The sequence below is a fragment of the Micropterus salmoides genome, unplaced genomic scaffold, assembly GCF_014851395.1.
Source record: "Micropterus salmoides isolate LMB-PRFRI ecotype aquatic unplaced genomic scaffold, ASM1485139v1 Ms_hic_scaffold_7, whole genome shotgun sequence".
NCBI lineage: Eukaryota > Metazoa > Chordata > Actinopteri > Centrarchiformes > Centrarchidae > Micropterus > Micropterus salmoides.
In genome coordinates, this window is record NW_024044459.1 from 17,807,908 (window position 1) to 18,015,823 (window position 207,916).

Sequence of the window (207,916 nt, forward strand, 5' to 3'; positions counted from 1 at the left end):
TGATACAAGGTTAAAAATACAAAAAAATACGGCCTTGGATATGAGGGGTCAAAGAGCTTACAGAGTTTTACACCTTTAAAACTACAAGAAGTGAGCAATAACAATCCCACAGCAGGGTACACTCAAAATGAAACCAACTTTATGCTACATGCACTTAGTTAGCACTTTATTACGTACACCTAGCTACAGTTCGACAGCACCACAAACTGCAGCTTCCAAAATGACCATACAGTTGAATCAACACTTCTCTAAAACAGTTTCAACAAAACTGAACATATAATTATCATGAAGGTAGGCTTTATTGCAGGACTTGTTGTCAGCAGGACGCATCTCAGGAAGTGTTGTGTGTTTGTCTGTTCAGGGCTGTTTTGAATACATTAATGGACCACAATGACCAAATGAGCCTCAAGGTTTTCTTTTTTACCCCACAAAGGACAAAAGTACAATACTAAAATAAAAAGTCTGCTGCAGTCCAATGCTTATGTTTGCTGCTACAACCAGCCATTTTAAGGAGGACTTAATTTAAATCCTAGGTATGCTGGTTCTTTTAAAAGTTTGTTTTTGCAGTTTAGTGTTTATGTATTGTTTTATTGTATTTTGGCATTTCCTTTGTTCTGGTAAGTTGCATTGATTGATTAGAATAATTTTCGATGTTGTATGGATGAATAAATTGAACTTTGCCCTTGAATCTTGAACACTCTTCTTTCAAATGAGTGAAACATCTTACTGTTTCTTAATTGATAATGTTGTGATGTTGAGAATTAAACGAGTAACAGGTACTGGCAATGAGATATGGGTGAATCTCGAAAAAAATTGTTATAAAATTGTTATAATGCTAAAAACCAAGGTTAGTTCAACTCATAGCAAAAAACTTTGTTACTTAATTTTCAACACACTGACAGACTTTCCAGCTCAGAGTTTCAATTATGTAGAAAGTGTAAATGTAAGGAGGCAATTGGTACATACTTTCATGCAATATTTTTGGAAGGAGGTGCTGGCGAAACTTGGGGTATGGATAGAAAAGCACTAACAGACTCCCCTCAGTTATTTCTTCTTGGTAATAAAACACTTCTACCACAGGGTGTCACCAAAGCACAGTTTGGATTAATAATGACAGGTTTCATTATTGCAGTAAGATCTGTTTTGCGAAACAAGGGGATCACAAAAACACCAAAACTCAATGCATGAGATAGACTTATGACTGAAACTCCTTCCTTTTAATATTCAGTAGCTAGAAATGAACAATACAAAAGGCAAATGTATGCATAAATGACACAAATATTTATTTCAACTATTATTTATTGATAAAAGAGTATGTTGCCAGATGTGGTTATAATGGCAGCGACAATAAATTACTTAACTACAGTAAACAAAGTACAAAAGTAGTTTCTCTAAAACAATATAAAATACGCATAAATATTAACTTAGGACAAAACATCTAAAACCCAGTCACAGAACAAAAGAGATAAGCTTTGCAGTCAATAAGCAGTTGAATGTAGAACAGCCACTAGACATTTTCAATATAAAACCAGTATTCAGACAATGTCGATGTTATATACATGTTGGGCTCAACCCAGGTGTCCGGTGGAGAAGTGCTCTTGAAATGTGGTAAAAAACAAATTGTAAAGAGCAAGTGAGGTTTTGCTTTTACTCTATAGTGACGCTTAAGTATCAGGACACAGGTTTGTTGAATGGAGGGAGTAACTCAGAGTGTCTTGCTTCCACCTGTACAAATCGATTCCCATTTACAAGGTAGCAGGGAGCTAAAACTGCAAAAACAAGCAAAATCTGAACCAGCAGATACGTTTTGTGTTTTGGATGAAGGTCTAAACGCCCTCAAGCATCAACGTAAGCAAAGGCAGAACAATTTGCGTTAAAACTGGTTAAGGCAATATAATCTCACACCTAAAAGACAAGTCTGTAAAACAATCTGCAGCTAAAACATTCCTATGTGACTTACTGCACCTTACAAAGTAAATGCTTATGTTGAGTGGAGTGTTCCTTTGCATTAAAAGTGCTACCGACCTGAAGTCTACCACTGTGACTTCTTTATAGAAACCAGCATAAAGCCAGCCAGAAAGAGTAAGAAGAACATACAGATATTTCCTGTTTTTCCGGTTAGGGTCACTGGCTGAACCTCCAGTTTGGTGGACACAACACTGAGAAAACATATGAAAACACTGTATGCATGAAAAGGCAAAAATAGTTTTTGAGATCAAGATGGACCAGAAGGAGGAACCAGAGTTTGTCCTGTGTTTCTGTCCACATATCCTGTCACATTCAACACAGTAAGGAACAGAAAACTTGAGACTGTGGAGCTTCAGTGAGCATGAAAACTCATGATTGAGGTCCTTCATGTGCACCTCTTTAGGAGTGATCCTGCTGGTTTAAAGCATCCATCAGTTTGGATTTAGAGCAACAGATAAACAAGCTCTGAAGACAATCAGAGTCCTGTTGGTCTCCCTGTCTATCTTCTCAATGATAAACATACGTGCGTTTGCTATTTAACCCACTTTGTTTATGGGTAATGTCATCCAACAGCATCTTCTTTGCAGTCTCTCTGACTTCAGACCGGGTTTGCCTTAATTTTGCTGTTGATCCAGTCGATGTAACGGGTGACACGGGTGTAGACCCCAGGCTTATCCTTCTGTCCGCACCCATCACCCCAGCTGATCACACCCATCAGAGTCATCTTGTCATTGTTTCGACAGACGAGCGGACCACCAGAGTCTCCCTGTGGGTGAAGTTCAAGAAGCCAAATTAAATTAGAGAAAGGAAAAATTTAATTGGATGAGGCATTCATTTAATGAGGAGGTTAAGTGTAAAAACTAAGCGTTCTAACCTTGCAGGCATCATCCAGGCCTCGGGTGTCACCTGCACACAGCATGTTGGAGGTAACTGTGCGTCCAGACAGCACATCTGGGATGCAGCGCTCTTTGGGCCACAGGCGAACATAACCTCTTTTAACACGCTCGGAGTACTCTGCAGAAACTGTGGAGAGAGTGTTTGAATTAGTACTTATTTATATAGCACTTATATCCTATCAAAAAATAAATCAATTAAAGGCTTGCGGAAAAGCTTAGACTGCCCTCTGCTGGTCAGTCAAGTAAGTGCCACCAACTTGCTTCTGAGATTCAAAATTAGGGAAGGGCATGAATTAGGCAGGATGTTTGCTTACATTCAGAGTCTTTTCCATAGCCTGAGATCTCACACTCAGTCCAGTCAGGTAGCACCAGCCCACGTTCAGGCAGACACGCAGGAAGAACCTCTGGAGAGTTTACAGCACAGATGCCAATGTCCGTCTGCAACTTCAAGAGAGCTGCAAGTGGAAAGTGACCAGAGGAAAGTCAGGGTAATGAAAATCAAAATGTTGGATAGAGACTGAGGAAGAAGTTTTAAAAAGCCTTTGCTGCCCACTTAAGGTTTTTATCGTCACTGCTGGGGGAAAACATGGTCTCAAGTGTCTCATTATTTACTATGTAGCAGGCCAAAAATCTGTTTCAAAATGCTTTTTTCCCTTAGTTTATGAAAATTTTGCTCTATAGAATAATGTATGTTGTAATGTCAATAACAAAAACAAAAAAATGAAATGAAATGAAAAAAATTTTGTCTCACCGATGTCATTGTCAAATGAGTTGTTGTCAAATTCATCATGGATCCAGTACTTCTCAACCTTAAAAATCTGCTCACTGCTGGAATTCTGTTTCCGAAACGTTCGTCCCAAAATCACTTCCAATTTTTCCGCTTTATCACTGAAAAATATAGGGAATGTGTTTATCTGTTGCACGGCAAACATCTTAAATTATGAAGAATGTGAGGCACTCTTACTTGTCCTCGAAGCAGTGTGCAGCAGACAGGACCCAACAGGAGTCAATGAGGACTCCTCCACATCGGTGAAAGTGTTTTCTGAGACGGGCCTGGTAAACATTAATGGCCGCCTGCCACGGCTGCTCCGTGATATCGCTCTCTCTGCCCCCAAACATGCGGAACGATGGGCGATTCAGGGTGTTGTCTAAACGCTGACCACATGTTGCTACAAAGACAGGACAGGTTGCAGGATGATGGTTAAATAACAGTAAAATTAGTACACACCAAACCCATCAGAGGAAATGGACTCTGTGTGATGTTCATTGGATGTGAAGATGTCCTACCTCTGTTATTGTTGTTAGTTGTGGGGGCACGTGGGCCAACAGTAGAGGTGGTTGATGGACGTCTCGCTAAAAGGAGGCAACAAGTATGAGCAGTCTGATTGCACACTGGTTCTTAAACTAAATTAACTTCTAGCAACAGTCTTGATAATCTTACTTCTATGTTTCAACACTGCTGCAAAATGAAACCATGATAACAATGGTACTCACAGCATTTAGGTATGTCACACAGCTCCCAGGTCAGCTGCATGTTCTTGTAGGTGTGACACCATGGACCCGCATCACCGTCTGGATTCCTGTTGGATAAAGGAAGAAGATATGCAATGAAGTAATTCTGACTTTTATGTATGCACGAGGAACCTCTCGTGTGTTTGTTTGTTTTATCACACTGTGTGTGCTGGCATCTCTACCTGCAGAAACTGTGACTGCCCAGCCCCAGCTCCAACGCATCAGACTTCCAAGCATTGTTGAGCTTGCGCTTGACAGCAGGAGTGTCCCACGGGAGACAGCGAGAGCCGCTCTTAGTGACAGATATTGTGCCTCTGTATGACAGACCAGAGCCCAGCACACATTCTTGGTACTTATCTGTCCCCAAAACGCACAGAGAGTTAAATTGTTAAAGCAATAAATCGTTTACTTATTAGTATTTCAGCTTATTCGCTTTTTTGTAAGGCTGTACCTTCTGGACATTTTGGCAAGGAACAGAACTCCCAGACGATCTGAGTGCCTTTATAGATGTAACACCAAGGAGTGCTGTCATTGTCAGGGTTCCTGGTGGGCGGGGCAAGGAAAATGAGTAAACATGTTCATGGCTCACATAAATGATGAAAAAACATGTCCTAAACCAATCAGTTTTAAAATGCATCATCCCAACTGTTAACCATCATGTCCCATTATCCTATTCTTAATTTGTGCATCTTTTTGCCTAATTCACCTCTCATTCCAGATCCTACAAGCATTTTGTCTCCGAGTCTATATATACAAACCTATTTCCACCTCCTATTTGCCAGATCATCAATTGAGCCATCTTAGTTATAGTGTTTACGCCTTTTTGTTAACGTTATGTCCTCTGGATACTTGCCAGCTTCTTTATACCCCTTGGACGTAGTTACCTGTTTCTGTTTCTCTATCTGTTGCTCCTCTTTGGCCCAGTAAACTTTGCTTTTAACCTACCTGCCTGGTCTGTGAGTCCTGCTTTTGGTAAACTGAGCCAGTACAAAGATAGTACATCAGTTTCTGCCTTTAAGACTTTCTCACCTTCCCCTCTAGTGCCACAATCAGATGAATTCGTTATATCTACTATACTATACCTGCAGAAGTTGTGATTGCCCAGTCCAAGACTGCTGGCGTCTACTTTTCTAGCTGTGAACTTCCTTCCTCTCAGAGACGTAGAGTTCCAGTTGATGCACTCTGCCCCTGACTGGCTCATACTCCACGTGCCGCGGTACCCTTCACCCTGCCCCACAGCACACTTCTCGTTGGTGTCTATTGGAGAAAGAGGCAAAGTTAATCTGGATATAGTGTCTCATTTATATATGAGACTGATATCACTCTAATAACTGACCTAATTTGTTAATTTTGGCACAATAAAGCATGTTTATTGGATCTGGAAAAACTTAGGCCATTCAAAATATTTGGACAAATTATGAAAACATTGTTATTAAGGCATTAAACTCACAACTTGTGTCCTAATGGCATTTATATTGTATTTTTCCAATTAGCGGTTTGAAAACAATGACCAAACATAAACTATGATGATGGTAATGCAATCAGATTTATTGAGTCTGGCCATCGTAAGTCATTCCGCTTTCACTGAAATCATTTGGCTGTGACCACTGGGGTTGGCGTAATTATCCCACTGAGAGGGTGGGGTGTCCCTAAACCACCAAATGTCGGCCACAGAAACAAAAACATTCATATCCCAGAAGGTCTTTCCATGGTTTATGATCCTTTCTTCTCCTCTCACAAACCACAGGCCCATGACACCTACTGTTTACGTCACACATTCAGTCCGTGACTTTATCTACAGTCATTAACAAATGCATAGAAAGTTTTAATCAGTGTTGTGACATGGACATGACTGGGTTTATTGTCGTTTTAAAGTAAAACATATGTGAATACTGTAAATAGTGGAATAGCTAAGGCGTACATTTTGCAGCATGGGAAGACTAAATAAGAGATTACAGTACAGCTCAAACGTCATTAAAGTCGTTAAGCCGAACATTTATTATTTTAACTAATCTCTGTTTCCAGCTTTTCAATCATGATGATTTGCTGCTTTTCTCTCTTTTATATAATTAGAAACTGAATATTTGGGGTGTAGGACTGTTGGTGGGCCAAAATAAGTTTACAGAAAAAAATGTTTAACCAATTAATCGAGAAAAAAGCTTGCAGGTCAATCGAAAATGATTGTGCCCAAGAAGAAGAAGAGTTTGTTGAGTACTTACTAATCTCACACTGAGCCCCACTGAAGCCTGGAGGACACTGGCAAATGTAGTCTGAAGTGTAGACGGCCTCCTTACAGGTTCCTCCGTTGTAGCACTGAGACACGTAGCAGTCTGGACGGGGCAGACAGAGAGCCGGTTAGTCAGTCATAAGTCATCCAGTTCTTCAGCACACAAACAATTTGAATAATCAGAATATGATTGAGGGGTCATGTCCACTTGCGTATACAGATAATTACATTTGTGGGTTTGGCTTTGTGTGTCACATTTCACACAGAAACATTGAGTAATAAAAAGGTCTCTGTGTGCATGGTTCATCCTGACTCCCACACTAGCAAAAATCTTCACAGCTTAATTTTTAAAATATCATGTCATGCCAAAGGTTTCTTTCTAGAGCTGAACTGGTTTTACACCATCACCAGTTCGTCTTTCATTTATTATTTCAACATTTCCTAAAAGCTAGCGTTCAGAATAACAGCACCCCACTCGCTCCCAGTGGCATGAGCTCACAGATGCAGCAGTTCAGCAGACTGAAAATGTGGTTGTAATTTGTCTGAGGGAGGGGCAGTCATGCTTCACAGAATTCGTCAATGGGGGTGCAAGTGCGCACGAGGGCTTGTCTGGCAGGAGTATTTCAAACAATCTCAGACTAAACTACACCCACTCAGAAACACAGAAACCCAACAGCTCTTCAATTGGATGCACTGAAATAACAAGGACTTGGACGCAAGAGCGAGGCAAGCCAACAAAAAATAATCATCTGAGGTTGCATCAGCAAGCTAGAGGTGAAGGGAAGATAGAATAAAACACAGAGAGGTCAGTAAGGGAAAGCAAGCAGAGTGAGTCACACATTAACAAACCAAAAATTACATTCAACCTATTGTGAACAGAAACGTCTGATAAGAAAGAGACAAGAAAGTAAGACAAGTAAGCCAGCCAATCCACATGTGTTTGTGTGTGTTCGCATCCATGCCACACTCACTGATGACGGGCACAATATGACAACGCTCTTGTCCTCCTAATGCACAACGGCAATACTCCACACGCTGTCCCCTCCATCGCAGCCAAGTGTCCCCAAAACCACGCACAGCTGATGTCTCACGCTCCACACAATGTACTGAGAAAACACACACACACAAATACACACAAACAATAAGTATACATCAGACACAAGACACACAGAAATCATAATCCTCGTCACATGTAAAAGCAGTTACAAACATAAAGGTACAAAAACAGAGAGGAACACAAACACATAAACAGTGAGTTAAAAGAATGTAAGAATGCTGGTGATGGTGATGGTGGTGTTATTAGGGAAGACAGACAGAAGTGTGAAGGGGCTCACTGGAGGTGTCAAAGGAAGGTGAAGACTTCTCGACATGAATAATCAAAAGCGTCCGTCTAGCTGGCTGCCTGCCAGGCTCACCTCTGTAAAAACGAGTCCCTCTCTTAGTGCGGAGCAGCTCCACCTGCAACAGGAAAGATTTGTTAAACACAGAGCAGCAGTGCCTGGGAATTGGTTGCATGGCATTGGTTTCCATCCCAGGCAGCCAGTGCTTTCATGTCATTTCTTTGGGATACTGTGAAAATAAACTTGCAGAGACTTGAAACTTGCTTCACAAGCTGCCTTTAAGTTTTAGTCAAACATCATTTGTTGATACATACAGGACAGTAGTTCTACAATACCCAGGATTTAAGAGTTAGCTGCAGGACAACAGTGAGTTTATGAGCTATACTGTCTCAATATCAAAAAGTTAAAATAAATAATATTAATTATATTATAATATTAATTCTGTTAAAAGATTAATGAAGTAGCATTTTGCGTTTCAAATGTTGCTGTTCAGCACCTGACTCTTAAGTCGTTGTTGAACTTTCAGACAAGCACTTGGGGGCTCCACAACCAGTCTATGCTCAAAACTGCATCACCATGTAACAAAAACACAAATACAAAAATACTTAATAGACTAAATGTTTGCTCAGATTATACTAATTTAAATGTATAAGCCCTTGTTTAGTATGATGGAGTTGTAGATAATGTGCTGAAACCACTTGTTTGGTCCTGTCGTGACAAGGATGTAGTACTTACATTGTCTGCTAGGCCACAGCAGAGAGCGGAGAGGAGCATTAGTAGTCCAAGTGTTCTGGTCATGGTTACTTAAATGGTTCTGGAAGTAAAATAGAAATACATATTACAAACCATTGACAGAAGATTTTACAATACAGTTTAGATGGACATAAGAACGCACTGATACCTACAGAAGCTGAGTATGGAGAAAAGCAAAGACAAAGACCAGAACCACAATAATCATAAGACTAACTGGTGTTTAATAAATGCCAGTGGATTTGCACAGATCACTCATAACATTCTTTCATTTAACATTATTAAGCATTTTACCACTGTTTAAGAAAAACAGCATTTAAACACAAATTTGGCGTATTGAGGTACTGGAGAACAACGTACAATTGTGCGAAACCTGATTCTGGAAAAATGACGGCATGTCACTACAAAGACTGCAAAGTTGTATGTCCCCAAACACACAAATATTAACAATCAATACTGACACACACACACAAAATTAAAATGAAAGCACTGGCAAGAGGGTAAAACCAGAGAAAAAAAAGTAGTTTAGCATAGTAAGGTGAGTGAGTGAGTGACTGACTGAGCGTGAATTTCATTGTTGTATTTCTATCTGTCTTTCTATTTCTATCTAATCTTTTATATGAAGCTATATGAGCTAACAATTGAAGAAAAACGGTCAACACTGGTCATCTTATCCTAACTATACCGATCCTGTGTTCCAGCTTCCTTCCTCGATCCCTACGTCTGCTACTGAAAGAGGAAAGGGTGGACAGGGTTGGGATGTTATGGGAAACCGGGCGTCCTTTCTGGCTTGTTGACTTCTTGACTCAGACAGAAAGTTTTCACAGCCTGTGCAGGACAGCCTGATAGGAGAATGAGTTCAACATGTTTGTGCTGTACATGTCTTTGTTGTCCTGCTTAAATTAATTTCCCTTTTATCATAAATAATCTTTAAATTCCCCACTGGGAATGAAGAGGAAGAAGATTATCTTCAGTTCATGCAAAAATAAATGAGATGCTGACCATATCAAACAACACAATCTGAACAACCCTGATAAAAGGCATCATGCACAGCAGAAAGTTTCTGCACCATACTGACAGCATTCCTTCTCTGCCAGAGCAAAGCAGCAGCTGAAACAGAAGGGGACACTTGGAGCAACAAGAAGCAACTGAAGTCATTTTCCCTTTTATACTTTTAAAAATAAAAATATGTAAGAGATCAGACTTGTTCCTCTTCTTTGTTTTAAAGGAGTCGTATGCAGGAAAGAGGTTTCCTTTGCCTGTTGCTCATCTGTCAAGTGTGAGTCACAAAAGAGGGGGTGAGTGGAAGAGAAGAGAGAAAAATGGGAAAGAGAAGAAAAAGAAAGTTGTAAAAATGACCTCAATATAAAGAATGCTTTAAAAATAAGAGTAAGAAACTTCTTCTACAGACATGCATTCAAGACCCAGATGCTCCACAATAAGCAGGAGCCTCCATGCCTGTACATTTTTATACTCTCCTCTCCGTCGGCTGGTTCTTCACTGACTCTGACACTGCTAATAGAAAACAGTGCTGTGTTATTAGGTGAGGTAAAACATCTATACTGGCAACCGCACACACAGATACATACTCTCTCTCTCACTCACACACACACACACACACACACACACACACACACACACACAAAGAGCTCAGGAACGTGGAGCTAATTAACACCCTTGCACACAAAGATTGACTGTTCAGTCTGCTCATTGTTCACTGGAACAAAGACTCCCTCTCAGGACTCTTAAAACACAGACACACACATGCATTCACACACTCACCATTAAGAGGACAGGTCCCTTGAAAGCTATCCTTGCCTCAGACAAATAAAAACCCCGTTGACCTGCGCTTTTACCCCCCAAGTGAGCCTCCCTGGCAGGGTGACAACAACACACTAGTTTCCTTTTTGTTTCCTTTGTGCAGCTGTTCAGCTCTGTTCAGTTGCCCCCTCTCTCCAGCCCTGTCAGCTAAAAACATGTGTTTCCTGCTTAAAATACGTCCAGCACCGGCCCCATGTATTTCGGAAATGTGCGCACATATCAACACATGCACACACAAAAACTCACACCAACATGGACACATCAGATATGAACATATGTGTGTCCCACACCCTTTTCAAATAAAGTCTGTAGCATTGAACATGCAGAGGCCCTGTTTGGGGTGCCATCAAACACTGCTCCTTTGACAGTCCCACAATGCAATTGGCCTGAGTTTTAGCTGTTTTTGTGGTCAGTCTTACAACACTTAATGCATATGACCACAACAAAAACATGTTTAATTTACAGGATACACATGTGGCTGCTCTTTTAGTTTTATGTCGTATGCAGTGGAGAAAACTTTTTTGGAGGTGATTAACTCTTAGAATATCTGGTCAGAGGGGGTTGTATTACTTTAATTTATATGACTTACTAGCTTTTTTAAAAAAATAGGTGTATTGCACATTTTCTGTTTCAAGATAACTAGGGCTAACTAGCTAGTTGAAAATGCAGAAATATTTGATGTGAATTTGGGTTCGCCTATAGAATCTTTGTTACAAAATGCATTTTATAAAAATTCTGAAGGTGTCAAGTATGACAGCTATTTACAGAACAATAATCCAACTAATCAGAAATATCTGTGAGGTTTACTGGTGTAACTGGCACATAACCAGTAACTCAAGACTCAAGTCAAACCATGTCACTAACCTTTCTGAGGTTATGCCCAGGGGTCAAGGGTTAACACTCAGAATCTATATAGTTTCCGAGCGCAACACAACCAATAGATAACACCAGTAACTAGTGGGTGAACTCTTTAAAGTCTCTTCTCCCATTACGTAGAGTGGGACACAACCAAACTGTGATGTGCACATATTGCTTGTTTCGCCATCGTCTGAGCTATTGATATGTTGACTGATAAAGAGATACAGCAATCGGATTATGAGCATGTCTCTCTAAAAAAGTGAGCGGGACACCAGCATCCCCCTGGGGTTAAGGCATTTGTCTGTTACACCCAATCAGTTAATTGTTGAAACATGTGCACCCACGTCTGCAGCCTGAGGAGAGTGTGGTTCCCTTAGTAGGTCAAATATGAACGGAAGAAATGAAAACATCTTTGGAGCTGCAGCAGCCAGACTGTGAGTCAGCAGCAGCTTCAGTTTCAAGATGCACCACAAGTAGAGCAAACACATGCAACAGATGATAAGGCAGACAAACACACACACACACACACACAGTTTATGCACAAAAGTAAAAATAAATGTAAATGTTTTCCGCCGTTGTTATTAATGTCCTATTAGTGTGCAATACAGTGGTTATGGTTCACTGTGCGCTTTAAAGCATCTGTGAGGATCATTTTCCTGTCTCTCTTCTATGCAACTGTCAGGATTGGTACTTAAAGCTTGAGTGCTGGACCTTCGCTGCCAAACAAATACAAACAATGCCAATTAAGCCTATCAGCGCCAGGTAGTTTTAAAATCTGGTCTCTGTGGCAACATTCACTCACTAGCGAGCCAGTCGTGATGTGGTTTATGCCAACTAGTAATGATCAGTTTACCAGAGTTGAAGAAGGGAGCAACCGTAGTGACAGCAGCAATGCAGAATAGCGGAGCCTACCGTGTATGTTATAAACAGTTGACAGTGCTGTGTAACTACTCTCACTGTCAGAAGGGGGAGACAAAAGTTTGGACCTGCAGGTTTTAATGTAATAAAAACGGGGTGGAAAACCCACGCTGGCACCCGGGGGAGAACCTGGCAAAGGAAACACCTTTACAGTGTGCAAATTTATAATCGTTTGGCACTGAAGTGAGTTTCTTAACAATATTTCTTAGATAGCTCTACATTTGTGGGATTGAATTGTAAACACTATTCACATTCTCTTGTCGCGGCATGCTCAGTTTCCAGTAGCAAAAAACGCATTTTTGAACAGGTTTGACCTGCTTGGATCCCTAAACCTGTATTCAACCTTTACAGATGTTTCAGTTTGCATGGGTTTAATATGTTTGCCGATGATGTGTTACGGCATGCAATGTCATGTCGGAAAGCTACTTAGAGGGCATTATGCATTCTTTACTTGGGGGTTTTCAGTCAAGCTTCAATAAACCAGCTGTGATCTGTCTCTGTAAAGTCCCCAAGAACAGAGGGCTGTATTGTTGCCTTACAGCTTCCCTCTGTTCTGTCTTGAAGTCCAAATCTGAATGAAACAGACTCATAAAGCTAGAAGAGACATGTAGAAAGAGAAGGTGTTGACATTAGAAATTAGTATAAACCTGGGATAATGGAGCATGAGACAGCTATGTAGAAGGAGATGAAAGGATGGAGATAGCAAGAGAGAGGGGAGAAAGGAGAAAAAGGCCAGAACCAAGAGGAGGGAGATGAAATGTAATCCCAGAGTTCAGCAGAAAAACAATGTGTAGTCCTGAGTCACCCCAGCTTCCAGGACTGCACAGACACAGACTGAGGCATTATGGGATTTATAACCAGTATCACAGCCATTAGACAAGGATACAATTAAAAACCTTAGACAGATACAAAGAGTAGAGATGTGAAAGAGGGTTTTTGTCCAGATACAAGAGAAAGCTCAGTATTGAATGATTCGCTCTTCAGGTATTCAGTGTCCCCTTCTGGCTATTGCTCCCACGGCCTGATCCACCACTATCCTCTGTCTGACCTACTCTTAACTTACAGCTTATCCTCTGAGTCACAAACATCACTGCAGCAAATGGATACAAACTTTTCTTACTCTCAACATGCAACAGTACAGAGTTATCAGTATGGAGAGCATCAGCGCTGACGGATGAAGAGAATTCCCAAAGTGCCGGCAAAAAAGCAAGCAACTCATTAGCCTGATAAGAGCCTGCATATCAGTGATCCTGTGCAGTTTTCATCCCAGAGAGGTACACAGACACACAGTATCAGAGCAGGGATGTTCCTCGATAACAAACGTACACTGAGTCCAGCAACAGAGTACAATATCGCCACATTCTTGTAACATTTGTAACACTTTGATTTTTATGTTGCAAAAAAAAATTACTGATTTTGCTTCCTGAGAAAAGTTTGGAGTGGAGGGAATGTGTCAACAGGTGGATGTGGCTGGAGAGAGGTCAATATAAAGCTGCTGAAGTCAGAATGAGAAAGTCTTTGGAAGAAAAATGAATGAGCAAACACAAGGCAATACAAAAATCACAGTTTCACATTCCTACACAGTTCACTGAAACCAGACAATTTCATATCACAATAATCATAAAACTGATTACATTATCCACATAAACTGTGTCTCCTTGAATCCACTGTTAATAACACTGAGTTTCAGGTTACTAACTTTGTAGTTGGCTACTAATGTTAATGCATATTCTCTACTATATTTCTGATTTCATTACACGTGAGATTTTTGCTACATATTTTGCTAATTAGCATTCACTAAAATGGGATATGGGTGTGTCAAGATAACTCATCATATATTCTATATTCTTCTACCATTATATTGAATATGTCCAGCCATTACTAATTGGTTAAATCCTACAGAGTACTGGTTAAACATTTCAATTACTTTTCATCAAATGTAGCATTGGCTGTTTAATCTATTTCTCCTCGACACTTCAAATAACAGCCATGCAAAAGGATTCAGAATGAATAAGTACTTAAGATGTCACATTAACAGAAAACAGACTCTGGTGCATAGTCTGTAAATCTGTACCGCGAAAGCATCTGCGTAAAACAAGTGAAAATCTCTTACCAAGGTTAAACTCTTCTGAATCGCTATCTTCTCGGTGTCTCTGCAGGAGCAGCGCGAGTGTATTCGGGATTTGTCGCTCGGACTGATATGGTCCTCCTTCTGTTCCTGTTTTTTATCGGTGTGTGAAGGGGGAGGGCTGCTATGACCTCAGCTGGCCGGGTGGATGCAGCCTTGCTGGGCGGTGCCAGTACAGACGGTCTCCAGGAGATTAACAGGGAATATGATATACTCGACTAGAAAATCTATTTCTACGGAATATCTTAAACAATCATTTCATCCAGCATGCTTCTCTTTGGCACTAGTGTGACAAAGGAAAAATAAAACCTGTATAAAGTAAGTACAAATTATTTAAAGGCCTTAATAAAATAGGTTTGTAAGGATTTTTAAAGTCAACAGTGTTTTATATAATATAAAAAAAACGTTTTTTTCTTTGGGACAAAACACATTTTGCGTGAAGCATAATGTTGATATTGTTGATTATTGTTGTTAGATAAGATACAATAAACTTTATTGATCCCACACAGGTAAAAATGTGTCAAATCAAAACAAAAACAAAATACTGTATAATGCACATGCATGGAGCCTACACCATATGCCTGCAAAAGGTGTGGGCTTATTAATTTGGAGGTTATTTACTTATAAAACTACTGGAGCTTTTAATCTGACTCTGGTAAGTGTAGACTGGCATAAAAACTGGTATACTATTGATTGAAGCAGTTAGTGATCTCTGGCAGTCTGTGGTGGGCTGTGGGTGATACTGTATCTGTGTGGTTAACCAGCTGGCACCAGGAGTCAATTGTTACAGCCACCGTCCCATAATTCAGCCTATCCCTTCCTCAATCACTTAGCCTCAAGAATAGCTCAAGAATGTTTTCTTAGTACCAACAGTGATTTTATTTGAATTGGATAATTCATGTTGATTGTTTTTACTGTCTGTAAAGTCCACATTAACTAGCTGAGAACATGGTACTCGAGGATGTAATTGGTGGGAGTTGTTAGTTTGGCGTCTATCCTCTATCTGTGTTACATTGAAGCGCACTCCCACTTCTTGATGAAGAAAATCACACATAAACGCATAAACTCACACACACACACAAACACGCACATTGGGCAATGAATGTTAAATTAAAAATGTAGTCTATCACAAATTGCTCAAGTGGAAAGTCTTCTTATTTGATTGCCCTCGTGACATTATGCAACGAATGGCATGGAAACTGCATTTGTAAATCATGTGGAAGAATAAACAGAAACTGGGCCAACCACACTTTTAAACATTTTTGTTTTCTGTCAATGTGTGGGTGAATGTTTTCATAATTTCATGGACTCAAACTCTCCAAATCCATAAACAAAGCATCTAGTGCCATAAGTGTATAATGAATGTAGGGGAGAGCGTGACATGTTGCCACACTTTTCATACTGTCTAACGTTTACCGGGCACTGTACATTACAATGATACAGATGTCATACCAAATAAAAGAAGGAAGTCCTTACATAATTTGTATTCATCACATCTTCATATCGTATCTCATTGCGGAGTTGTAGACTGTTGAATAGAGAGTGTGCACTTCTGACGATTTGCCCCATCGGCAGGTAAGTTGTCACCCTGGATTATGAAACAATAAAAATACAGCTACTTAATTGTTATTAATATATTAAATTTAAAATTCTTACCAGAAGTAAAAATAAAAACAATCATGACTAGAGAATCTGGAAAATATGTCTTTTCCATCAAGACTAAAATGCGAGCAGAGCACACAGTAGTGGCACAGCCGCTTTACTTTGAACTTTAAAATCGAACGTTCTCTGGAGTGCAGATATATCTCTGGTAATTTAATGGAATACTGCAGATAACTTGCTTTAATGTTTAAAGGGGATGTTACAATATCAGATGTTCATGTTAAATGTGGCCAACCTTCAAAAAATGTAAACATATTAAAAGGAATCCCTGTGAGCCAAAACCTCTGATTTCCCATTGCTCTGAATACTCGTTTTTTTAGTTTTTTCTACTCTTAGTTACTTATTATGTCACATGGAGCCATTTTTTCATATGTGGTCATTTGTGCACAGCCCCATCCTCCCGGCAAACACTACACTCTGTCTGTCTGTATGGATCACAATAAATAACAAATGTTTTTTCCAAATATCGTTTTATTCCCAGTCTCAATTAGATGTGCTGTGTGTTGCCATCTTGGACCATGGACTGTATTAAAAAAACAAGTCTCGGACACAAAAATGGCAAGTGACGTTGTTGGTGAATACCACTCAGCGGAAGATGACACATGCTTTCATGGAAATCATGCAAAGCTACCATCCAGGAGTCACAGAACTACATTATTGTACTGGAAATGCAGTATAACAGTGTGATGTTTAAACACACTAATGCAACAAATGTGTATTTTTATACGATGTACATCTGTATCTGACCAATCAGAGTCTTATTTAGAGTCACAGTTCTGTCTCAAATAAATTGCCTGGCCTGAGGTGCAAGCATCATGGCCCATTTGTTGTATTTCACACACTTTATCTACATACTGTCTGAAATTCTGTTGATAATTTCTAACAATCTTTCTTCCTTCAAAAACACATAGCACTTCTGCTGGAGTATCAAAAACACGTTATTGTCTCCTCTGAATTATCATTTTGAACATTCATGGTGGTGAAAAGAAATTTTGTACATTATATGTTAGTTTGTGTAAATATGTCTGGTCTGTAAATTTTTGTAATCTATCTATCTATCTATCTATCTATCTATCTATCTATCTATCTATCTATCTATCTATATGAGTATGATATTGATCTTCTCATATAACTCTCAGTAGGAAGGCAAATAAGCCTATTTGGAATAATGTCGAACTATTTCTTAGGCAGTTACTTACAATTTTGTATTAGCGGAACATTAGCCTCAGTGCGCTAGCTAGTGTAATAACTATATTAGCAAATGACAGGAAAATCTAAGTAAAAAATTAAAAAATTAACAATCACAAAAAAGTATTTGACACTCCATAAAAGGTGTATATAAAAGATGTCTATCAATATTTGGTCACAGATCTGGCAAAATGGTGGCTGTAACCGTGTCAGTCAAATTACTGTGGAACTGTGCCAGTAAACTGAAACTAACTGCTGGTTGCACAATAAAAAGACTGTATTCAAACAGATGAATGTAGTAGTAAAATGAACACGTGTGTAATAATATGTAATTGAGGACAACTAAGCCATTTCCACAGACTAGGTTCACATGACTAAATAAGCTATATACAGCAACAAAAGTCTTTCATTATGAGTTCCCTTTGTCCTTTACTTCCATGAAGCCCTCATTGTTGTGTAGCCTATCTATCCTCACCGGAAAACCCTAGGAAGCAGCATCATATCGTGTATGTGTAAACCATAAACAGGAAAGCCCTGTTTTTCTTACAAACATTTCCAATCAGATAAAATGGGTCTTACACACACCCACAGATCACGTCAAAGAAACGTCAGACATGTGTTAGCAAGTAGTTGAAGTTGGAACAGAGTGATACAAGGGTCACCAGAAGTATTCAGTCCAAGAATGAACAGGTGATAAAATGAAAAACATTACTGTTATTTTCTGGACATGCTTAAGTGCACCGTCTCCAAATACAACATCTGGCTGGATCAACACTGTCTTGGTTAAGTTAGAGAATGTTTAATATCCTACTGAAATGAAAAACGACACATCAAGCCACTTCAGATAAGAATAAGAATGTCTCGTTTGTTTTAAATGTGTGTTTTGGCACTGTTTTGGAGACTGACTTTATTGCTGCTCCATTTTATCAGGTTTTGATCTCGATGAAAATGAGATGTTTGATGATCTGATGATCTCAATCTTCATAGAAATTGATCTGATTATATCTGGCACACCACATTTAACTGGAAATAAGAACATCAGACAGAGTATCTTGACAAAAAACCTTCCTTCCTTTGTTATTATCTATTTTGATTTGATCATGATTAAACAAGCTCCACATAGAAAAAAGGAAGGTAGAAACTTTCAGAACAATAAGAGGAGAGGTGTAATTCAAGAGGGAGATTAAGTAATTAAGTAAGATGAGTTGTCAGGTCATGGGAGCTGAAAGGGGAGTGAGCCAATAAGTGTATTATGTCCATTCCTAGTGTCACTATGCTCCATAATAACACAAGTAAATACATTAATTCTGCTTTTTTAAGCTTTTACAGTATTTTATGAAAGTATAGACTATTCCCCAGATATTGTACTTTTTCATTTTCCCATTTTGTAAACTGAGAGATATAAGCTAATCCTTATAATGCCTATTGGATCCACAGAAGCACAATGAAAGGCTCTTAGGGGTCCCACAACGACAATTTAGCCACCACTGAACTATAACACAGGGATAAAACTGAAATATATCCCTGCTAACTTTTTACAAGTAGCAACGAATGTATTTATTTAGCATAACAATACTTCTGTAAGGTATCATGACTGCAATAGCTGAGGCTGTTCCTTAGTTAGAGTTTATTATTAGCACGTTAAAACTGATCTTGTATTAAAGGTGTTATACCTTGCAGTTACTAGAAATTAATGGATTCCTCCCAGCCAAAATTTTAAGTGGCCGTGGTATTTTCATTTTATGTAGGACTAAATAATAAAAACTGGATATTTTGAGTTCTTCCATGTGAGTTGTGGAAATTGAACTTCAAACTTGCAGAGTTATTTCAATGCCTTCTCGCTATAAGCACAAAATATATCCGAGATGAATTGTTAACATGTAATCACTGAAGCAGATTCATGGTCCACATGTGTGTGAATCTGGTTAAGAACATCTGTATGTATAACCACCAGCTGGAGAGCTGAGTCTAGGACTCTGCATCCTGGTGGGCGGTTCTCACCAGGTTTACAGGAAATAAGAGAGTATCAGGAAGTAGAAAGTTTTGTTGTGTCCTCAAATGTACTACTAAAGCGTTTAAAGTTTAACTTGGTTAAAAACCAGTTGCACCGTGTTCACAGATAATCATCAGGTGGTGAAGCTTGATAACGCTGCCTACGAAGTCTAAGGTAGGATTTAGTTTAAATAATACTGTAAGTTAGTTGAAGCGCATGTCTGCATGAAAATTAAATCGACGAGTACATTGAAGTACAATGTAATAACTTCAGAAAACAGGAAACGGAAGGTAATTGCTTTTCTCGTATTTGGGTGCATAATTTTGTTGTGAGCAGAAAGGTGAGATCAATATTTACAGTAGAGCATAAAGACAAAAACAGAAGCAGTCGGGTTGCTGCATGTGCTGTCACTGCAGTATTGAATAGGCCTGGTATTAGCCTGGGAGATAGCACACGTACTGTAACAATGCATATACAGATATGTGAGCGCTTTGTAAAACTAGACCTGACTACCTACTCCTCCACAGTGTGTGATGTTAAAAGCAACACTAAGCCAGTGTTTATACACAATCAGAGTTAAGTTTTGACATAACAGCCAATGAAGAGTAAAATCATCTGATTTCCCCCAGCAGACATTTTGATTTGTCATAGTAGGAACAGCACAGGTGTCCAAATAAACAGTGTGACCGGCATGCACAACACCGGGGCCCAGAAACTGAAGCAGCCAAATGGAATTAAGCCATCATTCATTTTATTATTTACACCTGTGCTTTTCATTCTGTCACATGTCAAAATGTCTACTGGGGGAAAGGCCCTTTTCTTGTTATGTATCGGCAACATACATAAATAACATGCTGATATTAACACTACAAATACTTGCTTTCACTTCACTCATTTTTATTTGTGTTTTTAGCATGGTAATGTTAGCATGCTAACATTCTCAAAGACCAGTTGAGCCTTGGTATTCAACACCTAAGGCTGAAAAAGTATCGCGTAGACTGCTGAAATCTGGGCAAAGGGTTGTCAATGTAGAGCTGAGCCTGACCAGCTGAACATGAGATGTACTAAAAAATAGATTCCCATTTTATTCATAACAACAAGGCATTATCTTAGGCCAAACTTTTTATTTTTGCCCTCTTGGTATTAATGTTTTTATGTTTTAGTTTTTCCATTTTCTATTAACCCGATATTTTTGTTTTCTGGTGAGAGCTTCACAGAGCCACTAGGAAGACTGTAGACCTAAAGTGATGCTTTTTATTGTAGTCCTGTAGTACAGGAGCAGCTGAGGACACCATGAATCGAGTCCCCCTGCAGCAGCAGCAGCAGCAGAGCTGTGGGGCCTGGGAGCTGAAGGAGCGTCTGGGCACCGGAGGCTTTGGAAATGTCACAAGATGGCAAAATAAGGTACACAACCCACACACTTTTAACACACTGATGTGTCTTTACCATCTCTGTGGGAAAATATGGTCCTATTTGTGGCTGTGATAGGACACATTAGTTAACTGAATAACTGAAAATTTTGAAAAGTTGGAGCTTTTTAAGTACTCAGATGGAAGATAAAGTTGTCAACAACATCATTATTACCATCAGTGCAATTAACATTTCAAAATGAAAACTAATAATTATCGCTCTGATCAAATCAAAATGTCAAAACAACCTTTTGCCAAGTAAACTAATATATAAAATGAAACAAATACATACAATTTCTCACAAAAGTGAATACACCCCTGATATTTTGGAAATATTTGATTATATCTTTTTATGTGACAACACTGAAGAAATGACACTTTACTACAATGTAAAGTAGAAAGTGTACAGCTTGTGTAACTGTGTAAATTTGCTGTCCCCTCAAAATAACACATCACGCAGGGTGTACTCACTTTTGTGAGATACTGAATTACAAATAAGAGACTTTCTTGTCCTATTTTTAAAAAAAAAGTAATAAGGACATGAGGGTAATAAAAATCGTGTCTGTTGTAATGAGATCACTCTTAGTCACAGGATGGGAGCATTGTAGAGCGGCATCATTAGCAAGACAACAGTACGGGAATATGAACATGTCCGCTTAGTGGACCTTCCTCTTCCTCTCTTTACAACTGTACTTCATTTGTATTACTCACACTCACTTTCAAGGCAAACTAACAGCTGGATTTGAGCTAAGCAGCATCACCATGTGAATGCAAATACACTGTACAAGTGATGGGGAGTCAGAAACTGCAGTAGAGCACATCAGAATATGATCCCTTGAAAATATTTCTGTCTCTTGCGGTTTAGAATATAAAGGATATTTACATAAACACTTGTGCTCACTTGAAACAATGTAAACATGCAACATCTGTTGACTGCTCCCTTGGTGGCTGCAAGTCTGACCATTATCATCTTTATGCTGAATGAAAATGTGTCTTTCTGAAATCTGTTTTTAAAGTTTTAGTCTCACAATATACAGTTTTTTTACATTCATTATACCTATATAATTTGGTATAATCAATCGTAGATCACCCCTGTATTGTGTGTGAAATTCATAGTCTACAAGAATACATATAAAAATTGGAGACTGTCCTTCCAACAAAACAACAATCTAGATTTTTTGTGAGGCACGTTATTACAATCCATATATACGTTTATTGTGGTAGCAACCTGTAGTGGCTGTACAACAGTAGCAAAGGAGGAAGTCGGGTGACGTATTATAAACAGAAAGTCCGCGTCCCAGACTTTGACTTAGGAGAATGGCTTTCAGGTTCCAAGTGAAACAAATTAAAATGTAAATAGTGTTACGCACTTCTGTCATGTGACTTCCATTATTGACAAACTTTAACCCAAACCACGTTTTACTAAACCTAACCAAGTACTGTAGTTTTTGTTGCCTAAACCTAACCAAACTGCGACCGTTTCACATGAGCCACGTGTTTAATGCCATGTAACGTAGTTCCCCTACGTAACGTAGTTAACGCTCATATGCATCATTTTGGGGGTCATGGACATGTTGTTGTTTCGGTTGGGGGAAAATTGTCATATAATTGAATTTTACTGCTATTTACAGTTACAAATGAAGTGATGTTCAAGAGTAAACGATGTATTGTCCAAACAGTTTAATCACAATGAAGAGCGGCTGATCATCGGTGCCATGGGCAGGACCAGGGTTTAAGAGGCAAAAGCTGAAGAGGGCTCGGCTTCCGCTGTGATTACTAAACTTCCTCTATAGGAAATGGCCTGTCTTCCTGTATGACAATACTGTGGGCTAATATTAGTTCATAAATCAGGTTATGAGAAGCAGGGAGGGTGCCTTTTCCTTGATGATGCCATGAGAAGCAGGTAGTGAGATGTACATGTGTTGCTCATCATTTGTGGTGGTTAGATGTACAGTATGTGTTGTGTATTTGTATCTGTGTCATGGTTAAAACTACATTACCTACCTTTTTGTTATCTCTCTCCATTTACCGTTAAGCAGAAATGCCTTACTATTGGTAGGTACGATCTCTCTCTCAACCCAACCTGTCGAGGCAGTTGACCGCCCACTCTCTAGGTTCTGCTCGAGGTTTCCACCAGTTAAAAGGGGGTTTTTCCGTGCAAATGTTGCCAATGCTTCCTCATTGTCTCATAATCTGTAAATAATACTACAAAGAGTTTGCCAATTTGGCCATAAATGTGATGTTACCGATATGTTGCTCTTATATGATAGAAAATTAATATCAATAGAGCTTCAACGACTTCAATTAATTGATTAGTTAATCGACAGAAAATCTATATGCAGCTGTTTTAATAATCTAATAATCTACTTTTTGTACCTGAACCTTCGACATTTCATGTCATAAATGTGTCATAAATGTATCTTGTGTTTTTGGCTTATGGTCGGACAAAAAAAGACATTTGAAGATGTCACCTTGAGGAAACTTTGACATTTTCCACTTTTTGTGATGTTTTGTTGACCAAACTATTAATACATAAATTAAGTTAAATTGGTTGGAGCCCTAAATGTAAACCAACAATGAATTCCTTACCTTTAAAATATTATTATTATTATTAAATATTAAATATTGTTGCTGCTAATTTGGCACTTCAAATTTTAAATCATAATTTCCAACGTGTATGTGTGTGTGTGTGTGTGTGCTTCCAGGACACAGAGGAACAGATCGCTATAAAGCAGTGCCGTCAGGAGCTGAGCGAGAGAAACAAAGAGAGATGGTGCCTGGAGATCCAGATCATGAAGAGGTCAGTTTCACTCTCTCTCGTATCAACTTCCTAAGACCAAAATGTGACACCCAGCAGACACGGCAGCTTCATTATATTTTCCCCAGACCCCCAGGTGGCAACCTGTGTTCTTTTTTTGTCAGTTTGCCTTTATTAGATAGATCACAGTGAAGATAAAGAAGAGAGAGGGGGATGACTTGCAACAGAGGTCCCTGTTTTATGTTGTATGGTAACCACTAGGACACCAGGACATATCCCAACTATAAACAGAAATGAAAGTGGCACTATGTACCATATAAGTATAACATTGTCTAAAATTATACTGCTATAAAATAGATTTTTGCACAGGCCATGACCCCAGGATTAGGCAATGAGGTGATGCTAAGATCAAGGTCACATTAGAGAGCCAGATTTTTATTTAAGAGAAAAGAAAAGTGCAAAAGGTACAGTATGTTTGCCTTATCTTGTCAGTCACAGTTTTACTCTTACAGAGACTGATGTCCAGAATTCCTAACTGTTTTTTGTTTGTTTGACTATGGCGTCTTGCTAAGCTTGTCTCTCTGTTCGCGTCAGATTAGGGATCTCTTTTTTCTTTAGTGATGCATCTGCTGCTTAGTGTCTTACACATTAACTCAGATGGAAAAATTGGTGATTTCCCAGTTTTGTTTTTACCGTCCAAACTCTTTTGCTTTGCCTTAAAGCTCTTCTTTGGAATGGGAGAGAGTTTGGTTCATGTTGTGATTCACCGTGGTATATTCCATGACAAGCTTTGACTTTTATGCCCATCTGTTTCACAAGTTTTCTCAAAATACAAAAACTAAAATTGTATCCTAAAATAGTAAAAATCACACAAGACATTAAATAATTAGAACAGCATCGATGTTTGGGTTATTTTGGTCTGTTGGTGGTTATTTCTGACAGGATAAAGTGCCGCCTCCTCATTTCGTTCTGCTTTGGTGTGTGTTTCATTTCCACAAACGTCTGTGTTGTCTATTAACAGTTTCAGTTTGGGTGTCGAGTTACTGTAGTTGGATGGCAGTTTGTGTAGATTTTGAATGTTTTTGAGATGCGAGTGTGTGTGTGTGTGTGTGTGTGTGTGTGTGTGTGTGTGTGTGTGTGTGTGTGTGTGTGTGTGTGTGTCGTTGTCGTTGTCGTTGTCATTTGTGGGTGCAAACATGAGCATAAAACCTGTCTTTCCTAGTCCCAGTTTAACAAGTGTGTTGTTTTCAGACAGACATGGTCACAACCACAACCCTCCCATGCACCCACGCTCAACTCGTGGAAAAACCACAGGGCAGGGGACACATGCATGGCAACCTACTATTATATTATTAAAGCTACTTAACACACATATACAGAAAAACACATCACTTTTGCAATGTTTTTGAGTTATGATGTGTTTATAGGGCCTCTGTTGCATTACTTTTTCGTCAGCTGAATGTTTAAGTGAAAACCAAGAAAACATTTTTTATTCCACAATCTCATGCAGGTTCACTCTTTCATCCCGCTCTCTCTAACTCTTTTTCTATCCACAAATGTGCTTAAGTGAGGCAGATTAAAGATGAGAGAAACATTTTCTACATCTGGTCGTATGTGTAGCGCTTATCTACCCTGCAGCAGAAAGAGTGCTGTTGTAACACAATTTAACTTCTAATCATGTTTAGGAGTGTTCACTAATTTGACCAAACACTAAAGGTTCAAAGGAACAAATCATGTTAGTGACTGATAATAACAAGTTATTTGCTTGTAATTCTAGTGAAGACTCTCATCTGTCTCCTGTTATTATAGCTGGTAATGATCACACACTGATCACATCATGTATTGCAATGTTGTGATTTCAGTGTAAGTCATCTTCCTGGTGGATCTGGTATCGGTTTGAGTTTGTGATCTTTGTGTCTCCCCTCTTCTTTTTTAAAGATGGCCTGATCCTGTGACAATCAGAAACACATTGTTTCAATCAAAGTTATGAAACCGCAAATAATGACAAACAGAGAAAGTAATGTAAAATAAGATGGAGAATAAACTCACTTGATAGTAATAATAAAAATAAAGTAAAATATAGCCACAAGTGGTAATGATCGGAGTCCGAGCAGGTTTGCAAAAAATGCAAAAATTTGACATTTCAGAACAAAAAAACTGCTCTGATGCAATGCAAGGCTATTTTGCTAACCCGAACCTTTTGTTTTATCTCAATCGCCTGTGTTAATGATGTCTCTCTCTCTTCTCTCTAAAAATGAAATCCACTTTTGCTGGTGTCAGGGGGCTTGAACATTTTTCATCTTCTAAAGAGGGCCGTGAAAGAAAAAGTTTGAGAGCCACTGATTTACACGTTGGATAAGTTCAAAGCTGTCAATTCAATTCACAAACTCCATAGCTTTGGAGTCATTATTTTTTTGTTAGTGTGAATGTTCAGGTGTAGCTTCATAAAAGTTGGTCTACAGTAGATCAGTGGTTCTCAGCCTGTGGGTAGGGTCGTCCAAGAGGTCTGAAGATAAATCTGAGGAGAATCAACAGAAGCAGAAACTGTATTTTTGTAACACAAAATCCTGCTTATTTTTCAGACTTTTCTCTAATCTTTTCTTTTTTTCTTGTGAATTACTGGATAATTGTAAATCTTCAAGACATATTCAAGTGAGACAAAGAAAAAAAATAGCTTATGGGGTGAACTTCACACACCTAACTGACATTTGCAACCAGGGTTGCCAGTAGACATTACTTGTTTGTAATGCGTCATAAGCCAAAAACATAAGCTTGACCTAGGTCTCGACCTAGATTTGTACATTTTGCTGTGTGTGCTGTGAAAATATTAGGGCTGTCCCCAACTAAGGATTTACTTAGTGGAATCAGAATTGTCAAGTCCTGCCTATAGTCGACTGATAGGTGAATCGTGTGTTTTTGTGCGCGGCGATTGCGAGCTGAGGGGGGGTTACACACGTAGCTCTGCTTTAATCTTGAGAAGCTGCAGAGCTGCAGTCGCTAATCATTATCAGAAGTTAAGCACCCCATATCGCCAAAATGGCATGATCCTTGTTTCGCTGCAAAGCTTCGACTGTGAGATTGACAGTCAAATCAGACTCCACCCATCGAAGCATCAAATCTTCGACTTTTGAGGGTCAGCCCTAGAAAATATCACACCATACAATGTGCAGCCCCACTGACGGCTGTCTCCTCAACTTTACTCACATAGGTTGGATCACGTCAACGTTGTTGCAGCCAGAGAGGTTCCTGAGGGAATGCAGAAACTGGTGACCACCAATGACCTGCCACTGCTGGCAATGGAGTACTGTCAGGGAGGGGATCTGAGAAAGGTAACAATCAGTATGTTTGCAAGAGTTTGAGAGAGGTTTGTTTTTTTGGCCCAAGAACTAGGCGATGGTTTGCACTTCTCTGGAAGAGAAATCTGGGGCAGTTTTTAATCCGAAACCATCTGAGTGTTGTTGTTGGCACCAGGCAGCCAGTAGAGCAGGAAAATGCCAACTATCATAAACCGCAGTGTCATAAAAATTTCAAAGCATCCCAGATGGTCAAGTTGGGGGGCAGATGGTGTGGTTAGTGGGGACAGGGAGCGGAAAACAGCACCATCCTCTTTTGTCAGGCCTGCCACAAGTTTCCAGCAGTAGAACTCTTTAAATATATTGTTTAAAGTAAAACTAATCAAAGGCTTTACAACAAAAGTGTTGATTTGCCAATTTGCAAAACTTAGTTTAATGTTGCTACCAGCTCTTGCTCTTAAAAATCAGATCAACAGCCTTTTAAAAAAGGTTTTATGTATTATAGAGAATCAATCGTTGTATGGAGCTGGTGTGCTGGCTGTGGGACCGCCTCGTCCTCTCTGCACATTAGCTTCACAGCAGCAATTTTAACGACTGTTTGCTAACCCACGACTTAGCTACAACTTACTGTACATTACTTGCTGTGTCGTTGTTCGCTCTGTATCATGGTATTCCTCATGGTGTTTAATTTCTCCACAATTGCACACCCCACCCCCATTGCCGGAAAATAAGACTGTGACTGTGCTTGCTTGTATGTTTTCTTCACATGGTTTATGTTATTTAAGTATCAGGTGTCTGTGTTTGTGCTCTCTGCAGTATCTGAACCTCTTGGAAAATTGCTGTGGAATGAGGGAGGGCTCCGTTTTGATTCTGTTATGTGACATTTGTAAGTATTCTGCTCGATCCCGGGCTTCAGCATGACTTTTATAATGTATAAGTGTGATTAGTTTCCTGTAGTAAGGAGAAAATGGTCATGGTGACCAGTATCATGATGTCATTTGTGACCCTAAACCACCAATTCCTTAGTCACCATTGCAACAGTTTACATTCAGAAAGGCTTACGCCAACAATCGGACACTCACGCTCTATGCCAAACATAATGTACGAATGCTCCACGCTTTATAAACTGGTGTGAGAGAGGACACACATGGGGTGGATCACGCATAGCTAGAGTGGAGGGTAGAGGATGACACACACACACACACACACACACACACACAGAGAAACACATTTTCCTGTTAATGAGTGAGGGTAAAGACATAGTCATGCACATCCACACCCAAACACACATTCACACTTTTAGGTGCTCAAAGGTTATGAGTTCCACTCTGTTGAACACGCTTTGCCAGCACACACACTAGTCACCCTTTGACATACATATAAAGAGACATTATAGTTTCAGTTGTAAACCTTTTGTACTTCAGTTCTTGCGTATTAAAGGCTTTATAAAGTAAATACAAGTCTTATCCTCTTATGGCTCTTATTAAAGAATGACTTAACACCAGGCTGCCAAGCAGTGTTTTACTGATGTCTCTGGTTGAAATCTTCAAGCCTGTTTCACCTCTGTCCATACCCAACCTGTTTTTTGTACCTGAAACCACACTTGTACATCACTGAAGCAAGGTTAGAAGATAAACCCCTGGAGGTCAGCAAGATGTTCAGAAAGGGCTTTAATTTACTTTTTTAAAAACATTTTATCACTGGTGAAAATCTTGTTTTTGCTCCACTGTGAAATCACTGTTGGTCAGGACACTACTAATCACTTCCATCAGTGACCCTGGGTTCTTCTTCCTCTTCTTTGTCCCTTCAGCTTCAGCTCTAACCTATCTCCACAAGAAGAGGATCATCCACAGAGATTTGAAACCAGAAAACATTGTGCTGCAGCAGGGACAGAAGAGAGTGAGTTAAAGACTCTGTGAAGCATCTTGTTATGACAAATACACTCAAACCACAACAAAGAGTTCATATGCAGGCTGTTTGTGTGTGGGTTATGTGGAATAAGTGCAGGAGACGCGTCTCTCACGTCAACTTGTCTACCCTCACAAGCACAACTTTGCTGCACTGAATATTAAATGTGGAAAACTCAATCCTTGAACAGATTCTTGCACTTACAAGGAACTTTTGTCTTGTTCTTACCTTCCTCTCTGGGCCTCCCTTTATTTTGTTTATTATGTAACAACCAATCACAAAATTTCATCCTCTAGCCAATAGGACCAAGGAAAATGGGAATGTTATATAAACAAGGCCAGACATTTTAAAGGGGTTATATATTCATTTTTATGCTCACTGCTGTGTTTATAGAATTTAAACCAAACAGACTTTATCTGCACTAAGTTTATAGTTTAGCATGAATGCTTGTTTTTGTCTGGCATACTAGAGAAACAGTAAATCCAACATACAGACATTGTTTTTGTTTTGGGAGTCTTTAGGATTTCAAGTTCAACATTTTGGAAAATACGCTCATTCATTCCCTTTCTAGTGGAGAGTTTGATGAGAAGACCCCACTACCGCATTTGTCTGTCAAATGCAGTATTGGGCCGGTTAGCTTATCTTAGCAGGATAGACCAGAAACAAGGAGATGGCTAGCCTGGCTCTGTTGGACCGAAACAAAATTTGCCTACCAACACCACTAAAGCTCACTAATTAACACATTATATCTTGTTTTTTTAACAAGTAAAAAAATGACAATTTGCTGTTTTATGATTATGTCCCAACTTGTTTCTTGACTCTTTCTTGAGCAGTGTAAAGGCAACCAGACACGAGAGTGGTATTGATCTTCTCATGTCAGAAAGCAAATTCCTGTACGTTAGCTGTTTGTAATTATAGGATAACACTTTGCTAATAACTCTTTTTTTCTTTCCACTTCACCTCATAGTTGATCCACAAGATTATAGATCTCGGCTATGCTAAAGAGCTGGACCAGAGCAGCCTTTGCACCTCATTTGTGGGCACACTTCAGTACTTAGTAAGTGATGAAAGCACAAGTGGACACATTTTCCACACACTCTTTGCACCTACATTTACAGTTGAACTTCATTTTCCTTCTATCTTTCAGGCTCCAGAACTCATTGAGAGACAGAAGTACACGGTCACTGTGGACTACTGGAGCTTCGGGACCTTGGTGTTTGAGTGTATCACAGGATTTCGCCCTTTCTTACCAACCTGGCAGCCTGTTCCTTGGTATTACCTCCTTTCAGAAATTCCAGTATGTGAAACTTGGCGACTTGTTCAAATGTCACCGAAGGCATCATGAAGTGAATTCATTTTTTCCTAAACTAGGTTGAGGAATATGCGTGTTAAAACTTTTCACCATTTCTCCTTGCTCAAATCTCATTTTCCCCTTTTATGCTTTTGCACCTCTGTGACTGAAGTCTAGCTTTGGAAAAATAAGCTGAACAATGATGTTTTTTTTAATGTTAAGCGATGATAACCTTAATTACAAGTAAATGTTATTGTTGCGTGACTGAATTGTTAACACAAGGAAGATATAAATAAACAGCAGTTGCCAAAGTAAAGAATTGCAGGATATGTGGGTTTTGCCCACCTCCACGTCCCTTGTGCCTCACTAATATGATAAAAGATATGAAACTCCAGGGGTCTCTGGGATACATAGAGGGAAAATACTCTCCCACTATTGCAGAAACTCAGGGTCAGATCCTGGCACGTAACTGGCTGTGCTCACAGGTCGGAATTCACTATGATCAGTGAGAGTATAGAATGGAAAACATTCATAGAAATAAAAAGTATCCAACTACAAAACTACATTTTTAGGAGGCTTTTCTGTCATTTAATCCATCCATCGTTTTTAGGCACCATAAACTGAGGCTGAAGCAGGATGATGATATTGTCGTCTATGAGGACCTCTCGGGGGAAGTCCGCTTCTCTAAACATCTGCCCCAGCCCAACAACCTCAACAGGTGATTTTGTCAGACACACACATAAACATGCTAATTTAAGACTCTTATCTCAGTCTAACGTGTTAACTGGTGTTTAACAGTTTGTTATTAGAGAAACTGGAGAGGTGGCTGCAGCTGATGTTAAAGTGGTCTCCTCAGGAGAGAGGCAAAGACAGCGAGGTTACGCCCAGCGACTGCTTCTCCCAGCTGGGTATCATACTGCAGCTCAAGGTTATTTGAGTAATTCATCAATTTATTCTTTCACTTTGTCTCATTTTCCCCCATGAAGACATGCTGTCTCTTTGTTCTTTTGTTGAAAATTACTCTTTCTTTAAATTAAAACTTATAGAGAGGTTACATCTTTAAATGTGTGGTCGAGCTGTAACTGAACGAAACGTTTCAAACTTTCTGAGGCCCACAGTGCTGCACCAGTGCTGTGTCAGTTTTGATGGAATTTGAAGGGATTGTGCACCTTTTTCGTTTACATAGGCTAACACATTTACTTTTTAAATTTTACATTTAATTGGTCCTTCTCTTTTCCCTCAGCTGGTTCATGTCCTGAACATGATGTCTGCTAAGATCCTGACGTACTCCATCTCAGACAGTGAGACAGTGGCAGACCTGCAGCTGAGAATAGAAAAAGATACCAGCATTCCTGCAGCCAATCAGGAGCTGCTGCTGGAGGCGGGGATAGCCTTGGAGCCTCATGGACTGGCCACACAGTGCGCCATAGATTACACAGTAATATCTAACATAAACACTGTTCATACAATACCTTCACAAAATAGCCCACAGCAACATGAACTAATGGACTGAGTCATTATATTATTATTATTATTATCTGCGTCTGTAGGAGATAGATGGGCGACGGACAGACTTGCCTCTGGTCTTCCTGTTTGATCGTTCTTCCTGCACTTATGAACCTCAGTTTGCTCCTCGCACCCTTCCAGAGAACATCCGCTTCGTCCGTGAGTTGACAGCACTAAGCAAACAATATTTAAAGATGTCTTCACCTGTAGTTTTCTGCAAAGATGTTTTAGCTGCTTAGCTTTCTTCTTCTCTCTGTTGATGCCAGTTGAAGCCCTAGTGTCTTAAACACCATGAAGACTTTTGCTGAAATGATTTGATTAATTGAGTTCTCAAGCAGTTATTTCCTTTTGTAGACTAACATGTATGTTTCACTCACTTCCAGTGAAAGTTTTGCTTTGGGGTTTTGTTAATTAAAGAAAAAGAAGTCTGTAGCAAACAGACTTGTGACAAGGACATGTTTTTTTTTCTAAACAAAAATCTCCAGAAATCAAAACACACTCATTTACAGGTATTACTAAAGCTGAAGAAGAACTATGACAGGTTAATATAAACTGCTAACGTTATTTTCTGCCTGAATTGAAAACCCTGTGGGAAAAGAATTCCTTTTATGACTACAAACCGTAATAAATGAAATAACAGTAAACATGGCTTGGTTTTGTCTGACTGTGTCTGTCTTTCTCATTCTTTCTTTGTCATAGAAACCGACCCTAAACGCGTTCTGCCTTACAGCCCTCTGAGGAGGACTTGCGGCCAGGCGTGGCACACCATCCGCTCCCTGAAGGAAGACTGGCAACGACTGCAGCAGGGGCAGAAAGCCGCCATGTAGGGCATACACAAAATACACAAACTCTCACACACAACATACGCATGAATTAAGTGTTTGATAAAACACATTTCTTTTCCACTTTCTATCAGCATGAGTCTGCTGAGACACAACTCTTCACTGTCTAAACAGAAGAATGAGATGGTGTCAATGCACCAGAGACTAACAGCCAAGCTGGACTTCTTCACCACCAGCCTTCACATAGACATGGACAAATACCAGGAGCAGACGGCCACTGGGATCGGTATTATGATACAAAAACATGTTTGTAGATAGCAGGAAGTTTATGCTACGGCTGCCAAAACCGCATGTAATCTGTCCTATAATCGTAATTATTTATAGATTAATTTGTTTGTCCAGTTTGCTTCATGCGGAAAGTGCACTTGAATCTCTAGAAAAGTTTTGTTTGCCACTGACTAATGACAGTCTTTTTACATTTTCTAGCTTCAGAGAAACTCCTGTGTGTGTGGAGGGAGATGGAGCAAACAGCTGCCGGCTGTGGTCAGGTAGAGTTGTGTATGTGTTTGTGTGTAAGAACTATTCACGTGTGCTTTAAAAAGACTAAAATCCATGTGTGGGTGTCTAGGCCAAGGTGAGTGAACTGGAGGAGGAGATGATGCAGCTGCAGCCAGACATAGTGGATGTGCAGAGGCAGCCGTGGAGGAGTGGAGAGGCCCTGGACACACTGTAAGTCTGAGTCAAGCCTAACTCTAAAGACTAAAACAAAACATCAAAAGCAGCTGAACTGTGATCTTGGACCCTGCTCTCTTCTCCTCTCTGTTCCTCAGTGAAGGAAAGGCCATGGAGCTGTTCCGCAAACTCAGAGAGAAACCCAGAGGTTTGGATGTCATGCATCTGTTCCACTTCTTACCTAACAGCTGTTACAGTGTTTTCATGTGAAAATAAACCTTTTACGTTCTTCTGGCTCTCCTTTTCCTTCCTCTGCTCAGATCAGAGGTGTTCAGGGGACAGTCAGGAGTTGGTGCGCCTGGTGGTTCAGGCTGTGCAGTTTTACGAGAGGAAGCTCAGAGACTTCTACACACACCTCAGGTACTCACACACAAAACACTTTATATATTTTTTATATATATTTTAACTCTGAAAACAATTCCCAGATCACATAGAACTGCTTGTTCCACAGTCTTCTAAATAATAAGGGGCGGCTCAATCCCCGGCTCCTCCAGGCTGCATGTCGAAGTATCCTTGGGCAAGATACTGAACCCCCAAACTGCGGCTGTTCCGCCAGTGTATGAATGTGTGTGAATGTTAGTTTCTTTGAGTGGTCGAAAAGACTAGAAAGGCTCTATACAAGTACAGAGCATTTAGATAAATAATAGGCCTCTATAATGCACAGTTAAGAAGTTTGCCAAGCTGTATGCCCATATTTGGGCAAAAGAATGCCTTTGGTTGTTTGCTTAACCTCAGTTAATCCCAAAAAAGGCATTGTGATGGTAAAACAGGACTTTTTACATGTCATAGCCAGAAAAGCACAGGTGTAAACAATAACAGTAATGATGGCTGCTCCCATGTTAATATTTAGACCAGTTTGTGCACTGTTATGGCTTACTGGGACACTCAAATGAAATGTAACAATCAATGGTGTTATTTGCTACACTTGTGGTTTGCTATGAGAAGTAAAAATATCTGCCTTGAAAGATGTCCACAGGTACAAAGAAACAAACTGGAGAGGGAAGTATTTGTCAATATATCTGGCATATAGACACCCACACAGTCCTGAGAAAAGTGAAAAAACTTGTGCTGGTGACTTACTAACATTTAATTGTAATATGATGGCTAAGTGCAAGGGGACAGATTTTCATCACTTTGTTAAGGGCACACTGATATTTATAATGAGGTGTAAAAAGTCACACCCTTGTATTAATGAAAGATTTCCTTTTTAAAATAAGCCATCCAGTCTGCAGTTTCTAAGTCATTAATAAATGGCTTAAGGCCTGGGTGCTCTACTTCTACAACAAAGAGGGGATCGAATAATCCATTCATGTTCACAACTTGGGAACGGTTCTTGTGTGCCTCTTTATTGAATCTCTATTTTTTGTGTTTGTCGTGCAGTAAGACAGCTGTGTGCCGTCAGCGAGTGATGGAGCTTCTGCCGAAGGTGGAGGGCGTGGTCCAGAGAATGGCTGAGAGCGAGCAAGTCCTGATGAGTCTGCAGGAGAAACGACAGAGGGAGCTGTGGAACTTGCTCAAAGTCGCCTGTGTGAGGATACACGTACTGCTACAGTTTGACTCTCCCTTCAGGGATGCCTGTTAATTCTATATAATTGTATATCATGGTAGCCACAATTAATAATAATCATAGAATAGAAGCAGGTATGCAAATGTTGACATGTTTCACTTTGGTTGAATTCACCTAATTCTCAAGCACCACTTACAGTACATTTATATTAGTTCCAACACTTTTCAATGATTCATTTCGAATATTCACTCTGCTAGTAAAAATAGTCTAGATGTCAAAAATGCAAACACCAGAAGCCCGGTCAATAACATAACAATTTGTTTCTTATCTTCCACAATAAGCAGGAGCTGTACACTGTCTTAACTAACACAGAATAAAGTGCATCATCTTGTCTTGTGTAGAGTAAAGTTCGCAGCCCAGTGAGCGGGAGTCCTGATGGACTACAAACCCCCTCTTCAGTGCCGCCTCTATTGACACCCAGAGACAGCTTACAGCAGTTGTGAGTGCACACATATCACACACTGAGGTTCAAAAGAAGTTTTCATTTCAGTGTTTAAAACTCATCTTTGGTTAATGTTGACTAATGAGACTAAAGGTAATAAACTTGATTTTACTCACACCAAATTGTCGAGAAGTTATGCACAAAGACAAATATGTTTGAATTCATAAAGGTTTTTTTGTATATATTCACATATCTAAGCTACTTAAGTCAAAGTTGTGGGAGTTTTCTACTACATACTGATATACTTTCCTACAAAGTCAAATTTAGCTTTCACAAACTCCACACCGATGTCCATTTCATTGAAAGACAGACATCATCAGCAGTTGACACAAATACATTTCCCGTACATGCAATGATAAACTACTCTGCTTGAATCACTTTGGGTGTGTCTGCAGTGACGAGTCCCTTGTGGAGGAGAGCAGGACATTTGAGAGTCGACTCCAAAGTTTGCTGCACGACACCATCCAGGAATCAGACAACAGTATGGAGGTACATGCATGCTCACGCACCAAACGATACATTTCTCCCTTGTTCTGATTCAGTGCAGCTGCCTGCCGTGGTTTATTATCATTTCAGTGTTTTTCTCTGAGTTATGTGTGACGACTGTTTAAAAGAAAAACACCACCTTTTGTGTTCCCAGATGTTGAGAGAGTGGTCGTGGCTGCGTGGAGGCCAGAATTTCTCCAGTGACCTCTCCTAATTTGGGTTTCAGATGCTTACATATGGCACCCTACTGCCTCTGAGTGGATAGGATGTGGAACTACATGAGGATGTGGTAGAAGCTGGTTTAACATGTTAAATGCACAATGTGAACTGAGTAATAGCTGCTGGCAAATATTTACTAAATGAGATTAAGGAGTAGGTAAACCTCATCAACCTAATCCGGCCTGTAAAAGACATTCATCCCATGTAAAACAGGGTTTTGGATCTCTGCCTTAAATGTAAATGTGTGTCAGATGTTATGTGTTTCTCACTGGACCATTATTTTTTTGCTGAACATTTTATTTTAATAAGACAATCATTGAATTACACAAGTGATGTTTATAATTGTGAAAATGAATTTTTTTTTTACATCCACTCACAATTATATGCAGGATGGATATAACAACAGGAACACCTGTTTAATATGGTGTGGTCCAGTATCCCTGCAATAATTACAAGTGAAGTATTAATCCCAACTACTGGAGGTAGTCTTTTCTGGATATAGATAATACAAAGTGATAAGAGATGTTACATATTGTCAAGTGTCTGCAATATCTTGTTGACTATTTGTGTAAATACCCTATGCTGTAATAAGTCATAATGAATAACTGAATGTTAGACATTTCTAAATGAATTTGAATATGAAAACAAAACAGAATTTTGTATCTTGAATACAGTATTTTACTGTACTGTATGTTTCTTTAATTCATTTCCATGTTTCTGGGAATGAGGGAACAGGTTTTCCTCTTCATTCACCTGTTTTATGTCAACCAAAATAAAATTCATAAAACACACCTATCTAGATCACAGTGTTTAACAATCTTTATTCCATTAATTCAATAAAATCAGTTTGAGGTCCGACTAACTCTGCTATACAAAGCACAGCACAGATAAAGTGAAATGTAGTGGTAAAGGTTGAAAGGGTACAGGAGACTAAACTAGACAAGACAAAGAGGTGACACAGATTTCCATCAGCCCTTTTACCAAACAGGACCTGAAAATAGACATTTAGGCATCTGAAGGTCCACAGTTTATAACTGTTACTGAGGTCAGAAAGTGGAATCAAAGTCAGTCCACTCAGTCTGAGAAGGATCAGCCGCTCTTTCTGCTTAATTCTCTCCAGCTTTTATTGCATCTGTTTACAGTCACTGTACAGAAAAACTTCCCTCCAGCCTTGATAGCATGCAAAAAAAAACACAATATACCAAAAACAAGCATCCTTTAATAATCCTATGAATGTCTAAAACCCAGAGTATATCTGAACAAACATGAGCTGACAACACAGTCAAAGTTAAGAGGTGCTTCAAATCATCAGCTACATCTGAGACACAAATGCTTTATTAAAAGTGCACTTTGTCTGTTCAAACTGGTCCTAAGTAGCACATTATTTGGAGTGTGTTGCATCAATTGCCTTGTTCTTTTGTTGTATTCTGGTAATATATGCTCAAAAGTAGGTTGTGGGACCTTTAAATAATGGTAAATTTTAAAAATAACCAACACAAATGAATGCTTGATTACTTTAAACTTACAGTACTGGAGGTCTTGGAGGCTGCATGGGGTTTCATGGTTAAGGCCAAAGAAGGTTTGTCTCTGTGTGTGTATCTGTGTGTAGGACTCAGAGGGTAGATGTGTTTACGTGTTGCTGAGTGGACCTTTTGCGGTGTTTTCACATTTGGGCTCTTTATTCTTCTCCTGTGTTGCTTTCCTGTCTTCTGGTCTGTCCTCCCGCTGAATCTGTTTTACGCCTCCAGCTCAAAACCCATGCCAACTTTGTGTCCACCGCCGTTCACGTTCTTCCCGTCAATCAGACCTGAGAGGGTGAGCTTCACTCCTGCAGGGGGAAGGGTGTCAGATTATGTATCAAGTAATCACACCTGTCCTCTTTGTATTGTTGTTTCAGAAAACAGTAAAGAGAAAAAAGGTAATCAACTAACCTGGCCTGAGGGTTTGTGTGTATCCAACTCCAACTAGGCAGGCGTTGTCAACTTTGGTCTGTGAGGACAAGCAAAACATCATCGACAGGTGAGACAATCATGAACAAAGCATTAGGAGAGTAGATAGATGGGAACTGGGATGCAGTTGCATAATTTATATTATATATATGGATACATCAGCCGCAAGTCAACAACTGCAGAAGAGTTGGATGATGGCTTTAAAAGTATGTCAGGTAGTAAGGCAGAGTGAGTGTGCGTTTAGGGAGGTTTTATGCCTCATCACCGATGAAAGGCGTGGGTTGTCCATCTGTATGTCCTTTCCCGTTAACGCGACATCGCAGGAACCCAAATTTGGCAAAAAAGTGGCATCCACTTGGACACAAGAATTTATGAATGACTAAATTATTAGATTATGACAAAACTACACACAGATGTTTAATGGGTGTGGATGGATAGATTGTGACCATATTTCACAGCTGGTTCGGACACTGGCGACTAAAGGTCATTGCGACCTCAAAATAGGTTTTTAATCATAATTTAAGAATTAATTGGGCGATTCCAGATTTCACACACATATTGACTGGGACAACACAATGAGTAAACAATAACTTCACTCTAGTTTATTAGCCACGCTAGTGTTATGGCTCTAGAAATGGCGATGTTGTCTTGTTGATCACATTTCACTTTCTCAGACGCTTCAGTTAATCACCAAATACCTGCAAAACTATTGACATTCTCAACAGCCTCTGCTTTGTGTTTAGGGCTAATTAGATTTTTTTTTAAATCATTTTAGATGTGTCTATGATGTTTTGAAGTCAGTTCTTACAGCCAGGGAAGCATCCTTATCCAGCTGGTATTTCGCTCCGATTCCAAAGCGTGTGTTGTTGCTGCCAGCTGTCCAGGCCAGATGGATCGCTGTCTCCAAGTTGCTGTTCACCTTTTGGTAAATGGAGCCACCGAACTCTGTGCCATCGTTACTGAAATACAATAGCAAAACACCGATACAAAAGGTGGAGATTAGCAGCAGTCGATATTAGTCTGAGCTTTATTTCATCGGTAGAGATTTGCTTCCTCTCTCATTGCTGTCCAATGATTTACTTCACTTCCATTTCCTGCCTCTCTTTATACTCATGCAGTGACTCACACGCTGGTGTGAAGCTGGATGTCATTGGCCTTGTATCCAAAGGCAAAGTTGTTCTGGGTCAGTTTGGATTTGGCAGTGTCAAAAGCCAACTGATAGCCAGCCAGCCAGCCCTCGTAGCCCAGCACAGCAGCTGCGTGGACGGTGGGACCGGCCATGTCGAAGTCCAGGTCGCAGCCCACATTGACAAAGTCACGCTTGTAGCCAGTCTTCAGTTTGGCACTCTTCTTGCTACAGAAGGAATAATTTATTCATGTTCATGTTTATCATATGCATCTGTATTGAATGGCTAATGTTAAAATTTACTTTTTTGCACTTGAGCAAACTAGCATGAACAGGATTGCTCTTACCCAGTGTTTGGCACAAACGACGTGTCCAGACTGAGCTTCAGGCCCTTAGCCAGCTGCAGACAGACAGACAGAAGGCACAGGCCAGGCTAGTAATAGGCTAGTAAAGCAAAATCTTATCATATATTCTTTAAGTACATAAAGCGACTAATAATTTGTTTGTTTGATTCCACCTGGTCCTCGATGGTGATTTCTGTGGTGAGAGTATTGTCTGTGTTCCACTTCTGGGTGAAGTTGAGGCCCAGCTCATTCACTTTGTACTTGTTCTCCAGGTGGCCTCCTGACTTCCCGGTGTCGGTGTTGCTGGAGCCTGAGGTGGTAAACTCCTGCAGGACAAAGAGGGATGGAGTGATGAGGGGGGGAGATGGAAAATGAGGTGGGAAGTGAAGCAGAAAGGTACATTTCCACATTAGAGCACAACCACAGAAACTAGAGGCAGAAGGGGCGTGAAAGCATACAGGGAGAAAAGAATTAGAAACATCAAAGACGAGGGAAACGAGCATTGCTTCTCTGCTTTTTTCCTCTGCCACACAATCCCTCTCAAGTTTTTTATGGCTGGTTAGTTAAAAAGAAGAACTACAGCTTTAAGATGGAGAAATTAGTTGGGAAGGAAACCTAAAAATATAGGCAGGACTGTGAGGGAGAGGTTGTTTGTGAGTGAATTTGAGTATCCGTGCTGTTGTGGCTGCAGCAGCTGGGATAATGGTGTCACTTAGACGAGCTACCGCTGCAAGGAAACACTTGGCAGAAAGCCTGGACACATCATCTGCACACAAACACATAACTGGTATCACTGGCTTACCCTGTGGTGCACCTGTGTTTAATCATTACACGTGCTAACACACTCTCTCTTACCATCTGACAGGAACATCCAAAGAAGAAAGCAGAAACAAGAGAAAAGAGAGGAAGTAAGTTAGGGCGAATCACGCAGAGTTTCAATGCGGCAAATTTATCTTCTTAATGGGAAAATGAAAAATGACGCAGCAGGAAGTTGAAACCTGTGAGTTTTCAAAATTTTCAATGAGGTTTGAGTTTGGTGGCATGTGGCTGTATGCAAGTACTCATTATGGTTTTACCATGGCAACATGTTTATGGTGACACAGGCACACAGCACGTCTGGAGCAAACTAAACACATTTTCCCCATCATGACAGAACATGTTGCTTGAAGGAGAAAAGTGTAAACTTGTCAGGCAGACAGTGTTACTCTGTTGACTCTGTAGGTTAGACTGAGTACATGTCAGGCAGCAAACACACTCTGACATGAAGGGCTGCAAGGTCATGCGTCTGGCAACTCAGAGTTCTGAGAGACAGACCTAAACATGAAACTTACATCATCAGGCTTGTAGAGACAACAATAGTACTTACAACACCATTCTGGGACTTGGTCTTAACATCCAACTTGAGAAGGCCATAGCCTGGGGAGAAAGGAAATTAGGTCAATTCAAAAGAAAAGAAAGAGTGGGAAAATAACTTGTATCCTTGTACTGCACAGCATGGGTCTAAAACAGCAAAAATAAAACAGCCTGCATTTAAAGTGACAGAGCAAACAAAATGTTTACTAATATTAGTCTTGCTTCAGCATAGCTTCACCCAAAACAGTTTTTCAGTTATATTCAGGGGAATAATACAGTTCGTATTTAAGAGAATTTGCTGAGTTACCATAGCCCTTGTTGAAGATGTCTTTGGCAGATTTCCCCAAGTCTGCGTATGCAGGAGGGACGGCCATTGTGCCTGAGGAAACAAACATGCACATTAAGATTTAACAATGTCTTCACAGCAATAAAATACATAGTTCGCTTTACCAATCTGTCTAAATGCAAAGGGATATTCCAGCAATTGAGTTATGCCAATTCATTGAGTTGAAGGACTCACAAAGGAACAGATAAAAAAAGAAACAATGATGCAGCAGAGGTCAAAATATATACTTTTTCCATGATGCAACTCTATAGCATCTTTCATTAGACCATCCCTACCTAGTAATTGCCCACATCTTTCCTACTTCTCCAGTTTAAAACACAGATTTTCTGTTAAAAAATATTAAGCCCCAACTGAGACAAAAATATATGTATGCATATATATTTTGTTTGTTTGTTTGTTTGTTTATTCAAGTGTTATCATAGTACTCCCAATGACGACTAAACTGATCTCATATAAAATCAGTGCCTGTTTAAATCAAAATAAAAGAAACAATCTTACAAACAAATTCAAGCTGAACACATGGAACTCTGCACATTTGTGGAAGCTGAGCAATGTAACTCAAAGAGCACTTCTGAGGGCATAAACATGTAAAAACCTGTTTTTCCTTACACACAAAGCATTGCAGATAGGTTTTTCTACCACATATTTACTTGCAAATAAACAGTATACATCAGTATACATATTTGTCTCAACTGGGAGACCCTCACCATCTGGAGGGGGGGCAGTCTGGGTGCAGGTGATATACACGCAGCAGAGGTTGTTAAACTAACAGGACTGATTCTCTGGGAGGAAGGGACTAGAAACATCTTAATATAGAAAAATATTTTTAAAAGATTACAAAGCCATCCAACAGAAATTTTGCTGCAAGACTCACTACTGTATTTCAATATTAATGACATCCCTGTGATGCTATGTGTGTGAAGAAAAAAATATATAATATATATGATGTGCAAAGAAATACTATGCAAGCCAATGCAGAAGAGCTAACCTAAGCAGTAGCAGGTTTGGTTAGTCAGCAACTACGACTCCTGCACACCACTGCACTGCGCAGGGCTTCAGACAGTCATCAGGGTGCCCTAGGTCAGTGTGTGTGCAGAGTGCACATTCTTTGTGTGTGTGAACACATTTTTGACAAGGTGACTGTGCTTTTGTCTTGCCATTACCTCTCGCTGATCACATATTTTCTGCAGAGGATGGAGATAAGATTTTGCTACGGGTAAAGCCACCTCTGTAAGCTAATGAATCAATGATTGAGCCAGTGCAGAAAATCAAAATGCTGTCACTGCAATCAACACAGTAGAACTGTGTAAAGATGAAAATTTCACAGATATCCAAGTCTGGTCTCAATTGAGCCAAAACTCAATCCAGGGACCCTGATGATGCGTCATCTGTCTCTCTCTACACACACCACCTCCCCTCAACTCACCATGTCCCTTGGGTGCGTGGTGCTGACATGTCACACAGTGGCCTTTGTTCTCTGCCTGCTTGCCTTTTTCTGTCTTGTCCTGCTGCACCACACTCTCCATTCTTATCTCTGCCATGTCTCTTCAAAGGAGGGAAGCGCAAGGAGGGACAATAGAAAACTTTGGCAAGTAGTACTACACTCTTGTGACAGCAATGGTTCGCAATACATGGGTTTGTCTGCAGTTGCTATGAATATTATCATGTTTCTTTAGCATTCAGTCAGAACTGGTAGCCTTTCTATGCACAGAATTGACCGACATTGTATTGTATTGTACAGTATGTCCATTGGCCAGCAGGCGATGTGTACATGTGTACAAGTGTACTACCCTTCTATGGCACTGAGAGATGGGATTTTTTATCAGACAAAGTTGTGAGCACAATGTTGATATAATCATCACCTTTTAAGGTGATATGGTGAAGCTGTTAGCAAACGGTTGCTTATTTACACATCCAGCAGTTACTAAGCATCAACGTATTTCTGTGCACCCAGTTAGTCCAATATTCACTAACTTTTAGCTCTGTTTTGTTCTTTACCAACTCTTTTTTATCTCTTTAAGATCTCCATCTTTCTCATACACAAACACCTGACCATAAATCACAGTGTGCATCAAAAGTCCTATTTGTCACTGCTGTCTCAGTGTTGCTCTACGCAACTGTGTGCCAGCTGACCTGCATTTTGCTGACCACGTGCAATTCCTGGACTGTCTTTGGCATTTCACCCGACAGACACTCCTCGACTATGCAACCAATTGCCTCCTCCACCACACAGTCCATTTTTGACCCTGTTCCTCCTAGCCTTCATCCCTCAGTCTCAACGCTCTAAATTTAGCTCAGGTGAACCCAACACTACAACACATGTGACTAGGGGTTTAACATGTGTCCTCCTCCAGATTCAGCCTATTAAAAAAAACCTACAAATAGGGATTTAGGTGTCTGTATTGTATCTTCACACTGTATTTATATACAAACACACTCATGCCACTCATGTTAACACTTTTATGAGCTGCAACCAGATGACACGGCCTTGACTAAGCTCAAAGGTCAAAATGGCACCCATAAACATGGGACGAATGTGAAAGTAAAACTGCGACCATACAAAAAACAAGATGGTAGTCAACAATCAAACACAGGCAATTACTATCTTTAAAACACTTTAAAACAGTACAAAGTCTATATTTTTCCAATGACCTATTTTTCCATGTTTAACACAGTTTCATATGCTTATAGTAATTTAGTCTTTAGTCGGAGGTCATGAAGGACACACATATAATTTTGTGACATATTTTCACCTCATTTACCAGAGACCTAAAAAGCAGGTGCAGCTATTAACATGTTATATATACACACAGCTAAATCTGTGTAGATTAGAATTTTTTTGTTCCAATTATTTTCAGTTGACAGATTACAAAGCTGTTTGTCTTCTCACAGAGAACCAGTGTGTTACATCAACTCTATAGAAACAACTTGTAGAAACAAAAGGTTACTATTAATTCTTATGAGGCACCATTTGTGCAGAAATTATGTCACATGCCATGTGACATGTCCATGTGACTGAACATGAACATGTGTCTATATCAGTTCAACTTTGAACTGTACTTCAGTTGTGACAAAACTATTTTGACAATCAGCATTAGTGTTATCCTTTGCAGTCCACATCTACAGGCAATTTAAAGGCACAAGTTAACCTATTCATGTGCAAGTCTTTGAAAGCCAGAGCACCAACAGTTAACCTATAAACCTGCATGTCTTTGAAAGCTGGAGCACCTGGAAAAAACCTTCGCTGACAAAGGGAGAACATGTAAACACAACAAAGAAAGGTCTCAGTCCCAATCACAACCTAGGCCCCAGCCTTCTTGCTGTGGTGACAGTGCTAACCCGTGCTCCACTGTTCAATGCGTGTTAATATAAATTGAACAAAAGCCACCAACTTCTTGTATTTATAAGTGTTTGTTTGTGTCTTTACTTAATAAATGGCTAATCAAGCATGGAAATTGGTATTGTTTATTCATCTGTCTTACTATTTAGACGACTCTTAATTTTAACAATAAATTTGACATTTATTCAATAGTTGAATTTAGCAGTTTAATATGACAAACAGTGATAAGAGACCCCTTGCAAATCAACAGATTCTCAACAAGAAACCTATAAATTGTGTAAACATGCAGTTACCCAAACAAACTGGCTGAAACTTCCGATAAGGTGATATCAAGGCAAGAGTGTTTGGCATATAAGGGAGGAATGTGTGGGTGTGAAATAAGGTCAAGTGTAGTCAAGTTACACTAAGACAATTTATAGCTTGAATGTAAAGTGCATGAGGTTGTAATGGATTTGTTCTGTATATTAGAGTCCAGTCCAGTGTTGTTTCAAGGTGTAACAGGCTACTGCTGTGTGTATGCACCTGTTTACCAGTGGGCTTGGGTCATGTAATGCTTGCTGCATCAACCTTTGTTGTTATTAATGAGGTTTTTCACCTCTGACAGTCCTGCGCTTGATCAGCAGGCCTAATTTCAGGACTTCCGATAGCGACATTCTTAAAAAGCCAATAAATTACCCCAATTTCCTACCAATTTTTAAAACCGTTATATTAACATTAATGTAGGTCTGACATACACTTATTCCGCTCCAAGCTGACCGTGATGTTGAATTTGCCTAATGAACACCACCGTGTCTTAGTAACACTGAGCAGACTTTGCAATTACATAGGAAGGAGCGCGCATACAAGTGGCAACGCCAAAAGATAACTGTTCTTGTGTAGCTGTTCGTGGACCTTGTGCTTTTTCACAACCAACCAGATAAGACGTTTTAACAAGATTTCTGGCATCACGTCGCCCTGTCCCATAGGTGGACGAGTATCTTTATTGGTTTCTATTGTCCGTGCGTCTGTAAGACGTCTATTGTCTGCTAGGGGGGTTGCCATTTCTGGGACAGATAACTTTTTCATGCACAAAATCTTTTTTTCAGTTATTACATTCTTTAGGGTGCACCGCAAATGTAAAATATGCTACTTTTACATTTATCGTGTCCCCAATCGGTCATCACATCTCGCAAATACGTTTTTGTCTGAATAACTGCCACTGTGGGGAATAATTTTCAGACAGTTTGCAGTTGTGGATTTTAGCGAACTAATGGGACATACAGTACTGGCCTAGACTGGCATTTAAACCCTGGTACAGCGTGCCCGCTGCCGCGCCCCCACCCCTTTATGTGTGACTCATATCTCACTGACAGTCCAAACGACAATTGACAACAGCTAAATTAAGCTACATGGACATAAAGCGACATATTACATAAACTTATTAAAGTTTTTTTTAAGTTAGTTATTTCTTACCTTTATTTATGGGGCGGAGCGTGCAAAATTTCACAACGCTGTTCGGTGCAGCGGGACCATAGACTGTGTAGACTAGCAGGACACAGTGAAGGAGAAAGCAGAGACAAACGGACTGGGCAGGCGCAAGTCAGACCTCCGGACCGGCAGAGGGCGGGGCCGTTGTGCAATTGACATTGAGCGAACAATTTATCAGTACACTGTTCGTAAAAAATATAACGTGGTGGCTGTTTAATTTGGGATAGGCCGATCTGTCTAATATCACTCAAATATTCCAATGACATTCATGGAAAAGACGTTGATAGTTTTATTATAAGACTATTCATACAGCTGATATAAAATAATGTGAGATTAGGCCTATTACCCTGATGCATTTCTCCACATCTGGATCTGCAACTGCATCTGGGCTACTTATTCCACTAACTGTCAGTAAAAATAAAGCTTGTTTAGATTTGTCTAAGATGAACCAAACAATCTTTCAAATGAGTTGCTGCACTCCATTGAGTTCAACACGTGGGGACTTTGTTTACAATGCAATCACTGAAATACCAGAATTATATTACATATATTATGCCATATGGAAAATCTTAATTTGTTTGTGGTGTAGTAAGACCTAAAGACCGCCCGGGGGCAATTACCTCTACCTAATAATATTGGTTCAGTATGCCCTGAAGGAGGCCTTTCAGGCAGACCATAGACTCAGAGTGTTTACAATGTAACTTCGCCGCACGCTCCAGCAATCAAATGCCCATGTTTTCATTAAGATTAGCAATAAGATTAGGTCGCTAGTTAGAGTTTGGGTGTGGCAGTCGTACTGAATTAGGAAGGAGGTCTTTAGTTATCCCGAAAGGAAAAACTCAGGGAAAAGGGAAACATACAACAGGAGCCAGTGGGATTACAACAGAAATATACCTGCTAGAAAAGACTGCTCCAAAGACAGCGGGAACACAGCTAAACACCGGCTTCTCAAGACTAACTACCCATTAAATCATGGCGTGTTAGTTATGTTTTAGGCCTATATCATCCTTAATATTATTATATTATTACTACTGTAAGCTAATTATTTCATCACTTTGTGGCTAGTGTCCAAAACTATAATGCGCCACAATTTGTACCTGCGCTTATAGCGAAATAATTGGCAGTAACACACTATTGGCTATTGTTAGTTGTCTGCCTCTGATTTCTGATGACCCCCAACAGCTTATTAGTTCGCTTATTTGGATAAATATGGATGAAAGTTTTTTTGGGGGGGGGGTGGGCATCTCCTTTCTGTCAGGTCTAGTTCTGTGTGCGGCGGCACCGTTGCCATGGTCAAGAAGACTGAAACAAGTGTTGATACCTCGGCGTCATAACGTTACATCGTCATCTGATAAACAAGACGACATTAAAGGTAAACTAATTTACTTGATTACTTTATGCATTCCTAACCGATTGCAGTTGTTTGGTAAACTATTGCAAATATTTTTCGTGTTTCGTTTCTGGAGCGGGTATTCGCTGACAGACAAAGCCTGTGTTGATAAACAGCTAACGTTAGCTAGCTATTTTTACAGCAAGCTAGCTAATTAACAACGTTGGGCAACCTTATCCCATTCATTCATTTAAGTGTTGACATAACGTGTGATTTGGTTTAACTCATAACCTTCTCGAACTTACATTTTATTAGAAAAATGCTAGAAATACAGTTATTACACCACCTGCAGGCCTAAAGAAATCAGTGGTTAATTACTATCTTGATTTTTGTTAAGTAACACTAACCAATTATTTTTATTTATTACCTAATAATGTTATTTTATTTTATTTTATTTACAATTTACAGCTACAGATGTGTGAGGGACCTTCATCAATATCTGGGCCAATCCCCCCGGATCCTTCTCTGTTTCCTCAGTACTACAAACGACCTGCTTCAGGTTAGATGCAGCCACAGGGCTCTGCTATATTAAAGCCTCCCTTAAAACAGTTGTAGTATTTTCCAGTGATGTTTGGCATTAAATATCACACCAACATGAATTGAATTATTGGAATCATTGTGGATTTTTTAGGAGTTAGTCTGTTAACATCAGTGAGTGTTTCTACCTCAAGTTTTTCTTTTTTTCTCAAGCTCGTGGCCGTTTAGAGGGAAACCACGATGGGACTTTGGCCCTGCTTTCGGGGCCACTCGCTCCAGATCCTGTGTTGTACCCTGGCTGCTACAGTGCTCGTACCCCGTCACATCCTCCCCGTATTGGCCCTAATGCCACCCATATTCTGGAACGAGGACAAAGAGGGGTAGTGGGGGAACTACTCAAACTAGATGGTGTCTCTATCACCCCTGTTCCCAAACAGAGTAAGTCTGCAAAAAAGAGTGGCTCTGAGTTGTCTTGACTGATGATATCAGTATATCTTCTTATTTCTAGTTTTTCTAGTTACAGCAAGAAAGAGAGTTTGATTGAGCACACTAACCACATATAAAAATTCTGAAGTAATTGAGACAACTTTTGCGATTCTTGACCCTCAGAGCAGCGGGTACATGACTTTGGTAAAGAGAATGTGCGTCGGCTCAGGGAGATCCAGAGACGCTGCAAAGAGCAGGAGGCTGAGAGAGCACAGTCTCGTCCGGTTCCAGTCAAAGCTCTTTGGACCTCCTCCAAATACCTGAGTGTCCCATCCAGGGTGATGGTCCAGCTACAGGTGAGGAGCATGTCTGCGAAAGATGGAAATCCTTGAGTGGATATTTCCTCTAGATCACTTTTAATCCAGTCAATTTCTTGCAGGTTTCCAGTCCTACTACTAAACCACAGTGTCAAAACTTTCTGAAGGCCCACTCTAATGGTGGATCTACTGTACTGCCAAGACCCCGCTCCAAAACCTCTCCTGTAGCGTTGCAACAACCGGCCTCTTGCAATTCTACACCGGACCAGAACTTGCAAGTGAGAATTACCAATAAATGTTTACTTATTGATACACACACAAGTTCAGACAATAATAGATATAGATATAGAATAGATATATTTCACCTTTTTTCTGAAGAAGAGTCGGGTTTGCAAGTGTTGTTTTTTGCTCAAAAATGATTTATTATACAGATAACATGACTATGCATTATGCTTACTTTGATGTGTATCTGCAATGTTTATTTTTTGTTTTAATTCTATAAGGTCTTATATGTGGATACTATTACAGGTGCAAGGCCAGACCATAGACTTCATCAAACATAATGCACTGGCTGCACGAAAAACTGTGCTGCGTCGGTCCCAGTCACTGACAAACCTCAGAGATAAACCTGTCCCCAGTGCAGTCAAGGGACAGGTGCCTCAGTAGTGAGTATTCATATGCCATATCTTACCTCCTTGTCTTATAATCATAATCAACTCAAAAGTAGGTAATTTGTTAAAAACAGTTTATTCTTTGCCACAGGTGATTTTGACATTTTTTGCCTGTTTCTGTTCTCCTTCTCATTGACACTTAAACACAATCAGTCTTGAGCAAAGGAAGGAGCAGTGGCAGAAAGAGGAGGAGGAGAGGAGGAGGAACGCACCTGACCCTACAGTCCCAGCTGGTCACACACTGATGCCTGAGAGTGAGAGAGAGGAGACACTGAAGTCCCTCAAAGAGAGTATGTCTCTGTTGCTCTTTATCTCTGGTCTTACATTGGCAATATTGCCTTCAAGTGCTATATGTATAGCGAATATTTTCTTCTCTAATTCAGTTTGAACTTGTTTTGTTTCCTCAGCCTATCGCTCCCTGGTGACTGAGCTGCTGTCGCTGCCTCTCAAAGCTGACAGTCTAAGTGTTCGCTCACGTCGGGCTCATCTTGATTGTAGGCTTTCCGAAGTTGAGGAGGCCATTAAAATATTCTCCAGGGACAAAGTGTATGTAAAAATAGATTCCTAACAGACAAGGAGGATGAAGAGAAGGAAGAGGAGGGGATGATCCTGTAAATACACATTTTCACTTTGTAGTTTTATTGTGTAACATGACACTGAAATTATTTTTGTAAATTGAAAATTATAAACTATAAACTGAGTGATTATTACATAAGGACAACCATTGAGGTTATTTATTAGCAGTTACTTAAAGAACAATATACATGCTGCTGAATAAAATTCAGTTTTCTCTTGGACGGAAAAACATGCAGTACAAGTATCATTAGCGCCTAATTTGTTGAGATGATCTGCTAGAATAGTTTCTACCTTGGCAGCAACTAATGTGGAATCGGAATAAACGAATTTGTTTTGTCTTTGTGTAAAACTGGCTGGTGGTCTGTAATAATGATTTTTTTGTGAAGTCGTGGTATATTTATATTTTTAATTATTGGGTACATGCAATGTGTACACAGTCGAGACGGGCAAGTCTTTCAAAATAAAAAGCTGACGTGTCTATGACGTGTTACGCACGCACCACCCCCTTTTACGTCTTTCGGTCATTGTTCAGGTTGACTAGCTAAGGTGCTAGTTAGAGGCTACACAAAATTTCAAAGACGTTTTAACTTCTCATACATGCACATAAGTCCTTTTGAATTTCCAACACATCCGACTCTTGATAGCTTGTCAAATCAACAATGAGCAAGAGGAAAGCGCCGCAGGAGTCCCTAAATGAGGGAATAACAGATTTTCTTGTCGGTACGTGAAGAGGAGTCAGGCGGTTGAGCTCAGCTAACGATAAGTAACGTTAGCTAGCGTGAGAGCTTGATTGTGTTTTTTATATAAAGTCAATGGTTTTTAAGCAAACGGAGCCTACGGATAACTGCATCAGTAGTATATAGTTGTTTAAAGTATGCTAAATTGTGCCGTTTCTCTTGTTTGTTACCTGGTTTGCTTGGAACTGATGGTCACTTTGTTGTCATTTAAATGTCTCCTGCCTTCAGCTGAGTTGGCTGTTCCTATAATAGTGGCAATAACAGGAGTAGGAGGTAAATATATAGCCATGCGATGTCTTCCTTCTTTTTTCTAGAGCTGGCCAATTACGAGAAAAACGTCAACAGGGCAATACACAAGTACAATGCTTACAGGTAAGCATCTAGTGATAACAAATGAAAGAACACATCAGTGTTGGATTCATAGAGAGCAAACACTCAGTTGCCAGTTTATTGTGCGCAGTTAGCTAAAGCTAATCTGTAGCAGTCTATGAAGCCATGAACACCAATGATCACTTTATATAGAAATTGTTGTAGAGAGATGTTAAATCAGCTATGCTGATTTTGGAGGCTGTTTCAAATAAATTAGTCTACCCTCATTGAAATAAATTGGGGGCACAAAAGCATCTCTCTATAGCAACACAGGTCAACAGACTACAAACTACAGCCTGAAAAAGTTGAAATAACACCTCCAATAGTTTAAACAAAAACTGAAAATTATAAACTTCATGGAAATAGGCTTAACTGCATTCATTTAGCTAGGGTAACCAAATAAACTGGCAACTGAGTGTATAAAACCAGTCATATGGAAAGGAGGGTTGTTAGTAATCATCATGATAAAACTTGTTCATGTAATTGTAACAAAAAAGTTCAGTTGTGGTCTTGATCACTACATTGGTTTGCTACTTTTATATATATATATATATATACATATATATATATATATATTACATCTCATTAATACTTAATATACATATTACAAATGTACTCGCATATTCCCTGTCTAGGAAAGCAGCATCTACCATCTCCAAATACCCTAACAAAATCAAAAGTGGTGAAGAAGCCAAGAAACTGGTATGTGCATTAAATTTGGTTGTTGGTAACTTATAGTGAATTGATCAGATTCACTACATCTTAATCATATTTGAATATATCTCTCTGGATTAAACTTGACCTGGACAGATGACTTGATCCCTACTGCTTTTAGACACTTCATTTCAGTGTAACAGTGCCTAGAAACTGGAAGTGACTCCATTATTATTTGTCTTCCTCCTACGAATGTGCTCAAGTTTGAGTGGTTGTGTGTTGTATGATGCCCTCTGCTGTAGCCTGTTTGTCAACAGCGCCTCTGTACATCTTACGTAACTGCTGCATTTCGCACTATCCAGTATCCCCATGTTTGTTTTCACATTTCAACAGGATGGTGTTGGAGCTAAAATAGCAGAAAAGATTGATGAGTTCCTACAAACGGGCAAACTACGGAAACTGGAAAAGGTGAGTCTTGGGGCGTGAAAAGATGAACCTGATGCCACACTAAATCTGTGTTGGATAACAGCTTAATTCTAACACCTTACACAGACTGCGCTACTTTTTATTTTTTAGATACGAAATGACGACACCAGCTCGTCCATCAATTTCCTCACCAGAGTTACTGGAATTGGGTATGTCTTTAAGTGTTACTTAATCCAAATTAAAAATGTATTAATATGTTATATGGACATTCACAGTGGAATGCATCATGACTACTTAACATGCAGTGTGTGATCAATTCAGGGGGTTCTCCATTGGAAGGCAGGAATTTTCTGAGATTTATTTCTTCATGTAGATTTACTGTACATGCTTCATGTAACAAACTGCATCTTTGGGTCTTAAATCTAGCCCCGCTGCTGCCAGGAAGTTTTTTGAAGAAGGTGTGAAGACGTTAGAAGGTTTGTTTAGCAGCTGACGCATATTGCAATTGTTCAAATAATTTAATTAATCTTATTCTTCGTCCGCATGACTTTATTTTATTTGGCGTACAGTGTATTGCATGCTCAATAAATGTTGTGCACATTGTACATTTAGTAGTAGTTGTTGTCATTACTTCAAGTGAGCAATGTTTTTTTGCTGTATGTTTAGATCTGAAAAAAATTGAGCACAAGCTAAACCATCATCAACAGATTGGACTCAAGTAAGTTTGGCTGAATGCTCTTAGTATGTTTTTTCTAAATGTGTAATTCATCAGTGTCCTAAAGTCTTCCTCCATTGATACATGAGCTGTGAATAATGGATTGTCTTGTTGCCTTCAGGTACTTTGAGGAATTTGAAAAAAGGATTCCACGAGCTGAAATGGAAAAAATGGAGGTGATGAAGTATCTACATGTTTCTATTATCTTCAGATTAATTTTATTTTGGGTTTTCTTACATTGTGTTCTTTGTTTAGACTCTTATCCTTGGAGAGTTGAAGGAGATCGATACAGAATATATTGGAACAATCTGTGGAAGCTACAGGAGAGGTAACACTTTCCCTTCAAATTTAGTGCAGTTGATTTTCAGCTAATTATAGGAGTTCAAACTCTGGTAATCATGATATTGATTCGCATGTTCATAATTTCCAGGTGCTGCATCAAGTGGTGATATTGATATTTTGCTGACCCACCCAGACTACACCTCTGAGTCTGAGAAGCAGGTAAGACTCTTCCCAACTGTAGTTATCTCTGCAGTGTGTTGTAGTTAATTGCAGTTTCTTTTGTCTTTTTACAATACATTTTGTTCCATTTATCTGCTTTTCCAGCCCAAGCTCCTGCATGCAGTGGTTGAACATTTGGAGTCCATTGGGTTTGTGACAGACACTCTGTCGAAGGGAGACACCAAGTTCATGGTGAGGCCTGTGCTTATTTTCTCTTGTCTGCTCAGCTGTATGTGTTTGATGCTGTGACTAGTAACACACTTAATACAGTAACTATACAGAACCCATAAAGCGCATGATTGTTGTTCTAGGGAGTCTGCCAGCTGCAGCAGAGTGATGAAGATGAGGAAGAATACCTTCACAGGCGTATTGATATCAGGTGCCCCACTTTATTTATTTATTATATATATATATATATATATATATATATATATATATATATATATATATATGAGAGTCCACATGTAAATAATGCCATATTGCACATAGTCTCTCTTAATCTTTTGTAACTTGTATGCCTTGTTTATTTCATATTTTTATGTTTATATTATGTTTTGCTAGAATATTCTTTATCATGACATATGTTTGAGGGTATCAAATATGTGATCTTCCAATTAAAACAAAGCCTCTACTTACGACAATACCAAACAGGCTCAGTTACATACATTTGGATATACGTCAAACACAGTAAAGAGGCAACCTTATGTTTGTATTTCTTCTCTTCGTTTGTTCCTGCTCTCTAACTGTCCTTTCTCCATTCCCCCAAGGTTAATTCCCAAGGATCAGTACTACTGTGGAGTTCTGTATTTCACTGGAAGTGACATCTTCAATAAAAACATGAGAACTCATGCTCTGGAGAAGGGCTTCACTCTTAATGAGTACACCATACGACCACTTGGGGTCACAGGTGAGTGACAGTTAAAAATGACATATGAACTTGCTGAACTGTTTTCCAGCCCTTTGTGACTTCTGTCATCAGTGAGTAACCAATTTGTGCTTTCATCTTTTAATATCTGCTAATTTTCTTTGTGGGTGTGTTGTAGGTGTGGCAGGCGAGCCTCTGTTGGTGGATAGTGAGAGAGACATCTTTGAATACATCCACTACAAATACAGAGAGCCAAAGGAGCGCAGCGAGTGAAGCAAAGGACAGCTGACAGTTAACGTCTGTATTTGAAGCTACAAACAAGATCTGGTGCATGTGTAAAATGTGTGTTTTAGTGTGTCACTCTTTTATACCGTTCAGTTATACCGTTTGTTTTGGACAGGTTTTCTTAAGTTGAAATCATCACCATTGATGCTCTGCAACAAAATTGTTATTTTATTTTGACCTTAAGTTTAATTCTTCATGGTCATGTGTCTTTGTGAAGGCTTTTGGGCACCATTTTCAGTTTGCAAGTCATGCTCAACAATAATTTATTTGTACTTTATTCATCTCACTTGTACATTTCATTCTTAATATACCAAAACAAAAAAGGATTATAACCTGAGATGAGTAATCCTAATGTTTGCTTCTGTTACAGGACAACTCTCATCAAGGCATTTTGACAGTAGTGTCCTTTAACGCTTTAGCTAAGTGGTTGCAAGGTGTAGCTATAGTTGGTAAATATGCAGACAACACAGCAGTATCACTTCTATATCTTATTTTTTTAGTGTGTTTTTAAACTTGGAAACTTTCTCAAACAATATGAGCAAACTAATGAATTAAAAAGAAGAAATACAATGTTGCAAACAGTATTGGTTTCTGGTTATAGACACTAATTTGGGATAAAATCATCATGGATTTATTGAGACAAATGAGAATATACATCTTCCTCGCTTGTGGATCGATGTGTGAATATGGCTGTTACACTGGTAGACTTGAAGAATCTAGTGTATTTGGTTGTGTGAAAATTATGACTGACTGTTACAGTAGATCTGGACATTGTTGTATCTTTTGTTGTGCTTTTCAGGGGGACATTTTGAAAGCAGAACATTCAAGTAATAAACATAATCAGGTAACTGAAATACTGTGGTGTTTTGGTGATACATATTTTAATCTGTAAACTTGAATATTTAGGATTAGGACTAGTTCAGTTTGGTTCGTGGATGATTGCAAAACATTTTAGAAAATATTTAAGAAAAAAAAAGATGTGAAGGGGTTGTGTGGATTTGTTTATGCTGTTAATAACCAACTGTTAACTTTAAGTATGAGTGAAATAAATGGGCAAAAAAAAATTATAAAATGTTAAGTTTATTTTTGTTTTGACTTTCTTTTAGAATGTTATGAAAATTGAAAATGTTTTGTAGTTTTAATATGCTTAATACTACTTACATGGAACAAGTTGAGTGTAAACCAGCATCTACATCATGGATGTATTATGTTTATATATTTAATTTCTGCATACAACAAAGCTGTTCAAATTATCTAACACAAACGAGTGTCTATACGTAACTAATATATTTTTACAATAAAATATATGTAATATATGCGCGAAGGCTACAATATAATTCAGAATTTTGTTTTTCACGTCATAACATATGAAAGTTTATAACGAAACTTGGTATGTCAACATTTTTGTAACAAAATTGTTTCATGCATATATATATGTAAAATTTTAAGATAAAATTCGTTAAATAAAAAAACGTTAAAATTGATTAATTACTGGTGACATCGCCAGCGAGGTACGACCATAGTATGAGCAGGTTATTTACAATGGTTGCCTTAGCAACGACCATGTCGCAGGGCATGTTGGGTTGAAATAAAATGCAGGCAGAAACACCGGAAAGATAGACCTGAATAAGCCAATGACAGCGCCCTGAGCATTAATATCAGCCAATGGGAACACTCAAGGCAGCAGTCTCTTACCGCTACACACCCACATTACTTTTGTGTCAACCACTTCGCGGGAGTTGTCACTACAGGAGCGGTCGTGTCTTTTAAACTATACAGACAGTATACGGGAGACTAGTAGGTACATTTAAGAATTTCGCATGCAGAAAATTATATGATGGTTAAATTATTAGCTTTTAGATATTATCGAAACGGTAACATCTGTGCTTACTGTGAGACGCTGTTTTTCCCCTTTTGCGGGATAAATGAGCAGCTAGTAATCGTTTTTAACGCTAGCTAACGTTAAACAAAAGCCCGAGGTGTTGCTAGCAAAACCTTCTCCCTATCAAACCGTACTTAAGACAACGTAAAGTCATATTTTTACAAACGTTAAATTATTATGAGATTGGGGTATTTATTTTAGTAATTCTGCACGTTAAAGCAGGCAATGCTTGTTTTCTTCGCTACTTTCTAGCGTTAGGTTAACTGCATAAATGTGCTTTCATTTTGCAGCCTCGCATTTCATGTTTCTTGTTGAAACCTCGAGTAAATGTGAGACCATAATCTCAAATGTCTTGTGTATCCATAGAAACTACGCAGAGCGCGCATCAGCTTGCCTCTGATGAAAGTTGTTATGCAACACCTGTAGAAAAGGCTAGTTCACACATAATGTCAGCTGTTATGTAATGATAGCTTCATCACTGACAGATTGTTTTTCTTTACTGGCGGACGAAGGCAGCTTGTGCTGTCCATACAGTAACGTTACCAATCGATGATGAGGACTGTTGGGATGCTCGGGGGGTTTAGAGTCGATCGCATTGTGTGTGTGCCAACGAGCCCGTGAAGATGATCAATCCGCTGTGCTTTGGTTTCCCAGGGCAACCATGTCTGAAAGGAAGGCAGTGATCAAAAATGCCGACATGTCGGAGGACATGCAGCAGGACGCCGTGGAGTGTGCCACACAGGCCCTGGAGAAGTACAACATTGAGAAGGATATCGCTGCATACATTAAAAAGGTAAAACCACAGCTGACGCATCATCACACAGCATGTTCCCATAGAGTGTAACTTTAATCTACTGACTTCTGAGCAAAAATGGGTGATGCCACTGCAACCACTGATGTAAAGCTATTTTGCACTTAACGTTACTGACCAACCATCCTGTGCGCCGTCCGTGTTCCACACCCAGCCTGGTATTTGCAATTGTTTCCACTCTTCCTGAGGAAACCAGTTCCTCTTGGACTGCCTGTCCTGCAGAAGCCACATGCCTACATTTGTATCTCCATGGTGGCATTCCTGCTCAGTGTAGGGAGGGGCACGCCTCTAACAGTTTTAAAACCTCCGGTATATCTGTACAGTATATTGTCTTTCATGTGACTTAGGCAGCGTACACCTCCCACTTTTACTGCAGGAGTTTTTACAGCTAACGTTAGGTGATGTTGACCAAACAGTCAGTTTTAGATGTTATGTATTTGCAAAATTGGCAAATATAATAAGGAACACTTTTTATACAAAGGATGAGAGAGAAGAACAAATACTATAAAATGGGAGGAGAAATTCATTGTTAATTTACCAAACTGAAATAGAAATCGACCTCTTGACTGTAATTTAGCTGTTAAACCCTCAAAATGATCACTAAAAGTCTGAGAACTTACCCAGCTCAACCTCCAGGGTTTGGCTTGACAATAAAGACAAAAATTTAATTATGTACTTCTACACAGTAACATCATTCTTGAGAATTTTCAGTAAAATATTTTGGGTGTGATCATTAGTGATATGTAATATTTAGGGTGATACATTTACTTTGATTTTCAGGCAAGTAAACAAACTGTTTCTCCCAGCTACAATAATCCAAGATTGTAAAACTTGACATGAGAAATGAGGCCCATCATTTATTTCTTTTCTCTTGAAACATCTACTATATTAGCTTCCTTAAGCAATGTATTCTTACAAGGATATGTATGTTTTCTTCACACCTCCAAACATGTTTTTCACAAACACAATTTGTCTTTGTCCCATACAGGAGTTTGACAAGAAATATAATCCGACCTGGCACTGCATCGTGGGAAGAAACTTTGGCAGCTACGTGACTCATGAGACCAAGCATTTCATTTACTTCTACTTGGGTCAAGTGGCTATTCTGCTGTTCAAGTCAGGCTAAGGGAACGCATTTTGTCTACATCAGCTGACCATACAGTACTGACTGACTCGACAAAGGCACTTATCATTCCTTGGCAAGGGGCCGCTGCCTTTTTCTGTGCTGCTTTCTACTATGTTGTTTTTGAGGATATAAAAAAACGTGGCCATGTTAAAGAGATGAAATACTTGTATTTATTTTTGTCTTGTTACATTAGACATGTCATTTTTAAATAAAAGCATAGCTTTTAAGCCGTCTGGGTCCAATGAATGGTGTGGTAATTTCATTGCAATCCAAACATGACATTAAAATCCAAATTTTTGTAAGTAGATGTACAGAGGACTCTGTGCTATTGATGGATATACCTTTCCAATATAATAAATGGAGTACAATTATGAAGTTGCAGTGGCCAGGTTAGTGTCTATGCATATTTAACATTTCTCAGCATATCTGGAAAGTCCAGTAATAGGATAAAGGCACTGTCCTAAATGTTTAGTGTATGTGATTCAACTCCTGTAACCTTGAATGGTGCTTTAAGGCCATTTCTTATGTTTTAGTCAGTTGCCATGGATAGCTCATCTGCAAAACACCGTAATACTAATGCACCAATAAAACTAAAATTTGAATGCATCACCTAAGCTGTGGAAATGCAAAAGTTTATGGTTGGATGGTGCATGCACATTGACTCATCTGTCTAGTAAACATCCAAGCTATACACACAAATGCACTTAATTTCAGCACAAACGAGGCAGGAGAGGGCTAGAGACGGTGGTACTCTTTATTAGAACACATTTAGAAAACCAGCTTGTGTGGGTAGACGCCATTAGACAGGCTGAAGGAAGAGCGCAGGTACCCTTTCATCTGAGGTATTTTCTTGATGAGGGGCAGGAGCTGAGAGTCAACAGCTTTCTGGTCCTCCTTCCTCTGCTCTGTCAGCTGGTACTTCTGCATACGGAGAATAAAAGTAGTGAGTCCCTTTATCAAAATCCAGGAGCTAAAGTCCCATTGAAATGTGTGCAGTAGTGTACTCAGAATATCAAAGTTAGTTTACCTCTTTTTCTGTATCAAAGATCTCTCCCTCCTGGTGACGTGGCCTCCTCAGCTTCTTCTTCTTGAAGTAGGCATCGTTCAGAGTTTTGGGGATCTTCACGCCAGTGATGTCAATTTTGGTGTTTGTGGCAATGGCAAACTTCTGATGAGCCCTGCGAAGGGGGACTCTATTCAAGGCAAGAGGGCCTACGAATATGCAAACAAGGGAAAAACTAATGTTAGAAAAGGGTGAAGATGCCAAATATCTTGCAGGCAGTGCTACTACCTGACTCATGGAGGATTCTACTGCACACAAATGTCCTCCTTACCAGTGACAAGCAGGAGACCACTTGAGAGCTGCTTCAGGAACACCACACGCTAAAAAACAAAAGCATAATTAATATAAAGCTATGGTTTGAGGACAAAAAAAATAAATTGACTCCATATTTGTGCTACTTGGATAAGATACTTCGATAAACTGCAATCCCCTTTCATACCCAGCTATTTAGACGGGGAAAATTAAATGTGCTTGACACACGCTCTTTGTTTAATCGAGAGGGCTCTCTGCCTTTCAGTTTCATAGCTGTAACATTATTTAGGTCAGCCACTGCTCAAAGTGTGTGTGGGCACACTTGCACGCTTCCATAACTTGCTCATGTAGTGTTTGAGTGTGGGAGGGAGGGACAATGTCTGTGGTACCGGGAATGTGTGATTACAGCGATGTGTCCAGCACGCTTGTTATATTCATGCACAATAATGATGCACTACTAATTTCCCCCACCAGGGCCAATATCTTGCCTTACCTTGTGTTCTACGACTCTTTACAATAAATTGATGAGGAATAGCAGTACGGTCATTATGTTGGTAGTGTTAGAAACAGTGTAAAGATAAACGTCACCAAACAGGATATTAATCGATTAAGTTGAATGCCCTTTAGCAAAGTCCCTCATTTTTTGCATTAGTCCCTTTGAGTGCATTACTGAGCATGTCCATATCCAAATAGGACTCTACTAAAAAAAAATATAAATAAAAAATATTGTGGCCATTTACTATTCTGAATTGAGCTTCAAGTTAAACCATAAAACTATAACTCAATGCTATGATAGCTCTACATCTAGTATGACAGGCTACAGTGATTAATGCATTAGAACTATTGCTGATGCAAACCACATGCGAGGTATTCAGACGTTTAATTACATCTGCCAAACCATGAAAGTCTCTCATTGCCACAATGATTTTATAGTACAGTTTTACATTTACAGCTTTAAAAAAAAAATGTTTATTTTGACTGCATTTTGTGTTTTTTGTCTAGTGGCAACCCTACACAACAAGAGACCCGTCAATTAATGCAGACTAGCAAGTTGCATTAATTAACAGGGTGAAAAGGGGATCATGTTACATTTAACACCGACTAGTGCTGGACAATAAAACAATTATCGGGATATAATTTCTCAAAAATATATCAAATGTTCAATAAATGTTAGATTTTATTCACATGACTGAAGACTTTTTTAATAAAGACATTTTGTTGAGGAAAAATAACTGAAAAAAGCTTTCACTTAGTTTTACTCGTGCATATTTGTTGACAAAGATTTTATCATAATTGTTTTGAATGTTCTACCTCAGATTTGTGAAGTGATCCACTGTTAGGCATCAAGTGTTGACCATAAAGAATAGTTTAAACAATTAACTATCAGGTTTCTTCAACTTTTACTCAGGATGAAAAATCTGCGAAAGAAACAATTTGATACTTTGCGATAATTATCGATATCGTAAGATATTGAAACTTTTTATCACAGAAGTTTTTGGCCATATATTGTCCAACCCTAGATGTGAGGAAGTGTTTAAAAAGACAAATTCATTTATTACTTAGAGTCTGCATCAATCAGAAAAGCTTTGTGTAATATGAAGGTTAAAGAGATGATCCCGTTTTAGTCCTTCAAGCAAGCAGATTCCTGTCCTTAATCCCCCACTTTGGACCCTCATACAAGGGAAGTTACATATTCACCTGTTTCTAATGCACTAGAAGCATCATCTTAACGTTATTCTGCACATGGTGTGTGCGTGACAATTAATGTTAATCCATGAGAACATTCAAGTTATGTGCTGGAAATGGTTCTCACCTTTCCACGGTGGCGACCAGTGAGCAGAATGAGGACAGTTCCTGGGGTGATGGAGGAGCGCAGCTTCCTCTTGTGCTGGCTGAAAGGTTTCTTCCCGTGGCTCTTCAGTTTACGAGGAACATCCTCTGTGGGGTAGTAGCGGGGCTACGGTAGGAGCACATAAACATACATTAGTATTTTAATTTTAGGTTTGCTGCAAAAATCCAGTGGAAGACTCTTTCAATTGAAAGCGATGAACCCACTTTGACAGATGTGCATCTGTTTTGGTCCCAGAATTTAAAGTTCTGCACAGCATTTGTGCTCACAATACCTTTAACAAAGTCTCAAACGGTGTATGGTGGAGTTATTTCCCCTTTAATCAGGCACCCGTTTTGAATTTATATAAGTGTGCGCAGCTTATTTCAACTGACCTTAAATCTAACAAGCTACAGGTACATATTACTCACCATCTTGCGCAGCTTGACAACACGAGTGCCTCCATTCTTGTCTCCTCCAACAGTCTTGACAACTGTGGCCTGGGGCTTCACCTTAATCTTTTTCTCGATCTAAAAGAAGAACAAATTATCAGTACAAGACACAATCAACAAGTGTGAAGGGCACATGGCTTCTTTTATTCAGTCATGGTCCTGCCTTCACCTTGGTCTCCGTGGTCTTGGCTTTCCTCTTGTACATGGCCCTGCGGGCGTACATAGCGGACCGGGAGTAGCGGCCAATGCCCCGGGCCAGAACCGGGTTCCGGCTCCCATGCTTCTTCTTGGCAGACGCCTTGTCTCCCTCTGCCATCTGACACAAACAAAGTTAAACAGGTGTTAGTATATCAACTGCAGAAATGTTGTGCCTAATGTCACATATGATGTGGTTTAATTTTAATAATCCTCAAATAAAAATATTCAAACTTTGGACATGTCTACCACCTTGTCTACTGTTCGACAGGACTGTGGTTCTGGTATCAACTGTTACAGAAGACTACCACTGTGTCAATGACTACGACAACAGTCATGTAAATACTGTTCCTCTTAACGACACAATGCAGTGGTTAACAGCGGAAAATACCACAACCCCATTAGTATTGGTAAAAAAAAGGCGAAAAGTGGCTGTTACTACAATTACTACATTACTTTGACTGCTAAACACCACAGCCATTTCCAACGCAGGGAAGGCATGACAACTAACGTTAGCTAGCAGTTAGCAACATAGTACAGAAGAGTCGCTTTACTGGTTAGCCAGACATTTGTCTTTTCAAATATTAAATGTTTTAAAGGAAAGTTAAATACGTGACAGCGGAATTGTATGTGTAGACAGCAGAGAATACTAACGAACAGGTTTCTATTAGCCAGCTAGCCAATGTTACAGACAGCACGAAGGCTAGCCGGCGGCCTAGGACCGACGATGCACCAAACTGCTCATTATTACAGACTTGACGGATTAATCAAGGTAATAACGATGTCTAACGCACCGTCTACACACACTGATTCGTTTCTTTATATTTGGAGACTGTATTTTTTATTCTGTAGCACAGATGACAACAGATTTTATTCCTACAGCAACACGAAAGCAAGGTTCTCTTACCTTTGCTATGAAAAAAAGACCGACATCCGGGGATGTGACGTATATAAGGACGCTGCACGATGATGTTGACGTAGTTGCGTCGAGTTTGGAGGGTGTGATGGTCCTTGTAGTCCTAAATATATTATTCCTTTATTCTCACTGTGGTATAAATAAAAAGCAACATTGCAACACTTTTAACGACTGGTAGTCCCCAAAATTGTGGACAGGGTTTTAAAATTATTTTTAGTTGATTGCAAATCTATTTTATCTAAATATATTTGTTTGTATCTGCTCATATTAACAATGATTGTATAGAGCTTCATTGTCTTAATGGAAAGTAACATTCATTTACCCTTTAATAAAGAACAACAAGCAAGGTTCCTATGAAATTATCTCTCTGACAGCAGAGCTTAACATTGATTTTCTAGAAGATATTGTGAAGAACATTGATGTTTTCTGTTATTTTCCATTCCTTCTATAAGTAACACCTTAATAGCAGACATTTGTCTATGTTCTGCATTGTTCAATAAAAACTAAAGGTTGTAGGGCCATCACTGTGTATTGAAATTAAGTATTAAGTGTATTAAGTATGTCCATATCTGACACCATTCAGTCAGTAATCTTTTCTCCATCAGTTTTTTCTATGTTGACATGTTGAGCTTATGTACCAAAATAACAAATGTCAAACGATCTCTTTACCAACTACCTAAAGCACTTATTATGTAAAGATTGAATTGAATTACCTGCTGAACTAGGTAAAGAATTAGCATCAGGTACTGTGAAGGGCCAATCAAGAACACTTCAAATACAGAACTTGACTTCTTTTATTGAAAATGGGATTTATTGAGATTGAGATTCACTGACACACAGAAATAGAAAATCAGTTTTAGGATGGAGCCATCACAGGTCAGACTGGCAATACTGATTCCTGATAATGGAGTGATAGAGAACAGAAAAGGCAAACATCAGGGTTCCTTGAAACCTTACAAACTGTACTTTATGAGTTAATAATCTGCTACATGTGTAACATGTGTGACCAAGTACCTAGCCCTGTATTACAGGCACATACATAAACAGTCTCTTGCACCCTAGTTCAACGAGCACAGAAACATGAGTTAGCTCTTTATCTTCACAGGGCTTCCAAGGCAACACTGGACATTTATTGTACATTTTTGAATAACTAGACTGTAATAAGCAACAAAAGTAAACAGAACAATTATGCTGAGTGATAGTTTTGTTTGTGTGCCAGTTACTGTGTAACAGTGCCTCAAGTTGAGAACATTTGCCGCTTTGTATGTACAGTATGAGAAAGGTTTTTTAAAAATCTCTTTTTAGCATATGTTAACTGTATTTTAATTAATGCGAGTGGACGGTGGTGTAAGGCATTCTTCTACAGCAATTCTTCTTCTATTGTCAGCTTCTTCAGTCAGACATTTTCGAGGATTATGGCGATGCCCTGACCACCACCGATGCAGGCAGAGCCGACAGCGTACTTGCCTCCTCGTCGCCTGTCGAAAACAAAGCTCATTATTCAGTGCTACTTAATGTGCAGACATCTCCCCTGATTTACTCTACATACAATTACTGAGGACAAGGCTACCTGAGCTCATGAACCAGGTGGGCAGTGATACGTGCTCCAGAAGCACCGAGAGGATGTCCGATGGCAATAGCTCCACCGTTAACGTTGCTTTTCTCTGGATCCAGACCTAGAGCCTTGGCAACAGACAGGTACTGAGGGGCAAAGGCCTCATTCACCTGTGAGAAGCAAATTACATTAATGACATTCTAATAATATGAGCAAATCAAAAGATACAGGAAATGCAGTTTCGGAAAGTAATACTCAATTTTACAATTTTGAGGTACTATATTTAAGTATTTCCACTATAAGCAACTTTATACTTCTACCCCCTTACATTTCAAAGGGAACAATTTATACTTTTTACTCCACTATATTTATCTGACTGCTACAGTTACTAATTAATTACATGGCAAATAATATTATATTATTAAAAAACACATTTTTAAAAATTAAATCAGTTGTTTCTAACCTGTTTTGGCTTGTGAACGCTTCATTAAAAAGCTTTGTCTAGTTTCAGATGTCTGTGAGTTCTTAACAATTTCACCAAAGAGACATTTCCCCTTTAAAATTCTTACGTGGTTTCATTAAAATAATTGTTTGAGGTCAAAAGCAGTAAAATTATTCAATATTTCACAAAAAAAGTACTTTTGATACTTCAAGTACATTCTACTGATAATACTTTAACTTTTGAATGCAGGACTTTATTTTTTAGATTGGTACTTTCATAAAGGAAAAGAAAGGAAAGGATGTGAGCACTTCTTCCACCACTGAAGAAACATTTGACATAACCTGAGAGAGGACGTTACAGAGATTTACTAATAACAAACCTCCACGAGATCCATGTCGTTTATAGTCAGACCCGCTTTTTTGAGAGCTTCTGTAATCGCTGGAACCGGACCTAAGATTATTTAAGAAAAACAGAAAGTCTTACTGTGAGAACACATGTCACAACAGTCATTCATTCCCTTTTATTTCAAAGGGATTTAATCACATCTCCATAACAGTGGCATCAACTCACCAATTCCCATAATGCTCGGGTCACAGCCTGACACGTGATAGGCCACGATTCTGGCCAGTGGAGTGAGCTTGTGTTCATTCAGTGCATCTTCACTTGCAATCACCACAGCAGCAGCACCATCAGATACACCCTTGAGGTCAGGAAGAGAGAGTTGGATTTAGAAATATTAAGCTACTTCTTAAGGTAAGTGAGTAACACTAGTTGCACAATATTTATATATATACTGTTTATATATTTTACTGTGTTAGACTCAAACTGTGGAAATGACGCCACCACAACTCATAACTTATTTAACAACTAAATAGATGTTTCTAGCTTTTCATGTTACAGAAATTGAACCTTTTCAATACAAAGTATTAAACATTTTTATTGTTCAAAGTAGAACAGACCACTTGCTTGACGTTCACTGGAATGATTAAAAATACTCGAATCCTGAAATATTATGCATGAACTCACTGAAGCATTGGCAGCAGTAACAGTCCCTCCCTTCTTGAAGACTGGAGCCAGTTTGGCCATCTGTTCCAGGGTGGTCTGTGGACGAGGGTGTTCATCCTGAGCCATGGACACCTTGCCTTTCTTCGTTTTCACGTCAATGGGAGCAATTTCTGCTGTGTAGCGACCAGCCTCATGAGCTGTAAATAGAGGAAAGTTATGATTTAAACATTAAGAATGAGCTGGTCTTCAGCAGCAAATCTAACTTCCAGTCTAGATTTCATTGTTGCTATATGTAACCTGAGCAGACCATGAAAATATGTTAAAGATATAAAAAAATGCAACCTATCTTACCTGCCTTCCACCTTTGTTGCGTCTGGTGTGCATAGCTGTCACAGTCTTCTCGTGTGATGTGGTATTTCTCTGCCAGGTTTTCTGCTGTGATGCCCATTGGGATTTTGACATGCAGATCAGTCAGACCTGCCCACAAGGTGTCCTCTAGCTGTCAAGCAGACCGGGAGAGATTTTATCTTTCTTTCAAAAACTTCTGGAGTTTAATACCAAGCTGTCTTTATAGCCATCACATGGCTCCATGTACATTTGTGTCAAGTGTTCGGGTATTACAGAGAAAAGAAAAAATCTACAGGAAGCCAACCTTGAGATCCACTCCAAACCTTGTACCAAATCTTATGTTGCGAACAGCATATGGGGCCTGGCTCATGCTCTCTGAACCTCCGCACAGGACCACCTCTGAATCTCTGAGGCAAATCTCCTACAAACACACACAAAACAGGTTTTTGTTTTAGAGCTAAAAAAAAAATTGACATAAATAAATAAAAACGTTGCCTGATAAAGTGGCCCCAGAGTGTACAACACTATGGTTTATTGTACATTTGTATTTCTGCCAGAATGTGTTTTGCTCTTGGTGGAGTGCTTACTTGAGCACCATTGATGATTGACTGGAAGCCAGATCCACATAGTCTGTTCACAGTGAGAGCAGGCACTGGGATGGGAACCCCGCACCTCAGGCCCACATGACGAGCGATGTAGGGTGCATCAGCTGAGCTCTGAAATTAGGGGTCACATAAAGAGAAACGAAAAGGTGAGGAACAAACCGAGGTCAGCACACAAATGAGCATGTTACCATTTTCATGCAACTGTAGTTGCGGTCTGTTAAATATGGCTGTTGATCTGTTGGATTTTAGGTACCTGCATGACATTTCCCATGATGACACTATTTACAAGTTCTGGTGCCACGGCCCCTGCAGCAAGGGCAGCTCTGGCTGCATGCTCAGCCAAGTCTGTTGCACTATGATCCTTCAGCACGCCACCATAGGTACCGAACGGAGTGCGCTTGGCACCTACAACAAATACGCCTGCAGACAAACAGTATTTTAGTTCAGCGGCAAGGACTTTAAACCACCCACCACTACTGAGCCACAGCCAGATCACAGCATTAGGAGACACTATGTGGTAAATACTGCAGAGATGGTTGACACAGTGCACTGAGATGCAGAAGATAATAATACAGTATGAAGGGGGGACGGACATCAGATGGATCAAATTGGACTGAAGGGACAATAGAAGCAGCTACTTCTGGCTTTTTAGTACTCAAGGTAGAGTATACACCGCTTTCCCTGAAATATATCTCTCTCACACACACATGAGATTAATGTTTAGGCATTTATTTTGTAATTTTAACAAATGAATTATATAAACCATGTCTGTTGATTAAAGAGCAATATTAAACTACAGTCTATCTCTCTCTCTCTCTAACTCTCTTCAGTGAAACGGGGTTGTGGTGAATGTTTAATCGGCAAGTTAAACCTGTTGGTTAACATGCACTAAACTGTGGTGAATTCTTTGAAAGAATATACTGTGTAATAGACAAATAAAAAGTTTCAATCCTTTGCAACTTGCTTCATGTGCAAAACCTAAAAAATGTTTTAATTTATAGATCATTTTCATTACTCTGGTCAGTTAGCTTCATCTCAACCACTATTGTCAAGAACTGATTTGAAAAACATGCACACATTTTCTCTTTAATGCAAATTGCTTCCATGACGCACAGTGTTTCATAATAAACAAGTCACTTTGTTGATAAGCCTTTAAGTTTCTAATCAGACATTGAACAGTTGAACAACCTCTGGTGCCTACGTGTCCGGAGGAGCAGGTACCTTGACTTGCAATTGCATTGATTTGCACTGCACTGGGCATTTGTTTGGGTTTTGACTAACCATACTGTAACCCCTGAGTTGGCTGGAGGTGTGTGTTTAGTGTTTTGCAATATATCCTCTGTTACACTACTCTGTATGTGGACCAAAACAAGTGAAAACTAAAACTAAAACTAAAAAATTAAATGAACATAAGAGAAGAGCTAAAAGATTTGTGATGGGATAATCATTGGTGGAAACTAAGTACATTTACAACTAACTTTATTTTATTTATGAGATACTTGTATTTGCATTTATGCTACTTTACTCTTACTACTTCTACTCCACTTAAGGTCAGAGGGTAATATTTTACTTCTTTCTTCACACTTATCTGAGATCTTTTTAAAATACGTTCAAAACGTATATAATCAGACTTTATGTAGATACAATTAACAAAGTACACGTTAATGCATGAATATTCATGATCCAATAATGCCATTGCTATAATAATAGCTTGATACATTTTGTTGATAATATCTGTACATGATTAACGTTTTTAATGCGTAACTTACACGTCACGTGAGTATTTTAATAATGTGTTATTACTCATTTGAGTCCTTCTTCCACCACTGGAGATAATACTTAACATTATTATTAAAAAATAAGCAAATATTTTCACTTCAATCAACAAACAGCTGTTATCGATCTTGACATCATCATGTCACCTTTCGCCTATTTTGCGGTGAAGCTGTGATCAGAAAACGTTCAATGACATTTACAGTTACAGAAAGTCGACTTTAAAATGATGATACACATTTTAGGTTACAGATAATGCTACTTAGGTCCACTAATAGGATAAATATAGCTCTAAAATTAATATTCGTCACCGCCGCACAGCTACAGCCCCCCTGGCATGCACGTCTTAGTTTATTGGCTTCCTGATGAACTGAAAAGTGCTTACCTCTGAGAAGTGCCATGACGCCGATTCAACAAGACACTAACGTGAAGATCAAGATTTTGGAGCGATATCTTCTTCTTATGGCACTGAGTCAGCCCGCGGTGAATATATAAAGCCCTGGATAACCGCGACCTTTCCCCTAAATAAAGCAGCCAATAACTTTCCACTGGGTCAGGAAGATTCGTCACAGATGTTACAGATACATTCAAACCAAGACATTTAAATACATATTTAAAATCGTGATTGTCCGCTTTGTTTTAGTCGTAAAATAGTAGTTTAGACGTATTATATATTTAACGCAAATATAACAATGTAAATAATAACAAAATGCTCGAAAGTGCGACCCCTCGAAAACGTCATCTTCCCGCGCCACGTCTGTTGTGTCACTCAAGCGACCGGATATGTAACTACATGTGAACATTTCTGTTGTTCTGACCCCGAGTGTGTGTTTAAGGTGAAACAACACAGCGGGAAACATGTCTGTGGCTTTGTCGCGCTGTCTCTGCAGGGTGTTGTCCCGACAGACCGCTCCGTCCAGGTGAGCGTTTGTTTTACTCTCTCTGGCAGCGACCTGGAGCTCGCGCAGCTAAGCTTGTTCAGGAGAGAAATGCTGCTCAGTCTGATCTGTGGTTGACACCTACTCCACACACGGGCATGTTTTGACCTGGATACTGTTTGTTGTGCTGTTGTTGTGTAGCTTCCTGTTGGGAGAACATCACCATGCTGTACAGAGTCCTTGGTTTGCACCAGTGATGACGCTGAAGACATCCGCTCCGCTGAGGTATGATCAAGGCTGGATTATGAACCAGCTGCCCTCAGGACCCAGAACCACAGGGGCTTCAAAAGGCCCAGGTTTACCGCATGTCCACTGGTTTTTGGTAATTTGATTAATAGCACATTTGTTTGGGAATATGCATATGAAGTAAGTCAGATCCAGCATTTAACTGCTAATCTAGCGGTCTTGTCTTATAGTTTTAACATCTTGATTATTGCGATCACTAGATAATAGTCAATTATTTGGGCATTTATATTGTTTGTTTATCAATTAATGCTCAAAAACTGTCCATCGTGTCAACATCAAGTTTCCAAGGTGGCATCCTCATATTCCTTTTTTTGTCAGCAATATGAGGAGATCTTTGTTTTTGCACTTCTAGCTATGGGTGTGATGTGTTTTTAGTCCAGAGTCTACAGCTGTGTTACTTCGTCCTCTAAAAACAGAGTTAGATGAAGCCACTGATGTGTGTCCAACCTTGTTTGACACACAATTTTGTTTCAAGTCAACTCAGAAAACTGTTTTTAAAAGTTAAGAAATCAAAGCAATGAAGTGTTTCTGTCGAATCTTACTGCAGAACTGTAAAATTATATGGCTATGATGGCAGTTGTTGTTTATTTTTACATCATTATGTCAGCCAAAATTCATATGTCACAGTATCAGTATATTATTACACTCATGTATTTCCCAGATCTGTTTCAAAATATACATTATACATGCTCACGTAGAGTTGTACTTTGTGTTTAAGAGCGGAGCCCAAAAAGAAGAAGAAAGTGGACCCAAGAAGGGAACAGATGATAAAAGAGAGGCTGAGAAAGAAGCTGAAGAAGCTGGAGAAGGTTCCACCTGAGCTCATCCCGATAGAGGACCTTATCACTCCAGCCAAATGCTTGGATGAAACAAGGTACTGCTCATTGTTCACACGGAAGTCATGATGTAGATTTGTGTTGAGGCATTGTTCCCATCCCTGCATTGCTGGGTACAGCCGGGGGGCAAATTAAAGAAACAACCTGAATAAAAGAGTGGAGAAACATCTCAAATGTGTTTGTTATGTCTGGCTATGTTTGTACAAAAATGAGATAACATCTTGTGGAGGATCAGTATTCATCCCTTCAACAGAGTTCCACAGACTTGGCGAGGAGCGCTGAAGCTGTTCTAGAGGCTCGTGGTGGCCTGACTCCTTACTGAGACGCTTCATGATGGTTCTTCCTTTAATGCGTCACCTATTTGTACATACACAGTGTTTTTCTTATTGTTATGAAATGCTCTGAAAACCAAACCAAAACATATTGCCTCTGTGGCCAAAACCTGATATAGCTTACCAAAACTCTTAAATTTATTAATTGCATAAATTAACGACATGTTGGTTTTGATTTTTTCATGGAAATGTTTAGACAATAATAAACATAAAGGATGACGCCAGCCACATCCTTTATGTCTTGATGCTTTGTTGAATATAGCTGCCAGCTGTAAGTCACTCCGCTGTGACAGAAAGCAGTGTCAAACTCCTCTTGCACCAGATACGGTTAGCAGCAGGAGGAGCAGCTGAATTAATCCAAGGAGGTTAATAACATTTTTCAACACTGTGTTACATAACCTGTGGACATCTGGAAATCTGAACTCAGGGACCAGACTGAATCCAGATCTGTTCTCCAGAGATTCAGTTCAAAACAGTCATGATTTGGGTTTTAATATGAACAGTTTATTGAGGGGTTTCAGATTTAAAATAGCCAAAATCTTTTCAATTGTTCTTGTTTTATTGGAGAATTAAGGATGGATTTAACACTCATTTTAGCAAAAAGGCTTCCAGACATAAAAACATCAGAAGACTGGTTAGTACTTACAAAACGTTAAAATTTCAATATATTTTATGGACATTTTATGTATCATTCGTCTTGCTGTACTTTTGTTCTTTCCTTGCTATTGTGATGCTCGCTGACTTTAGAAGTGCTATAAATTGTTTTTTTATTACTCTCTTTCAAAGGGAACGCTCTGCACCAAGGCTGTCATTTGAAGAAAGTGAGGGCCGAGCTCTGCTTCTGAAGGAGTGGAGCCGATACAAACAGGTCACCACTTACCTATCACACCTCCATCACTTAAGCTTTTATAGAAAACGTTGCTTCTGACCTCTGCTCTCCAACATGCACACTTAGCGAGCTGTACTGGACGTGCTCATGTGTCTTTGTTCTTGCAGGAGCAGCACATGGCTGAAGTGCAGGCTGTTGAACTTTCTCTAAAAGCACAGAGGGAGGCGCTGGAGGAGCTGAAGTTAGAGTCAGAGGATCTGTACCAGGCAGCGCTGAAGCCAGACCCCCTTCTGTTTCCCTTCACTCATGAAGGTCCTACCTACACACCGCCAAAGACCACGTATGAAGCGCCTGATGGGAAGTACAACAACATCACTAAAGTCTACACACAGTGATGGACAGTGAACAGCTGTGGGTGCAGCCTGTGTATAGTGTCATAAATTGCATGTCCTTGTTTGTACATGATTCAATTAGCCAAGATGCAGCCTTTGAACAGCCTGCGTGTGTAGGTGTGACGGACCCTTGGCACATGTTTTATCCTTTTTCAATTGTTCATTCAATTGTTCAGTCACCTCACTTGTTTCGTTCAAATGCAACAGCGTTCATGGAAACTATGAGTCGAACTGTTGGGTTTTCTTCCATCTGTTTAAAACATAGCATAAAAAAACCCAGCAAATAAAATGTTCTTTTTATTGATGCAATTTGTGGAATAATTTTTACATTGTGTTATTTAAGGGTAAAAATAATTACATAAAGGCAGAAAACTGCTAATGCACAACTCTGTATAGGTTGAAACTATGTCATTAATGCATCAATAATAACTATTGAGCCACAGGAGTATCTACAGATCGAAAACAGCATATTACCAAGGTTAAATTCTGACACAGTCTAATTGAGAAATGCACTACAGATCCTTTATTACTTTTATGGGCTCTTGAAAATCCAATGCATAATTTGACCCAATATTAAAACTCATTTACAGCGAGTCTGTGAGTGCAGTCGGCATGTGTGCTGAAGGTTACACAAGTTTTGTTTAATAATTATTTATGATCATCATAAATGATTATATTGTAATTCACTGGTGAAATAGATGCGGTCATCCTCATCATTGACCACTAGATGTCGCCCCTGCTGTTTCAACACATCTGGTTTTATACAGCAGCTCAGTGAACACAACTTGAGATGGCAATGAGTGATGGACAGTCTCCTCCAACATGTGGCCCTGAAGAAGTTCCTTAAATCTATCAAGTGACACGAATCTCGAATCTTCATTTCACTTTGCTTTGGCCGCCGACAGTTCAGGAGTCCTGAGGTTTTTCCTGGTTCAGGGGCATGTGCCAGTCTCTGGGAGGGTCTCGCCTCAGTTCCCACACTGGTTTGAACTTTCTCTGCTCTGCCACTCTGTTCCTCTCACTCCTCTGCAAGGCTTCCTGTAATTTAGATAGATTACATATAAAATGGCTGACTCCATTTTCAAGATATCTTTTTCAGTGTTTACATGAATTCTTTAGGACATTCAGACACCCTGGATAGTCTCAGAAAGCTCAAAAGTTTAGATCTTTAAACAAGGTGACTTCCTGCAGCTTTACCTTGGCCTCTATGCTTTTGTGATTCTCCCACTCTCTGCAGTTATGGTAGTCCTCTTTCCATTGGTGGCAGGATGGGGAGGTACCGTAAGTGTAATAGTGATGAAAACGGTTCCACAAGCTTTTGCAATGTCTGAATTCACTCCAATAGTCATCACAGGCCCGGGGTGACTGTGCAAACAGACAAAGGTAGGAATCATCACCAAGCCAACTTATACAAATAATATTTTGAACCCATACTGTTGTGTTTCTGGTGAATTACTGCATCACGTCCACTTCCGTGGTCACACCTAACATGCACATATAGGGGCCACAGGATGACAGCAATGTCAGAGAATGTAAATGATCAACTGGGGAGTGATTAAGTTGTGCTGCTCTCTGTGGTTTTTGCTTCAGTGAGGTTAAAATTCCAACCTCATTCAAGACTGTCTTAATTGACTAAGAATTGGTGATTAAATAAAAAAGAGGCCTAATTAAATAAAACTATGGGGAGAAAATGGCATTGTGACAGATTTTGGGAAAATACCATTCTGAAACAAAATCTGGGTGAAACAATTTCATATCATTTAGCTGTGAGTAATTTCAATTTATATTGATTCATTGTCTGATTATATTTCATTATATCAGAGATAGTAGAGTTACTAGTGACTAACGTCATCTATTTTTACATGTAGCGTTAGTTTTTAGACTTAACTAAGCTAGCTAGATCGTAAAGCAAATCGTGAATCAGATAAATAATAAATGTTTCTGTTAAAACCTCCTGCTCTGTCTGACAGCTTATTGCTGCTAGCTAAGGTTACTTCGGTTAGCAACGATAGCTGACGTTAATCATCTGATCTGGCACTTTTCACTCTTTATCAGGACTATCAACAAGGCAGATGAAATACAATCAGGACATTTAACCAACAACATAATTAACGATATAATGTTTGGACAAATTACCCTCCACGGTCTCTCTTCAGAGCTTTCCATTGCTAGCTGCATTAGCTCGGCTTCAACAGGAACAATACTTCCGATTCGATTTAATTTCACAATAAAAGCCCTACCACACAATTTTACAGCACTTAATTTGAAAAGACGCACTTTCATAAGCAAACGTCAACCCATCACAATACTAAACACCAGACTGCAGAGCAGCGCTTTCCCCCAAGCTATTAGAAGTTTAAACTCAGATTCATCCTCAGCACTGCTCCATTTAATATAGTTTATTTGTTTACCATTAATTTATATTTTGCTTCTATATTGTATCTATATTGTCTGCTACATGGCAGAAGGGAGTTACAAACTCAATTTCACTCTGTAACCTGACAAAATAAATCTACCTACCTAACTATAATAGTGACATTTTATTTTTTAACTGTTTTACATAACTTTGGACATTTCTTCTTGGCTTTTTAAATATTTTCTTATCTATTACAGTTTTAAAGTACTGATTATTGACCCAACCGCTAATCATGCGCTTATTTATAAATAAATGTGTCCAACTTCAGTCAAGAAATTACCAGATACTGAAACGATTATATTCCAGTCTCATTTGATAGTTCATGTACATGCTTAAGACATTACAAAAATAATTATTAGCTACAATTAATTTCAAAACAGTCCTTTATTTGTCTATAAATACACCAGAAAAGGAAAAACCACTTGCAAATTATTCCTATAACTCAGGAAAAAAACAAATAAAATTATTTGTAATTAAAAACAAAAGTATAGAGCTGTTATTGCTCCAATTCTGTCGTAAGAATGGGACTCTGGATGATACTATACCTGACGTGAATTGTAAAAATGCAACAATTATTGAAGGGGGGGGTGGGGGTGCTATAACTCAAAGTCAATTCAAATCTGATATAACAATACTTCACAAACTATTCTTTGTGTTGGCATTGTGGTGAATTTATGATGCCTGGCTATAATCAGTCACGCTGTAACATGTGATTACCAAATTACAACCGTCAGCATTTTCTGCAGCCCAGCTTCTGTTGAGCAAAATGTTACTGTGAGAATTTTATTTACATATCATCTCAACTCAACAGCAAAACTCCCAGTTTGAAGAGACAGAGAAACAAAACCAAAATGCATCCGAAGGCCAGTTTGTTTTTACTTTGCTGTTGAAGGTGACAATAGATATGGTGAGTCTGTGCACATTAGCCAGTCACTCCACTTGTAATCCTTCAAGGCTTTCTGCCCTTCTTGCGTAGTGACTGTCCTTCTCCAGAGAAGGCGATGAATCTGTTCAATGCGTCATCCTGAGAGGATTAAAATGTAGTTAAATGAAACGACAGCATGAGTGATACATGAGATAATGCATTTAGAGAATTTAATACTAATAAATAAAATTAATCACAAAATAAAATGCTATGGGAAAAGGTTGTACTGGAAAAGTGTCAGAAACTGCAAATACAGCCTAGTTACATCCAGTATTAAAAAAAGTGTGATAAAATACTTCACATTTCTTACATCGTCAACAAACTTCCTGGGCTGAGGCCTCGAGTTCCTGATGAAGGTGATCCTGCCAACTTTGAATTCATAGTTGGGAATGCCTCTGTGTGATGAAAGATTAGAGTTTCAGATTAGGTATTTACACACTGATACAATGTTCAGTGTGGTTAAAAAAGCCTGAATAGGTGCCACTAAGGGTCTCTACAAACTGTGAAACTTTGACCGTCACATATGTCACATGTGCAAAAGCACATCCTAGCTGTCAGGTGCTGCAAGCCTGGGTGAGTCTTTGCAAGTAGCTGAATGGCCAAATTCTGAATAACAGCTGCTAAAAATCAAGCTGGCCACGTCATGCAACACCAAAACGAGAGGACATGGAGAAACAAGTGAGCAACAGGCAGCAGAGAGTTTAACACCTACAGAAACAGCGACAGGCTTTAGACCTCAAACATAATAGCCTTTTGTCACTGCCTTGCTCTACTGGGCCATAGCGGTCACTCACAGGGCATCATAGCAATAGTTTGTACATCAGTCTGTAGGACCAGCAAAAAAACAAAACAAATCGAGAACATGATACAGACTGGCTCACACTGCTCGAACTTTGTCAGAGATTACAGAATGTTATACGAGGTTTATAACAATAGCTATGTTTCCATCTAATTGTCAAGCGACGTTTTAAGCAAACTTTTGAAATGTTGCTAAAAAGAAAATGCGAATTAGGAACATTTCCATGATCTGGTTTGGAGGGAATGAAAAAATAAAACCCGGCTACGCAAAGCATATAGTTACGTAGTTGATTTTACGCATGGCTGTAATTAACAAGAAGTAGAACCACATTCCATCGTTAATAGAAAGGATCCTTACGAGTAACAGAGTTAGAAGGAGGAGCTTGTTGTGTTGGCGTAACAGTCTGAGCTTGTCAGTGGCAACAAAACAGAAACACTTGTGTGGACATAATTTTGACATATCCAATTATTCCAAAGGATATTGCAGCAAAACAAAATCTCCCCAAACAAAATCTCCCCAAACGAAATCTTAGAGGACATATTAAATAGTTGGATTTTAATATTTAACTTTTAGGCCACTTCATGTCTACACTTATAAAATACTGAACAAGTTTTCACCTTTTGATGTCACTTGGGCCAAGAGGGGCAGGGCTGGGCTCAATCCCTTTTGTTTTACCATCCAAACGATTGCCAGAGCCGGTAAAAGCCTGGGGATTAGAAACAGATTAGAAGTTACGTTAACTCCAATTATCATGGCTATTAGAAATTATAAAGACATCAGCAACATTTACTCACTCTGAATCCTGTGTCCATGTCAGCGTAACTGCTGGGATCTGCTTCTTCCTCCTGTGAAGAAATTTGCTTTATTTAAGTGTTCACAGCATAAAGTGTACAGATACCTTCAGGGTTTGGTGCTTACTGTTGGTTCTTCCTGGTGCTGAGGTCGTCGTTCAGGCTCTTTGTAACCCAAAGGTGCATCAAAATCCACCTGACAACCAGAGTCACGACACATTAAAAGTGGAGAACACAACAGAATAATTCACTGTTGTTTGTGATAATACAGAAATTCTTACGTTCATATCGCACTCAATGATGGATACTGCTTTATCTGGCTTGGTCTCCATTACTCGTAGCTCATATATCTGAAACAAAACAACAGATTCCTTTAGCAGTGGTATTCAGTAAAAAGAAATAAAGACAACACTAATACAACAGTGTGAGTACAACACTAATTTGAAAAATTTGATTTACCTTTTCATTGTAGTTGATAGCTATGACATCTCCAGTTGTCAAGCAGGCAAAGTTTCTCAATGCGTTCTCCAGTCTGTAATAAAGTGACAACTTAGTTAAACACTTTTGTTAAACACAAAATGTGAATGAGATTATCCTGACTAATATTTCTTACACTGCCTTGGGGTTTGTGATGTCCAGGAAGTCGGGGCTCTGTGGCTGGAACTTTGAGTAAGTGGCCACCATAAGGTTAACACTTTCCACTTGAACCAAACCACCTTCCTCCAACAGGAGATTCTGCATCATCTGCAGCAAAGACAATAAAGCACATTTCAGCACTGCCTTGATTGATACTTACAAAGTAGCTTTAAAAGCATTTTCGGACACAATATAAGACATGTTGTCAGAGTTTTGTATAGATCACATCCATCATTTTATACATTCCTATAAACTCACTCAGTTACTTTTATTCCATATGTTTTTTTTAAACTTCACTTACTTCACTTGATTTTTAAAGTGGTATTTTAATTTAATATAATTATCCTTCATCTACTTAGGAAGCACCACTGGTGACAGCAGACAGTTGTGACACCAACATTAAACTCCTGTTTCTCACCCAGTGTGGCAGGTAGCAGATTCCCTCATCTGCCACAAACTCCAGCACACCACAGTGTGTCATTCTGTCTGAGTTCTTGTTGGTCAGCTTGAACAACATTGGATAAGTGATGTTAAGCCTGCCTGCACACAGAAAAAGACGATAAAGATAATAATTGTCACGGAAGGTTCACACAGGACTTTTATAATGAAGAAGTGCTTAATTTAACTTCCACTTACTGAGCTGGTCGAGAGCTGATGGTGGCATTATTACTGGAGGGGGAAAAAGTGAATTAGTTGAGACATTAAATCACAAAAACACAACCCCGACACAATAATTTGTGACCTTTCACTTTATCATAAATTAATTTGGTCTACTTGGAAAGAAAATGAGAACTTGATCAGTCTAATTAGACGCCTGTAGCAGACAACATACTCATGTATCTAACGCTAAAGCAGCAACAAAGCATGTTAGCCAATGTTGAGAATGCAATGCAGAAAAAAATAGAAGTGGAGGGATGTAGCAGTGTCCATGTGTTTTTATTATTTATAGGCTTAACTGGTAGGAGTTTCCTGTGCATCTTTAATAAAGCACTAGCTAATTAGTACCTGTGAGTTTAAAAGGTTAGTACTAACAAATACAGTCCTAATGTAATAATGAGGGAAATATCACCTTACAACAACAAAAAAACAAGCAACCATTATTCTGAGAAACTGCTGTACAACTTAATTAAAACCTTCAACACTTATTTTATCAAAAAGCTTGACCTGACAAACGTTTGTCAGATCCAGAACCACAGACATGTTCATAAGCACCAGAACATGAGCCAACATAAGAAACTGACCAACAGGAGACAACACTAGAAAGCAGGGATGATTCACCGATATCATAGTTTATGTTTTTAGTGACTTTTTACTCAATCTGCACTTTTAACTGCATTTCACTGGAGACCTTTGAAAGAAAGATGAAGTAAATACTTGTCTAAAAAACAGTCTTCTGAGTGGGGATACGTTTTTGTGGGTGGGCCTTCAAATTTGGGAAACAAAAACAGGGTTCATATATTTGATTGGGACAAGAATCAGAAGGACTAGACTGCTGAAAAACGAGGGGGAGCATTGTGGACCAAAGAATCCAAGATTGACAGATATTATATTGAAGATATTATCAATTAGTTTATCCAATAAAAACACGACTTTATACTCGATTTCAAGAGATTTTTACCAACAAAAAGTTTGTTCTCAAACGCTTAACTGGCAGTGTATGCCAATATAAGGGTAACTTTTATGACATTAAAGCTCACTTTTGCCTCCTTTCTCCACGTCGGAGCGGTCGTTGGGACCTGCCAGCATGGACACCGAGTAGCAGCGGTACTGCGTGGAGAAGCGGTTCTGAAAGCCCCGGGACATCGGGTGGTCGAATACGTGGAAGGAAAACTGTGGAACAAAGACAATAAACTAATTAAAACACATACTTGAAATATTTTACGTGAGATCGTAACGTGCATTTCCATCATGACAGGGCATCTTCCTGCTGCTGTCGTGTTGTTGTTAGCCGCGCGCTAGCTAAACTGCTCCAAGTACGATTTATTTGATTTAAGTTTAATGTATCGTCAACGCTGGACAAAATACAAGTGTTACTCACCATGTCGACAGTTTAGCCCGTTGGTCGTCCAACGACTCAGGTCGAAATATCAGCTTTCTTATTTGAAAAATTGCTTCTGGGCTTTAGATTTCTACTGTTGTCATCCGCTTCTTCCGGAAGTGTACGAGCTGACAGCAGGAAGTGACGACACGACAGACGTTAGCCAATCACAGCAGTCTGTTGAAATAATCAGCAGTTCAGGAACTGCCAGCTGTTTTTCTTAACAGCTGCCAAATGGACCTAGTGGCGAGTTTGTTTTGTCACCTGCTGTTTATAGGGTCAGGAATTACTTCTTCTATATTACGTATAAGAGCTCTCTATCCTTTAAAAAACAAACAAACAAGAAACTCACACTGCACATTAAATTCTATGGATCAACTCATTTCTTCCAGGCCAAGCTTCCTGTCTTCCCCCGTTTTGACAGTGAAGAATTACATGTTCTACTGATTCCTCTCATTGACACTGTTCACATAATCCTGAGGGGTGCTTGTTTATTAAGCGCAGCGTTTTATTACATCTAGTATGTCCTACCCTCAGCCTTGGTCAAGAAGTTCTCCTCTTTATTGCCAAGTCAGGAATTAACTTTTAGTCTGAACCTTTGAACAAACACGGATGTAAAGTCTTTGACACAGTCTGTAAAACAGACATTTTAACCTCTATAATTCTGACAACTGGGCAAACTAATCAGCTGAGGAAGATGGTGTGAAACAATCAAAAGCTCCCAAAAAAACGACTTAATAGACCGTGTGGTGAGTGTCAAAAATTCACTTTCAGTCTCAACCAATTACAGCTTCCAGATGACATAACCAGGAATATTTCTCAAAACTGTGTTGACAGGCTGATTAATACTAATAATCAGTAGAGCTACCCTTTAATATTTATCAACCACACTTTACATCCAACATGAATAAATAACACACCAGTCTTATTCAGAGCAACACAGTTTAATGAGTCTTATGAAGACCAAATCAGACATACATAACTAACAGCAGCACACTGGCAACAAGTTAAATGTCATTATAGAGCTATAGTTGTAATATTTTTTTGCTGAAAGAAAAAAACACAAAAAAAAAAAGTCATACTGCACATAAAATACAAAACTGAGAAAAGGCAGTGTTGTGGTATTGTAGTTGCACTTTGAGAGAATATTTAAAACATTAGCAGGTGTGAAGAAGCCCTCTGATGGTAAGGAACAGATTTACACGGAACTGTAAGTTTCCAGGGGTCTCTGGTCAAGTGTGCAATATCGTTTTCTGTTTTCTTTCCAGATGTAAGCCTTCATATCGGAGGCCAACTTTTGGCTACTTCTTGATGCATGGCTTCAGGTAACCATTGGCAGTATGCGGACAACAGAACTGTGGGGGGAGAAAAAAATATGATAGAAAATAAATGACAAGAAGGTTAATCACATTAGACTCAGGCAACGTCATGTCGAGCGCACTGAATCCTCACATTTATCTTCGGTTTTCCAGACAGAGAGGAGGGCATCTCTGCAGTTAACCCTCTTTGACACCAGCTCTCCCAGCAAAGCCTCCGTCCTGGGCTGCAGTCTGAAGCAGCAAAGACACAACAGTTAGAAAAAAGTCCTTCCTTGAAACAAGCCAATTTGTTGATTAACAAAAATGAAGACATGCTTTTCAGGGGACAGGGCAATGTGTGCATGAGAGTACCAACTTACTTTGCCCATGTTTTCAGCATGATGGAGGGGTTTGAGAGAAGGTGGCCGCTGTGTTTCTTTAGTTTAGGACAAACCTGCAAACCAGACAAAGCAAACATTACAAACCATAACTAAGTTTTCCAGTCAGGTTTGGTCAGTTGCAGACATCGTTTTACAGCTTTTTAGGGCGTTTTCACACCTGCACATTTTAGGTCCAGTTAAATTCTGACATCAGCATCTGACCAACAAGCAGGGCTGGACGATACGGCCAAAAATGTTATCACAATATAAAGTTTTATATCTTTCGATATTGATAATTATCACAATAAGTATCAAATCTTTATTTCTTTTGAGTTTAAAGGCTGATTTTTGCTCCTCAGTGAAAGTTGAAGAAACCTGATGGTTAATTGTGGTTTAAAGTCTTCTTTAAGTTCAGAACATGACAAACATTTGATTCCAAACAGTGGATTACTTCACAAATCTGAGGGAGAACATTAAAAAAATATAATGATAAAATCCTTTTTCCTCAACAAAATAAACATCTTAATAAAAAATTCAGTCCTAATTTGTGTGTGATTCAAGTGAATCAAATCAAAACATTTTTTATATTTTTATTGAAATAAAATTATATCGCGATAATTATTGTTATTGTTTTATTCTCCAGCCATACCAACAAGCAGAGTGAACGTTCTCACGTGGTTTGCTTGGATTTTTCTCTTTGTGAAAGTTTTCAAACTTATCAAATAATTCGGACCAGAGCAAACAAACTCTAGGTGTGGGTTGGGTATAGTGGTGATAGTGTAACTATTATTTACTGTATAACTGGAATATGAACCCCAGGAAGAGCAGCTCTACTGGGGATCTTAGGAATACCACGTTTATTTTGGCCTCCAGCAATGGTCAGGACTGGTGTTATTGAACAAATTGATCAGGTAATACCCAAATGAAACTTAAGACTGAACAGAGATGGGGAACTTTGCAGGTTTTGAGTACCTGTCCCTCAAGCAGAAACTTGGCGAACAGCTTGTAACGCTCCAGGCCGTCTGGATATTCCATCTCCACTGCTGGTAGCTGCCAAGCTACACGGACTGCAAGAGAGACACAACAATTAAACACATGTAGTCAGAGACACGTTTCAGCACAAACATAGCCACGGCGCTCAGCTGTAGAAAACTTACAGAAGGTGCTTGAACGGTGACATTTGATGGAGCCAGTGGACGAACAGAACCACGGCGGAGGCGAATCCAGAGGGGAGCCGAAATGACAATACTGTGGTAAAAGCTTGGGGACCCACTCTGCCTCTACTGCTGACACACCTGACAGAGACAGAAAGGAAGACATTTGACCAGGTGAAACCATCAGCCTGCAAACCTAGTTTTAATAACAGCAGCTCCAATACAATTGAACGAAATTTGTTGTCCTAAGTATTTTGTATAAAAATTTAGTATAATGGAAATGTGACTTGTCAACAGGATTTTCAGGAAACACAAAATCAAAAATGAGTAAAAACAATATCCACGCAAACAGACACTCATTCAGTACTGATCAATATAGAAGTCAAACATCTGCACAGATTCAGAGTTATGACGGGCAGATGGAAATCGAGTAAGCGCATGTGAATTCAAAACTGTCATGTGAAACAAGGATAAGAAAATCACACTAGAGATGTGAGATGTGACTGGCTTTGATGACACACAGTTCGGCATGTCCCAGCTGCACTTCATATTAACTCAAAGGTTATCAATGTGTGGGTGAGTGAGGGCTTGAAAGGGGAAGCCATACTGAATGCTAACCTTGCTTAAATCTGTGCAACACCTTAGCTATTCCATTCAACCTTAACTTGCACTACACATCTGAAAAGGATAAAAAGAATAAACAAGACCCTGTTTTTTTGTTTTTTTTTTCCACACTTGACAGCGCTCTACATTAGCACTAAAAGGGCACTAACACAACCAGATACCACATCTGGCGTTTCCCCAAAGTTCATTTACCTCTCATGTACATCTTGGTGGTCTCCATGATCTCCTGGTAGACGACAAACTCCGGCAGTGTTTTAAACAGCGCAGAGGTGGGATGAATGAACACTGGCTCGTCCATTAGAGGCGTCTATGAACAAAAAAAGAAAATGGTGAGAAGGAGAGTGACAGTGGATTCTCTTACATCACAATAACAGTCCTCAGAGCAACTTACCTTGTATCCATTCTTCCATTTTGGGTCCAGTATGTCTTCAGCCTGTACACGCCTCGCAAGATGGTCTCCCAGTCCGGCCAGAACAATCTGCCGCAAGCAAACCACCTGGTGCTCTGTCGGTGGAGTCATCTTGGGATTCACAAATACTCCCACCTCTGGACACACTGTGTTCACTGTGATGAGAGAACACGAATGATCTTCTGTTTTGTTTCTAAAGCACATCATCTGTTAAGTTTTTTCTCTGTGCGCGTGCTTGTGTGTGTACCTGCGTTGGTAAGTTGTCCTCTGAGCCTCCTGATCTCGACCATGGCTTTATACCTTAGGCCGTTCTCCTCGCAAAACTTCGGAGTACAACCAGCAAATTCACAAGCACCAACAGCACCTGTAATCAGAAATATAGTATATAATAATTGATGTACTTAATATAAATCATTCTGTGCAATAAAAAAAAAAAATTGCTAATGCATCTTGCAGTTGGAGGTGAATGTAAAATTTATGTTCAAAACAAAATTTGGGGCACCACAGTCAAATCAAGTGTCTCCTGATGTTAAGTCTCACCCTGAAAACCTGCTTCATGCTGAAACCTGGAAGAAATTTGTGTTTTTGAAGCCATGTCATGTCACTTTTAAAGGTCAACATATGACAGAGCAACAGTCTATTGCGCAACACTGTCGAGTATTGTCACCTGAACAAAAAGCTTACCCAGCATGACCATGAGGTCCCCCAGCTGGAGTGACGCTCCTTGTCCAGCCCACAGCCTCCTCATTTGTGTCAGGCGAGCGCGACGCTGGGTGAGCTTGGAGCTCTCATCTTCACTACCTGCAGGTCTGAGGAGAAATGAAAATGTGTTACAGGTTTAAAAACATAAAAACAAAATGTGCTTTATAAAGAAGACCACCGAGCTTTAAAGTGTTGCGTGTCTTGTTACATTCAAGTAATTTTAAGTTCATGTTTGTGTCAGTTAATCTATTCCCCCTCTGAAGCATCAATTTCTATAAGCAAGGCCTGACATGTTTGTCTATAAACAGATAGCATTAGAGCAAACATGCGTCCATACCTGTCAAGGTCTTCGAAGAGCTCCCGGACTGTCATGGCTGCTACCACAGCAATGACGAAGGGCAGGCAATCCTGCTGCTTACCGAGAGCTAACATTTTAGCATAGCGCGGCGCCACAGGGAATGAAGCCATTGCTCTGCCCAGGGGGGTGATGGGACAGCTCAGCCTCGCTCGCTCCATTTCTTTCACCCTTAGAAGAAAAAAAACACAGTACAGTTTACAAGTGTGAACAGGATATGACTCATGTGTCACACTGGCTGAACATTGACGTAGTCAAAAATGTTGAGTTCTACCAGTTCCGGCTATTAATTCAAACTAAATAACTTCATACTAAAATGAACCCTCATTTCATTGACATGACCTTCAGTTTTAAGTGTTCTAATAAATGTTATGTGCCCCAATTAAGCTAGATATATTGGTCGAGGCAGGGAAACCCATCAACAGACAGTTACCTTCCAGTGCGAGGTGGCTCTTGCAGAGCTCCCAGCGAGACTAATAACTGCTCTGCTGCAACAAGAGCCTCAGCAGAGGGAGACGTGGGAAAGGGAAAATTGACCACCTGTGCAAACAGAAAATATAGACATTTTTAAGACTCTAATGTGTCTCATATACTGCGGCACTTCACTCAGAAGTCTGCTGGTACGTTTGAGTTCAGTTTTTATTGACCTTATCTATGTTGAGGTCCTTCATCTGTAAAACCAGGTCTTCCACAGGCCTGCGAGTGATCTCTGCCTCCGAGAACAAACTGAAGTCTCCAAATACTGCAGACGAGTACAGCCTGCAGAAACATCGGAGAAACAGAGAGAGACAAACATTTGTGAATATTTGTCATTACATTACTATGTAATTACGTCGACACACAGTTTCCTGACCTGTAGCAGTGTCCCGGCTCTGTTCGTCCCGCTCTACCTGCCCTCTGATTGGCTGAAGCCTGTGAGGTCCATGTGACCTTGAAAGATGACACTCCGGTCACTCGGTCGTAGAAACGTTTTTTAACTCGCCCACAGTCGACCACGTACTTGATGCCAGGGATGGTCAGAGATGTCTCAGCCACGTTGGTGGCTACCACACACAAACGAGTACCAGGTGGCGGAGGCCTGAACACCTGCAGTCAAGACACAAGACACATACAAGATAAAACAGAAAAAGTTTATCTTCTGATGTTATTTACTGCATCACATGGACTCCTCAGCTATCAGACACAAAGAAAAAAAAAAGTGCCTTTACTTGTACTAGTAAGCATAAATAAAACTACCAAGAGTACACTCAGACTTCTGAACAATACCCCCTGTGTAGTAAGTAATCTGCTAAAGAAAACTGTCTTTCGTTCTTTAAAGTGATATTACACTAATTCACTGCGAGCTGCCGATGCCAATATTTGAGCTAGCCCTTGCTGGAATTATCTTACAGACTACGTTGCCATGAAACTGAGCCGTTTCCTCTTAATCTACAAATCAAGGTGCTTTGGGCTTCAAACTAGAGCCAAGCAGGGTAACAGCACAAATCTGCAATCTATTATGTATCTATTTTAAAGACACCCCTCATCCCCTTTCTTGCCTCTGCTGCTATACAATTAGCCATTATCTTCACAAAGTTAGCTGTGCAGATACTTGTACATCGGCCACAATGTAAACAGTGAAATCCTTACAAATCTATTGTTTTGAATAATAACCCTACTTCTTCTCATGGAGCAACATTTTTAACAGTTTTGTGTAGACATAAGATTTAAATCTCACCTTAGCCTGCTGCTCTGGAGCCAACAGAGAGTACAGAGGGAGAACATAGAGAGGAATGGAGGGGTCAGCCTTCTCCTCTACAGAGACAAAACACAGAGCACAATTTGTAAGAGCACTCATCTGACATACATCCGGCTGGATTTGAAGAATTATTCATTTGGATAAGCTTGCCTGCACTGGCAGGATCGTCCCCGATCTCCAGGTCAGAGCCTTCATCCTCCTCGTCTCCAATCCCCGCCTCTCTGTCCTCGTCCCCCTCATCCACCGGGAGGGCAGAGTAGTTATCCAGGTCGATTCGGGGAAGAGACTGGAGACAGAGAAAACTCTTTAAAAAATACGTCCAAGAGAAATATATGTCGAAGACAGAGGTGGCTTTAATCGCAAAAATACACACAAACACAAAAGGGCATACTTGGCAACCCTCCTGATTTTCCCATGAGACTCCTGTTTTTCATTGCCCTCTCCCAGGTTCCCCCCCGAGGTCACAATTCTCTCGATTTCCTGGATTTCTCCCGATTTATGGCAAATGTTCACAACTTTTTGTCCTTTCCATCGCCACAACTGGTTTCTGGTACTTTATAGTCTCTCTCTCTCTCTCTCTCTCCCCCCAATACAGCTACATCAAAGGTTTGTTTCCTAGCATCCATGTGATGCAGAAAAGAGCCCCCGATTTTGGATGTCTCAAGTATGCAAAAGGGTCTGTTAAGTTACAGAGGCTTTCAGGGATATTTTACTACAAGCACACTTACGACAGTCTTCTTCTGTTTGGCCTTCTTAAACTTCCTCATTGCTTCTGAGGTGTCTGCTTCCTCGTCTTCACCTGAACACAAAAACATAAATACTAAGCAGAGAGCACGTTTCTGTGTAAGTGTGAGGGGCCAGACAGGTGTGTCTTACTCTCACCAGTGTTTGTGTTGCCCTTCCTGTAGGGGAAAGCTTTTCTCAGTCTTCTGCACAGACTGTGAACCTCTGCCTGACCCGTCAGAAACACCAGGATACCACCTGAGGGACAGAGACACAGCATCAGTGCGGTGATGAGAGTGTGTGATGGTGTACGCACACACTATTAATGTTCAATTCACACTTAACACAGCTATCGATGCAGTGATGTTTTTAATTAGTGCTGGGCAACGATTACAATTTTTAATTGCAAATAATCGCATGATTTTCTGAGATTAATCACATAGTTATGCGCAAAATTCCTTTTACACATCAACAGTAGCAATAAAATCTTCTTGTAAATCTCAATTTTAACATTAATGCAATCAAATGAAATATAAGCTATTAGCCACTGCAAGGGCATTAGTTTTTATAGCTTGTTAAAACAATTACCATCAGAGTCCAGAGCCACAATCATAACAGGCACTTTCTGAGCAACAGGTTAACATATAAATCTGTTTTCTTGTTTTTTTCTGAACAGGTATCAGCAGAAACATTTTTCTTTTCTCAGGGAGCAGCATAAACAGTCCATGTTCAGTAGCAAGTGTCCCTGTTAGAGTGAGGTGAAGTGGTCGCCTCACGCACACACCCGCCAGCTGCCAAAGTTGAATTGTCTTGAACTTTTTGTATGCGACACGCAGCACAAATCATTGGAAGAGAGACTGATCCTCGCTGTTTGTGAGTTTCCAGAATCTATTACTGTTTATTAAATAGGACATCAACAGGAGGGAATTCACATGGCAGAGCATCCCCGCAAAACTACATGAAGGCCTATCAGGTAAAGTTATGTAGCCTATAATTTTAACTTAAGTTAAATAGGCTACAGTTGTGTAGCGCACAGAAGGATGTTGCCATGGTTACTATCCATAGAGCGCCTGCCGTTTACTCGCGGAGCGCTTGTCTCCTGTTCCCCTGAGGAGCGCAGAGCAACCCCGCGGGGCCAAGCGACTACGTTGTGATTTTAAGAACATTCCTAAGACCGACATCTTCCCCAATACTAATCAGCATGCAGTGTGTAGCTACCCACTTCGCTATGGCATTTGTTCGCCTGGCTTGCTTCCGTTTATCTACTTCTCCCACACGCTGCATCCTGCCGAAGTCTCCCTTCGCTGCTTGTTTGGGCGGCTGATTTGCAGGCTGATCAACATCCCACCCTTCCTCTGACCCATGATTTGATTGTATGTGTATTCAGAGCCAGTGAGCGACTTTTAAAATAATAACAAAAACTGTGTTAACAAGCGATAAAATAATTGTCGGCGTTAATTAATTAATGCGTTAATGCGATAACGCGTTAATGTGCCCAGCCCTAGTTTTTATTATTGCGTTGATCTGTTAATTAAAAGATGGTGATAGTTCTGTCTATTAATTATGGGAATTGTTTATTGATATGTTAAACCTGTGTATTTTGTAGTTATTTAGAGCACTCATACTCCTAGAGGAGGAAAAACTGGTATCAATTAGTTAAGAAGGAGGCCAGCTAAGGTCAGAGAAAAACAAAAATGTATTTTGATCAATATGTGTTGTGTGTATGAGCACCTGAAGGCAACATCCGGTGGATCTTGCAGATTTTGTGGAAAACTTCTCCGGTGTAATCATCCAGCGGGGTACGTTTGTTGAAATGTATAGTGACCGGGAACTGGCGAGCGTCCACTTTGATGACGGGCGGAGGCGTCCGAAATAGCTTGGTGTTGTCTGTGAAGTCCTCCACTCGCAGAGTAGCCGACATGACCAGCAACTTCATGGGCATACCTTTCTGCAGAGACATGAAGAGTGGGAGCCCGGTGATGGAAATTAATTTAAATAATTAAATTAATAACATACACAGTGCAAGATAATGTCATATATGCTGTCTGTAACGCAGGCTTTAAACATTGAGGGTGTGACTTTTTACACCAAAAACATGAAACATAGAGGAGTCTCTAACCTTATTTCTGAGCGGGACGATACGAGACAAGAGTCCAATGAGGATGTCTGTGTACACACTCCTCTCATGAGCCTCGTCTATGATTATCACACTGTATCTCTGGAGCAGGAAATCCTATGAGACAAGACACAGACACTGAAGCAACTGTGGAAACATCAAGGTGACATTACATTTATTACATTTAGCTGACGCTTTTATCCAAAGTGACTTACAACTGCTATACATGTCAGAGATAAATGTCGCCTCTGGAGCAGCTAGAGGTTAAGTGTCTTGCTCGTAATCAACTTGTACAGATATGGCAGGGCGATATAAAAATTTTGTCACGTTAGATAGTTATCACAATAAATCTCAAATCATTACTTCTTTCAAGTTTAAATGCTGATTCTGGCTCCTGGGTGAAAGTTGAAGAGTCAAGACGGTTAATTGTTGTTTTAAACTATTCTTTATGGTCAGAACATGACAAACACGTGTCAAACAGTGGATCATTTACAAATCTGAGATAGAACATTCAAAACAATGATTAAATCTTTTTTCAACAAATATAGTACAATTAAGTGGACAATGGACAATAAAGGTGACACCTTCTGAATCTCCTTCAGTAGAACACCGTCTGTCATGAACTTGATCTTGGTATCGCTGGTCACGTTCCCTTCATATCGAATCTGGTACGACACCACCCTAAACACAGACCCACAAACATATACTACCATGTTTTTAACAAAATGTTTATCAGCAAATTTCCATGCCCAAGCTATTGACGAAGAGGTCTCAAAAACAAAACGGTCTGTATACTCTCCAAGTCTGTGGATTTATTCCATTAAAAATATTTTAAGAGATGAAATGTTTGTTACCGTGTGGACAGGTTCATCTCTTTGGCCACTCTGTGGGACATGCTGACAGCTGCTACTCTTCTTGGCTCTGTGATACCTATTATCCCACTGCCGCTGCAGCAAAAAACAAAATGAAGACGACGACAGTAACCCCAGGATATCACACATGAATGTGTATCCACGTGGAAGCCATTTTTCTAGGTAAATCTCCAGTGAAACAGTCAAGGACAGCAGCATAAAGAGGACAACCTACCTGGCATAGCCGGCTTCATACAGAAACTGTGGCACTTGAGTCGTCTTTCCACTTCCTGTCTCTCCACAGATGACAACACAGGGATTTTCTCTCACTGCCTCCATGATGACCTGCTCCTCTGCCAGCACGGGCAGCTTCAAACGAGCCTCCTGCAGCAACACATTTAATACACTTAAAAAGCAAGCTCACAAAAAACCCACGGCTATCTGAATGGAAAATCTGTAGTTTCCAGATGTACTCAGTCGTGCTACACTCACAGACACACATACAGTAAGCGCGCACGCACACACCTGTATTTCAGGTAATCTGTCAACAGGAATGAAAACAGCCGGCTGCGACAGCTTCTTGTTTTGGACTTTCTCCTGATCTGAAATCTTCTTCTCATTCTCTCCATCTTGCTCTGTTTTATGTTGTTCCTCCTTCACTTCCTGTTTGTTCTCCTTCTCCTGAAAGGGAGATGTGGTTTCCTTAGAGTCACTCATCTCTGTGGTCTCGTTTACTTCTTCATCATCCTCATCATCAGATGATGTGTCCAGATCACTGCTTTCTTCTGCCTTTTGTTCTTCTTCTTCGTCCTCATCGTCCTTCCATTTTCTTTTCCTGTTCGCTCCACCGACGCTGCTGATCTTTGGCCCGGAGTCTCCATCTTTTATTTCATCTGGTGACCTGGAAATAACCCCAAATATTAGACCATTTGACTCAATCTTCTTCATATCTTCCAATTGTTTATCTTAGATGTGTTGCATTTATGCACTTACTGTTTAGTTTGGTAAAGTTTGTCTCCAGTTCCCAGTTTGGACGTGGTGTACAGCAGCTTCAGTTCAGACTCTGGAAGCTGCACCTCGGCCAGTTTGGTCAGGATGTCTGCTCTCTGTACGGGACAGGCAGTGGGATACATAAGTGTGCAGGACAAGTTATTGCCTTTACTGATACCAAAACAATACGACTTTCAGTATCTGAGTTTCTCTCTCTCTCCCTCATTTCGTGTCATCTCTCTACGGTCTGTAATAAATGCATAAAAATGCCCCAAAAAAACATCTCTCTACAAAACCCTCTTTTTCCATTTAACAAAAGAAACCAAAGTTAAATGTTGTCTAAACACAAGCAGCCACACAAAAAGCTCCTAAATAGAGAGTCTAATTTAAATCAGGAACTATTTCATTAAAGAATAATGAAACAACTAAACTGATCGGACCATCAAAGCCAACTTTCAGAACAGTTTTGGACAATCTATGTCTTGTGATAAAAAAAAAAACAATAAGCAGCCCTAATATCTAGAGCATCTTTAACCAGATTTCCAAAGACATGTGGCATTTTAATCACTATTAAGTGATATGCCAATATATCACTGAATTGTTTTTGCTGTTAATCGTTACAGTCCATTTTTAGAAAAAGTTAAAATAGCTTGTTTTGCATGACTGAAAAAATAAAACCGATAAAAAAGCAACAAATCCTCACATTTGACAACCTGGAACCAAAGCATGTCCGGTGTTCTTGCTTAATAAATCACATAATGCTGTCGATCACCTAAACCATTAATCGAATGATTGTTTTAGAACTACTAAAGACATTGCCGTGGTTATAAATTTGTCAGTCTGGATAAAAAAAGATTATAAAACCTGGTTAGAGAAATATCTTTCTTCTTAAAGCTGCACAGCTTTGTTTGAACCTGCAGCACCAAGCAGTCTCTCACCTGAGCTTTCTTTTCCTTGCGCTCCAGGACCTTCTGCAGCTCTTTCCTCTGCTTCTTGGTGAGAGGCTTCTTGGTGGAGGCAGGTGTCACTGAGGCTTTCTTCTTCTTGGCTTTGTTAGCTGGGAGGACCAGGGCGTTGCTCTCGTCCACACCTTTTAACCTGCCCCCATCTGGATGGAAACAAAGTCCAGAGACTGTTACAAGCCAAAGCCACACGCACAACAAATTTAAGTGGCAATACAGACCAAATAATTAAACAACTTTATGGACTTCATCTTTGAATTCCCACCTTGCAGTTCCAACACAATGTCTGTCTTTTCTTCTCCTGCTGGTTGGCAGTGGTCACTTTGCTGTCTTCCCTTCCAGTTGTGTTTCTTCCTTAGTTTTCCCATTTTTAATTGAGGTCTTGAAATAAATACACTATGTAAACAAAACCACTACTTGTAATGACACCACGAAAGAGACGACGTACCACGAGCTAACCTGCTAACTGTGTCTTAATACAGTTTAAACGTAATATACAGAAGCGGCTTAATGTTTTTGGTATTATAAAATACAAACCGTTTTATTTTAACAGGCCAAACAACAACATTTGAGATTTAAACACCTGGATGTTTAAAATTACAGCCCTGCACTAACCTCACGTGTAAACATACCAGGTTCCGTCATGTAAAACGTTCCGCCGCGGAAACGTTGTCTCAGCAGAAAGGTTCCGATACGTCAAAAAAAAAAAAAAAAAAACTCCCCAACATCTACCAACTAGTTTTGGTCTTTTATACACGTTGCATTGTTTGTTGATCATAATTTAAGGACACTGTGTTTTGTAATTTGTGAAGCTGCTGAAAAAAACCCTAATATAACCTATATAAAGTGTGTCCAAATATATATACGACGGAGCATTAGGGCCACATTGAGGAGTAAAAAAAATCAGAGGTGATGAGAATAAAGTCGTAATATTATGAGAATAAAGTTGTATATTTAGGATACATGTAAGAGGAAATACCAGAAGAGCAGCCGGTGGCCTCCATGCGTTAAAATGAGGAACGTGGAGAATCTTGTGAAGTTTCAGGCTACTTCAATATAGGTTTCACAAATAACGAGATACTAAATCTTTGGGCACATCAGCACCGAACTATCATAAGTATCAGGACTTTGAAAAGACTATGCAAGAAACTGTCTCTATTCTGAAGAAAGAATCACACGGACTTGGAGGAAATTGCCTATTTTGTGGAAGAGGAAATGGCCGGTAGTGGTCGACTGCAAGGCTATCGTTGGTTACATCTGCGTGCTATTAAAAGAGGTTTTGTGGTTTCTGAAGAAACCTATACTGAAGTATAACTTCACAACATACTCCACATTCCTCATTTTAACGCATGGAGGCGGCAGACTGCTCCTCTGATATTTGACCTAAGACGTAACTTAATTCTCGTAATATTACTACTTTATTCTCATAATCTCTCTCTTTTTTCTCCTCAGTGTGGCCCTAATACTCCGTCTAACTTTAAAGTTCTTTATAATTAAAAGAAATTTAGGAAAGAAAAACTCCATGTAATTTTTCTGTTAAATTTCTTTTTTTTTATTTGATTTATTTGATAATGCAGGAATTTCTTTTACAAAGTGTTTTTTAAAAAGAAGAAAAGAAATACACAGTCAATTTTAATTACATCTGTTACATTTGTTTTGCATTTGTCCAATGAATCAACAAATTAGACATTACATAAATAAAATATGGCAAATTACTACAACTGAAATAAACTTTCAAATATAATGCAAATAAATCATATGGCAGTTATCAGATATCACTACACACATGTAGTCAAACACCCTATCAGCAAATCAGGAAGTACTTCAGACATAACCATTTCTCATTCAGTCCTCAGTTCAGATTATTATTGCTTATTATTATTGCTCAGATCCACATAGAAAGCATCTCAAGGTGCCAAACAGGGTTACCCATCCATTTTTATTTATTTGTTCATTTATCAGTTTTTTAACCACATGAAAAGTTTTGGTCAAGGCAGAAAGGGTCTGTGTTGTCAAAATGTCAAACATGTGATAATCAGATTTGTCCTTATTGGGAGCAAATGCAATGAGTACGACTGTGGAGACTATACAGCCCAACCAATCAATATTATCAGCTGATATTAGGTTCACACAGATATATGGGTATGTAACAAAGAATTGCAGTACAGAAATGCTAGTGATTTTTTTTTTTACTGTAAAATATCTCCTTAAATCCTTAAGGGATCCTTATCAAAAAATATCAGTATTTTTTATTGTAACAGGAAATTTTACTCCCAAATAACGACGTAGTTATCGGCCTTTTTATTCTTAATCTTTAATAATTTTTAATCTTTATAATCTTTATAATCTTTATAATCTTTATAATCTTTATAATCTTTATAATCTTTATTTTATTTTAATATAGTATATTCTACAGTGGCATACAGTGGTCTGTGGTGGTATAATGATACACAGGTGGGTGACATATTTAAGGAAAAACCAACCTACGGTGTCTTAGTGGCGTGTTGGGCCACCACAAGCTGCCAGAACAGCTTCAGTGTTGCCCAAAATCTCTCAGAGGTGATTAACTGGAATTTGGTTGATGACATATGATTCATTATTTTCATTATCACACCACTCCACTTGTGTCTCGTATGGAAGCATCTGCATTTGTTTTGTTTCTCTACCAATTTATTTAGGTTTTTCCTTTAATTTGTCACAGTTGCTTGTTCATTAAATGGGATCATATTCCGAATCCCACAAAGCATATGAGAACACGTTTTCTCTCCAGTGTGCAAACGATAAATAGCATTTTCTTTTGTGGCTAACAATCACACAGCACAGCTGCATCTCAGAACCTGCTGTCCTTTAAAGGCGAATACTCATTCTCCCTCAGACCCTCCCCAGTTGTGAAGCTCTCCTCTGTGGTTCTCCTCGCCTCTTTGGACAGCCTCTCGAACCTCCTCAGGAACACAATGAGAGCCACCAGCAGAGCCGCCTGCACCGCCACAAACACAAACAGACACACCTGTGAGGTCAGAGCCAGGTCACAGTACCAGTAGTGGCAGGAATCCAGGAGCTCCTCTTCGGTTAAATACACCACCAGCCGCCCTCTCAGGCCGGGAGGGGAGCTGCAGTTGACCCCCTGGTGTGATGTGAGGGTGGCAGGCTGACGCAGCAGCCAGGCTCGCAGGTAGAGGACGCCGCAGTCACACACCCAGGGGTTACCATGAAGGGAGACGGAGTGAAGGGAGGTCAAATCATCCAGGAGCCCATTAGGGAGGCTGGTGAGCAGGTTGTTGTGGAGACCGAGCTCAGTGGTCTCAGTAGGGAAACTGGTGGGCAGCGAGGAGGAGGTGAGAGACCTGCTGCTGCAATTCACCTGGGTGCCATGGCAGGAGCAAAGATGGGGGCATGCGGATGACCTTTGACCTCCAAACAAGAGGAGCAGACACAGCAGCAGAAGCCCATTCATGGTTACCAATCCCTGGAGGGAAGAGATGAGAAGAAGATTCATCTGCGTCAGCTTAGATTAATTGCATGATGTGTTGAATCTGGCTCCACTGGAAGGTGAGGAAACCATAAGCAGACGCTGCTCTTTATATCACAGGATGGCTGACACATTTGTTTTTGTCAGATACCATATTAAGGTGTCGGAACACTAACATTACAGAAACCAATCCTACGTTTACGGTCTGGCCACTATCACTTAAAGGCCTAAAAAAAAGCGATCATTCAGCTGTTACTGAAAGGAATGTGTGATCTTAACTTCAAAGTAAACAACACTAAACAACATTAAAGTATAAACAAATCCACATTAAGCTTAATATCAATGTAATGGCTCAACATTGGACCTATGCTCTCTAAACACATACATTACTTCATTTTCTTTGTGGGTTTTAACGATGTTTGGATTTAAAATTATTAGAAAATAGAAATGAATACAGTCCAACAAGAGTCCTGCAGTAATTACCACGTTTATGAAACTTAACTGTCAGAGGTATTGACTCTGCTCTGTGGTAGTGAGACTGTATTATTACACCAATTTAAGTGTATTTGAGTGTGCAGGTTTTTCATTTGTTCTGGTCTATAAAATGTATAACTGCAGAACCTACTTTGTATATGAGCATACGAACATTATATTTATATAGACAGATTTTATACAATTAATTATGTGACACTACATGTGATATACCAGTGAATGATCAACTAGTTTATAGTGGACCCCTAGTTTAGTGCTGAACGTTTACATTTTACAATCTACTAAAGTTCCACATGCAAAACATAGTATTAATATGTCATTTGTTCATATAACTGACAAATAACACATTTTGTACATTTTAACATAACATATTTAACATATAGCATTACTTTGGATGTCTTGACACCTTTAGTGCTTGTTTTATCCAACCAATGGTACAAAATTATTAAAAAGACATTAAAATTACTAAAATAATTGAAAGGTAAAACAGAAAATCTTCTCATTTGAGAAGCTGGAACCATGAAATGTTTTTACAAGAAAAATTACCAATTCATTTTCTGTTAATTCACCAATCAATGTATCAACTAATCGTTTCAGCTGTATATAATGTTTGGCAGTTTATTTTATAACAAAACATCATATTTTATAAACCCTTCATATGTTTTGTGCGCAAAATTTTTTTACATTTATAAAATATCAAAAGCTGTTAAATAATTGTATTGAAGTGCAATATTTTCCCTCTGAAATGTCGAGGCGTAGAAGTAGAAAGTGGCATGAAAAGACTCAAGTACTTGAGTTAATGAACTTAGTTACATTCCACCTCCGGTGTGGACGCCCTCAACCTTGCGGTCATAGCAAAGACCTCATGTGCGATCGCTTGATAACGAGATGGCGGCACAAAGCACTGATACTGTATACAGATACATATACTTTGTTTGCTAATGATTTTTTGTTAGAATAAAAGTTTGAAACATATAATTTACTTCCATGCAATAGAATAATTATGCTGATTTGCAATTCACACACAATTGCTGGGATATTTTGAGAGCAAGCTTTGGGTCGTTTTAATGTTTTCACATTGTAATGTCAATAAATAATAGTTAAGACAGCTACAGAACTACAAGGTCTGCGGAGAGTCATTTACCTTCAGTGCTGCGTGTCTTCAGGAGAGGACAGTGTTTTTTACAGTCGCTCTGAGAGGCCGAGTGTGTGTGTTATTGCAAGCTGGCACACACTGATAAAGGCTGCAGTCAAATATGAACGCACACACATGTACAGTAGACACACGTACACACACACACACACACACACACACACACAGTGTACACACACACACACACTTCTAACATGACATGGGAATTATCTCAGTGACTCTTTATTTCCTTGAATTTCGAGGTTCTCTGGAAAGAACCTTTACTTTGGTTCTAATTAGAGACAAAATCCAGACATAGCAACAATTAGGTTTTTCAAATTAATTGCTGGTGTAACCCTAAAGACTGTTTTAGTCTGATTACAGCAGGTCAGCAAGCATTTAAGGAAGCACACAATTCAATGTATGGAGAGAGTAAAGTTCCCAACAATAAATCATAAATTACAGAATATTTACTTGGGTTTAAATGAAGTACTACGTTTCCGATAATTAATAATTGTAAATGTTTCTGAAGATATTGTGTTGGGAGTTTATTTCATAGATTTTGGAGGAGGCGCACCTCCTATACTCCTGCTTCTAGCTCAAAGACCGTAACTCTTATGGCCATAAGAAAGAAAGATCGTCCTGAAGGGGCTGTGTGAGATTTATATGTGTACACCTGTAAAATAAATTTCAAACCGTGTTACGATCCACTTCTGCATTATTCTGAAACTGACCTTTCAACATGAGTACTTTTACTTTTGACACTATATTTTGAAAGGTCAAACTGTTTGAATGCAGTACAAGTTACTTGTAACAGAGTATTTCTGCACTGTGGCATTGCCACTTTTACTTCAGTAAAATATCTGAGTACTTCTTACACCACTGAATATTACAAATAAACAAACCTCCTACAGAAGCTACATATGTATTTCTATTATTCATACTATGTCTGCTTGTGTCTCCCCTGACTGGCAGGGGATGCCATGTGCAGTGCAGAGGAAGAATGGCTGCAGGAGATAAACATGAATCAGCAGATAATGTTCCTGCATCAGCTGCAGCTCTGCCCTTTGCTGTTCAAACTCCGACAGCCGGAAGTGACAGAGGATGTCACGCTGTGCTCGCTAGGCGTTAATGTACATCTCCATAACCTTCAGAGAAGCAGTCCATAGGTAGTGAAGGCAGATTGACGAGAAACAAGAGTTTATTTGTCACACCTTTATAAATGGGGCACAGGCTGAGCTCACAGCCTTCAGGCAAAATATGTACTTTTCCTCAGCATCAGCCTATAAACACACACACACACACTCAAACAATCTAAACTCACACATCTTCACTGGCAGAATGCAGCAACTCCAAGGAGAGATATTTAAAACACAAGCATAGACAAAGTATTTGCTCCTCGTTATTGCTCTATTTTTACCATCCCATAGTGGCAACAGAGCATCCTGCAGGTCATGATGCATTTTATTAAAAGCACAGGGCATCGGCTATAAAGCAGTAAAAATAGGCCCAAAGCATTTGACAGATATGAGTAATGGCAGCATGCTTGCACATGCACCCTGTACTGCACCAACCCCCTCGTTATGTCAAAGGCTCTCCATTCACAGTTAGCCACTGGCAATAAGTGCATTTTCAGCCAGCACATATACAAATGCTGGGAGAGGATATTTTGATTTGCCATATGTGAAACAATGTCACATGAAGAAGGATCAGAGAGCAAAATAACAAGAGCCAAAGTTGGATTTTAACAAAAGTAAAGTCAAATGGACAAATGGGAGTTTTATGGACGGATATGTGGTGATACCAGAGGAAATTTCATGAAATACAAATGCTCACACACCCAAACACACACTCACAAACATATAATAAAAAACAATATGCATATTCAAATTCAAACATCATCACCAACAAGCTAAATTTCTTTACAAAACATCTTGTAGCACACATGTTCATACCCTGACAAAATATCCAAAAAGTTTAGCATTGCATTTATAAATTAGATACACTGAGTAGTAATTTAAATTACGCATTTATATTATATATGTTAAGACTGTTAAACCACAGCAAGGGGCTCAAAGTGGGCAAACGGAAAGTTTCAGAGAGAGAAAAAAAAATAAAACTCTGACAAACAACCCTCCAGGCAGAGAAACTATACAAAGCACCAAACTGAGAATAAATGTATAGCCAGAGTTGCCACAAACACGTGATATCCATGTTCAAAGTCTGAAGATCTCACTGTTGTTCAGAGGGGAAACAGTAGGCGGCGCTGCAGCCCAGCTCTGCTCTGGAGAGACATCACTGGTCTTTGTCGTGCATCTGCTGCTGCATCTTATTCAGCATCTCCTGCATCCTCTTCAGCTGCAGAGACAGAAGAAGGTTTGGTTAAACGGATTGGAGTGTTAACAGGGTTTCAACATTAAGCCACAGATGAAGCATTTAGATCATGTGATGCTAAAAGAAGCCTTTGAGTCTAATGCGTGTTTAATCTTGGAATTAAAAGTCATACAGATTGAGGCTGAAAGATAACAATCACTGCTGCGGATTTAAATATATGGCAGGGACTCTCATACAGAAATTGTATGGGGTGACCAATAATTAAGAAATTTTTCAAGACATTACTGTTGAAAAGTTGGGTTTAGCCCCAATTGATTGGCATTAAGCGACCAAAACATAGCAGAATTGAATCAAATTATGTTGTTGCCTTATCATGTTGAGGAACACAGTCGTTCAGGTTAATGACGACGTGCAGACTGCAGAAGAAAACTGACAGGAAGACTTAGTTTCTTTCTTTCTTTCTTTCTTTTTTGAATATTTAAGCATTTTTTAAGAAGAACAGATGAAGAGAGGCAGGAAATATTGGAGAGAGAGAGGGGATGACATGCAGCAAAAACAAACGTGCTAGAATCGAACCCAGGCCGCTGCAGTAAGGACTTGTACACGGTGTGTGGGCTCTACCAAGTGAGCTAACTAGCACTCTGTTAAACTAATTCAATAATATTTTGTTACTAGCAGCATTGAAAGAAGAAGTATTTACTGAAGTAAAACTACAGCATTTCTGTCCTGTGAGAACCATGTATCTGTAAAAAGACAACTTTCCGTTAGCTCAGAAAAACAGCCAGGTTTTCACCTTCGTAACGATGTTACCAAGGTGGTTTAAAATTGTTGATTTAGCTGAAGAAGTAGAAGAATTTTCTCAACCCATCCACCAAATTTGGACATGCAAGGTTTTCACTGGACAGAAAGGGTATGGAAATTGTAGTGGAGTAGAAAGTACAATATTTGCCTCTTATAGTAGTGGACTAGAAGCTGAAGTGTGGAGTGAGTTTCATGCAATCATTTCAGTTAGACAGAAATCGAAGCATTGATTGTTTAGTGAAACAGCAAAAGTTGCTTCATACCTCCTCATCTTTCATTTTGATTAGTTTCTCAGTCTCCACATCCGGGGTGGAGAGCGGCAGAATAGGGATGGGACTCTCCATACGGTTGTCCTGAGCCAGTTTACTAAATAGAAGAAGAAGAAGAAGAAGAAGGGGAAAAATAAAAGAAGGACAAAGAGAAGAAGAAAAGAGGAGAAGAAGTGAAGCAGGTAAAACTGTACTAACATTTGTAAACATCAGGAGTTATCTGAGGCAATTAAAAAAAAAACATTGTCTCTGATGTTTTCACAAACCTGGTCATCTCCTGTATGCACTGCGCTCTGTAGTTTTCGTAGTGAACGTCGCAGGTCACGTCTTTGAGGTCGTGCATGTGTGAACGAATCAGCATGTTCCTCAATTTCACAAAGTCACAGTGCGACTGGTTCTCCACTGGAAGAAAGATGTCAAATTAATGAATCCTCGAAGTTGTGACATTGAAACTGCGTGTAATTTGCGTACAGGCTGATAATATATGAACATACCTTCGACAATTCCCCAGGGGTACAGTCTGCCTCTCACTCGCTGCCCTCGAGCTTCCACCACTGTATTACTGCCGATCACAGCAAACGGGGTGCACTCCTGCACACAGAGACATGAAGGTTGGGTTGTTTTTTAGTAAGCTGACCACATACTGTATTCACAGAGTTACACGCTCACAAAAGGCCACTGAGCAGCTCAAGAGAAGCGATTTATTGTTTATTGTTCTTGCACTGATTCTCCCAACTGATTAGTGGATTTGCGTCACAAGCCGAAAACTTTTCACTGCTCGTACATTTTCTAGAGCTTTCAGCCTCATCTCATGATCTTCCTTACAGGTAAATTGAACCACTTCTTGGTTAATCGCTTTGGACACTAAAAAAAGAACATATGTATGACATTTAACTGTGTTCTTATGATTAATAAGAAACGTTTTTAATATTTTTGTGTTGAATTGATGTAATAAGACATAGCTGTTTTTTGTGAGCAGTGTTCAGGTAAGATAGGCCGGCTGATCAGCAAAAGTGGGCCAGTCAACTGCAAAGTGAAGTGAGACCTTTCAGAAAAAAATAAATTAACTTTAATTTAAATTTTTTTAAAATTTAATTTCAGTAACAGCCCAAGAATGCCACTGTGAACCACTTTCCCTTTGTTACAAATTAATTCTGTTTCTGGAAAGACATGTTGCTGTTTAGTTTTTTCAAAGGTGGCTTTTCAGTGCTTTGAAGAGCTAAAACAAAACTCTGTTGGCCTCCACTGTACAGTGGTGGAGGTGGAAGATATAGACCTCTCAACAGGGCCGTAGCTACCACTGAGAACACTGATGTCATGTCCTATGTATTTTTAGAGAAGTTGGGTGTTTTGGCCACCAGCTGAAGTATATTTAATTACCAGATTCCATTATTTTAAGACTCATAACATTTATATCTGACTACCATTTCACCCTGAGTGAGGAAATAAACCCCCAGAGAAGTGAAATGACCCCAATCTGTGGCCACAGGTACAGTTATTTCCACTTACAATCAACAGGTATCTCACTCACCTTCAGCTCTTTATCAAGTTGTTTAAACTCTTCATCCTCATCGGAGTCACATTCGGGGAACTGGTACACTTTTATCCCAAACTTGTCAATTTCCTCTCGTATCTAGACATACACACAAAGATAAAACCAGAATAATGGTTCCAGTGAACAACCTGCGTACAGTAAAACATGTTGAATTCTCTGTGGAGCTGCAGTTCTGGGACTCACTCTGTCTTTGAGCTTTTTTATCTCGTTGGGCGTGAGGCAGTCGGCTTTCGCAATGAGTGGAATTATGTTCACCTTCTCATGCAGACCCTTCATGAACTCAACATCCACTGGACGCAGCCTGCGGAAAGAAATCCAGTGTGAATTAATTAAAGTCCTCTTAATAAAAACTGTTTTAATTGACGACTCTGTGCAGACAATCCGCAGGTAGAATTTATGTGTGTGTGGGTGAGATTGTGTGTGTGAGTTATTACCCGTGCCCAAATGGAGGGATGAAGTAGAGGCAGCAGTGGACTCGGTTGTCCTGGATGTTCTTTCTGTTCAGCCCGCTCTCATCCCTGAAGTATTGCTCAAACTGCTGATCTATGTAGTCTGTGATTGGCTTCCAGCTAGGAGACACACACACACACACACACACACACACACACACACACACACACCACAGACTGCATTAGCAACTCCTCCAGGCACTGTGAATTCAAGTGAGTTGGCTGAAAAAGGCACAAGTCAGACCAGCGGGTCTTTCAGCTCACCACTCGTTGTTGTTGACGGCGTCTCCGAACCCCGGCGTGTCTACGATGGTCAGTTTGAGCTTGACTCCTTTCTCCTCAATGTCCACAGTGTGCTTGATAATCTCGACGGTCTGGTTAATACGCTCTGCAAAGCATCAACAGAGAAGGAGAATGCGGCGGGGAGGAAATGAGGTGAGACACCAGGTCAGGGATAAAGTAGAACAAGACACTGAATGGTGCGAAATACACCCTGATGATTGTTTTTCAACGCATTCTTACAAAAGCTACTTTACAAATGCACTTGACATAGTAGAATAGAATAGACTTTATTAATCCCACAAAGGCTCTTGATATTCTTTGTAAATAACATTGGTTGGACAGTTCCAGTGACTCTCATAGACTTAACACTGATTGGATAGTTTCAGTCCCCCCCCCCCCTTTCTTCTGAGTCTGGGTGATGAATGGAGAAACAGGAGGGGGTTTGGCGTTTGGCTCTCTCTCTTGTCCACCTTCCAGCCGTGGCAGCAATTTTGTTTGAGTTGATTTTTGACTTCTTTCTTAAATAAACTTATATTTTTTTGGTACAATTCCTTGGCTCCTTTGATTATGTTTGACCACCTTTGTAGTGAGCTTTGGTGGGGCTCTGTTACATCCTCAGGTGTAAAGAGAGGAGTAACAGATATAAATGAAAACTGGGCCAAAAGAAACAGAAAACAGATTTTGTGCAAACAAATAAAGCTATTTACTGACAATTAAATAATACTCACAGACACAGAAACACAAAGTCTTCATAAAAAACTACTTAACCAAAAGAGAATATATGGGTTTTAACTAAAAACATGAACTAGGAACTTAAATAACACATTTAACACCCTCCCTCTTCTGAGGGAGTATGCAAGCACACAGCTCCACACGCAGCTCCTCTATTGCTGCTCCTAAAACTGCCTTCTGACCATAGTCCTCAGACAAGCCTCACACGCTGGCCTCCTGAGACCTGCCTTCGTTGGATAGTTTCAAGGGCTCATAGACTTAACACTGGTTGGATAGGTTGAACTCTCATAGACTTAACACTGGTTGGATATGTTGAACTCTCATAGACTTAACACTGGTTGGATATGTTGAACTCTCGTAGACTTAACACTGGTTGGATAGGTTGAACTCCTATTCTAGGAGCAAAGGTCCCTAAGAACCAGGAGCCGGCAAACCCTAGCCATAAACAGCTCCTGATTTGAGGAAGACATCAGAAGCAGCTTGAACAAGAACAGGCGCAGACAAAGAGCAAAAGAAAAAGGTTCATCTTGACCATGACCAATTACACCACCGATGTTACCACAACAGCTCACTTTAGAGACGGAGCAGGATGCATTCACTGCGGCATCACCCTGGGGCAAACCCAAGTTCTCTGGGATGTCTTCCCAGCACTATGGTGTACAGAGTGCAATGTACGCAACTTCACCATCCAAGCTGCAAGGGGCATTGTCTGTCACCAAGATATGCCGCATATGCCAATGGCGACAGCAGAGACTGTACTAAAGGTGGAGGCTAACGCTAAAGAGATATGGAATTCATTGAAAGCAGAGAAAGGAGCAAGTATGAATTACACCATCCACCCTGAGTGCATCTACTACCCCGTCTACACGAAGATGTGGGAATTTAAAGATGGCACAAGAGTATCCACGGCACACCTGACAGATGGGAGATTCGTATTATTCAGCCCACGACTACCCAAATTGAAAGAAATTGCCAAGGGGATGTCTTCACGACCATCGACTCATGAAGCTGCTGTTCAGACTGAATGGATGGTGTGGTACCCTAAACCGAGGAGGTAACAATTGTTACCAACTCACCATCGGCCTATCCAAGTCTCGACGCCTCATGCATAGATGAGCTTGTGATTGCAGATCACCACCTGGATTCGACATAATCATCCTACAGGAAGATTATGGAGAGGATGACCTCATGCTCACGGAGGACTAAGATCAAATCACTGTAGGAAGTGAGTGATCTCAAGAAGGGGGTGTCAAATAAGCTGAGATCCCCACGCTCTGAATTAAGTCTCAAAGGAAAAGATGGAAACCTTTTCCTAGTCAAAACAGCATAAGTCAGTGAGCACTTTGACTGTTATTTACTTTCCACCTGAATAACATAAATAACTATGAGCAATAGAAATTATTATAATAAACAAATGATTTTGTAGTATAATTGTTATTAACTATAAAATTGGAATGAAGTAAATTATGATTTTAACAGTATTGATCAGGAATTGTATGGGGGATAAGAGCAAGAAAGAATCATGTTGAAATTGTTGTGAAATAGATGGAGTTGGGTGTAGCAAGATCATGACTATGAGTCACCCGGAGAGAAGGGTCAGCAAGGGCAATGGAATGGTTAAATAAATCAACAAATCCTATGAAAACATCAAAATCAACAATGTTTCTCATTATTACACAAACACAATTCTTTAAAAACAGGCATCATCAATTCTCCCAGTAATGTCTTTAAACTTTACACCACACAAACTAGTTACTACGTACAGATACTGTTACTAAATATTTGCACTCCGGAAACTCTTGTGCAGCCAACTGAAGTGACAAAATCAACATTACCTTGCTAATATATTGGTACATATTGATTATTTAGTAGAAAGTAAAAGTGTTAAGCTCAATATCAAATAAGGTTGACACAAACTGTTATAATGAGATTTTAAAATTATATTTCCTTAAGATTACTATTATACAGTGTACATGAAATTAGAAAATAATTTCCCCAAACTCTAAACTGCAAGAATATTACTGACTCTAAAGCACACATAATTATTTTGTATCCATGTAGGAATAAAAGTCATACCTACATGCAGAAATGATTGGCCAATAATGAGGAAATGATTTTCCTCTGCAACAGGTTTACACATTATTAAAGTCTTTACATTTGTGAAGTTTTGATGCTGCGAACCGATGTAGAAAATAACTAAATTGAAATCCAGCTAGTAGTTCCTAACAACATAGGAGAGACATATCACACAAGCTTAGTAATGGATTTACAAATAACTGGTGAAACACAGTCCAGCTACTGAGTATTTAGGGTGGCTGCTCGGTGTGGTTTTAACAGTTTTTGGACAACCAGAGGAATACAATATAGCAGACTTTGGATACACAGACAATTTAATAACAGTATTTTATTTGGACCAAAAGTCATCTAAACGCTCCCACTAAAGAAAAAACAATGAATGTTGCCGGTTACAAAAAAACTTCTTCGCGTGACATAGTTTAGTGTAAAACGGACGGTGGTCTGGTTTACAGAAATACCAGACCACAGAGCACTTTTATCGACAGAGTAATGCATTCATTATGACTCATACAGAGAGATAATAAATAGCATAAAGACTTACCCTCAGCGTTCAGTAACTTCCTGTCTTTGTAGAGGTCAGTGAGGAACAGGCTGTTGACCAGGGTGGATTTACCCATACCAGACTCTCCTGCAGCACACAGACCATCAGAAGGTGATAATATATGTGAACCTAATCTGAATTAAATCCAAATGAACTGAGATACTCCTTCATTAGGTACACCGAGCTAAAATTAATGCAGTCAAAAAAAAAGTCCTGAAATAAATCATTCATGAAGGTTAAAATGTTCTGAATTAGAATTACCTAGGTCTACCTAATAATCTGGCAACTGAGCATAAGTCGAGTATGTTTGCTGTTGCGTTTGCATCTTGAACCACAAACTGACCTGCCACCATCAGCGTGAAATCGAAGCCTTTCTTCACAGACTTCCTGTGAACCTGGTTGGGCAGAGTTGCAAAACCCACATACTGTTTCTCCTGGGATAGAAAAAAACAACACATAAGAAGAAAATGCAGGTGTTTAGTATTGATTCAGTCAGTAACTTCAGGCTGGAACTAAGGATTGTTTTTATCTAGACAATTATTGTAGAGCAATCTAGTGATACATCTAGTGATGCGCTTGGACACGTCGACAGTGATATTACCTGGGGTCATCGGGTGTTTCGGCTCTTTCACCCTCACCCAGGCGACCCGACCAAGAGTGATCGGGTCCTAGCCTGCGTGCGAAGAGGCATTAGGCCACAGCTTGTCCCTCCTGATCCACGGACATCTTTAGGCTTTCTCTGCTGCCTCTTTTCTTTTACGTGCACCAGTGATGCCCACTGCAGGTATTGCACTGTGATTTACCCACAAAGCCCCTGCCCCCCACTGCAATGGGCATGCACAGAGATTAACCCTTTACATGATGTGATTGTCAACTGAATATATTTAGGTTTTGGACAGCTTGTGCAACAAAACAAGAACAGCTTGGGCTTTAGGAAATTGTGACAGTTTCTCCGTTTTTGATGGTCGATTCAAAGTAAGAAAAATATGAAAAATGAAACAAAAGACCAGTGGTGTAAGGTAACTATGTACATTTACTGTATGTGTAATTAAGTATAATTCTGAGGTATTTGTACTTGACTATTTCCATTTTCTGCTACTTTACTTACCACTACAGTTCAGAGGCAAATATTGTACTTTTTACTTCATTATATTTATCTGAAAACTTTGGAAACAAGCTAATTTGCAGGTCCAGATTAATATTCCAAAATATAATCAACAAATTATGTATATGTTATATTATAGGTTAAGATAAGATTACACTTTATGTCCCTTAATTGTGTAAAAGGGGGGCCATTCTGCATATTGAGAACTTTTCCTTTTTGCACTTTGAGTATATTACAAATACTTTAATTTGTAACAGAGTACTTCTATCCTATGATATTACTAATTTCACTTAAGTAAAAGACCTGAATATTTCTTCCACCACTGCAAAAGACATACAACCGTAGAGAAACTGGAACCAAAGATTATTGCTTGAAAAATTATTTAAGCAATTAAGGGATTATCAAAAAAGTCACTCACTAAGTGAAAAGTCTCAAAGTTGTTTCAGCTCTGCAATATACATCAAAAACTAACCATATAAATAGAAGCAGACACCAAATAACTGTAAGAGATGTGTTGTCTACTCAGAGGGTTTCTAATGTGAAAGAAAAATGTATTTGGCAGAGTCCAATGCAATAAAATGACCACAACAGACAGACGGCGTCTATAATACAGAAAATGTACAACTGCATGGAAAAACACGTGCACTGCATTCCTCGCTGAAGCAGCTGAGAATAACCAGCGTCTCAGATTTTCCACTAAACCTCTCACAGAAACACACAAAGAGAACCAGAGGATACCAGGCTCTCGCTGTGTCAGACAGTAGCTCTCAGTCCTGCAGGTTTTCTCCTGCTTCATCTGGCACAGCGTCATCTTTACCCGCAGTACGTGCTGACATGTGTAGATATAAATGCACACTCGAGGGCTCGTCGAGAGCGTCCACACACAGACAGAAGCTACATTCAACAGCCCTGTAAAGCTCTTTCTTCACTCTGCAAACACACGAGCCAAACACACAGTCAGCGTCCTTACATGCTGTCATAACTTGTCACAGCCACTTCCGACAGCCCCCTCGGGTGAAGATTGCATTTACAAAAACACACAAAAAAAACACTGGCAGTGCAAACAGTGCATGGCAGACACACTTGCCAGAGAGCCAGAGGAGTGAGTAAGAGGAAAGCTGCAGATAAATAAATGAGCAATAATAAAAAACACTGAGAACAGACACATTATCTCAGCACCAAAAGATGCTGGCAGTTAGTCTACAGGTGTTGGGGCTTATTGTTTATGCATTTATAAAGCAATCCTGAAGTCTGTGTCTTAAGTGTACACTGCATTTTGACATTCCCCCACTCTTTTGGTCTATTTTACACCCAACATTTTACCTTCTGCCTGGCTGTTCTCACTCGTGGGCAAAGCAGGCGTTCCACCAGTTTTTCTTGCAGCATGATGGCATCCATCCCAAACCGCTCCAACACTGACGGACCAAAATAGCCACGGGTTCTCAGAAAGTTGAAAAACAGCCCAGCAGGGCACAGGGAAAAAGCTAGTTTGAAGCCTTGAGACCTTGATAAACTCGCCTTACTGTCTGTTCCAAAATTCACACCTCTTTCCTGTTTGTGCTCTTTAAATATATGCCTTTTCTTCCTCCCTTTCTTTTCTTTCTTTCTTTCTTTCTTTCCTCTGCCCTAAAGCGGTCCGATTCTCCCTGTTCAGACAGGTACGGAGGAATTCTCACTAAGGAGGAGAGAGAGCGTAAGAGAGAGGTTGCAATTTGAGGGAGGAAACAAGGGAGGGATGGAAGGAGCGAATGTCTAAAAGAAACTCATTCATTCAGCCTATATTCCCTCCCCCAGCTCTGACAGTTGAAAAGTAAAACTGCACGCTGAGAGAAATGACCACCAGCTCGCAGGGAACCGACAGGGAGTGTCGATGCTTTGTTGACCTCAGTGTTAAATGATGTGAAATAACTTGTTGGAACTTGACAGTGACAAAAGCTGCAGTGTGGCTCAGAAACAAACAACACATAAAGAAACAAATGCTGCAAGTACAGACCTGTGGAGTGAGATTATCAGATTATCAAGTAAATAATAACTTGTCAATCCTGTGTTCTGTGAATACTCTGTGCGTGTGTGTGTTTGTAAGGTTGCTCAACATCGTCTAGACCAATAGGTCATAGTGAAATGTGACAGGGAGACAAAACTAGATACTGCTTTTTTGTAAGAAGTTACAAGTCAAAAAGGTTGGGAGCGACTGGTTTAATCTTAATCTAACAATGCATTATATATCATATTTTGTATTTTCATATAGTGTTCTATGTAAAATCTTAATCTGAAAAGAATAAAACACAAAATAGAAATCCTCAACTTAAGTACCTCTAAATTTTACTCAAGTATAGAACTTGAATAAATTACATATATGTTACGTCTTAAAATGTAACAAGACAGAAGACATATACACTAAAATCCCCACAAAAACACCCTGTTAAATATTAAAGAGATGAGAAGATTCATACAACTTTCATTACATGTCCTAATTTTGATTGTACAACCAGCAGCATGTTAGCATAGCTTAAGCTCTGGAAACCTGCTGCTGGCTGTACAGGGGGAAACAGCTAGCCTGACTTTGTTTGAGGGTATAAAAATCCTCGTCTAAAGCTCTCTAATGTGTCATTTTTACATTTCAGTTTTTGTACAGATTTAACAAACAAGATAAAACGTGTTAATTGATGATCTTGTGTGGTATTGGAAGGATGATTTATCAAACTTTGGACAGAGCCTGGCAAGCTGTTTCCCCTGTTACTAATATTTATGCTAAGCTACGCTAACCAGCTTCTAGCTGTAGCTTCATATTTCTAAGTTATATTGATTTTGTTGTATGGGTAGGCATGAATAGGTGCCATGGTTTAAAAAGGTTTGGGAAGTTCTGGTCTAGACTATAATTAAAAGGATGTAAAGGAGATCAGCCACCATGTCGTCTGAGTCTCCTCTGGTTACTGCAGGAGTGTATGTCTGTGTGTGTGTGTGTGTGGAGGTAAACGAGGTACATTTCATGGCGGAGGTTGAAGTTGATTGCTTCCAGATGTGACAGTGCAGTGTGTGTGTGTCTGTATGTGTGGGTGTGTCCGACTCATACATGATGTGGGCAGTAGAACTTAAATGCTCTTTTCTTCTTTTCTTTCCCTGAGTAGGCACACCCCGCTGTGATGCCACGTACAGTATGTTACCGTCCCACTCCGCACCACAGGAGGGAGACAGAGAATTCAACTGAGATAAAAAAAAAAAGGTCATGGTCTGAGCCTACTGATCTACTGATGTTGATACTGATCTTGCAAGAAAGAAGCAATCCTGGTTTGATCAGCCATGTGCTGATGCAAACACTAGTAGAGATGCTAGGTGAAAAGTTTGGCTCACTGACATGAAAGAGTATGTGTTTTGTGTGTGTGTGTGTGTGTGTGTGTGTGTGTGTGTGTGTGTGTGTGTGTGTGTGTGTGTGTGCATGGGGGTGGAGGGTCAAACTCAATAGAAAAAAAAGGAACAGATGTCTTGAAATGGTATTACAATAGCCCCCTGGCTAAACCCCCCACGTTTAGTCTTTCTCAGTGGCCAGCTGTCCCTTTCACCCATGTCCACACAAACATCCAGACATTCTAAATATAATCTTTTGTTACTTACAAATTTGACATTATGTTCAATTAAATATCTTCTCATGACTAAGCGAAGCCAAAACATTGTGTCTTGTATAATCTGTTTTCATTTTTTCATTAATACTCTCACTACAGACACTTTTCAGGTTTTGTTGGGTTTTTTTACCTCTCAGGGAAACGATTGTTATCTTAGAAATGCATCAGCTTCTAATGTTAAATGTTAAGGGACCAGATGATATTTGGAATAAGGGGCTATTTAGGTCACCGACTCGGATTACAATCTGCAGATACAAATGAATACAGTTTAAAGTTGTCCTCTTATTTCAAAACTAAACTGAGTAAAATCTATCCATCAGTATCACCATTGTGTAACAGGTGAAAGCTAGCTGAAGGCTAATTCTCTCATATATTTTGGTCTTGTTGGCTAAAAGTACTTGGATGGTTTTATGAATACTTAAAAAAGAGATAATAACCAGAGCCCTGAGTCACCAACAAGGCATGGATGCAGCAAAATTGACATCCTTAGACTGGAATGGTCGAATAAATCAAATGGACACAGATAAGTCTTTCAGATATATAGGGGCCTTTCCTCGACTACTTACTGGAAGCCTGAAGCCACTTTGAATGATCTGTTCCAATTTATTCATCTTTCATTTATATATTTTTAATACGGACTGCTCTGACTTACTTTCAAGTTATTATGTCCTTCCTGTTGTGAAATAGGACAACCAAAAAAAAATACACAAAGAACAACTAATAAACAGACAGATCCTCTCATTCTACCTCACACACACACATCTGGATATAAAAGGCTGAATTAAAGTTGCTGGTATGTAATTTTACTGTATATTGTAAGGAAAACAAAAGCTACACAGTCTCGTCATTGCAGCTGTGGAGAGAATAAGTTGTCAAAGTTGCGACTCGGCATCGCCTCTCTAATCCTCTTCCAGCTGATCAAACACAGGGAGAGAGGGAAGGTAGAGTAAACGGCATGTGCAGAGGGACGTTAAGGAGATACGATTAGTCAGGACTAATGATGGGAAGCAGGCTGTTAGGGGGAATTTTCAAACTCACTTCGATGCACAGCCCCACCCTCCCCATCATTCTGAGTGACTCCCCATTCACCACTGTGGACTCCTTCCTCTTCCTGGGCACCATCATCTCCCTGAACCTCAAGTGGGAGCTGAACATCACCTCCCTCACCAAGAAGGCACAGCAGAGGATGTACTTCCTGCAGAAGCTGAAGAAGTTCAGCCTGCGGTGCACTTCTACACCGCCATCATTGAGTTCATCCTCACCTCCTCCATCACCATCTGTTACACTGCTGCCACAGCCAGGTACAAGCACAGGCTGCAGCGTATCATTCGCTCTGCAAAGAAGGTGATTGGCTGCAATCTTCCTTCTCTTCTGGACCTGTACGCCTCGAGGACTCTGAGGAGTGCAGGAAAGATTGCAGCTGACTCCTCCCACCCTGGACACAAACTGTTTCAGACTCTCCCCTCTGGCAGGAGGCTGCGGTCCATCAGGACCAAAACCTCTCGCCACAAAAACAGTTTCTTCCCGTCTGCAGCTAGCCTCATTAACAAGGCCCGGGTCCCCCACTGACACTCCCCCCTTGCAAATGATACAAATGTCTCTGCACATGTAAATACTGTTTCATCTCGTGTCAGGCACAGACCTGGCACTTCGCGCATATTTGTTGTTGATCTTTGTTGTTGTATATTTTTATGTTGTCAGTTTATATATTTATATGTACACAATATTCTCTTCCGTTGCGTTACTTCTGCATGACACAGAACCAAAATAATGCACATGTATATATCTGCAACTATGTTCTTCTATTCCATATTTCTATATTTCTACATATATTTATGTTGACTGTATGTTTGTCACCACAGCAAATTCCTCATATGTGTAAAACACTACTCGGCAATAAAGCTCCTTCTGATTCTTCTGATGTTTTTTTGGGTTTCACGTAATCGCAAAACTCTTTATTTTGTGGTTTGTTCACTTTGTAGGCATTTCATTGTCTTGTTTGTCCTGCTTTCCTTCCTACTTTTGTAAAGCAGTTTGAAACTACTATTGCAGCTAACAATTGTTTTCAAGTGTCAAATAATCTGTGACAGTGAAAAATGTGTATTTCATTTCCACAAGCCCGAGATGATGTCTTCAAATTGCTTGTTTTGTTCAACCAAAGGTCAGAAATGTTTAATTTTCAATTATATAAAACAGAAAAAAAACATATTCAGTTTAGAAGCACAAACCAGACAATATTTGACATTTTTGCTCAACAAGTGACTTAAATTAATTAACTTATCATTTCATTCATTTTCACAGCACTGAATGCACTTTGTATTACTGCTTTATAAATAAAGATTACATGCTTACTTGTACTGTACTAAATGTTTTACTTTTAAACAAACCTCTAATCAAGTCTGCACCAACTGCTGACCGCCAACATGTTTGAAGAGATGTAGAAAATGTACAGGATCCTCATGTGGACAAAATATGGCCTCCGGCTTTGTGCTTTTAATTTTCTCTTCATAGCAAGTACAAAAAGAGACTTCTTCGCTGTCAGAATATTATTTCAGTGCATGAATGCACTCTGTCTGCAGGTTTGTCAGTCAGTCAGTATGTTGGATGGTTCTGCAGAGGCAGAAATCCAGAGATTAGCCACTCAATCAGCAGGCAGCGCTCCGCTTCTTCCTCTCAGTCATACAAAGTCATGGCCTTAAAGGAAAGACTCTCAAAAGGCCCCAGCAGTCAATGCCACCATCAGGGCACACACCCACACACAAATAAAAAACTTAATCTAAATGTGTTTGGTCCAACAGCGCAGCCATCATTTCCTGCTGCCCAGCACTAAAGAGGCTATAGTGACGAGACACCACAACACTGAAGACTTTTTAAAATCTTAACCGACAATGAAATCTTAACCGACAATGAAAAGACGGAAAATCCCACATTTAACGTTTTCAGATGAACAAGCACACTTCATTAAACTGTTGAAACTACAGCTTCACTTCAGACTGGTCCATGGGTTTGTGTGTTTGTACAACATAATGTATGTGTAGTATCCATGGTGTCCATAGTACCTTATTTTTTATTTTGTGCAGGCCAGTGTGCAAAGGTGGATGGGAATATTTTCCTCAAGTAGAGGTATAATCACATGACTTAATACGGGTACGGGTCTTGGGGAGTACCACTGCATGTGTGAAAGGAATCTGCGCAAAGTCTGAGAAAGTATGACAAAATTTTATAAACATTGGTTGAAGTGGAATACTAAAAGGTTGAAGATGAAAGAAATGTTGGGGTGTTGAGTAAAAATAGAAGCGGTAAATAATGGTAAATGTAGTGTAACAGTATCACAAGTAAAGAAAAGTTGCACACTAACAGTGATGTCCGTTACACGACAATATCTATCTAAAGTTTGCTAACATAAGCCAAGCTATTGATGATAACTGTGAGGCTAAAACAGTAACACCAAGAGAAGGGTGTAATAAGAATAAGAATAAGAATATTCTTTAAGTGGAATATTCTTCATGACAGTGTGACAGTAAGCTACTCTTTAACAATTTTTCAAAGATATAAGTAAGTGTACACGGAAAATAAACCCAACTTCGGGAATGAGATTACTGAATACATATTGAGTAATTTGCTACCTCTGCTCTGACCTGTGCAGACTCACAATGATCTCAAAATTCACTTGTCACAGTGAAATTGTGATAATAACTGGGCACAAAAGTGGGTAGTGTGATCTCGGCTTCAAGCAGCCAGACGGCCTGCAGTGAGCGGTGACCTTCACTGATGACTTCTCTGCATCTCCAAGACGTCCAGCTGACACTTTCACACCATTAACCCTGATAGCTTCGCCTAAATGGCTGCCTGCCGACCAGTCAGTTAAGCAAGAGAGGGTAAGAGGGAGAGATGAGGGGAGATAGGAGGGGTGAGTGAGGAAGAAGGAGAGGGGTATAAAACCAACACAAATGGACCCTGAGCCCCGGCCTCCTCCCCACTCATCTGTTCTCTCTCCTTGGAGATGCAAAAGCCTTCTCTCTTTAACATGCTAATCTGACAGCATGCAATTGCTCAGGCAACAATAAAATTGCTTCACTGAAGGACACTTGGCTACCGTAGCCCAGTTTTAGCATCTGCCTTTTCAATGATAATAAAGACTAATGGAAGCAAGGCTATAACATTGAAAGGTATTTTAAACGGGTGGCATCCCTGAACATTTAGCATTCAGCAAAATGTTGTCAAGAAAAATGGTAGAAGATGGTAAAAAGGTTGTTAAGAGATAGACATTGTGCAAAAAAAAAAAAATAAAGGCCAGAAGGTAACGGGAGATGAACAGACACATTGTGGGTTTTGGTCTTGTCCTGGGACCTTGAGTTGAGATTATTTTGTCTCCTGTTGTTTCCATGGCCAAGAATAAACTGTCCAGCTCAAGAAAAATATGGAACACCACCAATGCTTATGCTTAAACAGGATGTCAATGCAACAAAAATTAACTTTGTATGTGATGAATAAAGTATAATTCAGATTATTTTCTGTTTATCACACAGGGAACAGTTATGAAATAATCTTAATTATTTTAATTTGTTTCATTGGATTACTGCTCAGACTCCCGATCCCTATTACCCAAGACCTTGTAATGCCAAAGATATCCAACAAAATACAAGGACTCTCGCTATCTGGGTCAGGCTCCGGTTACTTTCAAAAAACTTCTTGAAATGCAGACGAGCACTGCCGCGTTATGTACAAAGCCCTGAGAAGAGAAGGAGGTGTGCTGCTTCAGGTGCAAGACAGACACAAGCACCACACACACGCTTTTGCTGGATCACGGGCGTTACATGCATATTTGCAGCATGAATAAATGAAAGTATGTGCATGTGAACACACTGCAGGGCAGAAACTCCTCAAACAAGAACGAGGGCCCCAAATGTCACAGAGGAAAAACAAGACAAGACAACTTGTAGAGGCAGAAACACAAAGACGACAGAAGCTGCTTTGTCCTATCATATTCAGTACAGTAGGTTATTGTGATTACTGTGTCACACACTATGTTAACATACCGAATGGTTATGCAGATGCATCTGATGTAGTGGTGTATGTTTAGTGTTTTCAGACAAACTAGAGGGATTGGCTCTTTCGATGACATATCCGTCTTTCGATTGTGCAACCAGACTGAAATGTATCAACTATTACTTGTACTACCATGATCATTCATGATCCCCAGAGGAATAATCCTCCTGACCTTGGTGATACCCTGACTTTCTCACTAGCGCCACCATGAGGTTCACATTTGTAATATTGAGTGAAATGTCTCGACAGCTATTGGATGAAACCTAGTTCACACGTTCATGTTCCCTTCAGGATAACTTGTAATGACTCTGGCGCCATCATCAGGTCAAGATGGTAAACATTATACCTGCTAAACTTTGGCATGTTAGCAAGCTGACATTAGCATTTAGCTCAAGGTACCACCGTGCCATAGCACAGCCTCACAGAGCAGCATGGCTGTAGACTCCCGTCTTTGTGTATTTATAATCTTTACCGAGTCTCCAGTGTGTGCAGTTGCTGGAAAAAGTATGTTGGGCATGCAGAAGCCTGCCAGTGGGCCAGTCAATTGATGATGTGCAGTCAAACGCTATTCAAACCCAAATCATTTTATTTTAAATTCAAGTGAAGATAAAGAGTTTTTTCCTCCAAAAAATGTCAGGCTAAATTTGGAGAAAATGTGAATAAAATAATGCATCTAGAATATGACAAAGCCATAAAGCAACTCCACGTCTTGGGTTTACATATGTCACTCTGTAAACATCAGAGTTTCAACAAGCCGATACAGAAAATGTGATACTGTCAGACGGTGTGGCATAAAATTAAAGTTACATTAAGGAGAAACAAAAGACAAAAACTGGAAATTAATTCTGTAAATAGTGATTAAAGAAGAAGTTCAAGACTTCTTCAGCTTCTCTCTCCTCTTCTTACAACTACAAGCCGGAGCCACAGGAGGTCCAAATCCCACTTTCAACACCCCACCCAATCCCCTGAGATACGCCTATTCCTGCTCCGCAGCTGGTCCTCACTGGGAGCCAGTGGGAGTCCCATCTGTGGCAGCCAGTGTGTGTGTGTGTGTTTAAAGAGTGAGGGGAGGGTCGAGTAATGGAGGAAGAGTGAAGCAAGAGGTGGAGGGGAGAGTTGAGTGCATCTAAACTGAAGTGACACACGTGCACGGACGCAAATGCATCTGACCCAACATATATTCACTACTCCGGGAAGTAACATGGCCGCTGACCTGTTTCATTTTGACAGTCATGACATCATAATCTTCATGACGTCAACATTACCTTTAAACTGGTACCATTTTCTGATAATGAACGCTTTATAAAGAGTTTGTAAGTTGTGACTGGCAACTTTTGGGTTGCTAGGTAGTAGAAAATTTCATTAATAGTCAAGTTACTGATTTCATTTATAATTGGCCATCAAGTCTGTCGTTACAAAATATAAAGGCAGTAAAAATAACAGGTTTCTCACTTTCTAATGCAAAAACAAAAGTTATTAATTCATCTTTAATTATGAATGTTAATTATAAAGTTTTTTATAACAATCCATCCAAAGACATGTGAATGTAAATTAGTTGTTAATTAAAGGATTTTGGTCTAGATGCTATGCACACTTTTCCAGGAGGTCAGAGGTCAATTGGATTAAAAGGACAAAGGAAGCATCTCGCTGATGGAGGATAAACACCAGCCAGAAATGTCCCATAACCTGGCAACCGAAACATTTTTCGTATTCGTAGAAAGTGGTACCCTTAAATCTCTCACTGTTATATCAACAACATTTCAGGGTTTTGAAATTTTGTTCATACAGGCCAAAATCACGAATTTGTCAAAGAAAAAGGCAGGAAGGAACAACAGAGGATGGATCCCTCTTACAGGAAAGATAAACAAGATAAAAATAACACATTCTTCTTAATAGAAATGACAAGTTAGGGTATAATTTCATAAACTATAAACCAGACCCTTTCTCACATTAATACACTCAGAGGTTACTTGTCTTGTGCGACCAGCAGCTTATGGTGGCTCTTATCTACTTGTGCTACTGTTGCACTTTTTAAACATACATGTATCCCATAACTGTCACTTGTGGTTACTGTGACTGTTAGTCAGAAAAAGTTACACTGACTCACTTTAAGTAAATCAAGGACAAACCAGAATATATTATTTAGCACTGTGAATATCTGAAAGTGACGTCAAAACATTTACATTTGATCAGGTCGGATGGGATGTCTTTACCACGGTATTCTGCATTTGATCTTTTTCTGCTTCATTACATCAAGGTGACTCATCTCAGCTAAGTGTTGGTAAAACTGTGATCGTCTCTTTCAGTTTCTGATCTCGTGACGAAAAAAATGTTGAGTGAATATCCACCCACACACATAATAATCACCACACGGGATTGTGGGTAGGTCAGATGGTGTCGTCCACTCCTTTGTATCAGAGAAGTGATGAAAAACGGATTAAAAAAAGATTGTTGCCTGGCAACGTAACAGCACAGCGAAAGGAGGTGCCCGGAACGTGCGGGGAGATGTGAGGGAGTGAGACTTGGAAAGAGGAAGAGGAGAAGGGATGGGAATGTTGTGAAAATATTAACTTGGGATTAATTATCAGTTCTGCTTCTTTCAGAAGATCAGATCTCAGCATTCAGTCCGTCACACCGAGTCTCTCCGTCCTCCTCCTCCTCCTCCCCAGCTGGGACGATCCAGGATATGAGATATTTCTCTCAAAGTGCCCAACAGGGTCAGAGTATGTGGGAGTGAAGAGCGGATGATAACCAAGAAGCAAAGCTCACAGGTTGTAAATATGTGTAGTAATGTAAAAGCTGAGTATTGTTACTGAGTGAATTGCTATACTTTTACTAGTGGATGAATATTTATGCAAGGTCATTTTCACTGCTTTTGTGTAAACACACCACTCTGCAAAATCATACTAATCCAGGTTTTCCAGCAATCTACTCATAAGCTTGTGTGTGTGTGTGTGTGTGTGTGTGTGTGTGTGAGTGTGTGTGAGTGTGTGCGCGCCCTGTGGTGGTAATGCCATGTGATCACAACCATTTCAAATACTGGATTTAGTCCAACTGTGAATTTCTGAGTGAATGCAAATCTGTCTGCAACCTGACCAGCTTACATCTGCCAGCAGTGAGGAGGACGAAGGGCAACAGGGAGACTAAATACTGGACAAACAGGAAGATGAGAACAAGCTACAGAGTAAAGAGACAAAGGAATTAGATGCCAAATTGTTAAGAGTGTTCTTCAGTTACTGACATTACATTTCAGTTATTTAGTGAATGTTTTGGTGCAAATGTTTTACCAACACACCAGGGGTCAAGTGGTCAGTTTTCAGGTACTTGTACTTTACGAAGATTTCTTCTATTTTCTGCTACTTTTTCTCTTCAACTCCACTATTTTTAAAAGAGTAATACTGTACTTTTCACTCCACTACATTTATTTGACAGCTATAGTTACTACTTATTTTTACATTCAAATGTATGCCTAGTTTATTAAACTGTCCAACAATATATAAACCTGTTAAAATTGGTTGCACGATGATGAACCACAACATCAAAATGCTGCTTACATTGATGATAATGTACAATTCTGTGGCCTGCTGGCCGTGTAATCTCAGTGTCCCCAGTTCAAGTCCATGTTGCACAAGCTTTCTCCTCTCATATCCTGGCTTATCAGGGCCATTGTAGGTTAAAAAATTAAAATAGATATTCTCTGAGATTTAAAGTGATGTGCAGTCACAAGAGAAGAGGTGGAGGTTTCAGACATGATAAGAAGCACTGTACCAAAGCCACTTGAAAGCACATGTCACATCTTGGTCATTTATAAATATCTGCAGTTCTTCCTCAATGTTTGATGCTTGTGGTCTTTGAACAGAAGGAAGTATCTCACAGTACTGGATGGTGAAAGAAGCTTAGGCCCTATATGTGACGGCTGTTGTTCTTAAAATCATAACCTGCTTTTAGTGGAGAGTCTTTAATAACAAGCACATCTGAAAAATAGTATTTTCTGAGTTTTTTCCTTCCTTTTTCCTTCCATTTGTGACTTCATCTTTTTTTGTTTTTCTCTGAATATTACTCCCTCCCCCAGTTTGCATAAACATTATACATTTCTTTTTTTAAAAGATTTAAAAAAATGTTAATAAAAAAAGTTCTACTCTGCTTGATTTGACACTTTACATTTTGCTGCACACTTCTGCACTATTTCACAAGTATCATATCATCAGTTTTCAGTTTATTAGCAATGCAGTCTAGCCCTGAAATAAATCCTTCTGTCATGAAGGTATAATGTTTGTTTTTTTTAATCCCGTTTTAGAGAGGTATTAGTCAGTTGGTCATTTTTTGGTGCTGTTCGATTGTATCCTAATATTTAGTCTATATACATGTATATCAATAAGAGTAGATGATCAATAACACCTCTCAGTTTAAAGCAATCCAATTCAACAGCAACAGAAACTGCAGCTTTGAAACTGACCATGACATTTAAATCAACACCTCTCGAAACTGTTTCAACAAAAGCAAAAAATTAATATTATAACCTTCATGAAGGAATGCAGGGATGTTTTATTAAAAAGAATTAATGTTACTTGTACCTAATAAACTGGCAGCTGTAGAATACATGGTTATGCAATAGCCCATATAGCCTTTATAAAATGTGTGTTCATATGTTGTAGTAGAGTATTTTGTAATCAACACAACAATGCATTTTCAGCTTTTAAAAATTACTCTTTTTCATTTTTATCTCTCCATACGTGTGGTGCCTGACGTCCACTTGAATCAAGTTGTCGCTGAATCAAGCAAGCACAGTCAGCACGTGCATATACTCTTCTACTGACACTTTAGCCACTTTATGCCAGGAGGAGGGGGGGGCCCGTTGTCAGAAGAGACGCGACCTACCCTGTAGGCTCATGTGTCAGCTGTGTTTCTGAGCGGAACAATGGTCAGGAAGGGTTCGCTAAAAGGCAGCCAACGAGCAGCGACTGTAACCATGAGTCGTGCTGATGTCACGTTGACATTTAGGTTATTTCATCGGTGGACTTATTTAGTCGACCGATAATCGCTAATATTTTCTGCAAGGCAACGGCAGAGGAGAGGATGGAGAGGAAGGATGCTGTCTCATGGGGACCATGTTGGCTGCTCGCCTCTTGTGACGCCGGCCTGCTCCACATACGCGTCTAAAAATGAAACCTTACCCCCCCCGCGCCTGTCAGTCTGCCGATCACAGCTCAGCCTGTGATGGCATGGCTGCCCTCAGCGCATCTCGCCTTCATAAAATTGACAAACCGCGCACATCGTGAGAAAAAGAACAGCAAAATGTGAGACCAGAAACGTAAATATTGCTGACGCTGCTGCAGCCGACGCCGTGCGGTCCGAGGCTATAGCCGGACAAGGCACTATATTGAAAATGCATTCTCAACAGCACTTAAAAAAATAAACATATAACCTAATAAAACAGGATGTCTCTTACCTCTGCGCTATCCTCTATTGGCCATTACAGGATGGATGAGGATGAGGAGGAGGCGCAGGTGCAAGGATGCAGAGCGACGCCCAGGGAGACAGAAACATGAAGGAATCATTGCATTCTCAATAAATACACGCATGTAAATGAAATACTGAAGCCACGCTCACCTGTTTTAACCGGGATCCGGCTTTTGTACCTGATGTTGGTCGTCATGTTGACCGCTCTCCTCCCTCGATTTTTACCGAAGCGACGGCTCACTGAAAGCGGCCCCTCACTTCGCCTCCAAACCCCGGACAGACAGCAGGAGGGCGGGCGGAGCTGACAGATGAGAGCCCCTCCTCCTCCTCACACACTCAGCCAGTCACACTGCAGAGTTTTCTACAAACAGGGGTCCAACAGGGTGCCATGAGGGGGTTAGGGTCCGGACAAACGTCAATGACATCAATGGAATTCACTCTTCATTTAATATATAACTTGTCTCCAGTATCAAGTCAGATATCTGAGGAATCCGTCCCCAAAATTATAATATTAATCAGATATTTTACTCGCAATAATAGGTGAACATTCATACAAAACATGGGACCCCTCATAGAAAACACCACATTCTGCTAAATATATCCATGTCGGCTGCATTCACTTCCATCGCTTCAAGTTTCCCTTTGCCAAACATTTTTATTGCAGTTTCTATTTTGCTTTAATAACACCCTGAAGTCTTGCAATGTCAAAGGCTTTTAATCATAGCCTACAGCTGATGATATTTTGGTGACTTAGACACACAACCCCTTAAGGAGACTGAAGAAATAGTCCAGCTGTTTTAATTTATGTTCATTTTTATTGTGAAGCAAGGAAAGAGCAAGTTTAAGCTCTTACAAGGTTCCTTGAACTCTCACTCAGTTACAAGTTCACACTCAATCGGGTGTCAGCAGTAAAAATGTTTCCCTTAGAAATAAATGTAAACAATTAAATTGTTATTCCACCAAGACAATTAAAAAAAAAAACACCTGAAAAATTGTACTCTACACTGCTCCATTTTCTTCCGTTTAATTTTAATAAATGGAAGATAAATACATCATTTCGATAGTTTCTGAATTCTGCTGTTATTGTTACAGCTGGATTTTATGTGTGATCGACAATATGGCACAAGGATTATATTAAGGTTAAAACAGACATGCTCTTTTGTTTTTCATTCAGATGCTGCTGACAGAAAGAAAACAAAGGTATGTGTCTGACTGTGTCTGTATCACCACCATCAACTCCAATAAAGTGTTAAAAATGTTAAAGAAACTCAAAATTAACCCCAAAATCAACAAATGTCAACTCAAGTTTTTCTTCTAAACCAACTTTATTCTAGAGAGAAATACAAAAACAAAATGTTGATGCCTAAAAACAAGTCTTTGCTGAGAAACGGTTAAGAAATATATGTTTATCTTAATGAATTCGACAGAGACATTTGCATGTGACAGCAAAAGACAGAAGAACAAAATAATGCCAATGGCACATGGATGACAACAATACAGTCAGATAGATGAAACTGCTGAAGAAAAGTTAGGATGTGTAGTCTGCTTCTGGCAGAGGCTGGAGGGAGTTTGCGCATTGAAAACTTAAATATCACAGTATTTAATTTTTAAACGGTAAGCCCAAATACAGTATGATGAAAGACTGTACAAGTATAAAAACAGACCATTTTAAACATTGAATGACATCACTGGAGCAAATATGGACATGTATTAATGTATCTGGACTGAATAGTTTGATTAGCAGTTGCAGAGATTAAGATCATGCAGCTCTTGATGACGAATACAAATATATATTAAATATATATATTAAAAACATGGCACTTTTATTCAACTATAACATGATCCTGAAGTCTGGTTGTTTCCATTTAGAACCAAGTGCTATTAGTTTGTGTACTTGCATGTACATAAGGTTTCTAGTTTAACACAATTAAGGACAAATTCTTTGCCTGGAAAACCATACACAACAGCATCCCTCGTTCTCGACATGGACCTCATTCATAACTACACTTACCTTTCACTATGGTAATATTTATAGTTATTGCATTATCAGACTGAAGCACTGAAGGCACTGATGGTCTGAAACCATCCAGAGGTAAAGGTGATGTGCTACTGAATCCCTCATAAGCAGTGACAGTTTTTTCCTTTAAAGTGAAAATATGCTTAAAATGGTCTTAACCTGATAAAATAAATGGAAAACGGTGCCATCTGAAGCTTGGACTTAAACAAAATGCATAATTCATACATATATTTTTGTAAACATGTTAGTGTGATATAGAAAAACATCTCAGTACCATTGTCACTGGCAGCTCGGTAGACCATAATTAAGATCAAACACTAAATAACAAACATGTTAATATTACGTTGGAACATTTTCGTGCTCATGCTTTTTTAAATTCTGCCTAGTCCCACCCAGCAAACTCGTACCCATAGGACAGGACAATCAGCGAGATTCAGATGTGAATAGTAAGAAGGGTCTTCCCAAGATTAGGAAGAAAAATAAGAGACATCAGTGGCGAGCTCCTAAACAGCTAATGGATGGATGTTTGGAGGGAAGAGGAAGGGGTGTGCAGATAAAAATGATGTGATCCTGGACTCCTGGTGGATCTGCAGGGCGGCAGCAGGCCGGGATGGATTCAGAGAAGGACCACGTGTGTGTGTGTGTGTGTGTGTGTGTGTGTGTGTGTGTGTATAAATGTGTGTGTGTTGGGGGGTTGGGATCACCGTGCTTCCCTTCTGCTCCGATTCGTTCACTCGTCAGATTTCATCTTCATCTGTGCCTGCATGTGAGCGATCATCTCCTGCATGCGTCTCAGCTACAGAGAGAAAACAAAAACAAACTCACAATGTCGGAGAGTTTTTCAAGTAATAACTAGTTTCTCTCTGAACTGACTGCTATGTCTGAAAAATATTTAAACAATTACAAATACTAAATGTATTTCTCAACACAGTGTTAATATCAGTAGCGGATCAAAAATGAACTTGGGCCGGTTTCAAGAAACACAATCCAGAAACAGTTCAGTAAACTTTGTATTTCCAAAACATCCAGTAGTGAGTAGGGGGAAAAATCTCTGCGTTTCATGTTTCTTGCAGCAGGAAAAAAGCATCTTATTCAGAAAAAAAACAAAATGAGGATGACCTCAGATCCAATGATATTTAGGGTGTTTAAGAGTAAAGTAATTCCAGTATATTTAATGATCCAGTATTTAGGTTTTAGTTTCTAACCAGCATGAGGTGATAGTTTAAGACTTGATGTGTAATCACCAAAATTAACCACCTGAAATAGTTTTAAGGTGTTATACCGTGTGACTTTCTTTACCACTACAAGGGGACTGGCTACATTATACTATAAATAAAGTAAATAGGTGCTTGCAGATCAAATTAAGAGTAAATCAATATGTTTTAATGCGTAATAATATAATGTATATCAGCACAGCTGCTGTAATTGCTATTTTAGTGTTTAAAAATAAATGAAGCATAAAAACAATGAATGAATAATAGATAAATATTATGAGAAGGTAGGAATGGGCCCATAAATAAATAAATAAATAAACAAACAAGTGAACGATTTAATAAAATAAAACTCAATAAATAATGAGTATGTAAAGCTTAAATTTGACAAAGGTGAATATCGCCTCCTTGTGGCTGAGAGCCTAATCAAAGCTGTGTAGCCTTTCTTCTGGTCCGACTCATATCAAATCATAAATATATACATTTAATCTTGATCTATCTATCCATCAAATAATGGCTACTTGTCAGATGCTACTGAGAAATAATTAGGAAACTAGGGACCTGCAAAATAAAGTGTTACCTTTTCATGTATCAAGGTCATTTTTTTTAACATTATACAACACAAGTAACAGCAGTTATAGTAATCTTTTCTCCCATCCAAAACCCTGACAACACGTAAACAAACAAACCACTGTCCCTCTGGCAGTGTGTTTTGAGTTCCTTACATCACTGAAGACATTCCCACCATAAAATAGGGCCAGGACATCCTGGGCCAACATTGGCCTGTTTGTGTTGCCATTGCTGCGCACTGTAGTGAGCGGATGGGGTGCAATCAGCGCTGTTTGTAAACAATGTGCCCAGGCAGGACATGCCATCACTTCCTGCCTGGGCACATTGTTTACAAACAGCTCTGATTACACCCTGCCCGCTCACTACGGTGCGCTGCAACACAAACAGGCCAATCAAGAGCAATTATGAAACAGGTTATAGCCAGATGACGTGCAGGCTCCATGGCCCAGAAAGTAAACAATACATATGGAAGACAGTGGGGTGAAAATAAATAAGACCTAAGCACATGGGCTACTGTGTTTTGAGTGATCAGATCCTCGTGGATTTCATGAATATAATACCCCCAAGCCCATATCTACACTGAAAGAGTTATTGATCACTGTAACCATCCTCCTCTCCATGCTGGATATGAAGTAGAGCTTAACTGTTTCAAATCCAGGACAAAATCCAAAATCCTTGTTCTGTCCTTAAATTCAGTTGAAGCTAATATGAGGTGGATTCAGCAGTCTGCGTTAGCCAAATCAAATGGATCCCTTTGAAACACATACAGTTCATAAAGCAGGGATTTAAAAGGCCATACCGGTGGTTTAAGCCAAATAACTACTTTCTGCCAACACCTTCCATAAGTGCCAGTCATTTCACAAAGCAAGCAGCCATATTTTGCTGTTTGATATATTTTGCCGATTTGTTTAAATTTTAAAAATGAAACGTTTCAGACATCCGCATTGATAACTCAAGGTAATTATGATTTTGCGCAAAACAATCTTTTACCCTGGAACACATGTTGTGGATCTACTTTCCCTCTGCGTAGTTCCATAACTTTCCGTTTTATTATGATGCACTGGCTATGTTGACAACATTTGAAGTCTCTGCGAGTTGATTTTAATGGTGCAGTAGAGAAAATATGAACTTCCAAACCTAGTCCTATAATCTGTTTACGGAGCCTATAAACCTGTATTTATATAATCCACTTGCTATTGGATCAGCCAAGACCCATTTTTAGCACAAAGTAAAGGACAGTTTCCTTGCAGCTGTCCATGTGTTCTTACCTCGGCCTCTTTCTGTAGCAGGATCTGGTCCTTATCCACCACGTCCTCATCCACAGCCCTGCAGAGAAACAAAACATGTTTAGTTAAGAAAATGTTGCCTGAAATAGAGCAGCCCCCATCTGGTGTTTATGTGATATAAATTTCTCACCTGCCCGCTGTCTTCAGCCTCTCTGAGCGGAAGTTCTCATAATGCAGATCCTGAGTCACCTCCTGGAGGTCTTGCATGTGGGTCCTGCAACAAACACACATGCAATCCTTTCTTCATACACCAGGAGGCAGTAGAGCGTTGCTTTTACAACCACTTTAATGAGGAAGCAGCTCTATCAAAGTTTTAAGAGATTTTCCTTCTGAAAATCCTTTTACTAAAAGTTTAATTGCCAGGTGGACTCACACAAGCATGGTGCGTAGTTTGAGGAAGTCATTGTGCTCGGGGTTCTCCACTTCAACAACTCCCCAGGGGTAGAGACGACCACGGATCTTCTTCCCCTTCACCTCAATCAGTTGGTTGGAGCCAATCACAGCAAAGGGAATGCTCGCCTGGGAAGGTCAGTGGATCCCCAGAGAAAAACAAAGTCAGAGGATGGAAAATAGAGGTATCAGAGAGGAGGGGATGAAGTGAAAGGAAGCAAGGATGAATAGGATGAGAATGGTATGCATGTCCCAACTCTCACCTTCAAGACTCTGGTCTGCTCCTTGAACTCCTCGTCCTCATCAGAGTCGGCATCAGGTAGCTGATAAATTCTGATCCCGTGCTCTGCGATTTCGTCCAGGATCTGAGGGGTGGAGACACAAGAGACACACGGTGAGCCGGCAGGGTCGTGACCTCCTGACATGTCCCGCTGCAGAGAGAAAACTCAGCCCCTGAGCCCTGCGGAGATTTCACTTCAGACACTACAAGAGGGTCAGCAAGAGTTTCCATTATTTATCTGCACTCAAACAGTCCAGAAAATAATGATCTAGAATGCAACTCCATTTAAAAACATCCTCACTGTCACGAAGGACCTTAAATTAAAATGTCGCCATTTGCATTTTTTATTGTGTTCATGCTTCATTTTCTGTATAGTAGATGCTCATAATGTATATAGTATTCTAGTGTTTTAAAGTTACTTATACATACTATGCATTTGTTGTTGTACTTGCAATATAACAACATAATCTGAAGCTGATCTCATTGAAAGCCGCAGCCCATTACTGCAGAAGCTTACTCCACAGACCTCCCTAATTCCTTTATATATCAAATATCTGCACTTGACTGTAAACCAAGTCATATGGAAAAAATAACAGCTGCCGCTCTGACCCCTAAACAGAAAGTGAGTACCTGTTGTTGCAGCAACACATTTAATTAAAGTCCCCCATGGAGGAACAGAGGGGTGAGACAGAAAGGGTAGATAGGTGAAAAATAATAACGGTGTGTGTTTAAGTCCAAAAGAGTCAGAAACTATGTTCTCACCCTCCTTTAGTCACAGGCCGACCGGTGAAGAAACAAATGAAAACAAAGGAGCTTTCTTCCACGCCACCGCAGGGACAGATGTCTCAGTATTTATTATTCCAAACATCAAAGCTGCATTTTTCTTTTGTTTTCCCCAGAACAGAATTTTTAAATCCACAATGTAATCTTATGTAATGGAGCCAAAAAATGTCAAGTGTTGTTTTCCTGACTTTTTGGGGACTTTCATGTACTGTACTGTATAATAGGACAGTGGTCCCCAGCCAGGAGTCTGGGAAGTGAGCACAGGTTTTCCTACAGAGAGCAGCTCCTGTTTGGGCCGTTGTTATGGCTGTTGCTTGTTTTCTCAGAGAGCCCTGCGCACAAGATAGTGTGTGTGCGCGAGGAGAGTCGGGCATTGTTGTGGGGCAGATCTAAAAACAAACAGGCTGTGCAGGACTCAGAAGAGAGCGTGACACAGGACCAGAGCCTCTTTTTCCTTCAGCTACTCGAACATACGATTTACAGATCCGTCAAACACGCAGGCTGGATAAACATCATTCTGGTGGGGGCAGAACATAAAGAATTTTGGGAAACTCTGCACTCAATGGGGAAATAAACATGCATGACACAATGGCAGGAAAAAATTAAACAAACAGCAAATCCAGTCACACAAGTAGATAACATAGAGACAAATTCACATAAAAATGCAAGAATACATTAACTGAAACTCATTTGCAGATTTAAATGAACAACCAATGAACATAGTTTAACATATTTTATGACTACAAACTACTGTTAAATATCTAGAAACAATATCTGGTCATCGCTCAAACATAAGTCTGTTGTCTGCAATCATCTGTTTCCAGACCTTGCTAAGCCAAAATCTGCAAAATGGCTGTTTACCCAAATTATTTTGTTCCGTAACATGTGCTTAGTACAGCCTGACACCTATAATCAAGACCTCTCAGGGATCAGCAGAAGTCAAAATCACTGCCTGCCCCAAATCCCTGTTGTCTCCTACTGATTTACTGTACACAATGTAGGCCTTAATCCCTATTGTTACACCAGTCTCTCCTGCTCCACAAAAGTTGTGTATTTTCGTTGGCACAGAGATGTTGGCAGTGAGAGCCATTTTGATTTTATGACCATCCTGTTGGGCTATAATACACCTCCCACGCCCACTCCTCCGTGTGCTGTTGTGGTTGGCGGTGCAGGTCCACTCACTGCTGTCAGACAAACAATGCCACACAAGACTCTGCCTTGGTATTAATTAGAAAAGGAAGCTAAAGATTTATCGCTTTATGTTTCTGGCTCACATCGCTGAATGTGAAGCACTGTTTGTGGAAATATTACATCATGTCGAGCAGTTACTGTAAGTAAGAGGATGTAGGCTTGTGCTATCCAGTAAGAAAAGGGGTTAGAAATGAGACAAATTGCAGGTGAATCATGCCAGACATGTATTTCTAGAATAAAGTCAGGCTCATACAGTTCTAGGAATAGCAGTAATGTACTGTAGCGGTTATGTGTAGCCCAAAAATAACATACCCACAGGCCTATACATAAATATAATTACACAGGGTAAAGTCGTGGGAGACATGGCTAAGCAGTTTTTCTGCAACTGCACAGCAGGTATAACCAAAACCTCCAATCATAATGAAACAGGGTGCAAACCCATCATTACAGGGATCAAGCGTTTCATCACGTCAACCTGACGAGGGAATATTTTCATGAGATGGTCATTCTCGAAAGCAAACCCACAAAAATATGAATGACTCAAACACCTGCTAGGTAATGAGAAATTAATCCTGGACAAACAGCATTGGAGGAAAACAAATAGTTGTAGACGAAAAGAGCAAAGACACAAAAGAGGGGATTTTGGAGAACACTGCAGTCCTGGCATTCAACAGGTGTATGCGTAAGCACACACTCACAATTATACAGTTATCTAGTGGTTCTTGAGGACCAAAGCGGAGCCTCCTCTGGCCTGGCATGCCGTTTGTACCTATTAAACTAAAACTCTAACAGGGAACAATACTTGGAAGTAGAAACATGTACCAGAGCATTCTTAGGAAATCAACAATGCAGATCGAGAGAAAAAAAAATCCACAACACAAAACAATCAAACTGCATCTCGACACTAACCAACCCTGACTGAGAAGAGCAGGGATTGGGACCAGAGCAGCAGCACTTTTACGTAAGATTTATGTAACTTCACAGCTGCCTGCCAGCTTCTGCGGAGAGGCCATGGGAATTAAATGGTCCATCACTGCCATTAGAAGTAGTACATCTGACCCGCTTTCAGACGCTGTTAAACCTTTTTTCATACTGAGAAAACACCTTGAAAGACAAGGGCCCTCTTTTTCCAAGACGGTAGGGTTTAGTAAAGGAAAATCCTGGCCATGGTGAGCGTTAAATCCGTTTTGCTGAGTGCTCTCTGTCCATTATGAGATTCCAGTGGGCCCAACTGTGAGTCTACATATCGGTTAATAAAACTGCTTACTTTGCACTTTCTGAATCTGTTTCATTTACACAGAAATATCTGCTCTTCAGAGGCAACTTAATAGCTAACTAAGGTTAGCAGTATTCAAAATCAGCTTTATTGCAAAGTAGGTTTATACAAACAAGGCAAAAGTAATACAAAGTTACAATGAAGGTGAGAGGTTTGCATGAAAGGGATTTAACTACCCGTTAGTATTAGAAGAAGCATGTTGTATTTCATTATCTTCAGAAATTCAACTTTGTTCCAGTGACACACTGTTGTATGTGTTATGCCCATTTCCTTGTTTACATTTTTGCCTAATTGCTACTCATTTCCTAAATGCTGTATTCAGTCACGCTTGACAAATCAACTGTAGACACATACCTCCAGGTTTACCAGGATTTCCACAGTGATTTAGAGTGGAGGTGGGCCACCTCAACAGAAAAACAAAGACCACCCCAGCTAACATAATAAAAAATAAATACCCTTTTCTGAAATAAAACATTAATCTCCAAGTAAAAAGAGCAGACGTCAGGTACGCCTGAGTGGCTTATCACCATCGGCTTAACAAATATTCAGGGGGAAACCCTGATTACTTTATGTTTCCATCTCAGAGCAGAGCAGAGCGAAAGCAAGTAGGAAAATAATTTACATAAATATGTTTCTTTAAAAATCCATATGGTAAAAAAAACTGTGTTTCATATTTAAAGTCACATTGGGAGAACTGTCCTACTGCAGCTAAAGCATCAAGCTTCAGTCTGTCCCAGGTCAGAGCAAACCTTAGAAACTTGAAGTCAGGGGGTCTGATTATTTCCAACTGTCGCGCAAATAAACTGTATAAAATATGAGTTCTGGAAAGCAAAAATATGGCCTCTTCCCACATAAAAAACCAACCAACCCGCTTTTCGATAAAGAACAAAATACTGTGATGAGTACCGGCATCTCCCGTTGTAAATCTAAGTCTAGAACAGTGGAAAGCCTTTGAAGCATGAAGTGCAGAATTCGTTATGTCTGAATTGAAGAGGCTCCACCATCTTCTGCCAACAAAACAGACTCCTCTATTTTATTCTAAAAAACTATGATTTAGTCAGGGTCTCACACGAGGTATCGATGTGCCTCTTAAATAAATCTGCCAACAAATGTGCGCAGCTGTAATGAATATTTCAGACAAACATATCACATACCTCTATTAAAAGATTACAAACAACACCCCTGGCAGCATGAAAACAAAAAGCTGATTCCTAACACTTTTCTTTAGTTTCCAAACTTAATTTGCAAACCTTAAGATACATGAGCTCAAGTCCTTCTCTCTTGCCAGAGAACGCCTTTCAACTAGCCAGCTCTCTCCTGCCTGCAGGGAGTCTGAGGAGGTAAGGGAGCCCCAACAATATCTGATCTAGGGGGGTTGGAGGGATTTAGACCTCATACCAACCTCTCTCCACAAACACACACACACACACACACACACACTCACTCACTCACATACGCATAGCTAACGGTTGCCTCACTTTGGGAACTGGTATAATCTGGCGTCAGGAGTAGGAAAAAGGTTTATGTATTACATGTGTGGAGCTCTGTAGCTCCAGGAGTCCAGCGGATCACGAGAGATGGAGGATGAGCGTCAGACCATCCACAGAGCAAATCCCTCTGACTGTTCAAATATCATCACCTTCTAAAAGTACCCGTACGGCACAGACTCTGACACGTAGCAGCCCTGAGAAAACAATACCTTTCTGTTCACAGGATTAAGGATACTTTCATGCATGCATACAAACACATTCCAGATATGTTCAGTCAGAGCCTGAGACTGATTGGACGTCCAGACTGGAGCAGACTGGACCAGAACAGCTGGATTTGTTCTAACGGGAGGTACTGATGGAAAGTACAGAGGAAGTCACCAAAACCACGGTAACGTGAAGGCATCATGAGAGTTACGGGCATCAACACACTCGAACACACCCACCTACCCTCCTATTGTCTGGGCTAAGCATTAGTACAGTTAAGACCACCCACCTCTGCCTCTGATCAAAGAGCATAGGGAGGAACAATCGGGCTATTCATGTAATCTTGTATCTAAGTGAGACTTAGAAGGAGACCGTACGAGTTTAGGATTTCAACCACACTTCAGGTTTTGTGACTGGGTCTGGTAATCAAAAGGGCTTCTACGGCACACTCAACAGCAAAAAGTGACTCATTAGCAGCACGGCAAAGTCCGGAAAACATCTTTTCAGTCATTCATCTTTTTGGCCCTAAAACAAGGGAATCGGCTGTTTTCATATTGTAGTAGGCCTGTACTTTCTCCACTTGAGAACATTCAACTGTGTTTAATGCTCCACGAGGGAAAACACATATTTATGTTTTTTAAATCTGCAGAGACGTGGAGCATGCCTCTGGCACAATGACTGCTAAAGGGCAAAAAAATAAATATGTCTGCGTGTTTGAAACACTGGCAGGAAAAGGACCGAGCTCAAGCTGACCAGGGGGCTCATATACACCCACCCACACACAGGAGCAGCAAGGTAGGAAAGAAGTAATCACTACTCAATCTTTACTCATGGGCCGCCAACCTAGACATGCACAAAGAAAGATGTTCAACTTGCTTCATAATTTCCTTTTCAAGCTCAAGCGATATGTAGCTGAAGTTTGCCCTATGTGTTAAAAACTGCTTCACTTTCTGTGTTTGCCATTTAAGAAAACCTGGTGACAATACTGGCCGGTGTGAGCAAGTCCGGCACTGACAATGTGTCCCAGCAGGGCTGTAGAGCTGGTTCACACAGCGGGGGTATGGTGGAGCGGCTGTGGGAGACGACAGGGAGTCAGACAATGAGGGGAAAACTGTGGCATTGAAATATAGCAGCTGAGGGGACAAACATGAGGGAGGGAGACAACGAGCAGAGATGGACGGGGAGGAACAAGAGGCTGGCTGAGAGAAGAAAGGAGAGAAGATGAGGAAGATAGGGTAGGTGACGAGATGTGGGGAGAAGGCACAGAAGGGGTGGAAAACAGGAGGGTGTGGAGGGAGGACAACGGGCTGAACTATTGTCTGCTGCCTGCTGCGAGAACAGAGAGGAGCAGCCGGGTTCTCTAGCCATCACTGACCTCTGGCTTACGAGAACAGCCTCTAGTCTTCACACAAAAGAAAAAAAAAAAAGAGAAATCCCATAGATTAGGGTTGAGGCCTGTGGCAAAAATGCATCTGGTTGGCTTCTGCTAACCTTTCATCATAAATAAAGGGTTTAATACAACTTCCTTACAGCTTAGCCTACTGAAAAGGCAAACATACCAAACATGTTTTTGTACATTTCATACAAGCACGCTGTGGGCTGTTCAAATATGCTTTTCCCTCCTTCAAGGAAGTGTTTGGTTTGCATTTCATCAAAGTATGAAAATTAACTTGCAGAGTCTTGACATTTTCTCAAGATAGGTAATCTATCAGCGTGAACAGCATACTCACTGCTTTGTTAAATGTATATGAACCGGATAAACGTTTTAGTCTTTCAAGCTTGCTGTGTTGTGGTAGACGTCTCAAATATGAAATTTGAGTTTCACCCAGACCAAAACAGCTATGATGAAATCACAGGCTGTGAAAGGTAAGTTTACCTTCTCGCATTTAAATGGTTTTGGTGATTGGCAGATGACGTCTTAGATGTCAGAGCTTCCTTCCAGCACCTGAATGCACCAAGCCTCAAGACACAACAGCCTTTGGTTTAAACTGAATTATGATACCGTTAATGTGTACATATAACGAAACTTGAACAGCAACCAGTTGCATATTGTTGTTGTACACGACTTAAATGTTATACTAATTTTCAAACACACCTGGGAAATAAAGTAAATTCAAGTGATTTTTTTATCTGTAGATTATTTTCTCAATTAGATTGTTGTTGACCAATTGTCTCACTGCTCTATAGAATCATTTGGGTGGAAATGACATGTAAAAAGCACTGTAGACATCTTTACTTCCATCAGGATTCCAGTCTAAACCAGTTGTCTATCGTCCCCTAAGTTCAAACAGAAAACAACATGTAAAGCATTTTGAGACTAAATCCCTACACAGGATATGACTGTAAGGTCCCAGACTGAGAGGATCAGTCCCTCAATATACCCTCCTCAGGGCAACTTATGAGCTAGAGTGCACAGTGGCCCGGGTGAAGGAAATTGGCATTAGAGCAAATTAAAAAAGGACACAAAGACGCAGGGGAAGAAAGTCAGAGGCAGCTGAGTGAGGTACTGCCAGGAGAGGAAGGACTGAGGAGAAGCAAGCAGAAGTAAGGGGATGAAAGGTGAATGGTGGGAGGTTTTGTTAACTTTGTCCGCGAGCCTGAGTTGCGCAGGGCAGCAGGTTATGTCTTGTCAGTGGAACAGTCTTGACACATTGCAGGAGGAAACTTATATTGTTCTGCACAAGATGTTTCCCCCTAATAAAAGGAGAAAGGACTGGTCGAGCCTTGAATGAAAGAAGGGGGGTCCCATTTACTGAGAGACAAATGGCTCCAAATGGTGAGAAAGTACCCTGCAAAAAAACAAACCAATGAATCCTATGGGAGAAATGCTGGGGGTTATCAATCATCCTCTAGCACTGCTTTCTGGCAGGTTCTTGGCTGCTGGCGCTGTGACCTCAAAGGAAGGCCCGGTGCCCCGCTACACTGTCCTGGACTGTATGGCAGGAATCAGGCACGTATACCTAAGAGCCACTTCAACTAATCTGATTGAACAAACAAATACTCGAGCCAGATATTTTTGTTCTCCTGAGAGACACTTCACAGAGATGAATGAGCATTACTATGATGCTTACCATTAACAATGATTACGTTTATACGCAAGAAACCAGATTACAGTGATAAATCAGTAACGGCAGGAAATCCAAGAACACATTTACAATAGGATCAGATGTCAGCTCATGTTTTTTGTAAAAGCCCTGGAATAATTTCAACATAGTAAGTGAACATGTCATAAGAAACCTGTTTAGTGATATGACACTTTTTTTACTAGTCTTAGAATTTGACCGTTACTGACGGAAGAGGACCCGTGTTTAACTTATGTGTAAGCTGTGAAAAACAACCTATTTAATGGTTCAACTTTTCACTTAATAACATGAGGACGAATACAGTTTGGTATAGTTTCAGTCATGGTGTGGACTGAATAATTTTGGGACGCAGAGCTATGAGGAATAATTCATCCTGGTGCATGCATTTCTCCCTGTCCTGGTGTTTGTTTTATACACGTTTGGATGTAAAGAAACCGGATTAAGGATATACATGGTAAAATATTCAGGTTTCTCCAGCGGGTATGTAGCTGCATAAAAAAAAATATTTGTCTCTTAATTACATTTAATTACATGTAATTACATTACATTAATTACAAAAGCCAGGAAAACATCAAAATAATGCTATACTATTATATATAAATGTAGCCAGTTCTGTTCATTAAACTCAGGACGACTGTGCTGATTTGAAATACACCGACACTGCACAGAAGCACAACGACTGCAGCATACGGATTTTTACAAACTGAGATAAAGATAGAAGTTGTGTATGCCCCAAATGTGAGCCAACATGGGATAATATGCCCTCATTAGGCACACATTTCTAAATGTGGGGCAAATGGCTCAATTAACCCTGTGCATTTCCTGACAGTAATGGCTTGTCCAGGGACATTAGATACAGTCAAATTAAATAAAAACTGTTTTTGTTGTGTGTTACCAGTATAAAAATTACACCCATGTAGTTTAGATATAAATATATTTTCTTAATTGCAAGAATTAGCAAGCATATGTGTTTGTGTTAGTGAGTGTGTGTGTGTGTGTGTGTGAGTGTGTTGCTGTGTACGTGAGTTTGTCCGTTTTGGTCGAACCCAGCAGCTAATTGCACCTTAGTGTACAGTGGGAAATGTCTGTTAAGTGAACACTTAGTTGAGTATGTGAACAAACTCTGCCGAACAGATAGTGCTGTGGACAGTTCAGCAGCAAAGAGGTCAGATCAGAATGATATTGTTACAGTATTTCCACTTCTAAAATTTCCCACTCTAATGCTTTTGGCTACACTTTTACAGTATGTGATGTCTAACAGCAAATTTAATGCAAAGCTAAACACGATGAAATATGAACTCAAATAAGACTGATGTTAAAACTGTGAGACAGCTGATCGACTGCACGCTGCCAGCTGGATCAGAGAGCCAACGAGCTTGGGGGTTTCTGTGGTTTGGGGCGAGGGTCAGTGGTAGCAGGAAACATGGTTTTGTTCATCGTAAGTGCCAGAGGAACACTCAGAAGGTTTGAGGAAGGTCACAGCACAAAACAAGTCTACAGAGCACAATTCAACTGGTTGGTCCTTTAAGGACAACGCGGTGGAGGAATTTCACCTTTGATGCCAGAGCGTAATAAAGAATAAGTGCAGTCACTGAGTTCTTGTATTGTCCTAATGTCTCAAATGTGAAATCTTGTTGTCTTAGGGAATTCAGGAAGAAACACTGTGTGTCCTGAAACTGTGACCCTGTCTTTCTAAGAAGCTGCGTCAACAAATTCAAGCAATCGGACTGTGGGAGCCTTGAACAAAGCAGACTCGCTGCAGAAGAGAACAGAGCTGAGCTGGACTCCGGTCAGCCTGACACCCTGCCAGACCACCGGCTCTGAGACCTGAATGAGAGGCAGGTGGGAGGTCTGGGCATGCATGGGCAGGTGGGGAGACAGGCAGACTTCGAATTAAAAATAGAGTGAAGTGAGCTGAGCTGAAAAAAAAAAAAAAAAAAAAAGTAATTTGCAACACCGGCCCATACACTGCCCGCATTTTTTTCGGAACTAGACTGCAAATAATGATTATTTTCCATTATTACTTAGTCAGATGATTACTTCCCAGATAAATCGTTTTGCCTATTAAATTTCAGAAGTTGCCAGAGCACATGGTGATGTCTTCAAATTACAGTCCAAAACCCAAATATATTTAACAGCAAATTCTCACATTTGAGAAGCTTGAGGGAAAGATGAGGAGAGAAGAGGGGGGTAGAGGAGAGTAGAGTAAAATCAAGTAGAATAAAATAGAGCAAGGTAGAGGAGAGGAGAGAAGAGGAAAACAGATTTGGGTAGAGGAGAGGACAGCAGAGACAATAAGAGAAGAGTGCAGTAGAAGACAGTAGAGTAAAACAGAGTAGGGTAGAGGAGACTAGAGGAAAGGAGAGAAGAGACAAGAAGAGGAGAGAAGAGTGCAGTAGAAGACAGAGTAAAATAGAGTAGGGTAGAGGAAATGAGAAGAGTCGAGAGGAGAGCAGAGCAGAGCAGAGCAGAGGAGAGAAGAAACAAAGAAAAAGGAAAATCCTATTAGCTCATCTTGCCTGAGAGGTTATCAGCTGAACATGTTGCAGTGAGGTGTATGTGTGTTGTACTACTGTGTCCTTCCCCCTCTGGACAGCAGGAAGCTGCGGAGCGTGCAGACAGGCAGACACTTGGTTCACTTCCAACAGGAAGTATCTGGGGTAAGGCTGCATGAGATGTGCTGCCTCTATATTATATACACAACACTCTTTTTGTATGCACCTCCTACTGTTTCCTCTCTTATGTCGTCCCTCCCTGTACTTTTGAACAATCTGGCAATATCATCAAAAACACAAAACGTAAGCCATACATCACTGCAATTACACAGGAAGTACACATGTGCTTTCTCACAGGAACACACGGATATCTGACACAGCACGCTGCCAATAAGGATGGATAAGTGATTTTACTATGATTAGTGTATTATTCAGTGATCCACTTTCTAATGGCTAAACCATACAACTGTAGATGGGACAAAAACAAAACACACAACTCAAACGTCCCACACGTCCTGACAACAAGTGCTTAGACAGCTTTTTCCTTGTGCCAAGAATAAAATCCAGGGTAAAGTTGATTGTGTTATGTGAAGGAAACAGTGGCCAGCAATAGCTCAATATTGTGTGTGTGTGTGTGTGTGTGTGTGTGTGTGTGTGTGTGTGTGTGTGTGTGTGTGTGTGGACCTCAAACCCACCCTCCTCTTCAGACGATCCCTCTCCCTCAGTGTCAGTGTGTCAGCCTTGGCAATGACTGGGACTATATTGACTTTGCTGTGGATGGCCTTCATGAACTCCACATCCAGAGGCTTTAAACTAGCACAGAAAAAACAGCATAAAAAAGAAGAAGTTAGAATGCAGTGGAAAACAGACAGACACAGAGGAGGAGACAGTGTCAGTTTAGGTACCCACTAAAGCCTAACGATATGCAAAGAAAGTCCTATTATTTTGACACAGTCACGATTTTAGTGGAAAATTCTGAATTTTATTTGTACTTCAAAGAAATCCATAAATAATGATGTGATTTTTGCTGGGGTCTGTACCAAACAAGCATGAGGAGAAGCTGATTTGCAGGCCAGGGCGTCTCTGTAACACCACAATGCTTCATTTATAATTGTATGTTGTGACACATTTTACCTTTAACAGAAAATTGCAGCTCCTGCAATCTGGATATTGCACATGGCCATTCTGAGATTTCGATTACCTGTTCAGCCCTAGGACCTACATTAACTTACATAGAGATAAGGAACTACAGTTCAGACTAGCAAGCACCTTCTCCAGCAAGCGAGAGGTGCCTTTTTTTGAAAACATCCAAAATGAGGATGCCTTGTTGGCTTTAAATGTATGCTGATGGCTATTATAATGTATACTGTCAAATAATAAAGACAACTTTTGCTCTACATAGTGTTTCAGAAGGGGGACCAGTAACTTTTTGTTCTTCTTTCAGGTAATCTTGAAAGTAACCACAGCTGAGCTAGAGATAACATGAACTTCAGCTCACTGCTGGTGTCTGCAAAAATGTGTGTTTACCCGTGTCCAAATGGAGATATGAAGTAGAAGCAGCAGTGAACCCTGTTGTCCACTATGTGTCTTCGGTTCAGACCACTCTCATCATGAAGGTATCGCTCAAACTGATTGTCAATGTACTGGATGATGGTCTTGAAGCTGACATCAAAGGGAAACAGCCAGAGAAACAGACAAAAGCCTCCTTAATTACACCAAATAAGCATGTAAACACTATTTTACCATCAACACTGAGAATCATACTTTAATTTTACTGTAATTTTTAAGGCAATCAAGTAACAAGTCTAGAAAGATCATCACTGTGCAGGAGAAACTGTGAGCCAAATCTTGACTTTCTTTAAGAGGATAAATGGATTAATATCAGTTGAAGGGGTTTATGTTTAAATCACCATTACAGCCGCTGTTCGTACAGTTACAGTGATCTGGGTTCTCAGTGATGTTTTCCCTATCACTTTCATCTTTGTTGAACAGGAACAAAACAGGACATAATTTATCTTCAGACCTTCTATTTACGACTGATTTGTGGGTTTGATTAAGTTTAACTGATGAATGTATCATGCAACTAGGCAGACAGCACAGTATGAAAATTAACTTGTAGAAGAGTCTCTATTTTTGTCTTGCTTTGTTGCATAGTAGCAAAATCATCATCATACTTCCTTACATTTGTTAAAACCCTACTATTACACCTGACTTAAAGGGGAATTCTGGTATTTTTAAACATGGGCCCCATTTTTAGATTCTGTGGTGTCTAAAAGCAGCCTGTTTCACAGCTGCAATCTGAGGCAATCTACTGGACCAATTCCTAAACCTTTCATACTGATTTGTCATTTAGACCCCAAAATATGAGAAACTAGGTCCAAGGTTTAAAAAATACAAGAGTTACCCTTTAACTGATCTCTGTACGGTTAAAAAGTCTATAATGCACTCAGCATCGTAACGCAAACACGTGAGCTCCCTCCTCCCCGCAGCTAACCCTGAGTGGGCCTCATCCCTGCAGCACAGAGCAGGCGAACATCTTTCACAGTGATGATACTAAACCATTTCAAAAGCAAAATAAAATTTAACAGACCATGTTAGAGCACTGGACACAGATTATGGATTTAACTGTATTGAGTACATTTTAGACAGTTGGAGATTTTTAAAGGGTCACAACTGCGATCAAGCTGCTGATCTCACGATGGCAATGACTGCGGGAACTGTACATCGATACTCCACAGTTGACTACTACTCATTACTCACTGGGGCAGGATTTCACTGTCAAAATTATTGTAAAAAGCCCACCTAACCACTCAACTCAAGATTGTTTCACAACAGCGAGCCTCTCCTCTAAAATGAAAACATTTTTAAATTGATTTCTCAAACAGAGCAACAAAGATTACATCAACTGTAGATACACATTCATCTTAGCAATAGGACTAAAGTTTCTGTTTTCTTACAGTATCAGGCACCATTTAGTATGACATCATTATATAGATGGGCCATCTCCCAATACCCCCAATTGTGACTGATTGCCAGCGTCCCCGGTTTTGAGAAGGGTGCTTGTGACAGTCACAGGAAGAATAAAAGATGCGACTACATCGAGCACACTTGTTACTATAGAGTGGTGATTTATGAAAACAGGCAGAGGCGGGGCCTGTTTGGACTGTGGGGGCTGCGGGGGGTATACTTTATGAGCCAGAATGCACTGTGTGTACAGTCCTGAATTACAAATGCCTCATCAAATTTGTCTCAATTTATTTACTTTTAAACATTAATGATCTAATTATTGAGAAGGTGACAATAGACGAAATCTGCAGAGAGAAAGCAAAGGGGAAGCTTTTATTTGTTATTTCATCTCTCTTTTCCAATTGTTTCCTTTTTGGTAGACTAGGACAGTGTGGGTCCAGGAGTGTGAAGGTGCAGCTATACCAGGACAATCAAAAGAAAATTGATTTTGGACAGGGAGGCTACATTGACACCACTGGCATGAGAACGCCACACAAGCAAACAGACACAGTTTAAGCAAATCTAAACATCGGGAATGCAGAGGGAGGAGAGGTAGGAAATAGGGAGTATGAGATGAAACTTGAGAAAGGGAGTTGTTGAGGACAGGAGAGAAGGATAGGAGAGAGCACTTTGAAGAGGAAACAAGCTGTTATAACTCCCTAGTCCTCCATGACACATAAACACACCAGTCCTGGCTGTTAATGGCGTCGCCGTATCCAGGGGTGTCAACCACGGTGAGGCGAAGCTTTACTCCTCTCTCCTCAATCTCCACAGTTGATGCCTCAATCTGCACCGTCCTCTCAATCTTCTCTGCGAAGTGGAAGTACAAGAATTACTGACTTGTGGCATAACATTCAAGAATATCTATGTATATAATAGAATATATAATATATATCAAGATGACTTAAAAAATGAAATGATGTCATCAAGAAGGGCTACGCATTTTCTTATTGGCACAAACTGACCAAGGAGGGCCTGGATAAGTGTTTTCAAGCAGAACAAGTCCTAAACTAAGTCAAGTCATAAGAAGGGCAGGGCCATATATTGAGACTAAGGCATTCCCAACATTCCTCTTGAAATAATGCTCTGCTGGAGACATTGCCGCAGACATTTCTCTATTATTACAGTGTGCATGTTTGTGCATGTGTGTGCATATCTAGGTTGAAGTGTGTACTTGGGAGTATACCTGCGGCACCAGGGATGTAGCGCTCAGGGTAGAGATCAGTGAGAAACAGGCTGTTTATAAGTGTCGATTTGCCCAAACCAGACTCTCCTGTAAAACAAAGAGAATGGAAAAATAAAGCTCTTTTCTCTTTAAGTCAATCATATAGTCTACATTAAAAGAAAAAAGCCATCACTCACCAACAACCATTAGGGTAAATTCAAACCCTTTTTTCACTGACTTTCGATGCACTTGGTTCGGGAGGTTGGCAAACCCTACATAACCTGCTGCATCTGGGAACTGTGGAGCACAAAAAGTCATACAAAGTGTTCAAAAGGAGAGTCAAAAACTGCAATTATTGAGGCAGTATTGAACTAGTCATAAACACAAAAGGGACTGTAATTATGTAATTTTAGTGTTCCTGTATTGTTCCTTTCACTAAAGTAACTCCTCCCTGACATTTTTCATCATTTTATGAGGTATATGTTCAGGTGCAACTGGGTGTATGTAACAGTGAGATGGATGATGATGCATATCATTGAGATATTCCAACAGGATGCCTGTGCAAACATGTGTGCATGAGATTACGAAGTTAACATGAGTCTTAATCACCACTGCCCTTATTATAAACCCTTCCTGTATATTCAGTCGATCTGTCATAGTTTATTGTTAAAACTGTACCTTGGTGAAACTCTTCTGTTACTCACCTTCCCTTTCTCTCCAGACTGGGACATTTCTGCTGTTCGCTGGAAGTCTGACGAGCCTACCTTTGGGGGAAATAAAAAAAAACAAACAAAAACAAACAAAAAAAAGAGTTAAAGCAGTATATGAAATCAGATAAATAACCTAAAACCTATTCTGAGAAACCCCCCCCTCCCACACACACTCTTAATCCAGGCATCTTGGTTAAAAAAAAGTTCTCAAGAATTCACTCAAAATTTTCTTTAAAAAAAGGTTTCTTAAACTCTCTTTTCTTTAAGGGATTTTTCATCTATCCAAACTAACTATTTACTATTGATCAGATTAAAGGTAAAGAATGACATGCTAAATTAATATTAATGCTAATCAGTAAAATATATTATTTTGTGCAACCAACCGTAGTTGCTTTCTAACCCCCCCTCCCCCAAACACACACACACACACACACACACACACACACACACAGGATTAGGTTTTCTTCCTCGGTTCAGTTTGAACCCATTTTCTGCTAAATCTCAAATGTTATTGCTGATGTGGCACGCACACTCTCCTGGTAACGTATTTTACAGTTTTAGATATATTAACATATATTATCCTTGACAAATATGAAATTTTAATACTGTATTTAAGCTGCTCTGCTTTAAAAAGAGCTTTTGACCCAAGGAATCTGTTGAGTCTGATATGTTGTTTGCAGCTTTTCTTAGCCAAAGCTTCTTTGGACCCTTATGGATTTGCTTTGAATTGGTTGTCGAAGCGCTCCTTGTAAATCTCTACTTAAAGTCAAATCCTTACCAGAAATGCTAGAAATAGGTAAGAATTTAGACTAGGGGTGAGTGATATGGATACAAACCTCATTGTATGTAATTTTATATCATGATATTGAAATATATATCAAGATTTAGCATGTTTCTTTGGAGGGTTGGTTTGTGGAAAAAATATCGTAACAGAAATGGTAGCTTTGCCTAATCCAGTAAATTAAGTACCAGATGAATCACAGTGCATTATCACATTAATTTTTTAAAAATCAAATATTGCCATTGAGCTGTTCTGCACAATGATTTGCAACAATGCCCAGAATACTGTAGCTTAATAAACCCAGAGATACTAGCAAGACAGGTGCAATGGTAAGAACCCTATGGCAAAGTCTCTGACGGCTGACAAATGTATATTGTCTGCTCGTATATACACCATCGTATCACCATAAATTAGACTTCCCAAGACATCCATATAGCAACAGACAGGCAATACACCCACAGTTACATGCAAAATCTTCTTCATTAGTATTATCCTCATGTGACTCGAACAACTTTGTCTGAGTCCACGTTGAGGCGTTCATTCAGAGGCTACACTGTTCACACTATCACACGGAAGGAGCAGAGATTAAGAGCTCTGGGCAACAAATGTGTTCCCAGACTCCCATTAAAATGTTAGTCTTACGTACCCTGTGCTCCCGCCCCACTATATGACCCCGAGCAGACGACAGAGCAACAAGCCCGCTTGATAAATTAGCTGCATAATGACTGAGCAGGAAGAACAGGCTCCATTTTATCACCAACACACTGGCCCTTGACAGTCGGGGTGTGATAAGCATTAGAAAGAGGCGGGCTGCCGTGCACTGCCAAACAGAGATGCACTCTGGTTATGTAAGGTTAGTTGGGGAGAAAAACCCTTTCTCCATCGGCACACACATTCATGTGAACCATTTCACACTGTTAAATCTATTAGATGGTAGTTGGGGGGCCCTCTGTATCTACATGAAAGTGGTCCGAGATCTCTCATACTGACAGGGTGGTTTCACCGAGCCCACACGGAGAACAATGGCTGTTTATTCCTTAGTTCCTGAAGCCTTCCCTTTACAGGGCAGCTCAGCTGGGGCAGGAGGGAGAACACGTGCCTCACCCCTGACCCCATTCAGGACGGACCACATGGACAGCAAGGGGAGACACCAATAATTTGGGGTGCCAGGTTAAGGCCGTAAAGGTTAACCCAGCTTTTCAAATGTGAATATTCTTTTTCTTCTTTGGGCTTGGGGCAGTTGGCCAGTCACACATTTTATAGGCCAAATGACTTATTGTTTAATCAAGGAAATAATCTGCCATCCTTAGAGCCACAACACAAACGTTGCTTAATCATTAGTTTCAGCCCAAAAAAACACAACAGACTATAATAAATGCGCTTTCATTGTTAATGAATCTCTAAGTTAATGTGGAGGCCCACACAGGCGTATCCCTGTGTATCTCACACACACACACACACACCAAGTGTTATTCTTCGACAGGCTCTGTGGGAACCAGCATTAGTCCAGCAGCAGATTAATTAAACCGTTCCAATATCGCAGTTGTAATATCACAAAGACAACACTACAGGACAGACAGGCAGGAGGCACACTTCAATAATACTCTCTTAATAATGGCCATTTAATCGGCCGGGCTTCTGAGCTGCTTACACACACATACGCACAGCTATCAACAGGCCAGACGTGGGGGAGATTAAGCAATTTGGGCCAAAAGGGAAAAATGCCACCTTAGTAAAGCCAAAGTTCTTGGCATGTAATGCATTTACAGTTGATTTATTGGCTGGACTGTAGCCATGAAGGGGCAGCAGTGCTAGTAGAGCTATTCACCTTCTTGACAGGCAATGTCAGGGGCCCGCACACCGGCTCTCTGTGGATTAAGGAGTTTCTGCTCTTATTGGAAACATTCAAAATAATTTCACACCATGAAGATTTGGTAAACTCAGTAGCACAACAACAAAATTGGCAATATAATTGGCAACTGATCACAGCAACAGGGACCTCAGAGCTACATGATAAAGTGATGTTTGGCACAGGTAAAGACACATACTGACATACATAGACAAACGACACACACACTGTAGTGGTGGTGGGGGACAATAATAAAGATATGATACTTGTTTTCAAGCTGTGGATTTAGAAACACTTTATAATATGAGTCTAGAGAGGGGGAACAGAGCCACAAGTGAAACGAAAACGCCTTTCAACTATGGGGAAACAAGCAGGCATAACACACACAGCACATGGTGGACTGTTAATGGTGATGGGGACAGGGTAGGAAATGACTGAAAATAAGTGTGAGTCATACAACAACAAAATGTTATCCAAACACTGTTTAGGTAGGAAAAAGCTCAATGAAGATTCATTGTGAAACTAAGACTGTGGGTACAGTTAAAGGTGCAGGTCATTTTTTTAAATATCAATGCTCGTTTCTGTCCATGGAATCAGAATAATTATTAAGGCTGCAACGATTATTTTCATCATCGATTAATGTGTTGATTATTATCTCGATTAATCAGTTAGTTGTTAGGTCCAGAAAATTGTGATACATGTTGATCAGTGTTTCCCAAAGCCCAAGGTGACGTCCTCAAATGTCTTCTTTTGTCCACAACCCAAACAAATTCAGTCTGCTGTCACAGAGGAGTAAAGAAACCAGGAAATATTTACATTTCAGAAGCTGGAATCAGAGAACTTGTAAGTTTTTTCTTTAAAAAGGACAATTATCAAAATATTTGGTGATTAATTTAATTCTTTATAACTAATTGATTAATCGACTAGCCTAATTGTTCTAGCTCTAATAATTATGTTTTGTTAATGGGTATTTGAATGTGGGAATAAATCACAGATTGGGAAAAAAAAGTGTTGAATCACAACTAGGGCTGCACATAATGATTAAAAAAAAAGAGAAGAGATTTTGCAATTATTTTGACACATTACGATTGGTGATGATTCAAGATTAGTGGGAATTTTCATTTTCGCATTACAATTTTCATTTTCATTGAAAAAATGACCAAAATGATCTGTACCATACAAACATGTTCTCTTACATCTGAAAAACAGGATTTGTGGGCCGGGGCATCTCTGCAGCACTACTGTACTACATTATGATGCTTCTTTACCTTCACCAAAAACGTTCAGCTTCTGCGATTTGGATATTGCACTTGGCCAGTTGTGAATTAAACAATATTTCAATCAAATTGTGCAGCCCTATTCACAACACAAATAACTATAAAGATTCCCTTATTATATCTTACATTTCAAGTAAGAAACTGTCCATAAACAGAAAATGACACACCAACAATTAATCATCAGATCATCAAATATGCCAAATATTAACTAGTTCTATTTTCTTTAATGTGAGGAAGTACCGCTCTTCTCTATTTCATAAAAGAACATAACATGCCTGACAGTGAGATGTAACATTTGTTAATAATGTTGAAAATCAATTAGCAAAATGAGCAGGACTGATTCACAGCAAATTTGGATTCACAAACATTTTGCATCAATGTGATGATCTACCATTATTTGTCAGGAATTTAATTTGCTGTATTCACCATAGGCACACAATCCTATATCTAGTTATTTTATCTTTAAATGGTTTCTAAGTTGAAATTTCCAGAAAAATAACAATTTTACAGTATATTATTATGAAATAAACATACCTATACAATAGAAGATTTTATCCATATCATCAAGTGTGTTTCTTTAAACAGTGTTTCACACAGTGTAGTGAACAAAGACATCCTGCTGTGTAACACATAGACTATGGTGTAACATCATTCAAACCTCTGACACAATAGTTCAGGTCCACTTGGGTCTGAAAATGTGAATCAAGGTTTGGTTTTCCATTCACACCCCAGTGTAAAACGGGCGGAAACATCCCTTGTAGTCTACAGTGTCTGACAGATGTCTTCCCTGGCGCTCCTGTGCCGGCTCGTGGTTGTGAGATAAAGTCGTAGGAAGGGGAAAGGTCAATGAGCAGTGAAGGTGCTGGATCAGAGGCCCAGGACGTCTTTCAGTACAAAGAGATGTTGTCCTTCTGATAGCAAACTGGTCTGTGTCCATTTAGGTAAAAACCTAAGTTGTTTCTAAGTAAAGGGCAGCTGCCAGCCAGAGATTACAGCTCACAAAGTCTGCCATCGTGCCCATAGTGTTCACCACTCAGCAAGAGAGGAAGTGATATATGCATGTTTTCACTGAACCAAAAACACAAGAAAAGATGTATGATAATTCTTCAATGGTGGCTCTAAGCCACATCTTGGACAGACACATAATGAGAATATGTTATTGTTTCCCCCTGTTATTGTGAGGTTGCCTAAACACAAAATTTATTTTGCGCAAATGTGCTTTACAACCAAAGGTCATGGATTACACGGATGTTAGAAAGCGATTTTAGAGTTCAGGAATGTTACACAAAATGGGTTTACAGGAAATTTGTGAAAGTCACTGATGTGAATAGCACGTCAGATGCAGATTATATATATTTATATATGCTACTGATTTAGGAATATGTAGGCCCAGTGAAGTGTAACGTTACAGAGTCTCCCCGCAATTATCAAGCATGAACTGGGACAATGAGACAATAAATGAGTTCAAAAGCAAATCTGAAGAGGAGGAAATGTTTACTTGTACGTTTGTGTCAAATAAATAAGAAGGTAAAACAATGCTTCAGTCACTGGTAGGGGGAGTTTGAAACGTGTTTGAAGGCCTCTGTAGGAATTGGATGTCCACCACACCCAGTCTGTCAGACACTGACTGAATTTACCAAACATCAACTGGGACAATCACATTATCATTCGTACGTACGCAGCTTAGTTCAATACCGTGGCTCCTTGAACTTTGATTTCCTCTTTAAAATCTCGTCTGATAGGCCGAATTGGATTAGATTAGACCACTGAAATTTTGTTAACGTTACATGTCAAACTTTAGCAAGCAACAGTTGTTACCGCGAATGGTGTCATGTTGCCAGCGAGGCTTCAACTGCCCCTGTCTTCCTCCCCTTGCTCCGTCTCATTCAAACAGTTCGTAAAAAACAGACACAAAACATCAACGACTGAACAGTGCCTTACCTGAGCGTTACTTTGAAATATTATTAATCAACAGGAGGTTTTTTTTGCCTCTTGCCGCTGTCCCAGCCCAGGAAGGGAAACCCGGAAACCGTCCCTGTGAGTCCGCCCCCTCCTCCCTGAAGCTTTTCATTACCAACGGCTATGCTGCTGCGCCACTGACGCCATTACGGCTCAACGGTCAGAAAGACTGACCCGCACAGCACCATTCACTATGAGATCCAACATGGCTGCTTGAGTGTTACACTTTCTTTTATGCGCCCAGCAGACCTATAGGCTTCCCCTGGCAAAACTGTATTGTATTCTGTATTGTATTCTGTCTACGTCTTATATGTTTGTAGTATATTGTTATGTATATTTTGGTAAGTCACTTGTGATTTGTTTCCTTTTTTTGCAATAAAGGTGAGTGCGCCCAGCAACGGGTTCTTCTGCCCGTCGATCATAACTTCGTGGAAAATGTTTAAAGCACTGTACAATGATATAACGTTAATAATATGATAAAATGGTATCAAATATATGATTACATTTTACACTTATAACAAACGCACTCCAGCTGCAACACTGTAATGGACACTGTAATGGACTAAAGTGAAAAATACATTTTATGTTGCTTATAGGTAAAATGACGTTTTCTTATATTTCAGAATAAGTTATTTTAGGACCAAAAAGTGTCCATACACCATTAACTCCACTGGATGCCCTATGTTATAATCTACTACTAAGTCAGCTAAAATGGGCCACTTTTTGATAAATGACTAATAAGACCAATAAATAAGCTATGCATGAGATCTAAATATGAATTTATAAATTGGCATGGGCCTCTTAAATATTTATTTGTTAAAAAATGTGAAAAAGTATACTGGTTTTAGAATTATGCGAGTTTGACTATCAGCAGGTTCCCTTTGGTCCATGTTACCTGAACTCAGGTACATGGGCCAGCTGTTCAGTTAAAATGGGCTATGTGTTCATTAAATGTAAAGAGTGAACAACACAGTAATTTTAGCTGAAATAATTTAAATATTAGCAGGAAACTGACATTATTGTCTTTCAGGTGCCACAGTAACAACATCGTAAATACATTTCATGCAATAAAAAGTTTATATAACAAATATTTCATTAAAAAATGCATTTAAAATTAACTGATTGTGTTGTATGGGTGTGTGTTTCTGCACATTGGTGTCTTTGTGTGTAAATTAATTTTAAAAAATTGTTTAGGTTTTGCATGGATAGGTATACACAGAGGAACCTGTTTTGCACTCTCAATTTCTTTGTAACTTTTCAGTAAGTGTGTGTGTGTCCACGTGGCCCATTTTAGCTGAAAATGTTGGCACATTTTGTCTTTTTGGTTAAGAGGGCTACAAAACTACTTAAAATGACTATTTTAAGTTTTTTGAGAGTCTGGCAAAACATCTTTCATCAACAGTTGCTTTGTTGGTAAGCTTGGTTATAATTGCTTTATCACCCTCATTGGTGATGAATGAAATTAACTATGTCAAGCTCACTTTCCAAAGGATTTCTCTGATGTACTTCATGAAGGCTGTGTCCAACCCACTACCGAAACCTCAGACCAATCAAAACTTTTGTTGCATGTCAACTGTATTGTAGCAACAATTCAAGATCAGTAATTATGAGTGGCTGTAAAACTTTAGAGCTCTATGAAGCTCCAACCTTATTTGGCTTATTTTACAGGATGTAAGTTCTTATATTTCCATTGTATGCCACTCAATTCCACTTTACTGCTTTCAGGTGAAAATGTGCTTCCACTACATGTGGCCTTTTGGAAAGTCACTCATTACTTTACAGATTAAGATTTTGCATAAAAAAAGGATATGATGACTTTTAAAATATTGTAGCCTGTGGATTGCTATAAGCCTACAGCTATCCAATAGGAAATAAAGCATTTTAAATGAAATTAATTTAAATAAATTGATTGAAACTTAAATAGCCTACAACTTGATCGCAATAATAAATATATTAATTATTTTAGCAAAGTATTATTACACTGTAATAGTGCCACTTCAAAATATATTATGCCTAGAGCCTAAGCATGTCCTGGAGTAAACATACGGGCTATGTGGATTTCCTTTATAAATGTAAATAGGCCCGCATAAAAGCATGATCTAGGGCACTGGACAGAATATTCTGTTAACCAAATGTATCGTTTACGGGGGTCCTGACAAGTCATTACATTTCACAAAATAGTATTTACTGTGAGTGATGAGATTAGAAGTAAGATCAAATTAATTTAAAGAATGAATGAATGAAGACTATTTTTATTAACACAAAATATTTCGTAATGATAAATCTTTACCATCAAAGGGAGTCTTGTATTTTAGCTTTACCAAGGAAACAGAGGATCAGAGTCTCTAAATACACAGAGGCTGTAAAAACTGCTGACAATTTAAAAGAGAATGCATTTAAAATTAATGTGATCTTTTCTTTTCTTCCTTATTTTCTGGCATCAAGTGGATGTGAAATCGTCGTTCTAGGCCATAGTCCTGTTCCACAGACAAGTGGCATTAGCCTCCATGTCAGAAAAACCAGTAACAATTGCCGGTGCATTTCAGCTGCTCCATACCCTTAACACACCCACCTTGCGCCTTCACCCCTCCTGCCCCCATCTATTCATTGTAAATAACTGTTCAAACGCACAATGAGCTTTGGACCGCTTTATTCAGCCTCACAACTTCCCTGCGTTTTCATTGGTCCCTTGAGGATGCGGCGCCAGCTGATTGGAGGAAAGTTTCTTCTCGACTCCGCACACCCCCACCCCGCAAATATTCGTGGTCCGGTGCTACTGTGATTCCAGTTGTTTTCACATCTACTCACCAACAAAGAGGCTGAGAGCTGCTGTACCTTACATCTCCCAGTAAATGTGGTGAGTTATGCGCAACTAACGACTGGCGCTCCTGAACTAGGTCGAGGCGAGAACGAAGAAATAAAGAGCAGAGATACCCCTTACTCTCAAGAAGATATTAGGGGAGAGTTTGAAAAGTTTCAGACAGACTTGATTGAAGGTAAAGAGCGAAAATGGTGTCTGCCGGACTGGAGCTCATGGGACTATCGCTGTCGCTATTTGGCTCGCTCCTGGTGATGGTTTCGTGCGGGCTGCCCATGTGGAAGGTGACGGCTTTCATCGAAGCCAACATCGTGGTGGCTCAGACTATCTGGGACGGCTTGTGGATGTCGTGTGTGGTGCAGAGTACGGGCCAGATGCAGTGCAAGGTGCACGACTCCGTCCTCGCCCTCAGCCACGACCTGCAGGCGGCCAGAGCGCTCACCATCATCTCCGCGGTGATGGGCGTACTGGGGCTCATGGTTGTCATCGCTGGGGCGCAGTGCACCAACTGCCTCCGCGACGATAACGTCAAAGCCCGGGTGGTGAACGCCGGAGGGGTCATCTACATAATCAGTGGTCTGTTTGTGATGGTGCCCCTCTGCTGGATGGCCAACAACATCATATCGGACTTCTACAATCCGCAGGTGCCCGCATCCCAGAAGAGGGAGATCGGCGCTGCGCTCTACATCGGCTGGGCGGCCTCAGCTCTGCTGCTGATCGGGGGAGCGCTGCTGTGCTGCTCCTGTCCCTCCAGCGGGAACTCTGGATACTCTGCAAAGTACGCACCGACCAAGAGAACCACGCCGAACGGGGACTATGACAAGAGGAATTATGTGTAGACTCATAGCAGGTGGTGCGTAAAAATGACCTGCAGCTTTTGAAAAACTGGTTTTGACGGAAGTTATCTTTGCACCTGCAGTTTTCTTTTTATCTTTTTTTTTTTAAATCTGAAAATCATTGGAAGCTCCTCTGCTGTTTTTATACTGACTCTTCAACGCGCTCGGACCACAAATTCACAAATCATTTCTGTATTTACAGGAGATTAAAAAAAGACTTTCAACTACAAGAGGTAGCTCACGACAAAAGGAGTATCTTTGTTTGGTACCTACTTTTGTAAGTCTAAGAAATCATAGTAGCTATTTTGAATTGTTTACCATTGTATCTGCAAAGTTGATTTTTCTTTTCTAGAGGACCTCTTGCCATCGAATATATGCACTGTTTTTTTGCCTTGATGTGCATTGTCAGCACAAACTTGTACAGTAACTGAGAATTATTGCACTCCCACACATTCACAGACCCATTTCCTTTAGAGGAACCACGCCACTCTTTGAGAACTCGCAAACAAGCAATGTCAGCAAACAAAACAGGAAGAAGAAAAGTGCAGACATGTTAAAGGCACCATCTAAGACAGGCTTTTTTATGGCGGCGACTTTCAGTCACATTTTGGACCTGTAGAGTCCGGAGAGCCTGTGATCTATAGGTCACATCATGACATGTTACAGTCCGTTATTCGGTTGCACTGAGCACCTGCAACGTTTTTGCATCATTGTCACTGCAGCAAGTCTTTTCTTTTCAAAACATTCTTTGAACAAAGTTTGTTTTCTGTTGTTTTGTTGACCTTTGATGTAATGATTCATTATTCTTGTATAGGAAGATGCAATGTTGTTTCATTTTATTAAGATTAAACTCAATATATTGTCTGAAAACCTTTAGTTAAAGTGTGTTCTTCAACAAAACAACTGAGTGCCCTCCTCGGCTGTGCGTAATGCGTGCTGTTCCCACCATGAATCCATAAACCCCCAAGGCGGGAGAAAGTATTTTGGTTAGCCATAGAAATCCAGATGACAATACCCATTCAGCTAGAGTGGGGCTCTGCTGTTAAACTCACAATACTCCACAATCTCCACCACCCCATTCAGACCCCCGCACTCCCTCCCTCCTCCGCAGTCAATGAAAGGCGTTCAAATATGGAGAAGTTGCTGGAATCGTCTTCCCGCAAGTCACCCTATTCATTAGTCGTCACAACCCCATCTCCCTCCATCAGGGCGGTGCTAAGATAGATGAGTTTCGCGACAAAAGATTACACACCATCACGTTCAAGCAATTAGTTTATCCACAGCTGCTTCATGGGCACCACATGTAGGCCTATCCACACACTGGCGATAAAGGTATTGAAGTTAAAGGATTGTTTAACTTGTGACAACAAAAAACACAATTACACAAGATATTTCAGTCTATGAGCAATGGTCATCTGGTGTAAAACTGTGGCTGGATTACAAAAGCTTATCCATACTTGCTTTGCTGGTCACTTAAGAATCTTAGCAGGTCATATGCTCTCTTAAAAGTTGAAAATATGGTCATGCAGAGAGTCTGAATACAGTCAGGGGAGTGTGTGATTACTGATCTCCACAAGATAACCTAATACATGTCTATCAGCTGTTTTTGTTCTACAGTAAGCCACCTGTGTTATCTACCAGAGAACAAAGACTCCTTCCTATTCATTTACATTTTACTGCAGGGACATAATATTTAAATTAAAATCATATATAGCTGCTAAGTCTGAAATTTTGGTAATGACGGTCCACTAACTCAGAGTTTTCCATAGTTTTAAACCCTATCTCACAGTCAATGGATGGAGTTTGCTTAGTTGCAGTGGTAGAAGAAGTATTCAGATATTTTACTACATGTAACTATCTGAATACTTATTATTTAGTACAAGTGGCAATAATACAGTGTAAAATACTCTGTTACAAGTAAAAGTCCCGCAGTCAAAATATCCAAGGCTACTTATAAATTGTAAAAAAGTATTCATTATGCAGAATGGCCCATTTTAGGATCATCTAGCCTATTGTATGACTGGATGATAATTAGTGATGCACTGATGTGTTTAATGTTGCAGCTAATAAAGGTGTGGCTACTTTTATTTACTCTAAATACTGCTGGGTAGTTTAACATATAATAATACGTCATAATTCACTGATTTCTGTTAATAATCTGAATCTACAAAGTAATCAGTAACTTAAGCTTTCAAACAAATGTAGTTAAGTTTAAGTGTGTTTAAGTTTAAGTTTTCCTCAAATGTAAGTCGCTTCGGATAAAAGCGTCTGCCAAATGAGTAAATGTAAATGTAAGTGCAATACTCGCCTCAAAAATGTACCACAGTAGAATTATAAAGCAGCATAAAATGGAAATACTCATGTAAAGTACAACTAGCTAAAAATTGTACAAAAAAGTGTAGAAAGACACACTTACACACATACATTACACCTTACATTCCACTAGACTCTTCAAAACCTCAAGATAAGCCAGGCCATTATCATGTCAAATAATGTTGTTAATAATCAGCTCTTTAGCTGCTTTAGTGCTCCATATTCAAGTATTTTAAATCTGGAATTTAAAAAACTGCTACTTGTATCTCTGCTTTCATACTTACATATTGTGATACAGCTGAAATACTTTATTTACCCAGCGTGTTGGGCTTCAGTGCAGCTAAGAGATAGTGTTGTTCAAACTTTTTGGATCGTAACTGAGGGAAATGCATCTGTATGACTAAATAAAGTGAAGTTTTCAAGTTAAGAACACTGTGACACGTGATTTTGTCAGTATTGTATGGCACTCGCAGTACAGTTACCTATAGTAGGGCGTTCCTACTTTGGGGTCTGTATGGGTTTTTCTACACAAAGGCACTCCGTGGAAGGTCCTGTCTGGTCCGCCTCAGTGAGATGTTTTTGTCGGATTGTTAGTTCCAGTCCTCTAGTCACCGCACAGAGGGTGACGAGGAGCAGGGTGTGTGTGTGTGTGTGTGTGTGTAGGAAGAGTTGGGGGTTGCACCTTTAAAAAGGCCCTCATTCCAATAAGGAGAGACGCAAACAGGGCCAGCGACGTCACTCAATGGGCGCTCCCCATGGTAACCAGCCAGGACCTGCAGTTATGTGGTGGTATGGATGAGCCTAATAAAAGGCCTGGCCAGCAGACATTCCAGCAAGCATGGACACACACACAACACACACACACACAACACATATACACACACACACACACACACACACACACACACACACACACACACCAGTCTAGAAGATGAAGGAGGGATTTCCTTAAAGCCTCTAATGGTCACTGTAAAAAAGAGCTGTGACAGCAGAAACACAATTGTTTCATTGTGTTTCATTTTAAAAGCAAAGTTTTAGTTTTGCCATAAATGTTGCCTGTTGGAAACACACACACACTTACTCTGGACAAAGGGCGTAAACATAAACACTTGAGAAATGAATTTCATCTGTGTTGCTGATATCACAAGAATGCCTCATAGAGATAGATGACATAACACACAGAGAACCATTTTGACCTCTAAACTTGACCTCCTTCAGCCCGGGGGAGCAAAGTCCACGTGGTTAAGGTAATGTCAGAAGTAGGTCAGGTTGCGTGCAGATTTCACATTTGTGCTGCTGCCAGTCAGAACCATTTTTTCTGGAGGTTGGGCTGAGCTGGGGAGTCATGAAATGAACTTTAAACTCTGAATCTGGCCATAGGTCAGGTGAGTCGAAAGTCACTTCCCTCAACTGACCAGGCATGATCTCATCGACGCAGAATCCCCCACATTTGATAGGGTTCACAACCCTCAAACCTGCGAGCTCCAGGCCATATGGTCATCTCATGGAAAGTTTGCCATTTTAAAGTTTTTATTTCATACGTTGATTCTTCAAAGCAACCATGACTGTATCCATGCACATAAGACACAAAATAAAGGAGACGTTAATGAATGTTTTTGTTGATTGACTCCACCTTACATCGGAGCCAGCAGGTGCATACAGCCTACAGACGTGCCAGCTGGATGGAGCTTACTCACAGATAGTAGAGCCAAGAGTCAGCAGGTGGTTAAACGTGAAGGACAAATGTGGCTTTGTGTACAGAGTTAAAGACCCCGTGAGCCATTTGTTTGAGAAACAATGCAAAGCCTAGTTAGAGGTGAGAGATGGAGATCAGAAAAAAAAACACCATGTTCTTTTCTCCCCACATGTCCACAAAGTTTACAGCTTGGTGACTCACGAGTTTTTGTTGCAACCCAATAGCACAACCAGGCTTCCTGTGCAGCGGACAGCGGAACAGGAAACAGGAAGGAACATGGAGGGTGTGGGGGAGGAGGAGGAGGAGGAGGAGGAGGAGGAGGAGGAGAGGTGTGGTTGTGTGGGAGTGAATGGAATTTGGTGGTTGGTCTGAATCACCCCATGACAACTTCACATTTTGGAAAAAAATTTCAACTTTCTATCACTTGTGATTAACCATTTCATGCAAAAGAATCAGTATATAGAGACATGTCGTTTTCAGAAATTAGCATTTTGGAAAACAAGAGTTTCACATTTCTTTTGTAAAGAGGAATAAAATCAAACGATTTATTTACTAAGATCATGAGATCATGTTTCCATATATTATATCATCACGAGGAGGCCATTTAAAAAAAGATACATGGATGAAGACAATTAAGTGAAGCACAAAAACCTGCAATTTTCTGTTTTTTTTATCTCCTAACTGAAGTTTTTGCACTCTGCCCCAAACTCCTCAGAAACACAGTATCTAAAGACATAATTACTTTACATGGCATCGGCCTGGCCTCCAGCCCCACTGTAAGGAATCTCGGAGTTATCTTTGTTCAGGACATGTTCTTTAACTCCCACATAAAATAAATCTCAAGGACTGAAAGAGCTCATAGTACCTTACTACCCCACCAGAGTACTGCACTCCCAGAATGCAGGGTTACTTGTGGCTCCTAGTCTCCAAAACGAGAATGGGAGCCAAAGCGTTCAGCTTCCAAGCTTCTCTCCTGTGGAACCAGGTTCCAGTTTGGGTTCAGGAGGCAGACACCATCTCCACATTTAAGAGTAGGCTTAAGACTTTCCTCTTTAATAAAGCTTATAGTTAGGGCTGGCTCAGGTGAGTCCTGAACCATCCCTTAGTTATGCTGCTATAGGCCTAGAGAGGAGACTTCCCATGATGTACTGAGCTCCTCTCTCCTCCTCTTCCGCTGAATGCATTCTGATCCCATTAATGCATGTTACTAACTTGAATTCTTCCCTCTCCCGTTGATTTGAGGTTTCTTGTCTGTCTCCTTCTTTCTTTCAGGTGTTTCTGCCTCTGTAAATAATATTACAAACAGTACGGTCTAGACCTGCTGTGTATGAAAAGCGCCATGAGATAACTTCTGTTATGAATTGGCGCTATATAAATAAAACTGAATTGAACAACTGAACATGTAAAAGCATGTGTTAACTTGCACAGATACACACACACACACACACACACACACACACACACGTAGGTAAGCTGGACCAGACAAAGCAGTGAATGACAGCCCTCTGCTGAGATGAAGAGGAGGCATGGCAGCATGAGGAATGTCTTGGTGGGATCAGGAGACATTTCTGATTTGGCATGGTGAGCAAAATGTATAGGATGTCAGTCTCTGTCTTCCGAGACCAAATTAAAAAAAAACTTACATGGAGGGCTCACCACACCATTTTAGAAAACCGTTTAAGCACAGAGGACACAGGTAGTGTTGCTTTTAGCTGCAGCTTCTAGAGGTTATTTGGACTCACATATTAACGTAGGATATGGCAATCAGTGGCTAAGTACACAAACAGCCTGTCTAAAACACAAACAGGATCAGGATTTCAAGGTGTACTAAGTGCATTGTTTCCACACTAATTGCATCTTGCAGGAAAACTCTTGCTTGCTATTTTCAGAACTGTTGAAGACACAAAAAGTAAACGCGTGATATGTGAAAAAGTCACATTTGTAACAAAACAAAGCAAAAAAAAAGCTGTTTTATTCTTTTTCTCTCTGAGCTCTTTCCTCTGTCTTTGTGCATGAGACCGTAGTGCCGAGTATTTTCAAGAATGAAAGTTTTAGTGCATGTCATTGACTAAAAGGAGTCCAGCATGACTGAGCCCCCTACCACTGAGAATGAATGGGAAAAAAACACCCTCATCACACCCGACTGCGGAATGAAGCTGTTGTGTTTCAGCCTGGCCTCCTTCAGTTTTCCTCCCAAGCATCCCGGTGTCTGTGTAAACCTACATTTAATGTGAATGAGGGGGCAGCTGGGTTTTCCCCACTGTGGCTGTGTGAAATGTGAATTTATTAAAGGATAGCCTCTTGAGACGCATCATCTCATTTTCAAGAGGGTCCTGTAAACACAAATACAGAATACAAAAGACAAATCATAAGCAAAAACATTACATAACGTACATTACAGATACACATACAAAACTCATTCATACACAAACTCACTCACCAACTCACACCGACCCCTCCCACTAACCTAGGTTTTTTACTCAAAGTTAAATAATACAAGTAAATAATAAATAAATGAGAAAATATGACATTTTAACAGATAAACAAATGAACAGAGGACTGAAGTTAACTTAAAAGTTAAAATCATAAACAAGTTGTGTAGGAATAGGGATGATCTGAAAAAGCGAAATGAAGTTACAGATCTCAAGGAAAGAGGAAGATCATTCCAGTCCCATGGTGCTTTATATTGAAATGATCTACGTTCAACTTCTTTATAAATTCTGGGTACAAAGAAAAAGAGGTATTGCATGTGTCTGAGTGGATATGAAGATCTGCATGGAATCAGATGCTGTTTTAAATAGGAGGGACAGTTAAAATAAACACATTATGTGCAGAAAACACATAACACATAAACATACTCCATCTTAAATACAGAAGCAATAACTCCTGGAGTCTAAAACAAAATATTAACTGACATGATAAAGACCAGCTTGACTACCTTATCTTGAAGATATATAATTCTGTGTTTACACAGTGCATTTTCTTAAATCAATTTGTGTTTGATCCATTTACCACACAGCAAACATGGGACAATGTAATGTTCAGGCAGCGCGAGGATACAGTGCAAAGAAACAAGGAGGGACAGATGGTTATTGGGGCCCCCAAGCATGTTAATCTGGCCATACAATAACCGATACTTACACAGGATTTATAAATAGTCACTTCTGACTAATGTAAAATGCATCAGGGTGTTATAAGACAAAAAAATCCTAAAACATTTGGATTGCCAGCAGTTTTTGAGCTCAAAGGTTTAATGATTGTCACATGTATCTGAAGCTCACTAATATATATTTCATTTATTATTTTTATTATTTATTGTTATTTTTCATTTATGATAAGCTAACCAGGTGCTCAATCAATTTTGTTAAATGTGGCGTCACAACCTTTCATCTCAGCATTGCAATGGATTATGGCTGATCTGTAAATGATTATTTAGTCATAATTTATGAACTTATTTATAAAGGACCATATTTATGACAGGTGGGTCAGTGGCTGTTTGGTTAATTAGATGTTTGGCAAAGTGTAAAAGCATAATGAAGTCATGGTTCTGTACAATTTGAAGAGTTTGTGGTTTCATTAGCTTGTCTCTAAATGAACACATTTAAAAATTCATACACATCAGAAGTGAAAACATTAATAAACAGTGCAAGTTGAATAAAAATGAAATAAATGATATACTAAATATTTGATAATGTATTGAACTGACAACTTATTTCAGTGGCCTTGCAGTACATGTCTGAATTAAACCTCGAAGAGAAGAGACCGAATCAGGGAATAACACCCCAACTGTGAGAGGGCTCCAGAGGTTGAAGGTCACAGGGGTTAGGGGTCATTAAGGGCATCTGTTGTCTGACAGGCTGACATGAAGCTTCCAGCAGCAGCAGGGCAGCAAATACAGGTTTAAAGTGAGGATGTGCTAATTGTTTTTGATAATTTTAGTGAAATGTAAGTTTATATATTATGTTTATATGGTTTACCATATGCTGAGCTTGTGTTTGTGACTGAGTTTCTGTGTATATCTCTCTCTCGATCTACATGTGTATGTGTGTGTGTGTGTGTGTGTGTGTGTGTGTGTGTGTGTGTGAGCATCCTCTCACAGCATGATGGGGAGACGGGCAGAAACGGTCAGCTGTAGTTCTTTGTCTCCGGCTGTCCAGTAAGGCTAATCCCTCCTGGAATCTGAGTATTGTTAGAGACGGAGAGGCATGAGAGATGAAAACAACTGAAACTGTTTCAGAAAGATGTTGAGAAAAAGGAAATGGAGCAATATGTCTTAATTGTTTATGGGAAACATGACAAGACTTCCCTTAGTGTCAAAGTGCACTGTCCACTCTTAAACGTGGAGATTTTACACTTGAAAAGGGAAAATAATTCAACTTCAGTCACAACAAGACTGTTTTTATTAACAATAACACTGGTTAGATGTGAAGAATATTACTGTTCACCATCAAAGCAGAGGTTTTGGGCAGCCGGTGGTGTTAAATAAATAGCTGGGATCACCAAAGCGATTCATCTATTGGGGATCAGGAATGTCTGTATGCTAGAGCTAGGCCGGTTAACGGTAGTGGAAAACAACTAAAGTACATGTACTTGAGTACTGTACTTAAGTACAGTTTTGAGGTACTTGTACTTTACTTGAATTTAAAATTCACTTTGGAGGCAAATATTGTACTTTTTGCTCCACTAACGCTTTAATTACTTTGCATATTGAGATTAATAATAAAAAATATAAATCAACAAATAAATGACAATGTAATATTAAGCCATTAACTGAAATATTTTTGCAGAAAAAACTAATCAGAGTTCACGTCACAAAGTATTTTTGTCTTATATATATATTTTTTATAAAGATCCCCTTCAGACATGTTTTGTATATGCAGCAATCGTGTAAAAAAATGAATAGAGGCTGATATATGGTATGATTTATGTAACTAAAATATGAATATGTGCATCAGTCTAAAAAACATCCAGTATCAGTCGGCCCTACACTCTGTCCCAAACTGTATTGGCAAGCCAATATTTTGAGAATTATAACTCTCAACTATGTTATTAATGAACATAAGCCTTTTTACAGGAATTTGTATAAATAATTTCACGTTATCCATAAAATAATGCATCATAAAGCCAAAAAATACAGTATCAGCCGTCCATCACTGCATCATTACCCCCATGAACATCCACTAAAGCTCCACTAAGCTGCTCACCCTGGAGGAGACTGTTCGAGTGTGAGGCCTTTAGAAATGCCGCTCTGCACATCTACACATTGGCTGGGCGATCCTGCCTTTGGGGGTATGTTTCCCTCACCGAGTGTGTGTGTGTGTTGTATGCCACATTCCTCGGATGCAGAGCGGCGGAAAGGGCAGTGGCCCCACTTCACCAGAGGTGCAAGAGGGGGGATGGAGAACAAAGTGATTGATGGCTGAGGGGGAGAGGGCCAAATGACGGGCTGAACAGGTGGATCTCTCACTCATTCTACTGCAGAGTCTCTGCTCATTGACCAGGTAAGTGTCAGATGACTGAAAATAACAGGTGTTAAGGCTGAATACTGTCCTTAACAGCTAGCAGGTGAACATTTTAACTATGTATTCTTGAACAATATATCAGAAAACCTAAACTAAAACACAAGGCTCAAAATTCACACTTGACCCTGAAAACAGCAGGTGAGAAAACAATCTCACTAAAGGCTCCATCTAGTAGCATCTTTTGGATGCTTTTGATCATATTACATGATCTTCATCCGCGTCAGGATTTTGCCCAGGTGTCATTAAATCAGAGCACTTTAAAGTAAGACTAACTTTTGAAACAGGAAATGAAACAATCTTCCTCTTACAAATAAAAAGTTTAATTAAAAAAAACAAGACAACCTTTGCTCATTTACAGCCACAGCCTGGCTTGTTCTGGTGTGACCAGTAGGCTTTAGAGGCTACTGTTAGCAAACTTTAGACAGATATCAAATCAAGTTTATTGTTACATATACTCTACAACACATAGCGAAATCCGTTCATATTGCTGCGTAATGGACATTACTTGATAACTTCACTCCGATTTCATTTGTGCTAATGTTGTACTACGTTTTAGCATGTCAGATAAACAATCCAGTGGTTTTAGTCACAAAAGTAAATACATCAGGCCAAATTATGCAATATAACTGGCACGTGTGTTTCCAAGGGGAAAAGTGAACTTTGAACCTCACATTTTAATGAACCTCAGATTTTTTGCACACGGTGCTCAGAAAAAAGTTTCAACAGTTACACCTTTATGACAGCGGGGCAACTCCATCTACTGATGACGATCATGTGATGTAACCAAAAGCTCCAGAGCAGCTATTAAATGGACCTTTAATAGCAAGAGCAACAACAACTAAACCATGTTAAAAACTCACCAGAAACAAAAAAAAAATGGGAAGATCAAAAAAGAAAATAGTGAAACAAAAACAAAGAGGCCATGAAGAAGCATGTATCAGCAGTTCATGATAATGATGTTTCTTCCGTATTTCTGCTAACTGCTTCCTCTGAGGCATTATTTCTCCTGGATAACATCACTCTGCTGTGACTGTAAACAATATCATTATGGATGTACATTGCAAGCAGCACGATGCAGATTAGGGCACGTTTCAGTCCGTCCGAACCTTTCCTGTAAAAACCACCCAAAGACCCTTCCCTCTGAGGGTCATGATCTCATCCTGATCCAGGAGTGATAAGGATCTTAATTACCCCGCAGAGAGCAGCTCAGGCCCCACATTTCCAGTCACTCTCTGGGCCGGCAGCAAACCTCCATAGTTTTACAAGGACTCACAGAAATACAGTGAGAAAGAGCCGTTTTGCTTTCTGTGGAACAGCAAGCTGTGCGTTGGCAAAACAAAAGATTGGATCAAGATGAAAAGACTAATCAGTTTGGATCACTCTCTGCGCCCACGTCTGCTGTGCCAACAGCCAACACTCTGCCAGATCTTTGTGTTATGACGACTGGAGAGAAGTTCAACTTCCTAACTTCCTTTGACACATGGATTAGGTCCTAATCCATCAAAAGTCTTTGCAAAAGTTCAGAGTTTTCTAGATTTTAGATTTTCCTCGTTGAATTCTTCAGTCTGTGGCGGGGGGAGAGACGGATTAACTGGTTGAGTTGCTGATCACTCAGCAGCCACCACGACAGGTGGCAAACAGGTGTTTCTATGTTGTTTGAGAGACTATTGGTACGATTTAATGTCTTTTCTTATTAATACAGCTCCTAACTGGGTTAACTGACTGAAAAGTTAGTGAAGTTGATAAGAGTGGGATGCACCGATACAACAAGCCGGATCTGTATCTGACCTATTAATCGAGTCGGTATCAGCCACATTCTTTAGCAATGTCTTTATAAAACTTCATTGTTTATGCCATCAGTTACATTTAGTAGCTGTGGATCCTCCCATCTAATTTTGAGGTATAGAAATTTTACATTTGGGGGAAGAGAAACCACTGATATCTGCTCAGTAGTTGGTAGATGGCAGATAACCTGATGTGAGGTTTCGAAAATAGGTCTTGAGAGAAAACATGAAAAAACCTTATCTCTTAATGTTAAGGAAATAAGCTTCAGTACTTTATTTCCGTTACCATAAAATACACAGGGCACAAAAAAAGAAAAAAAAAAAAAAAAGAAGAGATAGTCACCTCACAGCCGCTTGATACAGCAATTTTTAAAAGGATGTCATTTCCAACTTTAACCTTAAAGTCAGCATTGTGGTCTCTTTACATTTTTCCATAGCCCCAAGAAATATTCTATCGATGCCACTCAATAGCAGCAAATGAACCTGTAATTCAATTACTGTCTAAAATGTCTGACAGCGAGCATCTAACATGGGATTTCTCATCTGGAGACTTGGCATCAAAAATATAAAAAGGTGTGAAGATAATAAAAAGTACCTGCTAGTAATATGAACCTAAAAAGAGAAGCTAGAGTCATATCTATACACAAGACTAGATAGGTAACTTCCTACATTATACAGCTCTCGTAGCTCAAAAACTCCAAGAACCAATAACTCTACTTGATACTCTTGATGAACAGAGGAAAACAAAACATTAAAGAAACTTACTATGATTTATTAAACATGTTTAAAATGTAATGAACCGCTCACAAACATAGACAGGAATAAAAAGACAAATGACAAGAATTTAAAAGCAAAAATAAGACTTCCACACATTTACAAAAATACTGTACAATATACACACACACACACACACACACACACACACACACAGACTGATAAAGGAAAATTAATTCATGGATACATTTCTTGTACTGCTGACACTGCACATGTTTGTGATGCAGCTGATTAATTTAAATCACATCTTACATAAAAGATGTGAACAGCAGCCGCACTTTCACTGTTCAAGACTCAAACCAAGAACCTGGACTCACATTCCCTCTCATGACAGGAGGGTGATGAGTGCATCCAGGAACTTGCTCCTGTCCTCCATCTTCAGTTCAATTACTGCAAAGAGAAACACACAGGTAAGAAATAATAAATGCACGAAGACACAGTGTGCACAGCTGGCAAAAGACAAAAAGGTGTGTATCTGATGATCCACATGACTGGAGGAAGGCTGGGATAAATGTTTGCCGACTTGAACATGTAGAAATAATCCAATCTTATTCTGCATAATATGAAACATGACTGACCTGAAGTTAAACTGTTTACAGCGACAAGAACCTCAACTTATATATGTTTCATGATTCTCAGTGTGTTCAACTGTCAGATTCGGGAGTTCTACTAGAAATGAAGACAAGGCTGCCACCTAGTGTCTGATGAAGCGACTGACAACTCCCCATCTAAAAACCTTGATGAGGAAAGAAAAGAGAAAATAAAAATTACAAAAATCCCTTACTTGAAGTGTCGAAGTTGTCATGAAGAGTTCTGGAGCTGGTGCTCTCTGCAGCTTTCTCAAACGCCCGACCAAAGAAACTTACAGAGTGCAGAGAAAAGGATGGGAGTTGAGGAAATAGGGGAACTTTTTGCGGTAAACATTTTAAAATACACATTACAGCCGCAAAAATTAGTTGATTAATCGATCGACAGAAAATTAACTGCCACCTATTTCAGTTTTTTTTCAAACAATTTCCCCAGTGTGAAGACATTCTGATTTTCTCTAGTCTCCATTATTGTAAATTGAATATCTTCTGTCTCCAAAAAAAAAAAACAGCCTGAAGACGTCACCACGGACTCAACACTTATTTACTAGCAAACATCATAAGTAGTAATTTTGTAATTATGGAAGTCTAATGAAAAGGAAGGCAAATGTTTATGGAAAAAAAGTGATTTAAATGCTTTGAGTATCAAAATGTTAACAGACTCAATCAGCAAATGATATGAGATAAAAGTATTATTTTATCTCAGAGCGTCACATAACATGGCAAGAACATGTACTCACTGGTAGATCTTAGTCAACAGCATAAGCTATACTAGATATATTTGAGTATATAATCCAGATTTTAAGATTCTGAGGTTATATTTTACACAAAAATCAGTGATTAAAACTACTTTGTAAATACGTTTTGCTCTTTCAAGTGGTATTTTCCATTTATCAAGTATACACAGCTTATTATTTGGGCTAATATCGTACATATCTAAAAAGTGAGTTCTTACTTCTTCTTGTCCGATGTTTCGGACTCAGGGGGGATGCCCACAACAATGACAGTTCCCTTCTCCACGTCCTTGGGAGCAGCCATGATGAGAGGAAGCAGTCTGCAGCGCTTATTCCTCGTCTACCCAAAAAAAAACAAAACAAAAAAAAAGTGAAAGACTGACACTAACAGCGCCTTTTCAGTGCACGTAAAAGCATCTTCTTTCATAGTCTGAATCAAGTTTCACATCAGTAGGATACTTACAGAATGGACAAAAGCCTTCAGGAGGTACTTGCAGAGTAGAGTCAAGGCCATGGGCTTAGAAAAGAGCTTCACATCAGGTGTTCCCTACACATGAAAGAGCAGGAGGAAAGAAGCATTGAGCCGAGCAGGACATACTGTTAAGAAGCAGCCACACCTGTAGGGCACACAGGCACTTGTACCTCCATGAGGTAGCAGTAGAGGAAGGGTCCCTGGGACAGGATGAGGTTGGTACAGATGCAACTGGCTACAGTCTGCTGGATGGCCATCAGCTTCTTCTTAGCCAGATCAATGCCTGAATGTAGACGATCGAGGTTACTCCTACCAACAGGGGACAGACGGTGAACTTGACACACGTGTTTTTGTTATCTGATCATAAACACAGCTTTAAATACACGAGTCCTAAAATTAACTTTGTGCCACGCACCTGGAAAGAGAGTCCAGAGCCTTGATGAAGTTGTCACCGTCACTCTCATCTTTCTCAGTGCTCTCCAGCAAGGCAGCAGTAGCGTGCACCATGTCACTGGCCAGGAAGCGGTTCTTAAAGCCAAAGTGAGCACCGAAAGTCTGGATGCGGATGTCCTTCATACTGATGCAGAAAGGAATCAATAAATCTATCAATAAACACATCTGACCGAGCAGCAAGTGAAGTAATTTCTAAATTCATACCCGTATTTATTAGAAGACTCCTCAATGACGTCCCTTAGGTTCTCTTTGATGGACATGTCCATGGAGCTGAATTTCTGTCTCACTTGCTTCAGAGGTAACCTGTTGAAGGATCATCAGCAAAGATCAGCCATTTACACCAGTAAGGCAGCTCTATTTCACGTCACAAGCTCACGTTGTGATAAAGGTTTCACCATTAAGACACAAAGCATTTATTTACCCCATGTTAGCTAGGAACTCCTGGAGTTTCTTTTGACCATTTAACGTCCAAAGCTTGAAGCTGCATGACGTATAACAGGAATTACAGATGCTCTCATACAAGGACCAGTGCTGATAAAGGGTTAGACGGAGGCTGAAGCAGAGGGTTTAGGAAAACTCAGAGCTAGAGAGTTTGTGTCCACTATAACACTTGAACAAACGGAGGGGAGACACAAGGATACAAAGATCCATAATGACAACACGTCAGATTAATTAAGGATACTCATATTCAAAGGAGATCCTCATACAGTCGATTGAGAGAGAGTTCTCCTCATCCTCGTTTCGGTGGTTATGCCGGGAAACGTGTCGCTGCATTGTGGCGATGTCTGTTACATACTTCATGCTAAAAAGGAACAAGGCAGAGAAGAACGATTCAGTGTGGCTAAAAGCTTGATGCAAACAGTGTCAATACATCTCGTAACCAACAATGAACCAAAGAACCGGTTAATGACTGTACCACAGCAGTAAGACCGCCTGTTTAATTCTACGGGGAACAATTTATTTGAGAATTGTGTTTTGAAATATTGAAGACTCTCTTACTGTGTGATTTTATCATGAACCCACTGGTCTGTCAGCCCAATGATGGCCCACCTGCAATGAAAAAACCCCCCACAGCAGTCTACATCTAAAAGTCTGCAGAGTGCATTTCCACACTGTATTTGTCATTAAATTTTTTTTAAGTTTTATCAGATGGCTTACCAGAGCATGTCCTTGGTGTCTTTAGTCAACACCCACGCCAGCTCAAAAAACATTGTTGCAGCCTGACAGGACACATGAAAACATCTGAATTCGGGAATAACATATGTGAAATGAAAATCAACCTACAGCTCCCCATAATTAACTCTCAAATGTGTTTGTAGAGATTAAAAACTTCTTACAATGTAAGAATGTAAGTTTAATACCTCCTCATCAAATTCAGTATCCATATTCATTCAGGGTTTCCAGAACTGAAAAAGGAAAACAATTCAAATCTGTCTACTCACAGAAGTCCCGTGATATTCATACTGCTCATAGTCAAACAAGATTTCCCTCCTGAGAAATGAGAGAAACATTAGTATCATTAAGAAATTGTGATGTCTATACGACAAACGTCACCTTCTTCAAAACACTTCACCTGCGTGCCTCCCACTCCCTCCTCGCTCGCTGCCTTTCAATCCTCCTCTCAACTGCCCCCTGAAAGATATGATACAGTCACACAATCATTAGAGTTAACACTGTTCGGATTCATTTCAGCAGTGTAGTCTCATTTTGTTCAATACGTACTTCATCAAATCTCCTCCGTTTCCCAGATGGCTCTGAGCCTTCATCACTCTCATTTCCAGAGTCACCTCCTTCCTCATCATCTTCATCACGAAAGATATCATCATATGAGGGCACGCCAAGGTCGTCATCCTGTTTGATTAGTAGCTTTATCTGTGGGCGAGATGATAAGAGTTTACACAAAGTGAAAGCTTAGAAATGTAAGCATGGCAGCACAACTCCCAATGAGATGTGGTTTAATTTTGTTCAAAAACTTCAAGCGAACGCTAATAAACACAAACAGACGCAGCACATTCCAAACTAACAATTTAATGTGGTGTCCTAGTTTGCTTCCTTCATTATCAATAATTCGAGCTGAATTGATCATTATCCATCACCTGGGTGTCATTGTAGACATTGACCACATCAACAGGCCGGTGAGTGTCACAGATGAAGAAGACGGAGTCGTCATCTGGCTGCAGCATCTCAAGAAGGTCTACATTTGCTCCGCAGTTGATGAGAACAAAGTACTGGAACTACAACACAACATACACCAAAATAATACATTTAACTTCGAGTGACAGGCTTAATTTGGTCACGTGTAAGCTCAGGTCTGATTTGATCATACCTGCTCTTTGTGTTCAAGGAAGGCGGTACCAAGGTCCTGCCAGCCGGTTACTGGCACAAGTGTGTACTGGACCTGGTCACAGTGGAACAGCGCCTGGTAAAAAAGATTTAGCAATTACGGTTTGATTTACAAATTTTACTAAAGCCTCTCACTGTCAAACAAGGATATAGGAACACTGAATTTTAAGCCACTGTGTCACTGAAATCGCAGCTCGTGAGAATCTGTAAGAAGTAAGATAAATGGTTTGATCAGCATTTCATGTATGTGGTCATTAATTTGAGCTCAGAAATATACATTTTTGAGACACACATTTTGCAGCTTTTATATCATCCCAGTAAAAACTTGCAGACCATAATAATTAGATACAAATATTTAATTACTATGCTCTTATGTTAACAAGCTTCAACATATGCTCTAGTCCAGAGGTTTTCAAAGTGTGAGGCAGGCCACTCCAGGGAGGCTCTAAACTGTTTTAGGGGAGGCTCAGTGAAAGAATATTACACTAGTTCTCGAAAGGAGATCACATAGATTATGCTAAATGTGTATGATCTGGTTAAAGAGAGAGCTCAGAGATACAGTAGTTTGAGAGATTTTTACTGTCTTTCCCAGAGTCAGAAACAGGAAAAGCCTGAGGACAGACCTCTTTTTATGTATTTGGTGTAGTCTGAAGTTATTTCAGCAACAGCAATATTAGGTCACCTGTTATTTATAGTATATATATATATATTTTTTATTAGGTGTCTGTGGGCTCAAATAACATAATCATGATGCTTTTATTTTAGGACTTGAGCAAAACTAACCAAGTAAACTAGTGGGTGAGTGAGGGGGCAGCTTTTTCCTAAGCTTTGTCTGAGGGGAGGGCCAGAGTCTCTCAGACTTTTTAAAACCCCTGGTGTAGCCATCACATCCACAGTCAGTTATCGTTCATAACGTTACACTATACAAGGAAGAAGCTACTATCAGCTACAGTACAGCTGATACTAATAAGGCAGGATGCATAATATATTTAATTTGAGGGGTTTAAAAGATCTCAGTCTGCGCCCAGAGGATCTTGCTGATGATAAAAGGTCCGAATAGAGGTTGCATGAGGTAATGTTTGCTAGCAGAGGGCTGATTATTATGATTACCTGTAGTATCTTACAGGCGCAGAGAGCGTCGATGTCCGACGCCACCAGGAGTGCGACTCTCTGAAAGCAAAGCAACACATACATACACGACAGATCGTGTCTAGTTATCGGAGTGAACCACAGAGAATAAATACGTCTCAAAATGACGAACGTAATAATAACAGACGATAACCTTCATATCCCACAAGTATCATTAGCCAACTTACAGGCCTCCATGGTTCAAGTTAGCTAACATAACGTTACAACTTACCTGGTTGGCAACGACTTCATAAAATTCCTTTCTTATATCCGCGATGAACATGTTCAAATATATCGATTAAAAGCTTTTAAGATGAGACAAACCCGACAAAATAACGTAAAAGTGGTTTGAACAGCGGGTTATATTTGGTTTGCTGTCAGACACAGAGCTACTGGGGTCCTTGTTAGAAATGTGGCGCCAAATCTGTACGTCACGTCCAACCAATCACTGTAAGGAAATAAACGTACGTCATACGCCCGAGGCCACGCCCACTACATTGTGAAAACAAAGCTGCCAACAAAGAGCTTAAGTGGCGAAAACTTGCCAAAACACAGACAGACCGCAGGTAACACAGATTCCTGCTAAATGATTTTTGATAAAACATGTATTATGTAAACTCAGAAAATACAACAGAGAAGGAAACTGACTCCAGTAATTATATTATTAATTACCCTCACAAAGCGTTCACACCTTAAAGGAACACTAAAGCACCTAATGCCAGTGGTGGACAGTAAGTAAATCCACTACATTTACTCAAGTATTGTACTTTTGCAACTGTGAGTACTTTACTTAAGTATATCCGTTTTATGTAACTTTATACCTGTGCTACTACACTTTGGAGGGAAATATTGTGCTATATTTAATTAATTGCTTTAGTGACTGGGTACTTTTCAGATTCAGATTAATTATGTATAACATAAATCAGCAAGTGACTTGTGATGTGTTATTATAGGTTAAGATATGATAAGATTTTTTTTATCCTCAGGGGGAAATTCACAAGCCACCTAGCAGTATATTGTGGACAAATTGTGGGAATTTGTGGTTTTTAATGACCTGAGGAAGAGCTTACATTCTACACACTACATTGTGTGCACACACACAGCACACATATTACACATAGATTATTTCTCATAAATGATTTTTAGACTCAATATCTCCTATATTGAAAATGATCTTGTATATTCCACTAGAATAATAATTAAATAATTATCCCCCTGGCAATATGCATCCTTTGAACCATTACTTAGGGATTTCACAAGACAGTTAAATTAATATAAAACATTTTAGACACAACTCGAGCATGAGCATAGTATTAGTTCAGGCATGTAACAAAGTCAAGCTCCACTTACTATCCCAGTGCACCAGCTGACAGGAGCCCATGTCAAGTCAAACCCACATCAGCTGACAGCTCAGCGATTTCCCTCTTAGCATTCATTGGCAAAGCCATACAAGGCGCCTTATTTAAGCTGCTGTATCCTGCCTACCCTGGCTGCTTTCTCCGTTTGCTGCTAACCCATGGCCACCCCAGCGCCTTCTTTCAGGCCGTTCCTGACCAATCAATATTGTTCATTATTTATTGATGCCGCTCTGTTCTGTACACTGGGGGAGGTGTGCTTTCCCTGTTTTATGGCTTTCTATGTAGACAGGTTAGAACGGCAGGGGGAAAAAAAGCAAATAAAGTATTTTATAAAGTTGTCTTGAAATTTCTTAAGAGGGAACGTATTTCTAAAGTCCTGGCTACAACCACAACCCTGAATGTGATGTTCCTTCAACTCTCCCAATTTCTTCAATGTTCTTTGATTCAGGGAAAGTTTGCACAAGGAGAGAGTCTACAAGATTATTTTAATCTGAGGTTTGACATGTTAAAATGTAGACTAGGAAAGGACTTCCCAGTTTCAACACAAATAAGAAGTAAAGCATCTAGAAATATGAAAATGAAGAGACTGCACCTTTAAAACAAAAAAGTAATTGAGGAAATGCTGCTATTCTGCACTTTTATCGCTGCAACCCAAGCTTTTTCATAATTTGACTAATACATTTGTAATAAACTAATTTGTGTTGCTGTCACCTGTTGTTAATTGCTGTTTCACTGCCCAAAGTATCCTTTACTACACTTTTCATATGGTCTAAGCAGGTGTCTGGAATTATCACACATACTCAAAACAAGGACCGCTGACTCAAAAGAAAATAAGCAAAGGACGGAGTGTATTGTATTGCAAACATTGTTAAGTGTCACCAAAAGACTTATTAAAAGCATCACAACATGTACAATCAGGATACTGTATCAGCATGAGCCGCTGCTATGTGGTCCTACAAGCCAAGGCAAGTTACCATGATGCATGACATAAATAAAGCAAGCGGGCAAGTGTTAGTAAAATCCCCATCTGAAGGAGACCAGACACGATCAACAACCTGATACAGTATACATGTACTGCAAATCACATAAAGTAATTAAAATGGATGGAAATGTGGGGATTTGGAAGGAAGCAATTAATAAAATATGTTGCTCTTAAGCTGTGAAACATGCAGGTTTAATCAAAATTAGTCTAATGAACTTTTGTTTTTGTCTGAAAGAGTCACCAGAAACCCATGTGCTAATAAAAGATGATCAGGAAATAAACACCATCACATTTAAAGGTAAACAAAACAAATACTTACAAATTCAAGTAAACTCATACATGCTCCCAAATTAAATACACATGGACCTGTACACCATCTCATAAATACCTGTAAGAGTGAGTACAGTAAGAGTTAAGTTTTTTCCACGTTGGCTACTCTCTCAGTTGTAAATGTTTCAACCCAGACATCATTAACAATAACATTTATGGAAAGTATTTTTTTCTTTTGAGGTAAAGAAAGGCAGCATGCCACATTTAAACATCATGTAGTATCTTCCCAACTGAACCCTGGACACTGTAAAACAATAACTAACGTAAAGATCGATGTTGTGTCCACAACATGACAGAGAGCATACACTGTAACATGCAGCATATACTTCATCCATTAACTAAGAGTTGTAACGTAATATAGTAAACAAAGGCACAAATTCATCTGTTTTTTTCTGCCAGGTTTTGTCTAAAACCACTGTGATCCAGCCGTGCTGATTCACCACAACGAGCAACACTTTGGCTGGATTCACATGCACAGAGGTTTGGTTGTTTTTCATTTTTCAACCTGCAAAAACAGTCACATTTGCGTAAAACATGACATATTCTGTACAAAAACATCATAACGAAAACATAGCATAAAAGAAAAAAAAACGAAATGCCAACAAAGTAAACATAAAATCATAACTGAACCTGAGCCTTCACAATCTTAAATGAAACTACCAGAAGAAGAACAAACACCAAACTCTACGTGCCAATAAAACTATTAACAGGATAGAAAACCTGTCCAGCAGGAGAGCTGGGAGGCTAGCACCATCACCTGGAGAAGTTACAGTCCAACTTCACTCAGGTTCATCAGGAAGATCTGGTTTTGCTGTCACTCAAACAACCAATCCCTGTTCGTCACATCTCACCGCCCCTGGTGAACATTCACACACAGAGGACGCAGAGGAGCCGGAAGAGTGTACAATAACGAAACATAAAGGCAGCAAATATGGGGGGCGGGCCACATGTTGACATGTACTGTGAGATAATAGGATATAAGAGTCAATGGTTAGAGGTTTTACCATACCGTCGTAACTATCCCTTTAAAGTTCCCTTCAGCAGGAATGAATTAAGTGCCACAGACACAGTGTTGGTTTTGGTATTTTCATGCAATTTGTTGACGATAAAAATATACAACCTAATCGTATTCTTTAATATCTCTGGTTTTATGAGGCTAAACACAGACATTCTCGTGTTTTTATTATCTCCATAAACAGTTTCTCAGTTTCCGGTCGAGGCAGTTGGCCGCCCGCTCTGAGTCTAGGTTGTTCTTGAGGTTTCGACCTGTTTTTTCCTTTGGCTGTGTCGCTAAGTGTGTGCTCATGGGGGGAATTGGTGGGTCTCTGTAAATGATATGACAGAGTATGATCTAGACCTGCTCTACGTGAAAAGGGCAATGGGATGACTTCTGTTATGAATTGGTGCTATATAAATAGAATTTAAAAAAGTTTTCCCGACGAGCAATTATTCATGATTTATATATGTCAATGATTCACATTGATATCATCACATAAAATGGAGGATTTTATCCATATTTCCCACCCCTACTTCGACCCACATAAACACCTCTTACTTCACCAGATTTCCTGTCAAATCAAATACAAATATGGTACAGATAATCTAAGCTCAAAAGGTCCACTTGATAATTATTTGGAGCGTTCAGTCTTATCTCATTTGTCTTTAGAGAACCTAAATTTAATCATTCAGCCACATGATAACAAGCGGTTGTGTACGGTGGAAAGACTTTAACCCCTGACTTGGTTCAAGGATGTCCACCTTGATCTTGTTTAATAGTCGATGCTGAGACAGGTTTGGGCTGCTGTTAACAAAGAGCTGATGTTTTCTGTTTATTTATCATTCATTCATCTCTTGCCCAGGGTCCCTGCTGTTTCACCGTTAGGTCTTGTGATCACGCCTGAACCAGCTCTACTGAAGACGACGTTGAGATGCAGCTGAAATCATAAAAAATCTGAAAATCATCACTTTTTTTTTTTAAGCTCAGGCTGAAACTAATTTAATTAATGTAATTTTGTCATCTAATATCTTGATTCTTTTTTAATATTCATTGATTACTTAATTTATTCATCGCTTGATCGTTTCGGCACCATGTTGAGCTCAGACTCTCTTCACCATATATTGTTTCTCAAAGGTCAGGCATGATGCACAAACATCAAGTCTCAGCCCTGCCTGTTGAAAAAGTTTACAAAATGATCACAAAATAGTGACTCTACACGAGAAACTGCTTCTCAGCCGCTGGGCTATCAGTGCAGTGCTTGTGTATTTGACCTGCTGAGCTGTTTAAAGTCATGTGATCTGTAGGCACAAGACACAGGGTGTGTACGGTTGGACGATATGGATGGATTACAATAACTGTAATGATCGTCACCAGGCCATCTGAGATTGGTCCACCAAGTTGGACTGTTTAACTGGAGTTGTTATTTGCAGCAACTCTCACGTGTTTCAGAAACCGTTCAAAAAAATAAAAATAAATAAAAAATAAAAAAAAAAAAGGGTCATTTGAATTTAGAAAACAAATCGTCACTACACACAAGGAAAATTCCAACTATACAGTTACAATGATAAACATATATTGCCCAGTCCCAAGCGTGTGAAAACCAGACTTAGAAGGATTACCATGTAACCCAGTATAAATGACCCCAGTTACAGCTGTTCTACCGGGGCAGGATGTAGTTGGAGTTGGCCAGTTTGCGTTCCTGTGCGGCAGGAACGGTCTCTCTGTGACGCAGAGGTCTGTGGCAGTCAGGGTCCTGAAGGGGAGGGTAGTGCTGTCTGTAACACAGCCAGGCGAAGGTAAGGCCCAGCAGAGAACCCACTAGTACGTCTGAATGAAGGAGAGAGAAGACACACACACACACACACACACACACACACACACACACACACACACACACACACACACCTTCACATGAATGCTTTCTTACATCTTCTGCTAACATATAAAACATATTTTGGGAGAAGATTAACCCTAAGAGAGATTTTAGGTTATGTTAAGTAGCTGGGGTGGCGATGGAGTAGCGGATAAGACACGTGTCTTAGGTGTGGAAGACCTGGGTTTGATTCCACCTGCGACACATCCACCATTGTGTTTCTGAGCTTTGGACAATCAAAGTAACTGGCTGTTTCAGGCCTAGTTTTAACCATTTAATGCAGCAGTAATCATTCCAGTTTGGTGAGATAAAAATACTTGTTGAACATGTGCGCATATTAAAACACGAAAACTAAAATGCTAATAAAGGGGGGAGCCTGGGGAGGCGGAGGGAGTTAAATTCCTGACAGCAGGCAGCAGAGTAGCAGGGAAGATGAATGAACACCAAATGTTTATATGGACCAGCTTTTGTGAGAGATATATGTCGTAGGCATACATGACTGGAGGAGGAACATGACTATCGTGATTTCGGTGCCTGCCTGAACTACCAGCGAGGCTCCATAAATCTAAGAACAAGTTTCCTTGTGTGATCTCTCTTTATTTATTTTGTTAGAAATAATGCTGCATTCACGTGCTCCTCAGATGGTCCCTTTTCCAGAGTTGTGAAGTTCTGACTTCTGGACACTACTACAAAGATGAGCTGAACTGTCATTATCAGTATCATCCAAGTATGCTGAGACAGTTTGAAGCTTTCTATTACAAAGTGATTTTTGTCCCAGAGTTGTTACTGCAGTACATTACCTGAAACCACTAAAATATTGCTTATGCTGCAAATAATTAACTTTATTATTATAACTTTATTATTAATCCAGGTCACTTCGCATGGACAGCAAACTAACCGTTATAACCTAACTATTCAATTAAATAATAAGAAGACCTAACTGTATAAAACATCCACCATTTTACTAGACAGATATGTATTGCAACAAAGTGATTTCTGAGATTAAACTAAAGCAAAAAAATGGATATATCTGGATATTTCTCCCAATCTACAGCTGATATATGAATCATCTGCCTGCACCAGTGAAAGAAAACTGCTGTACAGGTTGTTGTAAGTCAACTTAAGCAAATAACAACTCTTAAATCATCTTATGTCTTTGATCAACATGTACACAGCTCCCTTGTCAACTTAAAATGCTGTTCTTTAACTACTGATTGGCTAGGGCAAAATACCCCTCCCCAAAACAGAAACCGGGTAACATTAACGTGATGTCGGATTAGTGAAAGAAAATGGCAATTCAGCCGTTCCTTCCTCCCGCCGTCCATGCAGGCTAGGTTAATTGGTGACCCTAAATTGTCCTTTAGGTGTGAGCGTGAGTGGTTGGTTGTCTGTGTGTGGCCCTGCGATGGACTGGCGACCTGTCCAGGGTGTACCCCGCCTTTCGCTCAATGTCAGCTGGGATTGGCTCCAGCCCCCCGCGACCCTGTACGCAGGATAAGCGTTTGACGATGGATGGATATCAGACTAGGCCGGCAAGTCAGTTGTGTTGATATTTTCACACATCCTCCTTCACTGCGTCTCTCTAAGCCACCTTCTGCTGTTGGTCACCAATGTCATGTAAATGGTTATGTTGCTGTGCCATTCTGAGCATTTCTGGGACTCTGACCTTGCCAGTGGTGTTTGTAGTCGCAGGTTCTGGAGAGGGCAATCACTGTCGCGACGAGTAAAGGAATGAGGAAGGCACACAGCCGCCACGCTCTGCCTTGGCCCACTGGACTGAAGCAGCGCAGCTTTCCTGCGACGTACAGCGCTGTGAAACCCAAACCTGCGAAGGCAACTAGGACCAAAGAGAAAGGATTGAAAGGGTGATCAGAGACAGAAAGAACTCAAAGAGAAAACAACAAAAAGAGGAGGAAGGGCAGGGATCAGAGAGGGAGCGAAGCCTGTTGTGGGATACTCTCTTGCTTACACAACAAAATAAGAGCCTGGAGGCTAAAATACACGTACATACATCTATTTTCAGATATATCTTATGCCCTCCTGCCCCACTATGTGCATTTGTTGTTTTCCTTGTTGCCTGCTGATGAAAATGTACCAGCCACTGAGGCGTAATCGACCATAAAAGGCCCTTACAGGAAGAGTGTCCGCTGGGAAAACTCTTCCTGCCCTCCATGATGACGTCTGGGTCCCCACTGCAGCGCAACTCCAGGTTCATCTGACCATCTGGGAAACAGCGATAGAAGAAGTCTGGCCGTGGCCTGAGGCAGGGGACGAACAAACAGAGGACAGATTTAGGCTTTTAGCCGCTATAATGCTGGGTAACATTATCATCCGCTATGTTGTGTACAATGTCTACCTGCCAACAACAAGTTTGATGACATTGGTGAAAACTCCGTTCAGCACCAGAGTCAAAGTCACAGCTGGATGACAGAGGGAAACAACAGAAAATACTATAACTATAAAAAAGAAACTAGTTCACATTTTTGTTTTAAATCAGAAAATAAACAAACGTTTGTGTGCAGCTTTCTTACCCAGTGAGGCCTCCTTCAGATCCCCTCGCTCCGACTTTTTCAGGAAGGTGAAAGCCAGGATTACAATCAGCGGAGTGAAAACCGCCACACTCTGACAGAGACAAAAAAACAAAAACAAAGAGGAGAGAGTTTAAAGTCAAATGAATGTCTGTCTGTAAGCATGTACGTATGTACAGTAAAACTGTTGGAGAAACAGTGAGCCAGGTTCAGGTGTGATGAAGACGTTTCAGAGATTGATGAAGGCTTAACATATCACAGTTTATTGAGCCCGGCCGAGGAGATTCAGTGCCAGCATACAACTTGTGAACACGTCAAATGCAAACACCAAATCTGAAGGAGAACATCTTTTGGTCCCTTTTATGTTTCTGTCTTCCCCCTAGTGCCTGTTGGTTATTAGGTATTAGGTCGTCTTTAGCTGGCTTTAACCTAGAACAACAAATCTATCTGATGTTTAGACTCCAAATGCCACATTATTTTGAAATCTATTACTGTCCATGAGTTGTACTCTGCTAGCCTGATCTACTGTCTCTACCTTATCAGTCCAACTGTTGTCGCTCTAAGAAGGACAGTTAAACGAGAGAAATAACTAGAGCTGGAAGGTCAGTGAACACTTGTGGGGTCAGCTAATGACTCCAAGACAGATCTGTCTTAGCTTTCCCTGTTACATCAATTAAGCCCCCAAAGAAATATCTTTAACAATATTGTGCTTTCACTAAAAGGGACTATGCCAGTGTTTGTTTCAGACAACTAAAACTTTAAAACTCTATGAATATAACACATTAGTTTATATAGACTTTTCAGGCAGCCACTGGTTACTTGCAGAGACTTACGTGTTTGAGAAAGATAAAAGATAGGGCAGTACTGTTAGCATTTACTTTTTCTTACATCTCTGCCAAAGTTATGTTCTTGTATTTGAAAAATCTGCAGTGACACAGAAGTTTGACAAAAATACAAGACAAGATATGTGGTAGATACACCTTATCTGGAGCGACCGCCATGTCTCTGCAAATTGATTTTCAAACTGTAATGAAACCAGTGGTTGTGTGAAAGGTAGGAGATTAATCAAAAAACATATGGTATAATTTGGAGAACGATAAATGAGATTAATGTGCTAAAAATAAACACTGGTATGGTCCTGAAGTTAGAAACTCAGCTGCGGGATCCATTATGTTCCATTTGAATTCAGGCGTGCAAACATATAACTTACAAACATAAGAGAGGTGGGTACGTGGTCTCTCTCCACACGATGGAATTTATACAACCACATCTCCTCTGGCTGGATCTCACGGTAGAAAGGTGGAAGCTGCTCCGTCACACTGCACAACCACAAGAAGAGCGATGTTTCTGCTTCTTTTGCTCACCATTAAAACAATGCCAGGCCTTTGAAATATGGATCCGTAAGTCAATCATGTAAGCAGGACATACTTACAGGAACACGACCAACAGCGCTATCCGGATGGAAATTTCCGATAGGAAACCACGAAGCAGCCTCCTCTTCATTTTTTTTCTTGGGGTGGACTTCAGTCAACAGCAAACATCATCTCTCAACTTTCATTTGACTTAACTTGGCCTAGAAAATAAACGGGGAGCTGAGTTTTAGTTTGTGCCATTATTTTGGGTGTTGGAAAGGAAAAATAAAGTATTATCTAATAAGGTGCAAAGCCTTTATTTCATTGGTTAGAGATGCTGTGGGTGTGCAAGTGGAAAAACAGTAAATCTAATCACGATATACTTCACTTACATGTTGACACATTAATTAAACAACACAAATGTCTCTGTAATGCTGATGGATTATCTGATGGTAAAGAATAAACTGCCTCTGAAACAGCATTCTGCGCTCATCTCAGCAGCTCAATCAGTCGCTTCTCAGTTTGAGGACAACAAACGTCCAAAGGGGGGAAAAGGGACTGCAGCACTCTGATTTATTTGCGGTCTTTAATTGTGCAAACAGACTAAAGTTTTAACACTACTGTTACCTGTATAGCCTGATGGACACTTGATACCAATATTGATATTTGAGAGTTTAAACTGTTTTACTTTTGATAGGGATCCAGTTAATTTGGTTATTAAAGAATTGTGGCCAAAATACAAATAAAACTTTGGTGGGGTACTTAATAAACTGTGTAACAGAAACAGTTTCTTAAGTACCTGAAACACATTTTGGTTCTCTGTATTGAAATGACTTATTACTTATCGTCTGAAATAAACACCAATACTGATACTGAAAACTGACTATTTCCTCCTAACAAATGGGGAAAATCTTCTGTTTTCTCCAATGTATCTCCACCCCTTTTACTCAGAGTAACCCCTAAAACCTGTTACAAAGGCCAACATGTTACACCTGTGCATTTCACTTCAATTAGAAGCTGTTATTTAATTGGATGTTAAAATTAAGCCTGATTTGTTATAATAACAATATTAAACGCAAGGCTTGCCAGCCTCTGTCAATACACAGAACAATACGAGACAAACAAGCTGACATTAATTGTCTGTGTTGTAGAAACAAGATGAAAATGCTAAGCTAGCTAGCAACATCTGTCAAATCAGACATCTGGCCCATTTCCGTGTTGTCAAACAGGGAATCCCAGGAGCGTTACTCACCTTAAACAGGTCGTTTTTCTATCTCTTTATCCTCATATTAAACTGTGCCCTTCTAAGCAATCAGCTCTCAACATTTCCTATTTCTGCCGACGGTGGAAGTCGTGTATTTGAGGAGAGAAACGGGGATTGCCACAGAGGAGATGAGCGCTGCGTGAAGCTATCGGACACACCATCGCTACGTCCGGTTCAGGATTTCAAAATAAAATGATGTATTTCTATCGATTTCAATGTACATCACCAAAAACAACCCGTGGACTGAATTACACACTTTTGACAATGTAGTCCATATGAACATGTGCAGAAAAACTAAGTTACAGGCTCATTTGGTAAAACAAAGAGAGAAGAGAGAAAAGAAAAAAATACTTAATGTAACTCTTGCAGTTTTTCACCTGCACAGTGTGCTTATTATTTTGTCATATTTGTTCATTAATACTAGAAATTCAGTGAAAAATCTAATAATAATGGCAATTATTATTGCCATGTTTATTTGGCATAATCAATTTTAAATTTGTTGTATTTAATTATTTATCATTTTAATTGTACTAGTTAGGTCCTATAGGTTAAATGAGCTAGCCGTTTGACCATAGGGGTTTCATGGTATAAGATGATTTCATATATTTTTCAGTTTGGTGGTCTAACTGGTAAGTATCTACTGGGGTCACGCCCACTGTTCCAATTCATGATGATTTAGTGTGTGAGTTGGATAATTTGGGAGCTCTTACTGCTTTACAAACCGGAAATGGTCGCGCAGATGATTTTATCTGCCTTGATAAGTGGATGCGAGAGGCCACGTCACCGCACAAATAATTTAATTTAGAGGTTAAATCAGTGACGTTTGCATCAAATCAATTAAACTTTCAATCATTTCAATTTAAATTGTATTTCAAGGTAATTAATGTTTTTGTGACTGGTAAAAATCTGGCCATTATAACCACTTAATCAAGAACAGTCTATCTCCATCTGGTTCACTATGTTTTCACCAAATCACATACAGTGACAGCGTTTCACTGAGACAGAGTACAGCTTTATTAAAGTCAAACTTCAGGCATGTCTGAACTCCTCAAACTCAACTTTGAATGAAAAAGGACAGAATCAATATTCTCAAATAAAAAGACAGTCATGTACAAAAAGAGTGTCGTCTCAACAGTCACACACATTTAGAAGCAGAGTTGTACAGGCAAAAAGAGCACGCCACAGTAACATGAGTCTATGCAAGTTCAATGCAAACTATTTACAGGTTCCTCAACAATATGCAGTAACACAGGTTGAACAGTAATCAACATGGTATTTTGTGTTCATCCACGTTTTAATTGAAGCAACACCAAGAGAGATAGATAAGACCCCAGTTAGAGTTACTGTAATTTTTCTACAAGTAAAAAGAGATGAGTGCGTATGTAGGTGAATACATTTTTTTATTCCAACACTATTTCTCCTCTCCAACTTAATAACAGTCAGCAACATCTCACAAAAAACGAAAAGACATCAGTGAACTGAAACATCCCCTTTGACAAACAAGAGGGAGTCCATCCTAAATTTAAGTGTATGTGAAAAATATTAATAATTAGCTAATACCTGGACACACACACACAAAAAAAAATCCTTGTCAGGCGTATTTAAGGGTCACTTAAAAGAGAACAAACATGCTGTCTCTTAAAAACAAAATGCGGGCACTATAATGAGAATAAACAAAACATACACATCAGACAGAATTTTACTGAAATGAAACGATGCATGCTGGGACACTTGAATTAGGCATATGTAATACTGCGGCTGTATCAGCTGAGAAGGGCAGGAGGGGACAAACTGGCACAAAGTAATTCATGATCATGCAATTGGCAGGTGCAAAGAAATAAAGGCTGTTCAGATTTGCACAATCTCTGTGCAACACGGAAAAATAAAAAGGAACACAAATAAAAACAAAACGTTGGCATTAAAATCAGGCATTTTGAGACTCTCCAACTGATCACAGAAGTGGATTAAACCAGTGTCTGATGTTGGAAGCATGCACTTCAGCTGAAAAAAGTCCCCTTGAAAAAAAGGCTTCAAGACCAGTTTTATAATCACAAGTCATCATTCAGTCATGGAGTCAAGGATGCATGTGGTCTCATAATCACACATGTATGCATCTCCTGTGTTAAAAAAATAAAAATACATTGATAAATAAATAAAAAGTTCAAGTTTAGACACACAGACCATTTGAGTATGTAAGTGAAAGTGCCTTAATGATGCACCTACCTGATACTAAAGTGGCCTAATTCCTACAACAACCTATGCAACAGAAATGCATCTCTGAAAAGCGAAGACAAATTCGGGAGCCAGGAAATCAGCAAGATTAGGTTTTGTTTTTTCTCTCTCAGGAATCTGCCAGATTTAGTGGAAGGTAGCCTTCCTAAAAAGTAATGACAGAAAGAAAAAAAAAAAAAAAAAAGGAGCTGCTGAATGCAGAAAATGTACGTTTGTGCACAAATACAGTCATTTTCATTTTCAAACCCGTTTCTGCGTTCTTTACCCAATTAAGTCCCTGTGTTTTGTATGTGTGTGCATACATTTAGCATATTAAAGCCCCCCTCCACTCAAAAACGGGTTTTGCTCGTTACTTCAGTGTTTGACCTTCACTGTGCACTTGATATATTGATATATTGTATCGTGGTTCAATATGCATCTTACACAAACGTGAGGTGAAAACTTTAAACCTCCAGCGCGCACACACAAACTGAGAATGGACTTTTCAGTGAACAAAGAGACATCTCGCGTCCAGCAGTTAAATTTTGGAAGTGAACAATATTTGCACATTGAATTTTAATACTTTTTTGTAGAAACACCTCAGATATCAGACATTATTTTTCCAAGCAGAGTATTTTTATATGTCTTAATACATGTCTGAACTTTTCTGCATTCACTGACTCCGCTTCTGTTTTTCCTTTCTTTAGTCTTCTTTGTGATTTACACTCAGCTGCCAGTTTATTAGGTACACCTAGCTAAAACTGATGCCGTCTCATACAACAGTCCGGCCGTTACTCCCCCCTCCATGAAGGTTACAATGTTCAGTTTTTATTGATTTTAGAGAGGTGTTGATTCAACTGTGTGGTCATTTTGGAGGATGCAGTTTGTGGTGCTGCTGAATTGTATTGACACACCTGTCAATATAACACATATTGGATATTTTTTGTCCAAACCCACTACAGTTCGAGTGCATCCTCCAAAATCATCACACAGTTAAATTAACACCTCTAAAACAGTTTCAATATAAAACTTAACATTATAACCTTCATGAAGTGAAGAGTTATTGCATTAGTTTGAGGTAAGTGTACCTAATAAACTGGCAGCTGTGTATCTACTTTACGCTTTCCCTAATGAATGATGAAAATGATTTTGAAACATTGGCACCATTTCACCCTCTGACTCGACTTTTACAACCAGAGGCTTGAAAAAAATAAAAATAAAAAAGGTCAGAAAACAAACAAGTCACATAACCGGGGTAGAATCACAAGCAAAAAGCTGAGGAATGATTACAGATAAACTCCTGTGATGATCACTTGAGTCCAGGCTAAATGGGGAAAAAAAGAAATAAAGCACAAAAACTGCTCTGAAACTGAAACTTTACATTCCTATATTGAACTGCTTCACACTGCGTTACACCAATTACAGTGAGTCACGATACAGGTCAATGAACAGCGGCTGTTACCAAATGTGGAATCATTACACCAAATGTTAAAAAACAAATAAACAAATGTATGCAATGACTAGATACAGATATATCATGTAAAACTCCCCATGTTTTTTAAATAGTCTATTTCACTTACACTGTGGTGGAGTGGGAGACAAATTACTGCACTGGTGTTTTGAAAAAGAAATTTGTATAAAATGTGGTGCAATAAATACAAAAGAATTTGGATTTGACAGATGAGCGATTAAAAACACTGTACAGAAGTTTGTTTTTGTACATTATACTGGACTGTTACCATTACGTCTTTATTTGAAGTCCAGCCTTGAGGATGTCCAGGTGGAAAATGAAGCAGTGCCTCTTGAGGACACTGAGGACTTTTTTGTACGAAGCCAGGCTGGCAGTCATTCCTACTTGTGCCAAAACAAACCTAACAAATAAAAACAGCATTTAGGCAACTCAAACCACGCCCTGTACCCGCCATGTTTCTGACCAATAGGGAAGGGGGGGAAAGAAGTTACAACACAGTTTTCCGACATTACTACAAGAAGAAGAGGTATCCATTTTGAAACACTTGTCTTACGTTCTTTTAATATACATTTCTGTATATGTATCACCTAGCTAAAATGTGTAGTGACAAGCTGTGTAAAAGTGCTTTTCAGAAAAGTCTGGCAAAACAAAACAAAAAAAACTGAAAGAAAAACAAAAAACAAGCATCAAAGCGGTCACAGTACACAACGTTACTGAAATGGACTGCGTCTGGGCAGTAATTACTACAGCCAGAATCAAACTTAAGGCTGATCAACAATACTTTAAGACAGCACCAGTGGTCAAATATCTGTCTTGTTTTAAAAAAAAAGCATTTTCTTTCTTCCAGGAACAACCAGAGAGGCAAGGCTACGTCCCTCCTGATCCTTAAGTACTTTACAATATTATGAGCCAATTATGTACAAGATGGCGAGTGAGACTGGCAATATGAAAATCACAAGTACTTCTGTAATGTCATACCATTACACTATATACCATTATATTTCACCTTAATAGGACTATTTTCACAAGGAGGTCTGCGTAATGCTTAACACCTAAACAAACAAACATAATACACCACTCGCCAAGATGAAGTGAGAGAATCTGTCTGTAAACATTAACAAACATAGATACTGTATATAATTATATTCATCTTTACCCATAAGTATATTAAAACCATGTCTAAGGAAGGTTGGAATGTAGTGTGGTCCTGAAAGAAATTGCACAAAATCGGTCACCCCCCGCCCCCTCCCTTCCTTCCTTTCCTCCAAGAAGAAGAAGAGATAAATACAATGACAGATCACGTCTGGGAGTGGTGATCGGCTGCGGAGGAGGACAAAAGGCTGGCTCATCTCCGTGCAGCCATCCTGTGTGTGTTGAAATGCCAACCACAGCTTACAGCAGGTAAACAAGGAAAGGAGCAGTGTGGTGGTGATGGAGAGGTTCAGCTTTTCGTCTCCTCCTCCTCCTCCTCCTCCTCCTCTCTACCTCTCCCTCCACCTCACTCGTCGAGTACTTCAAAATGTCGGTAACTGACGACGTGACAACACTTAAAATTTAAAAAAGAAACATAATGAGGTGGTGGTCTGAGCCCCTCCGGTGGGCGCAGGCGAGCTGTAGAGAGCGTTAGTGGTGTTTTATGGCAAGAGAGGAGGGAAAATGAAGCCTGGACACTTCCCTCTCCGACACTCCAGTCGCTCTGCTCTCGCCGCAAACAGCATCGAGGTGTTCGTCTGTGTGTCTCGTCTCTGAACAGGGGCCATTGCACTCGTCAAAAAAAAAAGCACTGTATTCCCTTTCGTAGTGCGCTGCTTCAGAGCAGAGGTGGATCGGAGCCCAGGAGGCCAACAGGAGCGCACTTTACGGGGGAATGAGGTATTGAGGGAGCTGCGGTGTCACTCTGAGACCGGCTCCGGCTCCTCTTTGACCCTGACGGGGCTCAGAGTGGAGTGTTGCGACTGGGACGAGCTGGAATCCAGGGGACTGGCAGGGTTGTGACTGGAGCAACAGGGGCGGCCTTCGAGGGAGGAGGAGGTGAGCGCCCCCGCCTCGTGATCACGGCAGAACGAGCGAGGGCAGAAGTCACAGAGAGACGAGGCCGGGGCGCCGCAAACGCTGCAGTCGTGCCAGGGACATTCCCAACGTCCTGCAGACAGACAGGGAGGTCATTATGGAGAAAGTGCAGTGGTTTCAAACCCACTAAAGGGTCTCAAGATAAATCTCAGGGGTCATTTTGACACAGTCAAAATGATTTAATCACACTTGCCTACCGTTCTGTGAATGGCTCAGGCCCATCCTACATCAAGATAGATAAATACCTTTATTGTCTGTCCCAAAGCAGTGACGGAAATTCTCCCTCGACAAGGCTCATTAAAGACACGCGTTTAAAACATGTAAAACAGCAGCTGTACAGTGTCGAAACCATACACCCCAGCCCGTTTGTTACGTTTCGCTACAGCCAATCAGCTTGCTACTTCCTCACTATCAGGGGGGCACAGCTACCGCTCAACAAAATCACCACCTGGCTCCACAATGGTGGAGGGAGCTCCTCATCAGCATCAGGACAGCAGAAACTCTGGACATCTTCTGTCGCAGACTGAAAACTCCTGCATCTGGGTCCTCCTGGTTTCTAAACGCAGGACTTGAAGCGGTTCAGCATATTTGACGTACTTGCATGATGCTTGCAATTTTTGGATTGTATCCGAATGGTTGAAACGCACATATTGTAAGACGCTTTGGATAGAAGCGTCAGCTAAATAAATGTAATCTAATCATACGATGATGCCAACAATGCCAATTATGTGCAAACCCTCTTTAAAAGCTGTTAAAAAGACATATTTTCTCATGTACCTCAAGTGGTGTGTGTGACCATGGAGACAGTTTTGGTTTTATATGTTCTGCTTTTTATAATATGAACAGAATTTTGTTTGTGGTCGTCAAACCCCTGAAAAATTACAAATGACAGAAATGTGTATTTCTAGGAACAATGTTCCCATAACTCTTGACAGACATCACAACACAGACTTCGCTGTTAACTATTTTAATAGGTACTATTTCTTTCGGGCAACATGTTAGACATGTGCAACCAGTGACTTACAACCATGAATCGCAGGTAGACATTTCCCTCTTTGAGGGGTCACAAACCAAAAAAGATAGATACCCATGGCTTAGGAGTTGACCTGTATTTCTAAAAGGCTACAGATAGTTTGCTCATCTCATTCAGTGATAAAGAATAAAGACACTTGGAAACAATGCTGTGTTGGTCTGTAGTAATACGTTCATATGTCTGCATCATCTGTGAGCATTACAGCAGGTACGCTAGGCTGCTGAAATGTCTGATTTGCAATCACCAAGATTTCGACATTGTGTCTATAAATTTTAATGGATTCAAACACACACACTTATTTTGTCATTACCGTATGGCGGCTTGGTGAGGTTGAGACACAGCAGGTGGTATGCTTTCGGACAGTCCTTTTTGTCACACATCACCAGCTCCCCTCCCTCTCCGCAGCAAAAACAGAAGTATTCGTGTGTGTGCTTTCCCTCCGGCCGCAGCTTCCGCTTCTTCGGCTTCAGCTTGGCGTTCCTGGCCTTCTCCTCTTTCTCCATCACCACAGCACTCTGGAGGACATTATAAAAAAAAGACGAAACAGTTTCAAACACAGCTCCCAAAGTCAGGTCTGCCCTAGAACTGGATTTACGACGATTGTAAGCGGTAAATGTCCTCACCGTTGGCTGCACCCCTAGGAATCCAGAGCAGTTGTCCGATCCACAGTGACAAGACGTTCTCCTGTTGCCCACACAGTGCAGGTTGTAGTTGAATGTCAGCTCTGTGTCTGCAGGAACACCAGGAGCACCAGTCACGTCACAGTGCATCATCTAGCTTCCCCTGAGTGCATGTACTGTACACATAGGAATATAAGAGAATGTTTCCAAACTCACCAGCCTCGATATCACAGAGGGCGAAGAGTCCGATGCGAACATCTCCGTTTACCGTCCACTTCTGGGTTTCACAGTTTGGGCTGCAGCTGTGGTTCATAAACCGAGACGAGTTTCCTTTTGGGCCGGCGTCTATCACACGATCCTAAAAAGAAAGACGGATATAAAGAGGACAGTCTTTAAAGAAATGCTTGGTGGAGGTCTCTCCTCTTATCAGTGTCACTGATGTTACCTTGGTGAGGGTGAGCATGTAGAAGTTGGTCACATGATTTTCATGGGCGCGTTTGATTCGCTGCTGGCATTCCTCTGAGTCTATGACCTCTCCCACATACTCTGTCACAAAGTCGCCCTGGTGGAAACAACACACAACACATTTTTACAGGGTTTTAGGCCTTACTCAAAATGACTAATTGAGAGAAGGGCGGGAGTCAATGTCAAGTACGAATCAACAGGTTTCAGGTTTAAGTTTTTTCTGCTTGGAAGATGCTCCCCACCAATGTCAGACAGAACAACAGTAGCTTTTCATTTTAATTTTTAAAAAAGTGTTGAATCTCACATAGATGTTATTGTGGTTTGTGTTGTTTTGGATTGTTTTTGCTTTCCTTTTGTTGCTGTGTATTTTGACTATTTTCCATTGTAGTCAACTATTGTTTCATATGTAGAGTCATTTCACTTATTTTCTAATCGTTATGTTTGCCTTGTTTCGTCTTGTTTTGTTTTTATTGATTCGGTTTACATTACATTTATTCATTTAGCTGACGCTTTTATCCAAAGTAAAATACAATTGCTATATATGTCTGAGGACGCACGCCTCTGGAGCAACTAAGGGTTAGGGTTGGATGATGTCTACAAAATTTCCATCAGACGATGTCTACATTGAAACATCAGGATGGACGATGACAACGGGGGCGTCGTACGTGCATGTGTTCACTCGCACAGACTTCACCTGGTTAAAAAATTGGTAGCCTATAATGTTACAAGTCACAGTGGAAAAATTTAAAAGCACGGACCAGGTAAAGCGGCATTGAACACACAGGGTACAGATGTTGGTTTTGGTTGTTTGATAGGCTGCGTCAATAACGAGCCCACAAGCGGCTCACCAGCTGAGAGAGATGGAGAGCGTTTACCTGAGGTGTGTCTGAGTGTGGGGAGAAGAGAATTCCCAGGAATGTACAATAAAATGCACAACAGAAAGACACGTGTAGTAAGGTAAACATATTGTGGCGATCGGCGCCTGCGTCACACACACAGCCACCTGTCAGCTCAGGAAATATCTGTGAAATGGCATTTCAAACCAAACTCACAAGTCCGAAAGAGGCCTGGTCTGCCTCGAGTTACAGCCTTGTTACAGCCAGTGCGCTGCTTACTAGCATTGGAGGCTGTGGAACCCAATTCCCAACTCCTAGGAGATTTGGACGCATTAATTGGTGGTTGAACTGTGTTTTTTTTTTTTTTTTTTTTAATTGAGCACTTCCTGTATAATACACTGTGGTGAACTTTGTTTTTCTTGCCGTCTGTACGTAGGCCTACCTGATGATATTATATCATATTATTTAATGCCATGACTTGACTCAAATTATCTTTCTCATATTATTAAAATTAGATTTCTTCTCCACCATTGCTCATAATAATAATTCATGCATCACCTAATTTCATCATAACACAGGCCTGACCAACAAGAAAGAACAGTGTATGTTTAATCTATCTAATATTGTGTTGGTCAGACTATACACTGATTTACTGCTTGTCCGTTTTGAATAATACAGAAGGTGAAGAGCTTAAAAATGAATCACATATTAAATGCGATATTGGTTAAAAAAAACAAAAAACTAATTGTTTTCCAAAACCGTTCAGCCCTAGTTTGGTTCACATTTAAGATGAAATAAATACAAATTAATAACAGTGAAGTGTTGGGTGAAAGGACTGGACATCAAGCTCAACACCCACCTTTCTGAGGGCCTGGTTGGTCCTGAGGCCCCAGCCACGACCGTCTGTCTTTATTACTTCTGTCTCCGCATACAGCCGCTTGGAGAAACACTGGTTCTCGCAGCCTTCTCCTGCAGGACACACCTGACAACAACAACATAAAGAAGGTAAGAAGTCAAGAGGTGTGATTTCTCATGACTGTCTCACCGGTTTTATTGTTCAAGCAATGAGCAAAGCAAATGGTAACAAACATGCACACAGACCTGTGGATGACACTCGTACTGCAGCATGCGGTTGAGACACTGCGAGTGGAGGCTGCAAGGATGCTCATCTGTTGGTCTGCAGTTGCATCGTGGGATTTCAGACAAGTCAGCTACGTGCACCTGCACTTTCCCCACTGGTTTGTTGGACTGATACAAGAAAACAAAACACCAATAGAATAAGTAAAAACACTGAAGACTTTTTGAATATAACTTAACGAATAAAATGTTTGGGTTATTTATATTAAGTGAGATATTAAAACAACATTACCTTGATGAATTTGTAAGGCGGAGGTTTGCGAGAGTTGCGTTCCTGCTCTAGAGCCTCCCTGCTCTCCCTCTGTGCCTTAAGCTCCTGAAACCGCCTGGCTGCTTCTTCCAGAGCTAAAACACACCAACAATATGTCAGAAATAATCCTTCCTACAGCTTTAAAAGGACAAAAACTGGGACAAACTTCTATTCTAACTTTCTATGAAGAAATTACCTTTCTTGAAGGTTTTGTTGATGTTGATCTGACCCGTGACAAAGTTCTTGTCATTCTCCACGTAGGGAAAGACGCGGCCCTGGTTGATCCAGTAGTAGTCGTGGGAGCCAAAGAAGAAGACAGGGAAGTCCCCAATATCGTGGCGAAGGCTCTGAATGTTTGATGGCACCAAGCGAGGGTTGCAGATCTCCGCTGGCCACCACCTGCAAGGGAATGGGACAGGGACATTGTTCAATGACAAGAAGAAGAGGGAGTAGAAGAGAGTGGTAACAAAAAAATAACCTGCACCAAACTTTTCAAAAATGTACTTTGCTTAACTTGTGAATAACAATATGTTGAGAACTTATTCCGGGCAACAAAAATTATCTTTCTTGAAATCCTACAAGATCATAGATGAAAGTTCATGTTTGTTGACTTGCATGTTTGGCCAGTAGTAAAATGTTTTTTGGCATATAATCATTAAAGAGATGGTTTGTGTCCCATTTCCACATCTTAATCTAGTACCATGCCAGCAGACTATAAACTGCAGCATGAATATTAAAAGAGCATCGCTCACAGTCAGCGTGAGACAGGAAAACACCAATGCTCAATGATACCTGCAGCTATAATATCACATCCTGTTTCAGTGCAAGGTGCAAAGCAGCTCTGTTGCACTGAAATTAAAAGGATAAGACTGGTGATATATTAATTATTGTTGATAATGTCAACTGATACTATGAAAAGACAGTACAGTAAAAACAGTACATCAGTCTGTCCCCAGCCTTTCGTAGGTTTTCAGCCCAGTGGTCCGACTGAAGGCATTCATCTTTAAAAATAAATCCTTTCCTAAAACAGCTGGGCATTGTCACATTAGCAAAAGTTACTCAAACAAGAGTAAATAGTGCATTTGTATTTTCAGCTGCAGATTGATACAAATCTGGTGCAGTAGAGTGTATTTACAGCAGCAGGAGGGTGTAAATGTAGGAAACTTGTGACTAATTGATGTGTTTTTAATAGTTAGACAATAATGGAGGCCTGTGGCACAGAGGAATCCGCTATATCAGAATTATGTTGACATAGGCAATACTTCACTGATCATTTCGGTCTTTTCATGGAAATGTTGGATAACAAAAATATAGATCATCACCAGTCATACCCTTTAAATGTAACCGTACCATAAACTGACAGGGGTCTATAATCAGTGCTCTCTGCGTACCTGTAGTTGCCCAGTTTGACCCAGACAATTTGTTTGTAGTGAGGTTTCTTCCCTGCCCTGCAATCACTGCAGGACCACGCCCCCTCCGGCATCTCCATCTCCAGACACTCGGGGTGGAAGGAAGCTGGGCATGAGTCGCAGCACAGCAACTTGCCTCCTACATTTGTGTGGATGTACACATGTATATGTGTGTGTGTTTGTATGTGTGCGTGTGTGTGTGTGTGTGCATGCGTTGTGGGAAATTGGTATGCAAAGAGAGGAGGAGTGTATGATTAGGTGATGCACCTTAAAACCTGGACACACTCTGAATCTCATTTGCAGACAAGCCTGAGAAAGGTATAAAGACTACAAAGTCTACAGATAACAAATACAGCAACAAGTCACTGTTTTCCAACATCTAGAAAATACGGTCCTTGTAGGGGAAAACCACATAATAACATCAGGTCCGCAGCCTTTTGCTTCAGTGAAGGCTCCTGTGAGAGCCTTACTGCTTGAAAAAGACTAAAATGCATGAAGTTCTCAGGTTGTTTACAACTTATGTTGCAGCAGTTACAGCATGTCTGGCAATCAGATTCAGAGCACTGTACCAAGACCAGTCTATGGGAAATACATGCGGCAGCACTGTGATAAAAATCAGCCAGCAAGTTAACAAGGAATCAGGGTTATACTCCAATAACAAATTATTGGCAAAAAGCAGGCATGCAGTCCTGCCAGTAAAGCAAACTTTTCCCATCACACATATCGCATCCTGCACAGACCACCTTGCATGGAATAATTTTTTTTATTTTTTTTTATAATATTGCATTTTGATTTCTTTAATGAAGAGAGAGTAATTTCACTGTTCTTGCACTTGAGAACTCACATTTCTTTACAGTACTCAAATTTAGTCCAGATTGGGATTATATTCCAGCCAAGGCAGGTCAAAGCTCAAGAAGATGAGGTGAGCCAACATTTCATCTGAAAATAAAACTTAGTTGCAGTCAGCATAAAAGAGGTAGACGAGGCCTTTCAAATCAAAAACAAGCCCAGAGTGCTGAAGCAGAGAAGCAGGGCGCCTCCAGCAGCGACAAGCTCCACAAACCACAGACTGAACCTGGACTAACCCAGAGCGTCCTGCATCAAGGCATCATACACTAGTTTAAGTGATGGAGGTTTAATGACAAATTAGGTTTTCCCAGCAGAGAACGTTTGATTCTTCTTTCTAACAACTTTATTGTAGAGAAATATACCCAGATTGAAAACAATTTCACAACGGGCCTCGTGCAAGAACCACTCATTCAAACAAGTTCATTCTGAAGTGGCACGTACAAAAGATTTAAAGAGAACTCATCGCATTCACCAGTTTTCTTGTACTTGTGCGAACATAATTCACGAGCAGTACATATAGTCTGTCTTCCACACTTGTTTGACTTTCAGAATCATATTAAGAATCATAATGCCTGAATCTGAATTAATTTGGAGTTCAAATATGATGCCGAAATCAACTAAAATAAAATTTACGGAAAGGAAATTTACTGCTGCAGTTTAACATTACCTGCTGAATAATATCCTCTCACCACCTCCTGCCTTAACTATGTTTAAGTGAGATATTTTCGTATCTAATTGCTCGTCAAACCCATCCCTCATTCTTGACCTTGGGAACACATAATTCTGTAATGAAGATTCTTAACTCAAGGTTCACTTTCGATGGGATGTTACATTCGCCATCAGCATAGAAAGCGGTTATTTGACCACCTTTTGTCACGTGACGCAGGTCCTGTATTTGACACCTGGAAGTGGTCCCACCTGCAGAAAAAGACCATGGTCACTAAGTAAGTGAACTTTGAGTTTAGAATATTTATCACAACATTTCTTCTTTAATTTTTTGCCAGTACAGCGGTGCTCTGATGGCGCGTCGCTGGCAGCTGTTTTAATATTTTCTAACTGTCCTCTATTATAACTACTGACACGGCTGTGTGTGTTCTGCTTTTGTCTGCGGACTTCTGACAGCAGGTCTTTTCATATTTGAATGAAAGTTGCCCACACATGACGCAGGACACACAGCCTTATATAGCAATTTGGGTTATCATTATGCTAATGATGATGCAGTGAACAGGTGACACCCATCAGGTTGAAACAGGCAACAAGCCGTTCTCACAGCAGACATTTTAACTTGTCATAGTAGGAAAAGCACAGGCGTAAATAACAACATTAACTCTATTAAGGTGTCCCAGTGAGCTAAATTGAATTTATGCTTTTACCTGTGCTTTTCCTACTGGGACATATAAAAACATCTGTAAAAAAGGCAAATTTACAACAAGTTTAGTTTGGTAAATCTGACTTCTCATATGCCCCAAAAAAGTGAGGTTTGGGATAATAATACAAAACTCTTCTTGCATGAGGCCCAATGTTATCTGTTAATGTGTTAGGGAACTTGGCTGAGGTTACTTTTCGCCACTCTGCATTAAAATTAACTGCACGTTTAACCAGTTAATTAACTCTGCACCTCGAGGCTTTGAAATGAAAGATGGGTACAAAAGGGAAACTAAATCAGAACGGGAGCAGGCACAACACAAACACAGACCAGTGGGACAAAAGGAGAAAGAGAAAAACTGTTCAGTTACCTTTCCCAACATTCTTTTTGGTAGCTGACGAAGGAGAGGGAATCATAGGTAATTTCAACTCAGCACGATTTGACTCAGTCAGAAGGTAGTGGGACTTATAGGCATATGAACTTAATATGGTGTCAGTAAGGTCTTGCACTAACAGCCCTACACAAGACACACAGGAAGAGACGGAGGTGAGCCGCAGTCAAACTCGAAAATTACCCAAAATTCACAAAAAGAAGAGAAAGAACAAACACATACGCACAGTCTCTCACTCTCTCACTCGCCCTCACACGCACACACAGAAGAAACAAGTAAAACAAAGTTTGTCCCAACACAAAGAGGCCAAACAGTGCACTCAACTTGCGGTTTACAAGGCAAAACATCACATCCAAACTGGTTAATGTTCATGAAAACAAAAAGTAAATCCTGTGTCTTCTTTACCATCCAGCACAGATGGGATTATTTTAAGAGTGCAGTGTAACAGCTTGGATCATTCATTAGTATTAGTATCGTGGTGGAAAAACAAACATTACATTTCACAGCACTGCTATTCATGAACAACAATACCAAACATGGAACATGTAATATTAAAATATCTAAACATAAAATATGTAAAAAGTATGTGAGGTTTCAGTTTTCAATCATGAGATGTCACTGCAGCTGTGGATTGTATATAAAATATTCCACAGAAGAAGATGGAAAAACTACAATAATGGAGGCTGATCAGGTATTGTTGACGCTCAAATGTGAAGTGTTAAGTAAGAAGAACTGTTCTTGCTGTTTGAAACAAGACGAAAGAATGTGGCGAAATTAAGAACTTCCACATTTGTCTGCTCAGGTTCACGGATGGAGAGGAAGGCTCGTGTGCACAGTTGTGAGAGCTTACCTCTGGCACACAGGAAGCACCAGCCCACGTTGATGGGGGAGGTGAGGAGGCCGTTCCTCTTGGCGCTGCCGTGGCTGCTGCAGATCATGATGTGATGAGTGAGGGCGACGCTGCCTGCCGCCACGCAGCTGTCTCCTGTGTGATAGGCCAGTGGGCAGCGGATACAACGCATCAGACGACCTGGAAGGGAAGTAAAAGAGAGGGGGAGAAAAGATTCAGGGACAGTTTATTCTCTCCCCCCAAGCTTCTGACCTTTTACAGTCAGTGGTCACTTTACAATATTTACAACTGCTCAGTCCATCACACGAGTCATGTAGCTGTGATACAGCACAGCACACGCAGAGGGTTTAAAATTAATTAGGTCAGATTCTTTTATGAGTTCCAGCTGTAATTAAAGGAAATCAGAAGGAAACAATACGACCACTTCAGCTTCAGTCCTCTGATGTTAAAATGTTTTTGCCTCATTGTACTTGAACAACAGAAAACACGGCTCAACACTCAACATTCAAACTTGAGGTTAAGACCAGCGGTTTCCAACATAAGGCATCACAAGATAAATCTGGAGGGTTGTGAGATATTTAATGGGGTTGAAAAGAAGAAAAGAAAAGTTCTGCAACACACACATATACTATTCTGTCACTTCAGTCAGTGTGAAATATTTGATAATTATCGCTATTTGGACCTCAAACTGTTATTTCAATGAAACCATCTGAGAAGCGTAGATGGGAAATGTCTCTTTGGTGGAACTGCGAATGACTCATACACATAATGAAACGTCACAAGGGGCCACAAATAAACACTGCTTTTTTTTATATATAAGAGGTCACCAGCCGAAAAGGTTGGAACTGTTGGAAACTGTTTTTGACTATATAGGCAAATTCGGAACAACACAAACATGATTGTCTCCTATTGGGATTGGATGTGCGCAGCACAAATCATTGGAAGAGAGACTGATCCTCGCTGTTTGTGAGTTTCCAGAATCTATTACTGTTTACTAAATAGGACATCAACAGGAGGGAATTCACATGGCAGAGCATCCCCGCAAAACTACATGAAGGCCTATCAGGTAAAGTTACGTAGCCTATAATTTTAACTTAAGTTAAATAGGCTACAGTTGTGTAGCGCACAGAAGCATGTTGCCATGGTTACTATCCATAGAGCGCCTGCCGTTTACTCGCGGAGCGCTTGTCTCCTGTTCCCCTGAGGAGCGCAGAGCAACCCCGCGGGGCCAAGCGACTACGTTGTGATTTTAAGAACATTCCTAAGACCGACATCTTCCCCAATACTAATCAGCATGTAGCTACCCACTTCGCTATGGCATTTGTGGTTCGCATTTGTTCGCCTGGCTTGCTTTTGTTTATCTAAAGTAATTAATTCGTGGATGTGGTCTCTCTCTCTCTCTCTCTCTCTCTCTCTCTCTCTCTCTCTCCTCTGGTGTCAGAGGTACAAGTGGTAATTGGTGTCACAGATGTTTTCTAGGCACATTTTTTGGCACCTTAGCATCTGAGGTTTCACTTTTAAACCACAAAATACTTAAACTCTGCTGCAAACAGGGTGCACCTCGTTTCCTTTTCCAGGAACATGGCAATTATTTTATTTTCCTCCAGTGGTCTGCAGCCTCCAGGTGCCTCTTGCCTCAAAGCAAATACAGCACTTTTAGTTTAAGCTGGAACCAGATGTTTTTAGCAAGACTGTCACCAAATATTCTGCAGGAAATGCAGCAAAAGATTTCAGTCTAGGCGTTCCTCCTAAAGTAGCACCTTCTTGTCAGTCCTCTCTTCCTCAATCTAATTTCCCTCATGAAAAACACGGTCTTATTTCTTCTTCCTCTTGCACTTTCGATTGCTGTTGGTCAATAACATCAACGGGAAGCTTCATTTTTCATACATTTTCTTCACACTTTGCTGATGTAGCACCGGCTCATTGCCCCAAAGCTTCCACTGCAGAAGCAAAACAGGAAATCAGAGAAGCTGAAAAACACAGCAGAAGTCGTTTTACCTTTACTGGCGCGTTGCAGGTCTCTCTCCAGGCAGCAGGTAGAACAGCTGTGCTGAGGGCAGCAGAAGCCTCCGCCGGCACTGTTGGTGGTGCCCGGGAGTTTACGGACACAATCCTCGTGGTAATAACAACCACATCCAGACACAGAGCAGCGTGTCACCTCACGGCCCGCTGTCTTACAGCTAAAACAAGGGTGATTGCCTAGAAAAAGAATGGCAGAGAGTCCCTGATAGTAAAAAGCCAAACACAACAGATGTGACAGTGAAGATGTATTCTGATTGGCTCACCGTTTCTACACTCTAAGCAAGTGAATCTGCCTTCAGGTAGGGACGTCAGACCAAGACACTCCAGGTGAAACTGTCTGCTGCATTCACCTTCACACACCACCAAACCCTCACCATACACCTCGCAGATCTTCACACAAACACACACACAGAGAAAAAGACAATTAGAACATCATAACTTGATAACCTGTAAACTTTGAGGAGAAAAAGAGTGAAAAGAGATGAGAAGCGCTGACCTGGCACACGGTGTCTCTCTTGCCGGTGCTGCCGTCCTGACGGGACAAGCCAGAGTCAACAGACTGAGTATCTGAAGCGTCTGCATCTGCTGTTGCTGGACTATCAAGACTCTTTCCAAATAAACCCTGAGAGATACAGAAAGAAGTAGGTTCACATGTGGTCTTATAAAGCCCAGACGCACCAAATGTCAAGTGTTACGTTTATTGTTAAGCACCAAGTCACCAAAGCAAATCCCTTGTATTTGTAAACCTACTTGGCAATAAAGCTGATTCTGATTCTTCTTGGTTAATGCTCCATAAAATGTCAGCAAATAGCATAAAATCCCCATCCTCCCAATCTTTTTTTTTGTCCAAACAACAGAACAGAATCAAAATATAATACAATCATTTAAAAAAAAAAATAAAAAAAGTATAAAATATTCACATTTGAGATGCTAGAAGTACTGGATTTTTGCCATTTTTGCTTTAAAACACCTTAAACGACAAATTAATATCAAAATTATTGCTGAATACTTTTCTGATGCTTCATCGACTGACTGTTTCAGCTCGAGTTGTGATGAATGTAAAAAGTCCTGCACATTGCGGAAAAAGCAAATAGCCAAAGTTAAACAGATGATGATTATGTACACATCACTGCAAGTATGAAACACTTCAAGTACATGCTCACATTTGCCGCATGCAGGAAAAACAGTGTTTTCCTGTTTGGGTCTGTGTGTATCTCTGTGCATGTTTTCTAAGAGCACCTGTGGGTCATTGAGGCCTCTAGAGTCAGAATCAGACGTGTCTCTGTACTGAGAAGAAGCCATCTCCACATCTGTTGACGCTCGGCTTCGCTTTTTCAGGGGCTTGCAGGCATCTGAGATCTCACTGGCTCCTACAGGATGACAGAGGGTCAATAAAAAAAAAAAGATGGATTTCACTTTTTAGAAGTATTTGTACTTTTCCACCGCAGACGTTTACAGGAGGCATGAAAGAAGGACCTCCGACCTTTCTGTGAACCTGTCCTCAGTGTGGTCTCAGGAGCCATCTCCGCCTGTGAGGAAGATAAACAAGGCAGTTTTGGTTCTCGTGTTTTTTTCATACGCATAAAATAATATGCAGCCTCATTCATTTTAATGAGGCCACTGCGCTGACGTAGCACGCACACGTTATCTGGCTCAAAACTTTGTCACAAATCAGTATGTTCTAGACAGTCACGCACACATTCCTGATAGATTACTTTGTATTTTCACCAATTACTGACATGATGTAGGAAAAATATTGTAGCTTCCCAGTGTTGAAAGATCCTCTCTCATAATATTACAAACCTCTGTGCAGTGCTTTAGCCTCTGATAAGCCTTGAAACCCACACATTTTACATTGTCTCGTCTGTCCCTGAAGCAATCTTTTTATTATATTTTGGCCAATTTTGCCTTTATTTGATAGCTGAGAGTGTGGAATCAAAAAGAACATGCAACAAAAGGTGCCTGTGCTAAAGCTGTGCTGTCTTTGTTCTGAACACCAGGTTATCTGTGGAGGACTGATACCTGTTCCTTTTTGGTTTTCTTCTTAGGGACGGGATCGCTGCCTCTCTCTGACTCAGACCTGCTTCTGACTGATCGGCGCTGCAGCTTCCTCTCCTGAGAGCCTGAAAACGCATAAAAATATTGAGCTGCTTCTCTTACGGACTTCACATATCAAATATTCATTAAAAAAACACCCTGCAGGTCTGTGTTTTACCTTGTGGACTACTGTGGGGGGATCCAGGGGAGGAGGTCTGCTGCATTCCTCCCTCTTCACTCCTCCGACTGGCAGGGGAGCCCCTCCTCTCCTCCCCCTCTTCCTCCCCTTCGTCCCCGTCTTCCTCCTCTTCAGGACTGGGCTCAGGTTTAGCTCTAGTGTCCTGCTGAAAGCATCAACATTTGAAATATCCTCACAGGATAACTGTGGTGAATACATGTTTCTGCCTGCCTGAGTTACACCAACCTCAGGTGAGCAGTATCCCAGGTCCGGCTGCCTGGCCTCTCTCTCCACTCTCTCCTCCTTCTCTTCTTCTTTGTCTTTTTTTGGAGACGGTGCTGCTTTTTTCTGCAGGAGAGGCCAGTCACACTTTGTGATCTCCACATTCAGCCGCTTCATAGTGATAGAGAGAGGCAGCAGCTTCCTGGCGGCTGCTGTTTTCCAGGCCCTGACCGGAGGTGGTGAGTCCTGCTGTTCTCGTGCATCACAACCGGCGCTCAGTTTGGGGGGGCTGGTCTTACGCTGGCCCCCCCTCTGGTTCTTCTCTTCATTTGAGGCCTGGGAGTTCGTGTTGTCGTCTGTGTTTGAAATACTACACTGTCGGCGCGGCAGCTGCCTTCGTGGTGGCTGCTCTCTGTCTGGTGACTTCACTCCTCCATCTTCCTTCTTACTGACTGAGCCGCTGGAGCGCCGGTTTCGTTTCTCAGCTCTGACGTTGGGTTTCTTGTTGGGTGGGGCTTCAGCAGGCTCTGGGTCAACATAGATGAAGGTGTAGTTGTCAATTCGCTCCTGCCGCGTCATCGGGAAGGCGTCCTCGGCGTGACCAACACCCACTTCCCACTGAGAACGCTCCCGTTGAGGGATAGGCTTCAGAAGCTGCAGAAGAAAACATAAAAAAAAGATACAAAACAACTGATAAACTTTATTTCTAAGTAGTCCGTCTGACTGGAGAACCAATATAATCAATAAAAATAAAAAAAATAAAATAAAAACATGGCATAATTTAGTGCAGTTCTTACATAATTTGCCCAGATTTTTTTTCTTTTTTTTTTTATTAATGGTAATTATTTTAACTGATTGTCACCCAGATTTAAAGTCTCCAAAGATTCAAAAAATGTTTTCTTTGACAGTGTTCACTATAATTTACCTTAATGACACAAAGAATCCGAGTTATGAACATGAAAGACTCACAAAATGAAATGGTTGTTGAAAAAGACTGGAGAATGGATAAGAGTTTAGAAAAATAAATGGTTGTACTATAAACATTTAGGTTTTGTTAAAAGGTGTGTTATAACCGCACCAGTGATGAGCCATGTGATGACTTAAATAAAATTGTATTTATTCATTCATTTATAAAATGAATAAGGTCTTCTTGTGGACAGGAGAGCTGAGAATACCCTTCCACTAATAGAAATTGCAGATGGTATTTTTCTGATATAGTTTTTACCTGTTCATCAAACTTGTGATTGTGCTGTATATATATTTATAAAATGTGTATTCGATATAAAACACCAATGATTTGTAAATAATACTCAAAAATAACAGGCCACAATAGTCCAATGCACTGAGCACAATACAGGCTGGTGTGGAGTCTCTTGAGAATTTAAAAATAAAGTTTATGATTAAACTTCATGTCTCTCTCACCCCTATTTGATAAGTGCATTTGAGGGATTCTTTATTATACTATACAGTATGTAAATATAAATTTGAAAAGGCAGCTAATATATTGTTAATCCTAAAGATTTGCAGGAGTCTCAAAAGTCCAGCATAAATCGGATTATACTTACCATTACTGCCATTTAATTATTTACTGCATACATTTCAAACAGATGAGGCCAATATTACACTTAAATCTTTGGTTAACAAAATAATACATTTAAAGTTTGACTGAAAATGAGCTTTATTTAAGGATTCTTCCCCTAAAAATGCCTGTATACAATTGAAAAAAAACAACAGCTAAATATATGTAATCTCTATACTGGATCAGTCTGACAAAATGTCTTAGATGCCTTCATACGTACTTTGTGTTTCTCTACCGGGTTTGTGGTCTTGCGCAGAGTCTCAGCCTGAAGCTCATCAAACTGTTGCTTCCCCTGGTAAATGACGATCCTCTTCTCATGGATCCACGCTCGCTCAGCCACACTGCCAAAGAACTGGACGTGATACTCCCTGTGACCTGCACACCGAAAAGGAAAACGGGCTGTGGCGTTTGTTTCCCTACACATATATACATTTGTGAAAGAAAACAGGCACATTCAGAGCATTTGGAGGGCTTTTTGGTGCACGAGTACCTCTGGTGTTGATGCGAGTGTGGACCTTCATCTGCGGGTCAGAGGAGACCATGCAGGGCCACCAGGGGTAGGTGCCCACCTTAGACCAAACAAGGTCTCCTATCACAAACTCCTTACAGAAGCCCGTCTCCTGGATCACTGATGGATGATGGACCTTCGGAACCTAAACGTGAACATGAATGAGTCAGCTTTGAAAATCCAAACAATGACAAGTGTGTTTACTACATTCTACAGCGATTGATGTGCAAAGAACTCAAACTGCTATGGAGAGAGAACAGTTGTGCTCTTGCCTTCGGCGTCTTTGGTTCAGTTTTGATAACGGTCTTCTGAGGCTTCTCTGTCTGGGCTGGCGGTGTTTCTGTCGGCAGGGGCTGGATGTTGATGTCTTCTGTCTGGCCTGTGGTACCTGCCACCTGTGCTTGGCTCTGGTCCAGGCTCTGTTCCTGGACCTGGAGCTGCAGCCTTGCGCTCTTTTTCCTCTTCTCCTTCTTCCTCTCATGTCTGCGCTGCACCTGAGTGGCCTCGCTCTTCTGAGACTCCTTCTGAAGATTAGAAAATAGAAAAACATTGGTTTACTTTTTCTACAAAAAGGTGACTAAACATGGATCTCTCCATCCGTTGAGATCTAAACATCCTCGGATATCCACTTCTTAAAGTAAACCAAGATGCACAGTGTTATATTTTCATTTTAAGTTTTAATTAGACAGCTCAGACTTCTATTTAGTATGTGATGTACTATTTCTGTGGTTCAATACACACTGTCCTGTTCTCTTTATGTAACCTGTGCTGTTGTTTGTATGTAAAGCTAAAACATATAGTTGAATTATCAATAGAAAGAAAATTTATCTGCAGCTGTTCTGATAATCGAAAAATCAAAAATCGAATTGGACTGGAAAGGTTAACAATCATTTCAGCTTTAAGATCAAGCACATGTGTTTTTTAATTTCATATAAAAGGAGATTCATTCTGTGTGCGCACGCTAAAGAGCATGTTCGTGCATGCATTACCTGCAGTTCCTGCAGCAGGTCTCCACACAGCGCAGATTCAAACAGCTCTTTCCCATTCTGATACGTCTTTATGATCTTCAGCTTGATTTCTGGAGAGCTGGTTTTCTTCAGGACCCCACCAGGGGTGTTGGACGGGGCGTGGGAGGGCTGAGAAGAGGGAGTACTGTCCACAAGGGAGGGGGGAGGACTGGAGGAAGGCAGGTGTAATGGGGGAGGAGGGGGGAGAGTGTGGGTCATGATGTGAGGCGTCTGGGGCAGGTGGTGCTGGGAGGGCAGCGGTGGAGGACTGTGTGGGTGCGGGTGGGTTTGTATATGAGGTGGGTTTGAGTGGAAGTGGTGCGCATGGTGGTGGTGATGGGGGTGGTGGTGGTGATGGTGGTGGAGGTGTGGGTGATGTGTGGGCAGAGGTGGAGACACGGGAGACAAAGGTCTCTCCTGGAGACCTGGGCCTCTCAGGACTGTCCCCTCTCCCGGCATGAGACCGTGCTCTCCGAAGCTCCGTATGGCCCCATAGCCGTTAGCCGAGCCATTGGGGAACTGTGAGTACATGGAGAACTTGGCCTGTGGCTCGTACATGCCCAGACCCGGCGGGTAGCCGTTGGGAACCTGTGACATGTCCTCTGAGGCCGATGACGGGTAGGAAAACTCTGCATCCAGGGCAGCAGCATCGTAGGAGGGTCCATCCTCGCCCGGGTCACTGCCGGTGTCGCAGGTGCCTTCCTGTCTGATGTTGGCTGAGTCAATGAGCTGAGGGGGTTGCTGAATTGTATTTCCCATGATCCCTTGCATGAAAGAGAAGGAGAAATCCATTGTTGGGCTCCTGCATCCTTAACTGTCTTTTTCTTTGACTGGACCTGTTGACAGAGAGACATGCAATCAAAGGAGACACAGGTAGGCTCTGATTAAATCATGATCACTCAAACGACGACACACAGCCACAAAGCCAAGACAAACAAACCACTCAAATACCTTGTTCTAGATCCCTTTATTTAACCTTTATGGAGCCCTTGTGCAGCAGGAGTGACAGAATATGCAGCACCTGACATTACAAAAATCAAATCTACTCTCTCTATGGCGCTTTTTGCCAGTCTCTATGCATTGTGTACGTATGTCAGATAGTTCATACTGCTGACTACACATGGCAGCTTCATAATATTTTGCCCAGAGGTCCAGAAACCTACCATTACACCTATTCTGGGATACCATCCTGCCCCTGGTTTCCTATGTGTAATTTGGGTAGTGGTAATTTCATTAAATATAAACAAATGTAGGTAATAATAATAATAATCATCATCTGGTATTTTAAAACTCGATTTTTACACAAGAAACCTGTATAGCACAAGGCCTCATGTTAAGGTAAACTACAGGACCAGGGCATCCTGTGGTTAAGATGCATGTACATAACATATAAATGCAACGTTCCCAGTTTGATTCTAGCCAGAAAACATTATCTTGTGAAATGTCCTTGCCATTTCATCAAATATTGTGCTTTATTGGTGCATATTTGCAAACAGATTTGCTTGTGTTGCAACCAAAATAATTGCCGATCATTGGACTGGGGGCTTTGGGGGCCCCAGAGCAGTACCATGCTTTGCCTGTCGAGTCATCCAGCTTTGATGCTTTATGAAGCCATAAAATATTATGTGACATGCAGCTCCATCCCGAGAATGCATACCGCATCTCTCAGATCTAACCTCAGCTCCTAATAAATTAAAGAGCTGAAACAATTAGAAGATTCAATGAACAACTTTGATAATCACTTCAGTAGAATTTCAAGCAAAACTGCATTGGTTTCCGTTTCTGAAATGTGAATATTTGTCTGTTTTCATGTCTTCTATAACAGTAAACCTTTGAGTGTTGGACTGTTGGTCAAACAACACAAGTAATTTCATTATGTTCAGTTGGGCTCTGGGGAATTTTGAAGGGTGAATCTGTGTACTGAACTAATCTGCTGATGAATCCATAATAAAAAAAAAAAGATTGTTAGTTGAAGCCCTGATAAACTCACAGGGCTCACTGAATGTTAGATGCCAGTGGACAATAAGCGGACTTGTACAGTCAAACTCTTTCAAAAACTGGGCAGATCCTCAGCCAAAAATCACCCTCAATTATCTTAAACTTGCTTTCAAAACACAAGACATATTCCAGGCAGCTTGTGACTTCTGAGTTAAGTTGCGCAGGCTCCTCTTTGATTGCCACTAATCATCTGGTGTGCTTCCTCTTTTCACAAGCTATAGATCATTTGTGGGGTTTAATTTCATCAACACTAAACACATGGTGGCCTGCTCTCACAAACAAAACAAAAGAGCAGCTACCAGGTGTCCGCATTGCCCTCTTTTACCTTGGCACTGTTAATATTTGTCGTGATTAATTCATCACGTTGAAAGTGTTGTGGCTTGCGCGCTAACAGTTAACAGACTAAGCCACTGATTGTGGTTCAATTTGTGAACAGGCTGCCCAGCACTGGCAAAGGTGGACAACGGTGATGTAAACATCCATAAGGTGTCAAGTAACGGTCACTAGCTCCATTTTGGTGTTATTTTTGGGGCTCATATCTGCTGTGGTAAACAGTAATACTTTGTTATATTTAAAAAAATAAAAAATACGACTGCGCACACGCACATATTTCTACTGAATGATATTATAGCTTTCTGCGATGTTAGCCTAAAGCTACCTGGCAGCAAGAGGGGGTTGTCTTTGAATTATGTGAGACGTTTTAACCGTGAGAAGACAAACACGACAAGGGGACACGACGGTTTGTCTTTTGACTAGACGTTTGCATTTAACGTTTATCCGTTTATGAGCATCACACATGGGAGCAGATGAAAGGGAAAGCTAACGTTGGCTAAGCTAACATTCCATTGCCAATATGGCTGCCTTTGCCCCTTTAAATCAAATTGTCTGGCGTGATTATCCCTCCATCACTGGCGGTTTGGGGAGAAATGTGCCTGAAAATAAGCTAGCCACGACCACAAAAACGGGTCCGTGCGGAGGCAGAGAGAGAGAGAGAGAGGGGGGACAACAACACGCATCGACAGCCACGGCAAACACGCTTATCGCTAAAGAGGGAGAGCAAAGGAGCTGCACAGATTTTGATGCCGAGTCGAAAGATGCAGGGAAATAAAACAAAACAAAATGGCAATACCTTCAGCGTGTCCCATTCTAAACACATACACCAGCCAGCAGCGTTTCCTCGTTTAATCTATAAGAAAAAAAAAATCAAAAAAAATATATCCTGTAATATAGATAAAGCGCAGGCCTTTCCTTTTTCGTTTTAACGCAATTCTCAACAGAGGAGGAGGGGGGTTGTTACGCTCCCTGCTCGCTGCCCAATCCAAACGCTTGGCTCTTCCTCAATGTAGGAGCATTTAGTGAAACCCCTGCGAGAGATAGATATGTTCAATTCTCGCCACCCCCCTCCGGTGTGCAGTCTTCTTCTTCCTAATAAGAATAATAATCTCTAGCTCCCTCTTCCTCTGGTTTAACAAAGGCACCCTGCTTGTTTTAGTCCGGGCCTGGTCGGTGGGTCTGTCGGTCTCAGCGCCAAATCACACAGGTCCAGCCTGGAGGGGTTTTCAGGAGCACTCCGGGATGTGTAGTTCACTTCTGGTGAACTACCGACAGAAGAGAGTGTTTGGGGTGGGCAGAAAAGAAGGAGTAGAGAATCAAATACCAGTTATTAAAGTCACACCTCCATCAAAATGAAAGAGGAAATGGATGTGTCATGTTTCATTTGAGGAGGAGGAGGATGTAAAAATAAATAAATCTAAACTTAATTTTTTTTAATTGTGTCATTATTACTGAACACATGGTATAATAGTATGCAGTTTTAACAGTATTAAATAATTGTTTTTTATTAACACCCCCTCCCCCCGGACGCAGCACTATGCAGATGCTGTGGATACGTTGGTTTGCACCAGGGTCTCTGATTGGCTTTTAGACGCCTCGTCGCCTGATCTGTAGCAGAGAGCAGGGGGAAAAAAGAAAAGAGCGCTCACTCTGTCTCGATTTCCTGGTACCACAATGTTGTAGTCCATAGTCTTTTTAGTGTGCACTACAAAGCTCTTTAGGGTAATGTTAATAAAATGTATTTGTAGTATAGCTGAAAATTTGACTGTGAAAGATTATTTTTGTTACCTTCTTGAACTCAAGGCCCACGTACTGGCTTTTTCTGCGGCTTTCAATCCGTTTACAATATATTTTCAGGCTCTAGTTTTACAACCTTTTTTCATGGATGTGTATGTTAAAAAGTATTTTAAAACGAGAGGGTAAAGTGTGAACTGCATTATTTATTTATTTATTTAAATGGGACAGTGCACATTAATGAACATATTGATGTAAATATGCCAGATTTAGCCAGTGGGCTAATTTTCATCTGTAGTCCCCGGTCAGTCAATACAAAACAGACAACACACAGCAGAAACAATAACATAAATAGTACTCTACACCACAACATACAAAACACTCACTATGTTACGGTATGCATTTCTACGGCAATAATCCACACTGCAAAAGACTTAAAACCGACTACAACAAAGTATTTTGCAAGTGATACACCAGTGGCAAAGAATTACCAACTTAACTCAGAAGAAACAAAGTGGTCTTCTTGCCCATGATAAATACAGCTTCCAGATTTACTGCATTTACATCCCGGTTTCTTGCACCAATTTGACACTGGCTTGCAAAATGTTCTACTCTCTTCACCAGCCATTTGTTTACTGTAGCTCACATTATTATACTGGGCAGTTTGTACGAGCTTGTGTGCTGGGAGCAATGAAGGGTTATGTATGGGTGATCAAAAGAGGACATTTAGTATGCAAACCAAAATGAGTTGAGAGTGGTTGAAAGATGCACAGAGGTGAGACTGGTGTGAATTTAATATATTTTACATATTGGTGGTTATCACTATACATGGTCCCAGAGCTGAAGAGTAATTGCATGTCTACATGATGACTCGCTATCTTTAAAATCTAAAATAATAAACACTACTAAAAGTACTAACTATAATTAGGTCTGCAACTGACAATTACTTTCAACATCGATTAATCTGTCAGTCATTTTCACGATTAATCGAAATAGGAGAATTTGGACATTTCTATGTATTTTCAATTTAAATATCAGAATCACTCAGTACTTGAAGTTGATTCTGCTGTAAGTAAATTCAATAAT

General features: G+C 40.1%; 19 protein-coding genes and 1 long non-coding RNA gene across 38 annotated transcripts; 7 read left to right on the forward strand and 13 right to left on the reverse strand.

Moving 5' to 3' along the window:
* Positions 1–1,190: 1,190 nt before the first annotated feature.
* plat (plasminogen activator, tissue) lies at positions 1,191–14,520 on the reverse strand. 4 transcript variants are annotated; one of them, XM_038703754.1, is made up of 15 exons: positions 10,476–10,714; positions 8,679–8,757; positions 7,938–8,061; positions 7,575–7,709; positions 6,596–6,706; positions 5,459–5,633; positions 4,828–4,919; positions 4,559–4,733; positions 4,359–4,444; positions 4,152–4,217; positions 3,829–4,033; positions 3,616–3,752; positions 3,179–3,319; positions 2,843–2,991; positions 1,191–2,734 (listed from the first exon to the last, which is right to left on the reverse strand). In XM_038703754.1, the coding sequence occupies exons 2-15, from the start codon at positions 8,739–8,741 to the stop codon at positions 2,567–2,569; spliced, it is 1,827 nt and encodes a 608-aa protein (XP_038559682.1). In that variant the 5' UTR covers positions 8,742–8,757; positions 10,476–10,714; the 3' UTR covers positions 1,191–2,566. The 4 variants fall into 4 exon arrangements, with proteins under 4 accessions (XP_038559682.1, XP_038559685.1, XP_038559684.1 ...); XM_038703757.1 differs by having other exon boundaries at positions 8,019–8,061; positions 10,476–10,713; XM_038703756.1 differs by lacking the exon at positions 10,476–10,714 and adding an exon at positions 14,404–14,520 and having other exon boundaries at positions 1,261–2,734; positions 8,019–8,061.
* A 56-nt stretch (positions 14,521–14,576) lies between these two features.
* LOC119891842 lies at positions 14,577–16,893 on the forward strand. The gene is made up of 2 exons (XR_005442488.1): positions 14,577–14,736; positions 16,562–16,893. It is a non-coding gene; the product is annotated as an uncharacterized LOC119891842 (long non-coding RNA).
* A 2,377-nt stretch (positions 16,894–19,270) lies between these two features.
* ikbkb (inhibitor of nuclear factor kappa B kinase subunit beta) lies at positions 19,271–36,449 on the forward strand. Of its 2 annotated transcripts, none has more exons than XM_038702563.1 (22): positions 19,271–19,551; positions 20,525–20,665; positions 23,376–23,470; positions 26,637–26,757; positions 27,538–27,607; positions 28,532–28,620; positions 29,597–29,686; positions 29,777–29,901; positions 30,531–30,638; positions 30,719–30,848; positions 31,164–31,358; positions 31,471–31,585; positions 32,126–32,249; positions 32,343–32,494; positions 32,695–32,756; positions 32,837–32,937; positions 33,039–33,088; positions 33,201–33,300; positions 34,321–34,468; positions 34,849–34,946; positions 35,345–35,438; positions 35,590–36,449. In XM_038702563.1, exons 1-22 carry the CDS (start codon positions 19,486–19,488, stop codon positions 35,647–35,649), a joined length of 2,334 nt encoding a protein of 777 aa, XP_038558491.1. In that variant the 5' UTR covers positions 19,271–19,485; the 3' UTR covers positions 35,650–36,449. The 2 variants fall into 2 exon arrangements, with proteins under 2 accessions (XP_038558491.1, XP_038558492.1); XM_038702564.1 differs by having other exon boundaries at positions 19,272–19,435.
* Positions 36,450–36,451: 2 nt separating this feature from the next.
* vdac3 (voltage-dependent anion channel 3) lies at positions 36,452–45,714 on the reverse strand. 4 transcript variants are annotated; one of them, XM_038702567.1, is made up of 11 exons: positions 45,565–45,694; positions 42,199–42,317; positions 40,734–40,805; positions 40,440–40,489; positions 39,929–39,931; positions 39,247–39,399; positions 39,077–39,129; positions 38,730–38,957; positions 38,412–38,562; positions 37,586–37,643; positions 36,452–37,482 (listed from the first exon to the last, which is right to left on the reverse strand). In XM_038702567.1, the coding sequence occupies exons 2-11, from the start codon at positions 42,311–42,313 to the stop codon at positions 37,391–37,393; spliced, it is 975 nt and encodes a 324-aa protein (XP_038558495.1). In that variant the 5' UTR covers positions 42,314–42,317; positions 45,565–45,694; the 3' UTR covers positions 36,452–37,390. The 4 variants fall into 4 exon arrangements, with proteins under 4 accessions (XP_038558495.1, XP_038558497.1, XP_038558496.1 ...); XM_038702569.1 differs by lacking the exon at positions 42,199–42,317 and having other exon boundaries at positions 45,565–45,714; XM_038702568.1 differs by lacking the exon at positions 39,929–39,931.
* Positions 45,715–46,802: 1,088 nt separating this feature from the next.
* enkd1 (enkurin domain containing 1) lies at positions 46,803–49,785 on the forward strand. The gene is made up of 8 exons (XM_038702565.1): positions 46,803–46,951; positions 47,378–47,468; positions 47,660–47,884; positions 48,056–48,228; positions 48,312–48,467; positions 48,718–48,854; positions 49,014–49,150; positions 49,268–49,785. The coding sequence occupies exons 2-8, from the start codon at positions 47,384–47,386 to the stop codon at positions 49,426–49,428; spliced, it is 1,074 nt and encodes a 357-aa protein (XP_038558493.1). The 5' UTR covers positions 46,803–46,951; positions 47,378–47,383; the 3' UTR covers positions 49,429–49,785.
* Positions 49,786–49,946: 161 nt separating this feature from the next.
* Positions 49,947–55,052, forward strand: polb (polymerase (DNA directed), beta). Its single transcript, XM_038702566.1, has 14 exons — positions 49,947–50,156; positions 50,488–50,545; positions 51,178–51,244; positions 51,590–51,664; positions 51,773–51,831; positions 52,049–52,098; positions 52,289–52,340; positions 52,459–52,513; positions 52,593–52,665; positions 52,768–52,838; positions 52,944–53,030; positions 53,150–53,217; positions 53,606–53,745; positions 53,882–55,052. Exons 1-14 carry the CDS (start codon positions 50,096–50,098, stop codon positions 53,974–53,976), a joined length of 1,011 nt encoding a protein of 336 aa, XP_038558494.1. The 5' UTR covers positions 49,947–50,095; the 3' UTR covers positions 53,977–55,052.
* Positions 55,053–55,637: 585 nt separating this feature from the next.
* On the forward strand, positions 55,638–58,053 carry dynll1 (dynein, light chain, LC8-type 1). Of its 2 annotated transcripts, none has more exons than XM_038702573.1 (3): positions 55,638–55,785; positions 56,525–56,663; positions 57,670–58,053. In XM_038702573.1, the coding sequence occupies exons 2-3, from the start codon at positions 56,532–56,534 to the stop codon at positions 57,805–57,807; spliced, it is 270 nt and encodes an 89-aa protein (XP_038558501.1). In that variant the 5' UTR covers positions 55,638–55,785; positions 56,525–56,531; the 3' UTR covers positions 57,808–58,053. The 2 variants fall into 2 exon arrangements, with proteins under 2 accessions (XP_038558501.1, XP_038558502.1); XM_038702574.1 differs by having other exon boundaries at positions 55,678–55,789.
* A 494-nt stretch (positions 58,054–58,547) lies between these two features.
* Positions 58,548–61,739, reverse strand: rpl6 (ribosomal protein L6). The gene is made up of 6 exons (XM_038702572.1): positions 61,572–61,739; positions 61,382–61,480; positions 60,936–61,079; positions 59,142–59,190; positions 58,835–59,019; positions 58,548–58,728 (listed from the first exon to the last, which is right to left on the reverse strand). The coding sequence occupies exons 1-6, from the start codon at positions 61,716–61,718 to the stop codon at positions 58,576–58,578; spliced, it is 777 nt and encodes a 258-aa protein (XP_038558500.1). The 5' UTR covers positions 61,719–61,739; the 3' UTR covers positions 58,548–58,575.
* Positions 61,740–63,289: 1,550 nt separating this feature from the next.
* Positions 63,290–69,030, reverse strand: acaa2 (acetyl-CoA acyltransferase 2). Its single transcript, XM_038702575.1, has 10 exons — positions 68,627–69,030; positions 66,722–66,888; positions 66,451–66,579; positions 66,168–66,284; positions 65,867–66,014; positions 65,537–65,712; positions 65,081–65,210; positions 64,890–64,960; positions 64,084–64,238; positions 63,290–63,991 (listed from the first exon to the last, which is right to left on the reverse strand). The coding sequence occupies exons 1-10, from the start codon at positions 68,640–68,642 to the stop codon at positions 63,910–63,912; spliced, it is 1,191 nt and encodes a 396-aa protein (XP_038558503.1). The 5' UTR covers positions 68,643–69,030; the 3' UTR covers positions 63,290–63,909.
* mrpl40 (mitochondrial ribosomal protein L40) lies at positions 66,901–71,902 on the forward strand. Of its 2 annotated transcripts, XM_038702577.1 has the most exons (6): positions 66,901–67,128; positions 69,078–69,161; positions 69,321–69,404; positions 70,144–70,299; positions 71,380–71,461; positions 71,590–71,902. In XM_038702577.1, exons 2-6 carry the CDS (start codon positions 69,100–69,102, stop codon positions 71,815–71,817), a joined length of 612 nt encoding a protein of 203 aa, XP_038558505.1. In that variant the 5' UTR covers positions 66,901–67,128; positions 69,078–69,099; the 3' UTR covers positions 71,818–71,902. The 2 variants fall into 2 exon arrangements, with proteins under 2 accessions (XP_038558505.1, XP_038558506.1); XM_038702578.1 differs by lacking the exon at positions 69,078–69,161 and having other exon boundaries at positions 66,902–67,128.
* A 198-nt stretch (positions 71,903–72,100) lies between these two features.
* Positions 72,101–74,057, reverse strand: cunh22orf39 (chromosome unknown C22orf39 homolog). The gene is made up of 3 exons (XM_038702580.1): positions 73,951–74,057; positions 73,012–73,179; positions 72,101–72,852 (listed from the first exon to the last, which is right to left on the reverse strand). Exons 1-3 carry the CDS (start codon positions 73,990–73,992, stop codon positions 72,721–72,723), a joined length of 342 nt encoding a protein of 113 aa, XP_038558508.1. The 5' UTR covers positions 73,993–74,057; the 3' UTR covers positions 72,101–72,720.
* A 538-nt stretch (positions 74,058–74,595) lies between these two features.
* Positions 74,596–79,570, reverse strand: ufd1l (ubiquitin recognition factor in ER associated degradation 1). The gene is made up of 12 exons (XM_038702576.1): positions 79,420–79,570; positions 79,079–79,211; positions 78,018–78,050; positions 77,800–77,921; positions 77,359–77,489; positions 77,205–77,277; positions 77,027–77,095; positions 76,873–76,941; positions 76,749–76,799; positions 76,572–76,660; positions 75,466–75,550; positions 74,596–75,254 (listed from the first exon to the last, which is right to left on the reverse strand). The coding sequence occupies exons 1-12, from the start codon at positions 79,420–79,422 to the stop codon at positions 75,180–75,182; spliced, it is 933 nt and encodes a 310-aa protein (XP_038558504.1). The 5' UTR covers positions 79,423–79,570; the 3' UTR covers positions 74,596–75,179.
* A 774-nt stretch (positions 79,571–80,344) lies between these two features.
* Positions 80,345–92,377, reverse strand: dhx37 (DEAH (Asp-Glu-Ala-His) box polypeptide 37). Its single transcript, XM_038702581.1, has 26 exons — positions 91,987–92,377; positions 91,698–91,867; positions 90,763–90,875; positions 90,295–90,670; positions 90,005–90,153; positions 89,773–89,865; positions 89,503–89,599; positions 88,922–89,035; positions 88,534–88,750; positions 86,962–87,060; positions 86,808–86,878; positions 86,230–86,365; positions 86,059–86,135; positions 85,195–85,427; positions 84,989–85,100; positions 84,775–84,881; positions 84,324–84,512; positions 83,969–84,093; positions 83,532–83,648; positions 83,267–83,439; positions 83,068–83,182; positions 82,255–82,392; positions 82,070–82,164; positions 81,098–81,171; positions 80,872–80,969; positions 80,345–80,774 (listed from the first exon to the last, which is right to left on the reverse strand). The coding sequence occupies exons 1-26, from the start codon at positions 92,087–92,089 to the stop codon at positions 80,698–80,700; spliced, it is 3,468 nt and encodes a 1,155-aa protein (XP_038558509.1). The 5' UTR covers positions 92,090–92,377; the 3' UTR covers positions 80,345–80,697.
* A 1,524-nt stretch (positions 92,378–93,901) lies between these two features.
* Positions 93,902–96,917, reverse strand: gp1bb (glycoprotein Ib platelet subunit beta). The gene is made up of 2 exons (XM_038704555.1): positions 96,827–96,917; positions 93,902–95,187 (listed from the first exon to the last, which is right to left on the reverse strand). Exon 2 carries the CDS (start codon positions 95,173–95,175, stop codon positions 94,552–94,554), a length of 624 nt encoding a protein of 207 aa, XP_038560483.1. The 5' UTR covers positions 95,176–95,187; positions 96,827–96,917; the 3' UTR covers positions 93,902–94,551.
* A 1,080-nt stretch (positions 96,918–97,997) lies between these two features.
* sept5a (septin 5a) lies at positions 97,998–121,382 on the reverse strand. Of its 3 annotated transcripts, none has more exons than XM_038702783.1 (12): positions 121,238–121,382; positions 121,077–121,090; positions 106,197–106,287; positions 105,854–105,940; positions 102,487–102,610; positions 102,208–102,342; positions 101,957–102,074; positions 101,750–101,851; positions 100,713–100,809; positions 100,485–100,620; positions 100,213–100,315; positions 97,998–99,172 (listed from the first exon to the last, which is right to left on the reverse strand). In XM_038702783.1, the coding sequence occupies exons 1-12, from the start codon at positions 121,281–121,283 to the stop codon at positions 99,110–99,112; spliced, it is 1,116 nt and encodes a 371-aa protein (XP_038558711.1). In that variant the 5' UTR covers positions 121,284–121,382; the 3' UTR covers positions 97,998–99,109. The 3 variants fall into 3 exon arrangements, with proteins under 3 accessions (XP_038558711.1, XP_038558712.1, XP_038558710.1); XM_038702784.1 differs by having other exon boundaries at positions 121,267–121,340; XM_038702782.1 differs by lacking the exons at positions 121,077–121,090; positions 121,238–121,382 and adding an exon at positions 108,282–108,622.
* A 1,011-nt stretch (positions 121,383–122,393) lies between these two features.
* zgc:63587 (uncharacterized protein LOC393431 homolog) lies at positions 122,394–148,216 on the reverse strand. The gene is made up of 12 exons (XM_038702786.1): positions 148,093–148,216; positions 142,239–142,298; positions 141,732–141,831; positions 141,556–141,642; positions 141,056–141,179; positions 138,891–139,025; positions 138,059–138,176; positions 126,825–126,926; positions 126,545–126,690; positions 126,302–126,385; positions 126,154–126,211; positions 122,394–123,900 (listed from the first exon to the last, which is right to left on the reverse strand). The coding sequence occupies exons 2-12, from the start codon at positions 142,263–142,265 to the stop codon at positions 123,835–123,837; spliced, it is 1,047 nt and encodes a 348-aa protein (XP_038558714.1). The 5' UTR covers positions 142,266–142,298; positions 148,093–148,216; the 3' UTR covers positions 122,394–123,834.
* A 2,653-nt stretch (positions 148,217–150,869) lies between these two features.
* Positions 150,870–152,634, forward strand: cldn5a (claudin 5a). Its single transcript, XM_038704228.1, has one exon. It carries the CDS (start codon positions 151,120–151,122, stop codon positions 151,765–151,767), a length of 648 nt encoding a protein of 215 aa, XP_038560156.1. The 5' UTR covers positions 150,870–151,119; the 3' UTR covers positions 151,768–152,634.
* Positions 152,635–163,830: 11,196 nt separating this feature from the next.
* On the reverse strand, positions 163,831–169,986 carry cdc45 (CDC45 cell division cycle 45 homolog (S. cerevisiae)). The gene is made up of 18 exons (XM_038703515.1): positions 169,803–169,986; positions 169,553–169,612; positions 168,426–168,518; positions 168,196–168,333; positions 167,822–167,971; positions 167,673–167,731; positions 167,542–167,590; positions 167,258–167,319; positions 167,099–167,149; positions 166,782–166,901; positions 166,521–166,652; positions 166,304–166,402; positions 166,062–166,223; positions 165,817–165,955; positions 165,638–165,721; positions 165,396–165,514; positions 164,638–164,714; positions 163,831–164,243 (listed from the first exon to the last, which is right to left on the reverse strand). Exons 1-18 carry the CDS (start codon positions 169,851–169,853, stop codon positions 164,179–164,181), a joined length of 1,710 nt encoding a protein of 569 aa, XP_038559443.1. The 5' UTR covers positions 169,854–169,986; the 3' UTR covers positions 163,831–164,178.
* A 1,410-nt stretch (positions 169,987–171,396) lies between these two features.
* Positions 171,397–180,398, reverse strand: plpp5 (phospholipid phosphatase 5). Its single transcript, XM_038703516.1, has 8 exons — positions 180,243–180,398; positions 179,071–179,211; positions 178,849–178,957; positions 177,642–177,732; positions 177,467–177,530; positions 177,244–177,368; positions 176,777–176,947; positions 171,397–175,064 (listed from the first exon to the last, which is right to left on the reverse strand). The coding sequence occupies exons 2-8, from the start codon at positions 179,139–179,141 to the stop codon at positions 174,895–174,897; spliced, it is 801 nt and encodes a 266-aa protein (XP_038559444.1). The 5' UTR covers positions 179,142–179,211; positions 180,243–180,398; the 3' UTR covers positions 171,397–174,894.
* An 846-nt stretch (positions 180,399–181,244) lies between these two features.
* nsd3 (nuclear receptor binding SET domain protein 3) lies at positions 181,245–206,421 on the reverse strand. Of its 8 annotated transcripts, none has more exons than XM_038703442.1 (26): positions 205,893–206,421; positions 202,748–203,601; positions 202,031–202,282; positions 201,741–201,903; positions 201,471–201,625; positions 199,696–200,325; positions 199,450–199,615; positions 199,257–199,357; positions 198,718–198,763; positions 198,474–198,604; positions 197,731–197,856; positions 197,498–197,624; positions 197,211–197,411; positions 195,213–195,392; positions 194,342–194,365; positions 193,473–193,523; positions 191,739–191,895; positions 190,544–190,746; positions 190,330–190,442; positions 190,062–190,208; positions 189,820–189,942; positions 188,105–188,221; positions 187,876–188,017; positions 187,663–187,769; positions 187,350–187,554; positions 181,245–186,079 (listed from the first exon to the last, which is right to left on the reverse strand). In XM_038703442.1, exons 2-26 carry the CDS (start codon positions 203,555–203,557, stop codon positions 185,829–185,831), a joined length of 4,728 nt encoding a protein of 1,575 aa, XP_038559370.1. In that variant the 5' UTR covers positions 203,558–203,601; positions 205,893–206,421; the 3' UTR covers positions 181,245–185,828. The 8 variants fall into 8 exon arrangements, with proteins under 8 accessions (XP_038559370.1, XP_038559365.1, XP_038559366.1 ...); XM_038703437.1 differs by having other exon boundaries at positions 194,342–194,488; XM_038703438.1 differs by having other exon boundaries at positions 194,342–194,488; positions 199,450–199,612; positions 205,893–206,420.
* Between the last annotated feature and the right edge of the window lie 1,495 nt (positions 206,422–207,916).

Excerpts from the sequence above, each read along its gene's own strand:
- mrpl40 (XM_038702577.1), top strand. The coding sequence starts at position 69,100 with ATGTCTGTGGCTTTGTCGCGCTGTCTCTGCAGGGTGTTGTCCCGACAG. Across the intron at positions 69,405-70,143 it reads AAGACATCCGCTCCGCTGAG|AGCGGAGCCCAAAAAGAAGA; the intron begins GTATGATCAAGG and ends TTTGTGTTTAAG. Across the intron at positions 70,300-71,379 it reads AAATGCTTGGATGAAACAAG|GGAACGCTCTGCACCAAGGC; the intron begins GTACTGCTCATT and ends TCTCTTTCAAAG.
- sept5a (XM_038702782.1), bottom strand. The coding sequence starts at position 108,356 with ATGGATGCCATCATGCTGCAAGAAAAACTGGTGGAACGCCTGCTTTGC. Across the intron at positions 101,852-101,956 it reads TAAAAAAGCTCAAAGACAGA|ATACGAGAGGAAATTGACAA; the intron begins GTGAGTCCCAGA and ends GTGTATGTCTAG. Across the intron at positions 100,810-101,749 it reads AACTTGATAAAGAGCTGAAG|GAGTGCACCCCGTTTGCTGT; the intron begins GTGAGTGAGATA and ends CTCTGTGTGCAG.
- ufd1l (XM_038702576.1), bottom strand. Across the intron at positions 77,490-77,799 it reads TCTGCTACCTGCCACACTGG|ATGATGCAGAATCTCCTGTT; the intron begins GTGAGAAACAGG and ends TCTTTGCTGCAG. Across the intron at positions 76,661-76,748 it reads ACATGGACACAGGATTCAGA|GCTTTTACCGGCTCTGGCAA; the intron begins GTGAGTAAATGT and ends TCTAATCCCCAG.
- gp1bb (XM_038704555.1), bottom strand. The coding sequence starts at position 95,175 with ATGAATGGGCTTCTGCTGCTGTGTCTGCTCCTCTTGTTTGGAGGTCAA.
- ikbkb (XM_038702563.1), top strand. The coding sequence starts at position 19,486 with ATGAAAATTAAATCGACGAGTACATTGAAGTACAATGTAATAACTTCA. Across the intron at positions 23,471-26,636 it reads GAGATCCAGATCATGAAGAG|GTTGGATCACGTCAACGTTG; the intron begins GTCAGTTTCACT and ends TTACTCACATAG. Across the intron at positions 31,359-31,470 it reads AGTGCGCCATAGATTACACA|GAGATAGATGGGCGACGGAC; the intron begins GTAATATCTAAC and ends CTGCGTCTGTAG.
- plpp5 (XM_038703516.1), bottom strand. The coding sequence starts at position 179,141 with ATGAAGAGGAGGCTGCTTCGTGGTTTCCTATCGGAAATTTCCATCCGG. Across the intron at positions 178,958-179,070 it reads GCGCTGTTGGTCGTGTTCCT|TGTGACGGAGCAGCTTCCAC; the intron begins GTAAGTATGTCC and ends GTGGTTGTGCAG. Across the intron at positions 177,531-177,641 it reads TCTGAAGGAGGCCTCACTGG|CTGTGACTTTGACTCTGGTG; the intron begins GTAAGAAAGCTG and ends TCTGTCATCCAG.
- plat (XM_038703754.1), bottom strand. The coding sequence starts at position 8,741 with ATGACCAGAACACTTGGACTACTAATGCTCCTCTCCGCTCTCTGCTGT. Across the intron at positions 8,062-8,678 it reads GCTGTGGCCTAGCAGACAAT|GTGGAGCTGCTCCGCACTAA; the intron begins GTAAGTACTACA and ends TTCCTGTTGCAG. Across the intron at positions 4,218-4,358 it reads GTGTGACATACCTAAATGCT|CGAGACGTCCATCAACCACC; the intron begins GTGAGTACCATT and ends GCCTCCTTTTAG.
- enkd1 (XM_038702565.1), top strand. The coding sequence starts at position 47,384 with ATGTGTGAGGGACCTTCATCAATATCTGGGCCAATCCCCCCGGATCCT. Across the intron at positions 48,229-48,311 it reads GGGTGATGGTCCAGCTACAG|GTTTCCAGTCCTACTACTAA; the intron begins GTGAGGAGCATG and ends AATTTCTTGCAG. Across the intron at positions 49,151-49,267 it reads ACTGAAGTCCCTCAAAGAGA|CCTATCGCTCCCTGGTGACT; the intron begins GTATGTCTCTGT and ends TTGTTTCCTCAG.
- rpl6 (XM_038702572.1), bottom strand. The coding sequence starts at position 61,718 with ATGGCAGAGGGAGACAAGGCGTCTGCCAAGAAGAAGCATGGGAGCCGG. Across the intron at positions 61,080-61,381 it reads TTGTCAAGCTGCGCAAGATG|CCCCGCTACTACCCCACAGA; the intron begins GTGAGTAATATG and ends CTCCTACCGTAG. Across the intron at positions 58,729-58,834 it reads TCTTTGATACAGAAAAAGAG|AAGTACCAGCTGACAGAGCA; the intron begins GTAAACTAACTT and ends CTCCGTATGCAG.
- cdc45 (XM_038703515.1), bottom strand. The coding sequence starts at position 169,853 with ATGTTCATCGCGGATATAAGAAAGGAATTTTATGAAGTCGTTGCCAAC. Across the intron at positions 166,653-166,781 it reads AGGATCTCCTTTGAATATGA|CCTCCGTCTAACCCTTTATC; the intron begins GTATCCTTAATT and ends CCTCTGCTTCAG. Across the intron at positions 165,722-165,816 it reads TCTACTGCTACCTCATGGAG|GGAACACCTGATGTGAAGCT; the intron begins GTACAAGTGCCT and ends TTTCATGTGTAG.
- dynll1 (XM_038702573.1), top strand. The coding sequence starts at position 56,532 with ATGTCTGAAAGGAAGGCAGTGATCAAAAATGCCGACATGTCGGAGGAC. Across the intron at positions 56,664-57,669 it reads TCGCTGCATACATTAAAAAG|GAGTTTGACAAGAAATATAA; the intron begins GTAAAACCACAG and ends TGTCCCATACAG.
- acaa2 (XM_038702575.1), bottom strand. Across the intron at positions 66,580-66,721 it reads TCATGGGAAATGTCATGCAG|AGCTCAGCTGATGCACCCTA; the intron begins GTACCTAAAATC and ends CCCTAATTTCAG. Across the intron at positions 64,239-64,889 it reads ACGACATGGATCTCGTGGAG|GTGAATGAGGCCTTTGCCCC; the intron begins GTTTGTTATTAG and ends TGCTTCTCACAG.
- cldn5a (XM_038704228.1), top strand. The coding sequence starts at position 151,120 with ATGGTGTCTGCCGGACTGGAGCTCATGGGACTATCGCTGTCGCTATTT.
- vdac3 (XM_038702567.1), bottom strand. The coding sequence starts at position 42,313 with ATGGCAGAGATAAGAATGGAGAGTGTGGTGCAGCAGGACAAGACAGAA. Across the intron at positions 40,806-42,198 it reads CCACGCACCCAAGGGACATG|GCACAATGGCCGTCCCTCCT; the intron begins GTGAGTTGAGGG and ends TTGTTTCCTCAG. Across the intron at positions 37,644-38,411 it reads ATAAGGATGCTTCCCTGGCT|ACCAAAGTTGACAACGCCTG; the intron begins GTAAGAACTGAC and ends TTGTCCTCACAG.
- dhx37 (XM_038702581.1), bottom strand. The coding sequence starts at position 92,089 with ATGGGAAAACTAAGGAAGAAACACAACTGGAAGGGAAGACAGCAAAGT. Across the intron at positions 85,428-86,058 it reads CTCCAGAGCAGCAGGCTAAG|GTGTTCAGGCCTCCGCCACC; the intron begins GTGAGATTTAAA and ends TCTTGACTGCAG. Across the intron at positions 80,775-80,871 it reads CTGGAAAACCGAAGATAAAT|TTCTGTTGTCCGCATACTGC; the intron begins GTGAGGATTCAG and ends CTCCCCCCACAG.
- polb (XM_038702566.1), top strand. The coding sequence starts at position 50,096 with ATGAGCAAGAGGAAAGCGCCGCAGGAGTCCCTAAATGAGGGAATAACA. Across the intron at positions 52,099-52,288 it reads AGGTGTGAAGACGTTAGAAG|ATCTGAAAAAAATTGAGCAC; the intron begins GTTTGTTTAGCA and ends CTGTATGTTTAG. Across the intron at positions 53,218-53,605 it reads CACAGGCGTATTGATATCAG|GTTAATTCCCAAGGATCAGT; the intron begins GTGCCCCACTTT and ends CATTCCCCCAAG.
- zgc:63587 (XM_038702786.1), bottom strand. The coding sequence starts at position 142,265 with ATGTCCCAGTCTGGAGAGAAAGGGAAG. Across the intron at positions 126,927-138,058 it reads GGGATCGTCTGAAGAGGAGG|ATCCTGGACGAAATCGCAGA; the intron begins GTGGGTTTGAGG and ends TCCACCCCTCAG. Across the intron at positions 126,386-126,544 it reads AAACTACGCACCATGCTTGT|GACCCACATGCAAGACCTCC; the intron begins GTGAGTCCACCT and ends TGTTTGTTGCAG.
- nsd3 (XM_038703437.1), bottom strand. The coding sequence starts at position 203,557 with ATGGATTTCTCCTTCTCTTTCATGCAAGGGATCATGGGAAATACAATT. Across the intron at positions 197,857-198,473 it reads GAGGCCTCAATGACCCACAG|GGTTTATTTGGAAAGAGTCT; the intron begins GTGCTCTTAGAA and ends TGTATCTCTCAG. Across the intron at positions 190,209-190,329 it reads CGCCTTACAAATTCATCAAG|TCCAACAAACCAGTGGGGAA; the intron begins GTAATGTTGTTT and ends TTCTTGTATCAG.
- cunh22orf39 (XM_038702580.1), bottom strand. The coding sequence starts at position 73,992 with ATGCAGCTAGCAATGGAAAGCTCTGAAGAGAGACCGTGGAGG. Across the intron at positions 73,180-73,950 it reads CTGAAGAGAGACCGTGGAGG|TCACCCCGGGCCTGTGATGA; the intron begins GTAATTTGTCCA and ends CTGTTTGCACAG. Across the intron at positions 72,853-73,011 it reads ACAAAAGCATAGAGGCCAAG|GAAGCCTTGCAGAGGAGTGA; the intron begins GTAAAGCTGCAG and ends TCTAAATTACAG.